We start from the raw sequence: 228,173 nt of genomic DNA, 5'->3' as shown, positions 1-228,173 counted from the left end.
CAAAGGAAGAGGTGCCTTCATTTCATGTGCTAGATTTGCAGCCTCTGAGGGTGGATTTTGTCTGTGGTAGCTGCCCTCTAAACAGAGATTCACATGCTCTGTGTGGCTGTCCCAAATTCTCACAGCACCAAGCAGTGGCTGGGATCTTGCTCGAGGTGCAGCAAAGACTGGAGAAAGCCAAAAAGCTGCGTCCAGGTGTCACAGGGGAAGTTTTTGTAGAAAAGTCTGTCTGGCTGAAGGGTTATCACAAGAACAAGCGTATCTGCTCACATACTAGCGAGCAGGCTACACAAGCATACACCCTCAGGATGCTGTCGTGGCTGTGATGCTCTTTTCCTTTGCACCCTGCCTTGTCAGTAATGTTACAAACATTTTCAAACCTACTCATAGACAAACTTTTGACATCACGTAAGCCCTTTATTACGTGCTTCTCATTTACAGCTTTTTTCGTTTCCCTGTAGGACAATTCATGGCTTTTTATGCAGCTCTGCCCATAGACAAGCAAGTTAACTTTGCACCGATGCTGTTTATAGCTTCTCTCAGTTATTTTGTGGAATTGATTGTCTTAACATGAGTCATCACCTTGAGTTGTGTGGCTTTTGTGTTGTTACCCTCCGTGTGTTGTCTTGCCTTTCAGAGAAAAAGCTTAAGACTGCTTTCCCTTCATTCTTTGTGTAGTTCTTAGGATGTTACACAGAAAAGGGGAGGTGTCCTGAAAAAACGGTTATTTAAGTTTATGTTGCAGAACAGCATTTTTCTAGCAAAAACCATACCAGTATTTCATATTTCAATAATCTAAAATTTAGATGTTTCTTTTGGTTTAGCAAGTAATAAACTTTGTAAATTGGCTGTACTCAGTGTTGTCTCTGTGATCTGAAAATTGCACAGATTTTTAACTGTGAGGTGGGATATAGAACTTGGAAAATATGAGATCAATTTGGCCCATTTTTTCTATATTCTTTTTTTTTTTTTTTTTCTAGGGAGGCTTAGTAGCTGTTCTCCTATGTATTAAATAGCATGCTCCCAGGGGTGTGTGAGAGAGTGCTAAGTGCATCTGACAGGCACCTACGATGTCTATGCAGCCCAAGTGCCTAAAGCTAATCCCCTAACCACTTTTTTGTGTGCTAAAACTTCCATTTTCCTAAAATAGCTCTATTTCTATAAAAGCACCTATGTACAGTCATGTATAAATGAGCATTCTTCCCCTCCCGACTCACCAGTTTTAACACAGCTTGTGATGAATTTATTTTGTAGTTCTTGGAGCTCTCTGTCCTCTGCATGCCAAGCACTTTTCCCTTCATCGGGCTCGCCATGGCTAGCTTTCGTTGGGAAAGGAAATACTAAATTTGTCCTGGTAGCAGGTTGGTTTGCTGGAATTCTTTTCAAGGGACTGTGTTTAAATAACTTAATCCAAGAATACTTGGCCTTGTAAACATCCTCGTGCAAGTAGTTCCTTTTCAATCAGCTAATAAAACATTAACTTTGCTCTCAGACAAGTTATGTCTGAGAAGGTTTCTGGGCTAATTCAAACAAAAGTAACATTGAGCCTTTAAGTGGTGCCTCACTGAGCATTACGGGGTAGGAAGGATGTGAAGAACAGCATTAAGAGTAACGTGTGTAAGCATATGGTCACGGCGTGTACTGTAAATAGAAGTGTGACTTGGATATAATTGTTGCAATGAGTATATTAAATGTGGAAAAGTGAGAAATAAGTGGTTGCCACCAACTTTTGTTTTTTTTTTTTTTTGGTGTTCTTTAGAATCACAAGCAGAAATTATATTCTTGCCTTACTTGGATTTTACTGGTTAATTTTTGTATTGTACAGAAACTTCTTTTTGAAAGATTTCTTCCCATCAGATAGCAGCCTTTGTTCATAACAGGGTCATATCTGTGTACTGCCCCTTAACCTTTCAAGCAGATTTCTCATGAGGCGAGGCATGAGTTGGGTGGTGTTTATTTTTTTTTTAAGCTTTTTTTATTTGCAAATTTGGAAGACTTGGCTGGTACAGAACATGCTGCCTTTACCTAGAAGGCTCTAAATCATTGTAAATAATCAGCTCAGTGTTGCTCTTATCTAAATATTTCCTGTATCTACTCATGGCGGGTAGAAGAGGTGGCCAAGAAAAGATGTAGCCTCCTGAGAGGTCCGAAGAGGAAAAGCAAAACAAAACAAACCTCAGCTTGGGAAGCCTGAGCATTTCTGTGGCTGACAAGTTCAAGAACTGTCTCTGTGTGACAGAGGAGCAGCAGCCGAGCCAGTCCCAGTGTCTGTGTAGGGCTTGTTCTGAGGTTTGGAAGGTGTCCCCAGCTGTCCTGCTGTCCGTGCCTGCAGCCCCGCTCCCCAGCTGTGCCGCTCAGCTTCCAGGGCTGCCTCATCCCGAGCTCAGCCAGACGCTGGTTGCATTTCCAGCCTCCAACACTAAGCCCCTGCCCCTCTGAGTGGGAAGTACACCTCGGGTCGGTATGCTGATGCTGTGGTTGCGTTACAGGATATTGTCTCCGTTGGGATTTTACAAATGCAAAGTAACATCTGTACGTATGCCCAGTAAGGATGTGTCCAGGGTCATGTTTATTTTGATCACTTGTGTTTTGTACGTTCTAAAAAGGTTGTTTTCTTTCAGAAAGAAATGCGTCAATACATGGCTAATTCTGATACTGCAATAAAATGTCATTCCAGAGCGCACAAAATTACTGCTTCAAATTAATGCGAGGACTTTGGGGCTGGCTTGAGCACTTGTGTGTCTTAAATCTGTGCTAAAACTTTATAAAGCTATTTATTGTAATAAAGTTCAGTTATGATTCTCTTACATAACATCTTCTGAAACTTGATCAGAACATTCCTTGAATTGTTTCCCCCTTACCTCTTTCTGTCTTTCCTGGCTTTTAAAATCCAGTTTTCAGTTAGTTGGAGGGAACTTACCGAGTTCTTTTAATTCTTGTTTGGTGAGGTGAAACAAGCACACGTTTCGTCTAGAATTGCTGGGGGGGCTGAGGGTGGGCAGGTAAGGGGCTGCGTACAGCCACGTGGACACATTTATTTGTAACTTCAGAATTGTTTGTCCTTAAAAAAGAAAGCTGTCAATATTTATTATTTTAAGATGAAAGTGCTTGTCAAAATTGTACAGTTTGCATTCTACCTTTTGTGTGTGTTGCAGCAAAACTTTTTCAGAGCAAACGTCTGATTTCCCACCCAGTGCAGGGGGTTGTGTAGGCGTTCCTGGGGTAGGAAGCACTGTTGTTCTGTGCTGGTGGGGTTTCTGCTGGAGGGTTTTTTGGTAATTGTGTGTGCTGGTTTTAAGTAGAACAGAAAATGAACTTACTGGTGAAATGCTCTTTTCCTGTAGAAAATGCTGAGTTCCAGTGGTGTGCTGCTCCTACGCAGTCACATATCACACGCTGCTGTTTGCAGCCTTGTGAGCGGAGGGGGATTGCAGGTAACTGCTTACAAAGCAAGAGAGATGAAACTGAAGCTGCTCAAAAACAACAACAGCAAAACCAACCGTGTGCGTGTGGCTGCACCAGCGGTGTGCGGCCGCTCCGCTCTGCAGGGATGCAGTCGTGTGCCGTGGGTGTTAACCTGGGACTTGTGCTCTGCTTCTACCTGCACAGTACTTGTGTCCACCTGAAGGTACTCTTGCAGAGTAAGCTTTCTGTTGATTTAGGTAACGTGTAGACATGTTAAGTGCAGTAAAGGTGTGACACCACTGTTACAGTGGAGAGAGGGGTGGCAAGATGCTGCTGATCCTGCTGCCTCCCGCTGCAGCCGCTGCCTTGCGGTGACCCGTGGCCCCTGGCCGGCCCTGGGTCCTCAGCACAGCTCCTGCCCACGTCCTGCTGCTTCTCGGCCTCCTCACTGTGATACTGCTTGGCTTTGCTTCAACTTCTCTGAAAACTGCACTTGTCTTTTAAATCTGATCAGATTGGAGAAGTTAAAAACCAAAACAGCCTCTCTGTGAGATACTGTTGTCCCGTTCAGTACGGGATTTCTCTGACCTGTTCATTCCCCAAGACCACGTGCCCTTGGTGCTTAGACTGTAGATTGCCACGTTAGTCCATTTAAAAAAAAAATACAAAATAAGTATTTTGGAAGGTTTTAATTCCTGTGTGTTAGTGTTAAATACCTTTTATTCTTGTTAACTGCGCACAAGAAGTTGTTTGCTTCTGCTGAACTCTGGTCACTTTACATCTGCCTCCAGCACCCGAACATCCTGCAGAGGGCAGGCCTCCAGGAATGAGCCTTGCCTTAGGCATCAACAGCTCCTGTGTGAAACTGTAATTACATTTCTTGAAATCCTACGTTGCTTTTTGGCTTTTTTTTTTTTTTTTTTCTTGAGTGCAAGATACTTGGACTGCTGTGTTCTCTTTAATTGTCTTTTTTTTGAGTTAAAGCATGGTATCTTTTAGATCCTAATACTTTTAAAATTACAAATCATACTTTTAAAATTACAGATTGTTACTCTTACTGCACAGTGTACATTGATTTATTCTGTCTGAATGTGTAACAGATCTTTAACATGATGCTGAATTAGATGCAGAATTACAGTACCGTTAACATCTCGAGAGCTGATGTTGTTACTGACTTTGTTCTGTCTTGCTTTTGGTCCCTGGTTCTTTTTGAATGGGCAGGCGTTCTTTTTCCAAATGTGTGTGTGTGTTTGTATAGGCAAACTACTGGGGTCATGCAGAGAGATGCAGATCTTGGAGTAATAATATTTTGTCTGAACTCTTTGTACATAAAGATTTGGTATAAATACTGGTACTGTTGAAGACTTGCTTCTGAGGTCCTGGTACTGTTGAATCCCAACAGACACCCCGTGAACCTGTACGGATAGCTTTAAAACATGAATTAATGGCTGCATATTAGAGCTGTATAAACAACTAATAAACATAATTGTTTATATTAACTCGGATGGATAATTCATTTCTTTATTTTTAGCCTACCCATAGCACTTTCAAAGCAGGTTTGACATTTTTTTCAGAGTATGCATCTGTGCCTGGCAGCGTGGTGGGAGCTGCCCCAGAGCAATTCCAGCTACCTCAGGCTCCTGCCGGTCAGCCCTGGATCCAGCCCTGAGTTCTCAGATGTTGCTGAGCCCTGGGAGCTGCTCGGCAGCTGGGGTTTGCATCGAGCCTGGAGTTCCTGGTCCAAAACCGCTGTGAAGGGTTTCTGCAGCTGCTGATGCTCCATGGGCTGCTTCCTTCCAGGGAGGCCAGAGGGGGGCAGGATCCTCCTTTTTATTAGCAAAGACTTTAAGCTGGAAGCTTTTTTGAAGGGAGTTGAGCTATACCTGAGCTGATCAAACTTTTCAAGCCTGCATAGCCACTAAAATAAATCCCAGTCCTCTCTCTGCCTCTTGCAGCACCACGAACACTTGTGTGGCAGCACTGAAGAGGGGAGACCTAAATTTGTGATAAAAACACTTTTATTTGTAACCTTCTGAATGGCTCCCAGCTAGGTTTGTTCCTCAGTGTCGCTCAGGCTGCTCAAATGGCTCTTTTGGCACAGGCAGGGTGTGGAAAGAGGTGGTGGGGAGCAGAGGGGGCAGGAGGGTGATGGGACTGAGGGGCTGGAGCTCTCGGCAGGTCTGCCCAAACAGCTCCCTGTCAGGCAGGAGAATGGCCTAAAATAGGATCAGCTGTGAGGAGATGCAGCTTTGGGTCACCACCTGCATGGGCAGGACGTGGCACACAAACCTCCTGATTTCCCCGTGTCAGCTTCCATCCCTTTGCAGGTACCTGCTGCTAAGCCTCACCTGGGTGCATGCTGTTGGTTGAGCTTTGAGTTATGTGGGCCTTCTTCTCTTCAGCTCAGCTGCATTTTCAGCTTTTCACCTTTCTCTTGAGCGTTTGGGGTGGAAATCCTGCTCAGTGCGGGGCCTCTCCCTTGTGGCAGGGCTCAGGGAGACCACACTGAGCTTCAGCTCCTTTCCCCACAGGAACGTGTGTCCCACGTTGCTGTTTTGTGATTGCTCAGGTTTCTCTTCCATGTGCTCCTCCAGGCTTTCTTCATGATGCTGCAAGCTTCAAGCACACGGTGGGGCCGTGCTGGCCCTGCAGCTGGTCCCCGTGGGATTCACTCACACCTTTACAGCCCGCCCCTTACAGCCCAGTGCTGCAGAAGCTGCTAGCCCAGGCTGCTCCCCTGTGTGCCAGGCGTGTTTCTGTAGACTATCATCTTTCCTCTAAATCATCCCTTGACTGTGCTGCTAAAAACTCGGTCCCCTCTTAGTCCAGATAAATGCTTACGATGTCACGGAGCAATTTAGCGGGCTGCTGGAAGGCCAGCAACCCCTTCCTCACGTTAGTTTTTGTGTCTTGAGACGAGCTGTTTGTTGAGGACAGCCACGCTGCAGTTTCAGGGAGGTTTTGCTGGCCTCTGGCCGTGCCCACGACACATCTGCTCCGGCTGCTCCTCACTGCCTTTGTCTGTCCCCTGTGAGCAAGGCAGGGATGGAAGCTTACCCAGCACCCTGCTTCAGCCCCGAGCCAGGGCAGCAGTGAGACCAGCAATGAGACCCTGGAGGACCTTTTAAAGTCAGGGTTAATAACGCAGGTGTCCCTGGAAGATGTGTGCCACTGCTGGCAGGTGTCTGTCCTCAAGGCATTTACTCTGTGAAAATTGCGTTAGTCTGTCTTGGGTCTGCTTTCTCTAAAAAGTTCTTCCTTAGTAAATTTGAAATTGATGTGTTTTCCTGTATTTTTAGGCTGTGGAAGAGATGTTTTTAAACAGACAGGTTTTGATAGCTTTAAACACGCCGTTTCTTTGTAGAAATGATTCCACTAAACCTGAAAACGATTTCCTTCATTTTCACTGCCAATGCCCAAACCTTCAACAAACAGAAATATTTGTGCCATGCGCATTGCTCAGAGATCAAGGGGTTAAAGCACTTCTACTGGAGTTGTCTTGCTCTTGAGTCTTTGTGCTGCAGTGCTAAACCTGAAGGCGAGGTCCTGCAGTGCAAGGCGTCTGAATTTGATGGAGCTCTGTGCGTGTGTTAGATCATTACACCTGATTTTTAACGGGAAGAGAATGACTGCATTAAACCATCCCGTCCTTCAACAAACCTTCACCCTAACGAGAATAAGCTGAGTGCATGCTCCAGCACAGCAGGCTGTGTCTCGACACGCCTCTAGACTCCAGGACGAGTTGTCTCCTTGCCCAAAACCAAGCTTTTCCTCCACGGCACCGCTGCTGAGGGTGCCAGCCCAGCCAGGCACACAGGCAGGTCCCGCTGCTGCTGCCTGCGGGGCGGCTCGGTGGCGGTGCCGTGCCCTGCTCAGGGCACCTGTGCCAGAGCTGGGGTGGTTCTGCAGCTGCTTCTGTCCGTCCTCCATCATAATGCTGCTTTATAAAAAGAGCCGTGAAGTCACCAGCCTTCAGCCTCACTCCTGTTTTCATGAAAATGAGCCGGGAGGCTGCCCGACCCTGAAATGAAGGCGCTGTGATGGGGCCGGCTCGGGGCAGTCAGCAAATCCCCACGGGTGGGCAGGGAGGCGCTCAGGGCAGCCCTGTGAGAAGGATGGGGGCTGGCCCAAACACAGGAACAGAGCTAAGGGCTGGTATTGTGAACCTGATGGCCTGGTGCCCTGTGCTGAAAATGCTATCTAATGAAAGGCGAAGGAAATAATTTGTCTCCATGGGGCTGAATTTCAGCCTTATATTTTTTTCCCATTTTTTTCTTTTTGTTCCACCTCTGGTGTGAGTTATTCAGGCAAAATCCTCATTTGTGTCACCGAGGGAGCATCAGTGGGAGGACTTCAGTCTGCAGCCGTATCAGCTCATGAGCTGCTGCAGGTTGTACCGCTGAATCCATTGCTCTTGGTGCAGAATGGTGCAAGGCCAAGAGAGCTAGGGGTATTATTTGTGGGGCTGCAGTTCCTCACTGCAACAAAATGTGACTTTATTGATGAAGTGATTATCTTTTTGTCTAGTTTCACTCCAGAGGCGTGAAACGGGAGCAGCAGTGGCTTGCTCATGGATGCAGCTGCTAGCAATAGTCCAGAGAGTTTCTCCTGGTGGTTGCTGTGTTCATGACCTTCGTGCTGTGTCACTGACCTTTCAGGGAGCATTCCACCACTGGGCACTGCTTCTGCAAAGTATTGCTGGCCACGACGAGTAAGCACTCAATATTTTATGGACTACCGCAGATGGTATTTCAGGATATGAGATGCCATCGCAGCAATGCACGTTAGGAATGCTAAGCATGTGGCAGTCTTTCTCCTTCATTTTTCAGCTGGAGGTATTAGTAAACTTTCATATAAATGTGTTTAAAAAGAGAGAAGTTTGCAAGAAGGGCTCTCAAAGACACAGGTTACAGTTTACCAAAGTCTGTAGCATTGGAATTAGACATCTCATCACCACGTGGGCTATCCCTTTGAAAGAATGCCTCTAATAAAGCCATGCAATTTATTAGGCAGCAGCAGGACCAGAGGCACATGAATTGTGTATTGATGGGAAGATTTATTTATTAGGGTATTCCCTGAGTATACTGCATGAGCTTTGATCTCAGTCTTGACCTTCTTTTATAGCAGTTTTTGTGACCTTGCCCTGTGATGATTCCTTCAGAAGCCCATGTCTCTTCCAAACTGCATTTTTTTTGTTTGTTTGTTTGTTTTTAATCTTTCCTTTGGGATCTAGTTTGCAATGGGGGCTGACAGGGAGGTTCACAGCAAGAGGGATCGAGTGTCAGTGCATGACACCACTTAGTAGAAGCTTTACGGGTGAACCCAGCATGAATTTGAAAAACCCCTGGAATGGCTGGATGCCACGGGGAAGACTGATCCTAGCGCTATTCTTCTTTTGCACAATAAAAAAATTAAAAGGGCTGTTGTCTCATTCACACCTTTCTATTTGTAGTTTGTTCACTTTTTGGAAAAAAGCATGACCTTGGTGAAAAAAGATATCAGGGCCTAAGAACTGAGTATTTTATTTATTCCCTGCAGTCTCACACGGGGCAGGGCTATCAGTACAGTTCTCATGGAACTGGAAAAGGCAGCAGAGGTGATTTCAGAATTGAGGGACTAATCATGATTTTTGCAGCAGGCAGTTCAGCTCTGTCCCCTCATCCCCAGTGACTTACAGCAGGGAATGCCTTCACATTGGAGCTGTCTCCACCCATCCGTCTATCTGCTGGTGGTGGGATGATGTGGAAAGTTGGCAGTGCTGTTCAAAGCCACATGAAACTCCTGCTGCCAAGCTTTGTTAGAAATAGACTTAATGTGATGACTTAATAACTGATCTGAATGTGGACTGGGATATAAATGAACCTGGACTGGCTCGTGCCTTCTCAAGAAATTGCTTCACCTCAGTTTCATGAAAAACCACTGAAGTGCTTCTAAATTCACTCTGAGTCTGCTGAGTTTGTTAAGAAGCTGGGGAAAGAACACATATATAGCAACTGAGAGGTGTTTGAGAAGTCCAGGGAAATAAATTGGCAGAATGTGAGAAAATGGGACCATGCCCCAACAGCCAGCTGCTTTGTGACTACTGAGCGTGGCAACTCCTGTGTGTGCAGCTGAGGCTGGCCACCAAGAAGAAAGAGATTTCTTCCTTCAGCATTAGTATGATTGGAGCTTGTTTTAGGGAGTGAGAGCAAAAAGACCTGCCAATGCTGAGAAACAGTAGGCAGCAACAAGGAGGAGGGATGTAGCATGGTCCCCATCCCACTGTTTTTATACAAGCACTTACAAGGGGTTGTGGTTCTTGGCACCTGTCTGGCTCCAGAGGTTCTCTGGCCCGCAGTCAGAGCAGACCTGTTGTCTCCCACTGCACCTCCTCTTGCTGCAGCTGCTCTCTGGGCATCTGTGGCTGTAAATTATGGCTGTCTGCTTAACAGGTAACAGCTACAGCTCGCAGAGCAGTTGCTGTAAGCTAATGATTTGCAGCAATGGTAAAAATGATGAAAAAGGTTGGGGAAGATACAAGGGCTGTGTTATCTTCATGGCCTAACAGCAAGACAGGGGCTTGCCAAAGGGCTAAGTGCTGGAGACAGGGTAAGAACTGAAATTCTGGGAACCAGGCATGGCTTTTCACTGGGATTTACAGCTGATGTTTGTGCCTCTCCTAAAAATACAGAAGTTTATTTACCTTATAAATAGAAGTAAGGAGGAAAGATTTGAAAGGAACCTCTCCTCTCTTCCCTAGTTAATACCAATGTAGTTAACACTCGGAAAACTAGAAATTTTGAGTTGCATATGAAAGAGTTGTATGCTATAGCTAAGTTTGTCCCACAAGCTCATGTTTGGAAATCTGATCGATACAATCAGAGCTGGTTTTGTCTCCCTGAAGAAATCTTCAGTGTATCTTCTTTCTGCTTAGTGCCTATGAGCAAAACCCTGTTGCTGTCTTGGGAGCATTAGCAGGAGGGATAAATTAGGCTGTTGACATCATATTTTGATTAATGTTTTCTTTTAAGACTTGCAAATAATCTAAGTAAAGAACTGTGGAGGCTGTGACAGATGCTGTCAAGTGAGGACTACAACCCTTCATGCAAATGGCCACCTTCGGATGGAGAAAAACAAAATAACCAAGGCCAGTGCTGACCATTAGCTGGGTGGGAATGTCTCGTGGCAATATACTGTATCCTTTACATTGTGATTTATATCTGTAGTGCTTTTGTATTTTATATTATTTTTTAAATTCCTACAACTATTTGGACCTCTAGGTTAAGACGCGTTTATTTATCTGATTTCTCTCTGCTTCATGAAACTCAGCTGAAAAAAGGTTAACACGTATTTGGCATCTTGGTCACATTCTTTCCAGGTGTTCATTTGTTCATTTCTTTTGTTTTTCCCTTTGAATCCACTCTTGATTCCATGTTTGAAATATCCTTACTGGGCATTAGCAAGGTGACTGTGTAAGATTAAAACAAATAGACAAGGAAAGCAATTATTTTGTGTGAGAACTGTCCTTGGTATGTGGTTTTTGAGGACATACAATCACAGCAGGCAAACAACAAGGTACATACGTGTTTCCCTGTGACTTCAAATAGTGTTTTATCTGAAAAAATATGGGGTGATGATCATGTGTTACCTAGATGTCAGATGGAGAAGAAAGTGAAACGCCTTCATGGTTGTTTTTTTGTTTGGTTTGTTTTTGTTTTGTGCTAATACTGTTCTACTAAGAATTTGGTCATATATCCAAAGACCATCAAGCAGTGGGTTAATACTTCTTTGGACTTTATTTTGTGGCTTGGACTATCAGAAAAAAAGTACTGATTGCAATTTCACCAGTGGCAGGGTGGCAGTGGGCAGTAAACAAAAGCTGTGTCCCGTAGACAGATCGCCTAACCAAACAACTTGACCCATGAGGCAGCATTTCCTTCTGTCTCCAGAAGCATCAGGAAGGATGAAATTAGTTTTGGTTTCATACTGATATTCCCTCCTTCCTGCAAAGTCTTTCTGACTCACGGCAATATGCTAAGCGATTGGTTTCAGTACCGAAAAGCTGGTAGCTTGTGCAGCTACTCATCATGTATTAACCTGTCAGTAGCAAAAAATAAACAAGCAAATAAGACACTGTGGATGACTTAACCATGGCATTTTGATTGCCTTGCCTCCAGACGTATTATTTGTTATGATCTAATTATTTGTTATGATCTAATATTTTCTATTAATACTTTTAGAAAGATGATCAGCAGCACTAGAGTAAGAGGTGAAGTTCATCTTGTTAGAACACGTATCCTTTCCTAAAAAATAAAATAAATAAACAAACAAAAAACCCCACCCTACTTCCATAGTACCTCTATTAAAAACGTGTTTACAAATACTTGTCTGGGTTGGATGGATAACCTAACAGGAGTAAGAAAATGTAACTGTGATATAAATGACCTTATTTCTTTTATAAATACATAGGATTCTGACATTTCTGATCTGAATAAACAGGATCAAGGGAAGATGCTTTTGCATTTGTTTGTGGGTTGTAGGTTTTTAGCTTTTGTTTGTTTTGTTTTGTTTTGATGTTTTGTTGTTTTGTTTTGTTTTGATTACCAGTGAGTTAAACAGTCAGTTGTTAATGAACTAGGACACTGTTCATCGTCAGGTACTGACCTGCCTCCTGTGTTCAGGGATCCTCACAAACCAGTGGGTCTGACGTTGTCAGGTTCAGACTCCTGAACGCCTCAGATCTCCAGGACATCGGGACACAGACGTGGTGCTTCGGGCCTGATTGCTGCAGCTGTAGATGGATTTATGCCTTGTGTGCAGCACCCCAGTGCTGACGGCTCCCTGTCCTGGGGCTAGAGGTCTGCCCTGCAGAGACAGCAAGTATTGTTCCTCAGTGTTATGCAGCTTGGCACTTCCTAGGATTATCCATAGTTTAGCCAATTAAGTTTCCTGTCAGATGGAAATTTTCCTTCTTTAGCCAAGACACAGTCACTGACAGTGTTTGTGCATTTGCTCTTGCATTTGTCTAACCAAGCCTTTCAGTTTATTATTTTTTTCCCAACCTACTGCAATATTCCTATACACCACACCTAAACTAGTCTGCCCCTGCTGCAGAGGTTGTGGGCAGGGGATCTTTGAGGTTTAAAAATTGTGCAGGTAAGCTGGTGTGGATGCTGATTCTGAACCAAATAATGTGCTTCTGGAACAGCTTTTCCTCACATAGCCACCTCTGTCAACAGCACATCTGTGCTAATAGATGATGTTTTTAGTCGTTTCGAAACAATTACAAGAAAGAGATGTTTGTGCACATTTCTGTGGTATAGAAGAGTTGATTAGAGTTTGTTTTTTTAAAGAGAAACACATTGTTACATTCCTCAAATTTCATATCATCTGCAAACTTTGTACCTTCACCCGGAGCTAATGCAAAGAAAGCTTAGTTGAGCCATTAGAAATGTACAACTTCTACTTACTTGTGTAAGCTTTTCTTTCTTTGAACACAGCAGAAGTTCTTGTGATGTGGCTTTTGCATATTTCTAAGATTATGTGCCACTTTTACAGCATGATAATTAGTAGAAAGAAAAATAAGTCAAATATTGAGAAATAAGGATGTTTAGCCTCAGGAGACTGCCTTTTCCTTTGCTTGTACATCTAAAACCATAACTCAGTTCCTAGGCTGCAAGAGAGTTACAGAAATTGCAGAGATGCATGGCATGTGTTCAAAGGGCAGATTTTTTTTTGCTTAATCAAAGTTATACTGCCAGATTAAGTGACATGCAGATTCAGTACTGAGATCATGAAAATGCCTTGCTCAGATGCTTCTAATATTGCAGCAAGTCAAAACCACTGGGCTATCAAGTGGGAGACAGCCCCAGTACAAGATTTTTTCCCCCAACTTTCCTGTGCAAAATATGGTAGGCAGAAAGGAAAGGTGAAAATAATGAAAAGTAAGCTAATAATGACAGTCCAAGAATAATGACAATGGCACAAGGAGGTATGAAAATATGTCCTTGTACAATGATACAATGCTTGTTAAATCCGGGTGGTCCAGTGGTTACCTCAGGGTGTTAAATATAGCGCCACTGATGTCAGTAAGTTTATCCACACAAAGGGCAAGACACAGAGAAGCCAATGTAATCTGGCACAACAGATTTCCCGTGTAATTTTCAGTCAAACAGATGCAAGGATGAAGAGAAAATCTTTTGAACCTCAAAGTCTTTGCCTTCAAGAAGTAATTGCCGGCTTACCGTGATCTGTACTGCCTAGGTTTCATGACACGGAATCCAGCCTCGGCTAATTAAAATTCTTCTGAACTCTAATGTGGAATCTGCAGAGAGATGTGCTATAAAAGAAATACAAGGGAATGAATGCTCAAGCTGAGAAAGAAATGGCACTGGCTGGGGGTGGCTGTAGAAAACCAGAATTTCTGTAACAGTTTTGTCCTCCTGGGTGGTGTGTAGGGGCTTACAGTGCAGTGGTCCTTTAGTCCCTAGTCATTAATCCTCCCTATTTTTCCCTCTATATTCTGTCTTTTTAGTTCAAAACTGCTGTGCACGTGCATATTTATTTACTGCAGATAAAATAATCTGTCCTGGTGTGCTACCCCTACACGACCTGCCAGGCTGTCACCTACCAGCAGGGCTCATTGTCTGGATATACTTGTTCCCTGGAAAGTCAGGCCAGTATTCTCAGAATACTCCAGCAAACAGTGGCTTGAAATCTGAGTCACAGACATAAATTTTCACTGTCAGGGGAAGCAACGAAGAAAAAATAAATTAATATTAACCATTATTATTCCATTTGCCTCATTCATGTTCCACTTTAGCATGCAATACTTGCTTTAACAGTCCTGAGAAGTGAATGATACGTTACAATGAGCGTAGTAGTTAATTTCCACAGTGCATGTGTTTATGCGTTATATATAAATACAGAATAAGAACTTATCTCTATATAGATGTGTGTAAATATCCAGATATTTGTGAGTTCATAGAATCATAGAGCAGAATGGCAAATGAATGGATTGAAATATTTGTGGGCAGCCCTGGATGACCTAAGAGCACTCTCTTTTTCCCTCTTCATGTTCTGATGTATCTCAGAACATACCTCTTGTGTTCTGTCCAATTTTGTGTTTCAGTAGTAACAGTTTGACTTCCTAAACCCCTACAGTAACTTTGTTTGGTTATTCCATGCTTCATTTCCAGCCCTGAACTGTCTGCTGCTAAATATCTGCCATGTCTCACACCAAAACCATCTGCATTTCAGCACCAGAAAAAGTGGTACTTGCATCTTTCATGAGATTTTGGCCTCATTGATTGTCTTCCTAAATAAGATATATTGAATGCACTGCAACAGAACCTGACTGTGGTGCTCTAGGAACCTGAGAGTTGCAGAGAGTATCAAGAAGGGAGACTGTTTGCAGAAACTTTCAAGAGAACTGTACAAAAAAATGCATCCTGTATTAAAATGTTTTCTAATTTTGTCAGAATAACCATCAGGACAGAGGGATACTTGCTTCTGGTGATCTAGCAAACATTTAAATCAGGTGATTGGAGCGAGGTATAATAACATCTAATATTGTAGCAGTGACTATGGGGAATGTCATTTACAGGGAGAGCAACAACTGTTGAGTGTGAAAAAGAAGCCTTGAATCCAGACTTGCTGAAGAGAACCAAGAAGACGGATGGAGTCACTGGCTGTGAGGCTAATTTTTAGATCAACAGAGATTTGAGTTGGAAACAACAATAAAAAATTAAATGTTAAATAATAATAATAAATAATAATTGGCCCTTTACTCAAAAAGGTTTGTCATTACTTATTTTGATGTTATGTTATGTATCCAATCAACTGAAAAGCAGTAGTTTGGAGAAAAATGACTGTGAGAGCTATTTCTGGAATGCACACGCACAGGAACTGACTGGATTAGAGAACAGAATCTAAGGCTGACACCGCTCTAATGAAACTCCAGCGACATGCTATATTAATTTCTGGACATCTTCAAGAGATATTAGGAAACTGAAGGACTTCTATATAAACAGAAATAATATTAAAAGGAGGAAGGATTACCTAGTAAAGCAAATGCTGAATAATTAAAAGGATACAGCTTGCCTAAAGGAGAAACAGAATGATCTACAGCTCTGCGTAAGATATAAAATCCTTGGCAGTAGTAAATGAGATATGATATTTCATCTGGATATAAATATTAACCTCTGGAAAGAGTTAAGGAACATGAGGGTGTCTCTTAAGGGCTCCTGACAATCACATATTGAATTATGTGATCTATTATATGAAAAGAGAAGATCAGAGCTGGCGTTGGCTTTTAAATGCACCTTCTTGAAGAGCTGAAGCAATCCTATAGTGCGGATGGACTAGATGACCTAAGAGGTTTTTTCTGTTATCCTCACCATGGTTCTGCTCCATTCATCGTGTAAGTCCTGATCTTCCAAAACAGTGCATTAGAATTGCTTCATAGAATAATAGAATGGTTTGGGTTAGAGTGACCTTAAAGCCCACCTAATTCCAACCCCCTGCCGTGGGCACAGACACCTCCCAGCTGCCCAGGCTGCCCAAACCCCATCCAGCCTGGCCTTGGGCACCTCCAGGGATGGGGCATCCACAGCTCCTCTGGGCAGCTTGTGCCAGTGCCTCACCACTCTCTGAGTAAAGAATTTCTTCCCAATATCTAATCTAATTCTAGTCTTTTTTAGCTTAAAGCCCTTACCCCTTGCCCTATCACTACAGCCCCTGACAGTTTTGATAACTGGATAGTTTTGATTCAGGTACAATAAAGGCTGTAAATCCACCCTGTCAATTCAAACTCATAATCAATTCTGAAAGACAAAAAACAATATGTTTTATTTTCTGTTCAAATGCTCCCTGGGATTTGCCTTGGGATCCATTTCAGCGGAGCCCCGGTGAAGTTCAGTTGAGCTGTGGTATCTCCTGGGGTTCCTCGGGAGCACAGAAGAGCCCAGCTCCCTTTTCCATCATGTTGCTGAGAACAGGTGGCCTCCTCGGGGGTCACCAAGTATATTTAGGGCTGAAATTGGAGCGGGCTGGAGCCAGATTGGCTGTGCTGGCCACATGCGTAATTAGGAGCTGATGTACCAGGCTCGCTCTCGCCCAGCACTGCTCAGGAGGGAAGACTGGAGAGGCTTTGCTCCTAAGGATATTTACTAGATGTTGCTGGTAAGGACATCTAATCACATTTGGCTTCTTTTCCTTAGATTAGGATCTAAAGCTGTTTCCTGACTCTGTAGTTTCGGAAATTAGCAGTTGTGCCTTGCCCACGGGAATCAGATTTTCTGTCTGGCCGAATAACTGACTGGTCGGAAACTGCAGTGAGAGAAAAGGGCCCAAAACTGGGTTTTGGAAGTGCAACTGAAGGTTATAATCGTGACAACTTGTACAGAGAGGTTCCTTATGTGCAAGTCCCTACTGCTCTTGCACAGTTGTTCATAAACTTTTGCCTACTTTATCACAGGATGTGCCAATTTTTGACTGAGTTATTCTTCATTTATTTTATGAGGTAATATTCTGCTTTAATTTTTTTAATATATATACTTTTTTTCTCAACATATTGGGACTAAAAAGGGACAGTATCCTATGTTCCTATATTTAACCTGCATTACTAGACTTCACTTGCCTCAGAAGGAATTGCAGTTTAGCCAGCTAAACAAAACCCCCCTGTCATTTGGTAGTATTAGCTTACACGGCAAATATCTTTGGACTCAGGAACAGCTGTTGCAAAGCCTCATCCCGTACCGACGTTAGAAACGGGGCTATATTCCCTGGTGGAAAATTGTAACTGTGCCTCACAGCAAAGGAAAATCGTTGTTAATTAGTTCATTTAGAGGTTTGGACAGTAATCTGTACTTTGTAATTCAGCCAATTCAGTGGATTTTTCATCTTTTCCAGGTCTGAGGAAATATAGAGAAAAAAGCCACAGGAGGTAAAAAAAAAAAAAAAAAAAAAAAAAAAAGCATATGCATAGGCTAATGCTGGGAAAAGTGAAATTGCCTCATTAACAATTAACATAAGGTCACTTAACAATTTACATTTACAATCTCTTTCTACATTATATTTCTATATGTGAATTAATATAGCAGAACATGCAGATAAAGCTCCCATTTATACAAGAGTTTTAATAATGCAACCAAATTGTACAGAATAGTCTCAAAGAAAAACCTTCATATGACTGCTGTAATGGAAAAAAATCAAATCATACTTCAAGAAATCTCTTCCTCTTTTTTTTTTTTTTTTTTTTTTTTTTTTTTTTTTAATAGTTTTCATTGAATTCTAGTATAGGTGTTACAACTAATAAAGTATTTGTCCAAAATTGCAACTGATATTGGTATTGATTGGTGCTTGAAACTTAATCTAACATTTTCCTATAATAATCCAAAACAAAGTAATGGCAGATCCCAACTTTAGTTCTTTCTGTTGTTCAAGTTCTTCAATTGATCAGCCAATAACAGTGTAATAATTTTGCTAGTTACTGTGACCCATGCACTTTATGAACATGACAGGTTGCTTTTCACTGTCAGTTGTGGGCTAATACTGTATATTCATACTTTCATCCACTGCATGACCAGTGAGTGGGGGAAAGACAGAAGAATACCCTCAAAATGGAGGAGGAAGAATATGAGGAAGTTGTGGAGGTAAGAAGAAAATCTGAGTGTCGGATTAATTGTTTTCTGCCTTGTGAATGATTATATTAACTACTTTAACAAGACACTGCTCATGAGGATAGATGGTTACTTCTGATTGCTCTCTGAAGATTAGGGTTTGATTAGATATCTGCTAAATGGTTTGATCAGTAAAAAACAACAACAACAGCATAATGTTGCTCTCAGTGGAGCAAAATCTTTCTGCTTCCTGTCATAGTTTCTGCATTTAAAAAAGGATTGTAACCATCCCACACCCCCATCACGAGGTTTTGTGGTTACACTTCTGCATAATTATAGATGCAGGGGGCCATCTCCTTTTCCCCCTGGCTTGCCCTCTGTCATCCAATCCATGCTAGAGAGGATGACTTTGGAAGCCACTGTCTAGCCTGGCTTCTGTCTGTCTGCCCACTGCAATGCAAAGATAAAGCAGTTTTTCCCCTCCAACATACTATTGACCAGTAGTGCACTTAGTCTTAGAAGCTGCAGAGATGGAGCTAAATTAGATAGACCTAAACCTGTGTAGGTATCTGTGGAGTTGCATCAGGGATTCATTTGCTGTTTGGGCATTTAAACTGACAGCTATACACCTAAGTATTTAGTCTTAATGATGGGATTAAAGGAATCCCAAGGAACTAGAGAAACTATAGTTTACTGTTATGAACAAATGCTGTGGGAATATACAAGGTGAAGAAAGGTCTTGTTACTTTCTTACCATCTGACATGAAAATTTGTATCACTAAATGTATCAGTTATTCTAACAAACCGCTTGGCTCTTTGAGGAAGAAAATAAACATGAGTTGCAGACACATGTCCCACAACTCTTATTTCCACACCAAATTCAATGGGTTGCTGATTTCAGGCGGTATAAAAACATTGAGCCCTGGCTGCCAATTTCAAAACATTTAAATAATGAATGAAGTCATACAGTTTGCTAGTTGAGTTAGTTAAATATGTATTGGGAAATAAGACCATTGAAACACACACATGTTGTACAACCTAGTCAAAAAGACACTAGTTCTTCATTGTTTCATATTATAAGGTTATGACTATGCTTCCTGAGCATTGTGTGCGCTCTGTAATAAAATGTATATTTATTTGTTGTCAAAGTTCATTTGTCGATACTGGACTTATTATATGTCAGGCTTTATGTCTGCACAGGTCTGTTTAATCTTTTATTTATTTATTTTAATTTTTGATTACTGCCTTCCTGTGAGCACATCGCTAAGGCAGACCAGGGTTGTGTAGTAGCTTCCCCCAATATATTTAAAGAGAGAAAGTAAAGAGGAACAATAACATCTGGTATATCTTAAAGCTAATTAATCCTTTCCAGATTTTTTTTCAAACTATATGCATCCTCTATTTTAAACCTATATGAATTCTATCAGAGAATTGTCTTCAGAAAGGGTAGAATGTTATGGTTGAATAATGAGTGGCTGAGGCAATGCTGAGGATTTTAAGATACTGCATTTCCCTTCTCTGGATTTGTTAGTCTGCACAGGACACTGTAGCCGCTTGTGATGTACAAAAATTAGGAAATGATGCAAACCTTTTAGTGTTGAATAACTGAAGAATTTGGGGAAGGTGGTTCAAACACCTTACAGTCAGCAAGCAGAAACTGCCTAAAAACAAAACTAAGAGATGGACTGCAAAGTTTCAGCCAGCGACGTGAACCTGGCCTGAAGAACAACTTTGTGAAAAGGGCTTAAATTTTAGTCAGATGTTTAACGAATTGATTCAAAGAGCTTTTGGTTCCTGCAGTTTAGGCATGTGAACTTGAGCAAACGATTGTTGAGGAGCCTTTCAAAGGTAACATGTTAAGTTTTTACCTTGCTAAAGGTAACCTCAGTTAAATACCTTTTCAATAGGTTAAATACCTTTTCGATAAAACTGCTGCTCGCTCCCACAGCAACACCTTTACCTGATTTCTGTCAGGTAATCAGTGTGGCTGCGGACCCGGCCCTCAGCACCGCCGCCATTTGCCGCGGCGCCATGGCGGGCTGCCGGGCAGGCGGGATGGCGCCATCGCGCGGCCGCCATTTGCTGTGTGGCCCAGGGACGGCCTCGGCAGGGCGGCTGCGGGCTCCCCGTTGGGGCTGAGGCTCTGCCTGCCACAGCGCCCAGCCTTCGTCTTTCCTAGGGGATCCGTGCTCTGGCAGGTCACGGAGGGGCAGTGCAGGTTGATGAAGGGAGATGTGAGCAGGACTTGCACCGTCAGGGAAGAGAAGAGTTGACAGTACCGTCATGAGAAACGAGAGCCTGAGGCACACATGGCAGGGAGGGAGTGCCAGCTGGAAACCCTGGTTAAACAGGGGATGGGGGCTGGCTGTCAGGATGGAGAAGGCTGGAAGCTTGTGGCAAAAGGAGGAAGGTCCTTGCTTCACCTGCAGATCTGCAGCTTCAGAGTGGGTGTAGCGCTCTGGGCACTTCATGAGGCAGCTGGAGAAATCCTCACAGATACAGCCCTTGTGCTCAGGGATGGCCTTAATCATCCCAACGCCTGCTGGAAGGGCACTGTGGCTGCGTGCAAGCAGTCTAGGAGATTTCTGGAATGCATTGAAGATTCAGGAACATACAGAAAAAATCCAATTGTTAATGCAAAAAATTAAAAGATCTTCAATATCATCAAGGATAGGTACCTATGAACTACAGCTGTGTTTCTCCAGAAGTGTGTTTTTAAAACAGTCCTTTTAAGAGAAGCTGTAACTTACTATTCTGTATGATCTGGCCTAACAATGATTTTTTTTTTTCTCCTTTGTTTACTAGTACTACATTGAGGAGACAATTATTGAGGAGGGTGAACCACATGAGGTAAAAGTTCCTGTGAAACTGCATGTGATCTATATATGCATGTAATTAATATACAAAGCTGAACTAGTGACCTTTTGTGTTCTGAGGATTCATTTTTGATAGCAAGCAGACAACTATCAGTGAACAGTTCCTTCTTAAATCCTTTATTTCCTCTCCAAGACCTTGTTGTATACTGACCAAGAGGACTTCTAGCTTGTGCAGGGTATCTGTCCTATCTGTTTTCTGGACTGCAGTTGGGATTAGACTTGGATGTGTGCAATTGCCACCTGCCACTGTTTGGTTTTCATCAGAAGGAACTGTGGATGTGTCCGTCAGGAAACGACTATGCTTGTTTTTGTTCTGCACTGTGTCATCTGCCCAGCAGCTAAATTTACACAGGAGCTGACAAAATGAAACACAGGTTTCATTTTTTTAATGAATATTAATTAATTATTAATGAATAATGAATTTTATTTTATTTATTTAATATTTTTATTTTTTTTCTTGTTATTAACAAGAAAAACAGGCTTTAAAAGATTTCTTAGGTAACATATTGAAAAACAAACCAACCAACCAACCAAACAAACAAACAAAAAACCCCCAAACCACACAATTATTAGTGTTAAAGATGAAAGATGAACAGAATTATTGAGGATGTGACTAGATATGTATATATGAGCAATAGGGACATGCATGCATTGTATGTAACATTTTTAGGAAAAGAAATACATAAAGATTCTGCCTGAAACCAGTTTGCATATTAGTTCTTTTCCCTTTACTTGTGTAATCTAACTGTGGTCATTTGCAGATTTTTTTCATGTCACTGGTAACAAATATTTGAGTTAACAAGGAGTTATATTATAGATTATAGATTATATAATCTATATATATTATATATAATATATAAAAATGAATATAGTATATATTATATTTTTAATACAAATATAATAAATTCTTTGGTATGCTACTATGAAATATTCTTTATGACATAGACTAAGGCTGAAACAGAAGCTTAGTGGTTCACTTTATGTGTGTTTCCTGACAAACAAAAGATCTGTTCCCAAAGTCTTCCTATAGTTTTAATTTAACAAAATATAATTCAATGAATACTGTTTGAGCAAATAGACTAGGACTATACTTTTGAAGAATATCATATTAATTTTAAGATGAAGCCTGCCATTGAATTCATCAGGTGTTTTAAAATCTGTAGCCAGACTGGATTTAAAGGGAGCAATAGCATGATTACTTCTGTGTCTGATGTGTATCAGTTTTTGAAAACAGGATTGTGGAAAGGTGAATTACATATGAGTATGAATATTTTCCCAATAGGAAACGTGGCACCGTTTTTCCACTTTGTAAGTGGTTTCTGATAGCAACTGAGCATCCTTGTATATGCAGAGGAGGTGGAAAATTATGATAAAATTAAAATATAATTAAAATATAAATACAATAATGATAAGAAAAAGATTTATAATTGCAAAGCAAGTAATTTTTTCTTTATTCCCAGGTGATCACTGAGATCACTGAGACCACTACCACAGACTTCACAGGTCCTAAAACTGTCACCTATACTGTTGAGCATGAAAAACCTTCTGTTGAGGATGCAGCACCTCCAGTCAGAAAGAAGACGATACGGACAAAAGTGGACACATCTAAGTTTTTGACACCTTATCTGCAACACAGCAATAAAATGAAGGACCTGTTCAGTGAGGTAAATTGTCCCATGTATTTTATTTGTTTAGGAACACCAATATAAAAAAATGTTTAATAGGTATTGTTGCAAACCTTCATGCTATTATTTTCACTACATCTGTATTTCACTTCATGATGTGTACTAGTGCTATTTGCCTGGAGCAGGAAGTTTCCTTCTTTCAATTAACCCATGCCTTGCCCATTTCCTGCTTAGGTGCATTAAGTAATTAAGCACAAAAATTAGCTTGTGGCAGATGTCTGAATATCTTCATAGATGTCAGTTAATAGGACTCCTGCACTATCTGACTTGGATACTCAAAGATACAGAAGCCCATGTCTATTGGAATTCAAACCTCAATATTTTTATAGTAGTATATTTCTCTACCCCTCTATGCATCAAATAAAAATTTTTGTATGTTGGAACAAGTACTTACCTAAATTCCTGGTATGGGAAACTAAAGTTCAGTAGTTCAGTACTGTAATGTGTTTTAACGGGTGGAAAACAACTGCACTTCACGTACGTAAGATGGTGTCAGATCCTTTTTCTTAAACCTTTATGTATGTTACTCACCAGTGTTCACTGTTAAAGGGTTATGTGAGATCACAGGTCTAGGAATGCTAGGCTCACGCAACAATTCTCTTTATCTTTGGTTACTGAAACAAGTAACTGTATATTTATTAATACCAAACTCCTAATGAGAATAAACTCAATTAGAAGTGATCCAAAACAAGCTAAAGATAGAAATGGATGTTTTCCATTGTGTCAGATGGAAGAAAGTCAGTTGGTTAAAATAAGCATAACTCTGCAAATGTAATTGAGTAATGCCAGTTTGTGCGAGTCAATGATCTGTCCAAAATTCCTACACTAACCAGATGAATACATCTATAATTGTTGTTTACATTTCTGCCAGAGTTTTAAGACGTGTCTTAATTACATTAGTCATTATTTTCTTTCAGAACAAGTACAAAGAAAAATTTAGAAAAGAAAAAGGAAAGCCATATGCTTCCACAATTGATACCCCAGAAATTCGGAGAATCAAGAAAGTGCAAGACCAGCTCAGTGAGGTAGGTATCAAATGTCATAAGAAAAAAAAAAAACATAGAGTAGTAAAGAAGCCAATTGAATCATAATTTTAAATGTTAGATAAGAAGTGATAATTTTTTTGATAATATGCTGATGAGGCAACCTGAATGTTTAGCAGAAACCGTCAAGATTACAAGAGCAAGGAATACAGAGTACATGACAATCTGAGTTCTGTGATGTAGATTGGAATTTAGGCCTTTCAGTAAGGGAGACGTGATTATTCCTGACCAGTGGAATAATAGTCCTGTTTCATTGTGGAGAAAGAGGTTTGAAAAATTCTGATCAGGAGTTACAGACAAGAGATGACGGTGATGCTGATATTATTGAATTTGAAGATACAACACAGTATGTCCTGCAGTCATCGTGGATGATATGCCTGACAAATTTTTGTTGAGGTTAAGTTGAGTGCTGGGTGAATAGCCATAGAATTTTACTTCTAACATGTTTAAACATCTTTGTTTTCATAAAGCAATGGAAAGTCAGTTCATAAAAACTGGAAAAAATGATACTAAAATTCTCCAAGTGTTGCAAAATGAACTTCTGTACATCTCATGATTTAATATTGGGTTTTCCAAGGTGTTTTGCTCCTTCTTTGTCCCCTCTGTGTGAATCTTAGTGATTTACTTTTGCAAGCTAGCCTAGGCACAATTGCCCCACTGATGCAATGCTTAAAGTTCTGGAAGCTAGCTCCTCTTCCTCCTCTCTTTTAAGCAATTCCAGTCTCCCTTTCAGCAATACACTCACAGTTTGGGAAACTGAAAGCTGCCTACCAAAGCATTTTAATTCTTTGTACAGTGAATAGGGAGAGTTAAGTCCCTAAGAATGGCAATCCCTAAAATTTAGAGGGGAGACACCTAATCTATCCGGTGTTCAGGAGCTGAGCATCCACTAAATTCTATTCCACTCCTGATCTGGGATATATTGAGGAATGTGGTACAGCAGTCCACGCACCAATGCTGACTGACTGACCCTGCTGTCAAGCTGGGAGTAGTATAACTGCATTAGGATCATTTTGTGCCCAAGATTGCCATGGTGGTGTGGCTATATTGCTTTTGGAACTGCAGCTAGTGTATGGTCCATGGTAATGGACTGTGAAATTAAGACATAATATGTAGCATGGGGATCTCTCTATCTCGTTATGCAGGATGGAAGTACTCTTGGAAAGAGCTCTGTTTACAGCATTACAGAAGGGCACTACGTCTCACTTGGGTTCACAGCTCTTGACAGAGTCTCAGAGCTGCTTTTCTTTCTTGGTTAATTCGCAAAATAAATTTGTTTCCATAGGTTTTATTTCTCAGCGACAGCTAGTCCACGGTAAAGGTTAATCACATACATGTACCTAAATGCTTTACTGAATTCAGATTTGGGCTGTTTGCAGTATTAAGTGTTCAAATATTGATATTCTGCTTTTTTTTTTTTTAAAAAATGACAGCTTTTGCTGTAAATATAAATGTTGTTTGGTATGATCTAGGTTAAATACCGCATGGCTGGTGAAGTTGCTAGAACTATTTGCCACGTCGATGAAAAGGCCAAGGATATAGAACATGCAAAGAAAGTATCGCAGCAAGTGAGCAAGGTGAGCAAGTTGTAACTTCCTGGGAGCATTGTGAACATTAATGGATCATGGAGTTACTGATAGAAGTAAGGTTCTGAGCTCAGGGTGCTGAAACAGTATCTCTAAAAGAGTTTACAAGCACTGGAAAAGAAACTGATCGAAGCAAGTATCAATACTTTAAATGTTTATAAATACTTTAAATGTTTTCAGTTGATGTCTTTAAATGTGACTGTTTTGAGACTTTTACTTTGCAAAAATCTTTAGGGCAGGCTAACAACAAATTAACAAATGTACATATTTTTCTACTATTAGAGTAACCAACCTGCTGATCTTTCTGTGCAGGTCTTATATAAACAGAACTGGGAGGAGAACAAGGACAAGTACTTACTTCCTCCTGATGCCCCAGAGCTTGTGAATGCAATAAAAAATACAGCAATGTTCAGTAAGGTAAGAAAAATCACAGGTTTATGCAGCTGAAGTTTAAGAAACATTCCAAATCAGATATTAATTCATTCTGTATTCTGGCATTTTTCTGTTTTTAAGAAACTCTATACAGAAGACTGGGAAGGAGACAAAACATTATTCTATCCATACAATGACAGCCCAGAACTTAGAAGGGTGGCACAAGCTCAGAAGACTCTGAGTGATGTAAGTATTAAAGCCTGATAGACAGGTGGATCACTGCAGCAGTGTAATTTGGTAGGCTTCTTGGTGGACTCTGTAAGAAGATAAAAATGCATAGATATGCACTAATAGTTAGCTCTGACAGTAGTGCTATTTCAGTAGAGAAGTATGTATTCTATTGGCAATTTGATGTTGGATTATGAGTGAAATAATTGAAGATCTGAGATAATCAGTAAGAAGACCTCTGTCTCTCAAAATGTGTTGAGAAACTCTAGGTTGGTTCTAAGCCCATTTCACTGGGCTTTGTGATGGATCTACAAATCTGTATCTCTAAAACAGCAATAAGAAAACTCAGGAGTTTGTGAGGCAAACTCAGGATTCTATTTGCTGATACTCCTGTTGACACAGACATGTAACTGTTCAACTAAATTTCAGGTTTCACATAAAGACTTCCACAAATTTTGCAGATGTCTCGTTTATCATGAGAAATAGAGTAGTATACTTGAAAACTTTCCTAGGGAACTGTTTCTTTTTTGATGTCTTTTATCAAGAAATTTTTTCCATGTTATTTTTCTCCAGAATAAATGTGATTGAAAGATTTTAAGCTGCAGCAACTGTGGACAGACCGGTATTAGTTAATGGTGGTGTTAGCAGAATTAAAAGTAAATACTCTGTTGTCATTTGAGTGGGTACTTACTGTAACCAATTACCTCTTTCATATCTTCAGATTGTCTACAAAAAAGGGCACGATGAACGAAAATCTAAATATACTTCTCTGCCAGATCCACCTGATGTGGAACAAGCCAAGAAAGTGACGAGGCAGCTGAGTGATGTGAGTAGAATGCAGAATTCTTTTGCAGAAATCTTCCTTTTGGGTTAGAGAGACAAAAAGGTACTTAAAGAAAGCTTCATTCTAGTCAGCAAATTTAGCTTTCACAAAACATTTGCTTCTATCATACACATTGCTTCCCATTCTTCCTCTTTTTTTTTCTCTCTTACTTTGCATTTTAAATGTTTACAAGAGAAAGCAGAAAAAAAATCCATTTTACTCTTCTCTTATAAGTAAACAGTGAAATATAAGTATATATCTGTTTTCTAAATGAGTTGCTTGCTTTGAAATTAATAAAATAGTTACCTGTATATCTACAAAACAATAAAATTTAGAAAAAAATGGTTATTTTTGGCATTATACATTCTTTATCAATGTGCTAACAGTTGAAATGGCATTGAAGAAGTTGTATTTTTGTGATAAAGCAATTGTGGCTGAAAATGCATTTGGAAAACTGAGTCAAAAATCAATAAGATGTTTTGTTTAATTAAGCAGTTACTGCTAAAGTAACTGTTTTTTAAAATGCTTTAAACTTTCTGTATAAACAGTTTATACTTGATTTCCATCAGCTTGAATATAGTCTAACAGAAATCACACACACCATGCCAATCCATATATTGAAAGGATTTTCCATTTACATCCTATAACAAGTTCCAGCAGGAATAACAATAAATTCTAGTTTAACTGATGGTTAATATTATGCACCAATATTATGTGACTAGTGAGAAAACATAACTCAACTGGAGGAATAACTTAATGATGTCTCACAGAGAGTATTTCTTATTAAGTCTTTCGGAGTAGATGACATTTCACCTATTACTTTTTGGTTAAGGGAAGGTACCAAAGGAAATAACTGAAAACTGGAGCATTAGGTGAAATCATATGTCAGGTTATTTTGACAGTAACTGCTGAAGTGGTTATAATGCAGATGTAAAGTATGGAGCAAATTTAATAAGAAGACTTTAAAAACAAATTTGTTAAGTGAAAATTGAACTGGGGATTTTTTTTTTTTTCATTATAGATTATTTACCATGAGGACTATAATAACAAGATCAAAGGCAAGTGGAGTCAAACTCCCTGCTACGATGTTGCAGTTGCAAAAATGAATGCAGAAAATATAAGTATGGTAAGTGAATTATTCAGAAAATCTTGAAATGAACAGCTTTATCCTCTGCTTTGTGTTAATGCGGCAAATACTGATCAAGTTTTCCTGCTCCACTTGCTGTATTTCTCTTTTTCTATTTAAGCTACTTCATGGGTGGCTGATTTGTAATGTAACTGCACTTGATACATTGTTCTCTATTTTTCTCTCTTCCTAACAGAGAAAATACCAGGAAGACTTTGAAAACATGAAAGACCAAATCTACTTTATGCAGACTGAGACTCCAGAATATGAAGCTAATAAGCGAGTTACAAATAATGTCAGTAAGGTATGTGACAACTTCTCCCATTTCTTTAGCCAGAGTATAGTTCTGTAGTCAGGACTGTTTGTGCTGAAGCTGTTTTGTCAAATGTCAAAAAAAAATTATTCTGTGCAAAAGATGTATTCTGTGTATTCCACTACAAAGCTTACAATGACTCCTAGCCAAGCTTATGATCTTAAGTCATTAATTTGTAAGAATGTGACTATTCCAAGATGGTAGCTGATATTTGAAAAATCAAAATGTTTGGTGAGCTGCTTAGAGGTGGGGACATCTACTTAAAAACTATCAATTATTTTGTGACTCTGTCTCCCAGCATGTCATGCCTGTACTCACGTGATCTGAGTGCTTTTCATGGTCCTTTGCCAATATGAGCCATAAGTAAAAAAAAGAGAGAGAATTTTCCTGAAAACTTCAAGGTGATATAGGTTAGTGAATGTTTGGTTTCTAATACTGATTTTTAAAACCTCACCCCTTTTTTATTCTTTAAAGACAAAATACAGAGCAGACTATGAGAAGAACAAAGCTAATGCAGATTATAATGTACTTCCTGCCACAGAGAACCCATTGCTGAGGCAATTGAAAACTGCAGGAAACGTGCTGAGTGATGTAAGTATTGTCAAAGTACACCTGGATAATTTTCAGTCAAGTACAATTAACCAAACTCATAATTTCTTCACAAGGCTTCTCCATTGGATCTCTCAGTATTTTAGTTTTATAAACCTATTATCTGTCACGAGATACTAGTGAGCGTAATAGTATAGTATAGTCATTTTTCTGCAGCAGAGTATAACAATAGAGTGTAACAATATTTGCAGCATGTTATGGTGATACCTAATTATTGTATAGTTCATTTAGATTCCTGTGCAAAATGGATCACAAGATGGAAGTTCTTCCTTTACTGCTTAAGGAACTTCAGCTGATGTCAACAATGATAAAATATGTAGTACTTATATATATTCATATATATGCTGTGTTCTTGTTACTTACTTTAAGAGTGTAATGGCCTTCTTGATTTCTTTCTTCCTATTTTCATCTGTTTGAAAAGAGATTTCATAATTCTCAGTGTCAGAAGTCACTAAGAAGTCTCTCTCTCTCTTTTTTTTTTTTTTTTTTTTAATAAGCATTGAAAATTAAAAAGGCCATCTATTTTTCAGTCTTTTGGGAAAGCTTTTCTTTGCAATCATTTCTTGATTTTGTTGTTGTTATTTGTACTGTTTTGTGAGTGAGTTTTAGTGCAACCTACTTTATTACCTGACATTATTTTCTTTTGCAGAAATTATACAAAGAAGCCTATGAACAATCAAAAGGAACAAGCATGAATTACTGTGACACACCAAAGTTTCAGACTGATAGCGTTCTAAAGAATTTTAGTGATGTATGTATTTTTATGTTCATTTCTTTCTGTACCAACATTCTTGATTACCTTTATTTATCAACTTGTGATTATTTTTCCAGGTAAAATACAAAGATGCATATCAAAAGAATATTTTAGGGCACTATTTGGGCAGTTTTGAGGACCCACATCATACGCACTGTATGAAAGTTGAAGCTATGAAGAGTGATGTAAGTGTGGCAGCCATTCTGTTCTCACCATGATACTTTTATTTTGGAGAAAGCTCAACTATGTTTTCTTACTGAATGTTGATTTTATCCCTAGAAAAATTACAAAGCAGATTACGAGGAGGACAAGACAAAGTGCTACTTCCCTCAGACCATAACTCAGGAATATGAAGCTATTAAGAAGTTAGATCAGTGTAAAGATGTAAGTATAGCACTGCAGTGCTTATCAGATAGTTGTTTACATACAGGGTATCTGCTCTGAGGCATATGGAAGTTTACCGAGTGATTCTTGTTAATTTTGAAGATTTTCAATTTGTATTTATTAGCATATGTGACTTTTAAAAACCCTATTAATCTGTAATTTAAAAGCCTTTTGCGGCATCTAGTGATCAAGACAGTTACAGCAAAAGTAACATAAGAATCGTGCGGGACAGTGCTTATCTGCACCTATGCCATAACTGCTAGATATCCTAAGTAATGCTACACTGCTGTGACTTATTAAATAAAAGGATTTGATTATGTACATTTACCATAAAAGTATTTATTATTTTCCCTCAGCACACCTACAAAAAGCATCCCGATCAAATCAAATTTACTCAAGTGACTGACTCTCCAGTACAGAAGCAAGCAGAGATCAATAGTAAACAGCTGAGTGATGTAAGTACAGATACTAAACATGTCACTGTATTCTGAGCATATCAATTTCTGCACTGTGGCCGCTTTCACTTAATCATTCAGTTTTAAGAAAGTCAGTGAAATCAATGTATGTGTGTGCATATATAGGCACAAATATGGACAAAAACATTTGTGTGTATATGCAGTGCTATTCCAGTGGAAGACCACCTGGAAATCAGATGGTTATTAAATGATTTTTTTCAAGTGGCTGTTCATGTTAAGTTTCGGTGTGTTTGCAATTTTGTGTCTATCATGCTAAAAGTATTCTTTGCACCAGTGAAGTCAGCAGGGTTCATGCCATTCACATGGCGAGGACTGGGATTTCATCTCTGTCTTCCTTTGAGAGTGAGGTAGCACAAAATCTTTGAGTTGTGCCACTCAGTATTACTAAACATTCACTATCTAAAAACGTTGTCCTGGTAATTTTCTTTCTTTATTGTTTTTTGCAGATACTGTATAAATCCAAAGGTGAAAAAATTATTCACAAGTACCACCTCCCTCCTGATGTGCCCCAGTTTATCCAGGCCAAAGTTAATGCCTACAATATTAGTGATGTAAGTATATTTCCAGAGTTCTTTATTCAACTTCCAACATGAAGTTTCTTCTAGCTAGAAACTGTTCATTTGAAAATTCAATTTTTCTTCTAGAACTATTACAAAACTGGTTTGGAAGAATTAAAATCAAGAGGATATGATCTAAAATCTGATGCTATTCCTATCCGAGCTGCCAAGGCTGCTAGACAGGCTGCCAGTGATGTAAGTGCATCCTTCTTAAAGGAACTATTTAATTCATAAGAGTTTACTTAAACTATATTTGAGAGATAACTTCTTTATTGCCTTTTTTGAGCATGTTGTTAGAGTATTAATGGCCTTAACACAATTTTCTTTTTATTGGTTTTCTATTGCTTCATTGATGTGTTTATATAATTATATTTAGAAAAGGATGTCTTTTTATGTAATTCTCTCTGAGTGAAAAGGCTGACTTGCAGTCCAGTGTGATTAAGGAAAATTGTTGGAGTAGATCACTAATGAGAGCTCCATGAGTAATGGACCTGAGTTCTCTCTGTCCTTAATTATAGGTCTGATCATAAATAAGACAAAAGGCTCATCCTTGCATATGAGGGATACTTTTTGTAGAGAACAAAGGATACCTTTGCTTTTAATTTACTTTTTACTAAGTTACTATGCTTACTATACATATGCTTATGATGTTCTCTGGATTCTATTGTATTTTAACAGGTTAACTATAAAAAAGCCTACGAACTTTCCAAGGGTAAACTTGTTGGCTTCCAGAGCCTTGAAGATGATCCCAAACTTGTTCATTATATGAAAGTAGCCAAGATGCAGTCTGAGCGAGAGTACAAAAAAGATTATGAGAAAACAAAAACTAAGTACAATACTCCACTGGATATGGTCAATGTTGTCGGTGCCAAGAAGGCTCAAGAGATTGCCAGCAATGCTAATTACAAGAACCTCATACATCACTATACTTACTTACCAGATGCAATGAATGTGGAGCTAACTAAAAACATGATGGAAATTCAGAGTGATGTAAGTAGAACCTTAAGTGAACAGAATTTTTGAGATGCCTCAAGCAAAAGCTGTGAAGCCTCAGGAAGGTCCCTGAATTGTTTTTTCTCATTCCTGAAGTTCTAAATATTGCCTTTTCTTCTTTATTAGAATGCATACAAAGCAGATTATAATAACTGGATGAAAGGAATTGGTTGGATCCCCCTTGGGTCACTAGAAGTAGAAAAAGCTAAAAAAGCTGGAGATGCTTTGAATGAAAAGAAATATCGTCAGCATCCAGACACCATTAAATTTACAAGTGTGGTGGACACTCCAGTAATGGTCCAAGCCAAACAGAATACAGTTCAACTCAATGATGTAAGTAGAGAAAGAAAAGGGTCTTGTGGTAATGTAGAGATGGATCTACTGAAGAGTTGACCATTGTCTTTAAAATCCTTGGAAGAGTTTCTGTGCGTTGTCTTTGCTTTGTACTCTGATTTTGCCCAAGTAATTTCCCAGTAAACTGTGAAGCTCCATGGAGTCATGCAGGTCTTTCAGTTCACATCACCTAAGCCTGTCCATTTGTATTTTAAGTACATTTTAAATGCACTTTATTTAAGAAATGATTCAAAATTTTCAAGTTGTTCTTGATGTTTTCCCACCTACAATAAGGAAGGAATTACAGAATGTCTAATTAATGATAATATGTCTATCATTATAAAACAGCAAGCTTTGTTTTGTACTCTCCTACCATTCGTTATTATCCCATGTTTTCCAGAATTGTGTTTTTATGTCCATTGGAGGGCTCAATGCTCTTTAGTGTTCCTGAATAAAGACTGCATAGAGTATTTAGGACTCATTTCTTCTATCAATAAGATCAATTATTCTGCATGAAAAGTGCAGTCTCAGTCTTTTGAAATAGGTGGCAATGTATATTTGCAAAATCAAACATAAACACAGAGTGAGCTGGGGCTAGCTGTACAACAAAAGAAGGATTTATTTATGTATCGTATATTTTACAGAAACTATACAGATCTTCCGGAGAGGAAGTTAAACATAAATATACTCTTACCCCAGATGTCCCACAGTTTATCCAAGCTAGATACAATGCAGCTAACGTCAGTGATGTAAGTGACTTCTTTTAAACGTTTTACTCATTGTTAATGAATTTTAAGTAATATGTTGCAGATACACTCATATTCCAGATTTCTTTCACTGATGTGCAGTTCTTTATAATCAACTGATACCAATGTAGTTTTTCATTCTTTGTATCATTTGAATTTCCAAACAAATCCCAGGTACTTATGTAATCATTTAATTAATTTAATTTAATTAATAGAGAAGTAATAAAGCACTGAATGAAGTATATGCTTCATTTAGAAGTACCTGCTTCTAAAGATTTGCCTGAAGTAGATTTGGTGTAGCTTTGACTTGCATACAATTCTTATGATTATTAGGTTCTCTAGAATAATACAGATTTTCTTTTTTTTAGGCGTATTATAAACAAGACTATCATGATCTAATAGCTAAAGGAAACAATGTGTCGCTTGATGCTATTCCAATTGCTCGAGCCAAAGCTTCAAGAAACATCGCCAGTGATGTAAGTATCTATTCCAGGTATGCTTGTTTTAGGCATTTAGTAAAAAAGTCATCCATTCCAGGCCATGTGGTAGATTTCAAATGTTGTGCAAGTCTCTCTAGAGCTGCTAAAATGAGAAAGAGATTCTTAGTCTTTCCCAAAGTATTAGTGTAAAACTTACTTTTTTCTAATTGTTTGCTTTAGATAAGCAAATATTACTGTACAGCTTCTTAAACCAATTTTCACAGAAGAAATGAAATCAGTAGTTCTTGCAATTATCTGGTGACAAATTTCCAGAAAATTAGCTAAATAGGCATCTACTTATGGACTGTGAGACCATAGGAGTATGTGCTCCTATGCTTTTGGTTATACAGTGAAAGACGGCTTATAAATGAATCAGAAAGCCATCTAGTCCAAATTGTATGAAGCGGGATGTGATTCAGTGGTTTCAGATAACTAGAGGAAGCTGTTCAGTTGTACTCTGTTTGCTATTGCTTTCAAATGACAGAAGGATGGTCTCAATGGTTTTAATATTTTTCATACACCTCTCAGTACAGGAATGCTTAGGGAACACTTCCCTTTCCTCTCAAGAAACGCTAATGTTGATGAATCTTACTGTGAAGTGTGTAACCTGTTGTGTACTACCTTAGATGGTGGAGCAAGATAATCTGATGTAGATGCAGTTGCTGGGTGTGCCATTTAGGCCATTAAGACTAATGTTTATAAACTGCTTGCCGTTTTTTTTTTTTTTTCCAATGCATAGTTCCGAGTCACAGGAACTTTTCTTATTTTTTAGTTTACACGTCAATAGCCATGCCACAATTTATTTATCTCTTTCCTCTGTTTCTAGTATAAATATAAAGAAGCGTATGAAAAGGCTAAAGGAAAACAAGTTGGTTTTAGAAGCCTGCAAGATGATCCCAAGCTTGTTCACTATATGCATGTAGCAAAGATTCAGTCTGAGCGTGAGTACAAGAAAGATTATGAGAAGTCCAAGACTAACTATCATACACCTCCTGACATGTTCAGTATCCAGGCTGCGAAAAAGTCTCAGGATGTAGCTTCTGGTGCCCACTATAAAAATCTGATCCATCACTACACTTATCTGCCAGATGCTATGGATGTTGAGCTTGCAAAGAATATGATGCAAATTCAGAGTGATGTAAGTATTTCAGTGGCTGCAATTTCATAGATGTTTTCTTGCACACTGTGAAAATAAAATATGAGTTTGTATTCAGTGAAAGTTGCCATTGCTGTACCAGAATGGTCCATTTTTCTTATGTCTCTGGGAAGAGCTTTAGAAGCTTTAAGTATCAGCTGTCAGAATTTAGAAATAATACATTCCAGGTGAGTTAGGCTCAAAGGGTTTTTGTTGTAGGCATGTCTTTGAAGACCAGATTTGTGGGATATTGCATTCAAATGTGTTTTTTTTTTATTCACGTTTTCTCAGAAGACTTTATTTTGCAACTAACATAATTTTGTTTTATTCTTTAAGACTTTTAATTTCCCTGCTTTGTCTTCATGTGAGATAGGTATGGTAATGTAGCTGGACTATTATCTATTGAGCATTAAGGAGTGGACAAAATTTGGTTATTGATATTATTAGGAATATATCCTCTGGAGATCTCTAGCATTAGAGATTTCATTTAGGACCTTCTTAGTGCTTCTTGCAGATACAATTTCAAACAGTTGACTGAGCGTACCAGGTTGCACTCTGCATGTAGGGTAGATGTTTTACTTGAGGTCTGTGAATTCTACATGCTTTACTGTAGAAGGAACTATAGGAAAAAAGTCTCTGCTCTGTGGACCTTTAAACAAAAGGCCAAATCTGGTAAAGTCTGCTGAAACACAGACCAAATTAAACCATGTTAAATGATCACCATATGATAGTTTAGAAGATATTAATCTTCTAAAGATTAAGAGGAAGTTTGTGAAATTTTTCACAAGGGTAAGAGAAAATAAGCTTAGTAAATACTGAAGGGATGTTACTGTTTATAGGAAATGAATCAGGAAGAAAAAAATACAGCAGCTCATTTTATTCCCTATGAAATCACAGAAAAACAAACAAACAAATCTGTTGTTCTCTTCTAGAATTTATAAATACTTTTTGCTAATGTGGAACTTAATTGCTAGACTCTGTGATTATTGCTTTAAACAGTTCTGTGGGATAATCTCAGTCCATGTTCTCTTTCTGTCCTTCAGAATGCATACAAACAAGATTATAACAGCTGGTTCAAGGGTATTGGATGGAGTCCTCTTGGTTCTCTGGATGTTGAAAAAGCTAAAAAGGCTGGAGATGCATTAAATGAAAAGAAATACCGTCAGCACCCAGACACCATCAAATTTACAAGTATACCAGATTCAATACCAATGGTTTTAGCTCAGCACAATACCAAGCAACTGAGTGACGTAAGTAATTTTTCATTACTAATGCAATATAGTGATTTTATTTCTTACTATGTGTATGATTTTTATGTTATTATTTGGCATTTCATCTAAGAAAAAAAACAACCTTTAGTTTTTAAAAACTGTACAAATAGTAAAAATTCAATATGTTGGTAAGAATTAAGTGTTGTTGCTTTGTCTTTATTTATTAACACTAATAATACCTCTCTTGCACTTGTTAACACATATTTGTTTGTTTTTCCTTGCAGGTAACATATAAACAAGAGGGTGAGAAAGTAAAACACAAATATACCCTGGATCCTGATGTTCCTCAGTTTATTCAAGCCAGGGTCAATGCCTTCAATTTGAGTGATGTGAGCATATAATTGACAATTTATTTATTTATCATTTACTTAGTAGAAAAATAACCTTTTTTTATATTCATGCTATAATATCAAATATAGAAAGAACAGAGCAGAAGGGGAGAATCCCCTCCATCACCCTGCTGGCCACACTGCTTTTGATGCAGCCCAGGATAAGGTTGGCTTTCTGGGCTGCAAGCACATGTGTTGGGCTTCACAGCAACCAGCACCCCCAGGTCCTTCTCAGGGCTGCTCTCAAACCATTTTCCACCCAGCCTGTATTTGTGGATCGCACAGGCCCATTTCTCAAGTCTGTCCAGATCCCTTCGTATTTATTATAATGCAGTTGTTGTTTGTGTAGAGGTTAACATTTTTCCCTGCAATTGCACAGACTAATATTTTGATCCACATGAATACAATAAAAATAAGGTCTTGAACAACTTTGTTAAAATTTCATATCATGACATTACAATCTCGTACCTTTTTCCCTACAAGGCGAACTACAAAGCAGACTGGAAAAAAACCATTGCCAAAGGATATGATCTGAAACCAGATGCCATTCCGATTATTGCTGCTAAAGCTTCTCGAAATATTGCAAGTGATGTAAGTATAATTTACATAAAGAGGAATGCTAAAATCTACTGTTACAGCTTTCTGTAGCACATTATACCATAGAGCATACCAATATGCATATAACGATACAAAAATACTTAACCCTGAGAACTGAAATTCTTATGGTACTGTGAAATAATAAGCAAATTTAGATGTTTACATGTACCTCATAAAAAAAAAAAAAAAAGTGTTTTCTGTTATAATTGATCTATTCTGTATTTTTTGTTGCTGGAGATCTGTACCTCTGCCTGTCTATACATCACTGTAGCTGTTCTCAGGCAGCTACAATCAACTGACAACATCAAAGCTTGGTATGCTATCTGACACAAGCCGTACCATAATGCTGGTCTTTTAATTAATATCTGAATGTTCTTCAGAGTTAGAAGTCTATGGCAGTAAAATAAAATATGGCAGAGGCAATGGCAAGACAGGCCTTGTACTTCATATCCAGATTTATGTCTATACCAGGGGTCAGGATGAGTTGAGTAATCCAGCAGCCCTCTTCTTTTTTTGAATCCAATTAATCCTGTGCAGTCTGAAAAATAATTTCTGAATTTTTGGAATGAAAAGCAATTTTAAAATTCTTAAACTTCAACTTCTTAGAATTATCAAAAGTATATTTTCTGTTTCCAAAGTGGCTAAGAATTTCTCTTGCTTTGTCTGTAGTATAAGTACAAGGAATCATATGAGAAAGACAAAGGCAAACAGGTTGGATACCGCAGCCTACAGGATGATCCTAAACTTGTTCATTACATGAATGTGGCCAAAATGCAATCAGATCGTGAATACAAGAAAGATTATGAAGTCAGCAAGACCAAATATCATACTCCCTTGGATATGTTCAGCGTGACAGCTGCCAAAAAAGCTCAAGAAGCAGTTACGAACACGGGCTATAAACAGCTAATTCACAATTATACTCTCTTGCCTGATTCTGTGAATCTGGAACTATCAAGAAATGTGATGCAGCTTCAGAGTGATGTACGTAACAATTAATCAGCTTATTTTTTTCTTCTCAGAATTACTGTTACAATATTAAACTTTTAAGGCTAGAAAATTAACTGTATGATATTATCAGTGGACTGAGATGTTAATGTCTGGACTGGAACTGTGTATTTTTCAAAGTTTATCATAAATATGCATAATTGATTAGTTCTAGGTAACTTACTTGGCAAATAACAACATTCTTTGTTTCTCCACATATTTAACTACTTCTCAGAAAATGAATGTTTTGCTAATTCCTTTATTTTTGCAGTTGCAGTATGTTACAGTATGTTACTACTGTGATTATCATTTGTACTCTCAGAAATCATAGGTTATGTATGTCTAAATTATGACTATATGAAAGTATATTTTATTTAAGTTTATCAAACTATACGTTACACGTTTGTATTATACCTAAGGATTATACCTGGATCATACCTAGGGACTTGAGATTTATTTATTTGGTTCACGTTTCCTTTCTGCATTTGTCCTCCAACAGATGCATATGCCATGCACACTAAGGATGCATGTTTAAGTTATAAAAATCTTTGTAGTTTCCATTAAGTTCTGTGACTCATTTCCATTTCTTTTTCACTAGTGTAACAGTGGAGTCTACTTTTTGTTTTAAGTATTAAAGATTAAGTATTAAGATTAGTCTGCATTTTTAGTAGTCCTCTGACAAATTCAAAACTCACCAAAAGCTCAAATAATCTAACTGAGAACCAGGAGAAATTTTAAGGCCTCATCTGTGTTTTTTTTTATTTTGCCTTGTTTGTTTGTTTTATACAGGCATTCTGATTTTTTTGGTCTCACTGTGTTTTTCCTTGTTTATTTTTTAAAAGAATGTATATAAAGCAGACTTTAATAACTGGTTGAGAGGAGTTGGCTGGTTGCCAATTCAATCATTGGACGTAGAAAAGGCCAAAAAAGCTACAGAGATTCTCAGTGAAAAGAAATATCGCCAGCATCCGGACACGCTGAAGTACTCTATTCCAATGGATGCAATGGAACAAGTATTAGCTAAGCAAAATGCCAAGATCATGAATAAGGTGAGAACTTGTTCAGATGATTGTGACTGAGCCAGAGGTAGGGTCTTCATCTTGTAAGATCACGCGATGGGTGTATTCCCACTGACGTCATCAGAATTTTCAGTGGTTGTAGAGATTAAAGATTTCTCTTTTGTGCATGTGATGAAAAATCTCCTCTCCAGATGTATAGTACTCTGGCAACGGTGCTCTTTTTATATATAACAGTGAGCTGAAAAAAAAACACCCTAAAATCCTGTCAAGTTTTTACAGGTATCCTCAGAAAATAGGAATTCTTTACATTTGTCCCTAGTTATCTGGAACACCACTGATCCTTATTCCTTGTATGCCATGGAAAGAGAGTGCATGAAAAAAAAAACACTTATGCTTTAAAGGGACTTATATATTTATATATATTTATAAGGATATATATAAAACAGGGAAAACTGCAGACTGAAAATTTTAGATTTAATTTTTAATAGTTATCAAAACAAACTTTGCAAATTTCTCCAATGGAATAATAAAAGAGGAGGAATATAAGATTTTCATGCTGCGGTTATAATTGTGGAGATTATTTATAGTGTTTGTGGAACTTTGCACTGTAAAACATTATTTATTGCATATAAGCAAAACAAAAACAAACGTATTTTATGAGTGCATTGCCTATTGAAAGCTAAATGTCATTTTTTCAATTGCAGAGGCTCTACACTGATAAATGGAACAAAGAGAAGACCAGCATTCATGTTATGCCAGATACTCCAGAAATTCTGCAGTCTAAAGTGAACCAGATCACAATGAGTAATGTGAGTTACTGTGCTCAAAGTGGGCATTCAGTGTCTGTTGCATAGATCAAAAATTGTTATAATTTTTTTTTTTTTTGAAAATATTTGAATTCAGATGTAGGGTACTTTAGTACTTCTGCCTTCATAATAGAGTACCTGTTCTCTTTTACATTTTAAATCAGAAATTATACAAAGCTGAATGGGAGGAAGACAAGAAGAAAGGTTATGACATGAAGACAGATGCCATTCCAATAAAAGCAGCCAAGGCCTCCAGAGACATTGCGAGTGATGTAAGTTTGTTTACTTGGTAGCATTCAGAATTTTTTTAGAGCCCATCAGAACTTTTCAAAATGCTGTGTTATGCATAAAAGTGATTTTTCAAGCATCTTGGAAAACCTGGGTTTCAGTTATATGCTTAATGTGATAAACCTTTGTAGTACTTGCTCTCAGGCATATTTTGTCTCCCGTAGAATAACACCGAATTGTGCTTTTTTGCTCTTTGTTCAGCAAGCTGCTAAGCTTCATATGCCTGTGTTCAATAGGTTATAAGAACAAATATGTCTAAATGACTAAGCCTGAAATTCTGTGATGAAAAAGAACCAGTATTTTCTGTCTTCAAAGATAGAAATGAGCTTAATCATGCTTTTTTTTTTTTTTTCTTCTCCTGCTCTTTGTCTTTCCTGCTGTCAGTATAAGTACAAACTAGCCTACGAAAAAGCAAAAGGAAAGCACATTGGGTTCCGCAGCCTTGAAGATGATCCCAAGCTAGTGCACTTCATGCAGGTGGCTAAGATGCAATCCGATCGTGAATACAAAAAAGATTATGAGAAGGCAAAGACTAACTTCCATACTCCAGTTGACATGCTCAGTGTTGTGGCAGCCAAGAAAGCACAGGAAGTGGCTACAAATACAAACTACAAAAGCTTGATCCATACCTACAATGTTCTACCTGATGCTATGAGTCTTGAATTAGCCAAAAACATGATGCAGTTACAAAGTGACGTAAGTGAGAGACTCTTCAACCTTTGCATTACTAATACAGTGTTCCTTAGATTATGGGAATATGCTTTAAGATAAATAGATTTTTCTTAGTGAAATTCAGTTATATACTAAAATGTGGTAAACAAAATGAGACTTTCAATGAGGATAGCCTTTGTGTGTTTCTAAGACTCTGAAATATTAAATTACACCTATTGCTAAAGAATTCAGGCTCAAAAATAAGCCATTTTATTTATGAAGTAGAATGGATGTTTAAATGCCCTATCAGACTCTTCAGCAGCAGTCCTTTTTTTCAGGCCAAGGCAGGAAAAGCTTAACTTTTCAGCAGTTTTATCTTGTACTTCCAAGAAGATGTCCTCTTAGAAAAAGGGGAAAAAAACTATGTAGCTGTGTTCTCAGAGTTTCTGTGATGTTCAGACTAGAGAAAACAGATCTATTTATTTTTCTGTTGGTATAGTGGTTTGGCTGATCCTCTTCTCCAAGAGGACCTTAGCATGTAATCTTATGTGAGCAATCTGTATCCATCATAAGGAGGATCTGAACACTGTATAAAGGGAAGTATAATAAAATATAGACAGTACTGTAACAGATACATTTCTAAGAAAACACTGGATACTTCTTGATATTATTTGGTCCTTCTTAGAACAAGTGCATTCAAAATCTAATATTCATTAAACACGGGAAGAAGCGTCACGATTTCCGGATATTCATGTGCATCTATCTGATTATTTTCTTTTCTTTCTGCTTCCAGAATCAATATAGAGCAGAATACGATGAAAGCATGAAAGGTGTTGGATGGATGCCACTGGGCTCTCTGGAGGCTGAGAAGAACAAGAAAGCAATGGAAATTGTTAGTGAAAAGAAATACCGCCAGCATCCAGACAAGCTGAAGTATTCTGTTCCTATGGATTCCATGAACATGGTCTTAGCTTTAAATAATGCTAAAATCATGGATGAGGTAAGAAGGTGTTCATTAAAACTTGTCTAAATTTGCACAAGTATGAAGTGAGTTATTTATAACAATACACAATCTTATTGGGTGACTAATGTGTAAATTTTTCAGTTTTGGCAACTAATGAGAATGCTTGATTGTCAGTGTATTTCATCTTCATAGAGCCTTTCTATACCTGAAAGCAAAACATGACCGTAATATTTTATTCATAAGGTTTACCCAGCATAAAAGATTGTAGACTTTTATGAGTTTAACCCTAGAGGCTAAAAGTACCAGAGTGATTTGCTTTTGAAAATAGCATTTAAACTTTTAAACATACAGCCTGTTTCATCTGATGCCTGTTACATCAATGTGGAATTACAGCATGATATGAATGCTCTTGTAATGAGATATTTATTTCCTGGTTCTTCTGAACTGATAGAGTCTGCTGCTGCTCTTTAGAAATGTCTAGTGTTCACATGCATTGGAGATGCAGTGATCATCAGAATTTTAGTTTTTTCTTAGCTTTAATTCCTCTAAGAAAACCTTTGTTACCTCTCTCTCAATTGCTACTTACTTTCTATGAGATAAGCTAATAATCTTCCACCTCAGACAAGCTGGACAACCTAGTCTTCTAACACTTCTTTTTCTTCTACCTTCTGACTTTGATAGTTGTTGTTTTCTGCTATTGAATGTGCTTGAACATGCTGCTGGGCAAGAGACAACCAATAAAATACTGTAGCAAGATTGATATTGCTTCAACTTTTATTTTGGATTTGCACAATTAACTTCATAAGAGCTATTTCTGATTCACATTGCTTTTAAACAGTAAAATAAAAATACAAATGGTCTTACCATATTAGGAGTTGCATCACTGTAAAGAAAGATTGTATTTAAAAGGGTGACATTTTAATAATAAAAATATTGTTATATTTATTTATTTATTTTTTGTACGTTGACATGTTTTTTCCTTTGTCCCTCCAGCACCAATACAAACAAGCGTGGGAAGAAGACAAAAAGAAAGTTCACATCACACCAGATATTCCACAGATTGCTTTAGCAAAAGCTAATGCATTTAATTTAAGTGATGTGAGTACTGTTTCTAAGGCTAAGAGGTTGCACTTGTTTTTTTTTTTGTTTTGCTTTGTTTTGTTTTGTTTTTTATTAGGAATAATAAGTGAAATAACATCATAGGAAACTCTCCCTAATTCTCAGTTGGCTAACCTGTATTAGTTTCACAATAAGCAATTTATTTTTCTTTCCCACCCCCTTCCTTCTTTGAGATTACATACCGAAAGTTGTCAAGAAGAAGCCACAATGTTTATGGATAGATTATGAACTATTCATGTAGGTCATTAAAATATAGTAGTTATTAACAAAATAATAGAGTTCGAGCACTGACCATGTTTGTTACTACATTTATTTTATTTCCTAATATATGTTTTGTACTACATTCAAAATTCTGCCTTGCAGGTTGAACCTATTCTTTATGTAACGTGATATCATAGATGGTTTCTCAGTAGCTGGTTGTTAAATCTGCATATGCTAAATAAAGAGTTGGTTGTAACTGTGCACATCTTTATGTGCATGTAAATAGACATCTAATTTTTAGATGCAACTTTTCACCAGTATTTGTGCATGTGGGAAGCAAGTGCAAATACTTGGTCTTTTTTTTTAGGTTATTGTTGTTGATTATAGTGCAGTTCAGCTGCATTGGTGTATAAATACTAGGACTGAAGTTAATTCTGAAGGTGAATTCATCTCTTTGTGAGCCTGAATGGCATAAACAGCTATTCAAGGGGTATTAAACATATGAATAGTCTGTGTTTCAAGTTGACATATAAAATGTATACAGTTTTGTGTTTTTTTTTTGTTTTTTTTTTTTTTTTAAAGGATGGGTCTTTTCTTTCTTTTCACAGAAAATGTACAGACTTTCTTTTGAAGAAACCAGGAAGAAAGGGTATGATCTCAGAGCTGATGCTATCCCTATTAAAGCTGCCAGAGCTTCTAGGGACATTGCTAGTGATGTAAGTTCTGAAAAGAAAAACCAATCAATTTCAGACATTATAAAACATTCTTTTCTTAACACAGCTCAATTTTCTATGCTAAGCGTGTGAGGTCTATTTATTTTCTTGTTTGTAAATAACTGACATTCAGCATATATTCTAATAAGTTTTCTCACACAGTTAAAGAAGAATTTCTCCATTACAAGGATTAGGAGATAAATGAGGGACTCTTCCTGGGGAAAAAAAAAACGCTGTTCATTTCTTATTGTTCTAGTGCTTGTATATTTTATAAATGTGATATTGCCCCAGCCCAGGTGCAGCATTTTGCACTTAAACTTGTTGAACTTCGTTAGGTTTACGTGGGCCAACTTTTCTAGCTTGTCCAGGCCCCTTTGGATGGCTTCCCTTCCTTCTGGTGTATTGATTGCACCACTTTTTTTAATACTGTAAAAATCTTATTTTAATTTACTTTTTCCCTTTACAAGATAGACATTGCTTGTTAAACAAATGAAGTAAAACTAATGTTTCTGTCTCTGTTCTCTGCACAGTATAAATATAAATTAGGTTATGAAAAAGACAAGGGAAAGCTTGTAGGCTTCCGTAGCCTTCAGGATGATCCCAAACTTGTCCATTATATGCAAGTGGCTAAGATGCAGTCTGATCGTGAATACAAGAAAGCCTATGAGACGAGCAAGACGCATTACCAAACACCTTCTGATGCACTCAGTATTGTGGCAGCTAAGGAGGCACAAGATCGTGTAACCAATACAAACTACAAACGACTGATACACCAGTATATGCTTCTACCAGATGCAATGAGTTTTGAACTGTACAGAAACATGAATCAGATACAAAGTAATGTAAGTTTCTCTTTTCTTTCTGACTGTCATTCACAGCTGTATGTGTTTTCCTCTCTTCTCATTATGGCTGTGTTTTGGAAAGAACAGAATTATTTAGTGTGAACCGTTTATAAATTGTAAACTTTCCTTTTGTGTCCTGATTTGCAGAATGAGTACAAGCAGGATTACAATGAATGGTTCAAGGGTATTGGTTGGAGTCCTGCTGGTTCTCTGGATGTGGAGAAATCTAAGAAAGCTACAGAAATTGCAAGTGACCGGAAATACCGCCAGCATCCCAGCATGTTCCATTTTACAAAACAAAATGATGACATGGACATGGTCCTTGCAAAGCATAATGCAGATATAATGAATAAAGTGAGTATTTATGGGGAAAATTAGTCAGGCACTCAAATATAATCCAAATTAATAAATGCTGTGTAAATCTCTGTCACCACTTTTATGTAGCAGTGTTTCCCTGGGAAAAACAACTGTCACAGATTTCTCCTTTTTCAATTTTTTTTCTTAATTGAAACACTCATTTACTGACAAGTGGCATTGGTTACATAAATCTTACCTCATTTTTTTCATAACTACCTCTTCAACATCTGTTTTTCTCACTCTTACATAGAAATCATTGGCCCTGAAAATCTTGGTAGGTAGACCTCATTTGAAGCGGGACTGGATCATAATTCAGCTCATTCTGGGGTAGTTCATTACATAGTAAAATAAATCTAAGTTGGCATCTTATGCTTTTTACCCATCCATAGGCAAAGTGCACAAACAGAAAGGTGAAAACCTTGAAAGAACCATCCTTTGTCATTTATACTAACACAGCTGATGTTACTCTTTTCAATAGCATGCTTATACTCAAGCTTGGGAGAAGGATAAAACTCAAGTTCATGTGATGCCGGATACACCAGATATTCTACAAGCAAAACAGAACAAGGCAAACTACAGTCAGGTAGTACTTTTTCATGCTTTCTATTACATTTCAAATTAGTATCTATTTTCTTCAAATTTAAAGGATCCTTCCTATTTCAAAATAAAAATTAATTGATAAAGGTTGGAAAAAATGGAAGAGAGGTTTTAGAACACAGGCAAGAATTTTGCTGTGAGACAGTAGCAATATATATAATATATATAATATATATAATATATATTCAGAGTAGCAATTGTTACCGTCTTCAAGGTAGCAAAGTTACAGTCTAAATTATAGCAAAATATATGGAAAATGTGACTTCTATTTTTGACCTCTGGAAGTGTGAAGTCCATACTCTAGCGAAATCAATTGTGTTACAAATTCCTTATTATAAAATTATAAGTTCATTGGGTATATTTGTAACTTTATATATAAGAAAATAATTACATATAGTGATTTGAACTTTTCTTTCAGCTTTTAAATATCAGAAATTTTGCTATTTAAAGCAATTAGATTTTGCTTTGCATGGTTGCTCAGAGGCAAATTTTCAGCATGCTAGGGCTGGAACTTTAAATCAATTGTGCCTGAACTGAATTGGCTATTAAATAACTACTTTACAGCCTTATTAACTAGAATTATGTTAGGCCCATTAAAAAGTTTTCAGTTATCCCAGATGTACAGATTTCAAATTTCCCAGTTATGTGTCAAGTCCTAAAGATAAGCTGTGATAGGAAAGTGCTGCAGTAAATAAAAGCTATTTAGTCACTGGCCTAAGACTTGGAAGACTACCTTCCTTGCCTATCACATTTTCCCTTTTCTCAGTTTCCATTCCAGTAGCACTTCTCTCATAACTGAAGCTTTTGAGGTAACCAGAATTAGGTAATATGGATCACTAGCATATCTAAGTGGAAGGTAATATATGTATTACTAAGGCTTTTTAATTAAAATTGTTTTCAATTTTAGAAACTGTACAAGCTTGGCTGGGAGGAAATGATAAAGAAGGGCTATGACCTCACACCTGAAGCCATTTCAGTGAAAGCTGCCAAAGCATCAAGGGACATTGCAAGTGACGTAAGCAGCATTTCTAATTCAGTCTGAAATGCAGTTCTTTGTGCACCCCTATATGCTAAGGTGTGTCTTGGAGTAAACAAGCAAAATTGATGAAGAAACACTTTCCTGATTTGCTTTTGTCAGTTTCTTTTTTGAAGAAAAGGCTTGAAGGAGAGTTGTTCTTAGGTCTTAGCAATTCCAAAGTCCATCCTTGAAGTGGCTAACCATACAAAGCAATTTAAACTGGGTTGTCTGCTCTTCTGAATGTTACATTTTCTGAGCAGCAGCAATTTAGTCCAGTTAGTTGATCCCAGTGCCTATACTTAGGAATCCTCTTTACAACTCCAAAGTAGATATGGTGACACATATATTTCTATTATTTTCTGTAACTTGCTATTATTAACTTAACTTGCTATTATTAACTTCTGTATTTATGGAACAGATTTCATTAATCATTGGAAATGCTTAAGCTGATTATTTTATTCATCAAAATATTGCAATGTGACAGCCTTTGGGAGTTGTGTAACTGTATAAATCAAATGGCACAGGAGACCACTGTTAGAGCTATTCCCTCTTCCTCTCCAGGAGACTCTGTTTATTCTCAGGGAAAGCATTCACAGACACCAAGTGATGCACATGAATCAGGGGGCTACTAAACCTTTACATGAGATGCTATAGCAAGTTGCTTGTTTCATTAGTAATGAGGAACATTGAACTGAGTGAATATATTTGCCTTACTTATTTTACCACTGCCTGATTCTTACTGCAATTTCAATAATCTTTTTAATTTTAGTACAAGTACAAAGAAGGTTACCGCAAGCAACAGGGACATCACATTGGATTCCGCAGCTTACAGGATGATCCTAAGATGTTGTGGTCTATGCAAGTAGCTAAGATGCAGAGTGAGAGGGAGTATAAGAAAGATTTTGAGAAGTGGAAGACAAAGTTCAACATGCCCGTGGATATGTTGGGCTTCCTTCTGGCTAAGAAATGTCAGGAATTGGTTAGTGATATTGACTACAAACGAATGCTACACCGCTGGACTTGTCTACCAGACCAGAACGATGTCACTCAAGCAAAGAGGGTCTATGAACTACAGAGTGATGTAAGCTTCTGCTGGATCTCATTCATTCAGTTTTTGTAAGATATTTACTACTTACGGAAAAGTTTCTGTAATAACTCTCTTTTCATGTCAGTATAGATCAGACTGAAGTTAATATGCCAGTTAGTCTTTTAATATGGTTTAATACATGAACAGTGAAAGAACCTACTATGATTTTGATGTTTTTCCTTAACAGAATCTATATAAGTCAGATCTACAGTGGCTCAGAGGCCTTGGATGGAGTCCTTTGGGATCTTTGGAATCTGAAAAGAACAAGAAAGCTTCTGAAATTCTGAGTGAAAAGAAGTACCGGCAGCACCCAGATACTATTAAGTTCACAAGTATCCCAGATGCCATGAATATCGTTTTAGCAAAATCTAATGCTAAAAATAGAAGTGATGTAAGTTGCCTCTGGAACAAGTGCATGTGATTCATAAATGTAGGAATAAGTTAGTATTCATTTGTTGAAAAGATTACCATACCAGAATGTGATTATAAAAATATAAAGTATAAAAATATTAGATGTTTGCAATCTGTGCCTTACTGCTCAGTTGTCAAGAAGTATTATGCCTTATTCAGGAGATTAAGGTCTTCAGGGCTATACAATTTATTCAGTAAACTGCAAATATACCCCTTACTGCATAGTATGCAACCATATTGGCATTATGCTGCCTTGTTGAACATTCGTGGATGTGAAGAGGGAAAAAAGGTATTTCAGTAAGAAGTTGGGGTATTATTTTATTTAAATATCTTGCATTGATCACTCATGCTTGCATGGTACATCTTTGCTTTGCAATTGTTGAGAAAAATTAAGATGAATTCACTGCCAAGCATGTGAGCCTTTTATCAGACAAGATATTTCTGTTTGTGTCTCTTTTCAGATACTCTATAGACAAGCCTGGGACAAGGACAAGACTCAGGTTCACATCATGCCTGATACTCCTGAAATTTTACTGGCTAAATCAAACTTAATCAACACAAGTGATGTAAGTGTGTCTCTACAATATTTCTTTTATGAAATTTGGATTTACTCTTTATAGCTTTAGTTTAAAATGAAATAGAGTATTTCTACAAATCTCATGGTTGTAAGCACACCTGTAATCTTTTCCTGTGAAAATTGTTATGCACTGGGAAGCCCAAGTAAATTGCTAGATTCTAATGTGGAAGTGGAGTTGCTAGAAAAAAATTACCAAGAAAATACTAAGTGCAAGTTTGGTGTTTTCTCTTTCATCCTTACCAATTATATAAACATTTTAGATATGTATTCAGGACTTTTCAGTAAGCTGGTTGTTTATTTAAAAGTCTGATGATATCAAACTACATTTTTAGAATTTCTTAGGATTACATTACATCAAATTCCTGGTTACAATGGAACAAATATAGATTAGGTGCAAAATGTAAAACGTCAGCAGCTTTATCATAAGAAATCAAGAAGACAAATAATTGTGATTAAAATTAGGTGTAACAAATCACGGGGTTGTATTATTCACCTCTGTAGAAGACAATTCTTCATTTAGATTAATATTTCCAGTAAAATAAAAATTTTGTTCTCAGATGAGTTCATCAGAGAAGTTGCAGGTAGTTATTTTTATATACTTTATATAATCAGTTACAAAATACACATTGTTAGAAGTAAGGTATGGGATTTTATTTGATTAATGAAACTGAGTTGGAATCTCATACTTCTTTTTCAATAATCAAAGGAATAAAATTACCATATTGTATAGGAAAGATGATCTTTTTTACATATTGAAAAACACTCCAGAGCTTTATATGCAATAATTAATTTGAAATCCTCTCCAACAGAAACATTACAAGTTAGGATATGAAGAGCTGAAGAGGAAAGGCTATGATCTTCCTCCTGATGCTATACCTCTCAAGTCAGCAAAGGCATCCAGAGACATAGCTAGTGAGGTAAGTCCTACCAAGTGAAAATAACAGTGTGGCATTGAGCAGGTAGACATTTCCCTTTAATAGGAAGAGATCTAACATTTTAACATTTACATTGCTCCTCACCCAAGAGGTTGTGTAATTCTTTATTGTGCAAAGTTAATAGAATTCATTAAAATACTTTACAAATAGAAAGAATGTAATCATAGAAATGAACATAAAAGGTTCTAGAAATAAAATAAAAATGCTAAAAATAAAGCCAAAAATTGTGATATATTTTTATAATACAGCTCAGTTCAAAAATTAGCCAGTCTACTAAGAAAACAGAATTGTTAGGTACTTCTTTAAAACAAGGTGGTTTCTCTATTCAACTAGTACCAATATAAAACGGCGTACCGGAAGCAGCTTGGCCACCACATTGGAGCGCGAAACATAGAGGATGATCCCAAGATGATGTGGTCGATGCACGTAGCGAAGATCCAGAGTGACAGGGAGTACAAGAAAGCCTTTGAGAAGTCAAAGACGCACTTCAGCAGCCCCGTGGACATGCTGGGTGTGGTGCTGGCCAAGAAGTGTCAGGAGCTGGTCAGCGACATTGATTACAAGCATCCTCTGCATCGGTGGACGTGTCTGCCGGACCAGAACGATGTTGTGCAAGCCAGGAAAGTGTACGACCTTCAGAGCGATGTAAGTTGTTCTGTACTGGATGTGTGAGAAACGGGCTGTCCTTCTTGAGTTCTGTTCCACTGTTGGAGAAATACAGTTGTGGACCATAAACCTTTGCTGATTGTGTGAGAGGGTGTTGTGGCCATACCGTCATGCTGAGTGTTTCTTTTTTGAAGCAGAGAGGCAGAAATTTGTGCGGCATCCTACTTTATGATCACAGAAGAGTTGTGTCTTTTTTTGATGGTGTGGAGAGAAAGGTTTCTGCGTGTGGCTAAAGTAGTTCATTCTGCTAGGGAAAGGGCAAAGGAATCAAATTTTTCCTTTTGGAGGACCAATGCCGGGCAAACACAAGCTGGAGTGGTATAAAGAGCATTAGGCGGTGGGGTGTGAGGTTCCTCTTCTGTGCCTAAGTCAGCCAAGATTGCTGGATGGGGCAGATCTTTGACCCTTTTGCCTACCAAGGCTTTTGCACAGAAGATGCTTGAGGAGAGCTCTGACAGTTTCTGGGCACCTGCTTGTGGTGAAACAGGCACACGGAGCCTACACCTCCTTGGTGTAATGGGAGCTGAGCTGCATGGGTGCTGTCTGGTGGGTTTACCGAGGGGAATGTGCATTGTCAGGTGGAGCTTCCCTTGCTAGGAGGGGTGCTTGCGCACACTGAGGATGTTGCTGAGCTGTTTGTGTCCTTGCTTGTTACCTCAGAACGTGTACAAGTCGGACCTTCTGTGGCTGAGAGGCATCGGCTGGTCCCCCAGTGGTTCGCTGGACGATGAGAAGAACAAGAGGGCGAGCCAGATCCTGAGTGAGAAGAAGTATCGTCAGCACCCGGACACCATCAAGTTCACGAGCATTCCTGACTCTATGCCTATGGTTCTGGCGAAGCACAACTCTGATATCATGAACCAAGTGAGATTCCCTTGTGTTTTCAGCCTGGGGGAAAGGAGTGCCTCTAGCAGGGCTCTAGAGCTCTTCTCTCTCCGGTGCCAGGGTTTTGGTGGAAGGGTGTTGCATCCTCCTGCTCAGGGGTTTTTTGTTCCTTGTTTTAGCTCAATATCTGTTTTGTGTAACTGGAGCAGAGATTGGGTGTGGTGCAGAAAAGAAAAGGGTGAGACTTTAAAAGTCTTGGGGAAAGGAAAGCACCTAAGTCTGCTGAGACCTAGAGGCTGGTAGAGGCCCTGTTGAGCTGGTTTAGTTTCTGTGCTTGTTTCCCTGTGCTTGCATGATCTTTCACGTTGTGCTCACCTTTTCAGCGTGCGTATACATCAGCCTGGGAGAAAGACAAAACCAGCATCCACATTATGCCAGATACGCCTGGTATTTTGCTGGCCCAGCAGAACCAGCAGAACGTCAGTGAGGTAGGTGGTTCTTGTGGGCTCGGTGTCCATCCGTGGGCAGAGGCGGTGCCGGAAGGAGTGTTGTTGGGGTCACTTTGTAACACTTGTTTGTCTTTCAGAAACTGTACAGGCTTGCAATGGAGGAAGAGAAGAAAAAGGGCTATGACCTCCGGGCAGACGCCATTCCTATCAAGTCTGCTAAAGCTTCCAGGGATATTGCCAGTGATGTAAGTACACAGGAGGCCTTGGTTGGTCACCCCCTTGGACAGTTTCTCTGTGCTTGCAGCTCAAGACCAGGGACTGCAAACTTGGGTGTGTGTAGCACACAGAGCATGTACCTGTCATTACCTCTCAGCTAGTCAGTAAAGGTGTTGGTGCCTGAGGTTCATTACTGCCAGTCCATCAGCACGGCTGTTATGCACTCCCCTGCTCCCTGCAGCTACCCCAATGAGCTGGACCTTTGAAAAGAAAACCCAAAGCAAGTTTTGTGTTATGACGGGGACACTGATCATTTCTGTGTGTTCTGGGACAGCGCAGACACTGTCAGGCCATCGTTACTTTGTCCCAGCTGGTGTTGCAGAGTATCATCTCCAGGTGCAGCTGTCCAGGGGCAGATTTTACTCTCTCTTGAGACATTCTGTAGTTTAGGTTTGTTCTGTTAGTCCTGGAAGATGAGCTCAATCTGTGCTCAGGCTTCCTGGGCATTTTGGAAGTGGGGGAGGGAAAACTGCAGTGCAGTTCCCTGTTACTGCCCAAGCTTAATCTGCCAGCGGCCTGAAGCTGAGGACACACTGAGCTGGGAGAATAAGAGTCCTCCACACTGCGAGGAGAGCATGGTGCACAGGAGTGTGTCAGCTGCTGGGGGCTGTGTGGTTGAGAGCATAGAGGGCAGTACAGGATGAAGGCCAGGTTGCCTGCTGGAGCAGTCTTGTGGGTTTTGTCCCATATTTCACCCCAGCTGTTGAGCCTGCCTCTCAGTGGGGCTTCTTGGGCAGTGTGGAGCTGCTTGCTGCACAAGCAAATTGCTCCTGGTTCCTGAGCTGGCTTGGTTTGGGTTGCTGTCCAGGCTTCTGTGTAGCTCCAGTGCCTCGGTGCAGGCCTGAGGTGGGACAGAGGTGTAGCCCACTGTGGGGTACATTGTGCTTGGGTGCCTGTTCCCGTGGTGATCTTCCCAGGCTCCATTAGGAAAGTGCTTTTCACAGGAGTTGCTCCAGAATAAAGCTGAGGGAAGAAGAAGGGCTGAGCGTAAACTTACTGAGCTTCTTTAATCCCACAGTACAAGTACAAGGAAGGTTATCGCAAGCAGCTTGGCCACCACATTGGAGCACGAAACATAGAGGATGATCCCAAGATGATGTGGTCGATGCACGTAGCGAAGATCCAGAGTGACAGGGAGTACAAGAAAGCCTTTGAGAAGTCAAAGACGCACTTCAGCAGCCCCGTGGACATGCTGGGTGTGGTGTTGGCCAAGAAGTGTCAGGAGCTGGTCAGCGACATTGATTACAAGCATCCTCTGCATCGGTGGACGTGTCTGCCGGACCAGAACGATGTTGTGCAAGCCAGGAAAGTGTACGACCTTCAGAGCGATGTAAGTTGTTCTGTACTGGATGTGTGAGAAACGGGCTGTCCTTCTTGAGTTCTGTTCCACTGTTAGGGAAGTGTAGTTGTGGACCATAAACCTTTGCTGATTGTGTGAGAGGGTGTTGTTGCCATACCAACGTCCTGAGTGTTTCTTTTTTGAACCAGAGAGGCAGATTTTGTATGGCATTGTACTTTATGATCACGGAAGAGCTGTTTCTTGCTTTGACTGTGTGGAGGGAATGGTTTCTGCATGTGACTGAACTTCATTCTGTAAGGGGAAGGGCAAAGGAATCAAATTTTTCCTTTTGAATCACAAGTGCTAGGGAAACACAAGCTGGAGTGGTATAAAGAGCATTAGGCGGTGGGGTGTAAGGGTTCCTCTTCTGTGTCTCTGTCAGCTGGAGGTTACTGGATGGGGCAGATCTTTGACCCTTTTGCCTACCAAGGCTTTTGCACAGAAGATGCTTGAGGAGAGCTCTGACAGTTTCTGGGCACCTGTTTGTGGTGGTGCAGGCACACGGAGCCTACACCACCTCGGGGTAACGGGAGCCGAGCTGCATGGGTGCTGTCTGATGGGTTGACCGAGGGGAATGTACATTGTCAGGTGGAGCTTCCCTTGCTAGGAGGGGTGCTTGCGCACACTGAGGATGTTGCTGAGCTGTTTGTGTCCTTGCTTGTTACCTCAGAACGTGTACAAGTCGGACCTTCTGTGGCTGAGAGGCATCGGCTGGTCCCCCAGTGGTTCGCTGGACGATGAGAAGAACAAGAGGGCGAGCCAGATCCTGAGTGAGAAGAAGTATCGTCAGCACCCGGACACCATCAAGTTCACGAGCATTCCTGACTCTATGCCTATGGTTCTGGCGAAGCACAACTCTGATATCATGAACCAAGTGAGATTCCCTTGTGTTTTCAGCCTGGGGGAAAGGAGTGCCTCTAGCAGGGCTCGAGAGCTCTTCTCTCTCCGGTGCCAGGCTTTTGCTGGAGGGTGTTGCATCCTCCTGCTCGGGGGTTTTTTGTACCTTGTTTTAGCTCAGCCTCGTTTCTGTGTAACTGGAGCAGAGATTGGGTGTGGTGCAGAAAAGAAAAGGGTGAGACTTTAAAAGTCTTGGGGAAAGGAAAGCACCTAAGTCTGCTGAGACCTAGAGGCTGGTAGAGGCCCTGTTGAGCTGGTTTAGTTTCTGTGCTTGTTTCCCTGTGCTTGCATGATCTTTCACGTTGTGCTCACCTTTTCAGCGTGCGTATACATCAGCCTGGGAGAAAGACAAAACCAGCATCCACATTATGCCAGATATGCCTGGTATTTTGCTGGCCCAGCAGAACCAGCAGAACGTCAGTGAGGTAGGTGGTTCTTGTGGGCTCGGTGTCCATCCGTGGGCAGAGGCGGTGCCGGAAGGAGTGTTGTTGGGGTCACTTTGTAACACTTGTTTGTCTTTCAGAAACTGTACAGGCTTGCAATGGAGGAAGAGAAGAAAAAGGGCTATGACCTCCGGGCAGACGCCATTCCTATCAAGTCTGCTAAAGCTTCCAGGGATATTGCCAGTGATGTAAGTACACAGGAGGCCTTGGTTGGTCACCCCCTTGGACAGTTTCTCTGTGCTTGCAGCTCAAGACCAGGGACTGCAAACTTGGGTGTGTGTAGCACACAGAGCATGTACCTGTCATTACCTCTCAGCTAGTCAGTAAAGGTGTTGGTGCCTGAGGTTCATTACTGCCAGTCCATCAGCACGGCTGTTATGCACTCCCCTGCTCCCTGCAGCTACCCCGATGAGCTGGACCTTTGAAAAGAAAACCCAAAGCAAGTTTTGTGATATGACGGGGACACTGATCATTTCTGTGTGTTCTGGGACAGCGCAGACACTGTCAGGCCATCGTTACTTTGTCCCAGCTGGTGTTGCAGAGTATCATCTCCAGGTGCAGCTGTGCAGGGGCTGAATTTACTCTCTCTTGAGACATTCTGTAGTTTAGGTTTGTTCTGTTAGTCCTGGAAGATGAGCTCAATCTGTGCTCAGGCTTCCTGGGCATTTTGGAAGTGGGGGAGGGAAAAGTGCAGTGCAGTTCCCTGTCACTGCCGAAGTTTAAGCAGCCAGTGGCCAGCAGCTGAGGACACACTGAGCTGGGAGAATAGGAGTCCTCCGCACTGCGAGGAGAGGATGGTGCTGCAGAGTGTGTCAGCTGCGTGGGTAAGTGCACACAGGGCAGTACAGGATGAAGGCCAGGTTGCCTGCTGGAGCAGTCTCGTGGGTATTGTCCCGTTTATGACCCCACTTGCTGAGCTGGCCTCTCGGTGGGGCTCCTTGGGCAGTGTGGAGCTGCTGTCTGCACAAGCAAATTGCTCCTGGTTCCTGAGCTGGCTTGGTTATGGTTGCTGTCCAGGCTTCTGTGTGGCTCCAGTGCCTCGGTGCAGGCCTGAGGTGGGACAGAGGTGTAGCCCACTGTGGGGTACATTGTGCTTGCGTGCCTGTTCCCGTGGTGATCTTCCCAGGCTCCATTAGGAAAGTGCTTTTCACAGGAGTTGCTCCAGAATAAAGCTGAGGGAAGAAGAAGGGCTGAGCGTAAACTTACTGAGCTTCTTTAATCCCACAGTACAAGTACAAGGAAGGTTATCGCAAGCAGCTTGGCCACCACATTGGAGCGCGAAACATAGAGGATGATCCCAAGATGATGTGGTCGATGCACGTAGCGAAGATCCAGAGTGACAGGGAGTACAAGAAAGCCTTTGAGAAGTCAAAGACGCACTTCAGCAGCCCCGTGGACATGCTGGGTGTGGTGCTGGCCAAGAAGTGTCAGGAGCTGGTCAGCGACATTGATTACAAGCATCCTCTGCATCGGTGGACGTGTCTGCCGGACCAGAACGATGTTGTGCAAGCCAGGAAAGTGTACGACCTTCAGAGCGATGTAAGTTGTTCTGTACTGGATGTGTGAGAAACGGGCTGCCCTTCTTGAGTTCTGTTCCACTGTTGGGGAAATGCAGTTGTGGACCGTAATCCTGGGCCGATTGTGTGAGAGGGTGTTGTGGCCATACCGACGTGCTGAGTGGTTGTTTTTTGAAGCAGAGAGGCAGAAATTTGTGCGGCATCATACTTTATGATCACAGAAGAGTTGTGTCTTTATTTGATGGTGTGGAGAGAAAGGTTTCTGCGTGTGGCTAAAGTATTTCATTCTGTAAGGGGAAGGGCAAAGGAATCAATTTTTTCCTTTTGGAGGACCAATGCTGGGCAAACACAAACACCTGCTTGTGGTGGTGCAGGCTTACGGAGCCTACACGACCTCAAGGTAATGGGAGCCGAGCTGCATGGGAGCCCCTTCATGCTGTCTGGTGGGCTGAGCCAGGGGAATGTGCATTGTCAGGTGGAGCTTCCCTTGCTAGGAGGGGTGCTTGCGCACACTGAGGATGTTGCTGAACTCTTTGTGTCCTTGCCTTTCACTTCAGAACGTGTACAAGTCAGACCTTCTGTGGCTGAGAGGCATCGGCTGGTCCCCCAGTGGTTCACTGGACGATGAGAAGAACAAGAGGGCGAGCCAGATCCTGAGTGAGAAGAAGTATCGTCAGCACCCGGACACCATCAAGTTCACGAGCATTCCTGACTCTATGCCTATGGTTCTGGCGAAGCACAACTCTGATATCATGAACCAAGTGAGATTCCCTTGTGTTTTCAGCCTGGGGGAAAGGAGTGCCTCTAGCAGGGCTCGAGAGCTCTTCTCTCTCCGGTGCCAGGCTTTTGCTGGAGGGTGTTGCATCCTCCTGCTCGGGGGTTTTTTGTACCTTGTTTTAGCTCAGCCTCGTTTCTGTGTAACTGGAGCAGAGATTGGGTGTGGTGCAGAAAAGAAAAGGGTGAGACTTTAAAAGTCTTGGGGAAAGGAAAGCACCTAAGTCTGCTGAGACCTAGAGGCTGGTAGAGGCCCTGTTGAGCTGGTTTAGTTTCTGTGCTTGTTTCCCTGTGCTTGCATGATCTTTCACGTTGTGCTCACCTTTTCAGCGTGCGTATACATCAGCCTGGGAGAAAGACAAAACCAGCATCCACATTATGCCAGATACGCCTGGTATTTTGCTGGCCCAGCAGAACCAGCAGAACGTCAGTGAGGTAGGTGGTTCTTGTGGGCTCGGTGTCCATCCGTGGGCAGAGGCGGTGCCGGAAGGAGTGTTGTTGGGGTCACTTTGTAACACTTGTTTGTCTTTCAGAAACTGTACAGGCTTGCAATGGAGGAAGAGAAGAAAAAGGGCTATGACCTCCGGGCAGACGCCATTCCTATCAAGTCTGCTAAAGCTTCCAGGGATATTGCCAGTGATGTAAGTACACAGGAGGCCTTGGTTGGCTCACCCTCCAGGACAGTTTCTCCATGTCTGCAGATGACATCTGTTATAGTGTTTCTGAATAGTCCAACAGAGTTTTGAGTTTACCCATCAATTTGGCCTTTAATTTATTTAATTTTGTGAAAGTCTCTTATTCGTAACCTCTTTTCTTTAAATATGCTATAGTTTTGAATTTTCTCATGATAGAGTTTTTGTAAGACGTAAAGGCATTATAAAAGTAGTAGGTTGCTTGATGATTAGATGTTAATATTAAAAATTCTCATTCGTGCTTGAATGTCACCTACTGACTCTCTATGGAGATGTGTATATTTATTGAGCTTTTTAGGCTTTTATTGATTCCATAATTTGGACACTTTTTATTCTCTCACGTATTGAGGAGTACCTCTTAATATGTAGGCCATAGTGTGATTTGGAAAACATGAAGGTTACAACAGGCAGAAAATGTTAGGTGAATCCCTTTGTAGCTGCACATTACAATTCATCAGCTGAATACTTACTTTAATACTCCGTGGTTTCACATACTAAGTTCTCTGTAGGTTGTTCTACATGGCTTTTTCTTAATATGTGAAGAAAACTGAAACAAAACTCAATAAACATCTTTTTGCCTATAGTACAAGTATAAGGAAGGTTATCGCAAGCAGCTTGGCCACCACATTGGAGCGCGAAACATAGAGGATGATCCCAAGATGATGTGGTCAATGCATGTAGCGAAGATCCAGAGTGACAGGGAGTACAAGAAAGCCTTTGAGAAGACAAAGACGCACTTCAGCAGCCCTGTGGACATGCTGGGTATCGTGTTGGCCAAGAAATGCCAAGGGTTGGTCAGCGATATTGATTACAAGCACTATCTGCACCAGTGGATCTGTCTGCCAGACCAGAATGATGTCATCCATGCTAAGAAGGCCTATGATCTGCAGAGTGATGTGAGTTCTCACTGATGAGCATTGAAGTTCTGAAGTGTATGTAATTTCCCTAATGTACAAAGCATATAAAAGATAGAAACTGCTCTCTACAAAATGCAGAAGATCCTGAACTGTTTCTGTTGCAGTGTTTTTCCGCATTGTGTTTTTCTCTACTTGTTCCAAGACGAGGTCATAAGACCCTTAATAGTGAATGAATCTGTAAATAAGGAATATGGAGTAGTATGAAGGTTTAAATGCAGCAAATCTGTTAGCATAGAAGATTAGCAGATAAGTAATATAATCATCAGAGTTAACTTTAATGCCTATATATGTAGATTAATCACATATAAAGGGGGAATTGCCCAGTGTGACTTTTTTCTTTAAGATTCATTACTGGAATTCTTCCATTCTGTCTTGGGGAAATTGTTTAAGTTAAGACTTGCTCTTCCTTACTGAATGACGTCTTGTTTCTTGGGAATATACATTACAGGAAAAGTTTATGCTGGCTTTCAGAATTTTGTTTTAAATACCTCATTTATCCTTTGACTGTTCCTATACATGTTGTTCAGTGAATGATACCTCTTGAAGACAGGCCTTGGGATCTGAATCTAGGTTGTAAACAGGGAGTGTTTTGCAGATTGAACTAGGAGGAAGGAGACTAACAGAAAATAAGCATTATTTGCATGAGATATATGAAATGTTTACCTGGCAATATTAATGAGATGGCTGTCTTTGTACTTTTTGCAATAGAATTGCTACAAGTCTGACCTTGAATGGTTGCGGGGCATTGGTTGGGTCCCAATTGGTTCCTTGGATGTTGAAAAAGCCAAGAAGGCAGGAGAGATCTTGAGTGATAAATTATACCGTCAGCCTCCGGACACAATCAAATTTACTAGTGTTACTGATTCTCTAGAGATGGTCTTGGCCAAGCATAATGCAGAGACGATGAATAAGGTGAGTCTTGATTCAATTTGGTAAGGTCAGCACCCTCCAGCTAAACCCTGGAGACAGTGGTCTAGCAATACAAGTCTGTTGCTGCAAGCAATTTAAGCACAGTGAGACGTTACGTTCTTGGTAATCAACAGGTAACTTATTTTTAGCAAGTGCTAATATAGCAATATCTTCTAAGTTAAGTTAAATATTAACTTTGAGTTGGAAAGCCTACTACATACTCTAGCATGTACCTAGTATAGTAGTGTGTTAATTTCCATCTAATTTTTAATAAAACAATTTAGCTATTTGTCTAATAAACCTAATAATTTATCAAATATATCTAGTAATCCAAGACTTAATTTACTTATTTCATGTCAGTCTTTGAAATATCTGTATTTCAAACAATTCAGCATAGCTCTCACAATGTAAGAGTTTTTCTGAGTCTGTGGCTGTAATCTCAATCCTATTTATGTCAATAAAACCATTTCCTCCTTCAGTGAGGCCTTGTTCTTAGCGTTTAAAACCGTGTGTCTGATTAGCCTTCTGTTGAAAGCTTTTTTTTGTAAACATTTCCTTTAAAACTGAATTCTTTCTACATTACAAATTCTTAAGCTGTAAATTAAACATCTTGAGGAGTGAATATAAGGTCTTGTTACTACGTAAAGAATAAAGATTTTTTAGACTTCACTTGGAGTACAGTTCTGTAATTTTTTGTGCTATATAGGGGATCTCCAATAGCCATCTTTTTTTTTTCCACTCCTAACACATGTTATTTCTCCTGCAGCGTTTGTATACAGATGCCTGGAATAAAGACAAGACACAAGTTCACATAATGCCCGACACACCTGAAATCACACTAGCAAAACAGAACATGCAAAACTACAGTGCGGTGAGTGTGTTAGATCTCCAGATGTAACTGGTCTGTTTCATGTCTGGATTATCAATATCCTGATAAACTTGATATAGATGATACCATCTATTTCTTTAAGCAACACCAAATGTTTATAATCAAAATTGTGACTTAAAAAGCATCACTTGCGTTTTTGTACAGTCGTGTATATATATGTCTGTGTCTTAGAATAAATTCTTTGATAAGTGTGTCTCCATAGAATTTTGGGGGGTTCTTTCTCCAATTGTGCATAACATTGGGAAGGTGCAAAATTCATTCCAACACTGGAAAAGACAAAAAAAAATTTCCAGCACAATTGTGAAGAGCATTGTTCCCAGTGTTCAGTGTTAGTTTAGATAAATATATTCACATCAGCAAGTGAAGGCTTTAGAAAGTAAGTTTTATTCTATTTGTATGTGAAGGAGTAGCTTGTCTATGAAGTTGTAATCTGTGTTATTAAAGTACTGGAAGAAAAAAAAATATTATCTAATGTATTTAACAAGGATCCTAATTCAATACAAATTCATATGAGCTACTGCTCAGGGGCTTTGATTTAAGAAAGATAAAGCTGGGTTAGAATAAATCTTAACTTTTTTTTAATCTACTCACAAGCAGTTTGTTTTGCACAGAATATAATATAAGGAATTCAGTTACACGAATCCTATTGTTTAATTCTTCATCTAGAAACTCTACAGACAAGCCATGGAAGAATCCAAAAAGAAAGGCTATGATCTGAGAAGTGATGCTATCCCCATTCAAGCTGCCAAAGCATCCAGGCAAATTGCTAGTGATGTAAGATATAAACTTTTTATTTCTTTGTGTGCTGATATCTGATCTCTACAACCTGAAAACTATCAGTTAAATTCTGTAAAAGGCATTTCAATTAAACTCTAATCTCAAAATGTACATTTTTGGAAGTAAATTATATATGTATAAAGACTTCTTCGTAAAAACTATGGACAATATAATGCTGCTATCATGGTATTATTTTAATGTTTTGTTAATTAAATCTTTATATCGTATGTATAAATAGGGATTATTTCTCACTAATATTAGAGTGTTTTTTCAAAAAAAATAAATCTCACACTTCTCAATATAGGGTTCTAATACAAATCGTAGAAATTTAATCACAGAATCCATGTTATTAGCCCCATAATTACTTTGAATGTATTTTGTTGGCTGTAGATTATAGAGAGTTTTGGAGACTTTGTTATTAGAAACATTTAAAATGAGTAACTGATTTTTATACGTAATATATAAACATAATATTTTGATTTATATCTCAGTACAAGTATAAGGAAGGTTATCGCAAGCAGCTTGGTCACCACATTGGAGCGCGAAACATAGAGGATGATCCCAAGATGATGTGGTCAATGCATGTAGCAAAGATCCAGAGTGACAGGGAGTACAAGAAAGCCTTTGAGAAGACAAAGACGCACTTCAGCAGCCCTGTGGACATGCTGGGTATCGTGTTGGCCAAGAAATGCCAAGGGTTGGTCAGCGATATTGATTACAAGCACTATCTGCACCAGTGGATCTGTCTGCCAGACCAGAATGATGTCATCCATGCTAAGAAAGCCTATGATTTGCAGAGTGATGCAAGTACCTTTTATTTCATTTTTGGGGAGGAATGTATTTGAAACATTACATAGGTGGTCCAGGGCATCAGATACTAATGTGGTAAAAACAACTTTCAAGACTTTAAGTATTATTGAAAATGAGATCTCTAATAAGATATGTTCACTAGTTGACATTAAATGAAATTCTGTAGTTTGGCCTATTTATCATTTGCCTTTCTGTGAAGCTTGGGTAATGTTTTCACTCTGCATCTAGGTGAACTGCAGTGATATCAGCTAAGATTTTGTCTGAGCTTTTAGAAGTTTAATTAAAAATCTCTGAGTTTAATTAAAAATCTCTGATATCATGCACTACGTAAATTGCATTATTATTATTAGAATAACCTGTGTATTTTTTTTCCCAATAGAATTGCTACAAGTCTGACCTTGAATGGTTGCGGGGCATTGGTTGGGTCCCAATTGGTTCCTTGGATGTTGAAAAAGCCAAGAAGGCAGGAGAGATCTTGAGTGATAAATTATACCGTCAGCCTCCGGACACAATCAAATTTACTAGTGTTACTGATTCTCTAGAGATGGTCTTGGCCAAGCATAATGCAGAGACAATGAATAAGGTGAGTCTTGATCCAATTTGGTAACAACAGCACTCTCCAGCTAAACTCTGGAGATGGAAGACTTGAAATGCCATGATGACAAGTAATGCCGAAGTTCAGAGATGATGCTTTTTGATGCTTTTTTCAAATAGTGTGCTGTCTTTATTTCAATCAAAACTAACAGCCATGTAACAGTAGACTCAGCTCAAGGTATTATACATATTCCATTTTAATCTTTTATTCAACATGTCTATGTAGTAAATAGTAGGAATGCACCGTCTTATTCATTTTTCTTAATTAATGAAGTTGCTTTCTAAGTGCTGAATTTCCTCAGGTAAGTTATTTTTACAAAGAGAATTTGTTATCTGTATCTGATTAAAAACATAAGCATATATTCATGCTGTTTCCTGTAATTTTACCTAATATCCTTTGTTTTACTTGGTTTATGAGTATTTAACTTATATTGTAAAGCGACAGTAATCTCTTCCTCTATTCTTTTTTAGCGTTTATACACTGAAGCATGGAATAAAGATAAGACCATGGTTCATGTCATGCCTGACACACCGGAAATCCTGCTAGCTAAACAAAACCAATTAAACTACAGTCATGTAAGTAAAATTGAAGAGCTCAGAGAAGTAGAATTTTGTCATCTCGTATTCTTACTTAATATTATAATATTGTCAAGTTCTGTAGTTCCACAAATGGTCAGCTATGCTGATAACATCAGAGTTGTCCTTTTTCTTGAATTTACTTCCTAGGTATCTAACTCAGGCTTCTTAAATATGTTATCTACCATAAACTAGAAATAATTTCTATAGCAAAGTATGGAAATAAATAATTTAAGTTTTAGAACATTCCTTTCTTTCTCATCCCTGGATGATTTCCAGTTCCTGAGTATCTACCATAAAATTACAAGATCTTTGAAATCTGTTGTTTTGTTTTTTTACCTTCTAGAGAAGAAAGAGCTTTGTTCAAATATTTAAGCTGTTTGAACATTAACAACATTTTGGGGGAATTCAATTTGTTTTATTACACGGAAGTGCTTAACTGAAGTGGGTAAATTACCTGATTTTTGAAACACAAATGTGTTTTTTTCTCACAGAAAATGTACAAACTAGCTTTGGAGGAATCAAAGAAGAAGGGTCATGACATGCGTTATGATGCCATTCCTATTCAAGCTGCCAGAGCATCCAGAGAGATTGCCAGTGATGTAAGCAGTCTTTTCATCATGTCTGTATGGATTTGGTAAAGCAAAAAATCAGAATTTTTCGTGTGCTGGTTTTTTTCACGTAGTACCTTGAGTATAGAATAGATAATACTGAAATCAAATGATTCTACTGCATGTTCTATAGTACATGAAAGGGATAGCCAGTATTTTTATGCACAAGTTATATACCGCAGTAATAAATAGAGAAAATAATAGAAATAATAAATCTATGTCCACTATGACAGTTCCATTGATATCCATGGGTGTTGAAGTAGGATACTCAGTAAGGTGTATTATTCTATGCTGGAGTTACCAAATTTATTTCTGATTCAAAATAGGAAATACTTTAAAATTTCTTTTCCCAAATATAGTAATTATTAGTAATTACTAAATTAGTAAATCGATTCTAAAAGTTCTAACTTGTTTTTTTTTGTTTTCCTTTGGAAAAAATATTTCTATTGGAATGTTGTCTTGAAAATCAAGATGTCTGAATACAAAAATGGAATAAAAAATATGCTATGACTATGACAATTTTCATTTAAGAGATGAGAAAACATCACTAACACAAAGAGCATAACATATTTAACATTGTTTTTCCATCAAGACTGATAATTAAACTGTTAGTGTAAAGACCAAGTCACTCTCTTTCTCAAGGCTTTGTGGTATAAATTTTTATAATAAGATAATCATTATATTTAATCTTAACATAAAAATAATGTGGAATATCAGACTTGTTAATAAGCACATGACATTCAATGTTTAGTTAATTGAATGTGTGATACCACGGTGTGGTTTAACCCCAGACAGCAGGGATCCATCATGCATAGTGGTTAATTAGGAAGATAACCGCCAGCACTCTGAATGTCCCTGCCTTCCTTCTTCTTTTCCCCAAGCTTTTATTGCTGGGCATGATATCATGTGGTAGGAATGACAGACCCTTTGGTCTGTTTGGGTCACCTTTCCTGGCTGTGCCCTCTCCTAACTGCTTGTGTGCCCCCAGCCCACAGCCTCCTCACTGGCTAGGCAGTATGAGAAGCTGAAAAGTCTTGGACTCAGTGTAGGCACTGCTCAGCAACAGCTAAAACATCAGCATGTTATCAACACTATTTTCATCATAAATCCCAAACACAGCATCGTACAGGCCACTATGAAGAAAATTAACTGTATCCCAGCCAAAAACAGGACATATAACTGTATCAAATTCAGAGATAATAATACCAGTAATAATTCTTTCTAATGTGAAAATTAATGAAACAGTAGAAAGGTCTAAATCAAACAAAAATACTACTGATTATGTTAAACTGTGTGTATCATTTATAAATTGATAATTATACCATATGAATATATTTCATTTCAGTACAAGTACAAGGAAGGTTATCGCAAGCAGCTTGGCCACCACATTGGAGCGCGAAACATAGAGGATGATCCCAAGATGATGTGGTCAATGCATGTAGCGAAGATCCAGAGTGACAGGGAGTACAAGAAAGCCTTTGAGAAAACAAAGACACACTTCAGCAGCCCTGTGGACATGCTGGGTATCGTGTTGGCCAAGAAATGCCAAGGGTTGGTCAGCGATATTGATTACAAGCACTATCTGCACCAGTGGATCTGTCTGCCAGACCAGAATGATGTCATCCATGCTAAGAAGGCCTATGATCTGCAGAGTGATGTGAGTAAATTGTTAGATTTGTATTACATAATTAAATGTACTTGGTTTTGTGCAAAATGCTTTTTTAAAGATATAATATGCCTTAGTTGCTTGCATCAGACATGTTCATAGAGGTGAAATGTTTAATACATTATTATCAAACATATATTTAATTCCATTTTCCCTGTCCTTAACCTGAGGTACAATTTCTTTGTAACACATCTTCAATAACTCCCTTTTTGTTATTTAAAAATTCTCTTACTCTTTCTTCAAAAATTAAAGTTGTTTTCAAAACCATATGCTGCTACTATGCAAAAATATATAAAATTCATTGTATAAAATAAGATATTATTTACAGATATTTTGATATTGTACACACTTGCATTTATGATGAACTTTCAAAATTTTTCAGGCTGTTTACAAATCTGACTTGGAATGGCTTAGAGGTATTGGATGGGTTCCTATTGGTTCCCTGGACGTTGAGAAAGCTAAGAAAGCTGGAGAAATCCTGAGTGAAAGGAAGTATCGTCAACCAGCAGACCAAATTAAATTTACTAGTGTGACAGATTCTTTGGCTATGGTCTTAGCCAAGCAAAATGCTGAGATAATGAACAAGGTGAGGTGTTTTGTTTTGTTTTCCCTTAAAAACACTGGCATTATTAGCTGATAGAATTTATTCATAAGGTGAAAAATACAAAATGCAAAGTAAAACTGTACAGATTTGCTATGGACTTAGAGAAGATGAATGCCCCAATTCAGCCTTTGCATAGGAAAAGGGTATTCTATCTTGGGTATCAGTCTGAACTAAACACTTAGGTGAAGTTTTTCTGGTCATTTTTACTACGTCACATATTTTTCAATAGCAATACTAAGGATTTGGTTGAATATCTCTCTTTTTCCTATCCCATCTAAATTACTATAGTAAATGGTTGTTTGGTATACTTTTTCTATTCTGTTAAAGCTACTTCACTATGCAAAACACATCTCTGACAGAACAAAGTAAATATCTTCACAGTTCTTAGACAACACTGTGAAATCTGCTGAGACAAGGTTCTGGCATGGTGTTAGGGTACGTACAGAGCTAATGGTGCCATGAACATACTATAAAAAAAAGCTTACTTGAATTACACCAGCAGAGTGTAAAATACTTTCTTTGGACAAGTATATTAGTTTGGTTGTATAGATTTGGCTCTGCCTCAAGATTTCTTTTATTTTATATCATTGATATATTTTTGATAAATAATGTTTTCAAGTTTGCAGTCTTCTCATTATTGCTTAGTTAAACTTCTTAATGGAATCTGTTTTTCTCTCTCCTAGCGTTTATATACAGAAGCCTGGGAGGCAGACAAAACATCAATTCACGTCATGCCTGACACTCCAACAATTTTATTAGCAAAGGCCAATGCAGCTAATGTTAGCCATGTAAGAATATTTAAACGTATAATAAATTAACGTAAAATTGGTAAATTAAGTAAAGCTTTCCTTAAACATGCAGTTCTTTTAAAATATGCTTTCACTAGAATGTTTAAAAAGTATATAAAGTGTAGAAGTTCCATCTTTATGAATACTAATAAACCATTTTCTGTCCTTTTTTGTGTGTAGAAACTTTATATACAAGCCTGGGAAGATGCCAAAAAGAAGGGTTATGACCTGAGAGCTGATGCAATTCCAATCCGAAGTGCAAAGGCATCAAGAGATATCGCGAGTGATGTACGTTCTTCCTTTACTGTCATTTAATCAGTTAATTTGTGAAATAGGAATCAAGTAAAAATCTAAAACTGACATGAAAAATCACGGTATAATAGATTGATATAAAATGACTACCAAGATAAAATTTGGTGCAGGAGTATAATGTGCAATAATTTTCAAAAGGAAAATTCTACAGCAATTCTTTACATAAAAATATGTTAGAAAGTCATACACCAGTAAGAATTTAGTAAAATAGATGCAAGAACACATTATGCATTTCTAAAATCTAAAAGAATATATTTCAGAGCACTTAAAAGAAAATAACTCATGACCAGTAGGAAAATATTTCTTATTATACTTCTTTTAACATTTCTCAGTACAAGTACAAAGAAGCTCATGAGAAGCAGAAAGGCCACTACATTGGGTGCAAGACAGCCCAGGAAGATCCCAAGCTGTCATTGGCTGCACGTGCCATGTTGCTGCAGAACGACCGCATTTACAGGAAGGCATACCACGATTCAAAGACCCAGATCCACCTGCCTGTTGATGCGTTGTCAGTGCAGGCAGCCAAGGAGTGCCAGGCGCTGGTCAGCGATATCGACTACCGCCACTACCTGCACCAGTGGACCTGTCTGCCTGACCAGAATGATGTGATCCACGCCAGGAAAGCCTACGACCTGCAGAGTGATGTGAGTGGCAATAACTGATGAGAATCTTTCAGTCAGGTGTGTGGGCAACGTTTGTGAGAGTGCCAATATCCTGTCAAGGATGTGTTTGTGAAGAAGCGGTCAGTCCTGGTAGGGTTTATTGAATTTGTGTGGAGGAGCCTGCATGCTAAATGATGGCTACTTGTGCTGCTGTGCAAAGCAACCAAAAGCCGTGAGTAGGAAGGGATTGGTTTCCTGCAGTCTCAGCGCTGACTACTGATGTGTGACTGTTGGAGAAGGAGCTTGGGGAAAGCCTTGTGCTTGGGGAAGCTCTGTGCACTTAGAGTTGTCTCTGCATTGGGGTAACCCATGGTTTATTTGTAGAACGTGTACAAGTCGGACCTGGAGTGGTTGCGAGGCATTGGCTGGCTGACAGAAGGTTCCGTGGATGTGGTTAAAGCAAAGAAAGCCCAGGAAATCCTGAACGACAGGCTGTACCGCACACGTCCGGATGAGTTGAAGTTCACCAGCATAACTGACGCGCCAGATGTCGTGCAGGCCAAGATCAATGCTTTGCAGCTCAGTGATGTAAGCTCACCTTTTGCTTACCTTTCATTTGTGCAATGACATTTCTGAGTGTCAGAGACTGCAGATTGTATCGTGAGAACGTTTAATTTGAAACCAATGTGAACCAACATTACCAAAGAATTCTCTTGAGTGTGTTTTTTTTCCCCAGTGTTCATACCCCAGTGAAATGTCATTATGCTTCCTTTCTCCTTAGCGTCTGTACCGTGAGGCCTGGGATAAAGATAAGACGCAGGTCTCTGTACCTTCTGATACTCCCGTAATGCTGCAATCCAAAGTCAATGCTCAGAACATCAGCAACGTAAGAACCCACACTGTTATGTGTGCAAAGTGTTATGAACTTAATGCTGTGCCTACTTAGAGTCTTAGAGTTTTTGGCCTAACCTCTTTTAGATTTTGCCCTAATGTTTGGCATCCACTAACACTGTTCTCTGGTGTGGTTGTATCGTAATCCGTAGATTGCATTAAGGCAGAGTGTATTCTTAATGAGTGAGCATGCACTGCTGATGTACCCACTGGTCCTCAAGGAAGAATGATCTTTATCTAGAATTGGTGTTATTATAATTTCTCACAGTCTGTGTGAATGTGAAAGTGATGGAACTGCCTGTGTGGAACATTTCTGTACGTGCATTTTTTCCTAAACTCTTCAGATTCCTGAGGGTGGGACTCATTGCGTCACCTGTATTGCTTGATAGGCTGTGTTTGTGAGCAAAATTAGATGTTCAGCATGTAATTATGCAGGACTTATCTGGTCCAACCACCCCCCTCAGTGGGGGCGTTGTGATGTGTTTTCAGAAATGTGCTAGCTGTGTCTTTGTGTTTTGGGTTTTGCACTAGATTTAACTTTGAATCATGAGTTTTCTGACAAGACACTTGTGGGGAATATTACTGCAGCTTGCCGGTTACAGGGAACAAACAAAGCACCCAAATGGTTAAGAGCAAAAGAGTGATTATTAAGAAAGTCCTTGCCATCACAATCTTGACTGGAAGTAACATGAGTGTTTAATCTTCTTTGCAGAAACATTATCAGAAGGCCTGGGATGAGGCCAAGGCAAAAAGCTATGACATAAGAGCTGATGCCATTCCCATCAAACACGCCAAGGCTTCCAGAGACATTGCTAGTGAGGTACTGTCTTCTTTTTATGTGGTTGCTGTGTCTTGTCTCTTCCTGAATCCTGCTTGGCTGAACTGGGTGAATGTTTCTAGCATTTCAGCTAGAAGCGGAGTAGGGTTTTATGCCCCTGTGTTATTTTAAACCCCTTTCTGAGTGCTTCTTTCTTCTACAGCTTGAGGCTGCCTGTTGGTAAGTGCATAGGAGGCTGTGTGATAAGTTTGTGAGATTGCAAGGAGGGCTACAAAGCAAAGTGTTAATATACAGACAACAAGAAACAATTTAAAACTGCTTTTGACAGTAGCTACAGATGTGGCTGCTGCTGGATACTTGCAGTACCTTTAATCACCACCACCAAACACTTTAAGGAGAAAGCTGTGGAATGTGGCTGGCACTCAGAGTGGTCTTGCAGAGACCACTTCTTGCAGTTTTCCTCTTCAGTACCATTTTCCATTGCTTCTGAGCATTAAGAAAAGCCAGATGAATTTTTGCATGCCTTGAGGAACAGCATTTTTGGATGCTAGATGGATTGCCCTTTGAGTGACCTGGAGGTTTCTTTGCATTGAGGCAATACTTCTGGATAGTGCGTCACAGGGTTGGCAGCATAGGAAGATGAAGGCCTTTGTTAGTCAGTAGCATTCAGGTGAGAAAGGTGAGGTTGCTTACTCTCTTTTGATGTTTTTCAGTACAAGTATAAAGAAGCTCATGAGAAGCAGAAAGGCCACTACATTGGGTGCAAGACAGCCCAGGAGGATCCCAAACTGTCCTTGGCTGCGCGTGCCATGTTGCTGCAGAACGACCGCATTTACAGGAAGGCATACCACGATTCAAAGACCCAAGTCCACCTGCCTGTTGATGCATTGTCAGTGCAGGCAGCCAAGGAGTGCCAGACGCTGGTCAGCGATATCGACTACCGCCACTACCTGCACCAGTGGACCTGTCTGCCTGACCAGAATGATGTGATCCACGCCAGGAAAGCCTACGACCTGCAGAGTGATGTGAGTGGTGAAAATCTTTCAGTCAGGTGTGTGGGCAACGTTTGTGAGAGTGCCAATATCCTGTCAAGGATGTGTTTGTGAAGAAGCAGTCAGTCCTGGTAAGGTTTATTGAATTTGTGTGGATGAGCCTGCATGTTAAATGATGGCTACTTGTGCTGCTGTGCAAAGCAACCAAAAGCCATGAGTAGGAAGGGATTGGTTTCCTGCAGTCTCAGCGCTGACTACTGATGTGTGACTGTTGGAGAAGGAGCTTGGGGAAAGCCTTGTGCTTGGGGAAGCTCTGTGCACTTAGAGTTGTCTCTGCGTTGGGGTAACCCATGGTTTATTTGTAGAACGTGTACAAGTCGGACCTGGAGTGGTTGCGAGGCATTGGCTGGCTGACAGAAGGTTCCGTGGATGTGGTTAAAGCAAAGAAAGCCCAGGAAATCCTGAACGACAGGCTGTACCGCACACGTCCGGATGAGTTGAAGTTCACCAGCATAACTGACACGCCAGATGTCGTGCAGGCCAAGATCAATGCTTTGCAGCTCAGTGATGTAAGCTCACCTTTTGCTTACCTTTCATTTGTGCAATGACATTTCTGAGTGTCAGAGACTGCAGATTGTATCGTGAGAACGTTTAATTTGAAACCAATGTGAACCAACATTACCAAAGAATTCTCTTGAGTGTGTTTTTTTTCCCCAGTGTTCATACCCCAGTGAAATGTCATTATGCTTCCTTTCTCCTTAGCATCTGTACCGTGAGGCCTGGGATAAAGATAAGACGCAGGTGTCCGTACCTTCTGATACTCCTGTAATGCTGCAATCCAAAGTCAATGCTCAGAACATCAGCAACGTAAGAACCCGCAACGATATGTGTGCAAAGTGTTATGAACTTAATGCTGTGCCTACTTAGAGTCTTAGAGTTTTTTCCCTGAGCTCTTTTAGATTTTGCCCTAAAGAGTGGCAGCTACTAACACTGTTCTTCATTGTTGTTTTATCATAAACCATAGACTGTGTCTAAGAGCTGTCTAGGCAGAGTGTATTGTTAATGAACAAGTGTGCACTGATAGTGTACCCACTGGTCCTTAAGCAAGAAGGATCTTGATCTAGAATTGGTGACAAATTGGCAAATATTTTCCATGGGGTTGTTGAAGGAGCCTACAGACTCGTCAGGCCTGGGATGTTTTGCAGATTTGTATTGATTAACCCCCTATTTTTATGGAACTAACCCTGGAGATCCTGTAAAACTGGAAGCAATTTCCCATTTTGCATTTTCAGCAGGAATTAATTGGCAGGGAATTTTTGCCTAGAAACTGCATTCACTCCCAGACATTCCTGATGTCATAAAATCACAGAATCATTAAGGTTGGAAAAGTCCTCCAAGCTCATCTGGTCCAACCACCGCCCTACCACCAATGTCACCCACTAAACCGTGTCCCCAGGTACCATGTCCAACCTTTCCTTGAACACCCTCTGGGATGGTGATGCCACCACCTCCCTGGGCAGCCCGTCCCAGTTCCTGACTGCTCATTCTGAGATGAAATACCTCCTTCTTTCTAACCTCAACCTCCACTGGTGCTGCTTGAGGCCGTTTCCTCTAGTCCTATTGTTAGTTATCTCTGAGAACAGACTGACACTCAGCTCCCCACAGCTTTCTTTCAGGCAGTTGCAGAGAACAATAAGGTCTCTCGTGAACCTCATCTACCCCAGACTAAGAAGTCCCAGTTCTCTCAGCTGCTCGTCATAAGACTTGTGTTCCAGACCCTTCAAAAGCTTTGTAGCCATTCTCTGAACAAATTTCAGGGCCTTGATGTCAAACATATGCAAAGTACTGTTCAGAAGTACCCAATAAGATTGCCAAACTGCTCAGGAGCACCCAAGCAGTTAGGCACAAGAGAGGTAGTTATTAAGAAAGTCCTTGCTATCACCGAGTCTTGTCTGGAATTAACATAAGTGTTTAATTTTCTTTGCAGAAACATTATCAGAAGGCCTGGGATGAGGCCAAGGCAAAAAGCTATGACATAAGAGCTGATGCCATTCCCATCAAACATGCCAAGGCTTCCAGAGACATCGCTAGTGAGGTACCATCTTCTTTTCATGTGTTCACTGTGTCTTGTATCTTCCTGCATCCTGCTTGGCTGAACTGGGTAAACGGTTCTAGCATTTCAGCTAGAAGCAGAGTAGGGTTTTATGCCCCTGTGTTATTTTAAACCCCTTTCTGAGTGCTTTTCTTCTACAGCTTGAGGTTGCCTGTTGGTAAATGCTCTGCACGTAGGATGCCGTGTGATAGGTTTATGAGATTGCGAGGAGGGCTACAAAGCAAAGTGTTAATATACAGACAACAAGAAACAATTTAAAACTGCTTTTGGCAGTAGCTACAGATGTGGCTGCTGCTGGATACTTGCAGTACCTTTAATCACCACCACCAAACACTTTAAGGAGAAAGCTGTGGAATGCGGCAGGCACTCAGAGCAGTCTTACAAATCAAGACAGATTACCTCTGCAGTACCATTTTCCATTGCTTCTGAACATTAAGAAAAACCAGATGAATTTTTGTATACCTTGAGGAACACCATTTTAGGACTCTTGAAGGATTGCCCTGTGAGTGGCCTGGAGCTTTGTCTTTACTGAGGCAATACCTCTGGGAATTTTATTACAGGGTTGGCAGCTTAGGAAGATGAAGGCCTTTGTTAGTCAGTAGCATTCAGGTCAGAAAGGTGAAGTTGCTTACATGTGTTTTTTTTTGTGTTTTTTTTTTTTTTTTTTTGATGTTTCTCAGTACAAGTACAAAGAAGCCCATGAGAAGCAGAAAGGCCACTACATTGGGTGCAAGACTGCCCAGGAAGATCCCAAGCTTTCGTTTGCTGCACGTGCCATGTTGCTGCAGAACGACCGCATTTACAGGAAGGCATACCACGATTCAAAGACCCAAGTCCACCTGCCTGTTGATGCATTGTCAGTGCAGGCAGCCAAGGAGTGCCAGACGCTGGTCAGCGATATCGACTACCGCCACTACCTGCACCAGTGGACCTGTCTGCCTGACCAGAATGACGTGATCCATGCCAGGAAAGCCTACGACCTGCAGAGTGATGTGAGTGTTGAAAATCCTTCTGTCAAATGTGTGGGCAACGTTTGTGAGAGTGCCAATATCCTGTCAAGGATGTGTTTGTGAAGAAGCAGTCAGTCCTGGTAAGGTTTATTGAATTTGTGTGGATGAGCCTGCATGTTAAATGATGGCTACTTGTGCTGCTGTGCAAGGCAACCAAAAGCCATGAGTAGGAAGGGATTGGTTTCCTGCAGTCTCAGCGCTGACTGTTGATGTGTGACTGTTGGAGAAGGAGCTTGGGGAAAGCCTTGTGCTTGGGGAAGCTCTGTGCACTTAGAGTTGTCTCTGCGTTGGGGTAACCCATGGTTTATTTGTAGAACGTGTACAAGTCGGACCTGGAGTGGTTGCGAGGCATTGGCTGGCTGACAGAAGGTTCCGTGGATGTGGTTAAAGCAAAGAAAGCCCAGGAAATCCTGAACGACAGGCTGTACCGCACACGTCCGGATGAGTTGAAGTTCACCAGCATAACTGACGCGCCAGATGTCGTGCAGGCCAAGATCAATGCTTTGCAGCTCAGTGATGTAAGCTCACCTTTTGCTTACCTTTCATTTGTGCAATGACATTTCTGAGTGTCAGAGACTGCAGATTGTATTGTGAGAACGTTTAATTTGAAACCAATGTGAACCAACATTACCAAAGAATTCTCTTGAGTGTGTTTTTTTTCCCCAGTGTTCATACCCCAGTGAAATGTCATTATGCTTCCTTTCTCCTTAGCATCTGTACCGTGAGGCCTGGGATAAAGATAAGACGCAGGTCTCCGTACCTTCTGATACTCCCGTAATGCTGCAATCCAAAGTCAATGCTCAGAACATCAGCAACGTAAGAACCCACACCGTTATGTGTGCAAAGTGTTATGAACTTAATGCTGTGTCTACTTAGAGTCTTAGAGTTTTTGGCCTAACCTCTTTTAGTTTTTGCCCTAATGTTTGGCATCCACTAATGCTGTTCTCTGGTGTGGTTGTATCGTAATCCGTAGATAACATCTGGGCAGAGTGTATCCTTAATGAAGGAGCATGTACTGTTAACATACCAGATGTTCATCAAGGAAAAAGACCACAGGTTTTTATCTAGAATCGGTGTTATAATCTCTCACAGTCCATGTGAATGTGAAAGTGATGGAACTGCCTGTGTGGAACATTTCTGTACGTGCATTTTTCCCTAAAGTCTTCAGATTCCTAAGGGAATCTGATTCCTAAGGGAATCTGAACTCATGGAATTGCCTGCCTTACTTATTAGGCTGTGTGTTTGTGAGCAAAATTAAACGTTCAGCATGTAATTATGCAGGACTTCTCCTTCCTTTGAGAAAAGCTTGCAAATATTTTCAATGAGGTTGCTGAAGGAACCTGCAGACTCATCAGTTCTGGGATGTTTTGCAGATTTGTGTTGATTCACCCCCTATTTTTATGGAACTAACCCTGGGGATCCTGTAAAACTGGAAGCAATTTCCCATTTTGCATTTTCAGCAGGAAGTGGCTGAGAATTTTTGCCCAGAAACTGCATTCATTCTAAGATGTTCTTGATGTCCATGTATGTAAAATATTGTTCAGAAGTTCCTGATGTGATTGGATTAGGAGCAAAATACTTCATAGGTTCCTTCAGCAGACATTTCACTTTCCTCTCTCTCCTCCTCCTTAACTCCCCCCCTTTCTTTTCTCACTTATGACTTGAATACTGTTTTTTCTGAATTTGTTGTGGTGTTACCAGCAACAGCATTCAGTCTCTGATTTTCCACAGTCATCAGAGAACTACAAAGCATGATATTTACCCAGCTGTACTAAAGACTTCAAGTCCAGGTGTGCTGACCAAGCCTCTGTGGGCCAAGATGCCCATAAAGACAGAGCTTTCATGTTTTTGAGCTTGCTTGGTTGCCTTCAGACAGATGAAGGCACTTTAGTTTCTCTTCAGCCTTTTTATATGTTAAAAGAGAAACTAAAGGTAATAAGAAAGGTAAGGCTCTCTCCCTACACTCACTTTCTTGGAAGTACCTAATGTGGTTGCCAAAGTGCCCAGGAGTACCCAAGCAGTTAAGCACAAGAGAAGTAGTAATAAAGTCCTTGCTATCACAGAGTCTTGACTGGAAGTAACATGAGTGTTTAATCTTCTTTGCAGAAACATTATCAGAAGGCCTGGGATGAGGCCAAGGCAAAAAGCTATGACATAAGAGCTGATGCCATTCCCATCAAACATGCCAAGGCTTCCAGAGACATCGCTAGTGAGGTACCGTCTTCTTTTTATGTGGTTGCTGTGTCTTGTCTCTTCCCACATCCCACTGGGCAGAGTTGGGTGAAAGGTTCTAGCATAGCAGCTAGAAGTGATGTATGGTTATGTGGCCCTCTGCTATTTTAAAGCTCATTCTGAGTGCTTCTTCAGTGGCCGCAGATGTGGCTGCTGCTGGATACTTGCAGTTCTTGTAATCACCACCACCATTTCTCTTTTTAAAGAGAAAGCTGTGGAATGTGGCTGGCACTCAGAGTGTTCTTGCAGAGACTACTTCTTGCAGGTTTCCTCTTCAGTACCATTTTCCATTGCTTCTGAGCATTAAGAAAAGATAAATGTATTTCTGTATACCTTGAGGAACACCATTTTGGGACACTTGAAGGATTGCCCTTTGATTGGCCTGGAGCTGTGTCTTTACTGAGGCAATACCTCTGGGAAACGTGTCACAGGGTTGGCAGCTTAGGAGGATGAGGGTCTTTGTCAGTAGCATTCAGGTGAGAAAGGTGAAGTTGCTTACATTCTTTTGATGTTTTTCAGTACAAGTACAAAGAAGCCCATGAGAAGCAGAAAGGCCACTACATTGGGTGCAAGACTGCCCAGGAGGATCCCAAACTGTCCTTGGCTGCACGTGCCATGTTGCTGCAGAACGACCGCATTTACAGGAAGGCATACCACGATTCAAAGACCCAAGTCCACCTGCCTGTTGATGCATTGTCAGTGCAGGCAGCCAAGGAGTGCCAGACGCTGGTCAGCGATATCGACTACCGCCACTACCTGCACCAGTGGACCTGTCTGCCTGACCAGAATGATGTGATCCATGCCAGGAAAGCCTACGACCTGCAGAGTGATGTGCGTATTTGCAAAGATGTGTTAGATACCAATGTTTTCATTTAGTGTATTTAAGTATTTTAATTGCATGATATTACACAGTCAGAAAGGTTTTATCTTTAGAGCTTTTCTCTGTTTTTTCATTTTAGATCTACGAAGCATTTGTCTTTCTTTGATGGGTCTTATGAGTTAAATAATGTTTTGTACTTCGTAATCAGAAGCCTTCAATTACTTATGTTTATTTGAATCTGCTTAGAAATTAATTTATTAACATGAAAACTATGTAGGATAGCAGCTAAGATGTTTTAATGGCTGATTTAAAAACATGTGGAGACAGTGCAGCTGTTTTTCTGCTTGGCTCTACAGCTTATCAGTGAACAGACACTCTTCCTCTATTTCATTTGAGCTTCAGAGGTGAGATTCATGTTCTTGTGTAAGGATTTGCTCAATTAAAATGTAAACAATGTTGCCTGATATCATTTAAGGAGTTATTTTGGTTAGCACTACTTCCCAGTATCTTCATACCTTTTTTTTTTTTGATCTCCTTTTTGTCAAATTTCCTGGAGGAATAAATATTTTGGAGAGAACGGGGTTATTCTTAATACTCCTTTTATCATCCATAACCAACATGCTGTTGAGTTGTTTCTCCTCTATTTAATTTCATAAGGTTTAGACCAAGCTGCTTAAGAAATGAACTTTTTAAAATCTGCTTCCCAGGCTTACTTATGATACTGAGTATCTCTCATGTACAAAACGGATTAATCTAGGTCTAGCTGACTGGGCATTTTCTAAAACATATCCTGCTTTGTGTAGTTTAAAATATTGAAGACAGTCATTTTAAACAAGGCGTTTTATTTGATCTCTGACACAGGTTGTTTATAAGTCAGACCTAGAATGGCTCCGTGGAATTGGCTGGCTGCCTAATGACTCTCCAGATGTTAAGAGAGTGAAGAATGCCCAGGATCTCCTGAGTGATAACGTGTATCGCACACCTATTGAAAGCCTGAAGTACACCAGTATTGTTGATTCTCCAGACGTTGTTTTGGCTAAAGTGAATGCCGAACAAATCAGCATTGTATGTTACAACATTCTTAAGTCTTTCATTATTTTGAAGCTATAAACAGTTAAAGTGAAATCTCTCTGCTAAAATGTAAAATTGATCAGTGGTATTTTAAATTGCCTAATAGTTTTTGAGACATTTGTTTTGGAGCTGATAATTCAGGAGAGGTTTATGGAATTTTATGTTACTGACAGGTGCAATTCCATATTTAAAATATCATTAAAATCAACTATTTTAACAGCCAAAATACAAAGAAGCTTGGGAAAAGGACAAGACTATGATCCATATTATGCCAGACACACCTGAAATCACCCTAGCCAAGAGTAATGCTCTTAATTACAGCAAGGTATGTTTATCATTCTATTTTCTACATTTCAATAAAATAGTAAAATGTGAATTTTAACATTCTAAGATGCTACTTATAGAGTTGAAGATTAAGTCATGTATTTTTGAAGTCTGACCTCATACAGAGCTTTCAACATTCCCTTCTCCCTAAAGTATTTAGACAGTTTAAAATAGATGCTTGTATATTTAGAAATGATTAATATAATGCACCATTGAGATAATACTATGTTGAAATGGAAGAGAGACCAAGGCGTATAATTTTTTTCTGAACTTCTATAAACATCCTTCTATGCTGTATAAGTTGCAACCCTAGTGTTACAGGCACTGGGCATGTACTGGAAGGCAGTATTTACAGCAGTATTTATAGCGAGGAGGAGAGGTAACACGAGAAAAATATCTCATGTTTCAGCAAGCAAATGGTAGTAGAGTATGTGTTTCTCTAATGACAAATGCTAGAGTATTTAGCATATGTGTGACTTTGTGCTGTCTTTTCAGAAACTGTATAAAGAAGCCTGGGATGAAGTGAAGATGAGTTATGATTTGAGAGCAGATGCAATCCCAATCAAGTCAGCCAAAGCTTCTAGAGAAATTGCTAGTGATGTAAGTGCAAAAAGGGGCATCTAGCTTTTCACATGCTTTAAAAGCACATACTCTAAGGGGTTTGTGGGGGAAGTGGTGATTGGAGGCCATCTTGGCCATAGTGACCATGAAATAGATGAGTTTAAAATCTTCGGTGACAGGAGGAAAACTGCCACCAAAACTTCAACCCTGGATATGGAGAGAACAGACTTCAGGATGCACACGGTACTAGTTAGCAAGGTCCCCTGAGAAGTAGCTTTTAAAGGTGTTGGGGTCTATCAGTAGCTGGTCACTTTTTAAGAACCACCTCTTAAGAGCACAGGAACAGGCAATTCCAAAATGCTAGAAGTCAAAAGGGTTGGGCAGAAGGTTGTCTTGGCTGAGCAGGGATCTTCTTGTAGAGCTTGGGCAGAAAAGGAAAGTGTATGGCCACTGGAAGTGAGGTCTGGCGACATAGGAGGACTACAGAGATGCTGTATGCCATTGTGGGGAGAAAATTTGTGTGTCCAAAGCTCATTTAGAATGAAAGCTAGCCAGTACTGTGGGGGACAATAAAAAGGGTGTTTTAAAATTAACTGCAAAAGGAGGAGCAGAGATAACATTGGTCCATCACTTGATGAGGATGGTCACCTCACAAATAGGGACATAGACAAAGCAGAGACATTTAATGCCTCCGTTGCCTGTCTTCGACACTGATGTTGGGATCTGGGACCCCAGTTGCCTTGAGTTGGAGGACCTTGACTGTGGTAATGATAAACTCCCAGCCAACCCCAAACTTGTGCAGGATTTGCTGCTCCAGCTGGATGTATATAACTGTATGGGACCCAATGGGATTCACCTGAGGGTGCTCAGAGAGCTGGCTGATGGCATCGCGAGACCTCTCTCAATCATTTTTCAGTGGTCTTGCGAATCTTGAGAGGCCCAAGTCTACTGGAAGGGATTTGGCACAAAGAGAGTGGTTGGGCACTGGAACAGGCTCCCCAGGGAATAGGTCATGGCACTGAACCTGCTGGAGTTCAAGAAGTGTTTGGAGAATGCTCTCAGAAATATGGTTTAATTTTTGTGTGGTCTTGTGTGGCACCAGGACTTGAACCTGATGGCCCTTGTGGGTCCCTTCCAACTCAGGATATTCTATGACTGTGATTCTATTTCATTATAACTGTCACTAATGATGATTTTTGCTCTTTACCAAGTATAAATACAAACTGGATCATGAGAAGCAGAAAGGACATTATGTTGGAGTTCCAAATGCAAAAGCGGATACAAGAATGCAGTTTGCCCTTGACATAGGAAAAGTGCAGAGTGAACTAGAATACAAGAAACACTTTGCCAAATGGAAGACACAGTGCCACCTGCCAGTAGATATGCTGTCTATCCAGTCAGCTAAACATGGCCAGTCCTTGGTCAGTGACATTGATTACCGTCATTACTTGCATCAGTGGATCTGTCTTCCGGATCAGAATGATGTCATACACGCTAGGAAGGCCTACGATCTTCAAAGTGATGTGAGTTAACATGAAAACTTAGTCCTAAGTTGAACTTATTACTGTATTGTCTCTTCTTAGTCTGCTTCAGCTCTAACTGGGGTCAGTGGGAATCTTTGGCATTGCTCTTTATTTAGAATGCACACTGTATGCTGCTGTTATATACCACCAAGTTTGAAGTGTGCTAAATTCAGCTATAGTGCTGATGTTGGATTTACTGCTCTCCTTTTAATTGGTGGAAATGCCATTATTGATGAATTTTATGGGATTGTGCAGGGAGTGGTGGCTAACAGTAGGGACCTTATTTTGTTTTCCCAGGCAATTTACAAGTCTGATTTAGAATGGCTACGTGGAATTGGATGGTTGCCAAATGATTCAGTTGGAATAAACCATGTCAAATATGCTGGAGACCTCTTGAGTGAGGTAACAAAATAGTTTTCAGTACTAAGATTTTCTCAAGGATATCTGTAATTTTAAGTATTTTTAATGGTTAAATACATCAGTATTTCATTTATTATTATTATTATAGAAAATACAACTGGAGTATTACCAGAGTATTCATCATGTATGGAGAGTTTTCTTTCCATGTAAACTTTGTTTTCTTCTCCATATATTCAGAATTGATGTGTAAACTGTAATGTATTCCAGTATAATCTGATGGTAGTTTCATCTTTTCTCTTGTACAGAGAAAGTACCGTACAAAAGCTGAAACTCTTCCATTTACTCCGGTGGCAGACAGAGTTGATTATATCACAGCAAAGAACAGCGGGGAAATTCTTAGTGATGTAAGTTTGCTGAAAAGTTGTCAGGCTATTAACTTGGTCTGTGTATCTACACGCTAGTATATGATCTGTAAAAATAAATTTTAAAAATAGCAAAAGAATTCAGGATCCAACTGTGGGAATTCTGTGAATGCATGACATAAAGATGAACCAAGACTCATCTCCATCACTTAAGAGGAAAGAAGCTCCTCAAGCAGCACAACATCACTCCTAGGCATGCGAAAAGACGCTGCTAGCTCTGCTAGTCCCTTCCTTCTCTCAGTCTTGGGGGTTGGACTAGATGATCTGTCAAGGTCCCTTCCAATCCCTATCCATCCAGCCACATTAAAACAAGTTTTATTTTATTATTTTTTTTTCTGATAAATTTTGTAATTTCTTGTATAACTTCCTTTTTTTAAAAAATATCAAATTGGATGTATATTTAATGTATCATATTTAATAGCCTTGAATAATCATTTTTATACATAATTAGCATTATTTTATGCATGAAATAATGTTTTCCCAGTGTTGTGATGATGTTGTGAGGCACTCATTTCTTTCTCTGTTCCAGATAAAATACCACAAAGAGTGGAATGAGGTCAAGTCAAATTATACTCTGACAGATACACCACAGCTAGATATGGCTCGTGAGGCAGCCAGAATTCTTAATCAGGTACATGTTCTCTTCTTGATCAACTAAGAGTTTCTGCTCACTTTAATAATACTTTTGAGGAATTTAGAAAACTTGCCTTGTTAAGAACATCCTCAAGGAAGGATTCATTTCCCTTATGCTCTAACATTGGTTACATATATACAGTATTGACAGTGACTATAGTCATTTCATATTTCTCCTCACTTCTATTTTCCACAGAATTTATACAAGGAAAGCTGGGAGAAAGAAAAAGCCACTGGTTACCTCTTACCTCCTGATACTGTGCAGATCTGTCATGCCAAACACTCAAATGATGTCCAAAGTGAGGTAATATATTTATTTTTTTTTTCATCACAAGTAAAAGCAAGTGTCTTGAGATTTAGCAATGTTAAAGAACTTGCAAATTAAAAAAAAAAAAAAAAAAGAAATATAAGGCTTTGCATTAGCGATAACATCCAATAGACATTTTATGACCTGTGAAGTTCACCGTCTCCTAAATATAAAAGACATTTTTAATATTATGGTTTTTATGAATATCGGTGCTGAAAGGTAAGATTCTCCTTTCTGTGTTTAGTTTCTCCACAAGCAGTCCTTTCAAAATCCACTATGTGGACTTCTGTATTTTATAAATCTGAAAGAATTGTAGAAATATTATGATTGTAATATGTAGCTGTGATTTCACTTTTTGGCATATTATGGTGGCTTCCTCCTGGAAAAGCTGTAAGATGATATGCACATAGCATTTTAAACTTTTGCATAGTTGTTGGTGAAACTGTTACACAACAGCTAGTTAACTACTGAAAATACATTTTATCAAACATTTGAAGTAAATACCTTAAATAAAGATAAAGTCTTCAGACAGTCTTAAATAATGCATTACAAAAATATGTTGTAAAACTGAGGGTAAAAGAATTTATTAGTAAATGCTTTCTAGCAAGACTTTCCTCTTGTGTTGAAAATACTCCTTACTGAAGAATGGTAGTATATTAATCTAGAAAATTATATATTTTGACGTGGAAATACTATACTATAAGTACTATTACTTTTTGTATTATAATATTTTTGTCTGGTCATGTACTGACAACCTAAGGCTGCAATTGACAACTCCCTGTCTTAATAACACAGTCTCATCTGTTCTTTGTATTGACAGAAACATAGCTGTTCTCATGTTAAAAAAAGAGTAGATATAATCAGTGTTGATATTTACGTATTTCTTTCCTCTTCCATCAGCTTAAATACAAAGCTGACTATGTCAAACAAAGAGGTCACTATGTTGGAGTCGCCAATATGAGAGATGACCCGAAACTGGTGTGGTTTGAACATGCCGGCGAGATCCAAAATGACAGATTGTACAAATCAGATTATCACAAAACGAAGTCCAAAATACACATCCCTCCAGATATGGTGTCAGTTGTAGCAGCCAAGGAGTGTCAGACCTTGGTCAGTGATATTGACTACCGCCAATACCTGCACCAGTGGACATGCCACCCTGACCAGAATGACTGTATTCAGGCAAGGAAGGCCTATGATCTGCAAAGTGATGTAAGTCATTTTATATGCATACTGTATTCCACTTTGTTTGGCCTAAGGGCATTTTCCATATTATATAAGGCCGTATTCAATAATTTATTTTGTTTTTTGTAACTTTTTATAATGCAGAATATTTATAAATCTGATTTGGAATGGCTCCGTGGCTGTGGTTGGATTCCTCTGGATTCCGTAGAACATAAGAAAGTTAAGAATGCACAAGAACTGATAAATAAGGTAAGAGAAAATGTTTTAGCAGCTATGTGGTTAGCTCTTCTTCCTCATGCAGTGTTTAAGAAAATATTTCATCTCTTTGCAGAGAGCATATACGAAAGAAGCCCTTGATAACTTCTCCAATTATACCAGTGTGGTTGATACTCCAGACATTGTCTTGGCAAAGATTAACTCTGTCAATCAGAGTGATGTATGTATTTTTTTTTCCATTGAAACTGTTATATTATTAGAATCAGTAGATGACTTACTTGCTTTTGCTAGACTGTACTCAGTTTAGCTGTATGTATGTATGTACGTGTGAGTGTGTGCGTATGCATTCTTTATTAATAGACTTTTATTTGGGTAAATCATAGAATCATGGAATCATTCTTGGAAAAGACTGCTAAAACCATCAAATACAACCCTTAACCTAGTACTAAAGTATGCTACTAGGTTCTAAATCTAAGTAAGTTGTTCGGTAAGAATCTGTATGAGTGAATGACACTATATTGCTATACAAAATAATTTTACATTTTTCAGTAGAAGAATATAGGTTGTCCCTTATTTACAGTTTACATAGGTTTTCCTTATTGTAATTTAAAATTGAGTCCTGTTCTTGGCGAATAGCAGCTAGTTGTACAATGCTAGTGGAGTTCATGGTGTGGCTACTAACCTGTAATTGCTGATCAGTATGCTTAATTTTACTAGAATACTGTACATATTTTGTGATGTGCCATACTGATGACATTTGCCTGTGTGCCATAATGGTTGGAATATACTATACAGCATTACTGAAAATATGATAATGTAAAAGAAAATAAATGTCTACTTCTGATACATGGACCTGTTGGGATAATTTATTTCTACTGTGGAATTAACATAGTATTTCTTTCTTTTGTAGCTAAAATACAAAGAAACATTTAACCTTGAGAAAGGACAGTACATTGGATCTGATGATACTCCCGCACTGAACCATGCCAGAGACATGTCCTTACTGTACAGTGATGTAAGATTTGATAAATATCTAACTAAGGTTTAGTTTGTTTTGAAAGCAACAGAATATAGACTGGAGTTCAGAATACTGTTGAATTTTTGTTTCTGTTATTACTCTAGTAGATGGCACTGGGAATGCCATTTAATCTTTGTTTATCATTTTTTTCTGGTTTGGAGGATTAGATTAAGGATCATTTCTTTCACAGAATCACACAGAATCACAGAATTTTCTAGGTTGGAAGAGACCTCAAGGTCATCGAGTCCAACCTCCAACCTAACGCTAACAGCTTTCCTCACTAAATTGTTCTTAAAGTGCTGCTAAGGGGAGTTTGGAAGTAGTAGTAGTAGTAGCTGCATTTGTATGACAAAAACTCTCTATAATTCCATTTAATAATATCTTCCTAGACTAATGATAAAATTTGCATTTACTTTTTTATGAGAAGCTAAGTGCATGTGATTTACATTATTAAGCAGTTAGTTTTCAATAGTCTCACTAATTTTAGTTGGAAATGTCTATTTTTGAAAATTTAAGTGACTAATTCATATGAGTCAGGGTTTTATAATTTTGTCTCAATTTATTTAATATTCAACAAAATATGGTATATTAGAAAAATGCCATTGACACAATTAATGCTCTTATAATATGTAAGAGTATTACTTGGAGATTTTTCATGATTTTGAACGTGTATCTATAAAATTATCACTATCAATTCCATACTATACTTTTAAACAAGAGTTCATATTTACATTTTGCATATTTTTATTAATCTTCTGGATGGGAAATGTTGAATGCCAGATAACTATTTTAAGAAAGTGAATTTAATGAAGAAAACAGAGATCAGTTCAAATTTCCACTCCAGTACTTTTCTGAGATGGAACACTTACTCTGATTGCTTTACACCAATTATATCTCCTAAAGGCACATTCTGCATTTACATTATTGGGATAAATCATGGAATAAGGAACTACTCTATAAAAGTAGTCATATTAGTCATATTCCATGTGAGTAAAAATGGCAGAGTCGGGTCCCTTGGAAAATATAATGGACTTTTTTTCAGAATTTGTATGTGTTTTGTTTGTCTAGAAACGTTATAAAAATGCTTGGGAAATCAGCAAGCCCATTGGGTATTCTTTGGATGAGAAATACATTCCACTTGTCGGAGCCAAGCATGCAAACTACATAAACAGCGAGGTTAGTGTGAATCTTCCATTCTTCTATTCCTTCCTTTTTTATTTCCCTATATCTTGTTTAAATGAATTTTAAAATTTCTACAAAAATATTTTGCAGCTTAAATATAAGGAAATATATGAGAAACTGAAAGGACATTACCTGGCTGGGAAGGAGATTGGTGATTTCCCCAGCGTTGTTCATTCGCTAGCATTCCAGAAAATAAGGAGCGCGGTAAGGAATTAGTCTTGCTGTAATAATTTCAGTTTTCCTTGTAATGTAGCTCTCATATTAAGCATAAATAATTCCACACTAATTAACATCAGTAACAGTATTTTCAATATGCTTATGTTTCCTGAATGGTATTTTGTATATGGTGAATAATTTAACTTGAAATGTTTTAAGAGATTACGAAGGAATTTGTTTAGATATTAGATATACCAGAATAGGAAAAAATAACTTTTTTCTATTTCAATTTAAGAATCTGAACAGCAAGAAATAAATACTACATGTCTTAGGATACTTTTGTCTTAGGAAAAAAAAAATAAAATAGGAATTTAAGAACTGGGAAGGTAAATGTACGTTGGTGTTTTATTACTATCAACACTGCACATATAACATGTCATGTAGGGCATAAAGTTAATATAATCTCAAATATTCTGTCTTTATTTGAACAGGGAGATGTAACTAGATTAAAAACATATTTTTAATGTATATCTTTTTTATCTTGAGGTCTTGTTAATTTTCACACTCACTGTTAAGTCTGCAATTGAGGAAGACTGTTCGTGTCCTTCTAACACCTCATCAGAATAAATGGTGATTAATGTCTAAGTTAAGGTTTTGTCCTACTGAATCCCATGGGATTTTATCCACTAAATCCAGAAAACATGCCTGAGATTATTCTATTAGCTGTAACCTATTGGATTCGAAATTATACAGAAAAACACTGTATTCGCTCTTCTCACCTTTTCCTCAATCTTTCCTTTTTAGTTGGCATATAGGAAGAATTATGAAGACACCAAAGCAAATGTCCATATTCCAAGTGACATGATGAATCATGTGCTAGCTAAGAAGTGCCAGTATATCCTTAGTGATCTTGAATACCGAACTTACTTCCATCAGTGGAATTGTTCACCTGAAGAAAATGATGTTATTCAAGCCAGAAGGGCCCAGGAAATTTTGAGTGATGTATGTATTTCACATTTTGATTTGACATTTTTGTAACCTTTCATGCCATTTTTGAGGTACTTAAATATAAAATACTTTCATGTATTTCTGTAGTATTTAAACATGAAATGAATAACCACGTTCTTAGATTGCTTAGTGGCATAGTACCAAAGATTGCATCTTTGCTATTTTCTTTGGAACATTGTAGTGGTCTGGTTACTTATTACTAACTTGTAAGTTGGGAAAACTTAAAAGTTAAGATTTGCAAAACTTTCACAAAATTTACCAGTTTGACTGGTTGAGATTGTGTAGAAAGCTTACTGTCTGGCACGTGCAGAGAAGGGATGTGGATGTACTGTGGTACAGGCAGAATGTTGCTGCGCTGCAGTGCTCAGCGTGCACTTTGCACAGGAGCCAGGACAGCATGTAGGACAGCATGCAGCCAGAAGCTTTTCCAGTCTCCTATAACACTTCACTCTTTTGGGATTGTATCAGTGACTGGCACACTGTGACTAAGCGCCTGGCACACTGAAGCACAATATTTGAATTTCATATTACATAGTCAACAGTGTCTCAACTTAGGCCAAAAAACTTTCCCAATAAAATTTAATGAGGTTTTAATTGCCTGGCTTTTTAGTACGATGTAATTTAGCTTACTTTCCCTTGCAAATGCTGTGGGTAAAAATCATTCAGGCAAACTGTGAGATGGGCTGGTATTGTCTGCTCACATTTAAACTGCCAAACAGATTATAATTTCTGAATGAGCCCTCATTGTTGTGCATTGACTTTGTACAGGTGGCAAATGGTGAATATAGAGAAGAAATACTAATGCCTTATTCAAGCAGAGAGCAAATTTCTTCCTAATTGATTAGGTATTTTTTTTCCATGTAGGTGGTGTATAAAGATGACTTGAATTGGCTGAAGGGAATTGGATGCTACGTCTGGGATACTCCACAGATCCTGCATGCTAAAAAATCATATGACCTCCAGAGCCAAGTAAGCAAGTTTTCCTCAAACAAGTAAATATATATAATAGACCTTTTTTTCCATTTACTATTCACTGTGACTGACACCTGTCCTAGTCCAAAGCAGAATGAAGTAAATCCTACTAAATCAGAAATATTTTTTCTAATTATTATAATACAGTCTTGCAGTTTAGTCTGTGGAAGAACAATAATTTTTATTACTGGAGGAGCAGGAAAACTAGGAGAATGGAAGAACTGCAGAGCTGAGTTTTTTTAACAGTGAGAAGATAACACTTTGCCTTTCTGTGTACAGGTCTGTCACAAGACAGCTTAGTTAAGATATTTATGTTGGGAGAATAGTCTGTTGCCTTGCTGATTGTTTTCTTAGCCTACTATGTGCTGTACATGATAAGCAATTTTCATTATTAGTTCATACTTGCTGTATTTCTATATAGAGGTATTTCTTCTCTATGGCTTGTCACTTTTAAGTTGGTTATAATAGGACTGTAATCCTGGGTTTCAGTTGTCCAGAACTGATTTTAAAGGAAGCTGGCAGGGAACTTAGTTTCAGAATTATTATTATTTTTTTTTTTTTTCTGTTTCCTCAGATAAAATACACAGCTGCAGGAAAAGAAAATTTCCAGAACTTTGGTGTTGTTACTGATACACCAGTCTACGTGACTGCAGTGCAAAGTGGCATAAATGCCAGTGATGTGAGTCTCCCACTTTGTCTGCTGAGGCTTTTCCTCTCACTCCTGAGAACTGAAACAAGTTCACTAAATTTATCTTCCTATCTTCCTGTAGGTGAAATACAAAGAAGATTACCATAAAACTAAGGACAAGTATACAACTGTGACTGAAACAGTGGATTCTGAAAGAGTTCAAAATTTGAAACATCTTTTTAGCAATGTAAGTGTTTCTGCATTTTTTTTCTCTTGAGGTGCTAATCTGTGGGATTTTGTTTTATTTTGCTTGTTCACTCTGGTTGAAGATAAGCTTCCAAAGTCAAGTGACAGCCCTCTGCATTGTTTGAGTATAGAGAAGGTAACTGCATTTCAGGCAGAGGGCATATTTTACATCTGTAGTTCTAGTTTTGTCAAAATACCTGCATTAATAAATGGATTCCCTGAAGAAAGCTGCACCTGAACCAAATAAAGTTGTTTTATGAGAATGGACAAGACTAGTTGGAAAGCATTTTGTCAACTTTTATGTGTGCTATCAAGATTAAACTACCATACTAGTTTATTTCATGTTAAGTAATAGTTAAAGTGTATAAATAAAAACAGAAAGGATATATTACTGGACATCAGTTATTTCCCAGAAGTTTTTTACTCACAGAGACTTTCTATTTCCCCACAGAATCTTTACAAGGAAGCCTGGGACAAAGTGAAAGCTACTAGCTATATAATGCCCTCTGATGCTGTATCCTTAGCACGTGCAAAAGAACTGAAGCATAATGCTAGTTATGTAAGTGAATAAAATACTTTGATTTTTTTATTCAGATCATCAATTCTAGCAATGAAATCTTTCGTGTCATGCATATTCTGTAGTTATCAAAGCTTTTTAAAATTATGTTAGAATCACAGAAACTTCTATTTTCAGTTTAGATATAATATGTATTTGTAGAGAATCACTTTTATGTGATGATAATTTGGGTAATAGTCCTTTGCTGCTTCTTTTCATTGAAATAAATGTTGCATTTTACAGTAATAGAAACAGCTTGAAAATTCCTGATTCGCTCTTTTTTATACTAAATTGCACAAGCATTCAGGTCAGAAAAACACCAAATGTTATATAAGTCTTTAAGTGATGTTTCACTGAGTATAAAAGAACATAATCTGACCCTTTGCTGAACAGTGGCTAATGAGAGATCACTGTCTTCATGGATATCTTTAAAAGAAGGAGCTGGAACAATAACTAAATTGTTTATTGCATCTATTTATTTAAAAGTCTTCTAGACAGATGACATTACTTTTACAAAGAGAATTACAATGTGCATTCTTTGCAGCTGAAAATGAAATAGAAAACCAAGATCCTGCTTCAAATACTTCCTTTTCAGACTCAACTAAGTAATTTGCTTACTGATGAATTTGGTTCCAAAAATATAGTTGTCTCATTGGAGTCTATTTGTTGTCTTTCTTTGTATCTGCTTAGGTAAAATACCGAGAAGAATATGACAAGTTTAAAGCACTGTACACGATACCCAGAGGTGTTGAGGATGATCCCAATACAGCAAGGTGTCTTAGAGTTGGAAAACTTAATATTGATGTAAGTGTTGTATTCTGATATGTATTTTTCTGATAAAACCATACTTATCTCAGAAGAGGCTACTCAGAGAATCCACATGTGACATCGTATTTCAATATGCAATGTTCAGTATTTGCTAAATACAATAATACACCTACAAATATCTTTTCAAGCTTCTGCGTCAACCATTAATTTGTCTGCAGTACTAAACCTTCAGTGCAATATATGTTTATGTATACAACAGGGCACCACCTAGTCTACCTCCTTTTAACACAAGTACAATGAAAATTTGACAAATCAGATTTTATCACTTGTGTTAATTACTATGATAGGCTGGAAGGTTCCTTACCTGCAAGTTTTTAAAGCAGGCAAGATAGACATTTCAATCATAGCCAAAGTGATTGCTTTCCAACTAACATTTTGTGATAATATCACTAACTTTGCCTAAAATTTATCATCAGCTAATGTTTCAGGCTATTTGTCAGAATTACTAATGTACTGTTTTGACTCTGCAGCGTCTGTACAAGGAAACCTATGAAAAGAATAAAGCCAAAGTCCACATTATTCCAGACATGGTAGACATAATTTCTGCTAAGGATGCACAGAAGAAAATCAGTGAAATTGATTACCGCACACATCTGCACGAATGGATCTGCCTACCAGATCTTCAAATCAATGCCCATGTTCGAAAAGTAACTGATCAACTCAGTGATGTAAGTTCACAACTAATTTGTTTGTAGATCACTTTTAAAAAAGATTCTTGCATTTGTGTCCTGTTAGCAGGAATGATTTTGCAAAGAAATAGTTGGAGCACTCTGAGGTTACACTTGTACCTTTGTATGTACCACTAAACAGCATCTGTATCATGTTTCTGTGATACTTGGCCACTGGTCTATGACTGAGATGTGGCTAAGGATGCATAATTTCAGTGTTACCAGTAAAGGCATTTGGGCCATAACTTCACAGTTCTACCAGTTCAGCCATCTTTATATGTAAAGTATCCTTTATGATTTGGTTGTGGGCACTTTGGAAATTTGAGAGAGGAAATTCCAGTGATACAAAGTTTCCATGTGCTTGCCTTGCTTAGTTCAGTCCAGGAGCAGGTCAGTGATCTATCAATAAAGCATTGCCCGGTAGGATATGCAAATAGTTGTTTGTTGTTTTTTTTAATTACTGTGGTTTTGTTTGTTTGTTTGTTTAATTCACTGGTGGAAATGAAGCACTGAAGAAAAATGTGTTCAATTCCAAAAGTATATATTTTTTAATTATTATTATTATTTTTTCTCAAAACAAAAATGGTCAAAATACCAGGAATCTTACTTGTCATCATTTGACAACTATGTTTCAGGCTGAGGTGGCATTAAATAATTAGACCACAGTGGAAGTCTTACAGATTGCTTCTTTGCTCTCATATCTTAGGTGGTATACAAAGATGATCTTAACTGGCTGAAAGGCATTGGCTGCTTCGTTTGGGACACTCCTGAGATTCTCCATGCCAAACATGCCTACGACCTTCGCAGTGATGTGAGTCTGAACTGGATACATTGGTTCTATTTCTTACTGTTTTTCAAACCATTGTATTAAAAGGATGGAGTAGCTTTTTTCTAGTCCAAATATGGTCTGGAAAATGTTATATATCCTTCTCTACTGAAGTATTCGTATATGGCTAGTCACTAGAGAGGGTTACCCAGGGCTTCATATAAGAAGGATATAAAACTATTAGAGAGCATCCAAATGAGGGCTACAAAGATGGTGAAGCTTCTAGAGCACAAGATGAATGAGGAATGGCTGAGGTCACTTGATTTGTTCTGCCTAGAGAAGAGGATACCGAGGTACTCAGGTGCCATGCTCATTTATTTAGCCATAATTTCAATACACTTTCTGCTTACAGATTCACTAGTATAATCATTAAGTAATAAAATAAATAGTAACTAGTAACATAGTAATGTAATAAATTCAATTAATAATGACTAGTCTTATTAATTAGAGCTCTTGAATTTCTCTCTGCAGATTAAGTACAAATCTAAGGCAGAAAAGATGAAGAATGACTACACTGTGGTCATGGATACTCCTGTCTATGTCCAGAATGTCCTCAGTGGCTTGAATTTAAGTGAAGTAAGTGTTTCACCTCCAATATTGCGTACGCCATTCCCTCACAAATTCTAGAAAAGTGACTTTTAATATGTTTAATCATTTAATTGTTTCGTTGCTGGTTATCTACACCTCATTGCCTATGCCTTCATTATGATATCACTAAATATCTAATCACTAGAACACAATCATTAGAATTATTAATTTCCTGAATCAAAAAAACATTAATTTTTAGGAGATATTTCCATGTGTTTGCAAACAATACTTCCTGTGACAAAATATATGATGACTCTCTTCTAATTACTTTTTTTTTTTCCTCAGGCTGTCTATCGTGGTGAATATAACCATAATGTCAAAGGCAAAATGATTCCTACAGATAAAACAGTAGATTTAGAGCGGGCATATCATGCCAACAAAATACAGAGTGAAGTAAGTATAAACATTTTGTTTTTTTTTAACAGGATACCAAAAACAAGGGCCATATTTTTCTCCTGTGTTTCTGATGCATGTTCATATTTCCTCTTGATTTTATTTTTTGCAAATCCAAAATGTTCTCTGATATTCAAAACACAAATTCTTTAAAAGTTGGTCTTTAGCTCTTCAGACAAAGAAGTTAGATTTCACTGCTCTAAAATTAAAGTGGGAAAATGTCCTTATTTAATCTGCAAGTATGCATTATAATACAGTTATGTGGGAAATCTTTTGCCAGTTGTATATAAGAGATTTCCTGTTTAGCTATTGAATACTCTCAAATATTGTACACAGTTGTCTCAAACTCCTTTTCTCTCTCTCCTTCTCTCCACCACCTTACAGAACTTGTATCGCTGGGCTGGTGTGAAAGCTCTACCTACTGGATACAGCCTTCCTACAGATACCCCTGGCTTTCAGCATGCTAAACATGTCCAGTACATTGGCAGTGATGTAAGTAATGTACTGAGTCATACAGCATGAGTCTCAAGGGAATATTTGATGCCAATTTTCTAGGAGTAAACAATTATTGAGGCAGTCATTTCTCAAATATGAGTGTGATTGTCAAAGAGCAGCAAGAGTTCCATGCGTATGTCTGAGACAGGAGCTGATGGTCACCACGACACAGGCAGTGACCTCATCAGCCAGTGTGAAGTCCCACTGAGTAGGGTAGGCAGAGCAGGGTTCTGATAACAGCTTACATCTACAGCCTCACACAAGGTGAGGCCCAAGCTCCTTCCACATGGGTCCAGTCAGGAGCTGCAGGAGACAGGACAGAAATTGGAGACAAGCTACCTACAACATAGGTCCAAGGTAAATCCAAGAGACAGGGCTAGAAACAGGGCTGCTAACAGGGCTGGAGACAAGTTACTTGCAATATAGGACCAAGGTCCATCCAGAAATTGTGAACAGAGGCAGGGCTGAAGACAGATACATCTACAGCATAGCTCTGGCAAAGACTGACATCCTAGGTGTGGCTAGTCATAACAATAAATTCTTACTAGTGCACTCAGGGCCCAGCACTGATACTGTTTACCTTAACAGAATTTAAATGTTATTGAACTTTATAACTATCTGAAGCAATTACTATCAAAATTAAAGTTTCCTTAGGTAGTTATGGATGTCTTATTAGGTGCAAGAGAAATTTACAATGTTATTAAACTTGGGCCATGTTATAGAGGTAAAAATAGTGATGATGCCTGGTGTATTTAACTCTCATGTAGCTAAATCTCATTTGACAATCTCCAAAAATCTGTTTGTAAAAATCTGCTTAAATTGCTGTCAGAACTGCAGTGTAAGTAAAAGCACAAGCAAATTTAGTTTCTAAATGTTTTTGTTCTAACTAAAAGGTTTTTTGTGTTTTTTTTTTTGCCACTTCATAGCTGAAATATAAAGAAGCCTATGAACATATGAAAGCTAAGGGCTATACTCTGGGACCTAAAGATGTTGGGTTTGAAAATGTGAAGAAAGTGAATCAAGTCATTAATGAGGTACAGGAAACATTTTTTATTTGTTTTCATTTGTATTTGTAATGAGGGTTATGAGGACACATTGTGTGGGAAGACTGTAGGATCCCTGTTCACTGAGGTTTTTAAGAACAGGTTAGACAAATACCATCAAGAAAGGCAAGGGATCATTGGTTCACCCTTACAGTTGGGCATGGCTTTTTAAAGTTCTTTGTAACTGACTTTATATAGTCCTGTACAACTGTTACCATCATATGAAATCACTTGCAGCCTAATTTTATTAACCATTCTGCTGCTGTTTGATTAAAGATGCACAGAAATTATTGCATCTTTATGATGTTGAATCTGTAGAGTTTTATACATATGTACTCACTTCTTTGATCATTGACTTTAATAGGATGGAAATTAAATATACGTATTTACATATTTGTAGGATTTGAGTCTTAGATTCTCCATATATTAGAGATGCTCCTATCAAATGTGGAAAACCTTTGCCTGGTTAGAAGATAGTATGTTTGCTCCCATTTTCCCAGTAGTGCTCTAATACATAGCAAAACAGCTGGCCTAAAAAACCAAATACTTACATTCTGCCAAACTTCTTGCCATTTTAAATTTTTAACGTGTAGCTGTCTCCTTTTAATACAGAGGTTGTATCGGGCAACATACCACAAGAACAAGGACAAGATTCATACCACTCCAGACACACCTGAAATCCGTCAAGTCAAAGCAACACAGGAAGCTGTCAGTGATGTATGTGTCTTTCTAACAGAGAAACAGAAGGGATTTGGAATGTTCATAATCAAACACGTGAAATGCTATTTTTACTTTGTCTTTCAGTTGATCTACAAGTCAGATTTCTTCAGGATGCAGGGACACTTGATTTCCTTGCCATATACTCCCCAGGTGTTGCACTGCCGCTATGTTGGAGACATCACAAGTGATGTAAGCAACTTCTGTTAAGATACCTGGTATCTGAATACAGCAGGCCTAATACTTTTATAGTGAAAGCAGAATTTTGCTTATCACCTGCATTCTATTATGTAATAAATAAATGCTTTATATCTGTGTTTAACGACTGATTAATGAACCAAGCCTTAACATTCGGTTTTTCTTTTTCTGATTGCCTCATAGATTAAATACAAAGAGGATCTGACTTGGTTGAAGGGCTTAGGTTGCTTCCTATATGACACTCCTGATATGGTCCGTGCTCGTCAGCTGCGTAAGCTTTGGGTAAGATTCTAACAACAATAGATTTATTGACGTGTACTATGTACTTCCAAGAAATAAAACGTATGACAATGAGTAAAGACTTGTGACAACATGTCTTGCTATGCATCTAGTCATTTGTTTCAAAGTGTTGTTATGTTATGCTGTAAAATTTTCTTTGCTACCAAGAATAAAAGCTTCCTAAGTGATATGGCCTTTATTTTTCAGTCTAACTACATATACACAGATACAGCAAAGAAGATGCGGGATAAGTACAGCGTGGTATTGGATACTCCGGGATACAGGACAGTTCAGGAACTAAAAACCCATTTGAGTGAAGTAAGCTCTATATTATTTTTGTCCATCTTTGGTAGCTATAATTACATAACGCTCAGATCTTCTTACTGTTTTTTCATAAATATGTGAGATGCTATAATTGCAAAGCTGTGATTGCTCAGCTGCTAAATGTGTATGCGTAGCATAAGAAATAATTCTCACACCTGTCTTTTTCTAGCTTGTTTACAGAGCTGCAGGCAAGGAGCTGAAGACAAAATACACTTCCATCCTTGATACACCTGACTTCTTAAGAGCCAAACAAGGACAAAAAATACAGAGCCAGGTGAAAAATTTGTACTGTTAGAAAACAACCGGGGATCCCTCTTAATATTCTCTTAGAGTACAGCAAAATCTTTCCAGGTCATTTCAAAGCAATATTAAATCCTAGAAATCACTTTTTAAAATAGCCATCGTTCATTTTCAAGTGGCTATGAATTTTCATGTTGGACATGTCTCTATAATGGACATATCCGGCTTTGTCCATCTGAAACAAATCACTGAACTGTGCTACAGTTGTGTTCAAATTCTCTGAAACTCTAACTTTGTCAGAGGAATAAATGCTTTTATCCACCTACCATTTACTCATCATCATTTCTTTATTCATATAGCACTTTAATATCTGTACTTCTAGTTCAAAATGATGTTACCCACCAGATAAAAACAGGCTCTTTGGATGCTTTTATCTAAAGCTAGGTGTAGATCTAGGGCAGAGAGGTCACTGATGTCAGAAGCATTTGATTTTTGGGTTTGTAAGCACGTTACTGGCATTTACAGAACATTGGGAGTACTAGTAGAGAAAGATGAACTGAGATAATACGGAATATGAAAGAGGACAGTATTTTCTCCTGGGGTAAATTGGGTGGTTATGTATGCATTGTGAACTTATCATCTTTCAAGGTGATAAAGTAAAACTTACTTGAAATGTATTTTTTTTTCTTCTTTTTGTCTTGCTGCAGTACTTGTATGTGGAGCTTGCCACAAAAGAGAGACCTCACCACCATGCTGATGGTCAGACTCCAGCCTTCACACATGCTAGGCATGTAAAGGACATGGTCAGTGAGGTAAGATACTTGGTCTTGTTTGGTAACACTATGCTGAACTGTTTCAAAGTTTTGTTTCTAATGTTATTGACAGGTTAAAGGCTCAAAACTGTTTACGCTTTATTTGGTATTGTGTCTCTTATGGTTAAGTTCCACATTTCCTTTATAAATTGGGGTAAATGAGTACACATTTCTTTACACTTAAGTATTTTACAAGACACCTGCTTCTATAAACTTGTTTGCAGAGTATGTGGTGGATTGGCTCCAAGAACTGGAACACCTTGAAAGAGCTGAAGAGCTGAGCTTGTTTCACAGTGTTTTGACAGAAGAGCTTTGCAAGAATGACTTTGTGCACTCAGTGTAGCACCTCTTGGTGTTAGCATTACACTAGGTTAGCAAAATGCTTCAAAGACTAAAGAAGTAACTTCTCCCTTTTTCTGTCTCTTTTAGACAAAGTATAAAACCCAGTATGAGAAGATGAAGGATAAATACACACCTATCCCTGACACACCAGTCTTGATCAGAGCCAAGAGAGCATACCTGAATGCTAGTGATGTATGTAGTCCATAAAAACTTTCTCTGCTGCTTTTTCTTGTTTTCTTCAGAAAAGAGAAAAAAAAGGATCAATGGCAAACAAGCATGTAAAGCCTAGAGAATCTCATTGTGGCTAATAAACTGTCACCCTTTTCTGTTTATATTTTCATTTGATAAGACAGAGATTAAGTTTTCCCTTGATGTCACTGTAGTGCTTTCTTTCATTTATTATCATTCATAATTATAATTCATTTTGCCTTGCACGGAAGTGCTGACTTAAAACAAAAGAAAAAGTAGATTTAAAATAAGTTGTGTATACATGAAATTGCCAAACAGTGCAGACTAGAGTGAAATGATTGATGCTGGAGCCAGGATAGAATACCTTTTATCAGGTATTTTCATCTCAGTATGGTTTTAGGAGTTGACTTGCATGTCACTGAGATCTTGCTAATTCAATATTATTATTTTTCTTACCAGTTGCGCTACAAAGAAACCTTTGAGAATACTAAGGGGAAATACCACACAGTGAAAGATGCTTTGGATATCGTCTATCATCGGAAGGTCACTGATGATATTAGCAGTGTACGTATATAAGATTTTCACTCCTAATTAATGTTTGTCATTTAATAACCTATAACATGCTGTTTATGCTATTGCTCTTTTTGACTGTGTCGAAGAATTAGAAAAATATGATCAGCACTATTAACATTAATTTATTTCCTTCTTTGAAAGATAAAAGGCACTTGCTTGCCTTTGCTCTTAAAAAGGTGAATGAAAGTAAATCTTATTTACACGGTTTTACTTCTGATGTTTCGGGAAAAAAAGAAAAAAAGAAAATTTTAAAATTGCATGGGATGGAGTGTTGTGTTCTCAAATTCTTTTCATTCTCCAATTTTCTTTGAAGGTGAAATACAAGGAAAACTATATGAGCCAGCTGGGAATCTGGAGATCGATCCCAGACCGACCAGAACATTTCCATCATCGCGCAGTCACAGATGCTATTAGTGATGTGAGTTCAAATAGTTCCTAGATGTGCGAGGTTGAAACTTTATATGTAGTTTTCCAAAACGAAAAACAAGTCTTATTACTTGAGAAAGTGAAGGCAGCTTTTACTTCTTTTCTAAAGGTTAAATACAAGGAAGACTTATCATGGCTCAGAGGCATTGGCTGCTATGCATGGGATACTCCAGATTTTGCTCTGGCGGAAAAGAATAAAGTGCTCTACAGTGGGGTAAGTAAAACAGTTTGAATTTTTGCTAAATATTATTTGATGCTTGCTTATATTGTAGCTAAATGTTTCTCAGGAGTATCCAGTTGACATAGACATTGATATGAATCTGCTGTGACAGAACTGAAGATGTAACATGTAAAATTTCAGTTCTTACTATAAAAGAGAGGCAAAGCAATCTTTTACTTATCCTCTCTGTTCCTTCTAAAGACATCTGCTCCAAAATAATTTTTCTAGTGATTCTAAGTTTAGCTTTAAAATTATGAACATTTGAATCTTCCATTGTTTTCTCTATGTGACAGTTCCATCCTGTAAGCTATTTATTACCATTTACCATTTATTACTATTTACTATTTATTTACAACTATTTTGCTCTAAAATATTTTTTGCTTGTAGTTCAGGTAAACACACATATGCAATAATTCTACCATGTTTTTGCTGCAAATAGTTTCTAAAATTATAGGTTTTCATTACCTTACCGAACTTTGAATTAACTTTGGAATATGTTGTTTTTTGGTGTTTGTTTTTTCTCCAGTGTAAGTACAAGGAGATATTTGAAAAGACTAAGTCTCATTTTAACTATGTAGCTGACTCTCCAATTAACAAGCATTTTAAACATGCAACTCAATTGATGGATGGGGTAAGTGATAAAGATTTCTGTAGAGTCTCATACTGTAGTAACAAGTTTGTGTATGTTAATAAATAGTCAAGGGTTCATCTTCCTTATGAAACAGTAAATAAATAAAAATAGATTCAGAACTAAAGGTGTCTTAAGTTCAGACTAAAATCAAGAAATATAAGGTTGTACCTACGATATGCCTGAGTACTAGAACAGAGCAGGTTTACAGTGACTAAAAAGTGAAATCTGGACCCCTGTTCCTTTTTTGAAATTCCTGAAAGAAACATTGCTTACTTGTCAGTGAAGGCATTATGCTATTATGTGTTCTAGGTAAAAGAAAAACTGGTTCATCACAGATACCATTCCAGTACCATTGCTATAATTTCATACTCAATTTGATAAGCAATGAGCCAGAACTTGTTGTGGAACATTGTTAATATTCAGCCTTGTTATTGTTTGGTAGAGCAAATAAGGAAAAAATTAATATGATAAGAATAGATGAGAAAAAGTATAGCCAGTGGGGTCCCAGACATTGAAATGAACTTGCCTAAACATCTTCTGTTATGAATGATGTTTTTGTGATGAAGGATTATAACTTTCACTTGCAAAAAGTCTGATGATAGTATAATATTCTATTTCACCCTTGCATTTCCTTGGGCTCTCTTTGTACTCAAATCAAGAGTCTAGCTGCATATAGAGTTGTTTCAGCAGTTCTTTTTCATGAATAAAGTAGGTTATAAAATGGCTTATTGAAGAGTGGCAGGAATAGGATGTAGGTGTCCTTACATTGTAAATTAGGCCTTCCAGTGGAATTTTAGAAATGCATATGTTACCTGGACATATCTGTGTTTTTGGTTTTGTTTTTTTTTTTTTTTCTTTTCCTGTTTGTTTGTTCTCTCTCTCTCTCTTTTTTTTTTTTTTTTAAATCTTTTTCTATTTTGGACATGAATTTCAATCCCAGCCTTTAAGTATTGCATATAAAGAGGTTTAAAAGGTTAGAACTGTGATCTCAGGATTTCTTTGTGTCTTCACTCTCTTCTTTTAATTTGTTACGATGTATTATGCTATTCTGAGCAGAAATTATATAAGGCTGCCTATGAGAAGCTCAAAGATAGGTACAGCGTTATTGTGGATGATCCTAGGAATCTCCTGGCCAAGTGGGGGACTACACTGAGCAGTCAGGTACTGTAGGAGCACTCGCCAGTGCTGCCAGAAAGTGCCTGGTTCACTCACAGCTACTCTGTCTGTGTGAAACGTCTACAGCTGGCAGTATCAGAGGTTTCACCTGTGATATTGTGACGTTTTTAGTTCAGATCAGACAGTCTTTGTTTTGCCACCCAAAAAGAGTTATTACTTTTTGAGTGAGCTAATCTCTGCTGTATGTACTTTCATATACTGTGCATCAATTGACATCATCTTCCATTAATTTCTGATCTAAGGCCTGTTGAAGTCATTAGAGAGATTTTAAAAAAATGCATGTTGTACCATGCATTTATTTATTAGTGCTCTTTCAATGACTTTCACAAATATTATCTTCTTACTCATAAGCAGCAGCAGCATATTGATCTTTGAGTGCCCTTGTCGTTATCTATAATTCACCCTTATTTCCCCAAAAATATTTTCGTAATCTCCTTAATAGGATAATATTAAAATCTTTCAGTGTATACCCTTGACATTTTTAATTATATCGATGTGAATTGTATGCACATGTGAATGAATACATATAGTACTTTGCCTAAATCTCTCCACTCTCAAAGTGTCTGGGATCTAGAGCTGTGTTATTGTTTGTTTACGGTGTTCACAAGTCTCTTTTGTACTTCGTTGCCATTTGCATGCACAGAAAAAATATAAATCCTTTGCCAAGATGCTCCTGCAACATGGATGTAATGAAATTCTGAGGCCAGATATGCTGACAGCTCTCTACAACACATACTTATGGAGCCAGGTAATATGAAGAACTGCTGCTGTAGGAGACGGTATACAATGTAGTTGCTTGGCCTTTAAATATTTAATGCTTGTGAGTTCTCTTAAGTATCCACAGATATCAGACTCCAAAGTTTTCTCCATGTGCTTAATGCTGGCTATGGTAAAATAGCTTTGAGAACAGACTATCTGAAAAAATATTTATTGTGAGTTGAGCTTCACCCGGCTCAGGCTGATCTTGCCTCCATTTCCTCCTTTCATTACAAATAATTGATCTATATCCTTCTATGTAATAATTCATATAATTACATAAAGAGCATTTTCCACATTTTTTAACATTTTAAGATACTGTATATTAGCTGTTCCTCATCTTTTCCAAACATAACTCTCATTCTGCCACCATTTCTTGGACTGACCACCCCCCATAACATAAATTCCTTAATTCGGTAGGATTATGATGAAGTAATTTGGTGAGTAGATTACAACATTTACCTACCACTCTGCTTGAGAATGGTGACACATTGTGCCTAGATACAGAAGAGAATTATGTCTCACTTCTAAGTGACCTTGGAAGTGATGTAGGAAGAGTACTGTGCACAAGTCTGCAGTCAAAGTCATGATTGATATATATTGATATCTGCTCTGAAATCAGATCTGCTAAGCAGTATCCTTGTTTTGCTCCTTTCAATGACAAAAATGATTCGTGACTGGCTCAGATGAAACTGGCATATAATACATAAATTATACACTGGAAATGCAACAATAGAAACCAATCACATGAGAGTGAGGGAGATGTCACGATGAGCACAGTTAATAAAGTCTGTTAGTATTATGGAACTGAAGATCATTACTAGACATTTTTGTTCAATTGATTGGTGGATTTCTGTTTATTACCTCATTAAAAACTCCTTGCAGGTAAGTTTGAGTACGTTTGAAGAAAAAAAATAGCACTCTGCCTAACCTGTATGTTCCTCTGAATTGATGTTGTGTTTTGATTTGTTGTTTGTATATAAATTTCTTTAATATTTTGTCTGTCTCAGTCTTGTTTAAAAGCATGGTTTTATTTTCTGATACAAGATAGAGGATGAAGGTTTTAAAAAATGTATTCTAACCTTTTCCACCTGCCTTGAGGCTATCTACAAAGAATTGCTATTATTGATGTACGGTCTGTTCTCACTAAATTCTCTGAAAACCAGACAGACTCCTGAGTAGGATAAGATGAATTTTAAGGAAGAAATTATGAAATTCTGCTATCGATGCCTTTAAAATAGTCTGGCATTATATTTTATCTTCTGTAGTATAAGATGTTTTACATTTATCTCTATTCAAATTAATATTTTAAAATGACATCATGTCCTGTTATGAATTCAGAAAGTCACTATTCTGCTGAGATTGTTTTTTTTAACCCAATTGTGGAGATTTAAGATAGAAACAAAGTTTTTAGACCCAATGAAATAAACGTAAAATTAGTCTTGCAAATAGGCAGCCTCTAAGGCAAATAAGGGGTTTGCAAAGTTTGGTTTCTTGTGCATGTTTAACTTTCGCTGGCTTTGGTGGGAGGATTTTGCAACTTTGTGAATGAATGTAAAACTTTATCTCCTGAAGATGTTTTGTCTTGGTTTGGGTGGTTAATGTATTCTCTTTGCCAAACACCAGGTTCAATACAAAAAAGACTATGAAAAGAAGAAAGATAAGTACACTACAGTTGTGGATACTCCAGAACACTTAAGGACTACAAAAGTCAACAAACAGATTAGTGATGTAAGTGTGGTCGGTCCCCACCAAGCATACTTCCTTCTCTGAATTCTGACCTCTAAAAATAATAAAAATATAGCGTTTTCAGTAGTCAGTTAAAAAAATGTATCTTATCTTGATTTTTGTCCATTGATACCAAGACTGGAGAAATAATATGATCTATGATTTGTGTCTTCAGATTATCTACAAGTTGGAGTATAACAAAGCGAAGCCTAAGGGCTATACTACGATTCATGATACACCTATGTTACTGCACGTGCGCAAGGTCAAGGACAGAATAAGTGATGTAAGTAAATCATCCTTGTCTGTAATATCAAAAATATCTAATTAACTTTTTGGTGTGATAAGTAATATTTTTAACCTGTGTGCAAACCTGTCATAAAAAAGCTTCTTGTTAGAGTGAACTTATTTTGTTTGCATTGTACTTGGGAATTCTGCATCTGGGTTTTCCTTCTGTATTGGTTAGTGACTTTTGTGCAGCCTTGAGTTAGGCACGTCATCCATTACTGTGTTTATATATTTCTGCTACAGATATTGTGAATATGTAAAGTAAATTTTCTGACCTACCATAAGTATGTGTTTTAGCCTTCCATTACTTCCTAATGGAAGGCTATAAAGAAAAAGAAAGGAAGGTGAAATGGATAATGTTATAGGATTTGGAAGTCCGGGTCCTGATTCCCTCTTCTAGCCTAGGTTTTCTCTTTGCCCTTTGTATTGTTTTTTCTTATATCTCCATAGATAAAATGATGATAGTAGCACTTCTGTAACTCAATGTAGTGCTGTGGGGCTAGGTACCAGCTGACTCATTCAGGTGCTGTATGGATCCTCTGTGTAGTGAGCAAGTCTAGAGGGGGAAAAGTAATATTATCCAGATCCTAATGTGGATCATTAAGAGACAAAGATTTGTGAAAGTGATCTGTGAATTGAAGTATGTTTTTTTTATTCCAAACTAAATGGTGAATTTGAAATTCTATACAGGGGTTTTTGGAAAGCCCTGAATGTGCCTATGAGAAGATAAATTTCTTTAAACATACTGTATTGGGTACAAAAAAGTAGAAACAGACAGAATTACTGTTCATGTGTAGATTTTGTTAAAACTTAGTCTGTGCTTCATGGTGAGTTTTACCTGCTACATTTTCCATTCAAAGGATACTGATGCTGAACATGTCCCTTCTTTCCAGGAGAAGATTGATACAAATTTTTAGTGATATAAATTATTTTTCTGTTAAGATTTTTCTGTTAAGCTATTATTCTGTTAAGATTTTATCTTTACAGAAGCAATTGTTGGTATTATAGTTTTAATATTTTGCTGCTTTTCTTGTTGACTATAGCTTTTATGTGTTATCTTTGTAAATGTTTTTTATGTTTGTCTTTCTTTAGCTGAAATACAAAGAAGTGTATGAGAGGAATAAATCTCACTGCAATGTTGTAGCAGATTCTGTTCATATTAAGACTCCAAGGCATGCTTACAAGCTAAACAGCAACGTGAGTTCAGTTTTATGAATACTGTAATTTTCTTATGGACAGTGGTTGGGACTAGCAGCGGAGACTGAGGGAAATTATTTTCAATTCCACTTAAATTCTTTGAGCTCAGACATTACTTCTAATTCTTATGCTGCTGCATAAAATATGTGTTAATTTATTTCATGTGCAAATGCTCCTTCCTGAAAGTTCTTGAGGTCACCTGAGGTTCCTTCCCTGTCACACATCTACTATTATTCTGGCTCCCCTCTTCTTCTTTTTTATTTTATTTTATTTTTTTTTTTTTGACAGAGGCATAAAAGGCATAAATATACCTGCTTTTTTTTTTGTGTGTGTGTGTGTGATGATGTTATGTAGACAGAGTAAGAGCTTAATGGGAAGTCCTCATTTGTTTTCTATTAGCAGTGGCCCTACACCCACTGCAACAGGCAAATAACTGAAAGCACTTGCCTTCCTCAAAGTTACGACAGTTTCCAGTCATTCATGTTCCTTTCTTGACCCAGCAGTGGAGTAACTAGAGCAAGTGGGCTCCTACTGGATTGCACATGATTCAGAGGAAAGCCCTAATCTGATGAAGATGCCGTTTCTTTCATCTTGCCTTATCTTTCAGTCTGGAACAATTAATAATTTGCATCAGTTTGATCTGTAAAGTATACAACTTTGACTTTTTTTTTTTGTTCATGTTTCTCTGTGAACAGCTTGATTATAAGAAGAAATATGAAGCAGCCAAGGCTCATTGGCACTGGATTGCTGATAGGCCTGACTTCGTTCAAGCAGCCAAGTCATCTCTGCAACAGAGTGATGTAAGAAAATCAGAATAAACTGAATAGACCCTTTCCCCACATCTCTGTTTTTCAAAATTAAAAAAAATGTCTGGGACTCCCTTTTTTAATCTTTTATTTATTATTGTTTTTAATTTCTGTAGTATGAATACAAACTGGACCGGGAATTCCTGAAGGGATGCAAACTCTCTGTCACAGATGATAAAAACACAGTACTGGCTTTAAATAATGCCATCTTGTCAAGTGATGTAAGTACTTGAGCATTCAATTTTTGTTTTTCTTGAATTTTATGTAAGCTACTTTACTGGCAATATGATTGGATTAAGAATGACAGTTTGAAAAATGGTACTCAGTTGCATTTGATTTATTTCATTAATAAATTAGCAAAATATGAATAAATTTGGTCTTGTAAATGTCAGTGGCTTAGTTTATGCTTTTTTCATATTAAATAAATACTAACATTCAATATTGCCTGAACACCCCAGACCTTTGATATATCTCTATATCTCTTATTGAAATGAAAATCTTACCTGCAGAAAACAAAACAAAAAAAGCTGCAGGTATAGCATGTGCTTACAACAATGCATCTTTAAGAATTATTAGCAATATATTAAATATATTAATGAAATTACAATTGAGAGCTACAGGAATGTGCAGGGTTGAACAAATTTGTTTTGGAAAAAATCCAAATAGGAGATGATCTGCAAACTTTTGCACTAAAAAGTAGTGACAACTACAGTAATCTCTTTGGAAATCATTACAAAGCAAGATACACACTGCTTAAAATGGTATCTTTTCTCACTGCTAGGTAAAATACAAGGAGAAGCACAACAAAGCTCGAGGAACATGCCTTGTTGTTCCAGATACACCTCAGATCCTCCTGGCTAAGAATGTCAGCTCTCTGGTATCTGAGGTAACGCATCTGACAGTTCTTTAGCCATTTTTAAGTACATCCTTTTAATATGTCGGCTCTGTGTGTGTGTGTGTGTGCATGTTGTTTTTTACCTATTTTAATTCTGTGCTTTCAGAACAAATACAAAGAACACAGCAAGAAACAGCTACCGCATGGGTCTTACACAACCCTGCCTGAGACAAGAGACACGGCTCATGTGAAACAAGTGACCAAGAATGTCAGCGAAGTAAGTAACTACTGCAATACCAATTTATGATGAAGTTACTAAGTGGTACCTACAATTGATTAGACTATTGCATATTTGAGTCTACATGGCTGAGGCTCGCCATAAAATGCCCAAGGAGTCAGCAAAGAAAAATTCCTACCAGAAAGCGACAATAACAAAGAGCAAAATCCATTTTTGGGGTAGCTGTTGAAATACTCTAGAGAAAAGTGACAGGCTGGAGTTCTAATGGGTATCCTCAAATCCAGATTTCATTTTTAATAGAAAACAGTTTAAACATAAATCATCACCTCTAAATAGCAATTTTTTGTAATCTAAAGTGTAGATTATGACATACAAGCTGGGGATCATAAGATATGAGAATCAGGAGACTGCATTTTATCTGTCTTAACAGCTTCAGTGAACTTAATTCCAAGTTTCAGTAGCATTTACCTCACCGTGAAACTCATGCCTCTTCTTGCTCTCAACAGACAAACTATAAAAAGAAGTTTGTGAAGGAGAAAGGCAAATCTAATTATTCTGTCATGCTGGAGCCTCCTGAAGTGAAACATGCCATGGAAGTTGCTAAAAAACAGAGTACAGTAAGTTTTGTGTTTTTATGAACTAAGCAGTTCATGTAAGAAAATTCGATCAATGTCAGCTGACAAAAAAAATTTACATAGATCTGGATTTCCTCCCAGCCTCCCTGTTCAGGTATAATTCTGAAGGACAAAAATACAAATATTTACAGCTGTAAAATTGCACTGAAATAAAGGATTTATTTGATAGTCATATTTATAATTAATAACATGAAGTAATCTAATGCAAATCACATTTAATAATTTATTTCATTCCTTATGAAATCCTTTATCCTTAAATACAGACAGAATTGCATATGCTCATTTCTTCATAGGTAATTTGACCATTTGCAAAAACAGATTCCCTAAACAATTCTTTGTGAAATTATTAAAAAAAAACATCACACACCGTCCTAGCAGCATTTCTGTGTCCTTATTAGCTATCTTTCTCATGAACAAACCTGAATATTCTTTTTTCCTTTGTCTGTCACCATGGTTTAGATTGAATACAAGAAAGATGCCAAGTCAAAGCTCCACTACACACCTATAGCAGATCGACCAGATATTAAGAAAGCAACTCAGGCTGCCAAGTTAATTAGTGACGTGAGTGTTTTTTTAAATCTTCTGTATAATGTTTAGCAGTAATGTTACTATTAAAAACAGTATCAGTAAAATCAAAAGGGTATTTCATCGCTACTAAACTATACATTTTTAATTTGATCTTCTTTGTTAGATTGAGTATAAAAAGCGTGGAGAAGCTGGCATTGGTGTCACCATGCTGGGGCGTCCGGATATTGAACTGGCAAAAGAAGTGTCCAAGCTAACTAGTCAGGTAATAATAAAACATTTGTGAAACTTGATAGCAGTGAGAGAAAAGAGAAATAACATTAACTTCTAGAATGATGTTAGTATTTTAACTAGAATTATTTCTAGATTAAATGATAAGGAAACATTTATAAAGGAACGTGTTAAAGTAAAAATTGAGTCCTGATGTGAAGCTATTTCTTCATTGAACAAACCTTGAGAGTCTGATTTTGCTTACAGTGATGCCAGATGTGATTCACCACTTTCTTTCTAGCCATTTATATCCATTCAGTGTATGTCACTTTCCCAAAGTGCATCCAGTCACTTTCCCGAAGACTAGGCTGGTGGATAACTGTGCCCAGATACTAAAAGTCTGCTGGCTTCAATGGGAGCAGAAGTGATCTGTCTGCACAGGCTGCAGAGAGGATTCATAGAAGTGTGGAGATGGGGCATATAATTTCTCTGTATTTAATCCTGTCATCTTTAAAATCTTTGAGTGTTTCCATCTTCTTAAAAATGTTAGTTATCATTCTACAATGTCCAGTTTCTTATCTTGATGGAATATGGAAAGTTAGAAATGTACAGGTACCTGAATAACTGTCACTTACAAATTTATAAATTCCCTGAAATGCTGAAAACAGTTGATACAGAGAGAATTATTTTTACAAGGCTCCATTAGCCCAGAGTTGTTAGGTTGCATAAATCTGTACATCCTTAAGATCAAAACGGAAGACAGTCATTACCTCTAAAAGCCAGCTGATAGTTTTCAAGAAAGGGTTGCCTGAAAATTAAAGGTTGTTGGAATTAAAACATATTTTCTGCAGAAGCCTAGAAGCTGTAGCACCTCTCTTGTCTACAGTGGTGAAATGGACACAGATAAGTTATTCACTTGTGCAGAATATTTTGAAAAAAATAAATGAAAATAAGCACTTGTATGCAAATATAATTCTCTTACACTGAATGTTGCCATGACAAGATCTTATAAGTACTGAGGCTGATGTGTCAGCCATGTTCTCTCTCTCTTTTTTCTTTTCCTTTTTTGCCCTGTTTCTGAGTATTGAGTATTGGCTTTAAAAGAAGCAGCCTCTTACCTAACTCTTCTTATTTATCCCTTGTGACAAGGACATTCAGTTTCTTTTGGCCACTTTCTTTCTATTTTGTGCCTTTGAAAGAATCTCCAATTTTGGCATTAGTATGCTATATTACTAGAAGCTTGCATAGTTTTATTTTGCAATGGATACGTTCTCCAATTATTCTGAAGCACATGCTTTTCTGTGGTTGTTTTTTTTTGTTTGTTTGTTTGTTTTTTGACCAGGTCTTCAGTTCTACTTGGTTCTTTCTCACCACTTCATGCTTAATCTTATTATTGTTTGCATTTCTGATCTTGCTCTCTTGCTACGCATTATAGGCGGAATACCTCAAGCGGCATATGAGAGGGCATGGAGCTGCATCTTATGATACCCCATGGATGAGAACGTTTAAGAAAGCTAATATGCTAAGTAGTCATGTAAGATAATTTTAAGTGACACAACTGGGAATGCCATTTTTATGCATCTGTTTCTCGTGTACTTACAATTCCAAGTGGTTAAATGGTTTATAATGCACCAGTTGCACCAGCTCTTTTTGTGTCAAAGGTGTTGAACATAGCCAAACTTGTGAGACTGCTCTTTTTTATTTTTTCCTCTGAAAAGACTGTGCATGGGATTTAAGTGCATGGGGAATTTGTCTGTTTCAGAAATACGACACGAGGCTTCAAACCCTATGCTCTTCATGATGGTTTTGGAACTTCCAGTGTTTTTAATAGAAGTTCCCAATGCATTGATGTAATGTGGAAGCTAACCTTTTTCACCCCAAAAAATAAAACCAGCCACATAAGCTTGAGCTGGTTTTCCTGAGAATGTATGGAAAAACAAATATGTATGTGACAAACCTCAAAATGGTCCAGATTATTTTTAGTGAACAGTCATTATGTATGCAGTATATTCACACTTGAATTTTATTTTAACTTTTCTGTTCAAACTTCTATTTAAACTACTCTGTTCTGGAGCGTATGATTAAGTGCTAGAGCTCTGAGAAGTACACACTGTAGTGATTTGAGGGCACATATTTTCTTACATTTCTTGCCATTTCAAAACCTTTGGAAAACAAAAAACCTATATAGCTGCATAGCAGTTTTGAAGTGGCAGCGGGTAGATCTCTGCATTTCATTTCTGCGCTGGTATTTCCAAATGAAAAAAGGAGGATTGTGTTTTTTCCATATCTAGCCGTGACTACTGCACGTAACTGCTGCATGCTTGAATGACAGCCGCCATGCTTGTTAGGAAAAAAAAAAAGAATAATTTCAGTAGAAGAAAGGAGACTCTTAAGCTGGCACCTGGTCCACAACAATTGAACTGCAAGAAAAAGAAGAAATTATGTTTATTCCCATTCAGAGATAATGAGCTCCTCTTTTTCCATGCTTTTGCTCCATTGCTAGCCAGCTCTCCTCTTTGTATAATAAACTTACTTTGAAATTATTTTGGTCCTGAGAGAAAATCAAGTATTTTAAAAGGGAGTAAGGGGGCAAATACTAATTGGTATCATCTTTCACTTTATTTTTCTCTTGGGTATATATTCTTATACATTTATTCTTTATAAAGCTTCTTTATAAAGCAATTTGTCAATCCACTTGCATTTTTTTGGTTGTATTTCATCTGTCTGGCATCCTTGCTCTCAATTTTGCATAGATCTTCCAATAACATTTCTTCTGCTTTTAAAAAATTTGGCATGATGGGTCTGTTCTTCATCATATTTTGCATAGCTTGCATAACTTAACAGTCTTGTCTACTTCTTGATTCTAATTTTTGTGAGATCAGAACTAATACTGATTCCTTTTATGTCAAAAATGTTGATATTGCTTTCTTACATAGGTTAAGCAATTTGTGGATTTGCCTGTTTCACTGTGTGTTTTATCTGAATGCTGGCATATTTTGCAAAGCAAAAGAGAGGCAATGCAATACAGCATGAGTAATGTGGGGCTGTATGGACAAGAATATGCCAAAGAATTCAGAAATGTAAAATGTGATTGTGGAATGTGATTTAATTCTGCTTTCAAGCATCTTTCTATTTTTACTAATATAAAATTATCTGTTTACATTTCTGTAATTTCATTATAAGTTAAAAACATTTAGGTTCTTCAACTTAGTTATCAGTTCTTCAGCAGTTTATTTATTTCATTTCAATTTTCATATAAATACTTCTTGAGAGATCAGCTTTTTTTCTTCTGAAGAACCATTAATCCTTTTTCCTTATCAACCTCAGTCTTATGTATGTTTCTTACATGTATTATTTTGGTCCTGAAAACAATCAAATTATTTCATAAAGACAAATGACAGTTCTCATTTGTTGTTCTTTAGGCCAAATGTGAAGGTTGCTGGTTTATTTAGTATAAAATATCTCCACATAAATGTGGATTTATAAGCAGAAAGAAATGTTGCCTCACCTGTTTCCATGCAGTCAGAATACTACTACTGGGAAGACATGAGAAATCCTCAGAATTTTTCTACTGATGGCTACTGTAATGCTGATGAGCATAATTACCAACTGTTGGATCTGTTTAGAAAAGTCAGAACTTAAGGCTAAATTACTGAGGGCCAATCTTTAATACTTTGAGTTTTTTCCTTGCAATCTTCTGTAACTCCTTTGAAACAATTTTGTGCATTTTTGTAGATATATATATACACACTAAAGCCAAAATATATATACTCACTAAAACCAAAAATGTTCCTAATAAAGCAGCCTTTTACAGGTCCACAAGAAATAGTGAGGAATGGGCCTTTAGCAGCAGTAGGATGGGACAAGTAATGATGGATGAAGGGTATCCCCTCACTCATTAGCATTAGCAAAACTCATTTATGTAACCTGGCATATGTGCCTCCAGCCTAAAACATCGATTTATATTGATATGGTTTACCTTGCTAATGTTAATCTGATGTGGTTTGGAAGTGTTACTAAGTCTCTTATGCAACCTAGTTCCTAGTAATTAATTGTATCACTATTCTACATGTGATCGTTATCATCTTTCTTTATCTCTGTTTCTTACAAAACCCAGTCTGTGTATAACAATATATGTAAATATTTGTTCCATTGCCATCTTCATTGCTGGTATGTCCTACGGCAGTTTTTAAAGCTCATATTTCAGCAAGAAGTATGTTTACAGTTTTAAAAAAAAATACTCTTTATGCCTATGTCAGTTTTTGTCTTTGTGAAACACATTATATTTTATGTATGTATAGCTGTCACTGAATGAGACATTCTTCATCTCACAAAGGGTCGGAATGTATCTGTGTGTCGTCAATGTATTTCTCTTGACTATGTCTGTCATTATTTTTACAGTGAGGAGGTGTTACATGTGCACTGAATGAAAAATTGCTAGTGATATTTTGTAAATTCAAATGTAGATTTTCTTTCCAAGTCAGGTGATCTTTAAAATAACCTTTATTCCATTGGATGCCTTCAAGTTACTGCATTTTTATTCCTCCGCTTAAAATCAGCATGTGCTCGGATCTCTTTGCCTTCTGCAGCCAAACAAGTAAGTGCTCAAGAACAGATGTAATATCTTTTTTTGTTTGTTTGTTTGTTTTGTTTTAATTCAGGTGAAATACAAGGAGAATTTTTCCAAAGAGATGGGTAAAAAGCCCAAGTATGATTTAAAGGAGGCTAAAATCTACAAGACCATGAAAGATGCTCACAACATGGCTAGTGAGGTATGCTCACACTTTTCCTATAGGAAAACAAAAAGTTTCAAATGTCCTATAGGAAAGAGCTCCTTTGTGTTATTAACATATTAGGCATCACAGGTTTTATCAGCAGCCTTCTTTTCTGATGTTTGTCCTTTCTTATCTTCAGGTGAAATACAAGGCAGATCTAAAGAAACTTCATAAGCCTGTTACAGACATGTCTGAATCGCTGATCATGAACCATGTCCTGAGTACAAGCCAACTCGCCAGTGCTGTAAGCTCATTAACTAACCCCAGATCCATTTGATTTTCCCATCCCTGCTGATTCCATTCTGAATTGATCTCTTCTAACTATTTCCATAATGATTGCTAAAGAAGCAATTATTATTGTTCATGGTACATCACCTGGTAGTGATCTCTTCTCTAATGGTTGTTTCCTAGTCAACTAGCAACTTTGTCACATTTATTCCCTGAGAAGTGAAATCTGTGTTAGTTGTAGAACTGCTAGTGTTTTAAATCCTCTAATCATTTTTAGTGGATTCATTCTTTATTACATTTTAACTGATTGCACCTCACTAACAAATAGTATTTTCTTCTTTCTTTTTTTTTTTTTTAAATTGTTTTCTTTACTGATTAATATATTTAAAACCTTTTTTTGGTCTGCTTTTTCATTTTTATATTTAACATCCTCCTAATATAGAGGTACAGAACTATGTCTAACAAAGTGCTCAATAATTTTATTGAGAAAAGACAAAAGTCATTATTACCTTTTCATGTATCCACTGTGTTTTCTTTATCTTTCTTGTTTACTTTTTTCTCTCTCTTTTTTTTTTTTTGTTTTTTTTATCTTTGTTTTGAAATATCTTTGCTGCAATCGAAATGATCAAAAAAAATAACTTTTCACTCACATCTTTAAAAGTGATATCTGATACTGGGAGTTAAAATTCTTGTTTTTGTTTAGCTTTTTGTCTTTCTAATTTCTCTTTGATGTTCCATTGAAGTGTTGCTTTGATTGGACCTAAGAAGTAAATTTGCTGAGGGATTTTTTTTTTATTGAGATGATTTTTGACACCTTCCCTTCAGTACCAGTACAAGAAGCAGTATGAGAAGAGTAAGGGTCACTACCATGTGGTGCCAGATAATCTTGAACAGGTTCACCTAAGGGAGGCATCAGAACTACAGAGCCACGTAAGTTGGTCGCGTGTTTCTCATTAACCCCAATCATTGAGAACTAAAGTCTCCATCACTGAAATCAACATAGTAAGTTCTGTGATGTATAGTAATTTCTGTGCCTTTCTGTTTTATAAACACTTCACATTCAAGAAAATTTTTGCACATTTAAACACATGCAAAATATCCATATGATTTCTTCATTCTAGAGTAGATTTCAAAGTTACTTATTCCTGTTGTACCTGGATCTTGTTACACAGTGTAACACATTTATTGGGTCAATTTCATCTATAGAAAAGAAGATTTGATTATCTTGGAAACTGGAAATTACTGGAAGTAGGGTTGTTGTTGACAGTACACTTTCAGTTGCTTTATCCCTTCTAGTCTCAAGTGATACAAAGGAGAGCTCTGCCATTATTTTTCTGCATACATAATTCCTTTAGTGAAACCCATATCTACTGCTGCTCTTAGCGTGCCTGTTGACATCTTCTCCCTCTGCAATACAGCAAATTGTGAATCATTCCACAGAAATTTATCCTCTGATTTAATCTCTAGTCTTCTCTATTCCAAGTATTTATTGACCCTAAAGCAAGAGAGAAGTAATGCTAGAATGTGAAGGACTATAGGTATTGTTCTGGTGCAGAATAATAGCACGGAAGAGCAAAAACTACATAGCAGAGGACTAAGAATATGGTTGCTCATCAGTTTGTAGTGTAAGTCACCACTCATTGCACTAGTTTGAGACTGAAATCTGAGCCAAAGACATAGCATTACTTCACACAACAGTTTGAAAATCAATACCCTAAAGGCTAGATACTCTAAGTTGAAGCAAGAATATCTTCTTTTTGGTGGACTTCTTACTTCCTGGACAGACATATATAGAATTAGGTAGGAAGATGATGAACTGCATCTTTTCAAGCCCTTTCACTAACATTCCAGCAATCCATTAACATGTAACTGGCTGAACTCAAACCAGGGTCAGGAACAATCTCAGTGCCTTCAAGTTAGATTTTTGCAGCTACCTGTCTTCCTTCTTGTGATCAGTTATTTCTTGAAATCAGAGCTGGCACTGAATATTCTTTGTAACAGGAAATATGAACGTAGAATTTTAGGCCACACACATTTTGCTGCAAGGCTGACTTTTGATTTTACATTTTAGGATCAATAATAGGGATTTCAGGAAGATGAAAGTGAAATTTATTTTTTACCAGATATCAGTTAACCATAGTAGGCAAATATTAGTTGATGAATTGGTTCTTTGATTATTTAGAAAGGTAACTTTTTTATTTTCTTCTCAGGTGAAATACAAAGAAAAGTATGAGAAGGAAAAAGGTAAACCTATGTTGGACTTTGAAACTCCAACATACCTTACTGCAAAGGAATCTCAGCTCATGCAGAGTGAGGTAAGATTAAAATCAATAATGATAGATTAAAGAAACTTTAACATTTATTTTTATAGTAAAACTCTGAGTGGTTTAGACATACAGTTATACTTTTGTTTTGTGAATGTTGATTGACAGATTATTGTTGTATCACACATTTCTTTATATTGGTTATAAGATACTGTATTTGAAATACATGAAATTTCCCCCTGTCACTATGAAGTGTATATTTTCTGTAAATTTTCATCAAGAAGCTGTCAGTAAGCAAATCTTTGAGTATTTACAAGAAATGTAATATGAACTACACATCACTTCAATATTTACAACAGGAGTATACTATGTATGTCAATTATTACAGCCCACAGAAAGCATGCTGTTTCTTGTTTTCACCTGAGAACTCTATGTTTGAAAAACCCATTTATTTCCTGTTTGTCTCTGCTGTCACAGTGTTCTTTGCTGACCTGTCATTCTATTTCCTGAAGCAGTTATTTTCTGTTTGTTTGAAGTATTATCTTGTTCTGTTGCAGGTGAAGGCTTATACATTTTGAAAACCACTTGTATAAGGCCCTAAGTCATTATATTTGAGTGATTCCGTTGAATGTTTTCTCTGCATATATAAGTAGGAGGAAAAAAAAAAAAAAAAAAAAAAAAAGACAGGATCAGGTCATGTTTCCATTGGAAGTAATGAGCTGTTTCATGAACTTCAATAGAAAGAAGATTTATTCTTTCTCTGTCTGCAGCACTGACTGTAGAAGATTGTCATCACGACATTAATACTGCTGCTTCTTCTCCATCCTCCCAGAGGTTTTAAAATATAATTAAAAATAATGTAACAAATATTTGCTATTTTGCTTTTTTTCTTCTTACTCTCATTAGAAAGAATATAAGAAGGACTTTGAAGAGTCCATTAAGGGCAGAAACCTTACTGGCTTGGAGATTACACCATCCTTATTACATGTCAAATATGCAACCAAAATAGCAAGCGAGGTAGAAATTGTTCTGTTTTCTTCCTCTGTCAAGTTAAATAATTCCACTAAGTATACTCAACAACATTTCTTCTTCACCACTTTTTTATCCTAACCATTCATTTTAAGCATGTTTTATAAATATTTTGTGTTGTGATCTAATTTGTGATGTACATTTATTATTGTCCGTTAACTGTATAACTGTATTCATATTTATTGTGTCCTTTCCTGACATTCATCAGCATAACTGGTACGTAGCGGGATGTGTATGTGTGTGCCCTTGCATTTTGTCTTGAATAATAACGACTATCCACTGTTCCTTTGCAGTAGTTTTTATATAACCATATACCTTTGCTTTTTTAACAGATCCTTTTTTTTTTCCTGAGCTTTTATATTTATTTATTTATTTATTTATTTATTTATTCTTTTTTTTTTTTTTGCAATAAAGCCGTAGAGTGTAGAACTCTTTTTAGTCTGTATTTGCAGTTTTCATTTTCTTTCTTATGCAGAAAGAGTACAGGAAGGATCTGGAGGAAGGTGTAAAAGGTAAAGGATTAACAGCTTTAGAAGAGACTCCAGACATGTTAAGAGCAAAGAATGCAACTCAAATCCTGAATGAGGTATGTCAGAAGATATTTGGAAAATCCCTGAATAGAGGTAACAACTTCAGATGGACAAATGCTTATAGCCATATAACACCAGTATATAGTAATTTCCTACACACTCTTAAGTAGAGAGAAGAAAAGATTGTGTATGGTAACTAAGTCTGAAACTGGGAGACAGAATTTAGAAGTGAGCTGGTTCTGGCTTTGCAGTCACTATCAGGAAGGTAAGTGAAGAAGAAACAGATGCTGCAGTCAGTGGTCAGATGGTTAACAGATAAACTGTTTTTGACTGCATAAGCTGCAGGACCGATGGCCAAGGCAGACTTTTCCCCATCTTGATGAAGAGAGATGGCCAACAGACAGTCTGGATGTGTAACCTATGTTATTTACGAAGCGGACTGGTATCACAAATATTTCATAGTGGCTATTTTCATAGGATAAGTGCAGCTCAAATTTTAAGGGCTATAACATCACCAGGCTGAAAGCTGAAAAAACTAAGTTATGTTATGGCTTGTTAACAAATTCTCTTAAGGTAAGCATGCTGTCTGCGTACTGACAGCATTTTGTACTTACTTAGGGCAAGCATTTTAAGTTATTCAAAGAGCCTCTATTTTACATGTATTATCATAGAATAGTACAGACATATTCAGCCAAGTTCAGCAGTTGCCATAGCAAGAGATGAATTATACCAATCTATAAAAAATATATCTTTTAGACATTACTGAAAGAAGAAGAGTAGCTAATGATGATGAATCTTTAGAGAGGCTATTCATTTCAAAGGGCCCTACATTATCACAGAAAATCCTGTTCCCTTGCATTTTTTGGACATGCTCAGTGTGAATCATATGTGACCACTTTTCACTACCACATGCATTTCATAAACTGCTTGCTCCCTATTGCTCCTCTTCTGTACAAGTCACTGTTTTACACAGATCACTGGTGACCTAAGGGAACTTGCACTTTGAGGTTACTGGTGTGAGAAGGAACCTTGACACAGCTGGCCTGTAGTGTGCCTCCATTTGCTGCTGCACTTGGGCTGTTTGTTCTCAAGATTTAAGTTATAAAATAAACACTTCAATTATGTCATATGTGTGTTGAATTATATATTTGTATTAGCAGTATTCCTGTTTTGTGATGTGGTCATGAAAATACCTGAAGTTGCCAAAGGGATTGCTTTCACATCAATAAAATATTTGTCTATTCTATTAATCTGCAGAAAGAGTATAAAAAAGCCTTGGAATTAGAAATTAGAGGAAAAGGTCTGACAGAACTGGCTTTGGAGACACCGGATTTTGTGAGAGCAAAGAATGCCACTGACATTGCCAGTCAGGTCTGTGTGAATAATCCATTTCTCACGTCTGATGTCTTTTTTTAAAGAATAATTGCTAGCAGGTTTTGTTTTGTGTTTTTTTTTTTTTTTTTTTTTGTGTGTGTGTGTGTGTTTTTTTTTTTTCTTTCTGAGTAAATAGTGTGAAAATTGTTGCAAAGATAAAGGCACCTACATGTGATTTCTTCCTTATCTCTCCTTAACAGATCAAATACAAACAATTGGCGGAAATGGAGAAAGCCAACTACACGAGTGTTGTCGATACTCCAGAGATTATTCATGCCCAGCAAGTCAAAAACCTTTCAAGCCAGGTAAATAGAGTGAAAAGATGTAATCATTGTTCACGTGGGAACCTTGAACAGATGTTAATTTGGAGCACCTGAATTTGAAGCTACCTGTCACAACACTCAGGAGAGACATCAGAAAAACAAATTTCTGTGGAACAGTGAGGTGGCGTCTCTTACTGAAAACCAGTATTGAAAATCCATTTCAATACTGAAATTAATTTATTGTAATACTGCATAAAATGGAACAATCATTTCTATTGTTTTTGCAATACCACAGCAAATTTAGTTCTAAGTAGATTTAGCTGATTTTTCCTACTCCTTAATGACTCTAAATGTTTAAAATAAGTCTTATGCAGCGGTGTAATCTGAAACAGAAGTACTCATACTTCCGTAAAGATGAGCATTATGCAACAATAAGAAAAGTCAGGCTGTTTATTAGTGCTTTTGAATTAATGGAATGCATTTTGTATTTTGTATTAGAAAAAATACAAAGAAGATGCAGAAAGGACCATGCCATACTATGTGCCTGTAGCAGACACACCAGAAATGCAGAGAGTCCGTGAGAATCAAAAGAACTTTAGCACAGTACGTATATACATAACAAACATAGTTACTGTCAAATAAGAAAAAATGTTCATTTTTTTTTGTTACTTAACAAAGTTCCAATATCACACTCTAATCCCAACTAGGCTGCCTTTATATTCTCAGGGATCCCCAGTAAGTCCCCCATGTATTCAGCAGCCCACTTACAAAGGGAAACAAAAATGAGTCTGTAGTTTTCTTTCTGCAATGCTTTTACAATTCCTTTGCTAATAATAGAGAATTATACAGAAGTTGTGGTCAGTAGAGAATAACTGCAGGAATGTATGGTCAGGAACATGAACAATTACTCCACAGTCTGGCTTGAAATCTTTAATTGTTGAGACTTAATTGGTTTAAATGCCATAGTCTGGCACATTTCAAGATTTTTTGATTGAACTAGTTAAGGATCTCCTATTACTAATTTAAGTGAGAATGTTTATAACTGTATGTCTTTGTATCACTAACAGTGATGTTAAAATGGTTTCCTTAAAAGCTGTGCTTGAAAATATTTTATTTTTCTTAGCTTCAAAGAAAGCTTGGTGAGTAAATTTTCATGGTGTAGAGTCAACATTTGGCATTTTACTTCAACTTTTTCAACAGCTTCAGTATCAGTGGGACCTACAGAACAGCAAAGGAAAAGTGACAGTTGTACAAGATACACCAGAAATGCTGCGTGTGAAAGAAAACCAGAAGAATTTCAGCTCGGTATAGTTATTTTCTGTTTTCAGTGCTCATTCCAAAACACCCACAGTTTACTGTGTTTAATAAAATAATTATTTTAGAATCATAAAACAGTTTAGGTTGGAAGGGACCTTAAAGCCCATCTATTTCCATCCTCCCAGCCATGAGCAGGAACAACTCCCATCAGCCCACCTCCTCCAGTGCCTCAGCACCCTTAGAGTAAATCTAATTTTAGGCTTTTCCCTTACAGATAGTTATGTTCTTGACCTGCTTAAATGTGCATAAGAACTTTTTCAAACTGATTAGCTGATTTATGCCACTCTTTTTTATCTACTGTCACTTGTGGAGTTCCCTGACTGCACTCTTTCCCATGTACATAGCTGTGATATAGTTAAATAGTCAACAGTAAGTAGTGCAGTCTTGCTGTGTTGCAACCTTTTTCTCTCAGTGAAAAGTGAACTGTCTGCCCAATGTTTCACGTTTCATGTATTACCATGAAGTGCCTGTTGTCTGCTGTATCATGTTGGCACTAGTTCTGTTAGTCTAGTAAGTAGCAGGAATTTGTTGTAAAACATACCAAAACAAAATTAGAACAAGAAGAACAAATTAAAACTAGAACAAATACTAGTTTTCAATCCTAAAGTCGGTCTACAAAAGTTTTGATATTCTACTTAAAATGCATTACTACAAATATAAATGAAATATAAATGGCCCCTTTTTTGCGGACATGGCACTCATAGTAAATGAGGCTTCAGATAGGCAGTAAGCAGTGACTGGAGATCCTCTTAGTTGGCTTTCAGCCTGCACTGCTGCTTGCAAATCACTCGTCATGAGAATCTATTCACTCTCTAGAAGAAATAATGTTGTGTTTTGTATGCTTAACCTTGTTGTCTTGATTCTAAATATTAAGATTTTATATAAAGAAGATATTGGAACTGGAACTACTATTGAAAAGACGCCAGAGATGCAGAGAGTTAAACGAACACAAGATGCAATTAGCTCGGTACAAAACAATTGATTTTTAATACTCAACGAGTGCTAATTCAACTTAAAATAATATTCCTTTTCCCTCTTACTTCTTTAAATTTTGCTAACTGTGTTTTGGCAATAATCCATCAGCTAAAGGTTACTTTTTACATTTTTTTTGCCTATTCTTGTGGTTTAATAATCTTTCTAATGTTTAACATTCAATTTGTTACTTACAATCCATTTCTAAAACATGAAAGTTCTTGTCATGATTTTAATCTCATCCCAAACACAGTTTATTTAGCAGAGAACCAATGAATTGTTTAGGTAGGAAGGCACCTCAAGACATCATCTACTCCAAGCCCTTTGATCAAGCACGTTCAGCTAGAGCAGGTTGCCCAGGACCGTGTCCAGTTGAGTTTTGAACATCTCAAAGGATTCAGGTATTCAAAAGGACTCCACAACCTCGTGTGGCAACCTGTTCCAGTATCTGGCCACGCTCACAGTTAAAGAATGTTTTCATGTGTTCAGATTGAATGTCCCGTTCTTAAACTTGTGCCCATTACCTCTTGTCCTGTCACTGGGCACTACTCAGAAGTTATTCTCAGCTTCATCATCTTCATTCCCACCTTTGAGACATTTATACATGTTGATTAGTTCCCCCTGAATCTACCCTTCTACTAGCTGAACAATCTCAGCTCTCTAAGCCTCTTCACATATCATATATATTCCAGTCCCATAATCATCCTTGTGGACCTGCACTGTGCTCTCCCAGCACCCAGGTTGCCAATAATGTTAAACAGTATTGATACTGCCCCCATTATTGATCCCTGGGGCACACCACTGGTGACTGGTCTCTGACTGGCCCTTGTGCCACTGGTCACAAAGCTCTGGGCTTGGTCACTCAGCCAGTTGTCAACTGTGCACCTCAACTGTGCACTTACCTAACCCACGCTTTGTTAGTTTGTCTGTGAGGATGTTAGCGCAGTTAACTACTAAAGCATGTCTTGTAAAACCTTTATGTTCTATTAAAAAGTTGTAATACTCATATATTGGAATAATTGTATATAACTCTTTCAAGATTTGTAATTTTTTTCATGCTTTTTATTTGAATTCTGACATTATTTTAGTATAAGAGGTACTAACGTTTCGGCCGTTCATTGCATATTATGTTAAATACGTTTTTGTGAAATACTATTCTCTCTTTTTTTTTTTTTTTTTGGTTATGCTAAAGTAAAAATGAAAATAGCACTGATCTCAAACACTTAATTGCTAAAATATTGTATGATGACACTCACCTATATTAAATAGATAGTTTTTTACAAACCAAGAGTTCTGCTTTCATTGCTAGAAAGACCACATTATATCAGACCTGTTCAAAGGCATTTATAACAGTTTTTAGATGGTCCTTTTATGAAAATACCATTCAGGGTGAAATCTCCTCAGCAGTTACCTTTTAACAGCTTGCTTATAAAGATGATGGGAGTACTTCAACACCAGCTTTCTGCTCATGTTGAAGCCAATGAGATCTTTGAAATTTTCAGCCTTCTTGAAATCAGGTTAATGCTCTAATTAATCTGCATGGCAATCCAGGTGCCTATTTTAAAGCCGTTAAGCTAAGATTTTTTTTATGTTATTATTTTTTTTTTTAGTTAAAAACATCACAGGCTTTTGGAACTTAGTGTCAGATACATTGAAATGGTTTGGTTATTATAAATCAGGGGTTTTGTTCTTGCTGAAGTTAAGCACCTGGAAGATATTAGATATCCAAATTTTAAGTTTCGACTGAAAACTTTTGGTTCATACGAGACTGCTTTTTTACCTTGCTCTGAGTTATTATTAAACTGCTGTATTTCAGGCTGTGGCCTGAGTTATCTAATGGGCAATTCTAAAAGAAAGTTCCTTGCTAACTTCTTTGCCATTAGAATACATCTAGTACTTGAGATTTCAATGAGTTTGTGTAAACAACCTGTGTTTCTTCAGTCATGCAATTTGTTACCCATATATACATCAGCTGTGCTTAAATGTAAGTCTAATTATTTCTAATGTCTCTGCCTTTGCAGATTAAGTACAAGGAGAGTATTGGAAAAGGAACTCCAATTCCTGATCTCCCTGAAGTGAAACGTGTCAAGGAGACACAGAAGCACATCAGCTCGGTAGTGGCCAATATTTTCTTCTTACCCATATAATCTTGCAGAGCTCAAGCTCCAGCCTTTGATATTGTTTGTGGTATTTATTGTTGAAAGAACAGATCTCTTAAATCCCTATAGTCAGCGTCAGGAAGTTTAAACGTCTGAATTTTGCAGTAATCATTACCATCAGCCACTTCCCTGCATTATTTCTGTGACCTTTTCTAAACACAGAACTAAAGACAAAAAATACCCAGATGATATCTTAAAATTATTCAGAAAAAAATGAGCAGCTAGAGAGAACTTTGTGGAAAAAAATACGTGGAGCCTCTTTTTGTAGTCACAAAAACTATTAACAGTTTTAAATGGGAAAAAGTATCTGGCTTTTCTCATATCTAGTTAAGTGTAGATTTTGATAATTAAACTCTGCTCTCCAGATTTTGAGCCAGCATTTCCTGAACACAGTGTTGAGGGAGGATATGTTTTTTTGATTATTGGTACCTCAGATGTTTGCTATACAATGAGGAGCAATGGCTCCTGTACAGTGAATATCTCATGATTTACTGTTCCTAATTTTAAGTACTGATTCTCTCTTGAGCTGTTTATGGTACTAGTGACTTCTAGAGGTCACTAGTACATAATTGATTTTTTTTTTTAAATGATTAGTCATTTTTCTAACTTTCAAGTTATGTAATTTGTTTTCCCTTGCTGTGAATTCTTTATTTTTCTATTTTTTTTCTTTTTTTTCAACGACATCAACCAATGAAATGCAGTTTGCAAGTATTTTACAAATTTGCGAGAACTGCTGGTGCATTTGTAATGTGTTTCTAAATGATTAGGTTTTAGGAAGGACGTCTATGTGTCTTCCATTACGGAAAACACAATTTTTGATCAAACAATTGTAGGTTAAATTAAATCTAGTAGTATGAGATTGTTTTCTCACTGAGCCTTAAAATGAAATAAAATAATAATGTTCTGAAAATATAGAGATCAAAATGAGGTGTACGCCACAACTAAATTCAGATGTTTGTTAACACCATGGAAAAAAACTCTGGAATAGTGACTGCCTGAAAAGCAGTACCATGACAATTTGTAAAGTTAGATGAAAAGCAGAAAATACCTACCTCTCATGCCAGATTAGCAGAGTATTTAAATGTGTGTCCTATTATAATGAAGTCCTCTATTGACTTCTGTGTTTCCAGGCACCTGAATATAGACATTAAGAGCTTTTCTGAGCTGGTAACTGTACTTACTGAGTAAAATACTTTTTGCACATGTTTACATATAATCCCAGATTGTATTTATCTGTTAACCAGGTAAATTGCCTATCCAAATGTATTGTAGGTATTACAGAAGGAATATGATCTTCTCACCTTTCTGGGTGCTTGTGTTCTGCAGGTATTGTACAAAGAGGACCTAGGGACAGGTATCCCAACACCTGTCACTCCAGAAATAGAGAGAGTGAAACGCAATCAAGAACACATTAGCTCGGTATTTAAAAAAATAGGCAACTCATTCTTGAATAACATCCTAACATGTATTCTGGTTTCCTTCAGTGATTTAGAATCTCACCCTTCTCCTTTCTCTTCCCTGACAATATTTTTAACTCAATTTTTCCACCTTTTTGTGGTTTAACTTTTTTGAGTGATTTACCACATCTCATAAGTTTCTTTTAAGAAACAAAGCTGGCAGTAAGCCGTGAAATCAATCTGGTGTTTCTCCCCATGTTTGTTCTATCTTAACCCTTTATCTCCTGGTGTCTGTAGTCATATTTACAGAATAATCAACCATCAGCCAGTTCCTTAATATTAGCCTCTAGAACAAGTGTGTAATTAATTAAAAAATGACCATAACACTAAACATAACTCACTAAATAGTGAGATTTAATTATTTTGCCTGTGTTGAGTGTGGTGGTTTTTCTTTTTGGTTTGGTTTGGTTTGTTTTTTTGTGGAAACTTTCTTGTACCTCACAGGTATTATACAAAGAGGGCTTAGGGACTGGCATCCCCACACCGGTCACTCCAGAGATGGAGAGAGTCAAACGCAATCAAGAGAACATTAGCTCGGTAGTACTAAATGAAACACAACCTGCTGTTCAGAATGCAAATTGAATCCCTGTAACTCCTCCGTATTAATTTTTTATTTCAATTATTTTTTGAACTTTGAACAAAATTTTCTTAATCAAATAACTAAAACCTTGTGAGTATCCTTTAAATTTTATTTTTTTACCTCAGTCTAACTTAATTGTCATTAAGTTATTCCAGCTGTGAAATTTTAACCTCATCTACTTAAAGCAGCTAAGCAGTTCCTTATGTTTCCTTCCCACCGAAATAGTGACTTTCTGAGTGACTTCTCCTCGGTAACAAAGTCAATCCTTCTAACAGTCAGTCCTCAGACCATGCTGGTGCAGTGCAAATGAAAAATGAACTCTTAACACTGTGAGCAAAGCAATCTAATGCACCCGGACTGTGTTTGTATTTTCCTGGTTTTGTTGTGCTGGATGCTTTCTTATATCCTACAGGGCTTTGTAAGAAAACCTGGGCAGCATCCCGGTATCACTATAATGTGAAAAATGAAGAAAATTGTGTAATTAAGGGACAATTACTGTAGCAATGCATTTCTGTCCAGAATTGTTTCTGCTTCTAACACATTCCTGTCCCCCAGCACAACTGGAAGTGCTTTATGTCGTAATTTTGTGTTACATTTCAGTTTTAATTATAGTGTCTTAGGACTAATTTTGACTCAGTCTGACCAAATTCAGATGTAACAGATACAAAATTCAGACCTGACTTGAGATTAATAGGACAGTTCAGAGACGCCACCACTGTTACAACTTTTCATTATGTTTAACTGTCTCTGTGATCATCACGTCTCTTTTATACTGGTGAGAGGCAATCTTAGAGGCAAAGCTGACCACTAAGATCTTTTATGTAAGTAAACAGACTCCTTTTGGAAAGAAGGCGTAAATGCAAAAAAAAGTTTTTCAGGTGGTGTAGTTCGAGCTCTGCTTTCACAAAAAACATTCTTGCAGTTCTTGCAGGCATGCCCAGGTGAGAAGACAGCAAACCTCCTAGGAACATTAGCCATTAGCTGGTTATTTTGATTTTTTTTTTAATTTTATTTTTTTTTGCTAGCTATTGAACAAGGCTGACAAAATTGCATTTGTCATACTTCAAAGTTTCACTATATTAAATTACTTTTCTTCTCTCTCTCTCTCCCCAACCTTCCTCTTTCCCTTCTTTTTCCTTAAAAAAACAAACCCCCCAAAATACCTCCCTGTTGCCACACAGGTGTTGTACAAAGAGGGGCTGGGAATTGGGACCCCAGTACCTGTAACTCCTGAGATGGAGAGGGTCAAACGCAATCAAGAAAACTTTAGCTCGGTACTTTTGTGCAATTTAAGAAAATGATCCCTATAACTTCATTTTAGAAGACTCTAACACTTGTAAACGTTCTGCTCTCAGTAATTAATTTGCAGAGACATTCCCTTTCCGCTATTAAATTTTTAATCATTGTTAGTTATATTTTACACAATCATTTTTAAAAGGTATCTTGGTAATCTTAACACATAATGCTTCATGGCCCTTAATTTTTAAAGCTTCTTCTTTTTTTTCTTTCTTTCTTTTTTTTTTTTTTAATGATTTTTGTGAAGCTTGAAGTGTTTTGCCTTTTTAAAAAAACGTTTTCTGAATTTGCCTAATTCCATTTTCCTAATGCTTTATGGTTGTGTTGAAGCATACCTCTGACCTAGGCTGCATTATTTCTAGGTCTCAGAACACTTCCTTGAATTGATCACAATCGTTAACTGGCTTAAACTTCCTCATTTTTCCTGCTTTCTAATGGATGTGGTGGTCATAAAAGATAACTGTGACACGTTCCCTCTATCAAATGCATTCTTCCTTTTGCTCTTAATTTTTTTACACTACTATTTTACCGTATAGGTGTTGTACAAAGAGGAGGTGGGGATGGGAACCCCAACACCTGTCACTCCTGAGATTGAAAGAGTCAAACGCAATCAAGAAATCTGTAGCTCGGTATTTTTCAGTTTGCAAAGCAGAACATTCCCTTTTGATCTATTTAAAAATAATTTTAATACCCCCAAAATACTCTTGGTCCCTTATAATCAACTTACACAAAGACCAATAGCCTCTTCCCCTTGTTTTGACCTTTTTTCCTCCATAATTGGTACTCACTCCATTTTTGTATTTCTCCTTTTCTTTCCTGTTTTGATTAGATCATTTTAACAATGGTACCTTTTGGGTTCTGTGTTCCAATCTTTTTTTTTTTTGACTCAACATTTTTTTTTCTTTAATATTTGCTTTTCCCTTTTGTTAATCACTTCAATCCCTGGTTGTGGGTTGTTGTTGTTTTTATCCTGGTTTTACTGCATATAAAAACTAAACCATTTGTGGTCTGATACAAACCTGTAGCAATGAGCTCAGCATAACAGTGTGCTAATACCTACTGGTGTAACTTGCTGTGATGTTTATGGGACAGGTAAATGAAATGACGTTTATTTCTTTGTTCCTTTCCTGTTGTACTTGATACCTTCGTCCTTTAGGAGGTCTTTAATTTTGCTGCAGAAAGCCAGTGGCCCGGATTTCCAGGTGGTGTAGGCTGTAGATATGCTGGCAGCCCAGCTTTGCAGGGTAACGAATTGGCAGTGTTAGCATGTTTTGTGGGGTGAGGAAAGTTTCCAGTAAGGTAGGAGAGTACCAGCAACTGATTTCTCCTCTCTCAAGTCCATACATACACCTGTATTGTGATCATGTCTCTTTGCACTTCTTGTAATAAGCAAACCAGATTCTGTGATGATAAATTCTGGATAATTGGTAGCATTTCTCCTAGGGAAAGGATTGACTCATCATTGTGGTGTGTGGCAAAGTTTTGGGATGGAGCATTAGGGCCTGGCCCTCCAGTGGCTTAAGTACAGCCAGGAACAACTTTACCTCACGACTAGTAAAAGACAAAAAATCAGTCCTTATAACTTATGAAAGACTTAATGTCCTAACTACCCAGCAGTCTTAAACGTGTACCTTGAGAAGCGGCCAGCCCAGCCAGGGAGGTATTCCAGCGTCCTGCTACAAGCCGTAGTGGTGTTTGGTGTTCAACTCATTCGTCCAAGTGCTGAGCTAGCTGTGGATTTGGGGGTTTTTAATCTGTGTGATTGTCCAGGGCAACTCAGAAAACATCTCTCTCGTGTTCCACTTGTTCTCTCAGCAAACAAAATGCTCCTCCTGTCTGCTTGTTCCTCTGCCTTCCTTTCACGTAGCCGTGTTATCCCACAGGTGTTGTACAAAGAGGAGGTGGGGATGGGAACCCCAACACCTGTCACTCCTGAGATTGAAAGAGTCAAACGCAATCAAGAAATCTGTAGCTCGGTATTTTTCAGTTTGCAAAGCAGAACATTCCCTTTTGATCTATTCAAAAATAATTCTACTACCCCAAAATACTCTTGGTCCCCTATAATCAACTTAAAAAGGAATATCCTCTTCCGTTTGAGATTTTTTTCCTCTGTAATCATTACTTACATCATTTTTGTTCCTCAGATTTGATTATGCAATGTTAATAATAACAGCTTTTAGCTTTCACCCTTCTTTTGATTCTGATTATCTTTTTTTTTTTTTTTTTCTTAAATAATATCCAGATTTTCCTTCTGTTAATCACTTCATCCTGTTTCCTTTCTTTTTTTTTTTTTTGATTTTTTTTTTTACTTTCCATATCAAAACTAAACTATTTGCACCTGACAAAGCCGTGGCAATGAGCTCAGTGTAACAGTGCTCTAATACATGCCAGCTTAACCTGCTGTGATGTTTATGGAATGGGTAAATGAAACAGTTTTTCCTTTGTTCTTTTTGTCTTTTATTTGATATACCGTCTTCCTTTAGGAAGTCTTTATCTACTGTTGCAGATGTGTTTTTTTTGTTGTTGTTGTTTTTTGTTTTTAATACATTCTGAGGAGAAAATAGCAAAGGTACTCTAGCTTTCTTCCAGGAGTCTCTGCAGAGTTTGTCTTAAGCTTTATCATTTTTAGGAAGGTTTTAAATTTTCTTTTCTATTCCAAGCTTTGGCTCAGAACGACTTTGAAAAACAGTCTTTTTTTCTTAGCAAGCTGCGTGTTACTGTTGTTTGCTTGTTTCTTCTTTTTAATCCAGCCCTATTGCCCACAGGTGTTGTACAAAGAGGATCTGGGGACAGGAACCCCAATACCTGTCACTCCCGAGGTTGAGAGGGTGAAACGCAATCAAGAACACATTAGCTCGGTATTTTGTGGAGGAAAAGATGTATTCCCTTTAACTCCACTTAAACTGAACTTTTTAACCCTTATTAAAAATGGAACAATTCCACTCCTTCCTTCCATATAATCAACATAATCAATTCCTAAAATATCCTTTTCCCTCACTGTACTGTATTTTCCAGTCTTACTTACATATTGTTTCTTCGTTTATGTAATTATTTACATAATCCTAAATATCTTTAACCATTTTTGCTCCCTGTTCCAATTTCCTTTTACTGTGTTTTATTGTTGTTGTTTTTTGGTTTGGTTTTTAAATCCTATCACTTCCCACTTTTAGTGCTCTTGCCATAGAGTAGGGAGGGTGTGTTTCTTCATTTCTGTAATTATTCACATACTCCTAAATACCTTTAACCATTTTTGCTCCCTGTTCCGATTTCCTTTTACTTCCTTTTACTATGTTTTATTGTTGTTGTTGTTTTGTTTTTTAAATCCTATCACTTTCCTGTTTTAGTGCTCTTCCATAGAGTAGGGAGGGTCTGATTTTCCAGCAGGTTTCAGTGGCAGTCTGAAAGCTTCCATCCACCATGACAATGTAGTTGTGCAGTGGTATTGATGTAAGAGGCTTCAGTGTTGGATCATTGCACCTTCTAAGATACGAGCAGGGACAGCTTTGCCTTCAGACCCTACCTGGTGCAATCCCAGTCTTCAATGCCTTCAGGGGTAGCTTTTAGAGCTCTGCATGAGAGCAGATTAAGATCCAGAAGACTCAAATATTTGGTTTCACATTGAATGTAATTATTACTGAGTTCTGATTTTGTTTGGATGCTTCTTGTTACCACACAGGTGTTGTACAAAGAGAGCGTGGGGACTGGGACCCCCACTCCCATCACTCCAGAGATGGAGAGGGTCAAACGCAATCAAGAAATCTGTAGCTCGGTACTTTGCCAAGAAAAACAGTCTCCTTTAACACTATTTAAACGAACACTTTAACAGTTTTGATAAATGGACTTTGTAACATTTGCTCGAAAATAATGCCGATCCTAGCTCTAAAGCAGCTTCAATACCTGCTTACCTCTTACCCACCCCTCACCGTGGTTTCCAGTGATAACGTTGACTTGTGACACTTTTTGTTGTGGTTAAGACTTATTTTGATGCCCTTTTCTAATCCTACAAACTTTTAACAAACTTTCTTCATCTTCTCTGCAATGCTGACGTTCTTTTTATTGTAATTTGAATACTCATAACATCCTCAGCCCCTCAGCACAGTAGTTTGTAGCCGCATTTGTATGGTACCTAGTTATGTATTGGGTCATCCTTGGTTAAAAACGCAGCGTGCCAAACCCTACCTCCCTACTGAAATGTTGCTAAGTACCTTCCTTAAATGTATATATGTAATGCCTAGGCCCTGTGACGTTAAATAACAGAAAAAGATGCCTTAGGCTTCACGGTTTTCTACAGCTGACTGTTTATTTATTGTTGCTTTCTTTGGCTCCTTTATGTCTCATAGGTATTGTATAAGGAAAACATAGGGAAAGCCACCCCAACACCTGTCACTCCTGAGATGGAAAGAGTCAAACGCAATCAAGAGATCATTAGCTCGGTATTTTTAACAGGAAACCAGTTCCTACAGATCTGAAGTGTTTAACACCCTGTAGCAGTTTTAATAATCTGTGCTTCCTAACTTTAAAAAATAAGCCTGTGTCGTAGAAAAAATTACAGAGACGTTGTAATAGCTTCCATTTAACACTGACTGAAGCAGGATTTTACTAGGAATGTTTGACTTTTTTCTTTTTCTTCTGATGGACATTGTTTCTTTGCATTTTTTTTTAACTATTTTTTATTGCTCTTTGCTTTCATGCCCAATTGATATCGTACGGGTCCATTGCTGCATCTTATAGATTAATGGCCAAACTCCTACTGCTTCCCACAGGACCAGCAGTGGTGCCAAGCCTAACCCCTCCTAGGTGTAATAACCCCAAAGCTTTATTGTTTGTGGTTGTTGGTGTTGTGTTGTTACCTTTATAATGATCTCTGGATACTCCCTTGTATCCTATAGGTTTTGTACAAAGAAAATGTGGGGAAAGTGACCCCAACACCAATCACTCCAGAGATGGAGAGAGTCAAGCGCAATCAAGAAATCATTAGCTCGGTACCTTAAAAAATTGATTATTTTTCCCTTTGCGCCTATATTTTAAAAAAGTAACCTTCTAACTTCCAACTGAAAACTGGTTTTAGTTTTAAAAAATAGATATAGCTGTTTCTGCAAATTAATCTCTCTTCTTCTGAAATAACTTGGCTTTGGTGTTAACACGCTGATCCAAAAACTGACGAGTTTTCTGCAGCTCAGGTCTGTTACCGGGGGCTCCATCCAGACATCAGCAGCCTCGTGTCCTGCTGGCCCTGTGCCTGGTGGGCCAGCTCTCAGTTGCTTTTCGGTGGTGTTTGACTTCAGTGGGGGAGGAAATAAACAAAAACCCAGCACCCTGCCCTGAAAACCCCACCTCCCTGCCCCACGGGTGACCGTAGTGCCGTGAAGGTGGAAACCTCACCACCTGCTTCCAGCCAGGGTCTGCTCTCAGGGGGCTGATTCTCTGCGCCTCCTGGATCATAACCAGCTCCAGTGGTTCAGATTCACACATTTAGCTCCTCATCCCATTTGTTCCCTTTTTTGCTTTGTAACTGCAACTAGAGAGCAGGCAGAGCTGCTTTCTCAGGGGGGTAGATGAAACATTTCTTAGGGAGACAGGCAGCTTCCCCAAGACCTGTAGAGCCACGGTCATAGTTGCAGCTGGATAGAGCCCTTCTTTTTTTAACCCTCCCTCCCCCCCAGATATAACAAGCTCTTCTTTTACAGTTTTTCTTACCCCTCCCGATAACTTTAGATGTTTGGCTTTTGTGCAGTGCTACGCATCATAACCCATCACGACTTTTTTCGAAGTTTTATAACTAAGTAATAGCTTGTGTTCAAAGCCTATTGACTTTTTGTTGTTTTTTAAGATACCGGATACATGTTCTGTATCCCACAGGTGTTATACAAAGAAAACTTGGGGCGCGCAACCCCCACACCTATCACTCCAGAGATGGAGAGAGTGAAACGCAATCAAGAACAAATTAGCTCGGTATTGTCTGGAAGAAGTAAAGGGGCTAAAACAGAACTTAAAAAAAAATAATAACTTAAGTTTGCCTGGTTTTTATTTAACCCTCTAATTTTTCCCCTCAAATGTAAAAAGTCATAGTTTAAAATTACAGTACATGAAGGATTTTTTTATCAATTAACTTTTTAATACCATTTTTCCTCTTTTTTTTTTTTTTTCCTTTTCATAATGGATGGCGTTTATTCTAAAACCAGTAACATCACATTTTTCAATCTGTGCCTTTGTGACTTTGGGTTACTTTGTGGTCTGTAGGTTGTATACAAAGAAGGCTTAGGGAAGGCAACCCCCACACCGGTCACTCCAGAGATGGAGAGAGTCAAACGCAATCAAGAACAGATTAGCTCGGTACTGAAAGAAGACAGACAACTGCCTTGTACTAAGAATAACCATTTTGAAAAAAAATCCACTTCTAATATGTCCTTCTTCACTCAATTTTCCTTATTTTCGCCTATTTTTCCCTTTGGTTTTTACCTTCTGCTCTAGCAAATAACTTTTTAGATGCTTTACTTCCCCAGATCTTTTCTACCCCTGCAGTGATGAGTATGCTTAAACAATAACCCCACTTACAGACCAAGCCGTGAGTTCTGCCAGGCTGACTTGTTTGTACACCACAGGTTTTGTACAAAGAACACCTAGCAAAAGGAACTCCAACACCAATGACTCCAGAGATGGAGAGAGCTAAACGCAATCAAGAAAACATCAGCTCGGTACGTCCTAAAGACACTTTAAAAACTAACATTTAAACTTCTGGAATCCACACTCAAAGCAAATTAACAGTGCAGATGTTAATAGTACTACCTGGCTACCCAGTTTTGAAGAATGAAGTAACAATGCTAAAATCAAATCCTTTCATGCTTTTGTTTCACTTTATGCCACAACTATTTCAGTGTGATTAAATGCTTTAGTTTATTGTTTTTTTTTTTCCAATAACTCAATTTCAAAAATCTACATTGCCTTCAGATCTCTTGCAAATATCTTGTGTTTACTGTCTTATACTGTATGAAATATAAAATATTCTTCAGTAGCAATATTTTTTGTATTGATACTATATTTTGTATTTCTCTCATGCTGCAGAATTAGTTTTGTGCCCTGTGCTCACTTCCTTTTTCCCACCTGGCAGGTTCTTTATTCAGATAGCTTCCGAAAACAAGTACAAGGCAAAGCTGCTTATGTACTGGATACACCTGAAATGCGGCGTGTACGAGAGACCCAGAAACACATTTCCACGGTAAGAGCATTTATGGGAGCATTTATGGGTGTATTAAATTGGCAGTGATTTAACTAACAACAAGACCTTGTTCTCAAGACATGCCAGGGTTGCCATTACCAGGGACAATGTACGTTTGAGAACTGGTCACCCACATCACTAAATGCAAAAAGCAAGAGTGACTCCACAGGAAAGGCAGGGTTGGGATTAGGCTCTCCCTCATTGTTCTTTGGGGGGGAGAAAGCAAAAATTCAGAACTGCAGCACGCCTCTCTACTAGGCATTTTACTTAAGAAAGCAGGAATAAAACCAATCTTTTGTCTGATCGACAGAGGGACAAACATTTCATCATTTCATTGTACTTTGCAGGTGAAATACCATGAAGATTTTGAGAAAAACAAAGGTACTTTCACACCTGTAGTTACTGACCCCATTACAGAACGTGTGAAAAAGAACATGCAGGACTTCAGTGACATCAGCTACAGAGGCATTCAAAGGCGAGTAGTAGAAATGGAGAGAAAGCGTGTGGACCAGGACCAAGAGAATCTCACAGGTAAGCAGAAGCATTTTTTTTTTCAAGACCAGAATACATCACTTACACAAAATGTAAGCTGACCTTAAGAAATTGTTTTATTTAAGCTCAGCCCTATCAATTTAAATTTTTCATTACTTGGAGATGATGTTTTGTATCAGTGTGCAATATATTCTCTGATAGCAGCTGTAAACCATAGAATCAATGATGGTTTGGGCTGAAAGGGACTTAAAGGTTGTGTGCCATCCTTGGGCACTGCCAGGGATGGGGCAGCCACTGCTGCTCTGGGCAGCCTGTGCCAGCGCCTCACAGTGAAGAACTTCTTCCTACTATCTAATCAACCTGTCTCGGTAAGAGAGGGGCTCCAGCCCCTTGATCATCTTTATGGCCTCCTCTGCCTCTCCCATCCTGCCCACGGGTATAACGTGATGCTAGGTGACAGATGCTAATTTCTTGTATTAAGTTCACCTCCACATTTGTTGCAGGAATGCTAAAGCTCATGAGGTAGAATAAATGAAAACAATAAGAAGTCTGTGCTATAGATTTGAGAAACACGAATTATGAAGTCCTGCTTCCCTTTTACTGATACAGTTTTACTCTCATTCAGGACAGATGGTTGCTGCTTAAGCTCTCTAGAAAATGTTTGAGCTCCAGCTTCTCCTCAGAAAAGCTGTTTCTCTTACAGGTCTTCGTGTGTGGCGCACCAATCCTGGCTCAGTCTTTGACTACGACCCAGCAGAAGACAACATTCAGTCCAGAAGCTTACACATGATCTCAGGTTTGTTCCAGTCTGTGCTATTTATGCAAAACAGGCTTTATGCTTACACACATGTGAACAGTAAAACTGTAAGAGCTTGGGTGATGAAGGGACAGTTCAGTCACTCTGCCCGTGCAGGAATGCAAATGTACTTCAAAATGTTACACATGGGCACAGGTCGTTTATGAATTAACGGTGGCTACAGATTAGCTATAGCTCTTTTTCATAAGGATAACTGTATTTATGTATTTACACACACACAAGGCACCTGTATACATGTGCACTTTTTGTTTTTAAATGCCTCTCCTTACAAAGCAAGGAGGTAACTCAGCTCCCACTGTTTGTTTTCTCCTTGCAGTCCAAGCCCAGCGCCGCAGCCGGGAGCACTCCCGCTCTGCCAGTGCCTTGAGCATCAGCGGTGGGGATGAAAAATCTGAGCCCTCAGAAGGGGTGGATCAACATTTGTCCTACTACAGCAACGGGGGCTTCTTTACCTCAACTACCACAGGTAGGAGAACAAAACTGCGCTTTATCCAAGGACAGACAGTACCCAGACCATCCAGCAGGACAGTGCTCGTCACTGCCTCCAACTCCTTTGGCCAGGGAAAAGCATACCTGGCACAGCCATAACTGATTGATGTCAAGTGGTGTTTCAGTGGGTAAAAGGCAGATTTGAGCCACCTCCTGACCTACCGCAGTACCTTTATTGGGAGTGAGCCTAATCCCATTGCTAATACCATAATAAATAAAAGCATTAAGTGGAGAAGAACTAACACAAAACATTTTTTCTCCTTTCGCAGTGGGCTACAAGCATGCTAAAACCATAGAGTTGCCACAACAAAGGTCATCCTCAGTTGCCACCCAGCAAACAACGGTATCGTCGGTTCCTTCCCATCCATCGACTGCTGGCGTAAGTAACACGGAGCAGCTGCACTGACAGCCAGGCCTGAGCAAGTATTCTTGCTCAAATGGACTCTGGAAGTGTTTGGTTATCTTCAGAATCACAAAACCATGGAATCACTACGGCAGGGTGCTGGCTATCTCTCAGAAACAAGGCTTTATCTATGGGAGAATTAATTGAACAGAAAAAAAAAAGAAAAAAAAGGATGTTGAAGCTGAATTTTGAAGCTGAATTTCAGTGTCCTTATTGAAAAGGGCATTCTGTGATCTGAAACCAGCCTATTTAAAAGACCAGTAATGCTCCTGCCATCAGGGGTACCTTTAAGTACTGAAATGTGTTGGAATGTAGGTGTTGATTCTGACCAGGAACTAACAGCAGTGGTATAAGTGTGCCTTTCTTTTTCTCCTTTCTCAACCTTGCAGAAGACGTATCGGGCCATGTATGACTACATGGCAGCTGACGCTGATGAAGTTTCCTTCAAAGACGGTGACACAATCGTAAACGTGCAGGCCATCGATGAAGGCTGGATGTACGGGACTGTCCAGAGGACTGGCAAGACGGGCATGCTGCCAGCCAACTACGTAGAAGCCGTCTAAGTCAAAACCCCTTTCCCTAAGGCACATCTGCATGGCCCAGACATGCCAGCAGCATCTCACAGCTTAGAAGAGTTTCTAACACTTTTCTGAAGTGCTGTATTGTCTTCCATGCTGATGGTGCCTTATAAACCACCAGAGAAAAAAAAAAAACCTGCAGAACAAAATACTTCCAAAACAGCTCTCCAAACTGTGACAACTACCCGTAAGCACACTACTAGACAGCACTCATGGGAGCTGTCTTGCTTCTAGTGTCCAAAATCTTTTCTTCCAAATAACCTAGACTTTCATTTAAAACATTTATATACAGATTACCATCAGAATGTTCTAATACTAGAATTTTAATCCAGTTCAGTATCACTGAACATCTACACATGAAATTAAGGCCAAGACTACCGAGCGTTACTCTATTCATTCTTCCATATAGACATTTTTCTGGACTGTTCTAAAAATGTTTGAATATATTTGTTTTCCATGTAAGCTTAGTATCTCAAACCAAAGTTTATCTGTCAGGGAAGAAGGGGAAACATCACAAAGTAAAAGCCTCTTCCCTCTGCTTGCTGAGCTCTTATGCATGTGTTTTTCATGCAGTTGTTCTGGGGTCAGAAGTTGTTACTTGTAAATTAGCGACTAAATAAAGCTGATGTTTCTGCAGTATCTCTGATGTATTAACTCATGCTGAAGAGCAGGAATCACTTAAAATAACTTGGCTTTCTTCAGAAAACTGAAAAAAAACAGCCACAACAATGTTAAGTCAAACTCTGAGGGGCTGTGAATGAGCTGGGCAGGTTATTTCATACCTGAACACTGGTTATCTGCTTCTCCTGAAGCATCTGCTCCTATCTCTGGAGACTGGCTGGTGAAATGGTAGAAAACACTTCAGTTTATCTTGAACAAAAGTACACACAGTAAGTTCACAGTAGGAGGAGATGCAGCTGTTAGCTCTGAAGGTCTGTGTTCAGAAGGAATCTAAAGCAATCCATGGTGTATGCAGCCAGCTTGAAAGGACACTCATTTCTTTCCATTTCAACTTAAAGACTGACATTAACACCTTTAGGAACTAATTGCTGTTTTATTTGCACATATGTAAGTTCTAAAAACACCTGCAGCAATTCCTCTCCATAAGTGTCCAATATATACAAATTAGATTTCAGGAGTAAAACCCAAGAACTCTGAAGGTCTCTGAGAAGCAGCAATGCATTCCATGCAATTAAAACTCCATCATAAATTATTAACCAACATTTGCAGTTATAAGTCTGTACATAATATACAAAGAACCCAAGTCAAATCCACTCACTTCCACCAGAGAAAAAAAGGTCTTCTCCACCAGAGAACTGCTGCAAACAAAGCTGTTAGAGCACAGGAAAAAGCCTGAGAAGTTTTGCAAAGTCTCGCACTTGCCAGGGTGCATTTTATGGTCAGTTTTTAGTGGGATTCCGGTAACAAGGCATGCACAAAGGGATGCCGTCCAGTTCTAGGACACCAGGGTTTTGGACCACTGCCACTGCAAGGAACCAAGCACAGCTTAACCCGATATCCAACAGCGCTGAAGAGTTTCAGCGACTCCCAAGGAAACAGACCCGGGAAGCACACGAGCAGAGCTGTAAGATCCAGCTCCTACCACAGAATTTGCAGTCATAAGAACACTTTGGATGTGAAAAAATAATTTAACTACTCTGTTAGTTTGGTTTCACAGTCTTTGCTATTGCACACCTTCATCAAGTTTTCTTTCGCCACCTGAAAGAAATATGCATAGCAATATAATACAAATACCTCCAACGAGGAACAGGCAGTCCCATGAGTTAAAAGCACAACAGAAAAAAGAAAAATCATGATATATTTTGTTCATAGAGTGTTTTTTTTTTTTTTTTTAAAAAATCTTCTATAGTACAAACCATACACTTTAAGGATTAATTCACCAGTAAGAAAGCTAAATTTTGGGGAAAAATTGTTGTAACAAAATCCTCCTTAATTAGGAATGACAAGCAACTAATCGGAACTGTCGTGGGGAGGTGATTTCCAGCGGGACTGCAGGTTTTTCATGATACACTTTGTCATGCCCGCGAGTTTTTCTTGCATCTCAAAGAGCTGGCTTCCTGAATAGCCATAGAGAACTTCAGAGGTCAGCTGAGCAGCAAGGGCATCGATCTGGCTCAGAAGATCTGCCGGGGGTTGGCCATCTGCATTCATGACAACCGGTTCAATCAAATCTGAAAAGAAGGAAGGGGGGGGTAGGCAGGGCAGCACAGGCAGTGGTCAGGTGTAAATCCCAGCAGAACTATGTTGTAGTGCAATGTTGCAGCTTTTGTACAAAAAAAATGTATTCACAAAGTATTTGTGGAGTGAGCTTCTGACAAAGGCACCCCTCAGAACTTTATAGTTGATCTTTCTTTATATTTGATCATGGTTATACAATAAAATTAAGGACTGAAACCAAAATATTCGATCCTATTAAGATACTGACAGTTTCCTTCAAGACACATTACCCCAAGAACATCCAACTTTAAATCGGACAGATGAGAAGCTACTCCTGGGTTTTGTTCTCTGGTTAACCAAATGCTTCAGAGTCTCTTGCAGGAAGAACAATTAGGGATGCCTCTCCATAAACTAATGGCAAACTCCAAAAATGCACAGGAACATTCAGATAAAAATCTAGTCCCCTAAATCCCAAGTGAGTATCCTGAGAAACACCTGAACTGCCTCCCCTGCCACCAGGCACCTTTTCAGCTCTGCAGTTTCAATTTGCTTTGGTTCTGGGCATGCCCAGAACCAAGTTACTGCAGTACTAAACAGCTCAGGAGAGACCCTGGTTGAGATTTGGAAAGAGAATGATGCAGAGCCCTGCCTGACATGCTGTTTATGCAAGCTTGTTTAGGGAAAAACACAGCTATCGTGCTCACAAATACAGAACAAGTTTCAAAAAGCCATTACTACAGGGCTTCATGAAGTGGCTAACTCAATCACCCATCTAATATGATAATATCAGCTATTAATGCAGCTCCAAAAACAAACATCGGTGTTCCCATTAGAAGAGAAGCAGCAACAGCAGAAACACTCAAATCCTATGCAACAAGTGGGCAAGAGTTACCTGTTGCAAGTTTCTCTTCATCAGCAGATTTATCCTCTACGTTGTTTACTGTTTTCTCTTCATCTTCGAGCGCTACCAATTCCTCACACCCTCGAGATTTTACCTGGGCATTTGAGAGAACAAAGGACACGTTCAGAGAGAAAGTTATGAGGTGGGATGTGCTTTACTCCATACCAGATGTAATCCTCATTCCCAGTAACTATGTTGTAACCAAGTCCTGTACCATGAAAGACCACCTTTGACAGATCACAGTTTAAAGAAAATTTGTCTTGTACAAAAAAAATACATTATTCTTCATGAGGAATGTTAGCAGTTCATTAGGTTAACATTACCTTTCTGGGCACTAGGATTAAACCTTACCTGCTGCTCGTGATATCCTTTCAGAGCTTTCTTAACATTGGAAACTTTAGGAGAACGGATGGGAAGAGTTTTGATTTCTGATGCTGTCAGAGTACTCAGATCACCCACTGTCTTAATGTTCCTTGCTCGAATGAGCTGCCCCAAACCTCTTGCGCTGCAGCAGGAAAGAAAAAAAGAGTTCATTATACTAAAATCCATGTGTCCCTTCTCCTTAACACTGTAGTGCGTTAAATAAATCTTACACGAATGCCAATTCACATGCACTTAAAGGAAAAAAACATGCCAGAGACATTTCTTCTCTCTGCAGCAGCACACTTTCTTGCAGCTTATCAATATCCAATCAGGAAATGGGATTCAAAAGCCCACTTACACATAAGAGGAAGGAAAAGAAGCTGAGTATGCTAGAAAACAACATTCAGAGCAGTTCCTGCTACAGTGTATAGTTTGTTCCTGACATATCAAAGTCTCATTAGCTGAGCACCTGGTGTTTGTGTTTGAAACGTAGATCTTTTCCCCCAAAATCCCACTTGGTCTGTGGTACTCCCAAACAGCAGCAGGATGGTGGCATCTTCAACGTACTGCAAGCTCCAGTTGCTTTGTCACAGATCGTTAAGATCAGTCTGCTCTATCTCACAAACTAGGGAAAGTTCCCTGTGTTTGACTGCAAGCTCTTCACAGGAAAGACAACTGGTCTGGAATTGAGTGAAGTCTCCCTCACACATCCAACCTCTCCCCTTTTAAAAAATGCTTCGTTTTTTCCCCGCAAAAGGTCTCTCTAATTTATCACTTTGCATCACAAATATTGCTTTTGCCTTTTTTTTTTTTGTTGAAGATCCAGTAAGAATTTTCTACTGAAATGTGATCTTCCAGAGCAACAATGTACTTACCATATATTTGATGTAATCTGAGGTAAAATTACATCAACTGGTGCCTTACAGCTAGCTAAGGCAGGATACATGCATTCTGTAGGAGAAGGCAGTGATTCCTTAGCCATTTCTGTAATCTTTGAATAACAGAGAGAAGTTATTAATTTAACTATCACACAACCAAATACAAGAAAAAATAAAGAATACAAGAAAAGTAAGAGAAACATGAACCAAAGCACTTCTTACTAAACACTTCTTTGAGCTCTTAAATTTAGGGTTACGAGATCCTGGGGACAGAAATCCTTTGGTTGGAGTGGTAATATGCTGGATAGAAAAAGAGGAAAAAATCTCTCAGGATTGTACGAATTCGGTTAGCTAACTTCCTAGCTATCTAGATATCAGACTGTATCTGTCTTTAGAGAGCAACAGACTGAACAAGACTAAAACAGTTACAGCTATTTCTTAAACTTACTGATTCTCTAACTCTTCACCCTTTTAACTATTTGTTAACTGTTTGCAAGTGACCATGAACATACACTACAGCTACATTAATATGAGAAACATGAGAAACAGAAGACTTACAACATACAGAACACATGTAAGAACTTACCTTAGCCTGAACGCTAGATAAGATTTTAAGACTTCGTGAAGATGGTGAAGAATGGGCTCTAATGACAGGGCTCCTCCTGTCTATGTCATCTGCCAATCCTTCTTGATAAATGGGATTTGCAAAAGAGACACGACGAATCTGTTTTTAGAAAAAGTAGTTTTTAATCAGATGCACTCAAACCACCCTGCTCTGATGAAAGAAGTCTGAAGAGACAAAATAACTCAGTTTGAAATGGGTGAAGTTACTCAAGTTCTTGAACAACACTAATCATGCTTCACCCAAGGATAGAAACTGCGGCTACCTCACTGCTAAAGGGAAGATGCAATGCATTCTGTAGAAATGCTTCTCAAAACCCACTGGTAAGACCCTGCCTGTGCATTTAATGGTTTTGCAGTTTTTTGTTCTGCTGTCATGCAGGCATGCAAACTGGCCTTTGAAGCTGTGCCAAATTTAAACTCCCAAGCCCCAATAACACAAGCCTGCCAGTGCTTGTGCATTACAGAAAATCCACAGGTCTTCATCTTCAGCATTATTTTTCATTGTAAATACTGTTAAAGTCAGTAACTGAGTGCCTTTGGAACTCATTATACTGTTCCGTATCCCAGTTATGGACAGAATGAATTGTGAGTATCACAGACCGAATCGCATCACCGTACCTTGTTAGCAGGCGACAGGGAATCATCGTCTTGATTTCTTTTCACACCTCTCTTTAAAATACTCGTGGATGGAGAAGCCAAAGGAGACCACATGCAGCGTGCCTGCATACCGTTAGGACTTTCGTTTACTAAAGCAAAAGAATCAACATTTTCTGCCTTCTGAGGTGAATCCACGTTGCTATTTTCTACTGCACCTTCACCCTCTACAGCCACATTTTCAGGCACTGTAATTTCAGCTTCTAACAATTCCTCTTTCATCTCTTTATCCAAAATAGCATAACTTTCTGCTACAGCATTCTCAGCTTGTTCTTTATCATCCTGATTGCTTTCTAATTCATTCATCTGGTCTCTCTCAGGCCTGCCAGCAACGCTCAGTGCCCCAGGTACCTCCTCCATTGGTCCATTCTCATTTTCTTCTTCCTTTACTGCATCGCCTGGTTTTTCACTTTGATTCCCTGCAGCCAGAGAGCTGTCATCAGGCTCATCTGAAGCACACTCAGATACACCCTGTTCAGTTCCGTCACTCTCATCAGTATCTACTTTTACTTCCATTATGGAATCGCTAAATTCACCTGCTACACATGCTGCTTTCTCCTCCTCCTCCTCCTCCATACTGCCAGCATTCCCTTGCAGGTTATCTTCAGATTTTCTCTCTTTTTCCAAGTTGAGCGTGCTGGGTTCCTTGGACTGAAGCCGTGGTGTGCTCATTGCACAAGGTGCCATGGCCAAGCTCTCCTCAAAATTTGAGCTAGCAGACATCTCTGATGCATCTGCAGCTGTCTGAACCGGGGTGGTTCGGGGCTCATGCAGGTCAGAACTGTCATCAGTTTTCAGCTCAGTGAACGACACTGCTGTCTGCTTTGCCTTTTTGTAACAGCAATCGCAGCTCCTCAGCTTTCTCTGCCTTTTGCTTCTCTTGTGCTGACACTCAGGTACTTGCAAAGAGGAAGGCTCGTTACCTGAAGCATTTGCTCCTTGCACATCTTCAGGCAGAACACTTGAATGGTCTCCTGCATTTCCCTGCCTTTCAACATGCGTGTTTTCCTCTCCTGTTTTCAGAGCTTCAGATACACACGGGTCAGTAAAAGGTTCTGTCACCACCCCAGTCTTGGTTTGTTCCCCACCCGTGTTCTGTGTATCAAGTGAAGTCTCTGGGCAGGCAGATCCCCCTGCTCCACCAGCATCTGCAGGAATTACTTCATTTTTCAGGTCCTTTTTTAACTCCTGTGGTTCAGACAGTGACATTTCTGTGCTGATTTCATCACTTAGCTCACTTCTGTTTGTTTCCGAAAGATTTTTACTTTCGTTTTCTTGGGAAGACTCCTCCTGGCCATGGCTTCCTGGCTGTAGATCTTTCAATTTACTTTCAAGAGACTCACTTCTTGTTTTCATTTTTCCAGATTTTTTCCTCTTTATGCTTTCTTCCTTGGTCTCACAGCCGTCAGCCTCTGAATTTTCTATGCTGGACAGCAATCCTTGTGAGCTTCTTCTTGTGTGGTATCGCGGGCGTTCCTTTTTCTTCTCGCCTGTCGTACCTGAGCTACAGTCTTGACCTTCCATGTCCATCTTCGATTTATCTTCTGACTTCCTAGTGCTTTTGTTCGCCTCCTCATCACCCGCTGAGCCCAAGTCCTCTGCAGCAGTTCTCTCAGGCAGGCTGCTTTCTTTCCTGTTTGCCGTGTCTGTTGTTTTCCCTGACACTCCTTTCTGCTTCTGGGATATATCGTCTTTAGTCTGTGGCAACTTCTTTTGCAGGGATTTTTCATCTTCTTTACGTTTGTCTTTTTTTTGGTGGCCATCTTCCTTATCTTGACTACCTGCTGATTCTCCAGTTTCTGACCGTCGCCTCGCAGAACGCCTTAGTGTTTTCTGACTCGGGGACACGTGTGGGACCTGATTATCCTCATCTGTTACCTGGCTGGATGAACCAGCTGCCTCTGGGGGTGTATTTTCTTTCGTATCCATATCTAAAGCCCGAACCCTTTCTATTTCTGCTATTGTATCTTCAACTTTTTTAATTTCTGCTTCTGTAGAACTGAGAGCTTGGGACTGAGCAGTGAGAACACGTTCCGTGTCCTCCATGGCAGGAGATGGTCCAGGACTGGTTTCCATACTGTTGGCAACAGACTCTTGAGCACTTTTCTCTTGTTCTGACCTACTTAACCCAGAATGCTTATTTCCTAGCTGCTCCATTTTACTCTGCCTGCGAGTTAGCCTCCGTATTGCAGTAAATACTTGTTCAGACTGTGAAGAATTTTTGTTCTCTTCTCTAGATTTTTCTGGTTTAGTACCAGTCTTGCACACATTTGTATTTTCCTGTTTATCTGGCACAGAAGGGCTTCCAGACATCTCTGATGCACTGTTTAATGCCGAAGCGCTAAAGGGTCTGTTCTCTGAACTGCCAAATTTCTCCAAAGTAATAAAAGATTGCCTTCGGCTTGCAGGCTGGGGAGTTCCAGAAATTACATCACTTGAAGTCGAACTGCTACTGACATTTGAAACGTCTCCGTTTCCTCCTAAGGAATCCTTCAAGGCCGTTTCTGTAGTACTTTTCTCTAATCCCTCTTCAGCTGCTGGCTCCTCCTGCATCGGTTCAGCCGTATCGCTTTTTGACTCCCCTTCACTATTTACAGCTGAGTTGGTCTCCATGTGAGTAGCAGACATATCCTCAAGAGAGTTATCTGATTTGCAGTCCCCCGTGATTTCATCTGGTTCAGCGATGCAGCCTTCACTCTTTTCATTTTCTTCCTGTCCCAAAAACACGAACAGCAAGATCTATTTTTTTTGCTATGGATATGAAATAAAAAGCAGATCTAGTAGAATAGAAAACAAAACACCTGTGAGGATTTTCAAGCCACCCTTCCTTTAAATTATCTTACAACATATCCTTCAATTTTTTTTGTTTATTCTTCCACAGAATGGCTGGGGCTGGCAGGGACCTCTGGATGTTATCTATGCCAACCCCCTGCATGCTGCAAGTGCTTTGCCTCGTGCAGCCAAGACTACCATTGGCTTTCTTAGTGGCAAGGGCACATTGCTGACCCGCAGAATCACAGGGGTTTGCTTTGGAAGGGACCTCAAAGCCCCCTGGTGCCACCCCTGCAGCGGGCAGGGACCTCCCCCAGCCCAGGCTGCCCAAATCCCACCCAGCCTGGCCTTGGGCACTGCAGGGATGGGGCAGCCTCAGCACAGTCACTGAGTAACGGCTATCAGCAGGAAGACTTTCATAAGTTAAAAGAGTTACAGAAAGACATGATGCATACAAAATACACTCACTGAAAGGAAACGTATTACGGAAAAGTTAGCAAGCGTTAGGATTCCTACCATAAAGCTAGGCAATGAGGAAATCTGCAGAACAGCACCACAGTTCAGTCATAGTATGTCTATGCTGCAGCTTTCAAATCCCCTCCTCCCCCCAGTAAAATATATCTGGTGGGGCATCCAAATGGTTGATCTGTAAGTCCCTATGATACCTGTAAGCTGTGTAATTTAAATGCATCCTTGTTAAAACTGTTATTAAAACCCTTGTTAAATCTTCACATTTTGAAATTAAATTCAAACATTTAATGATTGGCCTCTTCTAGTCTAAGTCAGGCAGAATGGAACAGAGCACGAAAAACACTACTATTAGTATCGAATTGAAACCTACTGATGAAGTGAAATACAAATTGTAAGAGCTCTCGGTGTATTCTATAGCCTGGATCAGTATTACGCAGAAATGGGAAAAAATAGGAGGTTTAAAAAAACAAACAAGGTATTCTTGGGAACCTTACAGGTTAATCAACATGGAGAAAGAAAAGGATTCCTGTGAACAGATATATTTGGGGGCACATTTTTTTCCCCTCAAATAGTTTTCAAAGCAATTTAAACCCACTTATTTATCATACACAGTAATCAAAGAGCTTTGCCATCAATTATCAGAGCTACTAATACGAAGAAAACATTAGGGATATGGTTACAATTCTGGTATCTTAACTACCATTAGACAACGAGAAATTACCTGAGGATTGTTTTTATTATCTTCTTTTGCATTTTCTATTAAAGATGGCTTTTCCCTAAAATAAAAGTTAATTAAATTAGAAGGGCTGCAAAACAAAAAGGGGGGAGGGAACCTTTAACATTATAGTGGCTGCTTTACTTACAAAGAATCTTCCTGGCTCTGAGTATACTGAGAAAATAAGGTAGTATCTTGTGAAGTGTCTAAATTGTTGTACATAGCAGGAATACCAATTCTGAAACAAAACCAGAAATGGTTACGTTGGAGTATTAAAAAAAAAAGGTGAGATGGGGTAGTATAATGCATTCATCACACGACAGCAAGTTCTTGTAGGAAGTAGATTGAACTTCCAAACTCTTAAGGCTACTCAAACAGCAACATGCACCAAAGCACAGACTGCTGAAAAAAAGCAAAGCAATGTGCACCAAGAATCAGGAGACTGCGACCACACACTCTGCTCCACGTTCTGGAAAAGAAAGGACAAGGCACTGCTATCTGCTGCCACAACCTGAGCAGTCCCACTGGCAAAAGAAAGCACCGAGCGGATGCAGATCATGATTTAACTCCTGACTGGAAGGCTGCTGTATTCAGCTGCACCCAATCTTTTTCAACATGCTTATGGAGGGTGTGCGTGGGGAAGGGTAGGGAATGAAGAGCTGTGGTTGGGATCCCACTGTGCAAAGAATTCACCAACACATGCTGACTGTATTAACCAGCTGGGTTCCTGTAAAGCGCTGCTGTACACAAATTTTGCTTGCAGTCTGTTTTTGAACATCTGCTGAGAAGATACTCTAGTGCTATTTTTTCCACACACAAAAAAAGAAAATTGAAAAAGAATCTTCAAATTAAAGATGGATTCTGGGAATAGCCTAATTTGACATGCTGCTTGCATAAGACTTCGCTTTCAAAGTTAGAGCTTTTCCATCAGATGAGGAAAGAAAACCAAAGTTTCCACGATTCAAGAAAAATGCCAGCTTCTGTTTCATATTGCAAACAGAGTCATTAAGTAAAAGTGTGAAATCCAAGTATCAAGCTCCAAACGGGTAACAGACTATGTTTAGCCACAGAAGGAACTGCAGATCAGAAAATAATTTGACTGCTTTGAGACAGTAAGCCAGGGAACTTTGTTAGCTTTGAACATTTTAACTTGTATGGGAGAGTGGGGCTTAACCACAGTCTGAGCAAGCTGAGATAGCAGAACTGAAGTTATGTCGTACTCAGTGTAATGACATTTCACGCTAAGTTTAAAAGAATATTAATTACAAACCTCTTTGACCTAAGCACTTCTTTTTGATGTTCTGTCAATATTCTTGGTTTTGTTTCTGGAGGAATGAACACAAAATCAACAGATTTCTCTTCTTCCAGAAGGATCTCACTTTTAGCCTTCGAAGATGAAAATTCTAGTTTTAACTACAGAAAGGAAAAACGTGGATTAGAAACAAGACAATGCTTTCCTCACCCAGGTACAGCTATCCTAAATAGAAAAGTTTTCAGGTAACCACAGTTCTTTCAGCACATTAACAGACACAAATCCTTCAGTAGGTGCTGATTTTTCTTTATCAGCCTTTTCTTTTTTCTTCCAACACTACCACCTATGAGAGTTTCTGCAACCCCTTCCTCTGTGCCCTTCTGTAAGGTTCTGCACTTCCTTTAGCATCTCAAAATTCAAAATCTCTAACACATGGGGGTACCTCAATATTTAAAAAGACTAATATTTGCTGTTTCTTACTTAGTAGTTTAGTTTCTTAAGAGTATGATACTGTGGCTCCCACTGAAAGAACAGCTTGATATCACTGAAGGATGACAAACACATTAAAAAATTGCACTGCACCACCCTGGCTGGGCAACTGAAGTACCAGCATCTGTACTTGCCATCTCCACACTCAAAGGACAGAAACCCACCAGTACCCCTCCTTGTTCTCAGGCAGATTTACCCTTTTCAACAGCTCCCAACTGCAGCTTTAGGAGGGAACGCAGGAGCTGTGACTGTCTGAACATGATTCCTGCCATCTTCATCTACCACAAGCTGGTTGCTAAGCACATGGGTAAGCAGAACATCTCAATGACGGTGTAACAGCACAAACTATTAATTACTTTACAAAAAAAGTCTCAAAACTCAAGTTCCAGATCCAAGAAAAGTAACAGCTATAAACTTGCCAGCCTCCTCCTTCTAACAGAGATGTTCTACCCTTTGCTTCCTAATCCAAGTGACAGATTGGCAGACCCATCGAGCAGCCTTCCACAATTCCCACATAAAAACTCAGCCATCTGTAAACTTAGTTATTAGAGAATTTGAACAGAAAAAAAAAAGTGCACTGTACAGCTAAGATTAAAAAAATCTCAAACAACTCATTAGTTTTACCTCAGCATTCACACCACGATGTTCAGCTGCAGAATATAACAGACCTGATTGTCACACTTATTTGTGAACACCTTACCTTTGCAGGTGTTACTTGCACATTACTGGGCTTGTCTTTGAGTTCATTTGTCTGAGCCAATATGGAGTCTCGTTTTCGACCCAGATTCACTTCCATCCCACTCATCTTTGCATCCCACTGTGAATTTTCCGTCTAATCAAGGAAAAATACAGTCAATATGTTGTATGAAGAAACTCCAAGCTCACAAATCCACCCTGAAATATATTCATTTCTACAACTACACACACTCCCTTTTTCATGTAAACTATGTAGAGGAGGACACTGGAAAAATTCATTATTTTGAACAAGTTCAGAGAACCCCAAGTTTTAAAATGCATAAACTGTTAACAGCCAGCTCAGTCTCGTGACGGTGTTTATCCAGCACAGTTTGTCATTCCAGACATGAAGTTAATTGTAAGACAATCACACTGAAAATCAAAATTGACCTCTGCACTCCCAGGAAGTTACCCACTAGGTGAAGTGGGGAATTCATTCACAACGAAGGCACCCACTAGGTACAAAGTACTTACCTCATCAGAGAACGGTGCACTATGTTCTTCAGCTATCTCAATGCTTTCAAAGCCAGGCAGCAGGAGTGGAATTTTCTGTTTGGCTTGGCTTAACACAGATCTGCTCAACACAAAAATTTAGACTTATGAGGGTAGAAGTATGCAACGAGACCAGCAGACACCCCAGTTCTCACAAGAGGCAGAACATAAACAGTGACCAGAACAATGCTAATTCACTTATACCTAACCTGACATCTCTTATTTGAAGTGTTACAGTCAAGTAAACCTCTATACAGATTTCTAGGCTTATTCCTTGATTTCTAGGTTTATTCCTTGAACATTCTTCCAAGCTTTCTAGAAAAAAACAACATGTATAACTCACCCTGCATAACTGAACAGCATACTAACCATGTTTTCACTTCCACAGCTACATACTTCACTAGGTCTAGCTCGTACAGTCAGGGAGAGGACCTGCTTTAAGCTGCACTGCCCTTATTTATATTTTGCTCCAGTCCAAGTCACACACAATATACAAAAAAAACATTTCTTACTTTAATTCTTCAGGGTATGTCAAGGATGCAGCCTTAGCAAATGTTGTGTTCCAGAAGTGGGCACATTGTTTGCGGATCTGTTTGCTCTTATGCTGAAACATTACACAGAGCAAAGGAGAAAGCTGCTCTAGCAGTTCGCTGTCGTAAGAGCCAGTGCAGTGAGACTGCAAACACTGAATTATCTCTGCCAGGAGTTTTTCAAGCTGAGGGAAGGAAGAAGTATTTAGTTTTAGTATTTCATTTGCTATTTAAAAGTTCTGTTTTTGTTTAAAAACACACAAAACCCAGATAATATTACAGACTGAACACCACAGAAGCCTCACTAATACCTACGCTTACTTGTCTTAGTTACTTTTTTTTTTTTTTAGTTTAAAACAGTTAAATCTCTACCTTCACTACAATATTGTTCAGAACACAGAATGAACAGCAAGAACTCTACAATGCCATATATTTTCCCACCCCACGGCTGTTTCTCCAGCAAATTTACCTTGTTGTTAAGATTACTGTATGCTTTAGGTACATCAGCAAGCCTGCCAAAACAAACAAGAAGAGTTATGAAATGTTTTGCTCTCATCTATCCTAAGAATTAAACACACACAAGCACCGCACACTAGGTTTACTACACAACAATGAAATTATGTTGCACAATGTAAATTACCTTACACAAGTTACCCCAATGTCTAGCCACTATAAAATGAAGTACTGTTACTAAATATTGTCACCGTATTGAAATTCAATGGCAGCTGGAAGCCAAACAATGTAGTCTTACAGAAATGTCTCTTTGGCATGAACGTACTGGCAACATTGGAAATATTAAGCCTTCAGAAGTGCTGAAGGTTCTGTTCTATGTATAAATACTTAAGTTTTTGGGTTTATTTCTAAAAAACTTACAAATGGAGACTGCTACTCACAAGCATGGTTTTGAAATCCCCCAAAAGGTTCTTGCATCAGCAAGAACCGAGGACCACCATGTGTGCTGACTGCTGCCATGTGCCACTAGGGCCACTTCTGGCAGCCCCCCTTAGCTCTGGCACCACCATGCATTCAAGTGCCAGCAGCTCAGTTTACACACAACAGTTGTGGAAGGACAACTTGAGTGATGATCTTACAGATCCATTCTTTCTGCAGTGCTTGTGTGCACCACAAGAGTAGCACGCACCAGCTAGGCTGAATCTACAGCAAAGTGGCTGGTGCCTTTAAAGCTGAGGCTCCAGAGAAGCTGAACATTCTCAGTGTCCTAGGGTGAGTGCTTTGAATAACCCTGAGCTATGTTTAAGCACAGAGTGATGTAGACTACACAAGATTTCATTAATATGCAGCAATACAATGAATCCAAATACTCACTTTGTTTTTTCAAAGAACACCGCCAGTGGTTTTGAAAAAATTGCAAACATCATCCCAATCACCGAAGGCAATGAAACGTGGCTGATGATGTTGTTAAGAATAGCAATAATTGAAGGACCAACAGAGACCAATGCTTCTGAACAGGTTTCGTTGGAACTGAACGTATGGAAAGAGTTTATTAACATCACCAGGAGCTTAAATAGAGAAGAAAGCTTTCCAAGGGGCTCCCTTTTCTTCTTAGACCAGTCTGTAGGTGTCTGTGGAGCTAACATTAAAAACAAAAAAAGAGAAAATAGAAAATATTTTTATATATAACATGCATTACAACACAGTGCATAGGAACTATACTATACTAATAGTTTAAAACCAGACCTAACACAGGACATACATTTTTTAATACATAACTTTATCATACCACTACAGATACGGATCCTATTCCTCCCATTTTATTCATGGTTGGTCACACAAATCACTGTTTTTAAGCATCTTTCATGCCTACTGGCCAGAGATGTAAACCAACCTAGAAGTGTTAGCTGATAGGTGTAAATTCTGGAACAGGTGAGGGGAGAGAAGGGGAAGTATCAAGTCTCATTCAAAACTAAAGCTTTCATCACATTTTTTCTCATTAGCATTTCCCATTAAAGCACTTCATTCTTTCAGCAGTCCAACAAAATGGCTTGCTACCAAACAAATTCAGCTGGGACAGAGAAGTTATAAAAATACTGAGTTTTACACTGAATTAAGTTATTTTGGCAATCAGTTCTGCAGTTCTAAATAGAAGCAGGGAACAAAGACTATTTTGCATACAAAGATCTTTTGTATTACAAACGTATACTATTATAATGCAAAGCAGCTTCACAAGCAGTAGCCTTTTCACTGTTACACTAACAGCTTAACATCAATTTCAGACAGGTACTTAATACATATTTAGACTACAGAGTGATCAGGCATTACTGCTTCAGATTATGTTTGCACAAAGCAGAAGCAGATTTCATCTATAAATTATAGCTGAAATATCAAATGCAACTCCAGACAGAGCTGTGTCCTACAAGGAACGTAGCCTTCATGGTGACATGAATTTCAAGTGTTCTCTGCCAAGTTCCCCAGTAACTTCTCAGCTGCTCAAAAAATCAGAATAGCTCTAGTACTTAAATATGCATGGATGATGTTTTCAGCTCATTTTTAAGAATGTTTGTCAGTCCCTTCAATGCTTTGCTAATACAAGTAACATACATTGACTATTGATAGCCTACAGTCATCACTTCTGCATCTGCAGCAACTCCTACTTCCAACCAAACCTGAAAGAGAGAGACAGAAAACCCCAATACTCAAGATGTTTTCTTACATCTATTTTTTGGCTGATATTTAATACCATAGGGTGCGAAGTTGACGCAGTCAACCATAACTGATATAATATGGGTGAGACCATCCATCATTGAAGACACCTGAGGAAAAAAACACAAGTCATCAGCAAAGCCCAGAACTGTGATGACAGAAAACTGTGCTGGCCATTCAGAACTGCAGTGCAAAACAACTTTTATATTTAAAAGCAGGGATGAAGTTTTTGTGCATGGTCAGGTGAGACTAAATCAAGTTTACAAGCAAGCTGAAGATTCAGTCTTTTCACTCTTAACAAATGACACAAGAATATATGCATAAATTAAGGAAGCAAAACAGTAACAGACAGCAGTGAGGTGGTGTTAGATTTAAGAACGTACAGCAAAATGTTAGCATTTAATGTACAAGGTACTAACAACCTAGCATAACACATTACCACATCCCAGTGTGTGCTTAAATTTAGTAACTGTACTAAATCTGATTTTCAGAAAAGCCACTGTAGGCACAACAAGATTTTAACAGAATTACATTAAGGGAAGCACAATGAGTTGTTGCTACACACTGAGATCCATGTCAAGCATTGTTTCAATTCATCACAAACTCTAAATAATTAAAACATTGCTATTAAAAGGGCCAAAAAAGTTTGTATCAATTCGACTTCTATACTTAAGTTCTACGTACAAGTCTGTTTTTGAAAACTGAAGTTTATCAGAATACAGCCACATCAAGAAGTTACAATGACATAACCCTCCAAATGCCACACTGCTACTCTATCCTTCCTAATCATAACACTTCTCTGGTGCTACTTGTTAATTCAACCTGAAGATCCTTCATGTAAGAATTCCAGCTGGCCAAATTATATTTACCATGATGTTGATGACATTCACCAAAACAATATTACTTACATATTTAGAAGACAAACCAAAGACTGCTTAACTCATTTTAATATTCAAGCATTATACTACTTTCATTCATTTCTTTCCATCCATTTCTAGTTCAATTCCAACTCCCATTAATACAAAGAATGTTGTTATAGCTCTAAGTCTTACCCCAAACACTTTCAATTATAGAAAACACTACACTGAAGTTTACAATAGGCTCTCACACATGTATCTAACTGAAAATGCCTGCTAAAATATTTATATAGTTCAATGTCACAGGTTTATACTCACTACTGGAGTTTCACCTTCTAGCCCAGATATTATTTTGGCACAAAGTTCTTCACAGCACAGGTTTTCTTCTGCAGTTGCAACTAAAGCAGCACAGCGAGCAAATGCTCTGTACAGGTCTGACCAAGTGCGCAGCAAGGATTTCATGGTTGGCTTTAACAACAGAAAGAAAAAGTTTGATTATTAGTGTCTGTGGACAGAGATAAAATTTAAATTGTATTCTGTCAAAGACTATACAACTCAGGAATTCTAGCCTCAAAGCAGCAGTCTTAATACATACATGTATTGTAAAAGAAATGCTACTCTGAGATCACTAGATAGTACTTAGTTTTATAAAACCCACATTGTTTCTAATCAGCATGAGGTACCAACTGTTACCTGTGGAAATTCCTGAACAGGCAAGATAAGGGCTACCGGTAGCAGCAGTGCACTATAAACAGCACTGAAGTTGTGTTCCAGTGCATCACCCTGATTTACTTCGTTAGTCTGCAATGATAAAAAAGCAATTTATTTCTTAAGCAAATGCTAGGTTCAAATGCATTTAGAACAATCTTATCTATCATCTGTTTTGTACGTAAAATTTGCACTAGCTGAATTGCCAACGGTGTTTTGAATTTAGTTATTCCCCCATTCTATAAGAGTTCACATTGATCCTACTATTTAAACAGATAAAAAGCTTTGTTTAATTCCAGAATAACCCCTTAATTTGAAGGATTAAAAAGAAGTGCTTTTTCTAAGCTTACTTCAGTTGCAGTGATGCTAATACCCAGAATATCTAAAGCAAACTATTTTTAATGTTTTTACATCTCATGACTGTGAGATTAGTTAAGTCAATGGACTTCTAGTAAGCCATCCGCAGAACCTGTTGAATATTACAGTGTCACTGCAAATGTTCATGGTAATGTTGCACACATTGCAGTCTCATAAATGCCATCAAGGCTTATATAATTTTACCATTAGGACATGCAATTTCTAAAAATACATTAAGATAGAAGATCAGCACAGAACGTGTGTTTTCTGGTAAAGAGAACCAAAGTAACCATACCCGATTAATCCATTCGGTTAGCGGGTTAACAACAATACTCCACATTCTCCAAAGATGTTCCTTGTTTTCCACCAGCTTTGCATTCTTCTTAATAATACATAACACAGATTCACTGAAAGCCAGTGGAGATGTAGGCCCAGATAAAACATAACCCACCAGAGTTTCTAGGATTACGAAGAACCTAGGGAAGAGAAATTCAATAGGTAAAACACATTTCAGCTGAAGTTCAGAAAAAAATTAAGAAGTCTTAAACTGCGGAGAATTTATTTAATTAAAACAAAATAAAAACCAAGAAACACATACCTCTCATCTGTTACACACCGTTCCAAGAGGTTATCATGGAAAGGCAGCTGAATTAAGAACAAAGCTGGCGTTCCCTTGCAAGAGAAATTTCAGATGTCAAATCAATATATATGCTAAACAAATAAAACAATTGCCTCACTTAAACATGTATGTATCTTCAATTTTTAACCATAAGCCAGAAGTTTACAAGTTGCCAGAAATCGTCAATTCTAACATTTCAAAGTAAAAAGAGGCAAAAGCTATAAGAATTCTGCTAGATGCTGTACTTTCCAGCAATTACACTATAGCTGAAGCAAAAAACCACCGTCACATGAGTTTTATAGTACTTAATCACTATTTCCTTGACACTGGGTGTGCATAATGCAAGCATTACATTTTATGATGTCTGAAACATGATAGAGCATGATGTTATTTATGTGATTGGCTTTCTTCAGTTTCACAGTATAACATCTTTTGGACAACCTCTGTTAAAGATCTATTATTTCATTCTTGCTGATGTTAAAGCATTTAGAAAAATGCATGTAGTACCTGCCAATTAAAGCTCGAATCACTTTAATTAAGTTTGACTACATTAACTAAGTCAGGAAAAAAAACTCCAAATCCAAACTCAGGAAAGGAGTTGAGATAAACTTACAGAGTTGAGCTCTAAGTTTTGGTAGACAAAACTTTATGCTATTCACTTGAGGCATGCACGTAACCTTGTTACACTTAAATTTTCTCATAACAACAACAGCAAAAGAAATCTAACGTCGTCTTTTCTCAAAGGTGGTAGTGGTTTTTTGGTTGTTTTTCAGATTGCTGTTACCCACTTGCCCCTTCCAACGCAGTACACAGAACTCAGTACAGCTATGGCTCACTAGGACCAGAGTAGAACAGAGTAGTTTTCAATAGTACTACCACCACCTTTTCGTAGCAGACAATAGCTTCAAACATTTTAAAAAAAACATTTGTGCTTACATGATATCCTAATGCCTTTAAGCATAAAGAAAGCTCTGGAAATAAGTCACTTACATTTAGAAGATCCATATCAGCAACCTGATAAGCTGGTGATCCTAATACTTTGGGAGGTAATTCCTTAACAGTAATATCAATGAGAGACTAAAAGGAAAAAGAAGAAAGCAGTGTAATTCTTTTTTTTTTTTTTTTCCTTGTGATAGCAGTATTTTAATGTAAAAACAAATGCAAGCACAACTGTAGCAACTGCTTCCCTTTGAAACAGAAGGTTCTGAGAATTATATACTCAATAAGATCAACCCTGCTAATAAATCTGAAAAACACCTAAGAAACCCTTAAGCAACATTATGGCATATCATTAGAATTACACAGTTCATACCAAACACTGGTTCTCAAGACACCAGTCTGGTCAATTAGGTGCAAAAGACTGCCACCAAACAGAATTTACATAATCAAGAAGAAATTAGGTTTAAAAACAAACACACACCCTACAAACCCACTCAACTTACCAGTATTTTCTGCACAGGAAGAGAATTCGATCTAACAGTGTTTTTTAAGGCCTGGAGTAACATAGTCAGTACTTCTGACCCCTGTTTTTCCTTCTTATTACCTAGAATAAAGTAAATTTAGTTACAGCAGAACAAATTAATGTGCAGTGACCATTACTTACATCTTAAATACAAGGACTGTAAGATCCTAAGAAGTTCTGTATACTTATAAACATTACCAAGTACTTTATCAAATTGGATACCAAGTACCTCTGAAGAGCAGTGTAACTGAAACCGATAGGTTTAAACAGAAAAACTAAATTTACCAAGTAAAATAGAACACCTTCCTGTTAATATTCATCATACTAAAAAAAAGCTGTGAAATTTTGCAAGCGTTCAAGTAACACGTCATTTCTATTATGCTTTTCAGTTAGATCATTCAATATAAAAAACTATTATTTAAATATTTTTTAATATTTTGTATAATATTTCAGAGTTTTTCTTAATACCAAAGACTTGGCATGGGATTCTTTTTGGAAATTGAAAGATTTCTTCAGTCATAAAAGCAGTTCAGGTGTTTGTGTCTTATTGCTAAAAGACACACAGCTGCACCCATATGCTATTGGTGTCTTCCCTGACAAGCTTGAATGGATTGATTCGGTATGATTTTGTATTGTTGGCACATGGATTACAGAGATCAATTCCAAAAAACTGTTGGTGATGCCTAAAAACAGGTTTTACTACCAATGAAGCAAACATTTCTTAAAGTCTACTAAAGAAGACAATCACTAATGGGTAAGCTATGACAAAAAAAAAAAAAAAAAAAAAAAGGTTACCTGATTCAATAGCTGTTTTTACGTATCCATTTATGTCCTTCCATATACTATTCAGCATAGAATCTACAAGATAAAAATATTTCCATTCACTTTGCAATAAAGACATTAAACAAACAATATTTAAACACAAGCTGTGTTAACAGACATTGACATGAGCAGAAACTCGCATAAGCTTTTGGACCAAGTCAGGTAAGTTCTATTTAAATAGCGCAGACAGAAGTATTACAGAAAGCAGCTATTTTTTTCCCCCTTATGTTTTCCTCCCCCAAAATTATTTTTCAGGAAAAAAAAAAAACAAAGAGTTTTCCCACTAAATTCTTACCAGGAACTTCTTTTCCAATTGCAATAAATCCATCCTGAACGGCATTTATAAGTGTGGTGGCATGCTTACAAAAAAAAGATGAGCTGCTGATGAGTGGGTGCTGGAGAGGCTCTAGGAGAAGAACAAAGCCTGTTTTGTAAATCAGCTATATTTTCAGTCTGTTTTTAAATTAAGTCTTAAAAAGAAATCAGGAATGTGTATACTTACAGTATTTCACAGAATTAAAAACAATTTCCAATATTAAAGATGACCACTAGCAGTTTTAAATATTTAAAGCATTTCACGCTACTGGACACCTTTATATCCAACAAAATCTGGAACATAATAGTACTTGGAAAAATGTAACTCACATACCTAAACTAAGTACAAGTTTATTTTGCTTCGCAAAATCCAAAACTTCTGGTCCCATCAGGAAGTGAAGCAGCATTTCAATTCCCAGAAGCTGAATAGAAGGAATCACCACCACTCCTGCAGTACTAGAATTCAAGTTCATCCTTGGTGTGGCTGGACTTGCAAATGGATAAGAACCTGAGTGTTCGGAGTAAAAAAGAAAAGTTGAAAAAGTTACCTCATGTATCACCTGTAGTAAGAAGAAAAATCCAACAAACGAGAACCCCCACAGCAAATGTGAGAAGAGCAAGTCATATCATAGTGGTGGCTAAAAGGAACCTCTTATCAGTCAGACATTACGTACTTGACAGGGTTTAACATCACAGTTTTAATCATGTATTTTGAAAGCATGTGTCTTCCAAGGACTTCAGTCTCAGATGCCAAACTTTATTTTGGCAACAAAAGTTGCCATGGAAGTTGCGGCAACAGAACAAGTTACATGCTACACTATAAACACATTGAGGACATCTGGACAATGAACCTGAGGCTTTTAACTGCAACATTCTAGAATTATATGAGAACATCAGGCTTTCCATGCAGGGGAGAGGCAGTTCCGTATCTCAGCACCTGGATCTAACACTCAAGTTAATGTGATTTCACACGTACTTACAGCATTATGAGCAGTGTTATGATCACTGCAGTAATATTCAGACAGAACCTAAAAATGCTACAGAGCTGAGACTAGTATATATAGAGCATATAACACAAAAAACTTAAGTTTCAAGTCAAAGCTTCATTGCAAAAGTGAACACAAACCTAGACATTAAAGATGGGCCCTCAGCAGTTGGATTATCATGATTTTGTAGCTTGAGATACTGACTACAGTCTCAGCTTAACCAATGTAAACCACCACCTAAGTTTCCTGCATGTTCATCTGAGAAGCTACTGTTTTCAATAATATGACAAATTAAAAATCATAAATACGTTACACAAAACACCTTGGCTCCTGCATCTAAAATACAGGTGGAAACAGGCTTGCATTTTAATACCTGATTTCTGTGCAGAGTTTGCCAAACCTAGATTCTGGTTTGTTGGTGCACGCAAGGGAGTTCCTGGCAATGCAGCAGAAGAATCTAGACTTAGAGTACTCTGGATTAACGGTACACAAACCTGCAAAAATACCAAATCTCAATAAAAGTAACACAAACAAGCCATAAGCCACAAAGAATCACACAATTTAAATATCACATAGGCTGTACTGCTATTCACAGCATCAATTTTTCAGAGCTTCTTGAGTCCTCATAATGTTATTTCCAAGGCACTGTATAAAACATATATTGAAGAACAAACATGAAATAGCTTGATAAAAATTCATGTTGGAAGTGATCCAACTGTACCTCGCTTAAAGTTGCATTTTTTTCTTTACTGCCATCCTGAAGTTTCATTTAACAAAATTCAGAAGCCAGAAACTTTTTGCTCATTTTGATTACAATGTGAGTAGTAATGAAACAACTGAAATATTTTTCTCCATGATATTAAGGAATATTTTTAAAAGGACAAAACAATCCTTACATAACTTGCTCATGTTTATTATTACCATGCACTGAGCGGAAATGTTCACTAAGATACTCAAATTATAGGCAGATAGACTCTCACGTCTTTTGAAACTTGAAAAAGATCGCGCACACAGCCCTAAATGTTCCTAAATGCTCCTATATAACATACACATGAACAAAAAGCATGTTTGGTTCCTAAAGACAGTTTTATACTAATAACAAACTAGAGAAGGGCAAAGTAGGTACACAAAAGCTATGGTAACGGAGTTCAGCTTTGCACACTGAACACCAGCTAAATGATTACACTACAGCTATTTTCAGTGGTATTACCTGTTCAAAGTTTGCAGGCAGCTGAGGTCCCAGCCTCATGAGCAAATACCACCAGACCTCCAGTTTCGTCAGTGCTAAAGCCTCTGTTCTCACATGGATTGAGCTCAGGGGCTGCATTAACAATTTCAGCCTTTTAGCACTGCACAATATATCTTGAAGAAAAACAAAAAAAGCATTTTTAATCAACGTAATTAAATAATTTGATTGCAAAATAACAAAAAGGGAACTTTTTAAACCATTAGCTTTCTTCTTACTGTGTTTTACCTTAAAATACAGTAATGCTTTGCAGAACTACAATACCACACTAATCTTTCAGACTATTTAAATTGCTTTAAATGGTGTCTGGAATGACCCTGGAAATAGAAGGCATTTCTTCCTGATACCAGAAAGGAAGTGAAATCTACTGCATACCAACATAAACACAAGGAAATCCATTCTGCTTGCTATTTTAAAGAGTAACATCTCCCACAGCAAAATAAAACCCAAACACTTAACGTACCTGTGTATTAACAACAAAATGAGAATGAATGACCTTAAATATGGCATACCAAGGCCACAAATGATCATTTGCCACTGAAGCAGAAATGGCATAGCATGTTTGGACAGAAGTTTGCTCAAGCCTAAGTGCTTAAAGGGAAAAAAAACTTTTAGCCAGCTCAGCAGCAGCAGAACCTGTCCACCAGTGATTTATAAGAAACTGCTGACAGACTGCTTTTGCAGCATGCAGTCCTTGTTAGCCATGATAAAGCATGCAACACGTACGCTAATAATGCCAGTGATTTCATCTAGAAAAAAAAATATCTTTGTTAATTATCTATGGAAAACAGTGATTAGAAGTGACCACATGGCAAACAATTCAGAATTGCAACGTAACTGAAATTCAGCTAAACTAAGAAATGTCCGCATTTAGCTTCCTCTTCAGGACAGAAAGTACAATCAAGGTAGGTATTTTGGGTGTTGTGATATATATGTACTGGACTTGTTCCGGTCTCTTTTGTACCCTTTAAACAGATTTTGAAGTACATGTTTTACATCTTCAGAATCTTGATGCATGGCTCTCCCCCCAGTTAATCCATACAGTCCTAAATACTATACACAGAACAAAGTTTTTTCTCCATTTGATTGCTGACTGTTTGGCTCAACTAAAGTGTTACAAAAAAGGCTTCTAATTTTATCCATTCTCCTAGTAGCAAAACTAAGACAGAACTACTGGTCAAGTTACATCACTTTCCCTTATGTCTATACACACAGTATATATTACTATGTATACACCACATATATACTGTGTATATACAGTGGCACATACCATAGTTTTCACCAGGGTAAGAAAGAGAAACAATCTATACTCTTCCAGTTATAAAAAGTGGCAATACTCAAAGCAATTCAGGTTAACTTTTTTAAATCTACCTGGATTTAAAGCAAAATTATCTATTAGACTCTTCCATGCAATGAAGGCTATTTTCTTTACTACCGGTGAGCCACTACGAAATCCAAGTTCCTCCAGCTGCAGCAATGAGTTGATGAAACTGCCACTACGATGCAGAGTCTGCAAATACAGAAGTTCAAAGTTACAATTAATTAAGCTGTCAAGAACTTAGTTATTAACCTTCAGATAAGTAAAATGACTGTTTTTCTGCTTACCTTTCCAAGTAATTTGACAAACAGCGGCCATAATTTTAAGACGTAAGTCTCATTTTTTGTAGAAAACAGCTTTTGAAGTTCTGAGATTAATTTCTGCCGGCAAAAAGAAAAATAATTTATACAAGGAATACATTCAAGATATTGTAAAAATTATGTAATCAAATCAATGATAACTGGAAAGACACATGCAGTCTGGAAATAACTTATTTCTAGATCAGAAAGATAAAGTTTTGTACCATGTAGCATTCCCTGGTGAGTCAGTCAAACACTGCTACTATTTGATTACCTTCTTTGCTGAAATGAATAGCTGGTATCAATTATTTCTGCTGATAATGTCAACCAACAAAATCAATTTCCTTCACTACCCGTAGCCTCTCCAACTCTCAAGTCACACTGATATTATTAGTGGCAAATTCTACTTCAGCCAAAGGATTTACTTCTTTTGGTTGTTGGTGGTGGCTTGTTTGCTTTTAAAGTTTATTTTTACAATGAGAATGGTTCAGCACTGGAACAAGCTGCCCAGAAAGGTTGTAGGATTTCCTTCCTTCAATATATTCACAGTTCAAATGGTAAAGACCTTGAGCAACTAAGCTTAGCTTTGAAGCTAGCCCCATCTTCTGTAGGAGGTAAAGCTGGAAGATGCCATACCAAGTTCTGCTATAGACCCTATTTCTGTCACCAAATTCTCTTCAAGAAACAAAAGTATGATACCACGAATTAATGCTGTAACGACAGGTATCTAAAGAATATTTAAAAAGAAGCTTTCCTTATCAATAATGCTTGCCAGAAACATTAAGATTTTTTTTTTTTTTTTTTACAGTGGTCCTATGTTTAACCTTGCTGTTGTATTATTTTTTTGTCGCAATTGCTGCCATCATGAGGTTGCTCTGAACACTTAGTGGCAGCAAAAAGCTACTACTTAGACTATAAAAAACATCAAAACAAAAACCCTGATCACTACTCCTGCTGTATCTAGAAAAAAAGCACATTTCTACTTACTGTGGTCATTAGGTGTTCAGTGACAGCTGCCACCTCCTGCTGTTTCTGCAGCAGCAGGGGCATGCCCATCTCCAGTGCAGTGGCACCTCGGAGCTGCACTTTATGAGCTGAATGGACGACCAGAGGAATGATCAGCTTCGCCCACCTCACAGCCTCTTCTCCCATCTGGGTCGGAGTTTGCTCCATTAAGCTGAATTGAAAAAACAAATACAAGCATTGATCATCTCTAGCAGGCAGCATACTCCTCACACACTCAGACAGTCTTAGTATCATTGATAAGTGCTCTAATTCGACTCTGGATTTAGAGGAAGCCATTCTGAACAATTTTAGAACATCCCATTTCAATGGTTTACTTAACTGCAATGCTGACAGGTTATTTCAACCTCCCCAAAAGCAGAACAAACTGATGTTTACAGCTGTCCTGTCTATGCCATCAGTATTTTTTAAGCATATGAGCTGAACTGAGAGTCAATAAAAAACAGTGCACATACCGTATAACAACATTCAGTGCTTCATATTCAACGATCATAGACTGGACTTCTCCTTTAGTAAGTATTGTTTCCAGTGTAGAAATAATATTGGACACCTGAGGAAACACAAGAAGATCCGAGTGAATGTTGTACGTAAATACAAATATTTCTCCCTGAGCAGCTGGAAACTTGAGATTCCGTTTCCCAGACTACAAAAAAAGTTAAGAAACTTACCTCCTTTTTAACAATATCAGAAGGAAACGTCTGCTTAGAAATCACCCAAAGTGCTCGAGTGCGAGTGTTTTTGTCTGGAGTTTTCACAGCAATGCTGTTTACCGTTGAAAGCAAGTCATGTACTTCAGTTGCTGAAAGCAGAATGCATAGAAGTCAAACTCTCACCCGGCTTCTTAGCAAGCCTCAGGTCATTTTGCTCATATAACATTACAAAAGCAATGAGATCCATTCAACTAGACTGCAATTTAACGTCTTGAACATTTCTTTTTGGTAATTTTTGGAAGTTTCTCATGAAATTTTATCAAAAAAATCAAAACATATTAATACATATAGATACTATTGACGTAGCTTATATGTGGTATCACGAGAAGCCAGAAAACCCAAAATATTTGGGTTTATGTAGCAAGAGTTTGGTGGCAGGGGCACACAGGGGTGGCCTCCGTGAGCAGAGCCCAGCAGCTGTCCCACATTAGATAAGGGCCAGATCCAAAAACAACCTGCCACTGGCCAGAGCTGAGACAATCAGCAGCACGGGTTGGCCATCAGGGAGAGCACATTTAAGAACAGGAAAAAAAAAAAGCAAAACCTGCTGTGCAACAGCAACTGGGAGAGAGAAGTGAGAAACAGAGACCAAGGTCAGTGAAGGGGGGCAGGAGGTGCTCCAGACAAGCAGCAGCAGCAGTTCCCCTGCGGCCCATGGAGAGCCCCTGCAGGAGCAGGGGGTCTGGGGGAAGTTGCCACCCGTGCTGGAGCAGTTTGCTCCTGGGGGATGGACCCCATCGTAACTAAATTGGACCCAGGCAATAAATTACATGGATCTCCCTACACTGAGTCTGTTTTGCCCGTGATGTTAATTGGTGAGAGATCTTCCCGTCCTTATCTCAACTGTTGAGACCTTTCCATCATATTTTCACCCCCTTTTCCTTTGAGGAGAGGAAGTGGTTGAGCTTAGCTCCCCAGCCAGGTAAAACCACCACAACCAAAAGATAATTTTACCTAAAAAGGAGCAGAGCTAAAGACTGAATATTCAACTATTTACAACTCCTGAGCCTTCACCTTCATTTAAGAGTAATTTGTAAAAAGTCAGTTTTCCTGCTATATTGACATATATAAATTCATGTTAAGGTCTACAAGAGCCTTCACCATTAAAGAGGAAAGCAAGAACTGAGCTAACTTGAGCTTTTTGTCCCACCTTCCTAACTCTCCACCTATTTTCAGGACCTGACCTTATCTAGCAAGTTTGACTGCAGTTTATTAAGTGGTTTAAAAAAAAAAAGAAAAAAAAAAGCTAAAGGGGAAAGGAAAGGGACCACACAGACACTGCTACAGATGCTTCATTTCCTCTAGAAATCAGATTACAGTTTAAGTAATAAAAGACAAGAAACACTGGAAAATATAAACAGAAAAAACGAGAAAAAGCGTTGTGTAAAAATGCTCTCTGACCATCCACATGTGACTAGTTTAGCCTTCACCTTCCACCACTGCACAACCTGTCCACACGCACACTGACAGGTGACACTGAGCTGCTTCTGAACATGCCACTGCAACTAGATATGCCTGACCCCATAAAGGTACTTCCTGAGGACCAGCCAGCTTGAACATCAGCTCTCCTGGATTAACAAAATCCACTGTTTTTACCTTGAGGAATAAGCCTCAAGTTTTCAGCACCAAAACCTGCTGTTACAGGGATTTAGCATCTTCCAGGAACGCAGGCTGTAAGGTTTTGGAGTACTTTAAATGTCGTGCTGTTAAACATCTCAAGTTAAGCTATTTTAATGTACCAAACAGGAATTACCAGGTAAACACTGGAAAACACTGAAAAGCACTACCAGGCAGGCCCGCATTCTACAGAGAAAAAAAATGTTCTTCATTATTTTTCCACTTGGGTGGTTTTTGATTACAGATTCCAGAGAACAATTACAGAACCTAACTGCTACCAAAGCATGCAACCAAACTATGAGTTAGTAGGCCAGTATTAGTGGAATAGCATGAAAAAAACTTTTTTTTTTTTTTTTTTGCACAAGATGGAACTAGTGATCTGATCACACCGATCTAGAGACAAAACTATTATACCACTTGGGAACAGCTTTGTTACATATATCACTTTTTGTTAAATATACCACTTTGGGAACATCTGCCAAAATTGTCTTATATGCTAACAAGGAAATAAAGGAAGGACTATGGTACAGAGATACACATAACCAACAACCACACTGAAGTTTGTTTGCTTACCTGGTAACTCAGACGTGATCTTTGAATTAAAAACGCAGAATCCTAAGGCCTGTAACGCTGCATTACTCAGCTCTGAATTTGTGCTAGAAATGTGTGCCTGGAAAAAAGTTACACGCATGTAAAAACCTCAGCTTACAAAATAAATGTAAAGTATTAACTGTCTTAATACCAACACCTGCTGAATGAAGAGACCTGTCAAAATGAATGCTTGATGGAAAATATAGCCATGTAGGAAAGCCTTCCTGTTTATACACACTCCAGATCTTTAAAACAATTTGAAGTTCTGAAGACATTTTTGTTCTCTGTAATTAGACATCTTTACTGAAGAATGTGCTACACATCAGAAGCTCTTCACTTCCTTGCTTTTCCCTGTGCTATCACTTGACTTGATTCTAAAACACATGAAAAAAATGGACAGTCTTTACAGTAATCTTCCCAAAAAAATGGCATTTAGTATACACACATAGCATCTTTTCTCAAAGATTTGATTTGACTGCATAACACCTGCCTGAATCCCTGTCCCTAAGTTTCTTTTTCCCCTGTAGTAATTTTTAATAACATTGAAGAAGTGTTTCACAAACAAACCCTTAATACTATGTTACTAGCTGGAATTCATAATTACATGAACGCATGTTCAAGTCTTAGTCTGGCCTTGACCATCTGATCATATCTTTGATCTGGAAAAGACGTACCTTAAACACTTTGCAAAGTTGAGGGAAGTGTCTTCTAACATCAGCAGTGAATTCTTTGCCTTCCTCACCAGTCAAGCGACTTTACGGAGCAGAAGGGAAAACAAGGAACATTCACCCATTAAACTTGTTATCATCTATGTAACTTTGAAGCTCTTACAGCGCACGCTTTATTAGTGAGTTTAAAAACAGGGGTTAGGTGTCCTGGTTTCGGCTAGGAGGGAGTTAGACCAGGACATCAGGGCACTATTTCACTCCTTGGGAAGTTAAAACAGAATATGGTGAAGAACAGAAGAGGCAGCCAGCACGTGTTGCTTGACACACCAATAAAATAGTGTGTTACGAGGTATGTTTATGCTGGTACATCAGGAAAATTGAAGTGATTAACAACGGGTTTTGTGCTTATGGGATGTGAAAGACATTATGGCATTTAATTTTAACATTTTAATGGATAATACACGAACTCCGTGCAACTGCTGGAAGTTGGACGAACTTCACCGAGCACGTGAGCCGCGCACACACCCCTCAGGGGCTGCTCCAGGGGCAGGCTCCGCGTTGAGGGGAGCCCCGATCCGCACCAGCAGAGCCGCCCCTGCCCCACACACCACTAAGAACCAGTCCCACCCAGCTCAGAGCACACCCCTGAAGCGTGCCGGCCCGGAACACACCACCAGACCTGCCTGCACAGCCGTTAGCCGTTAAAATCACCTCAGACCAGCACCGCCTGGAGCCTGACGAGGCTGCCCCCCACCCACCCCGGTCCCCTCGCCCACCTGACGATGGCGAGGTGCGCGTCCGTCAGCTCTCCCGGCGGGGCAGCCGGGTCCTCCAGCGTCTCCAGCAGCGGCTGAAGGCCGGCGGCGGCGCTCATGGTGCGGCGGGCCGGGGGCCGGGCCTCCTGAGGCGCGGCGAGCGGCGGCGGCCCCGAGCCCCCCACCCCGAGCCCCCCGCCCGCGGCCGCGCCGCTGCCTCCCGGCCTAAGATGGCGGCGAGGCGCCGGGACGGCCGGCGCGCGGGCCCGGGCAGCGGGGGCTCAGCCAATGGGGAGCGCCGGGAGGCGGGGCTAAGGGCCGAGGCGGAGGGCGGCGAGCGGCGCCCGGCCATCGGCCGCTTCCCGCGCCCGTGTGGGCCCGCCGCTGATTGGCGGAGGAGGCGGAGGGGGCGGGGCGAGGGGCTGTCCGTCAAGGGAGGCGGCGAGGCGGTCCGCCTCAGAGCGCGGCGTGCTCGGCCGCGTCCTGGTAACGCCGCCGTCACGCTCGCTCCTGACTGGAAATAAAAACACGAGTTTCGCACGGCCCTGTTCGCATAAACCGCCTTGTATAAACCTAAAATCGCCTCACAGCCCGCAGCCCACTGAGGGCGGCCGGCAGGCGGCGGGGTCGTAAAATGCCGCTCCGCCGGCCCCCCCCCCCCCCCCCCCACCACACGGCCATGTGCCTGCTGCTCGCTTTACAGATTAGGAGTTAGAGCCGTATTCCCAGGGAAATTGGACCAATACACACTCAATAATTAATTAACTAAATAAATAATGACCCGAGGCTCCCCTCTGAAGTCCCTCAGGCAGGGCAGGGGCACAGCCCCCCGCACCAAACCAAGACACGCTGCAGTTTACTGACTGCTTTGACTTAAAAAAAAGGTCTGAAAAGCCCTTGGGGAATACAAAATACATCATTGGAAACTCGATAACAAGGTTAAAACAGAGGTAGCTTTAATGCTGCTTCAGGCTGAGGAATTTAAACCCAAGTTGAGAACACAGAAAATGGTTCGCGTTTATCAGTTCGCAACAGTACAGTCTCAAAACCCGTGTAAACAACATACAGCATCTCAACAGTGTCTTCAGAATGGATTTGCTGGTTGTCGGCAATTTCTTTTGATGCTTCATCTCGCCAGTTTTATCATCATTACTAAGTCTCTCATTTGGTTCTTTGCGAAGTGAAATCAGACAAGTGGCAAGACGTGAACATCTCTTCTCCATGTGAGGAGACACTGACAAAATTTCTGGAGTACATTCTGATTCATCTCACAGCAAAATTACACTGATAATGTCATGGATCCTGTGCTTTCCATGCTGCTTCACAGCCTTCTGACTTCAGACAGTAACATGGGTGACCACTAGGCCATCCACAGGATGAATTTATGCATCTTCAGAATAAGTGGACTCCAAAGGAGTCCAGGGAAAATCAGTTTGAGCTCAGGGAAATCCGTTAATTAAAAAAAGTAGTGTAGAGAACGGGGAGAAATAAAGCAACAATCAAAAAAAATAAATATGTGGAAACCAAGGAAATAAGGAGAGAACAGCAAATTAGGTTTAAAAATAATTGAAACATTGGTCACAACAAGCTTGTTCAAATGGTGCAAGAAATAAGGAAAAGGTACAGTTTATATACAAAAATAGCTTTAAAGTCTTTGGTAACAGTGATTTCTTCAGTTTTTTACAGGTCTAGAAATCTAAAAATAGTCTTCCAGTATTCATGTAATTACATTTTATAATTTATTTCCTAGTATACTTTATTAACAAAACTTATATAAAACAGAAAATAAAAAGTCAGAAAGATACGAAGGAAATGACCGTACGTCTGTCTTATCTGAAGAAACAGATGTCTGAATTGGGTTCTAAAACACGTTTCCCAGTGAGCATATCATGTTACTTTGCTTACATGATACCAAACTTTCCAGGTAAGAAGTTTGCTTTTCCTTGGGAAGTTGTATTCTTTCCATCACCTGACTTTGAAGGCATGTCTACAGCAACATACCTAATTTGAAAACCACCAGCAGTCACTGAGGAGTCTGACAGAAACTTCAAAGTCATCACATTGCCTGGACAAGAAAAAGGAAAAGAAGGTCACCCTCATTTAAGAAGAAAAATCACCTGGATATGCAAAATAGGCAGAAAGCCTCATGGTTTCCTAGGTGACACTGGGGTGAGGTTGTACCATGAGTGTGCAGCAAATATTTTTTGGATTCTGCTGTTACTTGCATTCACTAGTTGAACCTCAAATCATGCATGGAATGGTACATCATTTATTTAAAAGTAACTGTGTTGATGAAAAAGCATGCTGGCAGTTTTGAATAGCAGCTTGGCCATGAAGCAGAGATTGAGTCTTTGGACATCTTATTATTAGAAAGCAGGGAGAAAAGTCTATCTGGGCTGATTTTTTTTAACCATAAAGAGTACAAATATATTACCTGTGCTAATGATATCATCTGGCAACTCATCTCCACAAAACCTGGAAAAAAAAAAAAGAGAAATTTTCATGACTAAACACAGCAGATATGCCCTACCCTGCTGTGTGGGGACACACAGTGACCATGGGGCTCCCAGGCTGTACTCTCCTCTGGAGCTGTGCCTCGTGGGGCCAAGCTGGTTGTAGCTGTGCAGCGCACATAATTCTGCTCTGCATGTTAAAGCCATTGACTAAAGGATTTTTGTCATGATTTTGTAGTGAGGATTAAGGGAGGGAAAAATGCAGGAACCATTTTTCAAAATATGAAGGAAGTAAATGATGCAAAACGAGAAAAAAAAAAACAAAAACAAAAACACAACAATTTAACAAGGCATTAAGGAAAAGAACAATGGCTCAAGGCTAAGAAAGGAAGAACTTTGTCAAGAAAAACATCTGAAATGATCTGTAAAGGAGAAACAAATGGGCTATCTCCTTGCTTTGCTACACATGAGTTGTAGAAAGGATATGAAAAATGGCAGGAATTGGGAAGTGTTTTTATAACTTTTGTTGTTGTTGTTGTTGTTGTTGTTGCTTTGTTTTGTTTTGGTTTTTTCCTGGAAAAATGAGGAATTTTATAGTAAAAATATGACTGCTAAAGAACAAGCAAAGAGATGACAGTGAACAAAAGAAAGTGAGAATTAAGCAAAGAGACAAATGGAATTTTAGGAGAGAGACATGGAACACCTGTTCTGTTCTGATTTTGTTACAAAATATTTGACTTCTGTAGAAAAGGATAATTTTTTTGCTAACACTTTACACCTCTCCTCCCTCGTTTTAATTAAAGCAAATACAAAATATTGTTTGAAATCGCTAGGTCTTCCTGCAACGTCATAGAGAATTAAAATAAGCAGCTGACTAAAAAGTCTCGAGCTCCCTTTCATGTAATTCAACAAAGCAGAAAAGGGCAAAGCACAATTTCCCGAGACTCTTTACAGGGCTGTGTTAATAAAAGGGAAATAAGGTAAGTTGTCAGGTACTATTACTACAAGTATTATGAGCATATCAGAGGTGCTAATTGGACAAAGTAACACGGTGTTTTTTCTGAAGTAATGTTTCAGAAAAATATATATCATTTGATTATTTTTATATTAGAGTTGGAGTTACTGTACCTGCCCACAAAGCCATTGATGTCGTCATAGCTATCATAGATTTCCAAGAAATCAGCCATACAAGCAGTGTCGTCTTCAACATCAAACTCCAGAAACTGTAGATGAATCCGCTGTCCATACTTCACTCTGATATGCCAATAACAAATTTGCTCATTTTCATACTCGTTTGGGTAGCCTGGTGACTTAAAAACATGTTTTGAATCTGTGAAGACTCCGCCACATTCTTTTCCTAAGAGAAAAATAAAAACATCAGAGTTCAAGTATTCGTTTTGGATATGGCTATGATTTAATGCTTTCAGCTCTTTCACCCAGCAGATCCATAGAAAATCACATAGGGACCTCCAGCATGATAGCATTTTTCATACATTTAAGCAGTCAGCATTCACAAGAAACGTCCGTCATTCCTAGCTTTTGGAAGCAGATATTTTGGAAGACACGATCCAAAACTCACTGAATTTAGAGGAAAAGCTTTCATTGACTTCAGTGGACTTTGGGCCAGAGCTAAGTGCTTCATGTAAAAGGCATTTAGGGTTTCTGACTGCTGAACTGTAAGCTTTAAGGCTGTACTCGCACGTTGCCCTGGCATTCTGTTTCAGCCTTTCTTCTTCAAAAACCTCTTTGAAGCGTGTCTTGCGCAAACTAACAAACAAACAAAAAACCCCACCCACCTTGTAAAGGTCAGTGCTCACATACGCTGCATTCTTGCACTCCCCCAAGGGCACAGAGCTCCTGCAGTGCCCGCGTTCAGACCTGGGGAGGCACTTTTTGGGTGTGAGTTCAATGCTCTTGGTTCGTCCACTGCCCCGAACTAAGGGCTTTGTGCCCCAGGCCATGTCCCACCTGCAGCCAGAGAGCTCTGCCAGCCCACATAGCAGGCTGCCCATGGAGCACAACTACATTTCCTTGCCATGGGAGAGGCTCAGGCTGTCTTGGGAGCGTTGGCAGTTCAAGTTTCCCTTTGTCCTCCAACCAAACAGAGCATCTGGAAAGCAACCACCTCTCCTCCCAGAGGAGAAGGCTGACAAAGGAGCGTGTTGGGCTGACATAAATGCAGTAATAACGAGTGCAGTAGTCTCTCTCGCAGTTTTCTTTGTGTGCTGAACATCTGTGAGTGTCCCCCACCCCACAGAGCTATTCGGTTAACAACTGCCCAGCTCACATAAACAAGCTCAAGCCCTGCGAGCACAAACAAATGTGCACAGCTGTATAGACGTCACCACCAGCTCCAGCTTCTGGCTCTGCCAGCCAGGGCAGCGCGCTCCCTGGGAGCAGGGGACTCGAATGGAGCATAAAGTTGAACTTCTCTTCTCGTGGTGGTGCCCACTTCTTCCATCTTCCCAGCCATGTGAAGTGGTACCGAGATGCAGTGGCTGTGTAAATATTTTATCTGCAGCGTAAGGAATGGAGGGGAATGGGGACAGGGCCCATATCTGGTGAAGTCTTGTCTGTCGTGTTGGAACCATCTCCCCAGGTCTGCTTTGGAGAGCCACTTTTCTCTAGCTACACTGCAGCTACACGTGCATGCACACACACGTGCAAAACACAGGTCCAGAGCTGGACCTGTCCGGTGGTTCAGTCCCAGGCATGGCATTCGTTTCGAGACTTGCTCTATCTCAGGCACGAGGAAGAAGGAATAAGGGTTAACATTTTGACTGTTTACAGGCGAAATATCCAGAGAATGGTTCCCATGTCATAATGTTTTATCTGTGTATGACTCTACAAACGCATCAGAAGGCTGGTAAACAGGAACAACAGAGTAGCAGGCACACCCCTGTTTCCCTCCAGAACTGTGTTTACAATAAAGAAATAAAATCACTGAAGAACACAACTTTCCAGGGAGGATTTTAAACCACAGCCTACATGCTACCTCTTTGGGAACAATTTCCCACTTCTCATCTGGACAGCCACGTCCAGCCTTAGGAGCCAGACCCTTAGGAGGTGTCTTCAGCAGATTTCTCCCAGAGACAGCTCCCTAGCGAGGTGGCATTGTCCCTGCAGTGTGCCACAGTACCTCTGAGATGTCTGACAACTCTTTTAGCTCTTTGATGCAGATTAAAACACACATGCCTACCTTTGCAGCATTTAATTATAGCTAAACTTCATGCCCAAATGTCCAGCTAATAAAAGGAACACATGTCAGATTTGGAACAAAATAAAAGAAACAAGTCAGATTTGAGTGAATTCTAGTTTTTTTTTTAGAATAAAAGCTTTAAGAAACCCAAGATAACCAGAACTTCCCTAGATTTTATTTTCTGAATTCTCATGGCTGCTTCCAGATTTTAAGCAGCAGTGCTTGCAACAAGGTGACTGAGAACTTTGAAAGAAATTATATGATTCTTTATGTGCAAACTGGGAAAAATGTAAAGGCAAGCAAAAGGGTAATTATCACTGAGATTGACTGTAATTTTCTAAGCTACCATCTTGCTACAAAGGTAAGAAAATGTGCTTACAGTACAGGAGTTAAACATTTTGCTTAATGCACTGTTATGACCACTTAGCTCAATATCTGTTAAGCACCTCAGGCTGGTTGTTTAAATGAAATTGTAGGCTAAATGTAAATGCCTTTTTGCAAAAGAAGATCACATGAGGAATGTCAGTTACCTTTTTGGTCAACAACAGCGTATCATCACACTTTTAGTTTCTAGAGGGCCTTTGATCAGCCCAGTTCCCTACAGCACAAGGCAGTGCAGAGACACCGAGCTCCGAGCGAGCGGGATCTGCTGCTGGTGACAGCAGAGGGTGCAAGGCTCCCGAGCCATTTGTGTCGATGCATCCCCTCCACAGACTGCATATTTAGGATACTGAGGCTAACTCCTTCGGAGCTGGGTGCCTTTGCACTGCAGGGCATGCAGTTGTAACCTCAGACCCGAGGGGAAGGGGTGGTTTCTGCACGCACCGTTAGGGTTGTAGCAGTAGGCATCCCATCTCTCGCTCCGGTTGAGGCGAATCCCGTAGTCGACGATGCCGGTTCTTCCAAAGCCGCAGTTGGCTCCAGCTTTCACTATGGGATAACCGACCCTGCCCTTTGCCATCCAGCCAGCAGCACACACGTGGAAACCTGCAACACGGGGGGGAAAGGGGGCATCGATGTGATAAATCAATCCTAAGCTAGAAATGGCTTTTTGTTCCAGTAAATCAGGACTCACTCAAGGTGATCAATGACACAGATGTAATTGGCCTAATAGAAATCGGACTACAGGAAAGAATTGTACATTGAGAGGATAATTTTAAGCACGGAATGTAAAATTGCTTTATGTTCTCCACAGCACGATCATTGCTTCTTCGTCTGAAGACAAAAATCAAATGCAGATGGACTATACGGTCTCCAGGGCTGTGCGTTGTAAGTGCTGTACCAGCATTTGTAATCAAATTATACATTGGATGACTTATGTAAGCGAATAAATCGTGCTCTTTGTTCCCCTTTTGAATCCATACAAACTTACTGAACCATATCCCAAGAACCAGTTTGCAGTATTAAGTTCTGAGAGTGAATAAATGCTGCACGTGGAAGGTAGCTAAGGGAACAAGGTATTTACTTAAAATACTTCCAGTTTAAATGTAAATACCTAAAATTCCTTGCTAAATTTCTTGCTAAACAACAAGATCCTCTTAATGCACTTTGTGGCTGAGAAGCTAAATACGATAGCCAAAGAATGCAGTGTTATTTTGTCTGGTAGAGGCTGATTCCATGTTTTCACCAAGGCGATCTGGAACATATTTGTGGCGTCCTCGGACTGCGAGACAAAAGTGCCCTTTTTACATGTGTGCTGCTGCTGAGAGCCAGGTTCTGACTCAACAGTATAGCCCGCGAATTTCTAGAGAAGAGGTCATTTTCCATTGTTTTCCTAATGGGCTGAATGAATTAATCATTCCTCATCAGGAATCGAATGGCAATGAGGCTCCTGGCCGGCTTGGGGCTGTGCTGCACCCCGAGCTCAGGGGATGCGTGGCACCGGGTGCAGGCACGACCCCGACAGCTCTGCAGGTAGCACAGTCACGCTCTGGTGCCGAGGGGGGAAATTGCATGCAACTCGGGCCAAAATCCACGGATTTTACAAGTCCCTCGGTCCCAGAGTTCATAACATTCATGAAAATCTAAGACACTATGAATGAGCAATGTGAAAAGCAAATGGCTAGGCTTTTTTTTTTTTTTTTTTTCAGACCTATTTTCCTGGCTGCCTCCAGCTGCTGATACGTGGCCAGGTGTCCTCCTTCGTACTCGCAGACTGCTTTTGCTTCCGCGTAGGTGAGCCGGTACTTGCCGGAGCGTGACTCCCGGTGGTACACTCCAGCTGCTCTTTCTGGGGACCAAGAACAGTAAATGCCTTCAGTACAGCCCTGTGGGATGCTCTCCCATCTCCCCCAGTCCCCCCAGGAGGGCTGAAGGCCAGGTGAGAATCGAACCAAGATGTTCAGCTGGTAGCCGTGCCAGTCGGGAAGCGTCAGGAGACGACACCCCTCCCGCCCCTAAGGTATGGGTTTGCTCAGGAGAAGTTTTGAACAACAGAGCTAGTCAGAGCTTGGCAAGGTTTGAGCAAGGGAAAATCAACAACCGCAGGGAAGGACTCCCGGAGGACTCTTCAGAAAGCAGTAGCTATGGGAACCATCGCTGGTGTCAGCATCGCCGGTTCTGCACATCCTATCTGACGCGGGGGAAGCTCGTTCTGGACTGCCATCACAGCCTACTTTTGGACGCAGCCCTAGTGCTTTTGGAAGAAGAATCAGAGCTTTGTTTTCGATCTCCAGAGGAGTCACATCACGGCTACTTGGATAGAAGAGAGGTAAAAGTTGAAGGGAATGGAAAAGCGAAATAAAAATATCTGGGCTTTTGTCACAAAGGGCAGGACCAGAACAAATGCTGGCTGACATTTTTGCTGCACAGAAAATTAATACAGTTTCTTCTTCTTTTTTTTTTTATTATTATTTTTCTTTGCTCTTGGAGGCCCAGCATAAAGCAGCTTTCCAGGGAAACCTAGAAATTGTCAGCGCTACTACAGGTTTTATAATCTCTTCTTGTTTCACTCGCCTGATACCATATGTGCAGAAATCTGTCTCAGAAGCAATATGCATATCGAACTGAACAGCATTTTTGCTTTTTTTTTATATATATTTAGTATAATCTGAGAAAAATATCTGTCTGCAGTTACTGCTATTCAACACGATTGAAAAAAAGAAGCAAAACAGGAAGCATTTGTACAGTAGTTACTGGTACCATGGGAAAAAGAGAATGTCTTTTCTAGTGACATACTTAGAATCAGCAGTTTTGGCTAGGTTAGGATATTTATTTTTTTTAAATAATATGGTCACCACTGAATTGTGGTTAGCAATGGTGAGATCCCGTATTAGATACAGAATGACGCTTGCCAATGTAGTTTTTGGACCCACAGTCCCTGGACTGGCGCCCAGTGAAGTCAATGATATTGCTGACAGCAGTCTCAGAAGACAGAGCTGCTTCCCGCAGCATCGCCGGGAATGTCCCTGGCATGGGCACGGGTTTACTTCCATGGTGGGGAAAAATCCTTCTAAGAAGTCAGTTGGAGTGCAAAGAAAAGTCCTAACACCTATCAGCTGTGCAATAATGGAATGCTACTTTTAAAAAATCTCTATTAATTAAAAATTTCTTTCTAGGAAGTTTCATTTTTGATTCACCTAATAGTCTGTCATGATAAGCCCAGCTGTTGTTTCTTTACAACTTGCTCGTGTTGAATTCAGCACGCACGGAAAACGTGAGCACTACAGGAAATAGTGCGCCACTCAGCCTCACTGCACACTCGGGGGACAACCTGGAAATGTGATTATTGATCACTGCAGCTCCTAGGTAAGTGAACTGAAAGGTGAGTTGAAGTGAGCTGGCAGTGAGTTGCAAACCCCAGATTTTAGTCCTTGGGATTAGCTGAGCTGCCCCCCTTACACCGAGTCAAGGAGTAAGGGGCAGCTGAATCCTACAGCTTGCCACTTTCGCAAGTGACACCAGCACTTTTATTGATGCTAAAATATCAGTACGGACAGATATCACATTTTTCAGAGCATTGCTGGAAAGATCTGCTCTTCACAGCTTCTACAAGGGCTGCTCTTCCACCAGCAGCACCACCTGCAGTGTCTCGGAGGGTGGTGGTGTCCTGCTGAGGGCAATCGCCCATCTGCCTGTGGCTCCCTTGTGACACGAGAAGAGTAGCCTTTGGAGGAAGGACCTCACACGTACTCAGCCAAGGCTGCTCTCTTTATGAGACCTGTCTGAAATCTCCTCTCCCTGGGCCACACTGAGATCTTTCAGCTGAGCACACTTTTTATTTGCCTGAAAACCTGCGTGTGGGGAGTGCTCTCTCTGGGATTCCTCCACCCACTTCCCTCCTTACACAAAGAGCACGGGTTGCACAGCTGATAGGACACTTCTCTTCCAACTCACATTTCTTAAAAGCTCTCCCCGAGGCCCAGAGCCAGCAGGGTTGGGCAAGGACGGTGACCCCCTGCTCACCCACAGCAGTAGGTGAGAGTGAACCGTGGCCAAGCTCTTCTGCACAAACACACCCAGTGTGAGACTTGGCCTAGTACCGTTCCCTCAGTACGCATGGCACGGTGCTACATGTCAAAGGCTGAAAACAAATAACTTTTAAGTGGAGGAGGGCCAGGTACAGTTCCTGGCAGGGTCATGCTGCAGCGAACGGGGCAGGCATGGCCCCAAACCTCCCTCTTGAAAGACACATGGTGAAACTGGGACCGCGGAGAGGGGAGAACCTGTCATGGGAATCCTGCTTGCTGGCACTGAGAACCGGCTCTCGAATAAGCGCCTGGACGTATTTGGGTAAGGCTGTTCCAATCCTCTCATCAGTTTACAATGAGTCTTTGGTTATAGCGTGCCTGTTTCAAAAACGAGCAGCTATAAAATTCCATTCACACAAGAAAGACATTAGCAGGACACGATACCATCAGCTGCAGGGCTCCGTGTTTACTGGGACAACAAAACATCTTTTGTACCTCAGAAAAAGGTAAAACACATGAGCATTTCCAGCCTGACCTCTACAAAATATTTGATATTTGTGTTAATGGTTTGTTGAGGAAGCAAGGTAAAATGGAAGACTCCCTTCATTTTCACTCTGGTCTCAGCCATGCTTTATCAGAAGAGGAGATAAACGAGGCTCAGATGCCACTGCACATTCCTAGGTTTTACTTAGTGGGGTGGGTCTTGCTTTAATGCTTCTCCACAGTTAGAATGAGATTGGGGCTACTCGTTTTAGTGTCCAAATAACTTCTTTTTTTTTTAATTCAAAGATTTGTACATTGGATGGCTGTGAATTTGCCCATTTTTTCTTCATTTATATGTAATTTCACTGAATTCTGTTGGTAATTTAATTAACTGCAGTTTGGATTTTGTTTGAGTAATTTTATTGCAGCAGTTGGAATAGATGGCGCACGTTAAAAGGAGTTTCACTGGAAAGGTGAATGGAAAGCAGAGTGGTTATTTCAAAGCTGCACACTGTGCTTCCAGCTTTCTGCATGTCTTTGTTCCTTCAGAGAAAGCCATCAGTTCTTGCTTCTGTCCTTGATTTTCATCTACCCTCACTGTAAATGCTGGAGGTGCAGCAAAACATTATCTTAGGAGTGCTGGGTGTGCTGAACCCAGGACCCTGGGGCCGGGGTGGCATCACCCTGGTTATGTCCTGGCACAGCCCCTGGCTGGCTCTCACTGGCACTGGGGTGCTCTGGAAGACTGCAGAGAGCCAGGAGCAGAACTGTGCCAAGCAGCACGAGCGTGGTTAGACCCAGGCACGATCTGAGCACGGCTGGGTGCTGTTTGCCCATGCACAGCCAGCCCCTTTTCTCCGCATCCTGCAGGAGGATACCCATCGCAGGCGGTATCAAATTCAAGTTCTCTGCCCCTGCTATCAGGGCTTAACACAGCCTCAGTGTTTTTCATCCACTGCATCCCTGTGTGCTGCACCAACCTGAATACAAGCTCTGCTCCTCATATCAAGCCATCCCCTGCCATCGTCCTCTCGAAGAGCAGCCCCTCGAGGAGGTGCGTGAGGCTGCCAAGCTGTTCCCCCCCCAGCACCCCCAGCAGCCGTGGGACACAGCGGGCGTGCTCCAGGTTCAGAAGGAAAGGAAAGTCATTAAAAAGGTGCAGTCAGATGGAAAGCACCACTGACACTGCTCCTTCTCACTTCTGTTCCTGCTGTTTACGCGGTCCTCTGAGAGGGGCTGGAGCCACGTGCTTGTTGCACCGGCTATGAGAGAGTGGCTCCAATTCCTCACGAAACATCTCATGGCTACAAAAACATGTATGGGCTGCAGGAATGCCTTAAAATCCTTAAAGAAATATGCAGCATCCTTAGACAGGAGAAAGGAGTCTGTAGGCATTTGTCTATGAAACAGAGCACTCAGTGCATATATTTGCTTTGGCGTATTTTATGTGGCTGCCTTTTCAATATGTTTTTCTGCTGTATTGGATTATTATGAAGACTTATAAAAGAACTCGAAGAGGCATTTAAACCCACTCGAGGTATAAGAAACTATTCCCACAACATTTTTATAGCCCTTTTGGAATCTTTTCTCAACTCTTTAATGATGAGAACGAACCAATGGCCAAAACATATACATTTCTGTGCTTCCCTGGAAACCTAGGAGAGATACTGATATTATTTCCAGATCATTTAGTTTCAGATGTAGGACCCCAGGCATTTGAAATATGTTCATGCAGAAAATAATTCATTCCTTTGGCAAATGTTTCTTTTCATACTTGTTTTCCTTCATTAGCAGCAGCTACTATTCAACAGTTTTCTCTTCACCTCATGCTGTAGGAAAACACATTCAGATGAAATATTCCATAACTATTTTTTTCCTGCGCTTCAGAGAAACAATAAAACAAAAGGCTCCTAAGTACAAAACTTGCAGTCATTACTGATATAAACTGATGACCAATTTCAATGAAGATTTTGCTAGTATTAATGCCTGGCTTGTTTTTGTATTGCTAGGTGTTTATTTTTATGCTGTTAGATAAACACAGTGACTTTTGCAGCGAAACATTCAGGATTAAATTATTTCTTACCTAGCCAGATAGAGTTATGCAGCACTCCGTCCTTGAATCCCCATGCTTGAGCCTTGTCCCACAGCAGGGCAGAGAAGAAAATCAGTGCAATCATCTCTTCCGAACTATTAGGCTGTAAATATTCCCTGTTAAAACACTCAGGGTAACCTCCGCTAGCAGCTGGCTAGATCCTATTGGAACATCTGGTAGCCAGATCTTAAATAGTGCTTTCAGCTGTGAGGTCAGCAAGCCTGCTCCAATTGTGCTTGCTGTAGTATTATTACACAATTAAATGTGATGTCTGCAGTCGTCCATGTGACTCACTTTTGGCTCTCCTGATTCCCAGTGTGTCCAAGAAACCATTCTACCCCTAACTACTGCAGCACACATGAACACTTTTCAAGCCAAAGGCTGTTCATTCTTCAGCATTCAGTGTCTTCAGATTCCACAGAACAATAAAACTAATAACTGCTCTATCTGCTCACAGTGTCTCTAGTCACACCATTTATAGGACCAAAGAGAATCACACCGACTGCTCCTCATTTAAACGTTTTGGTTTTTCAGATATCATTTGGATTTAATTTCACAGCGGCCCCGATCAATTAAAAAATATCAGGGGAATATTTTTGATTGGATATTTGAATTCAGTTTCCCTATGTGGAATCTCCAACTGCAAGGCAAACCCCCAGATCAGCACAAAACTACAAGTGTCAAAAACAGATGCTCTTTGTTCTGCGAGTGGGAAATAAAGCTAAAATCTTCCTCTCCAAACCACGGTTTAAAATCTGATTCATAGCGTGACAGCTGTCTGCCTGTCTTCCCTTCTGGCAAGAAGTGAATACTGCAGCTGCTCCTTGTGGATGACTGGGAGAGTAGAAAGGGGGGAAAGATAAGAGTATGGAAAACGGTCTGGTGGCCCCACACAATGAGCAGCCATCGGAGGATTCTGCCCTCCAGTTCTGCTAACATTCATAACTTCTGAGTCAGGAGCTGCAGCAAAAGATGTGCTCATGGCCATGAAGACAATCGAGTTAAAATAAATGAAAAACAGAAATCCAAAGGAAGGGGTGGAGGACTCTGTGCCTACTCAAAAATATTTCACATAGATGACTGCTGCATCAAGGAGGAGGATATTCTTCATCGCTCCAGCCTTAATATAAAGCGATGAACACCTAGCTACACTGCATACACATGCACAAACATGTATTCCTCCCACCTACATCTCAGGGGAGACCTGTGGGGAAATGGAGCTGAGACAGAGCCTTTCTCCTGCCTCAGACAGTAGCAAGGCACCTTTCCACCAAATGACCAATGTCTCAACTTGTCACTCTCCAGCACTCATTGATGAGAGCAAAAGTTCTCCTAATAAAATTCATCTAAACGTACCTTCCTGGTGTGCTTACCTATGCCTAATCCATGCAAGTTTGGACCTTCTGCGTGCACAACCTCTGTATGTCCTCTTTGCTTGCTGTGTATATTGCCCGTATATTTGTGGTATCTTTTGGGGACCTAGAAAGAGCAAAGAGGCGTGAGGGAAGGAACAGAAACCAAAGGAAAATGAAAATTCAACAGCAATACCACACACTGGTCACATAAAAAGACAAATTACTGAACCAGGTGAAGAGAATCCTCTTTGACACTAAGATTTCTCTTTCTGAAAGACGTTGGAAGCCCTTCTGTGCACAGGCCACCTTTTCTCTCTGCCATTCAGTTCCTCTGGATGGCACCGTGATGTGAGCTGATTAATGGCCTTATCTCGGAGCCAGATGTCCATGCCACAGGAGTGGCGGGTGCCAATCCCACAGCATCACAGAAATGTGTTAACAGTGAGTAACTCATAGGAGCACGGAGCACATACCAGCTTGGGGACGATTTGTAATAGACCAGCATGGTGAAATTCTTGAGAAAGACGCTCATGCCCTGATGAATAAAAAACCCCGATATTATTTTTACTCAAGTTAACTGTTAATGATGAAAGGCCTCGGGTAGGGAAAGCAACCAAGTAATTTCAGGGCATAAAGTAACAAACAGTTCTGGTAATGACAGGATCTGACAGCATCTCTTTTGATTTATACCGGGGCTGATGTTTGAATGAGTATATCCCTCCCTGGAGAAACTGGGCTATCTATTAGTAAGTCCAAAGAAATACAATGGCTTGTGAATCATAGAATCACAACGACTGAGGCTGGAAGGCACCACGGGAGGTCGCCGAGTCTTGAAATCAGGATTCAGATGTCCATCATAATACCCTCAAATTAATAAGCTTCATCTTTGTTAAAAGACAAGAGAAGCTCTGCAGGGTTCAGTACACATTTTCTAGCGAAGAGCATTTGGGTATGGTGAATATTTTGATACCTGAGGAAACAACATAAGGTTTGCTGTTGTGTTGACATTAAACATATGCCCCAGATCCAGCCTACGCGTACGTCTGTGCAACTCGCAGTGTCAATAAAGCAATGCGTCCAGTCCTATACATCTGGCTCCCAAGTGAGCTGGAAGGGAAAGTTTTCATCTGTAAATCCTCGCAGACCCTCTCACCAACAAGGAGATATTCCACAGCTGGACGTGGGCACTTCGAGACATTCATCTGACAGTATTTTCTTAAGCTTTCTTCCAAGTTTTCCACATTTAAATATATCCCAGACAAATCTTAAATACATTGGGGTGGGAGGGGGAGGGAGAGGAGCTGGGGGAGCTTTTCTTAACTCTTTCCATACATACATATGCTAAGAAATCCTGTTTGAAAGTTGTTCTGTGGTTTTCACTAGCATTTGAAGTGAAAACCTAACTTGGTAGTTCTTACACTGTGGTCTGAAGCCTACTGTGGAATAAAAGGGATTCCAGTGACAGAGACACAAAGCAATCCAGTGGCTGAAGGGATGAACCACTGGGGATGAAGGAATTAAGAAAACAAACAAAAAAACACAACAACAACAAAACCCAACAAGCAGCAGTGTATGTGGGTCACAAATCTCTTTTGAATTAATTTAAATATGAAGCACCTACTTATGCCAAAAAAAGACCTAATTTATTTTGAGGTGATGTTGGAACAGGGGCTTAGATTTTGATGCCCTTTGAAAGAAGTCCTCTTCCAGTTCTATCTTATTTGTATCTCTCTTTTTTGTTTGTTTGTTTGTTTTTAAATCTTTCTTCTAAAAATAAACCTCTTTTTTCCTAATGAACTGAGCTGTCAAGGTACAAGTTGAAGGACAATCCTCAAGGACGTCCAAGACCTTTAAGAGCCACCAGCCACTGAGCATCTGCTACGCAGTGGAAATAATCACCTAACTCCTGACAGAGCCTCGTGTCGCCTCTCCTTGTGGACTTCCAGCAGTGACAACTCCATAGCCTCCTGCTGCTTAGCTCCTCCTAACATTTCAAACCTCTTCCTTAACCAGAACATCTTCTATTATCTGAAATCTTTCCTGCTGCAGTTTTAGCCCGTTACATCTTTTTGCTTCAGCAGACTGAAGGAACCGATCCCTTACTGCCTCCTTGCAGCAGGAGAGTTATGTTATGACTGTTATCGTATCTTGCTTCCCTAAAATAAACAGCCTGTTCTTTTCATCTCTCCGGGAGGTCATATTCTCTAGACTCACAATCATTCTTGTTTCCTTCTCCTGTGCCCTTTCCAGGTGGCTTACATCCTTCTTCAAGTGTCATGCCAAAACTAAACACAGATCTCCAACCAAAGGCTCCGTGGTGGCAGATAGCGTGGAATTGTGGCATGCATTTTCTAGCTGGCATTTCAGTTTATTCGAAATCCTGGTCTGACATTTGCTGTCCGTCACACTTCCTTTCAAAATAACCAGTCAGATTTTAAATTACCTAGTTAACAAAAAGCACCTTTTATAAGAAGATGCTGTAAGTATGAAAACAAATTCAAAATGAAAGAAACCAATGAGATTTGATCAATCTACCTGAATATGTTAACTTCCTTTTCTAACCTCTTTTTTCTTGCATGTTTTCTGTTTTAGCGAAAGCTGACAAGTGTTACAGAAGTGGTGTGTTGTGGGAAAAAAAAGCTGATGAAACTCCTCCATCTCTGTTTTGGATTATGGAGACACTCACTTCACCATGAATTTACAGATTAGGTTTTCCAATTTTCCACACACTTATTGTACTTCAAGAAAAGACAAAAAAAAAAATTCTAACCAAATTTCCTAACTTTTTCTGTTCCCTACATGCTTCAGATGATTCAATTTTAGAAGAATTTTATAACGTGAGAACTTATTTGGCCAATGATTTTACTAATTATTGTCACAGTGTTAATCCTTTAGAAAGTATTTTGCCCTATAACTAAATATTTTTAAACTTACTCTCCTTTTTTTTTTTTTTTTTTCTAGTTTAATTCTCATTAAAATCAATGCCCATTCTATCAGCAACTTCTATGAGATAAGGATCAACCATTGTGTGTAATGGTGCCTTAGTTAAAAAAAAAAAAAAAAAGGCAAACTAAAATCTTTATATGAAAGTAGAACAACCCCAAAACATTTGGGATTATTAAGAGCAGATGTTAGGAAAGTATAATGGATTCACTTACTAAAAAATCTGAACGTTTGCCAAGTTAAAATATTTGTTAGTTGAAGTCCTATGACAGTAATTCTAAATAAAATTGTTGGACCTTTAAAAACTAAAAATATAGACAGACATAAAATTTACAAGTTTCTCATGGACATTCTTCCATGTTTACACTTTAAAACTACATACATATATTTAAAAAATCACAAACTGATGTAGGCAGTTTATAGAATATGATACTGAGGAGTGGGTCATATAGTAGGGATAATCCAAGAAAAACCGACTCCAAAAATTGCCAAAAAGCTCCTAAAAGTAAAAATAAGCTGCAACTCTAGCCATTGCAAAGCAAACTGCAACAAAATGTTGGCTGTATGTGTGTGTGTGTACGTGAAAATATTAACACTCAACTGCAAAATAAATGTATGTGGAGTCAAGGAGACGGCTGGATGGAATTAAGTCCCTCGGGACCACTGTTGAGGCACTTCCAGGTCTGTCCTGGTATATCAAATACTAAATATCATAGAGTCAGTGTAGTAAAAACCATGCCCCAGGCCTCGTTCTTCTTATGGTTTAGAGTAATAGTTGGAAACAAGGAGCATTCAGTCTTGTAGCCAAAGTGAGGCAGCTTTAGAGGGGATTGCTGAGAGGTACCCCTGGATAGCTCCAAACCACCGCCTGGCACGTGCCCTTTGCAGCTGAGCTACGTAGGTTCAAACATCCTCATGCAGATAACACAAGGAACCTGTATTTCTCAAGCTGTTATCCAACGGTGCCAAAACAGAGAAGTTTTCCTGTCTGCTGGGACAGGTCCATTCAGAGCTGCTCCGCCACCCACCTGCAGCTGGGAGCACTGCTGTCACGTCTGACCTCAAAGACAAAACGTTTGGATCCCAGGAGAGAGCCTGCCCACCAAAATGCTGATCTGGATGCCAGCGATTTACCATTTATGTTACGCCGAGCACGAGGCTGTGCTGAGACATTAACAAGGTTTTAAAGATGCACACGCGCCTGTAACATGCACATAAAAAGCTTGTTGATCAGGAGTTTAAAAGATGATGTGCTTCTTTTTAGTAAATTTGTCCATAAAAACATTACTGTCTGGCAAATTTATACGAATCACCTCACACTTACAAACAATAGATTTAAAAAACGTTGTATAATATCTATTTTTACAGTGGTGAAAGCGAGATTGGAGCCAAATTGCTGGTGCCCCTTCAACCACATGGAGACAATTTTTGCAAGAAAGGCTCTGTGTCCACACAGCTGGGGAAATAAACATTCCTGTAACCTTATGTGCTTTCAGATGAGTGATTCTAAGAAATCCTTCCATGTGTGGCATGGTAGAGATACTTATTTATTCCTACAAAGCGTAAGCTGCAGTGAATAATTACTTCTGCAGAAAGGAAAAAAAATGTTTTCCCTTTCTTACAGTTCTTGTATGTGCACTAATTTATCTGACTACTCAGTTTTGTGGCAGGACATCTCTGTCCTGCCAAGATTTAAAATACTCCGTGTTGACAGCATACAATAGTAACTAAATTAAAGAGCACGGTAAAAGTTCACATTATTCATGTTACATTTGCAGCGAGGTATCGTGTAAGTTATTGCAAAATTGTCAGAGTGTAACATACAAGGTAAATGCTCATCCTCACTATTATTTTTCTTTATAATGAAAATGCCTAGGCAGTTATAGGGCTTATTTTAATCTCCAGTGCTTGTAGTTATTTAATTGGCATACACCATAGCACAGGCATTCACTCTATTTAACTGTGAACATTTAGTTTACACATGTGAATTAAGAGCCTTTGCTTTAAGTGAGCCTCCAGTGGGCATTTAGAGTCTATGAAAGTTTTTTCTGGTTTAGTTTAAATCCCATTCATTTGTCCTGGCTGGGCTTCCTTTGGTGGGTGGTGAGCAATTCGGCGAACAATTGTGTTGTGCATTGCTTGTTTTGCTTTTTCTCATCCTTCTCGAGTTCTTGCACTTTTACCTCGTTTTGATTCTGCCCCCGACCCACCCAGGGGAGGGAGCAAAGGGCTGCGTGGTGCTGGGCTGCCAGCTGGGTGACACCACAGGAGGGGACAGCCACGGGACCCAAGGGAATGGCACGGAGCTGGGACAGGGAGGGTCAGGCTGGGTGTGAGGGAAAGGTTCTGCACCCAGAGGTGCTTGGGCACCAGGACAGGCTCCATAGGGACGTGGTCATGGCACCGACCTGCTGGGGTTCAAGAAGTGTTTGGACTTCTCAAGACATAGGGTCTGATTTTGGGGTGGTGCTGTGTGGAGCCAGGGGTTGGACTTACTGAATCTTGTGGGCCCCTTCCAGCTTGGGACACTGAATGATCCTATAAGGTGCAGGCACCCACCCAGGTGCCTGCCCACGCTGTGAGTCCCACATGGGCAGACGTCACCTGCTTTCAAATACAGACCGGTGCCTTAGATCTGGAAAAAGATGTTTAGAGATTAGGACAAACCTCGTTCCATGCTGTGACCTTGGCTTCCTGGAACACACTAGCACCCCGTGCACGGACTCTCCAAGTTCAGCCCCTCTGCTCACCTGGCCAGCCCCAGCCTTCTGCACTTTTCTTTTTGCAGAAGCTGCCAGCCATTACTGACCCCTCCTGATTTCTCCTGCTATTACTTTTCATGTCCTTTCCTGTCGTCTTACCTCACTTTGCATGACATGTCAGATCTTGTAGCTGAATGAAGGGATCTTCCACGGGAAGGTCCTTTGCTGAGGACATCATCCTTGGCGTGGGAGCAGCATGGGAGCAGCAGAATCTGTCTGTGGTCTTACAGTTAGCTCGTTAGCTCAAGGGCAGTACCTCCAAACCCACAAAAGCTACCCGTACACATTAGTCTGCTTTGCAGAATGATGATAAACTCCTTTCTGAAGCCCAAGGAGATGAATGTGGTGATAACATACTCAGAGGATTAGTCCCAGAGTCCCAGCAGTCGTTGCCTAAGACGTCCCTTTATGTCTGCAACACTCATTTCCTACCACACTGCATATTCATTTTCTCCTCCTCCCTCCTGCTGTTTCAGTTTCTGAGGAAACCAAATTTATGTCTTTTCCTAATGCCATGGTCACTTGGTATTTTTACCAGCTTTTTTTTTTTTTTTAATTTAATTCCATTTCCTATCACACACTACATCCCCACCACCCATTTTCTAGTCTTCTGCAAAGAGCCAGGCTATGGCTTGGCTTACATGCCTGGGCATAACTCACCCCCTGTGAGCTCAAGACAAACAAGCTGGTGTCTCCGATCGCTGCCTTACACATGCAATTCCGTGATTACAGCATTCGGGACAGTTCTAGCGAATATTCCTGGCGGTGTGTCATGTTCCTGGAAATGCCCAGTTGCTCAAGTGGGCTAGGGATGGCGTTACCATGGCACGGGGTATTCCTGCTGCATCTGAAGTTGTAATGTCTGGGGTCTTTCCTCTAGGTCATCACTGACAATCACCATCAGCACTTTCATTAGATAATGGTTCCTGAAAAAGTCATTGGCTGTGGACAACATCATACTTTCCTCTTCCAATCATTTTGTGCTTTTTCTATTGGTATATTTGTTTCCCTTGGCTGTGAGCCACTGTCTGCTTCCTTGGTAATTTTGATATACGTGTGTTTTTATGGAGTTCATATTCACCTTCTTTTACTTCTCCTCTGAAGGTACATTTTCTTTGCTCTCCTTGTCATTATGGAACAGAATAGACTGACCTATCCCGTATTAACATTTCTCCATTAAGTCATTTTTATATTATTGTGGTCTCAACCTCCTCTTCATGTGTTTATGAAAATGCCCTTTTGCTTTGATCACGTACTTGGCAGATTGTGACTTATCAAATTTCATTTTGTAATATTTACTTTTCCTTGTTTTTTGGGCTCTGACTGTGCTTCTCTTCCTCTGCCAGCTTTCAGTTTTGGGCCATCTTTCATGCCATCAGAATACTTCCAAATAATAATCCAAACAGGCAAAGCAATCCCTCTCAAGAGGGATTAACTCAACTGTATAAATATATTGATGAGCTCTAGTGGTTTTTTGTTTGATTGTTTGTTAAAAAAAAAAAAAAAAATCACTCACAACATGTAAAAAATAGATAAACATAACCCACCTGTTATTAAACATTTTTTCACACAGAGGCTTCAGTGGCATTACAGCTTCTGTTACTTATAATGTAACTGATAGAGATTCATTTGATTTTTATCTTGCTGAGAAAGAACTGACAGTAAATATTACCAAATACCACTCCCAGACACTGAAGCAAATATCAAAATGGAAATACATGTGGAAAACAAGAATTTCTTGCCACCTGAAGATGAAAAGGTAGAAAGAGAATTCTTGTTGATCTAGTGAACAAGTATGTCTGCAGGACTCTTTTTTCAGTGTAAGGGGTCCTGCTACAGAAAGTGCCTTACTGGCACATGAATTTCTACATTTTATGAGGGATATACATGAGCAGACAGTTTTCAAAAGCTTTGTGTTATCACAAACCCCATGTAGCTGATTCAAGTGACAAACCTGATCTGCCTCTGGGACAAAAGCAATATGAATTTTCAGTCTGTAATGTAGCATCTTTATCTTTTACAAATTCATCCTGCAGAAAAAAAAAAATAAAATGTATCAGACAATGTTCTTGTTTGATATATTGACAAGATTGCCACAATGGATTTTGCTAATAAAAATAGGCGAATTTTTGTCTATTCCTTACTCAAGCTTTTTTTTTTTTTTTTTTTTTTTTTTTTTTTTTTTTTTTTTTTTCCCATATATATGTTTCCCTACAGGTGGGATATGTGTGGGTTTTGACCTTCAGTTGTTTGCAGAACAGCTCCGGAAATTTTATATGCTGCCTCCCAAGCACTGCCTCCTGCATGGTAGGCAGCGTAAGCAGAAGGAGCGGGGCTGGCTGTCATTCCAGAAACTGTCTGCAATGTCCTCTCTGAATATTCACAGCTGCATCAAATCAAAAATCAATATCACAAATTTAGAGCGCTGTAATGAATCTGTAGTGCTGAATGAATCATCTTCCCAAATAGCCAGAATGACACATATCTTACCCAAACTTTACCGTATGTCGAATATCTACACTTTGATGCAAGACTTTTACTGCCTGCACACTCATGCTGGGTAAGCTCATTACTTGGAATCCTTTGCACCGAAATCCAAGGAAAACAATAAAACACACGAACTTTTAATTTGCTGCTGAAACATAAAGAATAAAAGATGGAAAAGAATAAACTTTTCTGTCACTTCAAAATAAAGTGATTTTTTAGAGAAACACTAATTTTGGGTCAAGTTATCATTTGGTTTGGTTTGAAGTACTTCATTTCAGGTTTTAAATGTTTTTGTCATGAAATATAAGTTATCTTCTAAAACATCTGAAATGAAAAATCAAATGGTCTCATTTTGAAACTGTAAAAACAAATATTTGAACACTTTTAATATATTTTCTTAGTTGCCATGACTGTTTTTGCCCATATTTATTAACAGTTTTCTCCTCCCTAAAGCTGCTAGTGAGTTTTCTATGGGCAAAGTATAAAAATACACATTCATGTGCTGTATTCTAAAGCTGTCTTCAGCTGTGAATACCATCACAATGGAGGTTTTAATGTTGATTTAACATATAACCACGATGACTTTCAGACCTGAAGCAGAGTATCAGGGAATATGGTCCAGATTTTTAAAAGCCAGACACAGTAAAACGTCTTCAGCCAGAATCAGTGGTGTAAAAATAGTGTTAAAAAAAAAAAAAAAGAACACTCCAAAAACTAGACAGAGCTCTTAGAGGTAGCAACACTGCTCAGAACCGAGCTAGATTAGCAGCTGCTGTGTCTTTATCTTCAAAAGAGTGCTATGTGTGCATGAGTACAGGAAGAAATTGTAATGCAAGCTCATCCAGAACAACAAACCCAGGGTAATTTAAAAATAAAAACAGAAATATAATTAAAAAGAAAAAATCGTGAAATTTTTTATATATTCCTTGGAGAACTGGCCCATGGAAATATCTTTGTGGAGAAGGTAAGTGGGATTTCCACAGGAGAATAAGAGACAGCCGTTAGTCAGTTCTTGGCTTCACCCTGGGCCTTTCAATAAGAAAGGGCAGAAGAAAATGAATTACATGCAAATATCTGCAGGCAGTCTATTCAGCATTCTGCAGCTTGGGCTCTGCCAAAAGACTTAAGGACGGAGGCAGTAGATGGAAAGAGAAGCTACGTTCTCTAAAAATGTGAGCTTTTCGTTTTTACTCACCTAATTCTCCCAGTCAGGTTCGGTTTGTTAAAGCCTATAGAAGATAATACTTAGAATATTGGTTCATAATTTAGTAAATCCTGGGGCTTGTGTGAACTAGGAATTGAGACAAACTGACCAAAACACTGGTGTGAATAAACTAAAACTAATGCATTCAATTGTCATTAACAATTTTTCAGGCAAAATGACCTTCCTTCCCCGTTTAGAGTTCTAAGCTTTTCCAGCTATATGTCAAGGCCAAAGCTACATAATACTGGGATTACTTTACTTCCAGAGATATCTGCTACAAAAGCAGTCACCACGCTTTAACTTACGCATATTTACTTTTTAATTTAGCTCAGCTGTACCGTGGCTTTCTATTTAAGACAGCATCTTAAATCTCAGTAAGTGTTTCCTTCATGAAGCATGGTATGTATTAAATAATTGCTGGAAATTAATTAAGGGAGAAACTTCAAAATCTCTTTCAAAAAGCATTTCTGGAGAATAAGGCACTTACATAAACATTCCCCAAAAGATTCCCTAGATAGACTATTCATTAGAGGCACCAAGAAACCCTGCTGAATACAAAGTCTGGCAAGAAGCAGAAAAGATCCTTTTTTCATCTCAGAATCTGTCACTGAGGCCAGAGGCACACCCCAGAAGCACTGTGCCCTCTGCTCCAGCCTTTTCACGGCCACTGGTCAGCCCGTCCCTGCTCACACCTGGGATTGTGGAGGCAGTGGGTTTTATTCCTAAGGAATACAAACAATCCACTTCTAGCCATTCGTCACAGAAAACAGAAGGAGAGAGTAACACTGCTGACAGGGACATCTCTTCTACTCCCTCTTCTACCCCTCCTTCCCTCTCATCTATGTCCTCTCAGTTAAAAAGCCTTGCATGCTAGAATTTGTTCTGCCTATGTAACCCGATAATCCGCACTGAAACACTACCAGCGTTATCTGAAAGAAGCATTTCATTAACATGCAGTGATTTACAGCCCAAGAACTGGCATGGGATTCAAGCCTAACAACATGCATCCTTGATGATTTCTTCTTCATTGTTTGCTTTCTAGCAGTCATGCTGGGACTATTTACTAAACCACTGCATTGCCTCATACTACTGTGTTCTGGGACACACATCTTAGAGAAGCTGAAACATTCCCAAGTCCTCTTGGACACATACCAGAATCTTTCCTGTAAAGAATGTAGATTGGTATAGAGTATTTATTTCACAATTTGCTGTTGTAAATTGACTCATACTCTTGTAAGAGGCAAATATTTGACACCTGAAGGTGCTGGATGTTCATTCTCAGGTGCATTTCTCCCTCTTGCTTTGCTAGAGCTAGGACTGAAAAAGCACAATTTATTTATTATTATTTTTGGTGATGCTTAACATGTAGGGCTCTTGAAACAAAATCTGCAATCTCCTCTGTGGCCCTGAGGCTCTGTGCACCACATCAGAGAACGAAGCTGTGTTTTGTTGAATGCTTTAAGCCATGCTATGCTGGCAGCACCACTGAAATAAGCTGTCGTTCAGCCCCAGTGAGCCTACTGATCCTGCTCCATGCCACCCCCTCCTGGGATAGCATGCTAGTTTTTGACCACAGGATAAACTGGATCAGAGCAAAACCCAACCCAGCTAAAACACAACTTTTTCCAGGGTTAGTTTTTAAGCTGGTTCATTTCCTACTCCATATTGCCATGTGGCTGCACAAGCTCTCAGGACAGGGCAGAAATGAATGGCAGGGGTAGATGGGGCAGCTTCTTCAGAGCCACCACCACCTGTGTGTCCTTTGTGTCTCGTTGGCACCAACTTTTGAAGAACTGCTGGCTTTGGTACCTGAGCAGTGAGATCTAGAACTATCTGCATGACAGAGCCTCCAAGGAGGGCTATGAAGATGGTGAAGGGTCTGGAGGGGGAGATGTGTGAGGAGCGGCTGAGGTCCATGGGTTTGTTCAGCCCAGGTTATTCTATTATTTAATGTGTCTGTGTGCCAGTGTGTGGACAGAATGCGTGAGCAGGTCCTTCAAGAAGAACCTGAAATTTGATTTCTTGTTTCTAGATACCAACAGTCTACAGAATACACCAATTTTCAGACCCTGTAAATCTTGAGGATAAGCAGGGTAGACATCACTATGCCTCTTCTAGCCAGGTTCTGAAAGTAAGCACAAAATACCCTGGATAGTGCTGGAACATGATTCTATCAGAAAGAACCATCCAAGAGCCATTGGAACTCCTCAGTGGTTGAATCCAACTTCTTAGCAGCAAATAGCTGAAAAAGTCCAAACTGCCAACACTAAGATGCCACTAGACCTGCCTGGAAAACAAGGCTCCTTTGCAGCCAGGGTACCTCAAGGGTCACGTAGGCACACTGAGCAGGGTTTTCACGATCACAGTTATGATCTAAGCACTTAAATTCTACTTTCTTCTTCGGATCTATTTTAACTTAAAAAGAACCAACATACTCTCCCTCTGAAGATAATGCCTTCAGATTCTTAACAGCTACTGAGCAGAAGCTGTGGCATGGTCAACTTGTTTTGGTACAAATAAAAGGTAAGATTATGGCTATAAACCCTCTTCCAGCTTAATCAGAGTATATAGATGCTATAGATGAGCCCTAATCCTACACGGCCAGAAGGATGATGGTTTTCTTTTGAAGTTTCTAGTTCACACTTCTAGGCTCATCAAGAGATTTTCAGATTTGTAAAGAATGAGTTTGGTATCAATGCAGACAGCTCGGAGAAATCCTGAGTTTTAAAGCTTCTTGTACTCTATCCTGTATTTTACTCCTTTATTTTCCCCTTTAGCTAGATTCTTCAGAGTTTTGAAGTCAATGCTTTTCCCATTAGTCTGATTCATATGCAGTTAACACTGTGAAAATCAATTAACAGATCAACTCAAAGTCAACTCCATTTTCAGTTAAGGGACTTGGTCCAATTCAGTATTTCCAATAAATTTCCTTCCCAAAACAAGCACAAACACACTGTTCAGCTCAAATCCCAAAGCAGGACATGCGAGCAGATTGGATTTGCTGCATTCCTTGGTGTTCAGAGAAATAAGGCTCTTTCAGATCTGTGGTGACTTCCCAACATGACCATGGTTACTGGAGGACAGCCTGCCACTCTGACATTTAAATCTAAAATCTGATGTACTTAGGTCATAACATAATCACCTCCTCCTCCTTGGCTACTCCAGCTAAACCTCTCCCTTTTACTCATCTCATTAGTAACCAGCTTTGTGTTTACAAAGCAATAGTAAACATAGTTATCCATTGTCAAGGCAGAAAAATAATAATAAAAATCTCTTGAATACAAGGTCATAGTTTCATCCACCGACCTTAAAAACAGATAAGGACATTTGAAACTGTCATAATAATTACCTTATTGGTAAAACTCCCTCTGAATTCAGTGGCATAAGGTGACCGCTGTCCAAGCAGGGTGCAATCCAAAGTTCCCGTTGCACAGCCAAGGAAAGCAGCAGCTCTGAAGCCCCTGAGCTGCCTGTTCCTGCACAGGCTCCCTCAAGTGCGTATGAAGAACCCAACCAATTTCACTGCCACGCTCCATTACTGTACAGATATTCCTGCATTGCCCTGAAAGCATCATTCCAATTTCGAAATGACAATGCCAGCATCTATTCTTTGTCTGTTTGGCATATTTGGAATTTCTGAGGATTAATTTTTTTTCAACCATCAACTGACAACAGCCAACTGACTGCTCTCCATACAAAATACTTTGGCCAACGAGTACAAGTCTGGTTGCAGTTCTGAGGATAATATTTAAAAGTTAGTCAGCTTAGCCTTAAAGGAAACCTGACGGTTTTTTTCCTGAAAGCAATACACTTTCTTCTTTTCTTGGCCTAGAACATAGACATTGCCCAAATTTTATTCATGTCTGCATCACATCTGCTATGTGTATCTAAATGGAGTCTTGAGCTCAATCAGCTGTGTCCAACTGCTTGGCTACAATCTTGGATGCATTGTGTGTTCCTGAATCCAAGGGTTATTAATAAAAGACACTTGTGGCATTTTTTTTTTCTTTCTTTTTTTTTTCCCACTTCCCCATGTTTAAGCATACACATTTTGTATCTTCCACCTGACAACTCCTTTCACGAGTTCAGTCTGTCCCATTGACACAGTCTGCAGAATGAAGCGAGCCACAGCAGCTCTCTCAGTACATGACTTTTCGTTACCTACATGAAGAAGGATCTCTCAGGAAGCAAAACCTTGTACCCTCCTCTCCAAGGAAAAGCCAGTGGTTTCTTTACCTCAAACTGATTGTCATGGAAATCTAATCCTTTTTCTTTTTTTTTTTTTTTCCCTTAAACTCTTCCCTGAGGTCTCATTAGAGAATGAGTGCCAACTGCCTACAACAGATAAGTAATTTCACACCAGCCCACATTTCCTGGCTTCTCTAAGTTGACTTCCACATTTGCTGAAGCTCTCCTCTGCTGTCCCTATGCTGGCACTAGCAGGTGTGGATGCAGGTCTGGGATCTGATCTGGCCAAAGCTGGGGACTTTTTGAGGGGGAGAAAGGGAAAAAATTGTCCAAGTGATGCTCCAGTCTGACACGCCAAACTTGCGATACAGCCAGCCAAGGGACTTGAAAAACACTGACAGAGGCTTTAAACATTTACTGAATGAATTGGAGTTGGCTAGAGACCATAAATCCCTTGTTGCCCGGTTCTGTGAGTCAGCCATTCATAATTTTTATGCTTATGGAAATTTATATACTGAGGGGTTTATAAAGCAACCGTGCTCCTGCAGCAAGATGAAGCCTTCAGCTTGCTGAGGGAAGGCTCTGGCTCATTCCTCGGACCCAGGATGAGGCTGCTGCCCTCCTCTTGGTTTTCAGAGCCCAAAGTTTTCCATAAGTTGTTTTTAAGCCTGCTGCATCCCTCAGCAGAGGGTTATTTCTGTCCCTGGATGTTTACACCTTTTGCCACCGCCTGGTAACCCAATCTTTATAAATCACACACATGCTTCCAGAGAAGGTGGTTGGGAATAAACAGCTAAAAACACACTTTCAGCAGAATTATGTCACAGTTTGTGGCCGCCCGGTCCTCACACGTCCCAACCCTGCCCTGCCTGTGCCCGCGGGGCCGGCCTCCCGGCGGGCGGGGAGGAGGAGGAGGAGGAGGAGGAGGAGGAAGGTGCCGCCTTCCTCCACGTCATTTCGAGGAAGAGGACAGCCCTCGGGGCCGGACAGGCGGCAGGAAAGAGAAAGCGAAAGGCAGAGGGACAGGGACAGGGAAAAAGACAGGGACGGAGGAGGCGCGGGGGGCTCGGCGCTGCGCGGGACCCGGCTCCCCTCAGGTACCCGCGGCCGCCCCACAGCGCCGGGGCCCGGCTGCCGCCGAGCTCCGTCCCTCGGTGGGCCGGGGAGGAAGGCAAACCCCGACCTCAGGGCTGGGCTGCCCCTTGTTCTCCTTCTCCTTGAGCTCCAGGGGAGGTGGGTGAGGCTGGCTGCCGGGGGGGAGAACCCCCCGGAGGCGTGGGGGTGCGCCTCAGTTACCTCACTTAACTTCATCCGACCCTAACCTGAGGGTTACACCTCGGTAAATGTTGGTTTCGGAGCACAGAACAGACTGGGACACTTGGTGGCTAAACGAAGGTGGCCTCAGCTTCCAGCCTCCAGCAGGTGCTGTGGTGTTACACAAGCACTGGGCGCAGGATTTGGGGTTATGAGCGCTAAGCGGGGTCAGGGCGCTGGTGCCCACCCGCACTGGCATTTTTGGGATGTTGTGGGCACCGTCAGCACCCGTGGTGCAAAGTCCTGGTGCTTCCCTGGCCTAGGTTTGCTTGAGAACTGGTGTGCCTTCATGTCTATCTATCTGCAGATAAATGGTCTGTGATCGTCTCTAAATTCCTTCTCATATGCCCCCACAAAATCTTGTGGCAACAGGTTCCAGGTGTTACGCTATCAGCTCTGAAAAAAAAAATAAAGAAAAAAGGGTATTTTCATGTGCTTTAAGCAGATTTAAGTGTTACACCCCTTAATCACAGAGCATGCATAACAATATAGTAACACCATATGGAGCAGAAAGGTAACACAAGTTTCAGTCCTGAAACTTAAGTCGTGCAATATAGAATTCTTCGTGTACATCTCCGGTTTTTAGGTGTAGTGAGGAAGGAGGCTTCAGATACCCAATATATATAATTTTTTCTTTTTTTTTTTAATTTATTTAAATGTCGTATCATTTTATCCCAGCAGAGCTTACGGTATTTCATTGTGGACTATTTGCTACAAAAAGAGCCAATACATACAATTCTTGTAATTGTTTTTTCTGTTCCCTCAGGTTTCAATGGATTTATCACTGCTGCCTTTAAAAGATAACGATTTTGTAAGTATTTCCTGATGTGTTACCTGGTAAAGTCTGTATTTGATAATAGGATCTCTGAACGGAGATTTGTGCCTGGACTGCTAAGACAGTGCTTCTTAAACTTCTTGTCTCACCTTCTTCCATCCTTTAATACTTTGGACATTCCTCGTCCTCTCCATCCCCACTTTAATAACATCTGAAATTCCAGATGTCAGTGTCCAATATAAATCTTTCCGCAAACCTCATACCTCAGGGCTTCCCTTTCTCTTTCTTTCCTAACTGGCTCTTGTCTCCATAGGGAGAGTCCCGTTCCAAAGTGTCTGCATTACAGACTGTTAGAATTTCCTTGTCCTGCCTCGTCTGCTCATCTGTTTCCATGGAGGTTTCTTAGGGGAATTTCCTTTTTCCTGGTGCCTCCCTTCATCCAGTTCTTGCAGCATGGCAAGTGGTTTGGATGGGACTTTCCCTTGGATTTCTTGTGTTCTCTTGGTATTTTTTTCTTTCTTTGAGGTTGAAAACTGTTGCAGTTGAGCATTTTCCATAACAAAGCATTTTCCATAACAAACAGGCATCCTTTCTTATCATTTTACAGCTGTTGAACGTGCATCATTCTGCAATCCTGCACTCAGTCCCTTGAGAGAAGGAATTTTTTTCCGGTTCTAAGTTATACGCAGATGGGGATTTCCCTGTTGCTTAATAGGCATTTGAAACTGGACAAAGTTGTGGAAAAAAGAATATTTTATGTTTTATTGCTTTTCGGAAAAAAAACAGAATTAGCAAGAGAATTAACTAGATTATCTAACAGGCCTTTTCCATGTCTAAATTTCATGGTTCACATTCAAGTTTTATGTAATCTTAAGTAAAAGGGAGGGATTGTTTCAGCAGGTCTCTTTGGATTTTTTTTTCTTTTCTGCAGAATATTGCAGTCATAGAAACAAAACAGAACAGAGAATATGGGCTCTATCCCATTGTAATTTCCCCGTGCTTCTGAACTTCTGCCCTGAAGGACTTAAAATCTAAAATTCCTCTTTTATTGCCTTTCCCACCTGATGTTACCATTCATTGTCTAACCTGCCTGAGCTTGGAAACATCCCATTTTGCATTTTTTTTTCTCTTTAGGCTTGTATATTCTTTTCACATCTTCTTAGAGAAACTGCTGAGAAAGCTTACAGATAAACCTTTGCAGGTTTGGGGGGGCTTAACTCCTTGTGGAAGAACATACTTTTATGATTTATTAAAATATTAGCCTGTGAATATTTTCAGTTGGATAATTAGAAAATGATGAGTACTGACCAGTTGCTGTTTTCTTATTTTCTTAGATTTTTGTCCTGTCCAGCCAATTAAAGTAGTTCACCAATTTAGACTAATTGTCTGAATGTGTTTTTTTTTTTTTTTTTAAATAAAGTGGCATATGCTATCATGTGGCATGAGGATACTAGAAAGACTTAATTAGGAAGTATAGTGGGTTTCTCAAAATGTCTGACTTGCCACGTATCTTGCCTGCACAACTGGAGAAAAACAGGAAATGGGCATACAGACAAAAAGCATTGGACTTTCACTAATGCCCACATTGCAAACTACCGTTGCAAAATGTATTGTCCACCCACAAAGGGTTATTTATTTAAATCCTGAAGACTAATTTGAATTGTTTAGGGTGTCTCAGTTGTTCCCTAATAGGGAAGTAAAATTTTTCTTTTCTTTTCTCTCCAGCATCTGACAACTCCTGATCCTCCTGACACGTCCAAAGATGAGATGGAAAGTCTTAAACAAGAACTGGAGAAATGGAAGGCAAGTTCTATAAAGTGTATAGAATCATGGAAATTAGCTCAAAGATACTTCGAAGACCATTAGTTCACCCTTCTAAATCCAAATCAGCTCTCCCCCTATCATAACCGATGTTTGTCTGACTTGCTCTCTGTTCTTTAATGGTACATACATGCTTTTGTTAATCTCAGTGGTAACTAAACTTGTATGTCTAAAAGAAATATTTATCCAAAGCATTAAAATAAATAAATAAATATAAAGGGCTTAGCTAAAGTTTTGTTTGTTCTTGTAGGGAAAAAAAAATTCTAAGAGTCTTTTTCTTTTTATCATCCAGGAAAGACTTGAAAAAGCTGAAAAATTAAAAGCTGACCTTCAAGTTTGTAAATTAAGTGCTGACGAAGAATATGTTAAACAACAGGATGAGCTGAGAACGCTAAAGGAGCTTGAACGGAACCTTCATAAAGAGAGTATTATGTCTAGGGACACCCACGAGGTATGGAGAAGGCTTACAGCTCTCAGTATTCGGGGAATTGTGAGGGAGGTTTTGGTTAGAGAAGATAAGAGTAGGATTTCCTTTCCAGTTTAAACAGCTTCATCACTTTGCAGAATGTAAGACTAGGCTATTTTACACACAGTTTTTCAATGGCAGATTAAGAACTGGTACAATAAAATAAAACTTACAGTAATGTTGGAAGAGTGAAGGCAGAACTGAGACCTATCTTGTGTAGAAAATGAAGGCAGGCAAAACCACTCTGCTGAGATTCTCCACCAAGAGGTAAGTTTCAGTTTTGTGTGATAAAGAGAGAATTGAATGGGTTGTTTCCACTGCTTCCTCAGATCCCAGCACCTGGTAGATGTTAAAGCACCCAAGGGAATAGCATTTCTTAAGTGACAATAAGCTGGTTTCAGCCAGAAGTTGTCTGAAGATGGCTCTTCTTTCTAGAAATAATTGGTGTGTTACTTCAAAGTGCTGTGTAGTCATTGGTGCAGTAACAGGAGAATTTTCTGTAGGCTGTTGAGGTTGTTTCAGTGAATTTTTGTTTGGCCTGAGAATTGCTGATGAGAAATTAAGGCTTCAATATCGCAAACTACTAAAATATAATTAGTAGGTTAAGTGTAATAATTGAAAGCTGAAACAGTTTCTGCTGTCTACAGATTTTGCTGGAATATCTTCTATGTGTTTAATTTTGCATTTAATATTTTTGTGCTGCAGAAAGAACTTTTTATACTAAAGCAAGAAAACAGCAAACTGAAGAAAGAGATTGAAAAGCTCAAAGAAGACCTTGCAGAATGTAATTCAGAGCTTTCATGGGATAGTAAGGTAAGGTTTGAAATACTTTGCAGTTTTTCTTTTGGAAGGGCACATTTTTATTTTGCCAGTTCTAGACCATCGGGGCCAAGTTGTTCAGCAACCTTTACTGATGTCAATGTAAAATACAGCTTGAAGCTTTATTTTCCTATTTTGTCTGGCAAGATAATGGGAAGAAGGTTAAGGATATGGAAACAAGTACAAGTGTGTGAGTTGCTGAAAACATGAGAAGAATGAAGAAAAGCAGAAAATGGTTAAATGGAAGACACTGGAGTAAAAAAATCACATAGCATTGCTAATTTTCAAGTACTTGCATTTTATATTTCTTGGGTAAGAGGATGGAAGGAAAAATATGTCCATTGGCAGTAGAGGGAACAGAAAGCAAACAGACTCCTAGATAAGATGCTGGTTTTGAAGATACGTGGCAGGAATGCCTCTATTGCTCTGGCTATTTTATCTTGACACAATATTTTTCTTCTACACAGAATTTTATTTTGAAACAGTTATGTAAATGGGGAAAAAAGAGATATCTAAAACTCCCTCAGATCTATTAAAGCAGCCTTTCCTAACCAACATTTTCATGAACATTTACATCTGTGGTAGTTATAAAATACATAGATATTTATGTCTTTATTATTATGATGGTAACATACAAGGCAGTTTATTTGCAGATTTAACATTTCTGTAGAGCAGTGATGCAAGTGGGAAAAAGTAAGTGGTACCATGAATGACTCTGATACTTGAATTTTACAGATTTCACGTACCAAAAGTTTTCTAATCCTACAGATAGGAACACCTGTAGACTTCAACTGAATTTTTGCTGCATAGGGTCAAGTCCAAGTTCAACCAAAGTTAACCAAAGGAAAAAATAAAAAAACAAACCTGAACACATGGACAAGAATTTGAGGAATAGACATGTGCAACAAGTCAGTTAGTTAGCAGTTATACGTGTGTTACCAGCTGTGACTTCAATCTGTGTGACTGTTGAACTTGAAAAATACGTGTATATGGCAACTCAAGACTCTACTGTTCATTTTTCTGTTAGGCAATAATTACATATGTGTTTTTTTTTCTCTATCTTCATTCTGAAATATTAGATTGAAAAAAAGATAGCAGACATGAAAGTGGAGTTCACTCACATGGAAGACACAAAGGATGATTTTCCAGATACCAATACTCGCTGTGTTTTTTCTGTAACATCAAAAATCCCATTCAAACTGAATCAAAACCAGGCACTGCTTGCTTTTGAAGATGCGGAAGGTATGATGCATGTTTTAAATATAAAAAATTAATGTTTTGACAGCAGAATTTGATTACTTTCTTTACTCTGGGCAGTACTTCATTCTGACAGGAGTTACTCTGGTTAAGTCTACATGCATCAGATCCTGGGTAGATGTGAGATGATAGAGGGATGGTGCAGTCTGCAAGTTGCCTGCTTGCCACCGAGATGCCTACTGCTTGGCCTGCAGTCTGCCTGGGCTAGTTAGCGTGGTGGCTAACTCAGCTGTGCAAGTATATTGCAGATGTGAAGCTGGTGTCTGATTCATTTATTGCAGCTAAAATCTAACATTCCTAATAGGCATTCTCTACAGCTGGCAATGATGTGCTTTTTATCCATGGATCCTTAAATAAAATACAGAAAGGCTAGTATTAATGTTTGACACAGTGAGAGCATCTTTTGACAGCGTCTTTTATTCTAAAGGTAGTCAACAGCTAAAATATGGTACTATAACTGGTGAGATTTAACAGACATCGACATGCCTGAAGATGTAGATAATGGGATATGGTTGCCAAACTTACTCATTTCTTACTTACTGATGTAAAAAGAGCTTTTTGCTTAAGAGACTGAGGAATAGTCATGTTTTTATAACGATTAAACTAGGCTTTTCTCCACTGAAAACTTGTTATTTTCCTCAGTTGCCCAGAGACTGATAAAAATGGGTAAGCATTCTCTGCACCTGGACAGAAAAACAACAGATGTGAAAGCAGTGCCTTTTACGCTTGGAATGGGAATCAAATTTGAGGTAATTAACTAAAATATAAAACTTTAAAGATATACGCTTGCAGTACGTAAAAGACTTTATGTTCAGTCTTGTGGGTGTTTTCAATCACAAAATGCACGCGTTATTTTTGTTAGCTCCACATCACTATTTCTGGAAAGAAGATTGATGTTTCAGAAATACCTGAGCTATCAATTCCTGATGACTGGGTGAGAGACAAATTAGAGCTGAATTTCTACAAATCTGAACACGGAGGAGGAGAAGTAGAAAATGTAAAATATGACAAGAAGTCTAGAACAGCTGTTATTACATTCCTCAAACCTGGAGGTATAGTATGTAATAATTTTGTTAGCTGGATGTGCAGGCTGTCTGATCTGTTTCCTTTCCCTTATGTTCTGTGTTAATTTAACCAGTGAATGCAGATAATCCTTCCCTCCTGGGAAGCTCTCCTTCCCAGAGAGTTAAGTAGATCAGGAAAAGATGTGGTTTCACACACATATCTGTAAATATTGTGTTACTTCATCACATTCTTTTTGATCAATCATGACCTGATATGTAGCTTTTCAGCTTTGTTTCTATTTTAGCTTTGTCAAAAACTTTTTTTTTTTCCTTTGCATTGCTAGACGCATATTGTGAAGAGAAAGTTAGGAAAATGTGTTTGATTTTTAGCTCTTGTTTCATGACAATAAACTCAGAGAAGCATTCAGTTTGCCCAACTCTAGGCATTTTGGTTTAAGTATATGAAATTCTAAAAAGGTTGGTGGAGCCGCCTCTATTTCGAGCAGCTACTTTAGAATTATTTCAGAAGCTTTTGTGGGTATTTACTGATCTTGCTTTTTTGGAAATGCCAAATGAACTTTTTTCAATTTGTATACGAAGAATTTGCAAGTGCTGTCACATACTAGTTCCTAAATCCAAATAAGGAAGATTAGTCTGCTCTTTGATATGCTTACAAAATGCATTTGAGGTTATATTACTGTTATCCTTCTTTTTCTCTGTTTCCATTACAGCAGCAAATGGCTTTGTGAGAAGTACTAAATGTCCTTTCTCTGTAAATGGAAGGCACTACAGGCTTCATGTGTCTCCAAGCACCAACGTACACTTGGAAAAGCTTCAGGTAAAAAAATCTATTTCAGGCTACTCCTTAAACAGAGCAGGTACGTGGGAAACAGGAGATATGGGCAGAATTTTCAGTTCTGAGGACTGCAGAAATTTTTCTGTACGCAGTTTTTGAATCCTAATAGCAAGTGTGCATCTGCACTGTGCTGCTGTGCTGATAATCCTATGTTTTGTAGTGCGAGAGCTATAATTTATTTTAAAAGGGCATGCATGTCTTTCTTTGATTAAATTATATCATTACTTACCATAATGTCTGTGCCAGGCAGGAGGCAGATACTGAATTGTTTGTGAAGTATGTTATTAGTAGGCACAACGTTTTTCCATGTCACAAAGCACTGTCAATGTTCAGCCCTAATGAGAGGCCTTGTTGATAATCTCAGGAGAGATCCTTGTTCTATGAAACACTTGCTCATTCATTTTTTTTTCATTCAGTTGTTTGACCCAAATAGTAACTTCTTTTCCTTTAACACTAGTCTGCTTGCTCATGATATTCTCACTGAAATTGTCTTTTACTTTGTATGAATAGATTATAATCAAGCCAGTGCTGTGTATATAATCAGGCCTTTATAATTAAAGCATCGACTAGAGTTTGTGCACTTAAGAGATATGACATTCTTTGCAGATGTGTGTCATGTATCAGCATTGATTTTGATGGAGTGATACAGTCTATAACCATTAGAGATCCCCCAAACCAGTGTGTGCATTAAGGAGTGTGGGACAAACCAGTTAGGGAGGCTGGGCACAATTTCTATTAAACTCAGCGCTGTATGGTAAAGTTCAGAACTCTTGTTATTTTCAGTGACAGATACATAGCACATTGACCAAAATCTTAAAAGGTAATCAAAGATCCTAGCCCTAGCTGATAGAGAATATGTTTATTTCCAGTATCCGTCAGTTCCTTTAGATGTACTTGTGACAGCTGATGCATAATGCAACTTTCTCTTTCTGTCTTAAATAGCTCTATGCTGGGATTTCTAAGAATTCCATCCTGCTGAAAGGAATTGCAGAGACTGAAGATGACGAGGAAAGCATACAGGACATGATTGAAATTCATTTTCAAAAGCCTAGTAATGGTGGTGGAGAAACAGAGAGAATCAAATATGTATCAAAAGGAGCTACATGGGTTTGCTTTGAGGAGGAGGCTTAGAATGCCAAATGGAAAATGGGACATCAAACTCATGAAGTTCAGATTTCTTGTTTCATCTGAGATGCAGGAAGTTACACCAACACTTCTTGTAGAATTGTGCGTAAATGTTCAGAAATTTATATCTGAAAGAGGAACTGCTTGTCTTTCTGATTTAATGGCACAGACTTTGCATAGAAATTTGTTAAAATGCACTGCTTTGTGTTCCAGATGTTCCTGATTAAAGTCAAGGAAAAAGCCCTTACCAGCACATAAAACTTAGTCTAAGATTTGCGTTTTGGAAACCTGTGTACTTTTACTGATTGGAAAAAAAAAATACTGCTTTTAGCTGTCAAAATGCTATTACTTCCTTGATACTTCCTGTAGGATCTGATCCAACTGCTATTGAGCGTCTCATAAATTAATAGCCTGGTTTATTGTTTAATATTTGTTTCTACAATTACATTTTTGTTCCTTATTTTTCAAATTGAAAATACTACAGTGAAGACTTCACATGATTCTTTAAAACAGATTTCTTTGTAACAGTGCTGGATTAAAAAATCTGATGCTGAACACTGGGTCTGAGGAATTTATTTAGTTGCATGTGACTGGCCAGGCTGCCAGCTCTGTGAGGGTGTGTATTAGACGGGTCATTTGAAAAAGGCATATAGATTTTAGGAGAAATTAATTTTTCAGCATGTAATATCCATCTTTTGTTTCCAGTTTATACTTTCAGATAGGCCTGGCCTTGGGCACCACCAGGAATGGGGCAGCCTGGGCCAGGGCCTCACCTCTGAGTAAAGACTTACATCTCCTTCTTATATTTGATCTAAACCTGCTCTCTGTTGCCTTAAAGCTTTTACCCCTGGTCCTATCCCTGCACTCCACCACTCTTCCCCAGTTTTCCTATAGCCCCCCTGAGGTACTGGAAGGCCGCTCTAACTTCCTTCTGTAGTATTTGACATCTTAGTATGCAGAAAAAAATCACTTTAAGGGAAGCACTGCAAATATATCTCAGGTGGAATTCTGAGAGAAACTTTTAATAGACAACGAATACATACAGGATACTAAAGGACTCCTAGCACCACAGCTGACTGCATTTGCTGTTGGGAGAGATATGTGTGACTGCAGCTCCTCTTACTGTTCAGTGCATGCAAAGGCAGGGCTTGATTACCTACCTGATAACTATGATATAGGAAAAAAAAAAAAAAAAGGAAAAAGGAATGATTTGTTTATGGGAATTATGTGCTTTTGCCTTTAACAGTCCTAAAATATTGATGAGATCAAACGCCTTAAACAGAGAAGAGGAGGAAAAACTTGATGAAGACTGTCAGTAATTATAACCGTAGCTCATGATAAATGTTGAGAAAGAAGTCCTTGAAAAAGGAAAACATTTAAAATTCTCCTGCGGTCTCGCTGCGTGTGGGAGAAGTGCGAAGAAGCAGGCTTTAAGCACACAAAACCAAGATGAGATTTTAATTAACATTCTAAGGCGTTTGTTCAATTTTCTCACTGACGAATCGATAGAAAGTTTACTTTACAGCACCAACCGGGCCACGTAAAGGCTGGAACACGGGTTTAGTGCTGAAAACGGAACAGAAAACGGAACATTTCGGCCATGTCGCTGCCACAGGGCACTGCCCCTCTGCGTCCCCCTGACAGGAATCCACCCTCGGCCGCCCTCAGGGGGAAGGGGCCGGCCCTCCCGGTGCCCGCCCATCGCTTTCTCTTTCGTTTCCCCGGTCCAACACCACCGATGACCGGGGACAGCCGCCTCTAAAGGCCACCGGGGGCCGGCACAGCGACGGCCATGGCAAGTGGCAGCGGCGGCAGGGCCGGAAGGGCCGCCCGGGGGGGGGGCGGTCGCGAAATGGCGGCGGGGCGCCCTGAGGCAGGGGCAAGGGCGCGGGGCTGGCGGCGGGTGGTAGCGCTCCGCCGGGCCCCCGGCTACGGCCGGAGGGGCTTGGGGCGGGTGGGTGCCACCCTGAGGGGTCCTGAGGTGGGGTAGGACAGCCGGAGGGGTCGTGGGGCAGCCCGGGTACCCCCCTCAGGGTGCCGGCTTCGTGCCCGTGTGGCCCCGCAGCAGGCACCGGGCGCGTACGTGCCTCAGAATCGATTCGGCGTAAATCCCACCAACCCCCCCTGCTTTTTCGTCGTGTTTTTATTATTATTATTTTTTCTTGTTCCGAAGAGCCAGCTGGCAAGGTGTGGGGGCTGTCTGGCAGCTTGGAGCGGCCCCGGCTGCGTGAGGCAGGAGAAAATCCTGCAGAAAACCTCGCCAGCCCCTGAAGCGCCCTGTTTGTATTCCCTCCGTGTTGTCTCCTTAGCGCAGGAACCTGCTGTTACATTAATAATTACCAACATAACCGAAGTGCCTAGCTCTTTATTGGGTCGGCTGGTAAAATCAGGCCTCCGAAGTGCCAGGAGGGCCACAATATTTTATACAGCCCGACTCCAGAAGAAACTTTGTAAGAGATGCCCAAAGAATGCAGACTGAGGGATTGACCTGGCGTAGTGGCTCTGAATTTATCAGCAACTTGTTCCCATAAACGCTCCATGCAAACAAACTAAACTGTTTTCTTTCTTCCAAAAAAAGTAAATGAACTGTTACAAAATTTCCTCAGTGTCCCACTGTTTATGGTGATTCTGCCCTATTTCCAGTGAAATAATGCTGTTTGCTATTTCTGCCTAATAAGAGTGGAAAGAAAATACGCTTGCCTTAACGAGACATAGATGCAAATCCTATTTAGGGTGGGTTTCATGTTTGCAGTGCTGGGAGGTCTGGCTCTGATGGAAATCATGTGTGTAGTAGCCACTTTACGCACTGCGAGTCTCAGATGACTGGGATTATGTTCCTCCAATTTAACAAGGTTGTCCATTGAGTAAGTGGAGGGAGATGAGTCAGAGCATAATGCTGGATCCCAGCTCTCGGGGATTTAACAAGTAAGGACTGTCTGAATCTGGCCTTGCCACTCGGAAAAGAGAATGCTTATCGAACAGTACATGCAATTAACATTTTTCATTTTCTTTCAGTCCTGAATATTAGAGCAAACAATCATACCCGTGTGACACCGGGCCTTTCGTTTGGAAGCTGTTAAATTTAGTTTTAATTTTTATTGCGCTAACAAATGAGGATGCCGAGAGTGTGTAAATGACACATTTTTTACTGCACAGTAGCATAAAAGTGCCTGAGGGAGTCTGGTATTAGCTGAAATCAGAATCTGATTCAGCAGCCTTAGTTACCTATGAAACGGGCATCTTGTCTGACTAAAGTGAAGGGGAGTCACTGCAGCAGTCAACGTGGGTGTGGGTAACCACTACGGCAGGTCACTGCTACTCCTTGTGCTTACAGTACCCCATTTCTCTATGTGCAGGACACGGGACGAGCGGCTAAATCTGCAAGGACAGTTGTCATCTCTGGTGTTCCAGATGGCGTTCTGAAGGATGATGTCATGAGTGACATACTGGTGATTCATTTCCAAAAGTCAAAGAACAATGGTGGAGATGTGGAGGACATAATATATCCAACAATGGAAAAAGGAGTTGCGTATGTAACTTTTGAAGATCAAGAAGGTATTGACTCTAATATGCTGTAGGAAATGTTCCCTCAGGAATTAACCCTAGAATGTTTACCCTAAACCAAATAAGTATAAATTGTTTACTGTTACTAGGATTTTATGTGTCTGGGAGACTAACACTTCTCTCTTAGTCAGAGTTTTAGGATTTTATTTCTGTTCAGTGAAGTCATGACTCTGAAGAGGCTTCGTGCAAAGTGTTTATTTTGTTTGTTTTTAGAAATAAATTTATACCATGCATAACATGATATTTGTAGTCAGGCCTTTTTTGGGGAATAAATACCTGACAATTAATGTTCTAAAAAGGCAGCCTTCCATCTCTCTCTCAGCACTTTTGACTAATGCATAAAATATTAGGCAAGAGTATTGAATCACCTGTGTATGTATGGGAAATTGTTAGGGAAAGCATCAAGAAAAAAACCACCCACAAAGTGTTCCACCATCAGACTGGTAATAATGCATTATCTTACTGCAGAACAAACAAGTAACAAGTGGCTTTCTCTTTAGTTGTAGAGAGTGTTCTAAAGAAGAATGAGCATCGACTAGAAGACAGGAGACTCTCCAGATACTACCCTTTGAAAGTAACTCCTTACTGCAAAAATGTAAGTTCATTCATTATTTATCTTGTTGTACCTCCTTTGCTATGTTAACCATTACTTAACTTTTCTCTAATTCAAAATTCTAGGTCTTCAGCTCTGTCACTTCTGTCCTCAATATGTCTGTTTTCAAAGATCAGTATGTTTTAGAAGATCTGATACAAGAACTTAAAAAGAAGAACACAGCTTTGAGCTTTGGCCCTCTGCAATCCAATGGACATATTTCTGTTCAAGGGTCATTTCCAGCAATCAAAATGCTAAGAGATTGCCTTTTACTAAAAGCAAAATCCCTTTCAGAGGACAAAAATGAAGAAAGGAAGTCCCATCAGAGACAGAAGAAGCAGCAGCAGCAGCGCAGACTTACCACAGATACAAATAATTTTGTTCATGATGCAGAAGGGGAAAAGCAAGTGGTAGTTCTTGACACAGATATATATCTCTATATGAAGAACGTTCTTCCCAAGAAACTCCTAGCAAATACTGATGTTGTAATTTCCGACATCACGGATGGTGATATAACTACACTATATCTTCAGAAAGTTAGAAGTAGGCCCCATGGTGCACAGGTATTAGCATTCAAAGAGGAAATTGAACATCAGTCTCTAAAACTTCACAACACTTTATGTAAAGAAAGGATATACCTTGAGGAGTACACCAGAGATGAAAAGCAGAAATATAAATTGATGTGTGAAACTCTAAAATCCCACTACCCTTCTGTTTTGGTTATTCCTTATGCTACTCACATTGATGTGATAGGAAATTCGTCTGAGGTTTTTGAATTTACAAGGGAAGTGAACAAAGAGGTTCAGAGCCTGTTTCAACACAGGTAGAAAGATAGCATTCATGTTATTCTACACATTGAGCTTCTAATAAACTGTACTGTTGCAGCATATGCACCTCAGTGTCACTTCAGATTGGCCTTATTTCTCCCATGCACAGCCTGGGAAGTCAGCATACGAAGATGAAGAAGCCCATTCCTCCCAAATCCTACATTAAGTTCAGAACAGGTAACAAATGATCTTCATATCAGTGAGACCTCTTCTGTCCAGATCTTTCACAGAATCACAGAATTTCTAGGTTGGAAGAGACCTGAAGATCGTCGAGTCCAACCTCTGACCTAACACTAACAAGTCCTCCACTAAACCATATCACTAAGTTCAACATCTAAACGTCTTTTAAAGTCCTCCAGGCATGGTGACTCCACCACTTCCCTGAGCAGCCCATTCCAATGCCTCACAACCCTTTCGGTAAAGAAGTTCTTCCTAATATCCAACCAGTCCTATCCTTCCTTTCGTTTCCTGCGTTCCGGGCACATGTAATGCTCATTCTGTCTTGCTGTCAGGGAGTATATGATGAGAAAAGAATTTTTAAGGATTTCTCGTTTGCATAGGAAGGCAGAGATACAAAGCTGGGTGGGCCAAGCTGGTATGAAAGGCTGCACTGAAGTTTAGGTGTGTTTCTCTGGGCAAAGAGATGACCACTGAAAACACAAGTGGTGGCCTGCTGCTGTTGCTTTTATCTGCGTAAGAAAGTTCTCATGATTGAGATGCGTGAAGAAGGCAGAGCTTTGATACTGGAGGAGATGGAATGCTCATTAAATTTGTCATGCCATACAAAGGACCTTAGAATTTAGCACTACAAGTTTTTAAGAGAAGAAAATAAGTGTGTTTGTATTCATAGGAGCGATAACACTTCTTTTCCCAGCTGTAACAGCTTCTGCAGCATCCCTTGACAGCATCTTATTTAGACATGAAAGTATATCCATAATTTCAATGTGAAAGTCGTGGGGCATTTAGACTTTTGAATGAAATTGTGTTTATACAATTCTTATGCCTGATGCAGGAGTAGAATAGTCTTCCAGATCCAGATCGTGAGCAGTCTTTTTTTCTGTGCAAAACTGATCAGTCAACATCGAAACTAGTTGTAATTGAGATCAGAAACACCTTTATGCCTTATTAATACTTCCCAGTTCCGTTTTCCAGAGCAGTGTCAGAGGTTCAGGCAGTGGGGTTTCTGCCCCCTTGAGTAAGGATGGAACAATCCAATATAGCCTAAATTTCTATTTTTGTTAGGAACTGTACAAATGCACAGAGAAAATCATTTTGATAGGTCTGGATATGCATACAGCTAAAAAAAACCACCCTTATGTATATTGTTTAGACTTCAAAGCTATCAGAATGATACCTGTTTATTCCTGCCTTGTCTGTAACTTTCATTTCTAGTGTTAAATGCTTAGAGTAAAAGCTGAATGATTACTACAGAATTCTGTCTCATTCACTGAAATTAGGGATCAAGCCAGTCCATAGGAATGTGACTGTTTAGTGTCTTTTTTTTTTTGTTAAACTTTTAAAATATTAGACCCATTATAAGGGTTCAAATGCCCATCCTAATTTTATTTTATTTTTTGTAAAACCAATTTAGAACAAATGTTTATTCTGTGAAATCAGAGTGTTCAGAAATACTTTGTCAAAACATAAAGCGTGGGCTGTTTTGTCTTACATGCAGAGTTTTATGAAATTAAATTATGAACTCAATAAAGAAACAAGTTATTCAAAACATTGTGTCCGTGTTCTTTAAACCAACCCCCAGACGTTTAGTTGGAAGCCCGACATGCTTAAGGAATTTTCTTGTCATGACTGATTATCCACTGCAATTATGCTAATGAAAGATAAAGTTGTTAAAATAGTGCCGGCGCCGTGTTTTAAAATACACTGTCAAAGTGGGAAAATGGTGAGTTTAAGCACTTTCATCTCTTCCAAGTTCCTCTGGAGCCAGTAGCACCCCCAGGGGGCTCCTGGTGGGGCTGGAGATGGGTGCCCAGGGTCAGGCCCTGGAAAAGGTTCTCCTCTACTCCCCACTGACAGCTCACCAACGCTCGGCGGTTTTGGGTACTACCTACATTGCCTAAGCAATGATGGGGAGTTTTTCAGCCTTGGAAAAGAGAAAATCCTTTAAGAAGGATAATCTTTTAATGAAATTAGTGCTCTTTCTGCTTTGGTCTTCCATTCTATTTTCTGAAGATCCTCAAGGTTGTTTATTATTTTTTTTCTGGTTCATAGCATTAATATTTCCTAGGCACTTCCAACAATGCTTAGGGCTGGTAAACCAGAGATGCCGACATCACTTTGAATACTGGCAGGTCAGTAGTGGCTGAGCAACACCAATTTTTGAGTCAACTTTTGACAACAGCACTGGTAAGGTACCGCTTGATTTTTGTTGTCTGGGTTTTAGGTCAAACCCTGAAAATCTTGTGAAGATTGCAGCTGAATAAAATTATCTTGCTGAATCCTGGTTCAGTTGTAGTAGCTCCTCTCCAGATTCACTCCTACCTCATGCCAGGGCCATCGTGTACCCTGCCAGCCGGCTCCACCTCAGTGCTCCTGGCGTCTCCGTCTGCTGTCTCTGGTCCCATACCAGGATGTCATCTCTTTAGACAAGATGAAATTTGCATTTGCTGTTTTGGAACTATGGTAAATAGTAAACTGGGATGTTAGTTCATTGTGGATTAGTAAATATTATCTATTGTTATGCTCCTGGCTTTCTGGGGCTGCTTTTTCAGGGTGGTTTTGCAGAAGCACTGGCTGGGAACGCATCACCTTTGTCATCTTTGATGGTTCTTTGTAGCTCAGCAAGGGCAGGGCACGAAGCAGGTGTCCTACCGCAGGATCTTTGCCGCTGATAGCAAAGAGGCTGTGGCATGTACAGGCTGTGACTGCCTGAGCTGCTATTTTAGATTTAACCCCAGAGAAACCTGCTTTTTTTAGCAGGAAAAAAATGTCAGCTGTGGTCCACCAGGATATAGCAGTGTTTGCTGTAAGATATAAACAGTGTTTCAGCAGAATAACATTATACGTGGGATATGCATTTCTTCCTTCCTTCATGATGCAGATACCATGGAAAACAATAGATGTTTAGCAAGAAAAGAGAGTCTGATTTTGTCCTTACCATGAATACATAAACAGATACAACAAAACAGGTCGGTGTTAGGTCTGGTAAAAGACTTGCTGGGTCTCATTCTCACAGCCACTTCTTACGGGAAGCAAAGCACTGTTATAGCTATTAAACTCCTCTTGACAAAGGCATTTAATATTTGTGGGTATTGGAAAATATCCGGCAAAGCATATTAGATGTAATTCCTAGATCTAAATGCTTGGTGCTGACTCAGTATTCTCAGCATCAGATTTACACTTTTAATAGCAAATCCGCTCATGGGACCTCAACAAAATATTTGTTCTTATTGCTGTGCCAACGCTTGCTGCCCTTTGCCAGATGGGGACACGTAACAGGTCACACAGTAAAAATACAGTGCCTGATTTTGAATTAAGGCATAACTCCCACTGACAAAGCCTTCAAAAATAAAATAAATAAAATAAAAAATCAGCCAGGAACACCAGCGGAATAAGAACCCAGTTCCTGGCAGGGCAGCACCCCCCTATGGTCAGTGCACACCTTATTCTGTTGTCTGAAAACCTTAAGGTTTGAGAGAGAATTTGACATCCCTTAGCAAGAAGATATTATACAATTTGGAGGAGAAAGCAATCTCATTTTTGACCGGAGGGGATGGGGGAGGTGGATGGAAGAATGATTTAGTGAGTGCTTTTGCTATCACTAACACAAAGCATTGCCCTGGTGTGGCAGAGGGAGGACAAAGCCTCCTTTGCTCCCCGTTGTACCTGTGCAGTGTGAAAGCTGCATGCAAAACGTACGGGAAGGGGGTTGTTACAGGAGGAAAAAAGCCTTTCTAGCAGGTATAATCGTTGTCATCCAAACTGCCTCTGCAATGTTTGAGTTGCATTGAAACTTCCTCGATGCATTTGTTAAAAAAAGCACATACTACAAAAGACCTGTCATGTCTCCTGAAAGGCTGCAGTGCCAAAAAGACACTTTCTGAAGGAAGAAGTGCCTGCCACTTTTGAGATCCATGTGTCTTATTTAAAAAAAAATAAAAAAAAAAAAAAAATCCAAGATGATATGTAGGAAAAATAAATAGTGTTGCTAGCACATCACTGGCTCTTTAAGACAATTATCAGACTTGAACATCTTCATCTGGCCACACTGGAGGCCCAGAATCATAAAACCCGGGATGAAAGCACACAATAGTCATCAGCTGAGGGCGAGCTGGGGTGGTTGGTGAGTCAGTGCCTGCCGCCCACTGGGGTTGGACGGGGACGGACTCCCACCAGGAGAGGAGGAGGAGATGAACTCAGCAGTCTGTGCATCCGGAGGAGCTGAGGCTCGCGCTTGGCTCCGCTTCGGCCCTCAGGAAGCTCCCACAAGCAAACACACACGTCCCTGTTTTGTTGTACATCTTGTGCAAGGGGGAAAAGCAGCTGGAGAGCAGGGCCAAGATAACGCTGAGAAAATTCCTTCTCCGTTGCACAACATTTCTGTGGCGACTCCTTCCACTGCATTTAGTGAGGCTGATGGGTGTTTACAGGATATGTGGCTTCTCTCCAATTCATCTCTGCTGCCTGCCTAGCTGCATGCAGGAAAACATTTACGAGGGTGGCCCAATTAAATTCAAAATAACTCATTTTTTGTCCTTTAGGCTTCCACTCCTCAATCTGCCACAGTTACTGATGAAAGGACCTTTTCCATTCCTCTCTGTAAGAGCATAAGTAGTGAAAATATGTGTAGACACTTACCACCATTTCATTTACCATTAGAGGGTGGGAGTCCTCCCTCATTTCTCCTCATTTCTGTGACAGGCTGTGTGAAGATAACCAGACAAAAGAAAAAAACAATTAACAATCAATTTTAATTAGGATTTTTTAAAAACACAACAACACACAGATAAGTCAAAACCGCACAACAGTCCAGAGCTGACCGACCCCCGTCTGGTTGTACTTGCTTTTTCCTTAGCTGCAGAGAGTTGTGGAACATCCTCTAGAAAACAAATCCCTTTTCTCTTTTGCTTTCTTTTGTCTCCTGACAGCCATTAATGACCTTAAAAAAATATCTCCTAAAATGAACTGAGTTAAGAAGGACTACTACCTCCAATGGCAGTAGCCACCACTGCTGGAGCATGGGTTTTAAGACATTTTTTAGGTGAATTTCACCATATTGTTACTGCTACTGCCTTTTTAATAGTTGCAGTACAAATGATGAGCAGCTACGTTGCTTTACCAAAAGAATTGCTGTATGACATACTAAAAAACCAAAGTTCTGTTATCTTTGTACAGGTTGGGTATTGAGAAATAATGTCAGGATTTTTGTTCTGGAAATACAATGTAAGGAGCTGGTCGAAAAAGAAGTGAAGTGTGAAAAGCCATTCCCACAGGCTGCAGTGCAGAATCCGAGCCCAAGACCTGGAGGGGATGGGGGTTAGCAGGGACAGATTGACTGTCCCCAGCTTCATGAGCCACATGCCACCGGTTTCAAACAAAATTTGGAAATGTGCAAGCCATTTGCCCAGATCTCCCAGAGATCTGTGTGGGTACAAGGGCAGGGAACAGGCAGAGTGAGGACACGTGGTGCTCCTTCCCACAGTGGCGGTGCCTCCATGCTGTGTGGCACAGCCATGTGGCAGTGCTGTCACTTGGGCCCAGTGGCTTGGAAGAACCGTGGACCTTCTCCAAGGCAGAAGCTAAGCAAGAAGGCACATCTCAGCCCCGATGGGGCTCCAGGCAGCAGACTGCACATGGAGCCACATGCCTTGCTCCCTAGGTGTGCTCCGAGAGCAGCTTGGTGTTCCCTGGCAAGCCCCGGGAACCAGAATATGGGAAGGTTCCCAGCTGGGGCAGGAAACCAAGCTCTCACTGACTTCACACTGAAATCACAGGTGGCTGGGATGACCACAAGCCTGCCGCAGTTAATCCCTTGTTAAAAAGCATGCCTTTGGCCCGCAGAGCCACAGGAGCACAACGCGGCATGGCGGCAGGGCAGGTCGCCAAGGCAGGCCGCTCACCTCAGAGCGGGGCCAGTGGGGATGGCCACCCCACAGCACTGCTCTGAGGCAGGAGGGAGGGATCTGAAGGACAAGCAGGCAGAAGCCAGCAGTTTGTGCTTCTTGGGGGGATGCTCCCCACAAATGTCTACCTACTGGGGGCAAGGGCCTGCTGAAGAAAGCTCTACCGGGATCCCAGCTCGGCTGCCCAGCCCTCAGGCTCCTGACCTTCTCCAGACCCCACAGTCCCAGTCCAGATGCCACCAGCAGCACTGGTCAAGTACAAAGGCTTTGTGGCAGAGACCCCAGCAGCTCTCAGCCACCGGGGTATTCAGGAATTTAACCCTTCCTGCACATAAGAATAGCCCAGTCCCATCTGCGGCTGGTATGGCTGGCACTGAAGCCAGTGGGCAGTGCTGGTGTATGTCTGTGGGCTTTACTTTCACTCAAGACATGCTTTAAAAAACAAACAAACAAACAAACAAAAGCTTTCCATTTTGTCACAGATTCTGACAAGTCTTTCCCAGTATTGCAGTAAAAGCAACATCTCTCTCTGGTGTTGCACATAGATGTGCCTTGCCTGGCCTGCACATAAGGACCCTGCAGAAACCCATCGTATTTACCATTCTCTGGGTGCTTCTCTTTATGAGCAGATCGCTCTTGTGCAGATACAGCCAGTTCTTAACAACTGGAAAATTGTAATGCACACAGCAAACACCACTGAGAGCTCTTTTTTCCCCTCTAAGTTACACGAGCACTTCCCCCATGAGTTAAGGGATTTGGCATTTCTCTCAGGCATACTTTACATTTTCCAAACTTTCTGAATAACACATTGAGAGACTTAAGCATCTGCACTGCCAAGCCAAATGAGAGAAGAAACGATTTTGCAGGCTCATTAATGCCTAGCATTGACAGGCCTGGAGGGGCTGCGATTTTATTTACATAGGGTAGAGACAGGCCTGCAGGGAAGAGCGCTGTTATTTAAATAGGGAAGAGGTCTTCCTTTGGGGGGGGCTCATTTAGATGCAAACAGCACAGGAACTGGGAGCAGCCTTACATCCATACAGCTTTATCTCTGCTTCCAGAAACCTGCTTAGAAACATGGCAGCAATTTCTGGTTTGGGAGGCAGCTGGTGTGTTTTAGCCACCCATGCAGTGGAGCTGTTCGAGTTCAGGTACGTGGGTTATCCCTCTAGCAGGGCCGCAGAGAGCAAGCGGGGATGAACTAGCCATAGAGGAAAGAAAGAGAGTGGAAAATGAAGATAGATTTAAAAACAAACAAGAAAAAAAAAAAAAAAAAAAAAAAAAGCAGTGACAGTGTTTATAACAACTACAGTTGTTATGTTTAGCTTCCAGCCTCCCCCCAAAGCCAAACGCAGATCACTGTATTTAAGCAATAAGCCCATGCTGGTTTGGACCGATGTCACATTTTTAGCTTGTCATATTCTCAGCTTTTTAGTGTGGGAACCTTGAAGAGCCTCCAGACTCAGCGCTGCCACAGGAATCACATACTGAATGCTTAATACAATATCTGAGAGCCCAAAGCATGACATTTGTATTACAAAAAACTCAGGTGCCCAGGATTAAGGCAGTCACCTAAACTCATTTTATAGCAGTTGGGGATCATCACCAATGGCAGTGTGTAAGATATTCCTTACGCCTCCAGTTTGCACAGGGTGCGTTTGCTAGGGTCATGGACTGTTTAATATGTCTGCTTGCTTAGCCTCCCCTGAAGCTGCCCAGTTCTTAGAGAGATAAAACACAACCCTTGCAGGTTTCTTCTAGCTCTCGGGCAAGTATCCCAGATGGACAACAGCAGCTGAAGCGCAATTTAGTCTCCTCGGTATTTCAGGTGCCTGGAGCCAGCAATTGCCCTCGTATCTGATACAGACCTTTCCAATCAGGCATGTGTGCTCCTGCAGGGATGAACACTGTGCACTGAGAGTGGCACCGAGATAAAATGTTTAAAACAAATGTGCCAAAGGCCTTGCAGTGAGCTGCACCTGTCTCGCTTGACACCTCAGTCTGAGCTATCGCATCTCAAGTCCTTAGCTTCATGGCAACTGACATTTATGCTGCCACTTTGGCACCAGCTGGTCCAAAGGCACATCCGTCACCACTCCCAGGCTTTGTGCAAATGTAAACAGGAGTAAATAAATCCCTGGGTCGCAGCAGTAAAGAGTTAAGGAAGCGATGCACTTTCCCCCAGGGGAGAGCCTATTGCAACTTGTAAACACTTGCTGTCTATTTCCAGGTGGTAATTAAAGCAGCCACCTCCACCAAGTCAGTATTACATCAAGAGGCTGGCAATTTCCTGGAGAAAACAGCTGTGTTTCCACTAATGAGCCTCAAGATCAGCAAAATGCAACGGCTGCCTGCAGTTGTAGGTACAGCTCTAGCACGTGAAAGCCAGAGACCCTTTGATAAATCTTGGTGGTATTTCTTTGAGGTTTTTGTTCCTCCTACTGGTATTACGCCAGCTTGCAAAAGTCTGCTCATCATGCTATGAGATTTTTCCTTTTGAAATATTTACTGTGGGTAGTTACTAATTCAATTAGATGACAGTGACACATGGAATTGGCTCTGTCGCAAGGGGGCAAATTAGGTCACATTAACCACAGCAGGAGGGGAAAAGCAAAAGCCATTGTGTTTCTGAGTCTCTGGAAGAAGAAAATTTTTGTATCACGTATTTCACTGAAATGTATATGTTTGCAGGATGAATTAATCTTAGCAGGTCTGGAGCAGGCACGAATGTTTAAGCAATGGTTGCATTTACTTCGTGTGTCATATTCGCATTTTCACAAATTACTTTGCAAGTAATTGCCATTTTTTAACAGGAAGGCTGGGCAAAATAAAGCAGAATTGTCAAATACTGCTGCGAAATGGCCTTTGCAGATTCCTCACAACCACACAAAGCTGGCAACAGCTTCAAGTGAACAGATAAAATTAGGATGTTTGTGCGTGTTACTGGTTACATTGGTGGGCGGGTGTCAGTAGTTCTGCTATTGGGCTGTGTAAGCCTGGTGTGCATGTCCACATATAATGTCCCTGTATGTATATATATTATATTGTCTCTCTATCTGACGAATTTTATTCTGCACTGGACTTACACTGCATTCAAACCAGTAGGAAAACAGCTTGTGCATTCATTTTTCTCTGGTGTGCATTGACCTGACACCTCCACCAGTGCCTCCCTCCCTCCCTGGGATGCTTTTCTCCAAATCATCTCCATCACCTCTGCCTCTTGCTCCAGCTGCTGGTAGTTTCCCCCTGTGCTGCTTCCTCACTGCCTTCATGCTGGAGGAGCAAAACCCCCTCAACTCAAGCAGATCTGCTGCCTAAAGACTGGGGAGAGGCTGAGCTTTGTAAACCCACAGGTCCCAGGTTTGGTGGAGATACGACCCCAGCCTGCCCGCTCGCAGTAGATTTGCAAGGCAAGAGGCCCCCAGAGGTGGCAGCTTTTATATTAAATACTTCTAGCATCAGCAGCACTCATCAAGCTCACCTTCCATACCAGCTCCAGGCATCTCAGCACACCCACAGCCCACCCAAGGGACACCTGCTGGTCCAGGTCCCACCATGGCTGGGGGGCTCAGCCCTGTCTTTGGCCCTGCTGTGAGAGCTTGGTGGGGAAAGCTTGTGCTCGTCATGTTAAAAACGAGCATTTTCACTATCTAGACAGAAGCCTTCAATCTCCAGGGCCATCAGACTGTACCCCTGACAAAGACTGAATGAAAGGCAAAACATAATTACTTACATATTACTCCATCTGACATCTTAAATATTGAGACATCTATCTAGTCTAAAATCATTCATACGAATGTATTTGTGGCACCTTAGGCTTAGGAAATTTTGAACAGATGAAGTGATAACGTTCTTCAGCTCATCTGGGTCTCCCGTTGTAATATGGTTTGGTTTTCCCCAGATGCTGGGCTTTTGTTACAGCCTCACGCTGTTAAGTTTTGGTCCCACCTGCCATGAACTTTATACTGTTTCTGGTTGCCTGTGGAGGTATTTTCCATGATAGTCCGGCATATTAACTTGAAATTTGAGGTAATGCATCCATTTTTTGAAAAGTAAGCATTATATGAAATGAGTATAAATGTCATGTTTTTCCACAGCTGTCAAGGTATTGTAATTTCTTTGTTATTTTATGGATTGAAAAATTGAGGCAAAGAGGGCAAATGCTTGCCTGAGGCTACGCATTCAATAGCAGAATAAAAATTGACAATAGCACACTAAGCTCAGGCCACGGAAGTATTAACTCTTTGTCAGCCTTAAGCATTCAGAAAGCAGGGGATGCAGGTCCCCGTGCCATATTTGTGTTCCTAAAACCCTCCATGTACAGCTCATTGCCTTTTGAGTTTTGAAGGTGAATATTCGAAGCAGTTTAAAAAGCCTATAAGTGAAAATAGTTGAAAATAGTGAAAATAGCGACTGCTGAGAATCTCACCTATTTGCAGGAGTCGAAGCTGGTGCCTTAAGGAGCAGAGGATGTTTTGTGACATGATAGCAGGACGATGCTTCTTGGTGCAGGGATGGAGCTAGGATCCAAGCAGCAGGCACCGGTGGCAGCCACATCTGCAGGTGTAAGTCCTGTGCAAGAGGGCATGGGAAATCCTGGCCAGAAATTGCTAAGAAACCGCAATGCATCAATTTCCAACAGCTTTGCTGATAAAAATAGGGACACGTGGGGACAAATTCACCAAGTGCTGGATTTGCACGTTCACGTTCAGACTTTTCCTGGCTTTCGGAGTTCCTCCGCATTCCCTGCTCGCAGTCAGCATCTGTGCTTGCAGCCTGGGCTTTGGGCAATACAAGGAGCTGGAAAATACCTCATGAAAACTGTGTAAATTGCATAGAAATGAAGAATTTTAAAAACTTCTCCCTAGCTGTTACAGCCAGAGGGGAAAAAAAATGACTTAGCAAACAAAACTTCTCTTTGTTTAGAGAAGGAATCTGCTGTGTCTGACATGGTTCCTGGTGAAAATGTGTTTTTATGCAGCATGCTGTATATGTCATTCCCATAACATGCATGTTTTGTACACAAATCACAGATCGGGGCGGTTTATTTTGAGTAACAAACCATATTTGTGCTCTTGTTTGCCTGAAAAAAAAAAAAAAGAATTAACTCCAGAAAAAGTAAACAGAAGAATTCACTATAAAAAGTGGAGCTGTGAAAATTGAGGGGCATGGGAATAATTAGAAGCATTTTACTACCTGCTGGTGCTTAATGCCAGCTACACTTCAAGCATCTGTCTGTCTGGGTGTTTATGGTGCACGGGTACACCCTGCTATCGTGCAGGTATGATGCAGATGAACTCCCTCGCTGTAGTAGTGGGGAAGCCAGGGGTGATCCATCTCAGCTCTACGAGGTGGTGTCTCAAATTGCTCTCTTGATGACTGAGATTGTAGCTAATGATAAGCTAGTTGATAATGATAAGGTAGTTGATAAGCTCTCCACCCCTTCCCTGCCTATCCCAGGGCACAGGAACGCTATGCACAGCTTTACAGAGCTTGGTGATAGTCATATATTAAGGCAAGAAACACGTGTGTGTGTGTTTTTTCCCCAGCAGAAGTGCTAGAAAACATTAATAGCATTTCTCAGGTTTGTTAGCTGCCACGGTCCTTCCTTTCATCTTTGGCAGCAAGCAGCTCGTTAAACAAATCAAAGCAGGCTTCCTGGGACTGCCTCGATCTGTTGGCAGCGCTTCGCCCGGCTGCACGCGGTGTGTCCCCAGCATTGGTGTGCTGCAGACAGCAGGGCATGAAACGGAGCACAGATCTGGCACATATTCCATGGACTTTCACTTTTCACCTTAAGAAGTCACAAAAAGGTCAAAGTGCATCAGGCTGGGGAGACGCTGCCCCTGCAGCAGTGTTGGGATGGGATCAGGCAGGGTAGGGGGGAGCAGGTCCTGCTGCAGCCCGTCCCCATCAGTACACGGGCGATCCTACACACTGCGTGTGCTGCGATGAGGAGGCACAGAAGGGTGTGCTTGCATTGTGACTGCTGTGTTTTTATTGTTCTTCATTCCGAGAGGTTGTTTTTTCTTAATAACGCATTTATATTTTCCTCCGCGGTGCTTACCTTTGGAGTTGAAGCTGTTAACCGCAGCCAGACGTTTGGCAGCAGCGCGGCGTTTTACGCTCGCACAAAGACCATTAATGCTCGCCCCGAGATCGTTACCACGTTAATGAATCACAGGATGCATGTGCTCGGGTAAGCAGGGCCTCAGCTCAGCCCCAAGGTGGGAACCAACTTTTTCCAGAGAGCTCCACAAGTCCCCTGCACCGCTTGCTAAGGCGAGCACTGACCCCAAACACACAGCAAGAGGCAGCCTCTGCGGGATGGTGGCTTGTTGCCCCTACACCTTTAACACCCTACACGCTGCTGCTCGCCCTTTAGGGGCTGGGATTGCCAGATCCCAGGCAGGAATCGCAGGGTAAGGGTGGCACAGCATCCTGCTGGTGTACGAAACCATGGCAACGCTGCTCGGCCGTTTGTAGGCTGTTTAATTCGCCCTAAACATTTTACAGGCATTGTTCTTTCAGCTTTTTTTTTTTTTTTTTTTTGTATATTTATTTTAGTGCAGGCTTTAATGGACTAACTGAGATTTTGTCCCTCCCGCAGTTGTCCCCCAAAGGGAACGTTACGATGTGCTGCTCGACGTTTCTTTCCAAAAAGCCTTGGGTAGGAAATCGTGTGGCTTGCCAGAGCTTCAGACCACTTGCGTGGCATCTTGTTTCACCTTTGAAACTGGGCTGAAAAAGCTCAGACTAAGACAGGGGCCCTGGCTGGTGGCAAGGGTGAGGAGGGGTTGGTGCTTCGTGTCAAAGTTGGTGCTTCGAGCCTGCAGCTCCCCCCCTCCATCACAGCGAAGCCGGTGTGATAGTCAAATCAGCTAATTGGCACCATTACGGGAGGAAAAAGAAAGCTCAGACAGCTAATGTGGGAGATGCTTTCTGACTTCTGCAAAGGCACTTCTGTTGTGTGTTTTTTTTTTTCTTTTTCTTTTTCTTAAAGATTACCTTCACGAATGAAGAGAGCCCATTTAATTTCGAATTTAATGACTTTCCACCATCCCTAATTCTACCATTTCCAAGTACATTAGCTGCATGATCTCCAGATTGCTGGAAAGATGCCGTCAGGTACCAGACTGAATGTCAGATATAAAAGCTTAATAAGTGACACGCTTTACATTTTTGGTGCAATCGAATATAAAAGCTTCCACTCAGTTAAAATTACCAGAGGTAATTTCAACACAGCTGTCAAGTCGTTTTCCTAGAAATGGAAGTTTTTCCTAATGTGCTTTTACTGAGATTGAGGGAAGTCATTTCTGATGTAATTTCTTTGTGTGCAGGTATTACCGGAGAGAGGTGAAGCCTGACATTGTGCTGAGGAGGTATTGCTCGGGCAGTGCACTGCTGGTCCCTGCTTCAGACTGGGTCAGGTTTGAGGCTGACACTGTCCAAAGCCATGTGCCTTCATCTGCTGGACTCTGTTAATGCCATATCACCTTCTTTTCCCATAGAGCCATCTGTGCCCCATCCCTCAGACCATGGGGAGGGAGGGCTGAGCCCCTCTGCATCTTCAGGACCAAAGGGGAAGGAAGCTGCCTGTGCTTTCAGCTCCTCCCGAGCATGGCTGGCAGAGTCAGGAGCTGGAAAAGTTATTTGTGTTCAGCTGCAGATAACAGGAAAATGCCATTTCTGTGTTAACAGGCTGCAGGTGAACCTGTACTGCTCGCTCAGCCCTGACAAAACGGGTGCTTAACCCCAGTATGCTCACAAGGGCTTTGCTGGGTTGGGCCCTTATCTGGATTGCCTTCTAATCTGGAAGATGAGCTGCTCCGAGCCCTTCTGCTGGCATGCAGAAAGGCTTTTCTTTTGAACCAACCTGGCTTTTCAGAACCTGTGAAACATTTAAAGTCCATGGCTGAGCCATGCAGGCTGCGCCAGGGCCCTTCTGATCCCCAAATTCATTTCAAAAGCACTAATAGATGTTTCAGCATATCTGAATATTTTTCTCACCGTTTGTGATTTGCAGCTTTCCCAACTCGGCTTGGTTGTTGTTAAAGGTTTCAGCAGCGATGTGTCCCGAAATCTTGTATTCCAGCTCGGTTGTGACAGAGATGTATTGCACTAGTCAGCAAAGTATTTGCTTAAGATCTAATAAAACATCCACACATCTCATTCCTTCCAAAGCAGCAGTGCTTGCATACATCTTTTTTTTTTTTTTTTTTTTTTTTTTTTTTTTCCCCAAGCAGTGATCAGGCTGTGTGGTTTTCCCAATCTGTCAGGGAACTCAGCAGTCCATGCCATCACGGCTTTCATCAGATCACATTTCATTTCCCCCCCGCGCTGCTTCCCCCTGTGGGAGGACTGGCAGCAGGGGGAATCGTCCTGTGCCAGAGGAAATGGGGGTAAATGCTCCTCTGCCTGGGCTTCACCCTCAGTTTGCAATCCCTCAACTTGCACCAGTCTCTGCAGGAGAGGCTCGCACCTCCCTGTTCCCCAAAAGCTTTCACATCTGTCCCTTAACTGCTTAATTTTGTCCTTAGCTGTTGTCTCCACTCGTTGCATGCTTGCAGTGCCCATGTGCACGCAGGGACTGCTTTATGGGCTGGCTGAGCCCATCACCAACAGCCAGGATGAAATCACTCTGCTCTTTATTTCATCATTACAAGCCCATAACCAGCTCTTATGGCAAACGGAGTATTTTTCTCTAAATACTTGTAAACATTAACTCAGTGCATGCTAAAAGCAAGAGCGTAGAGTGAAAAAGCACAAACCTTTGTCCCCGTTGCAGAAAGGTCCCACCCTCGTTCCCTTTACGTGGCCTCCGAACAAAAAGGTTAGAGCAGAAAACTATGCAAATCATAATGTTTATACACCACTGGGAGCAAGAAAGCAAAAAGCTGGGTATGTTCTGAGCTAGTTTGGAGACAGAGGAAAAGGGAGAGTGGACCTGATCGCAGCTAACACACAGTGGGTTGATCTGAGGAACATGTAATTGTGCTAGCCCTGCTCCTGCCCACCCCAGTCACCACCTCAGCCATCTGAGGGCTCCAGTGTGCTGCCAGCTCGAAGCCCCAAAAGCACGCATCTGGCCTCACAAGCAGATTTTCCTGGGCTCCCTACCTGAAGGGGACCTCCCAGGAAAAGCTTTCTTCTCTGGTGATATTCAAGGCCTGTCTGGATGCCTCTCTGGGCAACTTGATCTAGGGATCCTGCTCTGTCAGGGGTTTGGACCCCATGATCTCTTGAGGTCCCTTCCAACCCCTACAATTCTGTGATTTTGTGATTCAGCTTTGTCATTTTTGGGTGGCCCCACTTCAGGCACACCATGCTCCTCTTTGGGAGCACCCTACTGAAAAACAAACAAAACAAAACAAAACCACCACCACCAAAAACAAGTTTAAAATGCTCGTGGAAGTGGTAATGGAAACATTTTGGGGGATTTTCAATGCTTTTTTTCTTTTAGTTAGCTGAAGTAAACGAAGCAGCAGGTGCCAGTGAAGCCCGCTGTCCTCCAGTAGGTGAGGACAGTCAGCCAGCACTCGGCGGCATTTCACCCCCTTTTACAACATCGCTGCCTTAATTTGTTCAAGTGTCTTATACTTTCTTGGGGAAGGCAGCCACTGCTCACCCAAAGACTGCTGTTAGTTGTGTTTCGGCTCACAAATGACGTGACAGTCATCGCCTGTTGTGTCTGCCACCCGCAGAGGCCTGGCACACCGGCTGTGAGCCGCCGGCATTTGCTCGTAGCGGGACCCAGGCCTCTCAGCTGAGCGGCCTTTACTGCGTTTTCCTGAAATTTGATATCCCAATTAAGGCTTTCTTCCACTTCCTGGTTAACGAGAAGGAATTTATATCACAGGCTTGCTCAGGCCACTGCCAAACGGCCTGAGCTCAACGTGAGGAGCGTTATGGGTCAGATCCTGGCCTTGGCAGCTCCGCAGAGCTCCGGGGCATTAACGATGTGCTCGTCCTAATGAGAGCAGCCAGCCAGCTGGACCGGCTGTGTAGTGCCGAGCCGTCTATCTGGAGGATGCAGGGCTTTTTTCGATAGCAGGGGTGTTAGCAGCTTTTCTGCTTCTCTGTCTCTCCTTAACAAAGGTGGGGAGAGAGGGGAAGGAGGGAGGATGGAGTCGCCACACACATAAACCCAGGCATGGATGCTGGCGGCAGCCTCAGTATCTCACCAGGGCTTTAAAACAGTTGTAGTTGGTATTCTAAGAAAAAAAAAAAAAAAGGAAAAAAGGAAGGGCTTTAGCTTCAAGCACTCTTCAGGTTTCTGTCAGCGTGCTTTCTCTCATCACGGATGGATCACGAGCACTGCAGTCCCACAGCTACTGCTCAGCCTTGTGCAAAGATGAGGGCTTTCAGCAGCAAGCCACTTCTCAGCCCCCCAGCACGAGGCTGAGCCAGCCACTGCCTTAACCTGTGTGCCCTGCCAAAACATCGGGGCAAGAAGAGAAATGGCACCCAGAGACTTCTTAAAGTCAGATGAAGGCATCTCAGGAGTGCCCTGCGTGGGTGTCGCACCATAGTGAAGCCAGTAAATACCCTTTTTCCCCAGAAAATCACTATGACTAGGAGGATACAAACAACGTATCTGTAAGGTTTTGAGGAAAGCAAGAAGGAAGAGGGCCAGGGAGGAATGGGAAGGGGTGGTGGGGGGACCACGTTTGCAGCCTCCCCGCGGGCGGTGGGCAGGGGCTGACCTGCAGGGCAGGGGCTCGCCTGGGACCGGCCGCACGGCAAGCAAGGGAGGGGAAAAGGCATTAGAGGGTTTCAGTTTTCATCTCACCAGCAATCCCTTTGAGTTGCATGTAATAATAAGGGAATGGGGCACCAGTGCCTTTGTGCAAGAAGGATATTGCTAGCGGTTAATATTTTATATATTGTTTCAGGGTAGCGAGGGCTGATCCTCACACCCCCCCTCCTGCAGAATATCCCTAAAGCTCTCAGCAGGAAAACCCAAATACCTTTAATTCAAACACTTGCAGGAAAGGCATATGAAGGAGTGAGTTAAGATCTCGGTTATGGTTGTGTTTTTCTTTTTAGAAACAAATGAAGTCATGTAAGAGAAGCTCGCCGTGCAGAGCAGAGCATTGTCCCGTGCGTGCACCTGCCGCGTGACCTACCCATAGTAAATGCAACCTAGCTATTAAGCTCATCTCCTAGCTGCTAAATATAGGAACGCATGCACATATACTGTCAGATGGATAATTCCTGTGATTTTTACAATTTGACACAAAAATGACATATCTGAGGATCTGAAACTTCCGGTTTTCTTCTACGTGCTCTTTTAAAGGTTTCTTTTTTTACCCTTTCTAAGCATCCTTCAGCAGCTGAGAAAATCCCACTAGACAATTGATTGAAACAACACTATTGAAATCCTAGGAGTGCACGCAGCATAATTCTGGTAAACGCCCTCCCTCCACCCTTTTTTTTTCTTATTTTGGTTGAGGAGAAGTTCATAAACACCTAATGCCAGCAACAAGTCAGGAGAGGTAAAAAAAGAGCTTGAAGATAGTCTCCCATATATCTGAGATTGAAACAGTGGCCAAAACAAAATAAAAACAACTCTTGGGCAATGCAGCTGAAGGAAAAGGTCTTGAGAGAGGAGGAGTTTCTGTACCTAGGCTCTGCCATAATCAAGATAAAGAATGGGTTATTCAAAGAGCACAGGATAAAATAGCTTTTGGAAATTTAGAAAAGGTTTAGGACATATAGAAAGTCACAACTTAAAAAAAAATAGTATTTTCAGTACAATTTTGGTAGATCTTAAATGAGAGATATTCCAAAATTGGAGGCATTTCAAATGTAGTTTAAGGACAGAAGTGTTGAGAATTCCAAATAGGGAATATATATATATATATATATAAAATCCATAGATCTCTGATTTGGGGAAAATTTTGAGGTGATGCAATATTTCAGTGCAGTTCAGAGAGAGAGGTTAGAGCACTTTGGATATGCCAAAAAAGCGGCGTGCTTGGAGAAGTCCTAGGAAATGAAAAGGAAAGAGGGAAGGAATGGGAAAGGCATGGGTAAGAGACATCAGGAACAGATGGACCCAAGGATCACCCTAACAGGATTAACGGTCATTAGACAATTGAGCATAAATCGCATTAATTGGGCACCGACCTTTGAACTGAGGCTGTCGGAGGGCGAAGCAGAAGGTAATTGCATTTGAAGGCCTCGCTTTGGAGCGATAGCACCGGGGAGCAGAGGGGAGGGGAGGTCCTCACCGAGAGGACAGCGATGTGGACTGCTGCTCACCCCACCAGGCATCCATGGGATGCAGCACATTTCCAGATAATCTAATTCAGCCCGTGAATTTCAGAGTACTCAGATGTTCAGTTTTTAAACAAAAAGCCCTCCCTGAGCCCTAACTCCCTGCACAGCAGTGTATAATAGTCAAGTCGCGGTGAAGTGAGTGGAAGAATATAGACTGGGATGTTTGGGGACCAGAACATCCTCGTATTTGTTCACTTAGAAACTGCTGATGTATGAAATTAAACTACCGAGGTGGACGGGCAGCTCGTCTACAGGTGAAGATGCACCAGTGAGTTCTGGAACATTTTCTGATATGATTTTTCTGATAAGATGCAGAAGCTTTCTATTTCCTTGGGTCATCTTTTCTTCTTCTTTTTTTTTTGGACGGGTGCTGGGAGGAGAGCAACCTCCACCTGATATCAAGGTCTTGTCTGCTGGGGAGCCACCAACATCACCACACAGGAGACTCCCTTACACAAGAGAAATTAAACCAGTCATTTACATAAAAAAATAGCAGCTAAAAAGAATGATAATCTGCATTTGTACCAAAAAAAAAAATGAGTTTTAAACATGCAGAAAGAAAAATATACCCTGTACGGAGCAATCCTGCACAGACAGCAGGGGAACATAGGTTTATTAATAGATTTTTACATCTCCGTATTTCATTATTCCATGAAATGAGACTACTTTGAGTTATGTTGACTCATGTTGAATTAATTCTTGATACAATACCCCGAAGGTTTTGATAAACTGATTGCATTTTCAGCAGTTGCTTATCGTTTCCTGCCACAGACATGGAACAGGTAGGGCTGGGAGGAAAACGCCACTGCAGGACTCGGGTTTGAGGAGGGGATCCCACAAACCCCACCAGAACCTGCCCTATTTGCCCAGGTAGCAGAAGGAAGGGCCTTTCACGGTGGACATCCAGTAGTCACAGTGTCTGCACAACAATAGGATGGACGTATGATGTTTACAATACAAATCTACTCACTTTTAAGAATATACATGCAACAAATACTGCCCAAACCATTGTTATCCTGAAAGGGTAACCTCTTAGGAGAACATCGGCTTGTTTTCAGATCTGCTGGGAGTAAGGAGTGGGTGCTGGCCACTTTGTGACCGATGGAAATGCCGTGGATGGTGCTGAGGGCAGCATTTATTTCCCTTCCTTTGTCTGATTTTACAAGGAGTCAGTGGGATTTTAAAAATCAGAGCTACTGGGGAAGTTTAGCAGCCTGCTGTAGAGTAACACAGTAAGAAATACGTGCGGGGCTGGAGGAGAGGGATTAATGCATGTATATGAGCTGCTGCAGGAGAACACCAATTACTGGGAAATTACATTTTCCAGGAGACTAAAGTAATCTTTTTACCCATATTGCAAACATATTATAAAAGTGCTTTGAAATATTATGACTTCAAAAAGTGCATTTTGAAAGTGAAAGCCCCATGGTATCAGGAGCGCTTCCTTCATGTTTTTGCACGCCCATTGCCACACAACCAACGGCACGTAGTTTCTACTTCAATGTGAGAAATGGAAACCCCAAGATGACCCGTGCTGGGCTGGAAGGCTAAAGACAGGGTGGGACAGGCGGGAATTTAGCATCTCCCCTGCTATTTATTCCCCTCCCTTTCACAGCCATGGAGCAGTGAAGAGCAGAGAAACCAAAATGACACTTTTCCAACCCAAAGCTTTGCAGCTGGTAAAGTTGAGAGTACTTCACTCCTCCTGCAGCACTCTAATGATGATTTTTATTAACTAAGGGGTCATTAAATTGGGCTTCACCCACTCTCTGGTGAGTGGTGCCTGCTCTGCCACCCAAATTGCCACCACCGGCTCTTGGCCAGTTCTTTTGCCAGTGGGCTCTCGCGGGCAGCCGAGTGCAGCCCCGAGCTCTTTGCAGCACAAACACAGTTGCTGAGCAACCAGGCGACCTCCCCACAGCCCAATTTTGGCACATAATCCGCGATTTGTGCGAAATGGAGACTGCTTCGGAAAGGCAGGACGCCGCCCGCCCTGCCGCATAGCACGCGCGACAGTCATGCAAGGTCAGACATCGGGGAGCCCACCCAGGGCTGCACCACGGTCTTCCTCACTCTTTCTGTGATGGCATTCCCAAAACGGGGTCAGGTCTCCACACCCTGTTCCCGAGAGGAAGCAATGGTGTCCATGAGGGCAGCAGGGGAACTCGGTGCACGCTGCAGTCGGTGAGCGCGGCTCTGGCACGTTGGCTGCCCTCGCTCCAGCCGAGCCGTAAATTGCAGAGAGGGTAAACTCTATGGGAAGGAATGTGCGAGCTATTAAATAGCTTTGGGGGATATAAACCAGAGTGAAACCGAAGCTTTTGACTGCCGAGAGCACAGCTTGCCGCGAGGGTGTTGCTTGCCGGGAACACGATACGAGGAGAGGAGGGCTCCCCTCCTGTGACAAGTTACGTGATACAAGAGGAAACGCTCTGCAAAAAAAATGTATTAATCCCTTTGTGCTAGAGGAATGCGAACCATCTCTGCGAATGTTTGGGAGTGCTGTGTGCACGGGCACCATTTTTGCTGTGTTTGGGGCCAGTCTTGGGGTCTGCAAACGAGGTGGAGCAAGGTCTCGTTTTTAGGGAAAACGCAGAGGTCCTCCTGGCACAGCAGGCAAAGGGTGGCTCTGCTTTATGGCAATGGCTGTGGGTTGTTTTTTTTTTAAGTGCTGCATATTTAATTTATTTAATTTAGGAGGAGGAGACGCCGTAGCAAGAAGTGCGTGGGGTCACAGCACATATGGACAGAGGAAAAAAGAACATAAGTTTCATCCCCTCCTAATAGGCTTGAAAGTGGGTGAGTTTACTTTGCCTCCGGAGCAGACGGCCGGGATTTAGTCATCTACAGGTGGAAGGCTTGGAAAAATAGAAATCTGTAACGCTGAAGTGTTTTTT

The 228,173-nt window shown here is 39.7% G+C and overlaps 5 protein-coding genes across 6 annotated transcripts; 3 read left to right on the top strand and 2 right to left on the bottom strand.

The window, feature by feature from the left end:
- Positions 1-16,454: 16,454 nt before the first annotated feature.
- On the top strand, positions 16,455-135,487 carry NEB (nebulin). Its single transcript, XM_082762888.1, has 159 exons — positions 16,455-16,566; positions 17,296-17,329; positions 17,973-18,038; positions 20,811-20,855; positions 22,342-22,545; positions 23,484-23,591; positions 25,082-25,186; positions 25,508-25,612; positions 25,709-25,813; positions 26,517-26,621; positions 27,640-27,744; positions 27,941-28,048; positions 28,532-28,648; positions 29,316-29,417; positions 29,498-29,605; positions 29,700-29,804; positions 30,161-30,259; positions 30,727-30,831; positions 30,925-31,032; positions 31,516-31,827; positions 31,957-32,163; positions 32,808-32,912; positions 33,278-33,385; positions 34,215-34,526; positions 35,567-35,773; positions 36,019-36,123; positions 36,607-36,714; positions 37,390-37,701; positions 38,547-38,753; positions 39,428-39,532; positions 39,694-39,801; positions 40,202-40,513; positions 41,262-41,468; positions 42,426-42,530; positions 43,361-43,468; positions 43,996-44,307; positions 44,455-44,661; positions 45,143-45,247; positions 46,169-46,276; positions 47,049-47,360; positions 47,554-47,757; positions 48,239-48,343; positions 49,164-49,271; positions 49,623-49,934; positions 50,616-50,819; positions 51,164-51,268; positions 51,367-51,474; positions 52,524-52,835; positions 53,515-53,718; positions 54,062-54,166; positions 54,265-54,372; positions 55,412-55,723; positions 56,259-56,462; positions 56,806-56,910; positions 57,009-57,116; positions 57,752-58,063; positions 58,793-58,996; positions 59,760-59,864; positions 60,549-60,656; positions 61,151-61,462; positions 61,849-62,052; positions 62,535-62,639; positions 63,134-63,241; positions 64,596-64,907; positions 65,299-65,502; positions 66,204-66,308; positions 66,489-66,596; positions 66,953-67,264; positions 67,607-67,810; positions 68,004-68,108; positions 68,826-68,933; positions 69,605-69,916; positions 70,249-70,452; positions 70,646-70,750; positions 71,871-71,978; positions 72,677-72,988; positions 73,321-73,524; positions 73,718-73,822; positions 75,113-75,220; positions 75,758-76,069; positions 76,920-77,123; positions 77,350-77,454; positions 77,949-78,053; positions 79,226-79,537; positions 79,835-79,939; positions 80,203-80,301; positions 80,849-80,950; positions 81,149-81,256; positions 82,160-82,471; positions 82,589-82,693; positions 82,776-82,880; positions 83,571-83,675; positions 84,747-84,854; positions 84,951-85,064; positions 85,821-86,018; positions 86,889-86,993; positions 87,571-87,675; positions 87,767-87,871; positions 88,322-88,429; positions 89,117-89,230; positions 89,725-89,922; positions 90,629-90,733; positions 91,220-91,324; positions 91,622-91,729; positions 92,114-92,221; positions 93,151-93,258; positions 93,880-93,984; positions 94,072-94,176; positions 94,366-94,464; positions 94,669-94,779; positions 94,955-95,059; positions 95,733-95,837; positions 96,267-96,371; positions 96,828-96,932; positions 97,255-97,359; positions 97,477-97,581; positions 98,114-98,218; positions 100,038-100,142; positions 101,777-101,881; positions 102,054-102,161; positions 103,256-103,360; positions 104,056-104,160; positions 104,283-104,387; positions 104,948-105,052; positions 105,168-105,278; positions 105,746-105,856; positions 106,334-106,435; positions 106,566-106,664; positions 108,045-108,143; positions 111,271-111,381; positions 111,524-111,628; positions 112,438-112,542; positions 113,823-113,927; positions 114,783-114,893; positions 115,381-115,491; positions 116,693-116,806; positions 117,010-117,114; positions 117,571-117,675; positions 118,273-118,377; positions 119,264-119,356; positions 121,383-121,475; positions 122,847-122,939; positions 123,422-123,514; positions 124,739-124,831; positions 125,390-125,482; positions 126,737-126,829; positions 127,619-127,711; positions 128,530-128,622; positions 129,194-129,286; positions 129,743-129,835; positions 130,713-130,805; positions 131,094-131,186; positions 131,456-131,548; positions 131,962-132,069; positions 132,417-132,600; positions 133,265-133,357; positions 133,695-133,844; positions 134,137-134,246; positions 134,660-135,487. The coding sequence occupies exons 3-159, from the start codon at positions 18,006-18,008 to the stop codon at positions 134,831-134,833; spliced, it is 22,098 nt and encodes a 7,365-aa protein (XP_082619014.1). The 5' UTR covers positions 16,455-16,566; positions 17,296-17,329; positions 17,973-18,005; the 3' UTR covers positions 134,834-135,487.
- Positions 135,488-135,651: 164 nt separating this feature from the next.
- On the bottom strand, positions 135,652-165,151 carry RIF1 (replication timing regulatory factor 1). Of its 2 annotated transcripts, XM_082762931.1 has the most exons (35): positions 164,938-165,151; positions 164,168-164,246; positions 163,476-163,572; positions 161,244-161,374; positions 161,031-161,125; positions 160,540-160,729; positions 159,541-159,633; positions 159,307-159,445; positions 157,900-158,051; positions 157,063-157,183; positions 156,038-156,211; positions 155,684-155,794; positions 155,362-155,424; positions 154,547-154,647; positions 154,095-154,181; positions 153,084-153,157; positions 152,781-152,961; positions 152,114-152,221; positions 151,739-151,888; positions 150,574-150,673; positions 149,229-149,493; positions 148,372-148,414; positions 147,885-148,087; positions 147,355-147,454; positions 146,846-146,977; positions 145,675-145,817; positions 144,553-144,642; positions 144,411-144,465; positions 140,411-143,158; positions 139,755-139,892; positions 139,391-139,468; positions 139,166-139,281; positions 138,279-138,432; positions 137,919-138,021; positions 135,652-137,040 (listed from the first exon to the last, which is right to left on the bottom strand). In XM_082762931.1, exons 1-35 carry the CDS (start codon positions 165,033-165,035, stop codon positions 136,820-136,822), a joined length of 6,933 nt encoding a protein of 2,310 aa, XP_082619057.1. In that variant the 5' UTR covers positions 165,036-165,151; the 3' UTR covers positions 135,652-136,819. The 2 variants fall into 2 exon arrangements, with proteins under 2 accessions (XP_082619057.1, XP_082619056.1); XM_082762930.1 differs by lacking the exons at positions 139,391-139,468; positions 157,063-157,183; positions 157,900-158,051; ... (6 more) ...; positions 164,168-164,246; positions 164,938-165,151 and having other exon boundaries at positions 135,653-137,040; positions 156,038-156,209.
- A 710-nt stretch (positions 165,152-165,861) lies between these two features.
- TNFAIP6 (TNF alpha induced protein 6) lies at positions 165,862-177,652 on the bottom strand. Its single transcript, XM_082762869.1, has 6 exons — positions 177,544-177,652; positions 172,661-172,798; positions 171,394-171,555; positions 168,498-168,726; positions 167,351-167,391; positions 165,862-166,981 (listed from the first exon to the last, which is right to left on the bottom strand). The coding sequence occupies exons 1-6, from the start codon at positions 177,635-177,637 to the stop codon at positions 166,818-166,820; spliced, it is 828 nt and encodes a 275-aa protein (XP_082618995.1). The 5' UTR covers positions 177,638-177,652; the 3' UTR covers positions 165,862-166,817.
- A 15,828-nt stretch (positions 177,653-193,480) lies between these two features.
- Positions 193,481-202,483, top strand: NMI (N-myc and STAT interactor). Its single transcript, XM_082762868.1, has 10 exons — positions 193,481-193,588; positions 194,572-194,616; positions 196,306-196,383; positions 196,694-196,852; positions 197,573-197,680; positions 198,766-198,928; positions 199,586-199,692; positions 199,806-199,995; positions 200,679-200,785; positions 201,746-202,483. The coding sequence occupies exons 2-10, from the start codon at positions 194,578-194,580 to the stop codon at positions 201,932-201,934; spliced, it is 1,140 nt and encodes a 379-aa protein (XP_082618994.1). The 5' UTR covers positions 193,481-193,588; positions 194,572-194,577; the 3' UTR covers positions 201,935-202,483.
- A 1,138-nt stretch (positions 202,484-203,621) lies between these two features.
- On the top strand, positions 203,622-208,630 carry RBM43 (RNA binding motif protein 43). The gene is made up of 4 exons (XM_082764035.1): positions 203,622-203,723; positions 205,285-205,483; positions 205,993-206,087; positions 206,171-208,630. The coding sequence occupies exons 1-4, from the start codon at positions 203,721-203,723 to the stop codon at positions 206,909-206,911; spliced, it is 1,038 nt and encodes a 345-aa protein (XP_082620161.1). The 5' UTR covers positions 203,622-203,720; the 3' UTR covers positions 206,912-208,630.
- Positions 208,631-228,173: the final 19,543 nt, after the last annotated feature.

This window comes from Aythya marila (genome assembly GCF_965140915.1).
Source record: "Aythya marila genome assembly, chromosome: 6".
Taxonomy (NCBI): domain Eukaryota; kingdom Metazoa; phylum Chordata; class Aves; order Anseriformes; family Anatidae; genus Aythya; species Aythya marila.
The sequence above is the reverse complement of the archived record's forward strand: the minus strand, read 5'-3'. Positions and strand labels throughout refer to the sequence as shown.

Coding starts and splice junctions, on each gene's coding strand:
- NEB (XM_082762888.1), top strand. CDS start 18,006: ATGGAGGAGGAAGAATATGAGGAAGTTGTGGAG. Junction 105,857..106,333: donor TTGCTAAAAAACAGAGTACA/GTAAGTTTTGTG, acceptor ACCATGGTTTAG/ATTGAATACAAGAAAGATGC. Junction 114,894..115,380: donor CAACCAAAATAGCAAGCGAG/GTAGAAATTGTT, acceptor TTTCTTATGCAG/AAAGAGTACAGGAAGGATCT.
- RIF1 (XM_082762931.1), bottom strand. CDS start 165,035: ATGAGCGCCGCCGCCGGCCTTCAGCCGCTGCTGGAGACGCTGGAGGAC. Junction 152,222..152,780: donor TAACCGAATGGATTAATCGG/GTATGGTTACTT, acceptor TTATCATTGCAG/ACTAACGAAGTAAATCAGGG. Junction 139,469..139,754: donor TATCTAGCGTTCAGGCTAAG/GTAAGTTCTTAC, acceptor TTTTCTATCCAG/CATATTACCACTCCAACCAA.
- TNFAIP6 (XM_082762869.1), bottom strand. CDS start 177,637: ATGATTGCACTGATTTTCTTCTCTGCCCTGCTGTGGGACAAGGCTCAA. Junction 172,799..177,543: donor GCATAACTCTATCTGGCTAG/GTAAGAAATAAT, acceptor CTTGGTCCCCAG/AAAGAGCAGCTGGAGTGTAC. Junction 171,556..172,660: donor GGAGGCAGCCAGGAAAATAG/GTCTGAAAAAAA, acceptor CCCGTGTTGCAG/GTTTCCACGTGTGTGCTGCT.
- NMI (XM_082762868.1), top strand. CDS start 194,578: ATGGATTTATCACTGCTGCCTTTAAAAGATAACGATTTT. Junction 194,617..196,305: donor CTTTAAAAGATAACGATTTT/GTAAGTATTTCC, acceptor TTTTCTCTCCAG/CATCTGACAACTCCTGATCC. Junction 196,384..196,693: donor AAGAACTGGAGAAATGGAAG/GCAAGTTCTATA, acceptor TTTATCATCCAG/GAAAGACTTGAAAAAGCTGA.
- RBM43 (XM_082764035.1), top strand. Junction 205,484..205,992: donor AACTTTTGAAGATCAAGAAG/GTATTGACTCTA, acceptor CTTTCTCTTTAG/TTGTAGAGAGTGTTCTAAAG. Junction 206,088..206,170: donor TAACTCCTTACTGCAAAAAT/GTAAGTTCATTC, acceptor TCAAAATTCTAG/GTCTTCAGCTCTGTCACTTC.